Raw genomic sequence first — 255,164 nt, 5'->3', positions numbered from 1 at the left:
CAGTATATAAATAAGGATAAATACATTAATAATATATCCATGAAGATGATATATACAGAACAGATTCGTTAAAGGACTGGAATTTTCTTGAAGACATGATCTTAGAATGAACGGAGATTTGATGAATATTTATGATTAAAATACTTGTAAGCTCGACGCGTTTCGTGGCTCTACGTCCACTCATCAGGAGCATAAGGAAAATAGTGTGTATTGATTGTGTATCTGAAAAAGTGAATATATATTATACCAAAGTATTAATATTACAAACAGGGGAAGAGAAAGAGGGGAAGAAAAATAAATAAAAATAGTTATATATAGGAAAGTATGGAGTAAACACTTACTGAAGTGATGTAATACCTCCAAACAATCCACTTTTAGAGAGGAGGTTTTAGGAAACGAGCCGGGAGAAGCCTGACCCGGGGCTGAGGCATGGACCACATCCACTATAATGGGAGCGAGCAGCAGGGAGGTATGAGCCAAAGTTGAAGATAAAGGGACATAGAGTTGAGCTGTAGTTTTTCTCATCAAAGATTGACATAGTGGAAACTCCAAAGTCAATGAGATCTGAAATCATATATACTAAATTACACTGCATTCAGTTAAAATCTTTCTTGTCAGAGAAGAAACTGATGTTCATAAAGAGACTAATATTTGCCAGATACAGAGAAAACTCTGTTCAAAAATAAGAGCAGAGGAGCAAAACCAAAAGGAGAAATCTCTGTTTAAAGATGAGAGGACCAGGGTGAGACATCAAAATAGATCCCAGAGATATACGTGTATCAGAAAGTATTAGTCAATAAGAGAGGGTACCAGGAAGAGTGGAAAAACTGGATAGATATCTTCACCAAAGGAAAAGTAAGAAACAGGAATAAACGGCAAGGAAAAATGATGAGAAATAAATATTAAGTGAAGAAATGTGATATACAACCAGTATAGGGGATGTGAAAAATATGAGTGCAAACAGGGGTTGATTAGAAAGCCATAATAAGGCATATGTCATAGACTGATTTATGCCGTGAATCTACTAGTTATGTATGCAATTGGTGAACAGGGTAGACCCACATGTGATATAAAAATAAAGAAGAATCACCAGAGTGCAGTGGTAAAAAGGAAAGGATGAATGAGGTGAAGCCCGAAGTGAATGAGACAACACAGATTATTATAGTTGTGTGTACAAATAGTAAACCCAAATATGTTATAAAATAACAATCACCTGAATAGTATATCCAGAGAAAGTGGAGTGAAGCCCAAAGTGAGTGAGGAAGCGCAGTTATAAACGTGGGTGTATGAAAGTAATAGTGAGGCGTCCCAAAAACACGGGGGGAAAAAAAAAAAAAAAAAAAAAAAGAAGATTTATTAATAAATGAACCAGAAAGTGATGGGTAACATATACAGAGAGTCACCGAACTCCAGTGTGAAAAAGAATAAAGACTAGATACCATAGTAAGTATGGAGGCTCTAGTAAAGTCCAAGGGTGTCCTAAAGATGTGATAAATCATATACAGACAGCAAAGAAAATTCCATGCAATAGGGATGACGGTTGTATTAGCAGATCGTAGGCTTAATTACCGCAGATAGGATATATAAATACATAACCGAGGTCCAGTGTAACGATAGAAGATAAGTTCATGACCAGCCTGCAAGTCCCAGAGTATGGATGTGAACCACGCCAACGCTATGTTGGCGTCGGATATATGAGGGCGGAGAACAGGACCTCCCATATCCGGTCAGAGGACCGGATGTTGGTCGGATAGATCCGCCTCCGATCGCAGATGGATATCGGCAGCCATAGCAACGCGGCGTCAAATAGACGCCGCCTAGCTCGCCCGCTATGCATAGCGCCGATGGTAGGAGCATAGCCCCGCCCCCAGCCTGGGTGTAAAAACAGAGGCAGACTCGGGGAAGGGGCGGCTAAAAGTACCATCGCAGCCCCGGGAAAAGGAAAACCGGGCTGCAACCATGACCTCCAAATTAGAGTGGGGATGAATATCTAGTCAGAAATTATAAAGATATATAGTAGCTGAAAATAAAGGGCAATATTATGTATGTGATAGAAGAAAATACTATAAGAAGTAGAAATAAAAGAAATAAATATATAAGGTAGAATATATATTGATAAGCAGAAAAATTAATGATTGATGAATGTAGGGAACATAGGTGGCAGACCTATATAACGGGTGTCTTCCACCCAGAAAATCTAATAGGGCAAACATTGGGGAATAGATCTGCCACAAATAAATCATTAAAGACATGTCCAGCTGTCTCCATCCCTAATAACATAGAGCAAAAAAGGAGAGAAAAAAGTGGGACTTTAAATGAGTTCAGCTGAACATATATAATTTTTATTTGATGTATAATATGTATAGCCTGAAAGATCTCAGAAATCGAGAATCAATCGGTAATTAGATGTTAAGTAAATAATTAATTATATGGGACATGACAGATATGGCTCTCAATAAGACTAGCCAAAACATTATTAATTGAGCGAATACATGTAGAAATGACATATCTAAAACTAAAATTCATAAATACACGATTTATTGTGACAACAGATATTCCATGGGTGCTCAGTCTACCAACATATAAAGTTGATATACAAACTTTAATGTGACCCAGAAAATGGGGACCACTAGGACGTTGACACAAGTAACAATCCAATATTACATTCACAATCTAGAATATGACATATACAAATCCTCATCTCAAATAATGTACACAGAATATAAGCAGTATATAAATAAGGATAAATACATTAATAATATATCCATGAAGATGATATATACAGAACAGATTCGTTAAAGGACTGGAATTTTCTTGAAGACATGATCTTAGAATGAACGGAGATTTGATGAATATTTATGATTAAAATACTTGTAAGCTCGACGCGTTTCGTGGCTCTACGTCCACTCATCAGGAGCATAAGGAAAATAGTGTGTATTGATTGTGTATCTGAAAAAGTGAATATATATTATACCAAAGTATTAATATTACAAACAGGGGAAGAGAAAGAGGGGAAGAAAAATAAATAAAAATAGTTATATATAGGAAAGTATGGAGTAAACACTTACTGAAGTGATGTAATACCTCCAAACAATCCACTTTTAGAGAGGAGGTTTTAGGAAACGAGCCGGGAGAAGCCTGACCCGGGGCTGAGGCATGGACCACATCCACTATAATGGGAGCGAGCAGCAGGGAGGTATGAGCCAAAGTTGAAGATAAAGGGACATAGAGTTGAGCTGTAGTTTTTCTCATCAAAGATTGACATAGTGGAAACTCCAAAGTCAATGAGATCTGAAATCATATATACTAAATTACACTGCATTCAGTTAAAATCTTTCTTGTCAGAGAAGAAACTGATGTTCATAAAGAGACTAATATTTGCCAGATACAGAGAAAACTCTGTTCAAAAATAAGAGCAGAGGAGCAAAACCAAAAGGAGAAATCTCTGTTTAAAGATGAGAGGACCAGGGTGAGACATCAAAATAGATCCCAGAGATATACGTGTATCAGAAAGTATTAGTCAATCAGAGAGGGTACCAGGAAGAGTGGAAAAACTGGATAGATATCTTCACCAAAGGAAAAGTAAGAAACAGGAATAAACGGCAAGGAAAAATGATGAGAAATAAATATTAAGTGAAGAAATGTGATATACAACCAGTATAGGGGATGTGAAAAATATGAGTGCAAACAGGGGTTGATTAGAAAGCCATAATAAGGCATATGTCATAGACTGATTTATGCCGTGAATCTACTAGTTATGTATGCAATTGGTGAACAGGGTAGACCCACATGTGATATAAAAATAAAGAAGAATCACCAGAGTGCAGTGGTAAAAAGGAAAGGATGAATGAGGTGAAGCCCGAAGTGAATGAGACAACACAGATTATTATAGTTGTGTGTACAAATAGTAAACCCAAATATGTTATAAAATAACAATCACCTGAATAGTATATCCAGAGAAAGTGGAGTGAAGCCCAAAGTGAGTGAGGAAGCGCAGTTATAAACGTGGGTGTATGAAAGTAATAGTGAGGCGTCCCAAAAACACGGGGGGAAAAAAAAAAAAAAAAAAAAAAAAGAAGATTTATTAATAAATGAACCAGAAAGTGATGGGTAACATATACAGAGAGTCACCGAACTCCAGTGTGAAAAAGAATAAAGACTAGATACCATAGTAAGTATGGAGGCTCTAGTAAAGTCCAAGGGTGTCCTAAAGATGTGATAAATCATATACAGACAGCAAAGAAAATTCCATGCAATAGGGATGACGGTTGTATTAGCAGATCGTAGGCTTAATTACCGCAGATAGGATATATAAATACATAACCGAGGTCCAGTGTAACGATAGAAGATAAGTTCATGACCAGCCTGCAAGTCCCAGAGTATGGATGTGAACCACGCCAACGCTATGTTGGCGTCGGATATATGAGGGCGGAGAACAGGACCTCCCATATCCGGTCAGAGGACCGGATGTTGGTCGGATAGATCCGCCTCCGATCGCAGATGGATATCGGCAGCCATAGCAACGCGGCGTCAAATAGACGCCGCCTAGCTCGCCCGCTATGCATAGCGCCGATGGTAGGAGCATAGCCCCGCCCCCAGCCTGGGTGTAAAAACAGAGGCAGACTCGGGGAAGGGGCGGCTAAAAGTACCATCGCAGCCCCGGGAAAAGGAAAACCGGGCTGCAACCATGACCTCCAAATTAGAGTGGGGATGAATATCTAGTCAGAAATTATAAAGATATATAGTAGCTGAAAATAAAGGGCAATATTATGTATGTGATAGAAGAAAATACTATAAGAAGTAGAAATAAAAGAAATAAATATATAAGGTAGAATATATATTGATAAGCAGAAAAATTAATGATTGATGAATGTAGGGAACATAGGTGGCAGACCTATATAACGGGTGTCTTCCACCCAGAAAATCTAATAGGGCAAACATTGGGGAATAGATCTGCCACAAATAAATCATTAAAGACATGTCCAGCTGTCTCCATCCCTAATAACATAGAGCAAAAAAGGAGAGAAAAAAGTGGGACTTTAAATGAGTTCAGCTGAACATATATAATTTTTATTTGATGTATAATATGTATAGCCTGAAAGATCTCAGAAATCGAGAATCAATCGGTAATTAGATGTTAAGTAAATAATTAATTATATGGGACATGACAGATATGGCTCTCAATAAGACTAGCCAAAACATTATTAATTGAGCGAATACATGTAGAAATGACATATCTAAAACTAAAATTCATAAATACACGATTTATTGTGACAACAGATATTCCATGGGTGCTCAGTCTACCAACATATAAAGTTGATATACAAACTTTAATGTGACCCAGAAAATGGGGACCACTAGGACGTTGACACAAGTAACAATCCAATATTACATTCACAATCTAGAATATGACATATACAAATCCTCATCTCAAATAATGTACACAGAATATAAGCAGTATATAAATAAGGATAAATACATTAATAATATATCCATGAAGATGATATATACAGAACAGATTCGTTAAAGGACTGGAATTTTCTTGAAGACATGATCTTAGAATGAACGGAGATTTGATGAATATTTATGATTAAAATACTTGTAAGCTCGACGCGTTTCGTGGCTCTACGTCCACTCATCAGGAGCATAAGGAAAATAGTGTGTATTGATTGTGTATCTGAAAAAGTGAATATATATTATACCAAAGTATTAATATTACAAACAGGGGAAGAGAAAGAGGGGAAGAAAAATAAATAAAAATAGTTATATATAGGAAAGTATGGAGTAAACACTTACTGATGTAATGATGATAGTGGATGTGGTCCATGCCTCAGCCCCGGGTCAGGCTTCTCCCGGCTCGTTTCCTAAAACCTCCTCTCTAAAAGTGGATTGTTTGGAGGTATTACATCACTTCAGCAAGTGTTTACTCCATACTTTCCTATATATAACTATTTTTATTTATTTTTCTTCCCCTCTTTCTCTTCCCCTGTTTGTAATATTAATACTTTGGTATAATATATATTCACTTTTTCAGATACACAATCAATACACACTATTTTCCTTATGCTCCTGATGAGTGGACGTAGAGCCACGAAACGCGTCGAGCTTACAAGTATTTTAATCATAAATATTCATCATATCTCCGTTCATTCTAAGATCATGTCTTCAAGAAAATTCCAGTCCTTTAACGAATCTGTTCTGTATATATCATCTTCATGGATATATTATTAATGTATTTATCCTTATTTATATACTGCTTATATTCTGTGTACATTATTTGAGATGAGGATTTGTATATGTCATATTCTAGATTGTGAATGTAATATTGGATTGTTACTTGTGTCAACGTCCTAGTGGTCCCCATTTTCTGGGTCACATTAAAGTTTGTATATCAACTTTATATGTTGGTAGACTGAGCACCCATGGAATATCTGTTGTCACAATAAATCGTGTATTTATGAATTTTAGTTTTAGATATGTCATTTCTACATGTATTCGCTCAATTAATAATGTTTTGGCTAGTCTTATTGAGAGCCATATCTGTCATGTCCCATATAATTAATTATTTACTTAACATCTAATTACCAATTGATTCTCGATTTCTGAGATCTTTCAGGCTATACATATTATACATCAAATAAAAATTATATATGTTCAGCTGAACTCATTTAAAGTCCCACTTTTTTCTCTCCTTTTTTGCTCTATGTTATTAGGGATGGAGACAGCTGGACATGTCTTTAATGATTTATTTGTGGCAGATCTATTCCCCAATGTTTGCCCTATTAGATTTTCTGGGTGGAAGACACCCGTTATATAGGTCTGCCACCTATGTTCCCTACATTCATCAATCATTAATTTTTCTGCTTATCAATATATATTCTACCTTATATATTTATTTCTTTTATTTCTACTTCTTATAGTATTTTCTTCTATCACATACATAATATTGCCCTTTATTTTCAGCTACTATATATCTTTATAATTTCTGACTAGATATTCATCCCCACTCTAATTTGGAGGTCATGGTTGCAGCCCGGTTTTCCTTTTCCCGGGGCTGCGATGGTACTTTTAGCCGCCCCTTCCCCGAGTCTGCCTCTGTTTTTACACCCAGGCTGGGGGCGGGGCTATGCTCCTACCATCGGCGCTATGCATAGCGGGCGAGCTAGGCGGCGTCTATTTGACGCCGCGTTGCTATGGCTGCCGATATCCATCTGCGATCGGAGGCGGATCTATCCGACCAACATCCGGTCCTCTGACCGGATATGGGAGGTCCTGTTCTCCGCCCTCATATATCCGACGCCAACATAGCGTTGGCGTGGTTCACATCCATACTCTGGGACTTGCAGGCTGGTCATGAACTTATCTTCTATCGTTACACTGGACCTCGGTTATGTATTTATATATCCTATCTGCGGTAATTAAGCCTACGATCTGCTAATACAACCGTCATCCCTATTGCATGGAATTTTCTTTGCTGTCTGTATATGATTTATCACATCTTTAGGACACCCTTGGACTTTACTAGAGCCTCCATACTTACTATGGTATCTAGTCTTTATTCTTTTTCACACTGGAGTTCGGTGACTCTCTGTATATGTTACCCATCACTTTCTGGTTCATTTATTAATAAATCTTCTTTTTTTTTTTTTTTTTTTTTTTTCCCCCCGTGTTTTTGGGACGCCTCACTATTACTTTCATACACCCACGTTTATAACTGCGCTTCCTCACTCACTTTGGGCTTCACTCCACTTTCTCTGGATATACTATTCAGGTGATTGTTATTTTATAACATATTTGGGTTTACTATTTGTACACACAACTATAATAATCTGTGTTGTCTCATTCACTTCGGGCTTCACCTCATTCATCCTTTCCTTTTTACCACTGCACTCTGGTGATTCTTCTTTATTTTTATATCACATGTGGGTCTACCCTGTTCACCAATTGCATACATAACTAGTAGATTCACGGCATAAATCAGTCTATGACATATGCCTTATTATGGCTTTCTAATCAACCCCTGTTTGCACTCATATTTTTCACATCCCCTATACTGGTTGTATATCACATTTCTTCACTTAATATTTATTTCTCATCATTTTTCCTTGCCGTTTATTCCTGTTTCTTACTTTTCCTTTGGTGAAGATATCTATCCAGTTTTTCCACTCTTCCTGGTACCCTCTCTGATTGACTAATACTTTCTGATACACGTATATCTCTGGGATCTATTTTGATGTCTCACCCTGGTCCTCTCATCTTTAAACAGAGATTTCTCCTTTTGGTTTTGCTCCTCTGCTCTTATTTTTGAACAGAGTTTTCTCTGTATCTGGCAAATATTAGTCTCTTTATGAACATCAGTTTCTTCTCTGACAAGAAAGATTTTAACTGAATGCAGTGTAATTTAGTATATATGATTTCAGATCTCATTGACTTTGGAGTTTCCACTATGTCAATCTTTGATGAGAAAAACTACAGCTCAACTCTATGTCCCTTTATCTTCAACTTTGGCTCATACCTCCCTGCTGCTCGCTCCCATTATAGTGGATGTGGTCCATGCCTCAGCCCCGGGTCAGGCTTCTCCCGGCTCGTTTCCTAAAACCTCCTCTCTAAAAGTGGATTGTTTGGAGGTATTACATCACTTCAGTAAGTGTTTACTCCATACTTTCCTATATATAACTATTTTTATTTATTTTTCTTCCCCTCTTTCTCTTCCCCTGTTTGTAATATTAATACTTTGGTATAATATATATTCACTTTTTCAGATACACAATCAATACACACTATTTTCCTTATGCTCCTGATGAGTGGACGTAGAGCCACGAAACGCGTCGAGCTTACAAGTATTTTAATCATAAATATTCATCAAATCTCCGTTCATTCTAAGATCATGTCTTCAAGAAAATTCCAGTCCTTTAACGAATCTGTTCTGTATATATCATCTTCATGGATATATTATTAATGTATTTATCCTTATTTATATACTGCTTATATTCTGTGTACATTATTTGAGATGAGGATTTGTATATGTCATATTCTAGATTGTGAATGTAATATTGGATTGTTACTTGTGTCAACGTCCTAGTGGTCCCCATTTTCTGGGTCACATTAAAGTTTGTATATCAACTTTATATGTTGGTAGACTGAGCACCCATGGAATATCTGTTGTCACAATAAATCGTGTATTTATGAATTTTAGTTTTAGATATGTCATTTCTACATGTATTCGCTCAATTAATAATGTTTTGGCTAGTCTTATTGAGAGCCATATCTGTCATGTCCCATATAATTAATTATTTACTTAACATCTAATTACCGATTGATTCTCGATTTCTGAGATCTTTCAGGCTATACATATTATACATCAAATAAAAATTATATATGTTCAGCTGAACTCATTTAAAGTCCCACTTTTTTCTCTCCTTTTTTGCTCTATGTTATTAGGGATGGAGACAGCTGGACATGTCTTTAATGATTTATTTGTGGCAGATCTATTCCCCAATGTTTGCCCTATGAACATACACAACCATTAAGCAGATTTAACTTAGAAAAAGAAATACAAATACATACATTTGTGGACACCAGAAAACTTTATTTAGACACATGAAGACATTTTAAAAAAAAATTGGAAACATGCTGTTTATTACATTTGTATTTTTCAAACCAAAACAACCTTTGTACAACATTTAGACCATATACATCGACAAAGAGCCCATAATCAACAGATGCATGTGCAGATTGACAGAATTATGTTAACAGCAATAAATACTTACAGAGAGTCAACACACAACACAGCCAAATCTCACCTCCATAAATAACAAAGGGCCAAAAATGTTACCCATAAAACATGTGACACACAAATATATTGGACCTCTTCGTAGGTCAAATCTTTCCTGATGTCTGAGTGAGCTATATATAATCCAAGCAAACACACCCAGAATGGTAACGCCCAGTCCAAAAATTAACTGTGTGTGTCCTGTGTGTTTTGGAGCATGCTCAGTTGCCAAAACAAGGGAAATAGAAATGAGGAATAGAAATGTATGTAGGTGTGTATAGTATATGTGAATTGAAAAAATTCTCTCTTGAAGTTTGCTAGTCATTATTTAGAATGTTTAGATACAGGAATACATACATATATATACAATTACGTGAGAGAGAAATATATATTTAGGTAAACAATTGAAACACACCTTTTGGGATTTGGGAAGTGAGATTGTGACAATTGACCAGATATGTAAGCCAACAATCTGACTCATCACTCATGAACATCCCTAAATTTGGCGTGGCAATTATATCAGGCGTTCTTATGTGCATTTTGGCTGGCGTTTTCACAGGCGTTTTGACATGCATTTTTTGGGCAGGCATTGTTATATGAAATCACCTACAAAAGCCCCAAAAACAGACCACAAACACGTACATGTGAACGTAGCCCGTTTGGGGGCGTTTGAGGGGGATTTGTCCAGCTCAAGGATCAGCTCCCAAAACAGGCAAAAAATCCAATCCTATTCAGTTCAATGGCCCCTGTTCCCATGTGAGCATTTTGACAGCATGAGGAAAACACCCAACGCTCACTGAGAAATAGCACAATGATTAGGGAGTCTGCCTTCCTGCTGTAGGTTTGTAAGTTCGAATCCGGAAGGTGCCCTCTGTATGGGCAACACTTGGATATCTCCAATCCTCCAAATGTTGACATCATTAATTTTGTTCATGTTTGAAAAAGGCATGTGTATCAGCAAACTTTTAATCTAAAGACATGAACAAAATACAAAAGATGCCACATAAAGTCAATATGTAGCAATATTGTGAGCTAAAGCTCTATTTGTTTGTTGGGCATACTTTGCTAATTAGCCAAGTATAAGGGATATATATATACCTTCAGTTAAATGTGTAGTAAAATGGTAACACTTGGCCATACCCATATGGAAGAAAAGGTAGTATTTGCAATATATTTCTAAAAACATTCTTTGGAAACACATAAAATATTGTCAAAATTGTGACATTTCCTTGATATGTGTGAAATGCTAATAATCTTTCTTTGAAATATGTTTTACATCTATTTTTTTTCTATCTGACGACCAATTCCCCAATGTAATATTTTGTGGGTTTTTTCAGAGAATGTGGAGGTTCTATATAAACACTGTAGATTTGACTGCTATGATTTCGGAGTTAGCAGGAAAGGTGTATGGAATGTGATGGTGTTTACTAAAGGATCCCTTGTTGGAAGTGTGCATGTTTTTCCAATTCCGCCGGTTTTTGCCATTTTCTATGGGCGAGACAGCGGATTTGCAAGCGGTATTCAAAAAAAAATTGACCCAAAATCGCGCTGGCGAAATTTTTTGAGCCAATTTGGCGTTGCGCATGCGCACATTCGCGAGTTCGCAGCTCGCGGCTGGAGGAGCTGTTTAACCTTTCCACACTTTCGCAGATATCTCTCTTTCTAAGTCAGTTTTTGAGATTTTTTAAACGCAAGTCATCTCCAAATTGACTTCCACACCTTCCACAGTGATTTGGGATTTTTGGGGGTACAGGGGAAAATTTGGCTAAACTTTAGTCGAGCTTTTAGCTGGCGTGGTTTTAAGTCGCGCTCTGACCATATTGCATCTTAATGAATCTCACACTAGGCGCTATTTTCCGCCCGCCGTTCTTTGAATGCCAATTTCAGACTTAAATAATCGCCGCTTCGCAAAATCACGCCGAAACGCCAATTCGCCGTACTATGAATCAGGCCCTAAGCGACACTCTGTAACACCAGCTGCAGTAAGTTTCCCTGTAGTGCTCAGTCTAGACACTGTGTCATCATCTCCTGAATGCAGACCACACAGAGAACACAGGTGAGAGCAAGGGATCATTTGATATGTGGTCCAAGGAGCCAGGATTTGCATTGGAGTCAGACTGCTGCAGACTACAAGTTCCAGCCGGCTGGGAGAGAGAGAAAAATGCTGGGTGAGGACATAAATAGCCTGGTCCAGGAAGGAGTCTTTCTCTTGGGACCAAGGCCTTCAGCTTAGAGCAGGGACCTGGCTGATCCGGGGGATGCAGTAAGGCGCCGTGGCCGAGACGATGTGGAGAGTCTCCAGAGATTAATCAAGCAGATCCACCATTGCCAGCTCCCAGTCTGACATAAAAGGTCGTTCTTGTTTCTTTTATACCTGGGTCCATAGGTTCTTCCAGGACCTACTGGTTACTATTGTTTGACTATTGTGATTTTTTTTTACATTGCATACCCTTTGCATATTTACCAAGATAAAGAGTTTAACACTGAAAGATATCTGCCTAAATCATTCTTGTTCTTATCTGCTTCAAGAATCTTAAGTAAAATATTTGTTTACTTTGCTACAGTGTGTTGTCTGTGTAATTGCATTATCACTTTGAAATATGTCATACCCAGGGTGTCAGAGGTGTCCGGCGGCTTGCAAGGCTTTTGGGTCAGTCATCTTCCATCGGCCCTCATTGGTGTGGTGCTTCATAGGCTCTTTTTTTTCTGGCTGTAAATCAAGCTCTAGGTTAGCCTATGTGTCCATGCACACACAGGCATTTACAGGTATACTAGAAGAGGAGTGTATACAAGCAGAAATAAAACTCATCACCAGTGAGTTCAGGAGAGGAGCTTTTGGCCAGAAATAAACATGGAACACGCATATACATGCTAGGCACATTTAGGCACAATTGTGTGTTTGCATGGTAATGCTATCTAATTGCCAGAATAAATTAATATTCTGGGCAATAAAATGCATGAACGTGCACAAGCGTGAACTTGCATAAACGCATGTGCAATACACAGCCTTTACCTCATTTTTTAAGCAGCTTTTCTCCTGCCAAGAGAAAAGGCATTCAGAGGAGCTATGCAAGTGCTCAGTGTGCATGAGGCCTTATATAGAACAACCTTCTCAAGCCACAGCTGCATTAACTGTGACCCATAAACCTAACTGCCTGTCAGCTTGTTGCTGGATTTCTTTATGATAAGTGTAAAAAAATTTAAAGAATTTGAAGAAAAACTACAATATTCTTAGGCAATACATGTAACACACCCAGTACCTGTCAGTAGTAGTAACTGGCTATTCTTGTGATTTATTAAAAACAGTACAAATAAACAGGGGTGTATCTGTACAGCATAACAACCATTTTTACGTCATTTATTATTCTCTGTGAAAATACACTAAGTGCCAGATAGGTTGCTGTGACAACAGCACCACTTTGTGTCACGTTTCTGCTTCATTTTTTATATTCCCACCCCTGTGTGTATGTATATATATATATATATATATATATATATACACACACATTTGTAGATGTATTTATGGAATCATGCATCTCTCAGATTCTCCTTGTCTCCTTTCTGGTGCCATTAAAATCATGCTTCTTAGATTAATTCTTAGTTAATCTAATCAATCTTTCATTTTTATTGCATTTTGTTGGGGTTTTTTTTTCCTATTAGCAACCATTTCGAAACAGTTGCTTAACATACTTATTATGAAGAACCTATTGAAATTCATGTCTAACAGGACCATGTTAAACTGACATGTGGAGGGTATTGTATCCAATTCCGTCTTTGTTTCCTTCCCCCACTAGCAATGAATGGCTGGATCACTCCCCTCCTCTCCTCTTCTTGTCATTTACACTGCTAAAGAATAGCTACTCCAGGAGCGAGAAGCACAATTTCTGTTTGAGAAGACCAGTAACGGATTCGGTCAGCTATCCACGCTATCACAGGATTTTAACTCCTCAACCTGCATGTGTTTGTTGCTTGCATTCTCTGGATTATTTGTGGACTATATTATAAAGGATATGAACTAAAATGGCAAGTATGGTTGTTTTCTTAGGTACTAAGTAAATGACTGAAGCCTAGGAATTATTCTTCAAATTTCCTGAGCTAACTAATAAGTGTTTTTTGTTGCTGTTTTGGAGAAACTTTAATCACTGCAAGCAACAAACACATTCAAAAGATTGTTACTGAATCCTAAATAGAATTTTAAGGTTCAACAACCATAACACATTTTTAAAGAAGAAGCATGCATTAAACAGCTGCAAATAGTGCTTAAATTATTCCAAATGAACAATACACTGTGCTATTATTAGTAATGCATTGTTTATGTCTTGTATAGTCCTGGTGTCACAGTCGTGTAAGCGAATGAGGAACTGATGTTTCAGGATTTAAAATAAAATCTGTTAGGCTGACACTTGATAATTTATTACAATGGTATATTAATTAGCTCTCTATGTGAGAACGGCAGATTGTGTTGTGGGAGTAATGTTTTCTTCTGTTTCCAAAACACATTGTAAATGATGAAAACCCACATTCCATTTCAGATTCTCGTCATTTGTCACTGTTTGGCTGTAGCTGCTGTTCCTTTTGTCCATAGAATATAGTTATAGACTGTTTTATTGGAGCTGATATATTTGATATGGATCACAGTTTGGCTTAGATCAATACTAGCTGTTCAATAAACTCCTAGGAATTCAGAGAAGTGTTGCATGCGTTGGCAAGTAAAGAGTTACAGTATGGAATATTCCAACTTGAATGTTACATTTTTTAATCCTGTTTTTTCAGCGACACATTGAGAACAGGTAGCGTTAAATTTGAATTTGCTTCTCTTAAATGTTGGTAACTGATTTTAATACAGGGAACATATTTTTCTGGCTGATGATTGGATACACTAAAACATAACGTGAGCCAATGCAGTGCTGCATACAATTCAATGGCTGCTATGTACTCGCTCCTCCTTCGTTTCCTTTCTGTTGCCAGCTAGATTTTACCGTAGTCTCTCTGCCTGATGGAAAAAGAAATGACAAAACAACGTCGATTGCATCCTTCTTTTTTTCCTTAAGGATTAACCGCTCGGTGATCAAGATGTGCTGAAGGGGAAAAGGGGACATACCAGGCATTATTTGCAATGATTCATCCAGCAGGTTACCGTGTTTTGCAAGTAGGAATACTGCATCTCTTTCCTTTGTGGCTGCTTGTAAACCTTACATATGCACAGTTCCGGTACTCTATCCCTGAGGAGCTGAACAGGGGAGAAATTGTTGGGAATATCGCTAAGGATCTTGGAACAGATGTGGCCAAACTAGTAGCTGCTAATCTCCAGGTACTTTCCGATTCTGATTCCCAATATTTCTCTGTAAATGTAAACAATGGAGCCATATTGGTGAATGACAGAATAGATAGAGAGCTGCTTTGTGGACAGAGTGTTTCATGTATATTAAATCTGAAATTTGCTATAGAGAATCCAGTAGAAGTATACAGGATTGAGGTGGAAATATTAGACATTAATGATAATTCCCCTCGATTCCAGAGTGAAGAGCTGACTTTAAAAATAAATGAGTTGGCATCCCCTGGTGCTAGGTTTCTTATTCCAAATGCACAAGACCCAGATATAGGCTCTAATGCTTTGCAGGAATACCATCTCAGCCCCAGTGAAAATTTTGCTCTGATTGTGAAAAAGCGTGCTGATGGTAGTAAATTCCCAGAGTTAGTTCTAGAAAAGGCTCTTGATAGAGAACAGACAGCTGTCCACCACCTAGTACTGAAAGCAGAAGATGGTGGTGTTCCATGTAGGTCAAGCACCATGCAGATCACAATCATAGTCCTGGATGCTAATGATAATCACCCAGCATTTGATCAGCCTTCTTATAATGTCCAGTTGAAAGAAAACGCCCCCAAAAACTCTTTAGTCATTAAACTTAATGCAACAGACCTAGATGAAGGGCCTAATGGAGAGATTGAGTACTTTTTTAGCAGTCACAATTCTGATGCCTTAAGCAATATATTTCAGCTGAATTCAGAAATAGGTGAAATTCGGGTACTTGGAAATTTGGATTTTGAAGAGATTTCAGTTTATGAGATTGACATTGAAGCTAGAGATAAGGGAAGTCCTATCATGGAAGAACATTGCAGTGTAATTGTCCATATTATTGATGTAAATGATAATACTCCTGAGATGACTATAAGTGCATTTTCTAGCTCAGTGCCAGAAGACTCACCACCTGGGACAGTAGTTGCTGTTATAACTATAAAAGACAAAGATCATGGTGATAATGGAAGGGTGCAATGCCAAGTAGACAAAAACCTTCCATTCACTGTAAGGGAAGATTTTGAGCACCAGTTTTCCTTAATAACAAGTGATCATTTGGACCGTGAAAGCGTTTCTGAATACCATATAACAATAACTGCAAAAGATATGGGTAATCCCCCTCTTTCCACAGTGAAAGTCATATCAGTTGTAGTATCTGATGTGAATGACAACACTCCCCGGTTTGTTGAACCAGTTTATGAGGTCTTCGTGGAGGAGAATAATAAAGCTGGTGAGTTACTTTGTACTGTTTCAGCTACGGACCCAGATTTGGATCAAAATTCACGGCTTTCTTATTCCATCTTACAAAATCCTAAAGATGACTATGGTAGCACATCTCACATATACATAAACTCTGAAAATGGACAGGTCTACCTAAAATTTCCCCTGGATTATGAAAGGATTAACTACTTCCAGTTTCAAATTGAAGTTTCTGATGCTGGCTCTCCACCTCTTAAAAATAAGACTGTAGTGCATGTTTTTGTTCTTGATCAAAATGATAATTCTCCAGTGGTTGTCTTTCCTGTAGTTGGAGCTAATTCAGTTGCCCAATGTAAGATTCCACGTTCCACTGGACCAAATGTTATGGTAAGCAAAATATCTGCTGTAGACCATGACTCAGGTCGAAATGCTTGGCTTTCCTACAACTTACTTGAAGCAACGGATCCCACTCTCTTCAGTATTGTAATGAGAACTGGTGAAATAAAGACTAAACGTGCTATTCAAGATGTTGATCCAACTCTACATGAGCTGCTTTTGTTGGTAAAAGATTCTGGAGAACCCTGTTTATCCACTTCAGTTACAGTAATGATGACCCTAGAAGACAAAGACCTAGAGGTGTCACAGGGTGTAAAGGACCACTCTAAAAAAAGGAATATCTCTAGCCTTACTTTGTACTTGATTGTATGTTTAATTGTCATTTCTGTCATCTCATTAATTGGTTTGGCAGCCCTTGGAATTAAAATTCACAAATGCGAAAACAAGAATTTCCCTCTTTGTTGCCGACAAAGTCAAAAGAAAGCAGTGGTGGCAGGATCTAAGCTACATGGAACGTTTCAGCTTCACCCAAGCCTTTGTAACACTATAATAGGTGTCCGAGTGGATTGTGCTGGAAATATCCCATCTAACAGAAGGGTCAGAACATGTTTCTCCCCAGTCTCAGATATTAGTGAGTTTATGTTTATGAGGCCACCTCATGTCACAGCTAGCTCCTCTTCCCCGGGGATACTGGTTCCAGATCCTAACTTCTCCATTGCTTCCAATGAGGTGAGCTCCCAGAATTTGCCATTGCTTGAAACCAAAGTCAAACAAGATGAATGTCATTAAATTTTCAATTTCATCTTTCATGGCATCTGTGAGCAGTGTGGTGAGCATATTTACAGCACATTTCTTTCATCATTACGCCATACTGTCCACTTTATTTAAAAAAAAACATTTTTACATTTACTTTCGTAGGGGAGGTAAATCCTTTAGAGTAGAAGAAGGTGGTCTTGACAGCAATACACTACAAAAATACATCTAAAGCTAATATGCTTAACTATGTACTAAAGGACAGGATAAGTAGAATATGTCCAACCTAAGTAGCAACAAGGCCTAAAAATGTCATAATTGAACTATTTCTTTCTGCAGCTAGGACCGCTCCTTATAACAATTTTGGTTAGAGGTCAAGGAAATCAAAAATTGTCTGTATTTACTCCTCAGACTTTATCAAGTTCAGGTTGTCATGGCCAGGATACTAGTACCGCTGCTACTGACGTACATATCATTTTTAGCATTTTTCCTTACTTTCCAACCAATTGTTTGATGGAGATTATCTTTAGTTATACTACCATAACAGAATGTTTGAGTATTTCATAGTAGATGAGAACTATTATAATAAAGCTGCAGACATCCCATTAATAATAAAGTAGTTATGGATATCAGAAAGGATATTCAACAGTTTACATAACTTTGTGGTTATACATCAGATAATATTCCAACCATGTTTAAGCCAAAATTTTTCGAATAATCACTTAAGTGTAAAAGTGCCTCGATCAGTGCTGATATATACTCTAATAGGTCTAAAGATTTAAAACATACATAACATTTTTTCCTTTTACATTATATTCCTAAATAAAGTAATTGTTTTACTTTTTAATCCTGCACACCATGCTCCCAGATATTTAGTACTAGGCAAGTAAATAATAAACAATATAGATGCCTATGGTAGATATCCCTACTATAGGTTTATGATTATTTAGCCCAAGGAAGTCCTTATGTGGTAAATTTCAGCTGCCCTTAGGGATATATTTATATGAGTCCAACTGCAAAAAATGATTCTTATGGACAATAATACTTGCCAAGATGTGATCTAGACCTAGCCTTTTCACATTGGAATATCTGGAATATATTACTTGAGAAATCCTTTGCTTCTAAGACGGATGAAGGTCCATCAAACATTGTCAGGTTTTTGGATCCTGACTAATCAACTGACTGATGTATCATCTTTTAATAAACTTGCCGCACTTTCATATATTGCCTTAAAGTTGGTACTGTATTGGACAAAACAGAGACTTTTGGGGAGTACACACCAGCAAAAAAACAAAAACATCATAATTACAGTGTAATCAAGGAGACGCTCTGAAATACACTGACATAAGATTTAGTCTGCTTTTGCAGACACGTTTATATCCATTTATACCGATGGAGACTTGTTTGTAAAGTTTTTAGTGAGTCCTGATTAACATGCAAGCATCTTTTGAAGACCATACGATGGGGTAAGAACTGTCATGACTCATGAAATTCTTATTTTAACATTTTTGGTCATGCAAAAATACATTTCATTTCTTGAAAACATATTACATTCATAATAAAGCATTTTTCATATTTTATTTGTGTCAATGAGTGTGTGAAACATTCTTTTTCTCATCTTGTTTTACGCCTTTCAAAAAACATACTTTATAATTCATATTGATGGTTTAAACAGGTCATTAAAAAATAAAAGCAGTGTACCATTTTGCTCAGGGCAGCCACTTTGTGGTTTGTTGTTAACCGAGATTTTGTTAACATCATCTCACTAGAAACCAGTCTTTAAGTAAAGATGATCCTAGAAGATGAAAGTTTAATGTTTCAGTGAGATGACAAGTTGCTCCCAGTAAATTGTTAAGCTACATTCTTACTAATATGTTGCTCACAAAATGGCTGCCCTACTCTATATTTATCACAAATGTGTTGTATAATTTAAGTGTGTGTTTACATTTGAAAGCAGTTATGGGCCCTGGGAGAAATAATTGAAAAATGATTATCTACCTAAAGACATTTTATACACAGTGGCATGGAGAAAATGGGAAATGATTTTAAAAACTGTCAATTGCTTTATTGTACACATACACACAATATTTTAGGAATGAGTAGTGGTCAGAGCCTTTTCTACAGGTAACTGAAAACTCTCTATTTTTAATAGTACTGCAACAAGTGCAGTAGCAACAAGATGCAACATTTTGAAATAAGGTTCTTTATATTAAAATAGCTGGTTGCAAGATGAAGTTAACCTTGCTTTGCTCCTGTGGTATTTGTAGAAAAACAAAAAAATTCCCAGCGTGATAGACAATGACTGAGTGTGCAAAGAGAGTTGACTATGCAAGTTCTAATTCAAGTCTCAGTTGGAGAAATAATGCCTTTTTCCAAGTTATTTCTCATTTTATTTTTTTATATGATCACCTTTAAATCGAACTTGCCAGTTTTTTTTAAAACACCCTGCAATTTGCCTGTGCCTGTGATCAGGCTATGCACAATTACAGTAAGTATTTTCATATTGTTAACAACCAGTAAATAATCTTTTAAATGTTCCCTCCCTAACCACTCTAGCTGTAGGAACTGTAGAGCAATTCAGCCTTAAAATTCACAGTGTAAGTACTTCTCTCAGCAGCTCTGCTCCCACTTCCAGCAGTGAATTGGCAGCTTTCCAGCCTTATAATATCTAATGTAAACACAGAGCAAGTGCTCTAATAGGGGCAGGGGGCCCTGAGTTGCTGAGACAATGACTTGTTTGAATTCAGAGCTTCTGCTATAAATTCTGAAGAAGAATTGCACCACGGAGCCTGCAGCTATAATGGTCAATGAGGATTTGTTGTTACGACAGTGTAAACACTTTAACTTGCAGTGTCCAGCTACAGGTTCACTGTTAGCAGGAAATAACATTGGTGCCTATTTCTGGGGAGAGAAGAGAATTTGTAAGTATTTTAGATGGGAGTAAGTGGTTGGCTATGGCCTTTCAAATGTATATGAAATGGCAGTAGTGGTAGGGTGGCCAAGAAAAGGATCTACTGTAGCTAATGGAATGCAGCACCCCCCCCCCCCCCCGGGATTAAACCATTCTGTAATCCTATTATAACTTGAATTCTCATTGTAGATTGTAAGGCTCCATGTACACGGGACGCTGGAAATGGCCGTTTAGGAGCAGTTGGGCGTTTTTTTCAGAAGCCCCTGAACCCATCTACATTTTATCTTATCTGTCCATGTACACCAGGTCGTTTACAGTCATTTGCAGGCAGTTGCGTTCAGGGACTGTTTTCAGAACGCAATTATTTGCGTTCGAACGTGTGTTTCCCGGCGTTTCAAACGCACAAACGCATCCGAAACGCATCTGAACGCGTCCGAACACGTCCAAACGCGATGACCCGCGTTTAGCGTTCGCGTTTTTCCATTTTAAAGGGGAATAATTTTTTTGACCTCTAGGAACGGTTCTAAACGTAAACGCCCCTAAACGCCCCTAAACGCAGGTATAAACGCGACTGAACGGACGTTTCAAACGTCCTAAAAATTCCAGCATTCAAAGGGACTTTTAACAACGTCCCATGTACATGGAGCCTAAGCAAGACAGTTTCAGGGTGTTGGCTGCATAAAATGATTTAAAAAAAAATCAGTAATTTACAAATTACTGCTTATTTGTTAAATTCCAGATTCAATTAGGCCTGTGTGCTTAGTGTAATTACACCTGAAAACCAAAAATTCTTTTAGAGCTGCTCTCATACCTAAACCTCCAAAACATATACTGTAATTTTCCAAATTTTTACAGCAATTAAGGAATTTTACCTTTAACCTTTGTTCTTCTATTGAGCCAGATGCACATCCTTTAGGATGATGAAAATAATCACTGCTCTGTCTGCAATGCAGAGGTGGCATTGTCAATCATACCTTTGCACGCCTGTAGCTGTATTACAGGCGGTTGTGGCAACACACAGCCTTTCCATTTCCTGTAATCCTGCCCACCGCAGCATGCTCTCTGTTTGACTGACAGCAGCGCTGCGAAGGAGCAGAGCTTCCAGTCTCTGCTCCTAGTGACAATAAAGTGCAACCATACTCCACCCCAGCCCTTGGCAGCATTAATTAAGAAATGACAATAGTGGTCACATGACTGCTTTAAGGACTTTAATAAAAGTATTCAATTTTTTTTTTTTTTGTCCTTTACTTGCTGCACACCGTATATAGTTACCCAACTAGTACAGGGAAAAAAAAAAAAAGACCCTTCCGGTTGAACACTTTGCTACAAATTCCATATTCTTGTATAATGTGTTCAAAAAGAAAGACATCAAGAGAAGTTTTTTATATTCTATTCTATTTATATTCTATTTATTATCTATATTCTTCTTTAATACCACTAACTGTGGAAGGGAGTTACACATCTTTACCACACTAACAGCAAAGAGCTCCTTACTCAGTTTAACCACTTGCCAACTGCGCACAGTATATTTACTGCGGCAGTCAGCCCCGGCCAGGCAGAGTGACGTAGATCAACGTCGCTAGCCTGTCACCGGGTTTTGAGCCAATAGCGGGCGAGCGCGCGCCCGCTGAGGCGCGCGCCCGCCCTGGCTCGTTCACAGAGGAGTCTGCGCATGTGACCGGCGGACCCGATGTCCGCCGGTCACACTACGATCGTCGGTAGAGCGGGAGAAAGGCGCCTGTCATTCTCCCCTGTGTAAAAATGGAGATCAGACGGTTCTACTATGTAGAACCATTGATCTCTGTTTTTACAATAGGAGACATGTCCCATCACAGTTAGAAACACGCCCCTAGGACACACTTAACCCCTCCCTCTCCAATACAGTTAACCCCTTCCCTGCCAGTGTCATTTTTACAGTAACAGTGCATATGTATAGCACTGATTACTGCAGTAATGTCACTGGTACCCCCAAAAGTGTAAAAAATGTCAGTCAAGGGTCTGATCTGTCCGCCGCAATGTCGCAGTACCGCAAAAAAAATCGCAGATCGCCGCCATTACTCGATAAAAAAAAAACACCAAAAATGACAAAAATCTTTCCCTTTGTTAGTAAACGCGATAACTTTTGCGCAAACCAATCAAAATACACTTTTTGCGTTTTTTTTTTTTACCAAACATATGTAGCATAAAACAAATTGGCCGAAAATGTTAAGAAATTTTGATTTTTACATTTTTTTTGGGGGGGGAATTTCATATAAAAAAAGTAAAAAATATTGTTATTTTTGCAAAATTTACGCTCTTTTTTGTTTATAGCGCATGATCAAAAAATCGCACAGGTGATCAAATACCACCAAAAGAAAGCTCTGTTTGTGGGGAAAAAAGGACGTTTAGGTACAGCATCGCACAACCGCGCAATTGTCAGTTAAAGTCACGCAGTAAAAAATCGCAAAAAACCCCCTGGTCAGGAAGGGGGTAAAATCTTCCGGGGCTTAAGTGGTTAAGATAAATCCAACTTAGTCTAGTTTCATTGTGTGGCCTCCACTCCCTAGATTGAATAGTTTCTTCCCAATACTTCAATTTTGTGATTATATCATCTCTTATGCACTTCTACTCCAGAGAGAAGTTTAATTTTCAAAGTTCCCTCATAGCTGAGATCCTCAAGTTCCCTTGTTAATTCCCTTCTCTGCTCTTTGAACTCTCCATTTCAACATCTGCAATTCTAATTTCCACATCCGCAATCAGATCAGTTTGAAATTAACAAATCCAACAGAGCATGTTGAAGACATGCCAAGCCCTAGTTGAGTATGCAGTTTCATATGCCCAATCAATATCAGGATAGATGAAGTCCCCCATAATACCATTGCCCTGCTTCCCTGCATCAACCATAAAGACTACACACCACCACAAGTCTTGTTGGTGATGTTGTCCCTCAGATTCACCTTAGATCATTCTGAAAACACAGGCATACCTCGTTTTTCTCTTCTACCCACCCTGCCTCTCCAAAACTAAGTGTACCCTTGGATATTTACAATCCAGTCATGTAAGCATTCTTTCCAGGTTTCCAATACTCCCACAAAGTCAGACTCTCCCTCAAGTAAAAGAGATTCTAGCTCTTCCATTTTGTTAGCCAGACTTCTATCATTTGTGTACCTACCTTTTTATTTTGTGTTACCATTTAGTATTTTATCCTTTCTTGCTTTTGAATTACAGTTAAAAATAGTCAGTCTACCAGCATTGGACTTGGAAACTATAGTTTTCATGCTATCTGATTTCTGGCTATCTGGTCCCAATCAGCACCTGATGGGTAAGGTTCAGATGTAAAAGCCTCAGACCCTAGACCAGTCTTCTCACTGCACTCGCACATAGTGAGTAAAGACATAGTTCTTACAGCACCCAACATTGCTCACAGATCCCCTCAGTGCTTGCAGTATCCCTCAGTACTCACAGTGCCCCAAGGTTCTCGCAATGCACTTCAGTTTTCACAGTGGCTCTTACTCCTCACAGGTAGAAAAGACAAAAAAAAGAAAAAAGAGGGGCGCACCGACCTAGTGCTTTACCATAAAAACTTATTAAAATATTAAAAGGTGTACAATATACTCACAAGACTGGTGTGGTACAACACACATCAAGAATAGCATATACAGTCTCCAAGGTAGCCAGGTCCCAATAGTGACAAATGGGCATACAGATAGTCGCATGGGGCTGCTGTGGCTAGGCTGACGCGTTTCAGGGGCGAGCCCCCTTCCTCAGAGCCAGAAAAGATGCTGCTAGATTACAAGCCGAACGGTCAAAGACTAAATGGAAGTAGGCCCCACCTCTTCCTGCTCCACCCCAACCCTAAGGGCGGGACAGAGGGGAGGGGGGAGGTGAGAAAAGGGAAGAAGAGGGGAGAAGAGAAAGGAGAAGAATAAAACGGACACAACAGCAAGAAGGAGAAGGGGGGGAAAGAAAAATGGGGATGCTGGGACAGGGAAAGAACATGGAAGGGGGGAGGGGGAGGGGAAGAGGGGAGGACAGAGAGGACACTTGTCCAGTCCGAGCCAAAACACACCCACCTTCCAAGGCCAGCTCGGACTATGTGATCAGCGGCAAAAGAAATATAATAGATAAAATAAATATACAGCAAATGAAACACTTGTTCGAACAAAAAAGGAGATAACAAACCAAATGTGACGGGTAATGCATTATGGTCAGAAGTAGTATACATATATACGTATATACATATACACATATAATAACTACACACGTATATATATACATGCACACATACATACATATACATGCACATATACACTCACATCAACAGTCAGTACTTTAGGTCTCTATTGGATCAGATGAGAACTCCACTGCTTATCCTGTGCATATCCACTAGCAAGCAGAGCAGTGTCAGCCACCCCTGGCCTACAGCCATGCAGGGGGGACACTACCCGTGGGAGCAGAGCATATACAGCTAGCCTGGCATGGTGCAAGAGGATCTCGCTGGCCTCCACACACAAATAATACCTGTGATCATGATGTGAGGAGGGCGCCGCTGGCCGGGACTAAAAGGGGTCTGCTGTATGTTGAAACATCCCTATTTGGATGGCTGCGTCCCTTCTCTGGGACGCACGCCAACCCGTACCCGGAAGTGAGAAACCGGAAGTGCGGGTGGATGCGTTCCACCCGCATCACTTCCGCCATCACTACGGGGCGCCGCTCGGACCATTTCTCTGCAAGTCATTAGCTGTGCTAGCCAGCAGTGGACATGGACAGAGCGGCGATTACCCGACTCCGCCCTCCTCCTTGCGTCTCTAAGCAAGTGGCTACAAGTGCATATGTATATATATAAAATGTCCGTGGTGAACAGGCAGGCTGTTCAAAAATAAGGGCAATGATGGCACCATTTGCATAAGCTTGCAAGGTACATATAGCATGATCAGGACATATTGACAAAAGAATATATATAATAATAGTAGTGATAATAATAAATAGAGGTAAATGATTGATTGATTGATAACATGATGCAATAATACAACAATACCACTGAAAGATAATACTACATAAAGGAGATTTTTTGGGGGGGGGGTGAGAGTGAACCACATCTGAAAAATATATATAGTATAATACATTATAATATAATATAACATAATAATGGTGCCAACAAGCACAAACGCATATAGATTTATGCATACGTTTATGTTTAGGCATATACCTTCTATCTATATCTCTATCTATATTTGTTTTTTGTTTTTTGTGTGTGTCCCGCTCAAAATACATATACGGTGCAAGAAAAAAGTGCCAATGTGCCATCACTGTCTATAAGCAGGCCGCAGAAGGAAAACAGTTCCCCATGCGGACATGCATAATGTGGGAAGCATGCACTCAAACCAATACCAGCTGGTCTTTGTGTACATATGTCAATGCTAATACTAATGGCCAAAAATGGGCTGTTACAGCCATCCAACCCAAGAGGCTGTACCACAGAGGAACAAGGGAGCAAAGGAGGGGGGGGGGGGGTTTAGGGGGGTAGATAAAAGGAGGGAAGAGATTTTATCACACCACTGTGTGCAGCTCAATCTCCTCATTTAACCCTTTCGGGGCTAGAGACCCCAGGGTGAATATCCAATAGGCCTCTCTGGTGCAGAGCCTTTGGTACTTGAGGCCACCATCCAAATCTTTGTTGATGGCCTCTATCCCAAAAACCCTCAAGCCCTCAACGCTACTATTGTGTGCATCCAGAAAGTGCCGAGGAACAGAATATTTGTCTTTCTGCAGAGTAATGCCACTTTTATGCTCACTAATTCTTACTCTCAAAGGTCTAGTGGTGCGGCCGACATAGAGGAGGCCACAGGGACAGAGCATCCCATAGACCACATGGGTGGTGCTGCAATTGATGAACTGATTGATTTTGTAGGTCTTTCCATCAATAGCTGCAATATCTTTTTTCCTGTGGCACATGTGTACGCACGTGCCACAGTTGTTGACACCACATCTGTAGCACCCCTTTTGGTCAAAAATTCTGCCCCAGGCCCCATTTAGCCCATTGGTCTTCCTATCTCTTCTAACCCTACTAGGGGCCACCATGCTTCTAAGGTCCCTGGGTTTCCTAAATATAAGGTTTGGGTGTGGGGGTAAATGGTCTTTTAGCACAGGGTCCTGTTGGAGGTGCTAAAAGACCATTTATCCCCACACCCAAACCTTATATTTAGGAAACCCAGGGACCTTAGAAGCATGGTGGCCCCTAGTAGGGTTAGAAGAGATAGGAAGACCAATGGGCTAAATGGGGCCTGGGGCAGAATTTTTGACCAAAAGGGGTGCTACAGATGTGGTGTCAACAACTGTGGCACGTGCGTACACATGTGCCACAGGAAAAAAGATATTGCAGCTATTGATGGAAAGACCTACAAAATCAATCAGTTCATCAATTGCAGCACCACCCATGTGGTCTATGGGATGCTCTGTCCCTGTGGCCTCCTCTATGTCGGCCGCACCACTAGACCTTTGAGAGTAAGAATTAGTGAGCATAAAAGTGGCATTACTCTGCAGAAAGACAAATATTCTGTTCCTCGGCACTTTCTGGATGCACACAATAGTAGCGTTGAGGGCTTGAGGGTTTTTGGGATAGAGGCCATCAACAAAGATTTGGATGGTGGCCTCAAGTACCAAAGGCTCTGCACCAGAGAGGCCTATTGGATATTCACCCTGGGGTCTCTAGCCCCGAAAGGGTTAAATGAGGAGATTGAGCTGCACACAGTGGTGTGATAAAATCTCTTCCCTCCTTTTATCTACCCCCCTAAACCCCCCCCCCCTCCTTTGCTCCCTTGTTCCTCTGTGGTACAGCCTCTTGGGTTGGATGGCTGTAACAGCCCATTTTTGGCCATTAGTATTAGCATTGACATATGTACACAAAGACCAGCTGGTATTGGTTTGAGTGCATGCTTCCCACATTATGCATGTCCGCATGGGGAACTGTTTTCCTTCTGCGGCCTGCTTATAGACAGTGATGGCACATTGGCACTTTTTTCTTGCACCGTATATGTATTTTGAGCGGGACACACACAAAAAACAAAAAACAAATATAGATAGAGATATAGATAGAAGGTATATGCCTAAACATAAACGTATGCATAAATCTATATGCGTTTGTGCTTGTTGGCACCATTATTATGTTATATTATATTATAATGTATTATACTATATATATTTTTCAGATGTGGTTCACTCTCACCCCCCCCCCAAAAAATCTCCTTTATGTAGTATTATCTTTCAGTGGTATTGTTGTATTATTGCATCATGTTATCAATCAATCAATCATTTACCTCTATTTATTATTATCACTACTATTATTATATATATTCTTTTGTCAATATGTCCTGATCATGCTATATGTACCTTGCAAGCTTATGCAAATGGTGCCATCATTGCCCTTATTTTTGAACAGCCTGCCTGTTCACCACGGACATTTTATATATATATACATATGCACTTGTAGCCACTTGCTTAGAGACGCAAGGAGGAGGGCGGAGTCGGGTAATCGCCGCTCTGTCCATGTCCACTGCTGGCTAGCACAGCTAATGACTTGCAGAGAAATGGTCCGAGCGGCGCCCCGTAGTGATGGCGGAAGTGATGCGGGTGGAACGCATCCACCCGCACTTCCGGTTTCTCACTTCCGGGTACGGGTTGGCGTGCGTCCCAGAGAAGGGACGCAGCCATCCAAATAGGGATGTTTCAACATACAGCAGACCCCTTTTAGTCCCGGCCAGCGGCGCCCTCCTCACATCATGATCACAGGTATTATTTGTGTGTGGAGGCCAGCGAGATCCTCTTGCACCATGCCAGGCTAGCTGTATATGCTCTGCTCCCACGGGTAGTGTCCCCCCTGCATGGCTGTAGGCCAGGGGTGGCTGACACTGCTCTGCTTGCTAGTGGATATGCACAGGATAAGCAGTGGAGTTCTCATCTGATCCAATAGAGACCTAAAGTACTGACTGTTGATGTGAGTGTATATGTGCATGTATATGTATGTATGTGTGCATGTATATATATACGTGTGTAGTTATTATATGTGTATATGTATATACGTATATATGTATACTACTTCTGACCATAATGCATTACCCGTCACATTTGGTTTGTTATCTCCTTTTTTGTTCGAACAAGTGTTTCATTTGCTGTATATTTATTTTATCTATTATATTTCTTTTGCCGCTGATCACATAGTCCGAGCTGGCCTTGGAAGGTGGGTGTGTTTTGGCTCGGACTGGACAAGTGTCCTCTCTGTCCTCCCCTCTTCCCCTCCCCCTCCCCCCTTCCATGTTCTTTCCCTGTCCCAGCATCCCCATTTTTCTTTCCCCCCCCTTCTCCTTCTTGCTGTTGTGTCCGTTTTATTCTTCTCCTTTCTCTTCTCCCCTCTTCTTCCCTTTTCTCACCTCCCCCCTCCCCTCTGTCCCGCCCTTAGGGTTGGGGTGGAGCAGGAAGAGGTGGGGCCTACTTCCATTTAGTCTTTGACCGTTCGGCTTGTGATCTAGCAGCATCTTTTCTGGCTCTGAGGAAGGGGGCTCGCCCCTGAAACGCGTCAGCCTAGCCACAGCAGCCCCATGCGACTATCTGTATGCCCATTTGTCACTATTGGGACCTGGCTACCTTGGAGACTGTATATGCTATTCTTGATGTGTGTTGTACCACACCAGTCTTGTGAGTATATTGTACACCTTTTAATATTTTAATAAAAGTTTTTATGGTAAAGCACTAGGTCGGTGCGCCCCTCTTTTTTCTTTTTTTTGTCTTTTCTACCAGTGGTTCTGGATACCCTTGATCCTGAAGGGGGCAGCAAGACCAAACAGCTCTCTTTACATCTGAGTTTGTAGTGCACCTCTTTCTACTCCATCAGACAGCACTTAAGCGCAGGAGGTTTTGTTTTTACTTGAATTCTTACTCCTCACAGCCACCCCCCAGATCTCACAGTGCCCCTCAGTTTTTAAAGTACATCTTGGCTTTCTCAGTACCCCTCAGATCCCACAATACTTCAGTCCTCACAGCGCTCCTCAGATCTCAAAGTGCCCCTTGGTTCTTACAGATGCCCCTCAGTTTTTACAGATGCCCTTCTGTCCTCACTATAACCCTCTGATCCCCCAGTGTCCCTCAAATCACAGACCGCACACAAATAGCTCTTACCTCACACACAGCATACAGCAGTCCACCACATAACTGCTCTACACTTCATCACCTTCTCCTATTTGATGTCCTGAACCACAGGCTTAGTCTCACAATCTACCTTTTTGCAGTCACCTGTAGTCACCAATGGCAATCTCACACCACTCCAACAATCCCACCTGTCCTATCCTTTGCCAAGTTGCCAAAAGTGTTAGGAAGGCAAGGGGGTAAGTGATTAAAGTGTACTAATTTAAAAATTCAGATCCATTTTAAACATGTTTACTGTGGCCTTTGAATAAACTGAAGATTGCATGGATATATATATTTTTTTATGTATGTCCTTATAAAGAAGTGCTGTTACTATCCCCATTAAAGGCAAAGTGATGCTGTCTTTGCATTTGTCAACATTTGTGACAATGCTGAGGCCTAAAAATTGGCTGCTAGCCCTGAGAACTGGTCACCCCTCAGGGGAGAAACAGAGGTAGCTGGGCTGCTTGGTATTATCACCAGATGCAATGGAGTTAGAAGTGGCAGGGGAATCGGTTGGTCTAGAATTCCCCCAGAATAGGCAAAGTGATACACACAAAAAGACCTCCACATTTAAGCCTTGCAGGTGGGTTAAATGTGTCAAGACAGGAGCAGAGTCTGGCTTTAGTTATGAGTTCTATGCAGTGTATGTAGGCAGGATATGTAGACAGGAAATGGATGCAAAAACGCCCAAAGGGGATCAGCAGCACTAAGGTTTAAAAAATATAAAAAGAAAAAGCATGGTAATTGTTTATGAAACACTGGGGTTGATTTACTAAATTTGAAGAGTGTAAAATCTGGTGCTGTGCATGGTAGCCAATCAGCTTCTTCAGCTTGTTCAATTAAGCTTTGACAAAAAAAAAAAAAAGAACAACTGGAAGCTGATTGGTTTCTTTCGAGAGCTGCACCAGATTTTGCACTCTCCAGTTTTAGTATATCAACTCCACTGTCCTTTAAAAAACTAAATGCCATCCAATTCAGGTTTGGATGTACTTTAGCTGAACTTCAGATAGCAATAACATAATTAACCACTTCTGGACCGGAAGGTTTTGCTCCCTTAATGAACAGGCTATTTTTTGCGATACGGCACTGTGTTACTTTAACTGACTACTTTGCAGTCTTGGGACGCTGTACCCAAATAAAATGGATGTCCTTTTTTTTACCACAAATAGAGCTTTCTTTTGGAGGTATTTGATCACCTCTGCAGATTTTATTTTTTGTGCAGAAACAAAGAATACCACCAATTTTGAAAAACAAACAATATTTTTTTTACTTTCTGCTATGAAACATATCCAATAAAAAAAAATGTAAAAAAATCCAATTTCTTCATCAGTTTAGGCCAATATGTATTCTGCTACATTTTTTTGGTAACAAAATTCCCAATAAGCGTATATTGATTGGTTTGCACAAACGTTATCTTGTCTACAAACTAGGGGATAGATTTGTGGCGTTTTTATTATTTTTTTTTTTTTTTACTAGTAATGGCAGAGATCAGTGATTCTTAGCGTGTCTGAGACATTGCGGCGAACAGATCAGACACCTAACTGACACTTTGAGGGACACAGTGACATTACTTCAGTAATCATTGTTAAATATATGCACTGTTACTGTACTAATGACACTGGCAAGGAAGGGGTTAACACCAGGGGCGATCAAAGGGTTAAGTGTGTCCCTAGGGGATGGTTTCTACCTGTGTGAGGAATGGACTCACTAGAGGAACACAGAGATCCATGTTCCTAAATAGCAGGAACACAAAATCACTGTGTTCATCACTGACAGAACAGCAGTCTGCCTTTTTACATTGGCAGACCGCCGTTTTGTCTCTCTGGGGAGTGATCATGGGTGGCCGGCAGGCATCGTGTCCACCAGACCCACTGATTGGCTTCCCCTCTGGCCAACCTGCACGCTGACTATTGCACGAAACGACATACAGCAGTCGGCAAGTGGTTAAAGTTCAACTATGGAAAGACTAAAAGACCTGCATGGCAGTAAAGCTACGCCCACACTGCATTATTTAAATGCTTGTTTAGTCTAGGGAGCTCTCACTTACTTATCCAATTCTCTGCTCTCCCAGCAGACAATGCTTCTCCATGCTCTGGCAATGCACTGTTCATTGTAACCCTCACATCTGATACATGGCTAGGGTTGCTTTATTGGTGTTAGTGACATCAAGGGCATCTGTGTGCCAGAGTGGAGAGAAGAGGCTATGTGGGCCAGTCTACCAGTGTGGAAGAGCATGTGGGAGCAGAGAATCAAATAAGTAAAACTGCTTTGACATACAAGAACAGTTAACCCTTGAAGTGTGGACAAAGTCCCATTGCAACAGAAAACTGACTTTTTTCATAGTTCTGCTTTAAAATTGTAAATAAAGAATATATTTTTCCAGGGGATGAACTAACACTTTCTTACCTTACTCTGCAATTGGCCCATTGCTCTACCCCAGCACTGAAATATGGGTGGGCACATCTATGTCACTACATTCAATGCAGAACCAGCAGCCACATCATCACAATGGGATGTGGCTGCTGGTCCTGCATTGTACATGATGAGGTAGCAACAAGATTGGTCAGAGACTGGCAAAAAAAGTGGCTTTAGGGGACCAGGCTTCACAAGCAGAACTGATGGGGAGGAAGACCCACAGATTAATGTTAGATTCTCCCCTAGAAAACAAGCAATATATTCTTTATGCTGTCTTTCATAGGTCTATGCTGGCTGTGGGCTGATCCATGAAAAATGTAAGATCTCATTTACAGAGAACATGGTTCAGTCGTTTTTTACTCAATTTTTTATAGTTTATGTGCAGCTTCTGCCCAGAATATTTGAGCTGTGATGTATGGTATTTCAGCCAATATTATAATGTGTTAAACCCTCATCACTAAAACACGAATGTTTTCCTCCATTCTGGATTTTCTGCCACTCTCTAAATATCATGTGCAGCTTGGCTGTACATAGTCTACATCCTGAAGAGCACATGTTAATGTGCTGCAACATTTTTTCTTAAAGCAGAGCATAAGTGGGAAAGAAAGTAGGGGGCAAAGTAGGTATTTTTTATTTTTTTTGGTAGAAGAGCCTTTTGTTTCCACTTGTGGGTATAATGCACATGCACAGGAGAACATGGCAGATGGGGAGAACAGGGAGCTGTCAGTGCTGGAGAAGGCAAAACAAGTATTCTATGCATACTATACTATGCATAGCCCCTTCCCATTGCAACAGTTTGGTTCTACTTTAAACTTGCTAGTGTATTAATTTACTATTACACACACAGTTTTCACAACATTTCGCGAAAAAAGAACTTAGAAAAAACAAATTTGCATCTTTGCTCACTTTCTGAGTGTTGATAGGAAGGTGGGAGGTATTTAGTTAGACCTGAAGTCAGCTGTAACTGACTGTGATTTTGCCTTCTTTGTCAGGGCAATAAACTTTTTAGATCATAATGAGCCATGTCCAAAATGGCGAAATTGTGCTTCTATTGCAGAGCTTACCCCTTAAGGAACTACTGGTGATGATGAGACCTCTGTTCTGCCATGGCTCTTTAACCTGCTCAGTCCCCACCTAACACCTTTGTATCTTAAGCGTTAATAGTCTACCGCTCTAAGATAGTAAACAGAAAATGGACCATGAGCAACTTGAAAATTAAAAAGATGGATGTATTATTGAAGGGTAAGCAAATGCAATGCATCAAAAAAAAAAAAAAAACAGAACAATAGAATATATTAGATTAACTGGTGGGCAGGTTAGCCTCACCTACGGCCATTACCTTACAAAGCAATGAGGTTAAGGCTCATTACACTAGTCCGCACAGTATCAGTAAGAATGGCAACAACAATGAAGGCATGAATGGGATAAAGATACCTCACTGTAACTCTCAGCTATAGCTACCTAAAAAGTGTCCCAGAGTGCACTCTGCATATGGCCCTTTAGTGTGTAGGTGTATGAGTTCCAAAAAAGGGGTACCCCTGGAGGTGACTGCAAAGTACCTGGTGCCTAATTGTCAGTGTTGGCTGGCTTTCAATTGGGCTATTCTGTAAGTGGGGCACATATAGCTATCTCTTAAGGACTGTACACAAGGGATGGTTGATAGGCTGCTAAGTAAGGGGCAGTCTCAGTTGGCATTAACTGTGGGCAGCACAGGGTAAACTCAGTAGTTCTGCTCACCACTCTAGGTATGCAATGGATCAGGTCCAGTACACTTGGCAATCAGAGGCCCCAGAAGTCACAGTTCTCACTGGCTGTAGACACACACGGTAAAATGTCTCCCAGCTCTGGTCTCTGGTCTCTGGACACAGTGACTCCGCTCAGTCTTTCAACCCTAATGTAGACACACACAGCTCCAAAATCTGCATGATCCAGCCCAGCATTCCGGAACTTGGTCCTCATACAGTCCTCCATGTCTCTGGCTCAGCTCTCATCAGTTCTCTCACTGTCTCTTTAGACCCAGAAAGATCAGCTTATTTGCTCAGGAAAATGCTGTCCCTCTCCTCCTCCTATTGCAGGGAATCTGAGGAATTAAAATCCACAACCCATAGTTTCCATAGTGCTTCTTTGTTCCTTTTTGGACCACATTTCCCACTGTCCTCAGCTTTACAGTATCATCTTCCCCTGATTGGATGCAATCTGCTGCTGCCAGGAGGGAGGGGGGGGGGAAAGACTGAGGGGGACAGAGTCGGCAGACACATACAGCCCACAGCTGCTGCTCCCAAGTTTGCTCTGTTTACATAGAGCCACTCCAACACAGTGTACCAACAGGGGATCAAGCACACACAGAGCCGCTCCACAAACCACAAAAACCAAGGAGGATGGGGGTGGGAAAGTGTGTGTGCTCCTCAGTCCATTGTCACCCAGCTACACTATAAAAGTTGGTAAAATTACAGAGGAGAAAGTACTGTTGCTCTCCCATACCTGAAAGTACCAGGGATTGACACAGCAAAGGAAGAGGCAGAAATGGCAAAGGAATGCTGGAAAGGTGAGTATAATTTGGTCAGAGGGGCCCTTTACAAAGATGCTGTTACTTTGGCCTCAAAGCAGTATTAAATCCAAAACCAAAAATATAATATATTGCAGCTTACTCAGCATTAGAATTAGTAGCTGCATTCGTTTTCGTTTTTAAGCTTTTTTCCATCTGTTTTCTCCCTGTGATCTGGCCAGTAATATACCACCTGTATTAAAGTGCCTCCACTCTGGACGAATGAGCATAGGGGGCACATTTGGACAGCAGCATTGTCAGTTTGGGGGGGAAGGTAGTGTTAGATGTACTATCAGATTTAGATACACTAACAGATTGAAACCAAACTCCAGCTAACACTTTACAGTATATGCAGTTATTGCAAGCAGTTTTTTCCTTTGGGATAAAGGTTTTACATAATAAAATAAAAACTGATCATTGAGCACCCCCGTGAGTGATACATGGTTTTCATAATCTCTGTAACTACAAGAGAGCTTGTTCTAAAAAAAAAAAAAAAAAAAAAAAAAGACTTACTGCTTAGATCCCCAGATAAAAATTAAAGAAAGAAAGCCTAAACAAAACAAAATAATGCAGCAATCACATCAAAGAGGTGGTAAGCTGCAATATAATAAATGCTTGCTTTTGGATTTAATACTGCTTCAATGCAAGGTGATAGTGTCTTATTAATGGCTTATTCACATAGGCCACAGAAGCCCATAGACTGATAAGAGCATGCAGGAGGACTGTGTTTATGAAGGTGGCACAGGTGCCCTACACAGCCGCAGTCAGCAGCCTGTTAAAATCAGTGACATGCTGACAGACATAGCAGCTGTATGGATCTTCACACACATCCAAGAGGATTATAGATGTATAATATAGAGATCCAGGTCCTTATGTGATTTGGGTGTAAAAATAAATGCAATTATATTTTATCATATACATAAATGGACTACAGCACAGTTCATAGATCTGCTTTTAGTTTAGCTTTAAGTGTATGTATAGTCATTTTTTTTCAGTTTTTGGATACAGTAAAGGAGGAGGGTTAAACACGCTGCCATTTTGTTTTTGTTTGTGTCCCACTGGGGAGGTTTTCACTTTACACTATCCTGTCTGGTCTATTTAATAATTCTGTGTTGCCCTGTGTCCATATTTTAAAAAATAAGCCATTCTTTACCAGTTTTTATAGCGCCGAGCACCGCTTATGTGACCCGTCAGCTCTCTCCTTTCCCCATCTGACAGCTACCTGCCACGGGCGGGGCCGAAGATTCCTTGCTGATGTCAGTCTGGAGGCGAGGAGGAGGGGAGGGGGAGAGGAGGAGAGAGAGGAGGAGAGAGGGGGTGGGTCACGTGAGCGGCGATTGGTGATTTGAAAACTTTTTATAAAAACACAGACACAGGGGCACACAGGATTATTAAACAGACTGTAAACAGGATATGAAACTTTAAATGAAATTACAGCAGCAGAAGGAGAGGGGGGAGGGGGCAGACACTGACACAGGAGCAGACAGGCAGGGAGAGAGGGGGGGGGAGAGGACAGAGGAGGACAGGAGAGCTGCGGATGATGGAGACACGTAAACTGACTACGGTGTCAGGGCTCAGCTGCTATGATATACTGTGGTCAGTTTACAGAGCAGAGGACATAGCCAGGCAGGATCAGTCATGTATTTTAGGTGATAGAAGGGGCCAAATTACACAGCACAAGCACTGTGTTGTATAACATGCTTTAAGGGAAAATGGACATTTTTTTTTAAGTTAACAAATGCTTTAAAAATAAATGCTGCCATTTGCCCTTTAAAAATAAATACTCAAAATAAGTATAATAACTAAGCCACTCCCCTTCATGACATTGTTGAAAAGAGGTGGAGCATGGGTGTCCTTAAAATTATGCCCCCTCCTTAAAAAGGTTCTGCAGATGCCCATGCATCAGTGCCCTTCAGTGCCGCCTATCAGTGCCACCTATTAGTGCCAATTAGGGCCGCCTATCAGTGCTTATCAGTTCCGCCTCATCAGTGCAGCCTCACAATGCCCATCAGTGCAGCTTATCAGTGCCCATCAGTGCAGCCTCATCAGCGCACATCAGCAAAGGAGAAAAATTACTTACATTTTATACCAGAGACTAAAAACAGTTTGGTTTGTTTGTTTTTTTCAAAATGTTCTGTATTTTTTGTTTGTTTAGCAAAAAAAAAAAAGACAGTGGTGATTAAATACCACCAAAAGAAAGCTCTATCTCTATCTATATATGCAATTGTGTTTCATAGTACTAAATTAACTAAGTTTTTAGTGCAAATATCAGTATTTAGGCTACAAACATGAAAAATATACAATTAGCAATGTGATTTAAGGTAGATATAAAGGTAAAAAACATATTTCTTATGTTATTTTCGATATAGTAAGGGCGGTTTAGTATAACCCATCAGTTCATGTCTAAACTGAAGAGATCTCCCCTTAATATCTGTTCTGTTTCTGTTCTGCCCCCACAGAAAGTGAGGGGAAATCCCTGTTAGCCACCAGGATCACCAGAATTTATGTCCCCAAATCTAAAGAATGTGTGTGGTGTGTTAGCATAATAAAAAAAAAAAACACTTACAGTTTAGTAGATCATGTTGTCTAATCTGGTTGTGGTGGTGGTGTCGATTGTAGAGCCGTAGGGCTGGCTGTCTTCTCAATGCGTTGACTGATTTCTTGGGCAAAAAAAAAGAAAATGGTCAAACTGATCTGAGTTTACACACACACACAAAAAAAAAGAGGCTTTCCAATTTGACATGCACACAGCTACAGTGGTGGAGGAGATTCCAGGAAAATCTACCTATACAAAACAGAGAGAAGAAGAAAAACCCAAAATGAAAGTATAGCAGCTAAATAATTAAAAAATATTTGTGTGCTTACCATAAGATGTAGCTGTATGCTCATGAGAGTTTGTAGCAGTGGTATTTGTAGGCAGTTAGTTGACTCTTTGCCCAGGGCAGTGACTTGATCCAAGAATGAGCAGGCTGGCCACAGTGGTGGACGAGAGTCCAGGGAAATCTACCTATACAAAAGAGGGAGAAGGAGAAAGAGACTATAGCAGCTAAATGCTGAAAAAAAGACCCCTTTGAAACCATTTTACCCCCACAGAGAGAGAGAGAAACTGCTTTGCCGCCACAGAGAGAGAGTAAAAGACCGCTTTGTGTTTGCCTCCACAGAGAGAGATAACGCTTTGACATCTCAGAGAGAGAGACTGCTTTGCGTTAGCCCCCAGAGGGAGAGAGAGACCGGCTGAATGTAAAAATTCGGGCGGTTGGCAACACTGATAAGTGCCCAGTAAGCAAGTGGTTAGTCACATGGTCTCCGATACTTGCTGGTGGTGTCAGTCCTCATAAGGCACCATGCCCCATATCTGGTGGAACTGCCCCCTCAAACGAGCATTCTGGAAATTATTCTTTGACCTATATTATAAGCTCACAGCAACTTATGTCCAAGTCTCCCCCACGATAGCCCTCCTATCGATGATCCCTGGACCCTTTTATTCTGGGGAAAACTACGTTCTTAGACACTTCCTTGTAGCAGCCAGAACGGGAAACTACCTCAATACCCTCACTTGGGGAATGGGTGACTAAATTAGACTACATTAGGGACCTGGAACATCTGTTGGCGCAGGAACCCGGACAAGAAGAACAGTTTTCAGGCAGCTGGACTGCTTGGACCATATTCCATTACTTATCCAAAGATTTGATCTGGGCCAATGAGGCTTCTATTTATATCCCTCCTCTGCCATGATAGAGTGCCCCCATCCTTAATCCCCCCCCTTTTCTAACATTTAGCCTCTCTACCTCCCCCCCCGCCTCTCTCTCTCTCCACTAGTTACCAGTTAATGGCTTACCCTTTTACTTTCTGTTATTGCTCTTTTGCATTATAAAACATTTAATAAACTAAGCCCAAAAAAAATAATAATACTACTTTAGACACCACTTCCAATGACTTTCAGGTGTCTACAAAGTGAGAGGGACCTCCTGCCAGAACAGGTGTACCATTCAAAAGATTTACCCTCATATCATGTTCTGTTGATAGCTCCAAAATTGTGTAATTTCCTTCATTTTCTGCCTTGTAACAATGGTCACCAGGATATACTGTATAGTGAGGATGGGGGACAAATGGTGGACACAATTAAAGTGGGGTATACACTATAAGAAAAACGGGCAAGCGATTGTCCGATTTTCCTTGTTGTTTTACAGAAAATCAGAACCAAGGAAAGAAAATTTGGACGAAAATTCCCATACGACAAAGGCTTTGTTTTTTGTTGATTATTGTTTCTGATCATGCGCACTCTTTCGTTTCTGATTTTACTTGTATGAAAATCGTACGAAAACGGTACACATTGAATGAAAATTGTTCGTTCTGTTCTTATGAGAAATATTTTGGAGCTCGTTCCATTGGAAATTTTCTTTCAATAGGTCGGAATCGGCTGAAGAAAGTTGTGTACACACTATACGAAAATGTACTGTCAGCTCCGGTCGAAGCCGCTGTACGAACGAATTGATGTTAGTACAGCGATCTCCCCCACTGAGCTGTTGCGTTCTGACAGGGGGGAAGACCCCCCGCCAAAACACTCTGATCAGTGTTCTCAGCCATTGGTTTTCCAGCATGCTTGTCCAACAGAAGCCAGCCAACTGTCTGACCGAGTGCCTTACACATGGGCCAAATGTTGGCCAGTTTTTATTGAACCTGCCAATGTCAGCCTGAATTCGGCTGTATGTATGGGGCTAAAGGACTACCCCATCCAGGTAGAAAACACAGTGAGATTCAACAAAGAAAAGATGCATATTGTATATCAGACTCCCTCCTGACAGAAGCAACACCTGTGAGGAAAACCATTTGCCTGATAGAGTAGGTTTCAGTTTGGTTTATAGGTCTAGAAAGACGCACATGATGAACCAAGGTCAAATCTCACTTCTGAAACTAGGCCGTTAAATGGAGCTTAATTTTCACAACAGAGATCATAAACTGAGACACCAGCACTTGCAACAACACTTTCTGTTTGTTAAGGCAGATAAGACTAATATTTGCACCCATAGTGAACTGTAGCTCAAACCCTAGCACACTGGTTCACACTGACATCTGGGAACCAGTTGGAGTGTTAATGTAAAGGTAATTACACCTCCAGATCAGTTCGCAGATCGCAATGCGAACTGTCAAATGGTACAGGAATCAGATTGCATAGGTGTGAACACCCATGCAATCTGATTCCAGTGCAAACCAAAAAAAAGGATCCTGCACCATTTTGGTTCGAATGTGATTTCAGCCATACAGTTTGTATGGCTGAATCTGCATTGCACAGACATTGCATGTTATCTGCACACCAATGCTGTGCGAATCACATGCGATGTCTGTGATTGCACAAGTGTGAATGTAGCCTGACTCCAAACCTGATTAAGGAAAATCCCAAAACTGAGATGGAATTAAATGCTCAAATTAGAACAAAACACAGAGATTATGGGCTCAACAGACCACCTTAGCACTGAAAATCATAAATGCTGCAAAAAAGATGGAAAGTGAGGCTGCTTCCCCCTAAAACATACACAATTTTATTTTTGCACGTATAGCATCTGAAACACCACGGTACACACTCTCTCATACACTGTCATGTTAGGATTCAGCATATTAAAGTAGAGCAAATAGCATGGCAGTTGTAAGGGATTAGCTCGGTGGCGGGTGTGGATGACCCCTTGGGGGGTGCGTTTTCCCAGAGAGGTAGCCGACAAGTGCTTGCAAACAAACAGTGTGGTTTATTAAATGGTGTTTTCTTCACCAGGCTGTATGCAGCAAAACATCCAAAATAAAATAAAACAGAAAATAAATCCTTGCCTCTGTGGGCGGCTACCTTCTCACAACTGGAACCTGCCTAAGTGTCTGTCTCCAACCTACCGTCGGGCAGACTTCCTTGTCCTACAGCGGACACTCAATAGTCCTTTTATAATAGCTTCACAGGGCAACACAGTCCTTTTGTTTCTTTCACATCAACAGTTCGTCTTCTCACCTTTGAGACGTATTCACCCTTGGTTACCGTCCCGGGCACACACATCACTCCGGGGGGTCTTCTCCCAGGCCCACACATCCTGTCGGGAGGCACACGCTGACTGTCCTCCTGCTCCCAGCCCACATGGCTTCAGGATGCAGCTTCTGGAGGCAGCAAACAATAGGACTTTCTCTGAACAAATTATAGAGCCTTAACTCCCTCATTCTGAACAGGTGAAGGCCTTTCAACTTCCTGCTGGCTAGCTCTGTAGCCAACACCCTAAATTAATTAATGGACTTCTCAATCAGGTGGAAATGTATCTCCTTCCTGTGACTACATTCCCAGATTTAGCTGACTTCCTGTCACACAGTATAAAAGTTCTAAATACACCAGCACCCAGAATCACCTGAAGCATGTCAGACTCACTCTGAACCATACAATCTATGTGGATATGGTGGCGAGAAGTACTCTCCTCAATGTGCGTAATTAGGGCAGCCTGAGAACCACATAGCGTTCCAGAATTATATATATGTATACAATAGATTTAATAGTAATATTCAATATCTAAGTACAAATTCTTGCATTCTCAAGATAGGATGTATGCATATAAAGACATCAGCTTGAGACAGCCAATAAAGGCTACTGGAAAGCAAATCCACTTGATTTTTAGGACACCATGCAATGAGTGATAAATGAAAAGTATTTTCGGCATGCCAAACTAATCATTTAGGGATCATTCTCATAGCGGATATGTCTTAAAAAAGCTGTTGTTCACCAACAATTGTCCAAGCAAAGGTCTTGGCTGCAATCTGTAACAATAGCAGACACCTGTTTCCTCCTTGTCTGTTCACATAAGCCACTGACTGTTCTACTGTTCAACTGAATCGTCACGGTAGTGAGCCAGTATGAGAATCTCAAAGGACCTTAGTGCCTGGAAGATAGCCAACAGGAGATTTGATGACAAGGTGCACCTCTGAATCTGGTAGCCCAAGCAACATGCTCCCAAACCCTCCTCACTGGCATCCATTATCAACACAATCTGTGGCCTCAGACCCAATGGTCTTCCTTGAAATAGATTGACAGGTACCGACCACCAAACTAATGATCCTCTTACAATAAGCAGGATGATCATTTGGAATAAGGAGACACTCTTTCACAGTATTTTACACTGGCAGGTCAGAAAAGGTTGAGGAGGATGAGCGAGCACCCCCCCTTCTGAACAATACCAGGCAACATGCCCTTAACTTGTGGGGGTGGGTGCTTTGGGGCAGGGAGGGCTCTGCCCCCCCCCCCCTTACCCCAAAGCACCTTGTCTCCATGTTGATGGTTACAAGGACCTCATCCCCACAACCCTGGCTGGTGGTTGTGGTGGTCTGCGGGCAGGGGGCTTATCGGAATCTGGAAGCCACCTTTAACAAGGGGGCCCCCAAATCCCAGCCCCCTTCCTTTGTGAATACGTATGGGGTACGTAGTACCCCTACCCAATCACCAAAATAGTGTCAAAACGTAATAAAAACACAGGGACCGTTTTTGACAATTCCTTTATTAAAAAATAAAAACAGTGTCCCCAATGTAAATCCATCATCAATCACGCCGCCTGCTGCACCACTGACCCGAAAAAGAAAAAAGCTCTGCCTGCGAGGACGAATGCCTCCTCCGCTGTTTGACAGTGATTATAAAGGTAAGGGCGAAGCTACCTGGTGATGTCACCTTGTGGCACTACCCCCCTTGTGATGTCAGGGACTAGTGCATGCTGGATCGGTGATATCACAAGGGGGCAGTGTCACCAGGTTACGTCGCCAGGTGGCCCCACTCTTACCTATATAGGAAATGTCAAACAGCGGGGGAGGCATTTGTTGGTCAGTCGTCCTCGCGAGCAGACCTTTTTTTTTTTTCTCTGATTGATGATGGATTTACATCAGGGGACACTGCTGTTTTTTTTTATTTTTTAACAAAGGAATTGTCAAAAACTGTCTCTGTGTTTTTATTACTTTTTGACACTTTTTTGGTGAATGGGTAGGGGTACTATGTACCTCATATGCATTCACATAGGGGGAGAGGGGCTAGGATCTGGGGACCCCCTTGTTAAAGATCCTAGATCCTGATAAGCCCCCTGCCCGCAGACCCCCACAACTGTTGGCGAGGGCTGTGGGGATGAGACCCTTGTCCCAATCAACATGGAGACAAGGTGCTTTGGGGTGGGGGGGCAGAGCCCTCCCTGCTCCAAATCACCCATCCTCCCATATCCTGATCTGCTAGGCTGCATGCTCAGATAAGGGTCCGGTATGGATTTTAGGGGGAACCCACACTGTTTTGTTTTTTTTTTAATGTTGGCCTGGGATACATATCAGACCCGAAGGGCTTGGTATGGCTGTTTTTTTAAACATTTTTCTGTTGCCCCAATGGTATTGTTTTGCCAGCAATTTAAATGTAATTTCGTATATTTTTTTTCCTTAGAAATGTCGTTTTTGCTTCAGCATGTTCTATACATGCTACAGATAGTATGCATTGTCGGCATGTTTTTTTAGAATTAGCGGTGATTACTGCACAATCGAAAAAACACTGCAATTATTATTTAACGCAAAATTCTTAATGAATTAAACACTTGCACAATTGTTTTTGCATGGGTTATTTTACCGCATTTTAATTAGCCAATGTATACACAAGGTGTTGCAAACTTGAGCTAACAGTGGGAGGGGTTTAAAACTTTAGTCTACTTACTGTGTACATGGCAATAGATGCCACATCCCTTGTTTCAACAAAATATTCTTTAACAACTGTGCTACAAAGCGGAGTCTTAGGCTGGCCATACACAGTTTGAATCATCAATGGGCAGGCTGAATGTACCAAGTTGATTGATCGATCAACTTGGGTACAACCAGCCTGCCGAACTCGCTTCTGACTATCGCAAGCGACTGCTATAGCCCCTAGCCATAATCACTGTCTTCTCCTGCCCCCACCCCTGTGGCAGGAGAAGATAATTGCTCGCCAGGTGGGATTCCCCTGTCAGCTCTCTCTGTGTTTATGGGGGGAATCATGCAAATGTCTTTGCTTCCTTCTATCTTTTGAATTTGCACCGTTTATGGGCTGCTTAACAGATACATACAAATCTCAGTACAGGAATTTGAAAAAAAATGAAACATTTTTATAACCCCATATGCTTTTCTGCACATACTCAACCTTTAGGAGGAACATCATTAACCACTTGACCCCCAGAATGTTTTACCCCCTTCATGACCAGGGCATTTTTTGCTATTCAGCACTGGGCTACTGTCATGCAACACTGTACGCAAATTACATTTATTTAATTTTTTTTTCACAAAAATATAGCTCTCTTTGGGTGGTATTTGATCACCACTGGGTTTTTTATTTTTTATTATATAAACAAAAAAAGACTGGGAATTTTGAAAAAAAACAATATTTTCTACTTTCTGTTATTAAACATATCCAATAAAAAAAAATCATTTTTTTTTTCTAATTTAGGCCAAAATGTATTCTGCTACCTGTCTTTGGTTAAAAAAAAAATACCAATATTATTTTGTTTGTGTAAAAGTTATAGCATCTACAAACTGTGGTATATATATATATATATACTACAATTTATGCAACTATGACGCTATACTGGCAATGGCGGTGATCAGGGACTTATAGTGGGACTGTGATAGGGTTAGCGGGCAAACTGGCACTAACAAACACTATCTGGGACGGTCACTAACTGACACTGACGTCGCAAGTGACACTGATACAGGGATCAATGATAATACTGTACACCAAAACTGTACTAATGACACTGGCTGGGAAGAAGTTAACATCTAGGGGCAATCAAGGGGTTAACTGTGTGCCTAACAATGTGTAATAAGTCTAATGTGCGCTGCTTTTACTTTACTATCTGGCTGTCTTATATTTTTGTGTTTTTGTAAGCACAAAACTCTGTGTGTGATTGGACACAGCCCATCAGCTGATTTCAGCCAAAATCACTGGCTGAAATCAGCTGCCAAACTCATGCTGTATCCAATCACAGCACAGGTCTGCAGGGGGCGCGCACAAGCATGCCCCAACCCGGGAGAAGACCGATCATATACACGTACGTGACCATGCCTTTACCTGCAGCCCGCTTGCAGTATACTTACTGGTTAACATAGTCAATGAATAGTGAGCAAACCAGCAACTATTAAACAATGTAGCGTAAAGGGTGCAATGGTCAGGAGTATATCATATACAGCCCAGCAAAGAGAGTACAGTGGTTAAGAACATGTCATTTACAGCCTGGTGTACAGTGTGCAGTGGTCAGGAATATACCTTTTACAGCACAGCACAGAGAGTGGGGAATATGTCATATACAGTCCTGAATGCAGTGGTCAAGAACATGTCATATACAACCCAGTGTACAGAGTGTAATGGTTAGTTAAAGCGGTAGTAAACCACTATGCTTTATTTATTTTTTTATAAACATGCAGGATAAAGTTATAATGTGCTAGTATGCATTGCATGCTAGCACGTTATGTGAAACTTAACTTAAAACAAAGCCCTCCAGCGATGCACTGTCACCACTGACAGGGCTTCCATCTTCACCCATCTTCCTTCTGGGTTCATGTCCTCCTGCCCTCTGATTGGACGCACCGCGATTACCTCACTCCAGCGCATGCGCCGGTATTTTCAGAACAGGACTCTGAAGGAAAGGCCCGTGTGACCGTTCCTACAGAGGGTGTGCTTGGGTAACGTCACTGGCCCACTGCCAGGAAAATATCTCAACGGTGTAGGAGATATTTACTGTACCTTTAGGTAAGCCTTATTTTAGAGTGCACAAATGTGATATAACATAAGACACAATCAATTAAGTGCTCAGGTGTTCCTGAATAAGGAAAAAATAACGTGAAAATATGTGACTAGATAAAAATCAATAATTGTAAATGGTGGGTACAATGCAGTGATTCCAAGTGTTAATAAAAAGTCAGTGTGGTATTTCCAAACCAAAATGTGCCATCGGAGCAAAAATCTACCTCGTGAGCAGTGATCTAAATATGCGCTCACCAGAAATGAGCAGGTCATACAGACCTATACCGCTCTGTCAGCCTCCAAATCAGTAGGGAGGACACTTTACTCCTCCTCTCTCCTCCTGAGATGGTCCACTGGATCACTCATTCACATATGGTATATATGGGAAACACAAGAAGCCACCAATAGTGTAACCAATAAGGTAATAGTGATACTACTGCGGCAGGTCCAGTGACATAGACCTACGTCGCTGGACTCCTAGTGATCACAGCAGCGTGCGCGCGCCACCGGAGGCTCGCTCCCGCTGTGTTTAGACACAGCGGGAGTCGGGGGGAGGAGGAGAGGCGCCGAATCGTCTGGGAAAGTGTGAGAAGATCCGCCTGCTTTGTTTACAGACAGGAACCTGCGATCTCTGTGTGTGTCACAGAACCCCCCCTCCCCCCACACGTCAGTAAGCATGAGGCATACATTTAGCCCCTTGATCACCAACAGTGTTAACCCCTTCCCTGCCAATGTCATTATTACAGTAACAGTGCATATTTTTAGCACTGATTACTGTAGTAATGTCACTGGTCCCCCCAAAAGTGTCAAAAATGTCAGTTAGGGGTCCAATCTGTCCACTGCAATGTCGCAGTCCCGCAAAAAATCGCAGATCGCCGCCATTACTAGTAAAAAAAAAAAAACAATAAAAATGACATAAATCTTTCCCGTAGTTAGTAAACATGATAACTTTTGCGCAAACCAATCAAAATACGCTTATTGAGATTTTTTTTTTACCAAAAAATGTAGCAGAAAACAAATTGGCCTAAAATGTTAAAAAATTTTGATTTTTACATTTTTTTTGGGGAATGTTATATATCAGAATGTGAAAAATATTTATTTTTTTCAAAATTGTCGCTCTTTTTTTGTTTGTAGCGCAAAAATCGCACAGGTGATCAAATACCACCAAAAGAAAGCTCTATTTGTGTGAAAAAAAGGATGTAAATTTTGTTTGCGTACAGCGTTGCACGACTGCACAATTGTCCGTTAAAAAAATATGGCCTGGACAGGAAGGGGGTAAAATCTTCCGGTCTTAAAGTGGATAAAAATACGTTCATTGAGAATTTTTTTGTCAAAGACATGTAGCTAAATACATTTTGGCCTAAATATACAACAAAAATTGAATATATTGGATATTTTTTAACAGTCAAAGCAGAAAATGTAAATTTTTCGCAAAATTTTCGCTCTTTTTTGTATTAATATTGCAAAAAATAAAAAGCGCAGAGGTAATCAAATACCACCAAAAGAAAGCTCTGTTTGTGGGAAAAAAGGACGTAAATTTAGTTTGGGTCACGCAGTGCCAAATTGAAAAAAGTGGCCTGGTCATTGAACAGCAAAATCTTCTGGTCTTAAAGTGGTTAAAGTGTTACTAAACCCAGGAACCTGCATTCACTATATCTGGTATCCCACAGTACACAGAACATGGAAATGTAATTATTTTAGTAAATATTAACTACTAAATACCTTTTCTCATCGGCAGTATATACAGTAGCAGTCTTGTGACTTCTATGATTTTGTGGTTAAACTTTGTAGGAGGAGTTTTTATTCTGGGCTGACTGTCCTATCAGGATGCAGGGCCCCTGACCCTCTGTCTTGACAGTGCTGATTGGCCATGTGCTGGTCATATGTACCCTCCCAAGAAAAAAAAACTCTCTAACAATACACACGAAACTGAGCATGTGCAGCCTGTCCCCTGGCTCTGTATTATCAGTAAATATACTGGGGACAGTGGAAAGAGGAGAGGTTTAGAGGAGACAGGATCAAACAGTCTTTTTGCACATTGCAGAGGAATAACTTAGGTTCCACAGCGAGTATAACAAGCATGCTTTCCTGCATTTACAGACTCATTTTACTTTTGTGGGTTTAGTAACACTTTAAGGATGCTTGGTGAAGACGGATGGAAGCTGCTCTCATATATCTCACTAGGAAGGGATTTTCTGCTGTATTGGAATAGAAGACAGCAAAGAACTGCTGTGTTTTGAAGTGTCCATATGTTCACCTTCAAACATGACAAAATAAAAGTATTCAAATGAAATATAGTTGCCAATAAATAATTACTGTGAGAAACATGGATGTTTACATTGCTGACCTTGTTACCGGGGCCTACTTACCCTGCATGTGGGGCTTCCTTTCGCCATGTACGCATTCATCAAAGCCCTGGACCAGGAGGGGCTTGTTTATGTGAAAGTCAAACATTATGATGGTACCCCATCTTAGGGATAGGGTGTACATAGGGCGTACACTGTGTGCATTAGTAAAATATGCAGAGTTCCTTTGTGAAAAGTATTGGCCCATGTTACTACACACTTTCCCAATGTACTGTATGTTGCATTTAGGAGGGACAACACTGAGCCTATGCCCTCTCCACCAGTCCTGCCACCTCACTCTCAGTGACAGAATGAGGTGCCCCTGTGCACCTACCACGGACCTCATGCCTGCACTTAAGTATCTCTTTCCATTCTCCCATACCATGCGGCCAAGCTGGGGGTCTCCATAACGCGGGTTCAGTCCCAAATACTTTCAGGTCTCCATAACACGGGTTGGGTCCCAAATACCTTCAGGGTGGGAGCAAGATCACTGACCCCCTCACTACCGGAGGACCCTTCGCCATGTCAGGTACCACACTTTATGACCATCTGCAGTGTACCTTGCACTAGTTCTTGGTTATCCATAGAAATTTCATTCTTCCTCTTTGTTTTGCCGAGTAGGCCTTTTGTAGTGGCTTTGCGTCATACTCCACATGTGCTTTATGGACCCCGATTTCATGTGCTTTCATACACCAGAAACCATCATGTACCCCTTGAAAAGGCTTAAAATGGTTAATGCATTTTTACTAAGTATTTACAGCATAGTCCAACAAGTACATTCCAGTGCAATATACTCTGTCTAACTCAACTAAGCTGCCAAAGCGTACCTCAGGTAATAGTGCATTTCTGGCATTCCCCAAGGCTTGGCAGTTTTCTGGACTCTCAATGTCTTTCAACAGACTGCTAGGCGCAGCAGTCCCCCTTTGTGTTCCATAGTTGTCACGGTATCTCAGAGAGCAGGCTGGCCCCAGAACCTGGCCTTTCCCCTCCAAGCCCCCAAGCTCTCAGTCTAGTAAATGGAGATTACATCTTTAGGCTTGGCTCTGCATTCTTCCCATGCAGACAGCTCTCTGTGAGCAGAGCCCTCCCCCTTTTTATTACAGCACAGGGAAGAGCCCAGAAAAGATCGGGAAACAGCAGACGCAGAGACAGGTTAAAACCCTTCCCAGCCTGAGCAGCTTGTCACGCTTGCTAAAGAAAGTAGTCCCCTTGTAGGCAATCTGTCTACAACCTCCTTTTAAAATATGCAAATATCCTGACTGTTATGCTGGCCTAATAGCCTCAGACAATACTGTAGGCTACCCACTGACTCGGAAAATGTATTCAGAAGGAGAAAGTACAAAAAAGATACAGGTCTTTATCTGCATACCTAAAGTGACACTAGATTATATATACCCTTATTCTCCAAAAACAATCCATTCACATCTACTACTGAAAGTGATATTAAAGATTCAGCTTAAAAAAATAAATACATAAATAAATAAAAAACATGTTATACTCACCTGCTCTGTGCAATGGTTTTTCACAGAGCAGATCTTGTACTTCTCAGGTCCCAAGCGGGCACTCCTGGCTCCTCCCCCATGACCAGTGCCCCCAATAGCAATGGGGCACTGGTGTGTGCTTGCTCCCAAGCCCCACTCTATACGTCCATAAGACACATAGAGTTGCAGCTTGCCCCTGCCCCAGCTCTCTCCTCATTGGCTCAGTGGCTGTGATTGACAGCAGTGGGAGCCAATGAGGAGAGGGAGTCTTGGGACAACCAAGGCTCTTGTTCTCATCGCTGGATCAAAAGGGGACTCAGGTGATTTTTAAGGGGGTCTGTGGGGGGAGCAGCATACAGAAGGTCTTCAGCCTGCATAACCACTTTAATGGCCTTGTAATGTATTATTACTTAAAGTAGAAGTACAACCAAAGCTATTCGAGCTGTACTTCTCCTGTGGCTCACAAGAGTGCAGTTCATTCTGCACTCCTGTGACCCGTTTTCAGCAGACAGCGGGCTAAATCCAGAGGACACTGAAGTGTTAGAGGGGGTGCATAGTCAGAGGACCCTGAAGTGTTAGAGGGGGTGCCAGCAGTTGGGCCCTAAAGAGTTAAGTGTACAGTGTGCAGTGTACAGTGTTAAGAGTTGCAGCAGCACAAGAAGTTACAATGAGCTACCTCAGTCAGTGAAGGGCTGAATGGAGATATTCGCAGGACTTTTGAGCTAGACAGAGTGCCAAGAGTCAAGTGTTACTACAGTCCTGGATCTTCTTAGTTAACCAAGGAGTTAAAGTCGAAGTTTCAGAACAGTTCAGCAAAACAGTATTTTCAAGCGCCAGGAAGCATTGGTCGACATTAAGCTGGCGTCAGGACAGCGCTAACAGGCATTTTTCTACACAGTATCCCAGTGAAACCTAGTTGAGTCAGAGGAGTATCCCACTCATGGGCATCCACAGGTAGGGGCAAGGGGGGGGATGCCCCCCCCCCCCCTGGAATCTAGACTTCCCCCTTTCAAGTGATTGTAAAGCCACTTTATACCATCCTGTCTGGTCTGTTTAATAATCCTGTGTCTGTGTTTTAAAAAAATAAGCCGTTCTTTACCAGTTTTCAGAGGGCTGAGCGCCGCTCACGTGGCCCGTCGGCTCTCTCCTCTCCCTGTCTGACAGCTGCCTGCAGCTGGTGGGGCCGAGGATTCCTCATTGATGTCAGTTGGGAGGGGAGGTGGAGAGGCTCAGAGGAGGAGAGACGGCGGGTCACGTGAGTGGCGAGTGGCGCTCTGAAAACTTGTAAAGAATGGCTTATTTTTATAAAACACAGACACAGGGGCACACAGGATTATTAAACAGACTGTAGACAGGATATGAAACTTTAAATAAAACTACAGGAGCAGACAGGCAGGGAGAGAGGGGGAGGGAGGACAGAGGAGGACAGGAGGGCTGCGGATGACGGAGGCACGTAAACTGACCACAGTGTCAGGGTTCAGCCACCATTGTATACCGTGGTCAGTTTACAGAGGGGAGGACATAGCCAGGCAGGATCAGCCAGGTATTTTAGGTGATAGAAGGGGCCAAATTAAATAGCAATAACATGTATAACATGCTTTAAGGGAACAGGATCAATTTTTTTTCTTAGGTTAACAAATGCTTTAAAAATAAATGCTGCTGTTTGCTCTTTACAAATAAATATTCAAAATAAGTATAATGACTAAGCCCCTCCCCTTCAAGACATTGCTGGAAAGGGGCAGAGCATGGGTGACCTTAAAATTGCTCCCCCCTGATCCCACTCATTCCCTTCTCCCATCCCCATTACAAAATATACAAAACAAACCAAAGATGCCGGAATGGTCATTGTCTCAGCTCTCACACTTTTTCAACTTAAATGTGTGGGAAGTGTTACCGGTAACAATGGCAGACCCATATCAGGCCCATTGGCTGGAAATCCTGCTACAAAAGTTTAAATATAAATGTGTCCATATTTCTTATTAAAGTCTTATTCATTGAGTCTTTTTCAGATATTGGTGTTGTATGTGATAAAAACAGGTGGGAAGATATTAGTAGAAAATACTTGTGTACCAAGTGCAGCCCAAAAAAAAAAAAAACATAGTGCAGAGCATGGAAAAAGTGAAAGTGCAAAAATGACAGGATGGTAATCTTACTAATAGCAAAGTGATGCAGGAGTCTTAAGCCCCGTACACACGTACCGATCGTCGGTCGAACGATTGGCCGTCTTTTGTCCCCGGGCTGTCGTGTCTGTTGAAAAGTGCAAAAGACTGCACAAGAATTTTGTCCGCCGACTACAGCCGACTGCAGAAGTGATGTCATGTGATGGTTCACTTTCCCTGTGTTTTTTCTTTTCTGAGCATGCCCAGTCTTGCAAATCTGCTGTCTGTCGGCCGAAATCTGTATTGACTGGCGAACAATCGGCCGTTCTGGTGTCGGCATACAAAAATTTTAATGCTTGCACAACAGATTCTTTTCGGCCGAAAGTGCGCTGTCGGCTGTCGGAAGCATCATACTAACAAGCCGAAAATCGGCCGATCGTTCGGCGGCCGAACATTTTCGGCCGACGATCGGTACGTGTGTACGGGCCTTTAGAGCCAGTGGGGACAGATGCAGCATCGGACCTATGCTGCATCTACCTACTGTAGGTAAGAATAATCCTTAAAAAAAACAATTCCAATAATTCTCTTTTAACATTGTTTCTTAGTTTGTTTTTGGCCTCCTTGTAATATCCTCTCCTTTTCCCCCCTCACTTCAGTTTGAAATAAGCAGTGTACATTAGCTGCATTTATGTGCACTGCTCCGTCTATGCACACTGCAATTCCCATAGTCCATAGTACCTAGTCAATCTTGGTAGTGAGCAAGAGAGGGTGGCCTAATAGACACACATTCCTATATACAGTGGGACCATGGAGAATGAATGTAGCCATCCTCTAAGAAAAAGGAAATTTAGGAAACCAGAGTTTAGTGTAATTTAACCACTTCAGCCCCGGAAGGTTTTACCCCCTTAATGGCTAGGCCATTTTTTGGGATTCGGCACTGCGTTATTTTAACGGAAAATTGCAAGGTCGTGCGACGCTGTACCCAAATACAATTGATGTCCTTTTTTTCCCACAAATAGAGCTTTCTTTTGGTGGTATTTGATCACCTCTACGGTTTTTAGATTTTGAGAAATAAACAAAAAAAGAGCGACAATTTTGAAAAAAAAACCATATTTTTTACTTTCTGCTATAAAACATTGTGCCCCCCCCCCCCCCCCGTTTTCTCCTCATTGGCTGACTGGCTGTGTTTGACAAATTCAAATTTCTTGATAAATTTAGGCCAATATGTATTTTGCTACATGTTTTTGGTTAAAAAAATCCCATTAAGCGTGTATTGATTAGTTTGTGCAAGAGTTATATTTATTTTTGTTTTTGTTTTATTTATATATTTACTAGTAATGGCAGCGATCAGCGTATGCGATTTTGCTGACATTCAGACACGCAACTGACACTTATGACGCTTTTTGGGAACCAGTGACATTAATACAGTGCTAAAACTATGCACTGGGTTAAATGTGTGCCTAGCCAGTGTTTTGGTATACTGTGTTAGGTGCTTTTACTAAGGCAAGTAATAGATTTTATTCCCTGTCTTGCGGGGGAAAGAAAATCTATTACTTCCCCACTGACAGGACAGGGCTCTGCCTTGTTTACATAGGCAGGGTTCTGTCCTGTGTAAATTCATGACAATCAGTGGGTGCCAGAGGTAATCTACTGTATTGGCAGGCATTCGCTGATCGTGTTTAATCACAGCACAGCAGGGCCGTTGGCAGTGCGCGCACGCTGTCCCTACCTGGAAGTGTCAGATCACGTACCCAGTATGTGATCTGATACAGCCTTGCCACCTCGCTGCACGATTATATCTGTGTCAGCAAGCGGTTAAATACCGAAGTTTGGCTCCATTTCACATATACGCGTGCAATTTTAAAGTGTTACTAAACCCACAACAGTAAAATCAGACTGTATATTCAGTAAAGCATGCTTGTTATATTCACTGTGGAACCAAAGGAGTTAATCCTCTGCAATGTGTAAAAAGGCTGTTTGATCCTGTCTTCTCTGATCCTCCACTTCTTCCACAGTCCCCACTTTTTTTTTTTTTTGGAAGGGTGCATGTGATCAGCACAGGGTCAATCAGTGCTGTCTAGACAGACAGTTAGGGGTCTTGCAGCCTCATATGACAGTCAGAGTAGAACAAAAACTCCTGCTACAATCTTTAATCAGACACTAATAGAAGTCACAAGACTGCTATATACTGCTGATGAGAAAAGGTATTTAGAAGTTTATATTTACTAAAATAATTTTCTTGTTGTGTGTACTGTAGGAGACCAAATATAGTGAATACAGGGTCCTGAGTTTAGTAACAATTTAAAGCTTGACAAGTTTGGTATCTATATACCCGGTGCAACACCATATTTTATATTTTACAAAAAATATGGGTATAATATTGATCACTGAATACGTCAGTGGATGTGACGAAACGCGTAAGTTTGGAACCCACAGCGTGAGGTATGATGGCAGGTGGAACACAAGCCGGGAACTCTCCCGCTTGCCACTCTGCAGCTAGCTGGTACTAGCATGCACACAAGTGACACACGGCCCATTTTTTTTTTTTTTTCATTTATTATTTGCTATTGTTTGTACCTATTTTCAAATATTTACCCATGGATTGGGAATAAAATTATTTTAACTACTACACTATCCAGAGCACCTTTTCCTTTTTTTGTCTACATCCTGGCCCCACATCTGATGAGGTGAGAGGAGAGGAGGAATCATACCATCCCATCCATCCCACTACTGGAGAACCATGAGAGGATCCACATTAGCCTGGGGGCTATTTAAGCATTATTGGTCTTGGTGCTATAAGGCACACAAGACCCACTCTATCTGGTAAGTGACCCACCCTTACCTTACCACGGTGGAAAGGAAACAGAGTCACATTATTATCACAGAGTGGACCGGAAAATATCCACATTGAGCACTTGCACTTATATGCGTTGGATGAGCATATTTTGCACAAGAAATCTACTATTTTGAACTTTGTCACTACAGTCACAATATATGGACTTGATCTAGCAATTTTGAGCCACATTCACTTTAAATACCACTATTTTATTTATCAATTCACTATTTGCACTATTGTATGGAGTTTATACAGATTTTATATTTATTATATTATTTACTCTTCCGTTAATAAATTAGATGCATTTTATGGTGTAAAACAGTCATTATATTGTTTAAAATGCACAAGCCTTAAAGGTTGCACTCACGGCTTTCATTGGTCACAAAGTTTGCCATACATATACCATATATATTTTATTTGCACAAGATCTCTGCTAAGGTTGTGTACTTACTAGCAAGCGCTATAGGTAGCCTCACCACAAGGCTACTACTGCTAAACAATTTACCTACCATTCTATAGCTGCTGCTTCTCATTATATATTATTTTTAATATAATATACCATTAGGTGCGGGGAATATACCTTTGGTATATTTTTTATTATAATATTGTCTTTGTGTGCATTGAAATTTATTAGTGTATTTATGCGTTAGTGTGTAAAATTGCGTTCGAAAAACCACTCCGCAAATACTGTGTGATAAAAATTTGCCAAATTCAACATTTTATTCTCTAGGCCTCTGCTAAATGTATAATGTTTGGATTTAGATCAGAATTAGAAAATACAGATTTTTACTTGTAAACAAAAAGTATCAAAAGAAGGCCTGGTCCTAAAGTGGATAATGCCTGAAGGTACTCTTTGGATGTTGCGCCTCTTTATGTGGCCAGGCTGTTAAAAAATCTCGCACATGTGGTATCGCCATACTCAAGAGGAGTAGTAGAATGTGTTTTGGGGAGTAGTTGCAAGTATGCCTATGCTGTGTGTGAGAAATAACTTGTTAATATGAAATTTCATTTATGTGGAAAAAAAAACACATTTTATTTAATTTCTTTATTTTCCAAAGAATTGTGGGATAAAAATCAAAACTTTAAAAACTCGCTATGCCTCTTACTAAATACCTTGGATGGTCTACTTTCTACAAAGGGGTCATTTGTTAGGGCCTCAATAAATTAGATAGACCATCAGTATATCAGGTGTGATAAATTTTCAGTGATTAGCACCATAGCATGTAGACTCTATAACTTTCACACAGAGTTGCTGGCCCTACATTATACAATTTTCATATTCAATTTCCTTTGGATGTACCTTCAACTATGTAGTGCAAGGACCTGTCTGATTGTAGTGATGTCGCGAACCTAAAATTCGCCGTTCGCGAACGGCGAACGCGAACATCGGCAAATGTTCGCGAACCGGCGAACCGGGCGAACCGCCATAGACTTCAATAGGCAGGCGAATTTTAAAACACACAGGGACTCTTTCTGGCCACAATAGTGATGGAAAAGTTGTTTCAAGGGGACTAACACCTGGACTGTGGCATGCCGGAGGGGGATCCATGGCAAAACTCCCATGGAAAATTACGTAGTTGACGCAGAGTCGGGTTTTGATCCATAAAGGGCATAAATCACCTAACATTCCTAAATTGTTTGGAATAACGTGCTTTAAAACATCCAGTGTGTGAATACGATCAGGTATGATGTTGTATCGGTCAAGTAGTGTAAGGGTTACGCCCGCTTCACAGTGACAGACCAAACTCTGACAGACCAAACTCCCCGTTTAACAGTCAGTCAGTCAGTCAGTCCATTTGCACAACCGCAAACTCCCCATTTGCACAAGGTTGGATACCAAGCTAGCCATGTCCCGTTCCTTGTCCTCACTGACATCATTGAAGGTCTCTTCCTCCACCCAGCCACGTACAACACCAAGGGTCCCCGAAAGGTGACAACAAGCCCCCTGGGACGCCTGCTGTGGCTGGTATTCCACCTCCTCAAAGCCACCTTCCTCCTCTGACTTCTCTTCTTCAGACTCCTCTCTCTGCGTTGCCACAGGTCCAGCAATTGACAACGACAAGGCTGCTTCTGGTGGTGATGGGGAGTGGACCACAACTCTTCCTCTTCATGCTCATCTACAGCCTGATCCAGTACTCTTCGCAGGGCACGCTCCAGAAAAAACGCATATGGGATGAGGTCGATGATGTTGCCTTGGGTTCGACTGACCACCAGGGTTGTCACCTCCGCAAAAGGAAAGGACGCATGAGCCTACAGCCATTGTTCATGAGCATTCAGTAACGCGGCCAAAAAATACCCAGCTCTGCAGAAAGAATGAAAGAAAATGAATGTTTTTTCTATGAAAAATTATCCTGCGGATCGCTTTTGGTCTGTACACAATGAAGCAACGACCTTATCATCTGGGGTGTGCCAACACAATCCTAGAGGTGATCGGTTCATTGTGATACGCAAGCCCCTTCACCACGACAAGGTAACGATAACGAAGGGGAATTGACACATGTATGTGCCTTTTTTTTTGTTTTTTGTTTTTTTGCAGCCACAGTGTAGCACCAGAGGCCAGAAAAATTAGGCATGTACACATGCATGAAAAAGTAGGTATTGTTGCAGCCGCTGCTGTAGCAGCGGCCTGAAAAATTGAGGTTTTCAAGGCAGAAAGTGCACTAAAACATTGCGGCTTGAACCGTAGTTGGTGGCGGAGACATCACGTAAGTCATCCGGCATGCAGAGAATGATTATATACAGCAGCGTGTGGACCATTTTTAGGCCAAGGCATCTCAGTCATCACCAGGCCTTTTTTAGCCAAATGCATCCCCCACTGTCAGTCACTTCGGGATCCATGCCTCATTCATCTTAATAAACGTGAGGTAATCAAGACTTTTTTGACCTAGGCGACTTCTCTTCTCAGTGACAATACCTCCTGCTGCGCTGAAGGTCCTTTCTGACAGCACACTTGAAGCGGGGCAGGCCAGAAGTTCAATGGCAAATTGGGATAGCTCAGGCCACAGGTCAAGCCTGCACACCCAGTAGTCAAGGGGTTCATCGCTCCTCAGAGTGTCGATATCTGCAGTTAAGGCAAGGTAGTCTGCTACCTGTCGGTCGAGTCGTTCTCTGAGGGTGGACCCCGAAGGGCTGTGGCGATGCATAGGACTAAAAAAGCTCCGCATGTCCTCCATCAACAAGACGTCTGTAAAGCGTCCTGTCCTTGCCGGCGTGGTTGTGGTGGTAGGAGGAGGATTACTTTCACCTCTTCCCCTGTTGGATTCCCGTTGTGCTGTGACATCACCCTTATATGCTGTGTAAAGCATACTTTTCAACTTATTTTGTAGCTGCTGCATCCTTTGCGACTGCCGGTAATTGGGTAACATATCAGAGACTTTCTGCTTATACCGGGGGTCTAGTAGCGTGGCTACCCAGTACAGGTCGTTCTCCTTCAGACTTTTTATACGAGGGTCCCTCAACAGGCATGACAGCATGAAAGACCCCATTTGCACAAGGTTGGATGCCGAGCTACTCATGTCCAATTCCTCGTCCTCACTGATGTCATTGAAGGTGTGTTCTTCCCCCCAGCCACGTACAACACCACGGGTACCAGATAGGTGACAACGAGCACCCTGGGATGCCTGCTGTGGTTGGTGTTTCTCCTCCTCAAAGCCACATTCCTCCTCTGACTCCTCTTCCTCACACTCCTCTTCCAGTGTTGCCGCAGGTCCAGCAAGCGATGGTAAGGCTGTTTCTGGTGGTGGTGATGGTGACCACAACTCTTCCTCTTCCTCTTCACGCTCATCTACGGCCTGATCCAGCACTCTTCGCAGGGCACGCTCCAGGAAAAAAACATATGGGATGATGTCGCTGATGGTGCCTTCGGTGCGACTCACTAGGTTTGTCACCTCCTCAAAAGGACGCATGAGCCTACAGGCATTGCGAATGAGCGTCCAGTAACGTGGCAAAAAAATACCCAGCTCCGCAGAGGCTGTCCTAGCACCCCGGTCATACAAATACTAGTTGACCGCTTTTTCTTGTTGGAGCAGGCGGTCGAACATTAGCAGTGTTGAATTCCAACGTGTCGGGCTGTCGCAAATCAAGCGCCTCACTGGCATGTTGTTTCGCCGCTGAATATCTGCAAAGTGCGCCATGGCCGTGTAGGAACGCCTGAAATGGCCACACACCTTCCTGGCCTGCTTGAGGACGTCCTGTAAGCCTGGGTACTTCTGCACAAAACGTTGCACAATCAGATTCAACACATGTGCCATGCACGGCATATGTGTCAACTTGCCCAAATTCAATGCCGCCAACAAATTGCTGCCGTTGTCACACACCATTTTGCCGATCTCCAGTTGGTGCGGGGTGAGCCACTGATCCACCTGTGCGTTCAGGGCGGACAGTAGTGCTGGTCCGGTGTGACTCTCTGCTTTCAGGCAAGTCAACCCCAAGACAGCGTGACACTGTCGTATCCGGCATGTGGAATAGCCCCTGGGGAGCTGGGGGGGGTGCAGTTGGTGTGGAGCAAGACGCAACAGCAGAAGAGGACTCAGCCGAGGAGGTTAGCAAAGAGGATGGAGTAGGAGGAGTAGAGGAGGTGGCAGCAGGCCTGCCTGCAAGTCGTGGCGGTGTCACCAACTCCTCTGCAGCAGAGCCACGCATTCCATGCTTGGCAGCCGCCAGCAGGTTTACCCAATGCGCAGTGTAAGTTATATACCTGCCCTGACCGTGCTTTGCAGACCAGCTATCAGTGGTCAGATGGACCCTTGCCCCAACACTGTGTGCCAGACGTGACATGATTTCCTTTTCCACAATAGAGTACAGGTTGGGGATTGCCTTTTGTGAAAAATAATTTCGGCCGGGTACCTTCCACTGCGGTGTCCCAATAGCGACAAATTTTTTGAAGGCCTCAGACTCCACCAGCTTGTATGGTAAAAGCTGGCGGGCTAAGAGTTCCGACAAGCCAGCTGTCAGACGCCGGGCAAGGGGGTGACTCTGTGAGATTGGCTTCTTACGCTCAAACATTTCCTTGACAGACACCTGACTGTGGGCAGGTGAGCAGGAACTGCTGAAGGTGAGAGGCGGAGGGGCAGGTTGTTGATAGGGGGCATGGAGGACAGCAGTGGTTGACGTGACTGAAGATGCTGGACCAGGAGGAGGATGGTGGCTTTCAGTTTGTGTGCTGCTTTTACTCATGTGTTGATCCCATAGGCGTTTGTGATGTGAGATCATGTGTCTTCGCAAAGCAGTTGTACCTAGGTGGGTGTTGGACTTCCCACGACTCAGTTTCTTTTGGCACAGGTTACAAATGGCATCGCTGATATCAGAGGCAGACACACAAAAAAAATGCCACACTGCTGAGCTTTGCAAGGACGGCATTCTGGTGGTGGCAACAGCTTGCGTTGATTGGCGTGCTGTCTGGCTGACCCCGGGTGCCGAATCTACATGCTGTCTGACTGTGCCACTAGCTCCTTGCGATGACCTCCTCCCCCTGCTTCCAACTCGTCTCCTCCTCCTCTCTGTCTCCCCATCTGAACTTTCCCCCTCTTCTTCTGCTCTTCGAGCAGGCACCCAGGTGACATCCACAGACACATCGTCATCATCAGGCGCTTCACTTGACAACTCAGCAAAGGCAGCAGCAGCCGGTACAACATCATCATCATCATCATCACAATGTACGCAGACTTGTATAAAGTACTCAAAATTTCTACTTGAGTAAAAGTACAAGTGCTCAATCAAAAAGTGACTTGAGTAGAAGTGGAAGTGCTCGCAGAAAAAGTTACTTAAGTAGAAGTACTAAAGTATTCAACATTTTTTTTACTTAAGTATTGCAAGTAGTTTTTTCAAAAAATTTGCTACTTAAGTACTAAAAGTAAAAAGTACCAGTAGTTTTGAAAAAAAATTTCTACTCAAGTACTGAAAGTAGAAGTACAAGTACTGTGTTATGTAGTTATTAAAGAAAGAAGTTAAAAGTTTGAACATCATATTGTTTTTTTATTATTTCAAATGATTTATTCAAATGATTAACCTAAAGGACAATCACAATTCCTTAGGCTGTAACTTTTTGTAAACAAAAAACAGATAAAGTATGTCCCTCCCTTCCCCTTTTAAAGCCAAGGATGGTCTCCTTCCTGAGCTTCCTCACTCTCACAGCCAGGCAGATCACTTGAAGTTGAAGGGCCAGGGGTGGAAGGTGGTGTTTTTGGTTCGTCCATCTTTTCAGCTGATCAAAAGGCAGAACAGGAGCATGCGCAGTCTTCTTAATCACGGTTTGATTTGATTTGCTCAATTGATGATGATGTGCCAGGCCAGCTTCATCAAACCTACAACGTTTAAAGTGAAAAATGCATCAAAAACTACTAACAAAGTGGCTGTGCTAAAAATGCTAATAAAGTGCCTGCAATTATATATATTCTTCTTGTATTCAAAATTATCGCCCACAGTATGAAAAATAAAGTGACATGTCTGTGCTAAATGCAGTGCAAATTATTCCCACAATGTAAATGTAATTCATATAAAATATATATGACAATACCACAATAAAATAAGTTGTGATTGTGAATAAGTTAGGTGCAAGTTTAAGTGTGTAAACTAAACTTTATAACGAAAAGTCCATATCTGAATTCCAGTGTGCAATCTAAGAAGTGCTTATCACTTGCTGTCAGATGCTTCCACCTTTCTTCTGTGATCTGCTCATTAAAGTGGTGGACTGGATAGCCTCTCTCTCTGCCTCTCACCCAGTGCTGTATCTTGGCCTAGGCCAACAAGGCCCAGGCCTAGGGTGGCACTTTGCAGGGGGGCAGCAAAAAGCTGCACCCTGCACGAAAAAAAAAAAACAGACTTCTCCCAGCACGAAAAAGATCCCCGCCGGCTTGCGCTACACTTTTTGTATAGTGCCAGTCTTACGCAGTGAATTGGGCCGGAGGGCAGGGTTCAGGAGGCAAATAGGTCTGGTACCCCCATAAAGCGGTCACACTGCTACCTACCAGTATGATAACACCGGCCGGTCAGGACATTCGGACAGACTGCAGGCTGCCGACCACACTTAATACAACTGGCCCGATGGCCGCCAATGCTAATAAGTGTGACACTGCATCCAAATGCTCCGCCTACTCTCCTCTGCCCCAGGCACTGATGGGCATTCATATGCTGCACCAATGGGTGCTAATAGGCTGTACTGCTGGGCACTAATATGCTGCTCTAATGGCCACTGATGAGGCGGCAATGGTGGGTACTGATAAATTGCACTGATGGGCACTAATGAGGCTGCACTGATAAAGCAGCACTGATATGCTGCACTGATGGGCACTGATGAGGCTGCACTGATGGGCACTGATGAGGCTGAACTTATGGGAACTGATGAGGCTACACTGATAGACTGTGGTTGTGGTTTACAGATGACAGGGAAGGTCATAAACAGGAAGGGGTGTGGCCTTTACAGAAAGGGGGGTCATATTTAAGATAGGGGGTGCAAAAGTTTAGTCAGGCCTAGGGCAGTACAAAACCTAAATACACCACTGCTCTCACCTTAGTAGCACTGGCACTGCACTGGTTCAAAAAGCTGTCTATATTATTTTCATTATAAGAACTTGTCAGAACATGCTTCCACCACCTGTCCTTCACACTAGTAGTGCTCATTTGCTTTGCTCAAGTCAAGTGCCACTGCCAGTGGCCACTGCAGTGCAGGCACAGCCGCACAGGCAGAGGCAGGCCGCAGGAAGCACAGGCACCACCACAACACAACACTTATGGTCCATGGACCATGGATGGTCGGATAATCATCATAGCCGTCAGTCTCACTCTTCTTGGTTCAAAAAAGCCACTCATGACCCGTGTGTATATAATATATTAATATTTTATATTGATTATTTGATTCTCAAATGGCACATTTGCCATGGCAAGGATTAGGCCCTCTCCACGGTCCACCTCACTCACCTCATAGAGAAGAAGATGAGATGACGAAGAAAATGCTCCGAGTCCTGCTTCCGCGTCCCGCCGCCCGTGTCACAACTCCTCTCAGTAAGGGCCCTAAGGGGTGGAGTCTGAGTGACACACAACACGTCTAGAGGCAGAGACCTCGAGCGGGAAGACGGCAGCATGGCTCCTCCTGTGCGGTCTTAACTTGATGATCATTACAGTGATTCCGCGGGCCGCGGCGCGAGCGAGGCTGTGGGATTGATTGAATTGAGTTGTACTGCCTACTGCTACACGCTACCTACTACTAAATTGTGAGTCAGTATATTTTATTTAATTTTTATATATAAAAGCGGTATTGTTGAGCACTACTAGCCACTAGATCTCCTGGCTGTCACTTTGTCACATGTTGGGGAATCACAGCGGCTCGGCTCCAGAAGTGGCGGGTGTCCCCGTCATCCTGCCAGGGCCGCCAAGAAGTTCATCAACTAATCTTAAGTTATTAATATCTTATGAGGAGAGGACCTATGAGATTGAGAATTGAAATAATTAAATATATATGGCTTTTTGAACCAGTGCAGTCAGTGCCAGTGCCACAGTGCCACCCAGACGCTATCCACCATTGCCACCACCATTAAGTGTGTTGGTCGGTCACTCGAGCACTGAAGGAGGTGGAAGCATCTGACAAGTGAAGTGACACTTTAGATTTGCACACTGGAATTCATTTATGGACTTTTCGTTATAGATAGGTTTACACACTTCAACTTGTTGCACACACCTGACCTAACTTATTTCATAACTTATTTTATTGTGATTTATTGTCATATTTTATATGAATTTAATTTACTGTTACATTGTGGGAATAATTATTTTCACTGCATTTAGGCTTTAGCACATTCATGTCATTTTATTTTTGATACTGTGTGGAGTGTGGGCAGGGCACTGGGGGCAACGATGATATTATATCGATTGCACAGGCACTTTATTCGCACAGCCAAGTTGTGTTTGTTAGTAGTTTCTTGATGCACTTTAAGCGTTGTAGCACAATTTATTTGTTTGTTTCATCTTTTCTTTTTATTGGAAAGATTTGGTATAGCAGCTTTTATTATACACAGCCTTTATTTTCGTATGCGCTGATTTACAAATGACATTATACACATTTTTTTGAGCTTTATGCAACCTGCCATCTACTGTTCTGGCAGTGGTAATTTTTTTTAAAAGTAACGAGTAACTATGCAGCACAAAAAAAAAATACTTGAGTAGAAGTATCGAAATTATCAAAAAAATGTAGTGAAGTAAAAGTAGAAGTAGGAGAAAAAAATTCTACTCTAGGAAAGTACAGATACCGCATTTCGGTACTTAAGTACAGTACTTAAGTAGTTCTACTTCGTTACTATACATCTCTGAATGTACGTCCATGTGTATAATGCTGCCTGACTGAGACATATCCCCGTTATCCACATCCTCTGGCACTAATAGTTGCGCATCACTTATTTCTTCCAACTGATGTGAAAATAACTCCTCTGACGGATCAAGTGAAGCGGCTGTGGTGCTAGTGTTGGTGGTGGTGCCGGCGGGCTGGCGAGTGGTAAATTGAGAGGTGCCCGAAGCTGAGCTGGAGGAGGATGATGCATTAGGGTTCCGAGCGGAAGCTGTAGACAATTGGGTGTCCTGTGTAAGCCAGTCAACTATGGCCTCAGAATTTTTTGAGTTCAGGGTCTGTGGTGGCCTCTGAACACTGGGCATTATTCTAGGGCCTAAGGAAATCACAGCACCACGACCACGACGGCCCTTGCGGGGTGGTCTGCCTCTGCCTGTCATTTTTTTTTAATGTGTTGTTACTGTTGTACTATGAGTGCAAGGTGCTGTGCCACCCCTATAGGAGTGTTGGGCAGTGGGTACAGTACACTCTGTGGACCTGACAGTCACTGGCACCCAGGCAACTGCAATTAAAAAATATATATATATATTTTTACTTTGCAAGCTGCTGTGCCACCTTATATATCAGTGGTGGGTGGGCAGTGGCACAGTACACTCTCTGTGGACCTGACAGCAGTCACTGGCACCCAGGCAACTGCAATTAAAAAATATATATATATTTTTTTACTTTGCAAGCTGCTGTGCCACCTTATATATCAGTGGTGGGTGGGCAGTGGCACAGTACACTCTCTGTGGACCTGACAGCAGTCACTGGCACCCAGGCAACTGCAATTAAAAAATATATATATTTTTTTTTACTTTGCAAGCTGCTGTGCCACCTTATATATCAGTGGTGGGTGGGCAGTGGCACAGTACACTCTCTGTGGACCTGACAGCAGTCACTGGTACCCAGGCAACTGCAATTAAAAAAAATATATATGTTTTTACTTTGCAAGCTGCTGTGCCACCTTATATATCAGTGGTGGGTGGGCAGTGGCACAGTACACTCTCTGTGGACCTGACAGCAGTCACTGGCACCCAGGCAACTGCAATTAAAAAATATATATATATATTTCTTTACTTTGCAAGCTGCTGTGCCACCTTATATATCAGTGGTGGGTGGGCAGTGGCACAGTACACTCTCTATGGACCTGACAGCAGTCACTGGCACCCAGGCAACTGCAATTAAAAAATATATATATATATATATTTTTACTTTGCAAGCTGCTGTGCCACCTTATATATCAGTGGTGGGTGGGCACACAGTGGCACTGCAGTGGGCACAGTACACTCTGTGGACCTGACAGTCACTGGCAGCCCAGGCAACTGCAATAATAAAAAATATTTTTTTTTTTCAATTTATTGCAACAAGATGCTGTGCAACCGTATATATATCAGTGGTGGGCAGTGCACTGCAGTGGGTACAGTGCACTCTGTGGACCTGACACAGCACTCACTGCAATTATGACAGAGGAAAAAATAAATATTTTTTAAAATGCAAGGTACTGTGCCTGTGCCACCCGAAATGAGTGTGGTGTGCACACAGTACAGTCTGTGGTAGGTCTGTGGCCTCTCACACACAGCGGGCAGGCAACTGCAGTGTACAATAGATATATATATATATATATATATAAAGAAAAAACTCTATTACCTTACCAGCCCTTAAAAGGGCTTTTGGGGACGCTAGATATATATATATGTATATATATAAATAAAAAAAATCCTCAATTACCTTAAAAGGGCTTTTGGGGACACTAGATAGATATATATATATATATATATATATATAAAAGAAGAAACAACTCAATTACCAGCCCTTAAAAGGGCTTTTGGGGACGCTAGGTATATATATATATATATATATATAAAATTACACAAATACCAGCCCTTAGAAGGGCTTTTTGGGGTGCTGATATTACAGCAGTAGTGGACCAAGAACACTGCAAGACCAGGAACACTGACTAACTGTCCCTAGCCTAACAGCAGCAGCAGCAGCAGCAGCAGCAGCAGCAGCAGCTCTCCCTACTCTCACTACACACACAGCTTCAGAATGATCTAAGATGGATGCTGCCCTTGCTTATTTATAGGAGGTGGGAGGGTGTGGGAGGGAGGTATGCTGATTGGCTGGAAATGTGCCTGCTGACTGTAAAGTTCAGGGTCAAAGTTTGCCTCAATGATGTATTATGGGGGGCGGACCGAACATCGCATATGTTCGCCCGCAGCGGCGAACGCGAACATGCTAAGTTCGCCGGGAACTGTCCGCCGGCGAACAGTTCTGTACATCTCTATCTGATTGCATACAAATTGCAAGTATTTAGGTTTAAATAAAAATTGTACAAGAAAAGTGCGTAATGTATGGCCAGACCAGTGGCGGAACTACCAGGGTCGCAGCAGTCGCACTTGCGACTGGGCCCTGGTGTTCCACCACTGTAAGGGGGCCCGGAGACAGCAGGAAAGACTTTCTGTCCAGCGTCTGATGTAGCGGCTACAAGGAGGGTGAGCTCCAACACTGCTGGTACTCACTTGGCTACAGTGACTTGCTCAAAGCTTGTGAGGGGTGTTTCAGGTCCCAAACGCTGCGATCACTTTGTAAGGCAGCTGCACCTCTCCCTCTCTCCCCCTCTTGCCTCACACTGCACACACAAACTTAAACTCCTCCCCCTCCTCTGCTCGGATGTCTTCCTATACACAGACAGGAGGGGGAAGAGAATGGACACAGCATCAACAGGACTTGCTGATCTGAGGTTTGTTTTGAATCTGAAATGTACAACATGACACTTGCAGGGGAAGGGGGACAAGTTGTCAATGAAGAATGCTCTCAGTGATTTGGGGGGATAAGAGGATGATGTATGTGCTAGGGGGCACTTTGGGTGGGGAGATAATTTGTGCAAGAAGGGGGGTTAAATATAAAATTCGACCCCCCCCCCTCCCCTTCAGCACCAGTTCTCTCCCCTTCAAAGTGCCCCCTAGCACATACAGCACCCCCCCCCCCCCAAATCACTGTGAGCATTCATTTTTTGACAACTTGTCCCTCTTCTTCAAAGAGATGCTGGCTGCTATTGAGGAAACAATCGTGGTTGTCTGGGATCCAAGGCACCTCGCTAGAGATTCAGGGCAATCGCCCCAGGTGCCCACACTAGTACCCCCCTGTCAGGCAAGTTAGTGGAGCCAATAGCTGGAACTTTTTTCAGCACTGGGCTCCAGGACTCAGGGCCGGCTCACACCATGAATCACAAAGGAACGCACTGTGTTGCTGTGTGATTCACATGCCTTCCCGGTGTTGTGCGATTTCAGCCCTTGCATTTGAATGGGCTGATATTGTGCCCATCTTCATTAAGAGCCGTGCATGCTCTACTTTACAAAATGCACTGCAACTGGATCGCATGATACTTCTGATCATACAATCTGGACTGGTGCAGGCAAACACTGCATTTGCGACCTGCATTTGGGGAGTCATTAAGTTGACACACCCCCCCGGCGGATTATTACAGCACTGCATTCTGAATACAGTGTGGGAAACACACATAAGATGTGGGTTTCCCTCACAGCATTCTGGTATGAACAGACCCTTAGTCTGGATACACAGTATTTCATTTGTATCTCAGGAGGGTCCCACCAAACTAGGACAGTTGGGAAGTATGGATCTGTATTAGAAGGAGAAAGGATTTGTTTGTTTTTTTTTGGGGGGGGATGTTTGTACTAGGAGAGGAGATTAGGATAGTGAGTGTTAAAAAAAAAAAAAGGACAGTGGGGTTTGTGACAGAACTGGAGAAAGTACTTATGGGGGAGGGTTTTTTTGCTGGAAGGGAGGACCTGGGGGAGAAGATCTGTGCCAGAAATGGGGAGAGGATTTTTGCTGAGGTCCCAGTGGGACTGTAGAAAGTGGGGGGGGGTGCATTGTGGAGAGGAGAAGGGTGGTGGGGGGGTTGCATTGTGGAGAGGAGAGGGGGGTGGTGGGGGGGCACCAAAATGCACCTTTACCTGTGTAGACAAAAATCCCTGCGCCAGCCCTGCTGGTACAGATATCCACCGCCTGGCTTGGTTCCCCCCGCCGCTCCCAACTGCTGCTAGCCCAGTGCTGTCAGTCTGTTCATCCATCAGTGTCCCCAGCATGAGCAACTTGCTGTCAGAGCTCTCCTCCTGCAACACTGCAGCTCATATTCCTGAGGTTGGCAATGGGTATGCTGGTTCTCCTGTCATTGGTGATCAGCTCAGGGTCCGCGCACTGAGCCAATCAGTACCATCATGTTTAAAAGCCTTTTGGAAGCTGGGAGTGCAGATTTTATGTCAGTAAAATCTATAACATTTATAGCAATAACTAAATACAGGTGATACACAGTAGGGGGGCGAAACTACCAGGGCCACAAAGGTTGCTTTTGCGACTGGACCCTGGCATTCTACCAACGTGAGGGAGGGAGCAAGATGGCAGGAAGGGGGTCATTGTAGTGCTGTAATAAAGTGCCCCACGACGGGAGTAAAGGGCCCCTGGCCCGTAGGTAGAGGCCTGGGACCAGAGGTCGGGGGGGGTATGGCGGGGGGGCCCTTCATGGTTTCTTGCACCAGGGACCTGAAGGTTGTAGTTACGCCTCTGGGCCAGCCTAAATAATATACACTGATTTGGGTTATTTTTTACCAAAGCAGTTTTTTTCATTTAGAGTGAAAAAAAAAAAAAAAACCTAAATACCACCAAAACAAAGCTCTATTTGTGTGAAAAAAATGATAAAAACTTCATATGGGTACAGTGTTGTATGACTGAGTAATTATCATTCAAAGTGCAACAGCAATGAAAGTTGAAAATTAGCTCAAGCAGAAAGGGGGTAAGAGTAACCAGTATTGAGGTGGTTAATGAAAGCTGCAAATTTTAAAATAAGTACAATTTTCAACACAAATCTGTTACTGAACATGTTAATGCTTGTTTATTAACATTTTTAACACTGCAGTCATTGCAAATTAAACTGCTAGAAAAAAAGCTAGACAACAACAAACAAATAGACTGTGGATTGGAGGAGTCGGTGGACTATGGCTGCAGTAATGCACTCACTGCAATGATTTTAAATCACTAACTGCAAAACTGCTAGAAAAAAAACTAGACAGTGGGGAGTCAGTGGACTACTGCTGCAGTAGTACACTCACTCACTGCAATAATTTGAAATCACTAGTGCACTACTACAGTGACTGCACTGCAGTAGTGATTTAAAATGATTGCAGCAGTGAGTGGTAGCAGTTTTGCACTGACTGCAGTAGGACAAGAATATCCTCCATATTCACCTGAATATATGGTAAGAGCTCACTTCTGCTGTCATGTTGGAACAGCGTTAATCAAGTTGTTTTTGGGTAGGCCAAGGTCTTCCTGAATGCACCTCAGTCGCTGCTTGGCAAGGATTGAATGGTGGAAATGACCTGCGCACCTCTTCAGCATACTAATTATGTCAAGCAAAGCTCTCTGGTTTGACAGACCATCATTTACCATTAGTTGGAGGGTGTGTGTCATGCAACTGAGGTCTGACACTTCAGCAAGTCTCATTCCTTTCACCATGTTAGCTCTGCTGTCTCGAAGCACAAGCATCACTCGGTCTTTGGTGATTCCCCATTCTTCTAGCATGCCTAGAAACATTTCTCTAATGTACTCCCCAGTGTGGGATCCTTGCATCACTTTTGTATTCAACTCCAAATGCCTTCTTGTCCATCCGCTGTCAATTAAGTTGCAGGTTAGACTCATTAGTGATTCTGTTTGTCCTGACCAGCAGTCAGTCATGAATGAGAGTGAGTTGCCAGCATTCTCTGGTTTCAGCATAGCATTTACTTTCTCATTGACCTTTTGGTGAACCTTTCCCAGCATTTCGGTTCGATAATACGTGTCACTCTTTAGTGTGTACCTTGGCTGAAGTATGGACATCAACCACATAAATCCAGAGTCAGACACCATTGTAAAGGGCTGGTTATCAGTGACCATCATCTCTGTGATTACTCTGTTCAGCAGTTGGGATCTTCCATCTGATTTTAGCCACCTGTTTTTTTTTCTGAAACATATCTGTTATTGTTGCCTGGGATAGTGATGTTTCACCTTGTGTTTCATTTTGTTTTTTCTGTGCTCCATGAGACGTATTTTTGTTTTTTGCAGTTATTGATCCCATGCTTACATTGTTTGTGCATGTGATGCACAGTGCTGCTGCTTTTCCTGGAGATGGAGATTGAGATGAGAAATAGTCCCAGACCACATTATTAATTTTTCTATCTGCATCCATCTCCATTGAAATTTGAAAGACACTACTGAAATTGAATATATGCTTAACAAAAACTGGCTGGCTGGCACCCTGTGGTGATGAGTGGTTGGCACCCTTTGGTGGGGGGCTGGCTGGCTGTCTGTGGCTGGCACCCTGTGGTGGGTGGCTGGCTGGCACCCTTTGGTGGTTGACTGGCTGGCTGGCACCCTTCTGTGGGTGGCTGGCTGGCTGTGGCTGGCACCCTGTGGTGGGTGGGTGGCTGGCTGGCACCCTTTGGTGGGTAGGTGGCTGGCTGGCACCCTTTGGTGGGTGGGTGGGTGGCTGGCTGGCACCTTGTGGTGGGTGGCTGGCTTGCTGGCTGGCACCCTGTGTTGGGTGGCTGGCTGGCACCCTGTGGTGTGGTGGGTGGCTGGCTGGCACCCTTTGGTGGCTGTCTGGCACCCTTTGGTGGGTGGGTGGCTGGCTGGCACCCTGTGGTGGGTGACTGGCTGGCACTCTTTGGTGGGTGGCTGTCTGCCTGGCACCCTGTGGTGGGGGACTGGATGGCTGGCAGGCACCCTTTGGTGGGTGGGTGGCTAGCTGGCACCCTGTGGTGGGTGGCTGGCTGGCACCCTTTGGTGGCTGGCTGGCTGGCAGCCTTTGGAGGGTGGTTGAATGGCACCCTGTGGTAGGTGGCTGGCTGGCTGGCACCCTTTTGTAGGTGGCTGGCTGGCACCCTGTGGTGGGTGGCTGGATGGCTGGCAACCTTTGGAGGTTGGCTGGCTGGCACCCTGTGTGGTGGGTGGCTGGCTGGCACAGGCCCAGGGCCTGTGGCTGGCTAGCTGGAACAGGCAGGGCCTGTGGCTGGCTGGCTGGTACAGGCCTGTGGGTGTGTGGGTGGCTGGCTGGCACCGGGCAGCTGTGGGTGGGTGTTGTGGCCGCGGTGGGTGTGTTAAACACACTGCGCACTGTGACTGTACTGTATGAGAATCACTCACTGTCCCGACTCCAGACTCCAGTATGTGGCCGCGGCGGCTGTGTTAAACACACTGTGCACTGTGACTGTAGTGTACGTACACATACTGTCCCGACTCCAGATGAGGCTGAGGGAGGCAGCCTAAGAAGGCAGAAGCTGTCCCAGTGCGCGGAGGCGCATGGCGCAACATACGCGATGATGTCACGACAATATCGGTAACTGCCAGGGCAGTTCCGTTAAATCGGGGAAAGAGCATATCGGCCCTTGATATATTGGCTTTGCCGATAATCGGTCGATCCCTAGCGTACATCAATCATATGACTATTGTGCTATGTTTTTATATGTTAAAAAAAAACAGTTTTTAAATCAATTGTTTCAATAAAATGTTGTTACTTTTTTAAACAAACTGTTTTTTCTTGGCACTGAAATAATCCCATTTTCAAATATTTTGACTATGAGAGCCGGTTCACATAGGAGCGACCCGACTTGCCGGGGCGACCTGTGAAGTCGCGGTGCACAGCACGCACCGCGACCTCGGAGCGGCATGCACAGACTTCATATCATTGAAGTCAATGCAGGTCGCTCCAGGTCGCCCCAAAGTAGTACAGGACCCTTTTTCTAAGTCGGAGCGACTTGTGTCGCTCCTATTAGAACGGGTCCTGTGCTAATCTATGGCAGGCGACCCACGGCGACTTGTCAGGCGACCAGGTCGCCTGACAAGTCGCCCCAGTGTGAACTGGCTCTAAAGGAATGTGGTGCATTTGATTCATTGACACCCAGCAACATATCTATTGTATGTTTAAAAGAAACTACATTAACATGTTAAAGCTTATAGGAGGTGTTAGTTGTTTGGTGTACACATGCTGTACATTAGTTCTCAGCAATCTACGGAGAGCATTTTCTACTTAGCCTAATCCAACCATTTAACATTTTTGAACAAGTTCAACTATGAGGAAACAAGTAACACATTGAAATGCTTAATTCAATGTTTTAAGACCTCTTTTCTAGGACATGTGCAGGAAGGTCTGCTATGAATTACAGAAACAAGAAACATATTCTTTCAATGTCTTGCTTCAGTAGGCCTTTGTCACCAGAAATATAAATTGATTTTCTTAACAGTGGCAGACCTATATTACATGTACTGCTGAATACCTGTAAAATGTGCTAACTTTTCTTCATATGCTTGCCAAGAATTCAGCATTATGAGCAGTATCTCTTGAGTACTATTAAGGTATTAGAAGATTATTTCAGAATGTGGGTTAAATCAGTTTTTTAAACTGTTTATTGGGAATTTGCAAATAAATATACAGACACATAGCTTCGAGGTGAGGGTAACAATTGACTTACAGAGAAAGCAGATATACAGTGCCTTGCGAAAGTATTTGCCCCCCTTGAACTTTGCGACCTTTTGCCACATTTCAGGCTTCAAACATAAAGATATAAAACTGTAATTTTTTGTGAAGAATCAACAAGTGGAACACAATCATGAAGTTGAACGAAATTTATTGGATATTTCAAAATTTGTTAACAAATAAAAAACTGAAAAATTGGGCGTGCAAAATTATTCCGCCCATTTAAGTTAATACATTGTAGCGCCACCTTTTACAGCTGTAAGTCGCTTGGGGTATGTCTCTATCAGTTTTGCACATCGAGAGACTGACATTTTTGCCCATTCCTCCTTGCAAAACAGCTCAAACTCAGTGAGGTTGGATGGAGAGCGTTTGTGAACAGCAGTTTTCAGTTCTTTCCACAGATTCTTGATTGGATTCAGGTCTGGACTTTGACTTGGCCATTCTAACACCTGGATATGTTTATTTGTGAACCATTCAATTGTAGATTTTGCTTTATGTTTTGGATCATTGTCTTGTTGGAAGACAAATCTCCGTCCCAGTCTCAGGTCTTTTGCAGACTCCATCAGATTTTCTTCCAGAATGGTCCTGTATTTGGCTCCATCCATCTTCCCATCAATTTTAACCATCTTCCCTGTCCCTGCTGAAGAAAAGCAGGCCCAAAAGATGATGCTGCCACCACCATGTTTGACAGTGGGGATGATGTGTTCAGGGTGATGAGCTGAACGTAACGTTTTGCATTGTTGCCAAAAAGTTTGATTTTGGTTTCATCTGACCAGAGCACCTTCTTCCACATGTTTGGTGTGTCTCCCAGGTGGCTTGTGGCAAACTTTAAATGACACTTTTTATGGATATCTTTAAGAAATGGCTTTCTTCTTGCCACTCTTCCATAAAGGCCAGATTTGTGCAGTATACGACTGATTGTTGTCCTATGGACAGAGTCTCCCACCTCAGCTGTAGATCTCTGCAGTTCATCCAGAGTGATCATGGGCCTCTTGGCTGCATCTCTGATCAGTCTTCTCCTTGTATGAGCTGAAAGTTTAGAGGGGCGGCCAGGTCTTCGTAGATTTGCAGTGGTCTGATGCTCCTTCCATTTCAATATTATTGCTTGCACAGTGCTCCTTGGGATGTTTAAAGCTTGGAAAATCTTTTTGTATCCAAATCCATCTTTAAACTTCTCCACAACAGTATCTCAGACCTGCCTGGTGTGTTCCTTGTTCTTCATGACGCTCTCTGCGCTTTAAACAGACCTCTGAGACTATCACAGTGCAGGTGCATTTATACGGAGACTTGATTACACACAGGTGGATTCTATTTATCATCATTAGTCAATTAGGTCAACATTGGATCATTCAGAGATCCTCACTGAACTTCTGGAGAGAGTTTGCTGCACAGAAAGTAAAGGGGCTGAATAATTTTGCACGCCCAATTTTTCAGTTTTTTATTTGTTAGCAAAGTTTGAAATATCCAATAAATTTTGTTCCACTTCATGATTGTGTCCCACTTGTTGTTGATTCTTTACAAAAAAATTACAGTTTTATATCTTTATGTTTGAAGCCTGAAATGTGGCAAAAGGTCGCAAAGTTCAAGGGGGCTGAATACTTTCGCAAGCCACTGTAGATATGATACATCAGGTGGGTACAATGGTCTCCTTTGTGAAGGGACATGAGAAGGAAGATAAAACCTCTTATTATTAGGAATTGAGGAGCAATAGGTCAGCACAGCATGTACATCAAATACAACTGCAAAAACCCTCTCTAAAATTAGGAAAGATGCTTGCTTGCCAAGGCGAAGGGGTGGGTGGACTTTTTCTAGGAATTTTTAGACACCCAGTGTTCCTTTCATTTTTTTAGTGTTGTACCAAGAAGAGTATATAAATAAGATTACAAGTCTTTGAGTTGTGCTTGTGTTAAAGTATGAATCAAATATTGGGCCCATGTGTTGAAGACTTTTTTTGTGGGAGCCTTCTTTTTTTACCAAAAAAAAAAATCAGCTTATATAGCTTTCAAGAAAGGTCTGGAATGGAAGGGGTCTATGATCTGATCCAGTTTCTTAACATGTATTTGTTTGTAGCTAGGATGCATAGATGTTCAATGGTTAGAAAGGGGTCTGCTCTGCTTTTTGACTGGATAGCTTGCAATATTATTAGTGTGAAGAGAGGGTGTAGTCACCCTGTAAATTAAGCCATGTAGATAAGAATTTGAGACCATAGTGATTGGATCTGTGGTCATAGCCATAATAGTTTGTGTAAATTTGGTCTGGCTATGCGACATTTAGGGCAACTATTAGGATAGTTGATATGTTTTGATTGTTTGATTGAAAGCTTTGTAGGCTTTGTGAAGGATCTTTAGCTGCATTTCTCTCCAGTTTTCACTGGGCCATTTTCAATAATCAGTCTGTTTTCTCCTCTGTATGGTTTAGGATACGAGTCCATTTGAAAATTAATTTAGAGTGAAGATTTTAGTTATAAAGTTCAGAGATCGCTTTTTAAGGTTTTAAAGGGGTCAGAAGTGTCCTCACCATTGGGGGGAAAGATATTGGGTCTCGGGTATTGATTTGGCAGTGAAGAAATGGATGGATGGAAGGGCGCATTTGGCCTGTATAATGGAAAAAGGGGGTTACTTTATTGTCTGGTTCAAGTAGGTCTTTCACTGAATTTATACCTGTCTGTCCAAAGGGTATATAGTTTGTCCATTGTTCTAGGCTCTGCCACTGTGTGAGTATAAAATAAAGTGACAAAGGGTTTGCACCAGTTACATAGTTAGTCTGGTTGAAAAAAGACACAAGTCCATCCATTCAGAGTGGAGAAGACTGGGGTTTCAGTTTTCTTTGGGTTTTGTAATTCCGGATCAGGGTCTGGAGCCTGGAGACTTCAAAGAGCTTTGCGTGGGAAGAAGTCTTCAATCCTGTGTCTAGGTCTTACGGGAGACCTGCAGGTTGTGTGGGTGTGCAGGTGTGCACACTCTTTAAAGGCAAGGCATGGCCGTAGCTCAGGGCTCCTGTCAGGAGACAATTGGGTGCTCCTTCCAGGAGACAGGTGTACAGTACTCCCATTAGGAGAGGTGATCCACTCAAGAAACTGCAATTCATATTGGAGATATTACCTACCTACATGACTGGGCAAGTTGGGACAGCTAAGCATGTCTGGAGGACTGCATACCTCCCAACTTTTTGAGATGGGAACAAGGGACGCTTAATAGTAAAAGTATGTAGGAATAGGACACACACCCTGCCACGACCCTTTAAAGGAGACCCACAATTGCTTTTTTTTTTTACTAATACTTTTCCTTTATACTGGCTTTTAAAATTTACAAATACAGGAATTTAGAATTTGGATGAAAGGTTCAGCATTGCAAAACATTTTTAATGACAAATAGTGCATTTTATATACAACCATATAGATCAGACCAAAATGAGGGACAAGTAAGGAGGAAAAAGGACAGAGGGACTTTGTTCCAAATTAGGGACAGTCCCTAAAAATCAGGGACAGTTGGGAGCTATGGGACTGGGAGAGTTGAAGTGACTAAGCAAGTCTAAAGGACTGAGGATGTCTGTGAGTCTTGGAGGAGTGAGAAAGACCAGGATATAAGGAAAACCCCTATTGAGAGGCCAGGGCATGAGCTCATGCTGCAGGGAGCAGCAGTAGGACATTTGCACCGGCCAGGCTGACACCTGGAGTAAAGAGGCTGCAGGGAGCAGAAAGTGAACCCTACTGTGTCATGGACTGACCATCTGCAACTAAAGGCTAAAAGCCATTAGAACCCTAGGGGCCAAGAGAGCTGGATGAGGCAGTCAGAGACCAATCCAAAGCCAAAAGCATAGGTTTTATGCCTAAGCAGTGGCGCTGCTGACTAGAGAGAAGCTGACACCTCTGTGTTGCCAACCTGATGTAAGGACTATACTATTCCTTTTTCAATAAAGGAGGGCCGACAAGCCCTTAACTACAGTGTGTACTGGCCTGGACTCTCTGGAATGCATCTACCACTGGGCTAAACAACCCCCATATCACACCATATCACCAAGAAGAAAACTGGGGTTGAGCGTATTCAAAGGAAGAGATTATTTGGATTGAAGTTAGAAAAGATTATTCAAGCTTAATTCAATAAGGAGGGTGTCTTTACAGAGAATATTCGATTTGAGTTGGATGGGTGGATGAAGGACTGAAAAGTGTACAGGTCCAAATAACTACAAGGGTGAATCAACTTCTTTTGTAAATGCAGATTGGCCCCATTCACATGGGGAGATCGCTTGCGTATCCTGTGCATGGCCATGTTTTGCCGCCCCAAGGTTGCACAGGTGTTGCGTGCATCCCTGTGTTGGGAGCCCAATAGATGTCTATTGGGACGTGTGGCTGCACGGACACAACTGCTGTGTCCCAACATAACATCCATGCTGGTGCAAGTGCAGGGCCCCGAACGCACCCAGGGTGAGTGTCTCAACAGACATCTATAGGACTCCTGGCGCGGGGATGCATGCAACACCCTGCATGAGGCAGGCACATAATCGCCCCGTGTGAAAGAGACCTTTTACAGATTGGTACGTACTGCCGATCCAATCCCTGATATAACATAGAATATAGTTTCAGTCATTTTCATCAGCAATACTTGGGTAAACATTCTGATGCCAACTTGATCTGTTTGAGTTGTTAGTATCTGTATTCATTGCAAGAATGAGCAGTTTTCAGATCCTTGATTATAACTCACCAAACATCTGCAGTTTATTTACATCTTTTAACCGCTTTCCACCCAGGCTATAGCTGAAAGATGGCTACAGTGTGGGCTTACAATGCCAGGAGGGCATACATTGATGTTCTCCCGTGATTGTGCTGGCCGCGCGCCTCCTGCGGCATGCAGGCGGCGCAATCTTAGATCGGCAAGTCAGTTGGACTTGGCTGATCATAGATCGGGGTAAAGGGCCAATCACAGCAGCCCTTTCCCATGTGATCAGCTGTCAGCTAATGACAACTGATCACAGGATGTAAATGCAAGCCAGTTATCGGCTTTTCTCTGCTCATGTTGACAGTGTGAGGAGAGAAGAAGAAAGCCTATAAATGGCTCTGTTCCAGGGACATTGGTCCCAACAGTGCCCACTAGTGCTGGTAATCAGTGCCCACCAGTACTGCCTATCAGTGCCCATCAGTGCCACCTATGAGTGCCGCCTATCGGAGCCCATCAGTGCCACCTATTTGTGCCCATCAGTGCCACCTATCAGTGCAGCCTTATCAGTGCCTCCTTATCAGTGCCACCTATCCATGCCCATCAGTGCAACCTATCATTGAAGCCTTATTAGTGCACATCAGTGAAGGAAAAAAATTACCTGTTTGCAAAATTTTATGACACACTATGAAAAATGTATTTGGTTTTTCTTTTTTTCACAATTTGTCGGTCTTTTTTTGTTGGTTGTTTAGCAAAAAATAAAAAACCCAATGGGGATGAAATACCACTAAAATAAAGCTCTATTTGTGTGAAAAAAATTACAACTATATTGTTTGGCTACAGTGTTGCATGACCACGCAATTGTCATTGAAAGTGTGACAGTGCTGACAGCTGAAAATTGGCCTGGGCAGGAAGGGGGTAAAAGTGCCTAGTAGGCAAGTGGTTAAATTAACTTAAGCTGACCATAGTTGTTTTTTTGTTTTTTCAGTTTCCTCCAATCACACAAATTAGGTAAATAAATTAATCTTCCCCTCGGGCATTGTATTCTGATCAATGCTTTCAGCAGATTGGCAGCAGCTGCTGATCAAGAACTTTTTTTCAGTATGTCCCTTCTGAACCAGCTGAATTGCTTTAAAAGCTTTAAAGCAATGCTATTAGGTAAACCAAATTTTCAGAAAGATTTCCCTGTAAAAGAAGTAAATGCCCATCTTTCCTGCCTGTGTTGCTAAACACCACTTGGTTAAAGAGAAATCTTCCTCTGAAGTTTGATGAGAAACCAGCATTTCAAGCAGTGTGGATCTCCTGGGTTTCCCGCTGTGCTCAGAGGATCCTCCCGCCAATCCCCACATCCCTATAGTCCCTATAGTCAGGGGCATTGCTATGTGGCAAAAAGACAGGGGCTTCAGCCCGAAGGTAAATTTGAAAACCCCTCCCACATTTTAAAGTAAGTCCCACCCAAGCTCCACCCAATGCCCCCAATAATCCATAGAAACACCTATACTCTGGCTATAAAGATAGCCTTTTTTGTAAGGTCATCCATTCATTTAGCAAACAGGAAAACAATTGGCTTATTGATAAAAGTCAGCTAATTCTTTAATTTACTTTTCATACCTTTAACCACTCTACAACCGCTCACAGTAATACTACTGCGGCAGAGTGGTTCGTTATCGTCCAGCCACGTAGTATTAACGTGACTGGACACTCCCCCTTCTGGGCGGCGCTTGCGCGCCGCCGGAGGCTCGCTCCCGCTGTTTTCATTCACAGCGGGAGTCGGGCCAGGGGAGGAGCAGCGGCGATCGCCGCTGCTCTTACCCGATCGTCGGGGATCGAGTCTGGAGATCCGCCCGCTGTGTGTAAACACAGCGGGCGGATCTCCATAGTGACAGGGAGTGACAGATCGGACTGTTCAGCATAGCTGGACATCCGATCTGTCCATGACTCACACAGTCACCTCCCCCCCTACACGTCAGTAAGCACCAGGCATACATTAACCCCTCCCTCTCCAATAAAATTAACCCCTTCCCTGCCAGTGTCATTTTTACAGTAACAGTGCATATTTATAGCACTGATTACTGCAGTAATGTCACTGGTACCCCCAAAAGTGTCAAAAATGTCAGTCAGGGGTCCGGTCTGTCCGCCGCAATGTCGCAGTCCCGCAAAAAAAATCGCAGATCGCCGCCATTACGCGTTAAAAAAAAAACACCAAAAATGACAGAAATCTTTCCCTTTGTTAGTAAACGCAATAACTTTTGCGCAAACCAATCAAAATACGCTTATTGCGATTTTTTTTACCAAACATATGTAGCATAAAACAAATTGGCCAAAAATTTTTTAAAAAATTGTTTTTTACATCTTTTTGGGGGGGAATTTCATATAAAAAAATGTTAAAAATATTGTTATTTTTTCAAAATAAACGCTCTTTTTTTGTTTATAGCGCAAAAAGTAAAAATCGCACAGGTGATCAAATACCACCAAAAGAAAGCTCTGTTTGTGGGAAAAAAAGGACGTAAATTTCGTTTGGGTACGGCGTCGCACGACCGCGCAATTGTCAGTTGAAGTCGCACAGCGCCGAATCGCAAAAAGTGGCCTGGACGGAAGACAGCAAAATCCTCCGGTGGTAAAGTGGTTAATAGAAAAACGACATATGGAATCTGGCTAACCAATACAATAATCACTTTACATAAAAATAAAATATATGACCCTGTTGGTTGTCTACCACTGCTATAAAATTCTGAAAAAATGCTATTTCACGTGTTTATGTTTAATATTTTTCAATGCAGACTCAAATTGACGTGAACAGACTTGTAGCTTATTACACACCCTTAATGACAGGAACTATAGCAGGATATGACTTATTATTATTACAAGTGTGTGTGGCTGTGTTTTCCATATCAATGCAATCCGACCACAATACTGATGTAGTGACACCATTTTGAAAATGTACTGTTCCCCATTTCCATACACTGAGCAAAGTGACGTTAACAGTGACAGGCCGTCTGAGTGGACTAACCTCTAAGGCTCAGGCAGGAGCAGGTGTGTGCAGCAGGTTAGGTGGAAAGCTCCTCAGACTTGCGGTAGGCGTTCGACTCTCCCTGTATGCTCCCTTCCCTTGGCTCTGAGCCACGCTGCCGGAGAAGATGGAGGCAATGGAGGATTCCCCCTCCGCTCTGAATGCTGGGGTCTCGCTCTCTCCTGGCTGCCATGTGACGATGGTGACATCACTGGTTGCTAGACGCCAGGTAATACTAGCAACCAGTGCGGTGGGCCAGGCAGGAGAGTCCCAGCAAAGCGGAGGTTTAGATTAGCCCTGGCCTGGACTCACTCGGGGGTATTAATTATGAACCAGCACCATGAGACCTGGGGCTTTTTGGGGGTCCACTCGGGGTTATAGCCCAGGTCAACCCCCCCCAATGCCGATGCGGATGTCTACAGTACACAAGGATAAGAATCTTTAATATAGACATGTGGATTATCCAACAAGTTGAAAATAACAGCTCTTTTATGAAAATGGGTATCCTATCCTTGTGTTGTATTTGTGAATTGAGCCTCTTTGAACATGAATTGCACTTTCCTTTTTCATTCATATATGAAGTTAAAAACGAATTAACTGAATGAATACAAAATGTGCTTAAAGACACATAATTATATGCAGATATCTAAAAATTTAATTAGTGAGTATAAAGAGATGCTGGTTAGACACAGAGATTATGAGACAAAAAAAACTATTAAAGAGGGCAGCTAAGTGTGGAAAAAAGTGCTGGAGTATTTATGTTGCAGTAGGACTCTGGGATGGTTGATCCTTAGATTTACAAAAGTCATATGTAAGCTGCCAGATAATGGTAAAGGGGTTTCTTAAGCATAGAAGTGCTGCAATCCCACTAGACAATGCTGAATATTGGCCATGGTGTACTGATCCTATTTTTTAGGCTAGCTGCATAGAGTAGTGGGCCAGACCAACACAAAGCATGCTCTGTGTGTGCAAAACACGATGTGATGCCACATATGGAAGAAACAAGATGCACCCATTCAAGTTTAATTAACAATCCTAGGTCAAGGCATATTGTGTTTTCACCTTAGTGTTTGGAGCGTGAGTCTCAATTGTTCCAGTGATGTTAAACCAACAGAGCAGTCAAGATTCATCGAAAGAGACCAACTGATCCAAAAAGTTTTTTGGACTGTTATTCCCTAGTTTAGCATGTAAAGCAGTTCATAAGACTGTATGTTGCCTGATAAGCATGTCCCAGAGTATACTGTCCGTCATAGCAGAAATAAGGGATATGTAAACCCCAATGCTAAAATCTCATATAAACTTTAACATGTCAATGTAATTTCGGAAGTAATTTTCAATATTTTTAAATCTGTAGCTTTACTTAACCACATCAATACGGTGCACTCTTACCCCCTTCCTACCCAGGCCAATTCTCAGCTTTCAGTGCTATCGCACTTTAAATGACAATTGCACGGTCATGCAACACTGTATCCATATGTCATTTTTATCATTTTTTTTTTTAAACAGATAGAGCTTTCTTTTGGTGGTATTTATTCACCACAGGATTTTTATATTTTTTGTTACACAAACAAAAAAAAGACCGAAAATTTTGTAAAAAAAAAACAACCTTTCCTTTGTTTCTGTTATACAATTTTGTAAATAAGTAATTTTTCTTCTTCACTGATGTGCACTGGTGAGGCTGCACTAATGGGCACTGATAGGCTGTATTGATGGGTACTGATGAGGCTGCATTGATGGGCATTGATGAGGCTGTACTGAAGGGCACTGATGAGGCAGCTCTAATAGGCAATGATTGGCACTGATGAGGTTGCACTGATAGGAACTGATGAGGCTGCACTGATGGGCTCTGATAAGGCAACACTGATGGGCACTGATGAGGCTACATTGATGGGCACTGATGAGGCAGCACTGATGGGAACTGATGAGGCAGCACTGGTGGGCACTGATGAGGCTGCACTGATGGGCAGTGATGAGGCTGCACTGTTGATGCCTGCACTGATGGGCAGTGATGAGGCTGCACTGATAAGACGGCACTGATGAGCACTGATATGCTGCACTGATGGACACTGATATGCTTAACTAATTGACACTGATATGCTGCACTGATGGACACTGATATGCTGCACTGATGGGCACTGATGGGGTTGCATTGATAATCAGGGCACTGATGATCAGTTCCCTGATTATCAGCGTAAATGATAGCGTAGATGCTAAGTTATTTTGCTATACACAACATATGCTACGCAATGGAGGTTTATTCTTTGTTCTAGTGACCAAGAAGTGTCGAGTCAAAGGCTTAAGAGTGCGGTAAGCAGCGGTGCTTTTTGGTGGACCATCCGCCGGCGCCATATATTGTTTTTAGCACGGATCACAACACGTGGCACTTGGTATTATTAGCACTTGGCACTTTATGCAGATGTATGATATATGACACTTTTAATGTGGTACACTGAGCACAGCCCAGGTTAAACCTATTGATGTTTTTAACGGCACGTAGCACTTTCTATGTATTGATTGCACTACATGCACTTTTATAGCACATAAAGTACATATTTGCACAATACTATTTTAAAAGTGGTAGCGCCGGGTCCAACATTTCTTGCATTTTCCCTAATCTACTACCTCAGAGGTAGGTTGGAGGCAGCTTACACCACTAATTGATTTTGTACTGAAAACTCCATAGCGCTGGTACATAACCCCCTTTTATCAGCGTAAATGTCCCCTGTAACTAGAAAGCCGGTTATCGTCTTTCTTTTCCTCGGCTTTCCTTTCACACTAGGGAAGCAAACCTATCATCTTGTAAGAAAATTGTACTGTCAGAGGTTCATATCCATGCTTTTTTTAGGGCATTTCTGGAAGAACAGAAATGTACCACAATCTATTTAACACTATTTCCTATAGATCCAATTTATATCTATGCAGTTTTCTGCAGTGGTTTTTGGAAAGGCACAGATACTTTTTTAGAAGCAAGGTGGTGCATTTTTGGCTCCAAGGACTTCAGTGGAAGCACATCAAAAATGCAAGAAAAAGCATGTACATTATTTTTTATGCATTTTTGGTAGGGTTCTGTGTTTAACAACCACTCTCCTCCTCCTGCAAAAAGAAATGCATCAAAAAAATGCTGCAAAAACAAATAAAAATGCATCAACTATACATGCACAGATGTGAACCCAGCCGAAAGCCATGTTTGTGCCCTTTACTTACATCCTCTCCCAGAATCCTAAGTATACATAATTTGGAGACCTAGTTGTCCCCTTTAGATTTTCTCTTTGATTAGTGTTTCTGTTTGGCACTTTGCTGGGTTTCTTGGCCTTCATTTTGTGTTGTAGTTCTGCTTTTTTGTGCTGCACTTTATCATTGGAAGCATGGATAGTTCATTCTTAATATACTTGAAATTAGGGCTAAAACTGCCTTTCCGGAGTTCACATTCAGTTTAGATATTTAGTGGTTGCTGTCACATATATTTCCACACATCATATACTGTATTTTTATGCTAATGGTGGTATGAATAATCCTATCTAGGCTTCTTTCACATGGCCGTTTACATGCAGCCACCAAATTCCAACAGCAAGTGTCAGCAGATTCTTGCGCTGGAATGAACAAGGCATGAGAATAGCAGTAGCCCTTCAGCCTATTTAAAGGGTGTGTAAAGGTTAAGCTTTTTCTATTTTTTTTTTTTCAAATAACAATACTTTATACTGTTATACTACCTGCTCTGTGTAATGGTTTTGCACAGAGAAGCCCAAATCCTCCTCTTCTCAGGGCCCCCGCCGTCGCTCTGGGCCTCTCCTCCTTGCCAAGTGCCCTTATAGCAATACGCCAGCTCACTCCCAAGCCAGCTCTCTGTGTCCATAAGACACACAGAGCACGGCTCAGCCCCGCCCCCCTCTCCCTCCTTGCTGGCTGTGATTGGCAGCAGTGGGAGCCAGGTCATACTAGTGAATCTAGAGCCAGCAGCAACTCGCAGGCAAAAAGCCTGTAACTACAGGCATCTTTTAACAGTGTGTCTTTATGATGTGATAATACTGGCAGGTAGGTCAAGACTCTTTTTCTGCATGTAAATGAGACTCTATGTGCTCCCTAGTTATACTGCCACTGAATAGGATGTTTCTCCACCAAGGGAATGAATCAAAGATGGTGGCTGGTCTCCTTAAGATGCATGTGCACAACATACAGTCCTAAAATGGAGTCTGAAGAGATACTAAAGGCTCCCTTTTATCTTTCGATGAACTTCAGTCTGTGTACCATCTCCCACCCTCAATGCAGTTCTATTACTTTCAACTCCAACATGCTGTTCACTCCCAGGGCACCATGGCTGATTGGAGTCTCTCCCAAACACCCATTTTCAACTATGTCTAGTCGGCCATACACGGTTAGAATCTCAGCCCGTTCAGCAGGGACCGGCCAAAATTCAAACAGTTAATGGGCAGGCTGAATGTACCAAGTTGATTGGTACAGCCAGCCTTCCGGATTATCTAAGCCGCTAGCGATAATCACTGTCTTCTCCCAAAGAGGACTGAATCGCCCGCCTAGCCCCACCCCCCTCACCAGGAGAAGACAATTGCTGATTCCCCTGTCACAACTGTCTGTGCTGATGGGGAAAACATGTAAATGTCTTTCTTGCAAACCGAGGTTGCAGCAAAGATATTTGCACCGTGTATGGCTGGCCCAAAGGGTTTATCTCCCGCTGCTATGAAATGTTGCTTCTATCTTATCTAGAGGAATATCCATGTAAAGCTAAAGAGAAAAGGGAACAAGATGTAGGTAATTTGGAGGGTGATCAATGGGATAGTGTTTTAGAATCAGTATTGTCCTGCTCTCTTAATACCACTCAGAGGCTCTCACAGCTTTACATAGTTTTCGTTCCCATTTCATGCTCCTGAAACTATTTAAAATAAGAACTTTGCAGTCCCCACTATGTGTTATATGCACTACAGCACAAGTTGGTCACATTTACTATGACATTGCCCTATGCTTCATTGGTGCTGGGTGGAGATAACAGATACTCTTAATAAGGTTTTTCGCACTATAAACCCTGCTGAGCCCAACTACTGTATTTTGGGTATACTAGACGACCTTGAATTAACTGAACTTCAAAAAGTCGCTGTCAATAGAGCCTTGTTTTAGGCCCAGAATCTTATTTTACAGTACTGAAAGTTGCGATCAACCTCCAACATATAGGGAATGGGTTTACCACATGGGAGACCCTCAGACTACAAAAAATTATTTTCAACATAGAGGCTGCCGGGGAAGATTGAAAAGCTGTGGGTGGACTGACTAGCAGTCCCTGGCTTATCACCTATTGACTTGGTCATAGATAGAATTTTGGGTTATTATTAATACCCTTTTCATGATGTCTCAGGTCTCTCTACCTGTTGTAAGATGCTACTGCAATTATTTCAATCTCCTCTGCCTTGCTCTGCTATTTTTATTTGTAGTATTGTGTATGTACTATGCTGGAATGTTTTTGCACCTCGTGTGCTGGAATACTCTTGGTGTTATGCATATTGTTTGTAACTGCCTAATCTTGATTTAAAAAAAAAGTGATACCAAAGCTAAAAAGGTTTTTAACCTTAATGCATACCTTGCGTTAAGGTAAAAAACGTTCTATATTTCCCTGTCCTCCCCCTTCCCTGTGTGAAGGGGGAGTGAGGGGAGTAGAGATCCAGCACTGTGCATGGCTGCATCTTTTTTCCCCTCTCTTTCTCCTCACATAGGGTCTCGAACAGCAGCAGGAGCCATTGGCTTTTGCTGCTTTCAATGAGATGCAGCGAGGAGGAAGTGGGGGGAGGGGCTAAGCACAGCTCCATAGACACACAGCTCGAGAGCGAGCAGACCCCATGTGCCTCCATAGTAAATGGCTTGCTATAGTGTCACATAAAAGAAATAGAGGAGTTAAGATCATCAATGGGGACCCGAGAAAAGGTGGACGGGGCCACTCTGTGCAATGCCTGACTTAGGGGCAGATGGATTCCAGGACATGAATGCTACATGAATTATCTTTCCTTACTCAAGAGGACCATGGTCAGAAATTCAATTTGAACTAAATAGAGTTTTTGGTTTGTGGTGCTCAGATGTAGTGTAGTTCTGCTTTAAATCTAACTTGTTTTGTTGCTGATTTGCACATTTTGGAGATTTCATACCTCATTATGATCACATTCTTTCACTTTCTGCATTTCTGTGGAGCCTACTGAGTGTCTTCTCAGCTAGCAAGTGTAATTTTTGCATTTGTGTTTCTAATGATGTCTCTCGCTGTACCTGTTTAGCCTTGCATTATGCCCCCTCACCTCTTACTGTGCTGTTCTTTTTCTTCATCTGCATTTCTTGCTCAGCAAAGGCTGCTCAAGCTTTTACGGTTTCAGCTTTTGCGTGGGCAATAGCAAGTGTGTTACTTGCCAATGAGGATGTAGGGGAAGTGGAGACTTAGGACCTTGTCTTGTATAAAGATGCCTTAATCTTGAACATGTTGTTTTTGTGGAGGTGCTTGACTGTGTAGAGACCGCTGTATGAGAGTTATTGCACTGACAGGACAGCAGGCCTCTGTTTGGTTAGTATTCTACATTCCTTGGTTGCAGCTGTTTCACTGTCCTGTCCTCACTACACATTACCCTTTGTCCTAAAGTTTGTGTAGCTTGACATGCGGCTAAACCCTCCTGTCCTTCAATACAAAGGCGTGTGCAGGGGGTGTGCCAGGTGTGCCACCCTTATCAATCTATGCAGTGCCAATTTCCCCTACTACCCAGCTTCCCCCTGTGTTTTCCCCCTGGCAGTGCTGCTGTTTTCCCTCCTCTTCTCTCCCCCCGGATGCTGTGAGGTTGTCTCAGGATGGAAAGCAGGGCTAGTCAATATGTAATTTACTGGCCCTTTTCTTTTCTAAATGAACATAGTGAACACACTTACTCACTATTTTGCATTCATAGTTGAAGCATAGTAAAGTATAAGTCTGAGGGGGACACATGACAGAGCGTCTTTGGCGGGAAGCAGAGTCCCAGGAGAAGGATGACGGCTGTCTCTTCTCCTGTCAGCGTGAGAAAAGTATCCTGGGCAGTCGGTCTAGAGGACGGAAGGTTGAGCTGAGCTGCAGAGAAGGATCCGGTGTGCTGTGGACTGAGTGGAGCTGCTGGGCAGAGGTTTCCAGGAAAGCAGTGTTGTGAGTACTGTAAACTGTCCAGGGGTCTGCCTGGGATAAGGGACCACTCCAGAAGGTCAGAGGGATCCGGGAGCCAGCTAACCAGTAGAAAGGGCTTAGAAAAGGGGGTACCAGTGACTAAGCCCTGAAGATAAGTGTGTGTGAAAGAGGGTGCTGGTGCGGGCCCTGAAGCGTACAAGTGTTCAGCAGTGTAGCAGTGATAAAGTAGCTACCTCAGCAAGGAGTGCCAAAGGGAGCTTCGATGGGATTTTGAGTCACAAGGAGGTGATCAGAAGTCAGTTCAGTGTTAACAGGCAGCAGGTCAGTATTAACCAGCGCTAACCAGCACAAACCGACGTTGACCGGCAACAAGCTAGCGTCAAGTCAGCGCCAACAGGCATTTTTTCAGTTGTCCTCAGCAAATTGTGCATGGTTGAGCCAGAGTATCCCACTCATCCAGTGATGTATTTAGGTTTTGTGCTGCCCTAGGCCTGACTAAACTTGTGCACCCCCTAATTTACATATGACCCATCCCTACCTGTAAAGGCCACACCCCTTACTGTTTATGACCCACCCTGTCATCTGTGAACCACAGACTACAAGTATTTCAGTGCCCATCAGCGTAGCCTTATCGGTGCAGCCTCATCACTGACCTCTTTATGGGGGTGCCAGACTGATTTGCCTCCTGGACTCTGCCCTCTGGCCCAATTCACTCCAAAAGATTCGCACTATACTAAAAGTGTTGCCCAAGCCGGCGTGGAACCCTTTTCGAGCGGGACTCGGGAGGAGGCTGTTTTTTTTTTTTTTTTCGTGCAGGGTGCAGCTTTTTTGCTGCCCCCTGCAAAGTGCCGCCCTAGGCCTGGGCCTTGTTGGCCTAGGCCAAGATAAAGAACTGCACTCATCCCTTCTCCCATCCAAGTTCTCAATAAATATAAAAACCCAAAGATACTGGACTGGTCATTGTCTCAGTGCTCACACTTGGAGAAACATGCTTAAATGTGCTGTTGTTGTTAGCGTTAACCCAGGCGGACCCACATCCAGCACAATGGCTGGGAATTCTGCTACATAGCATTGGCATGTAAATGCATACCTAGGTCCCACACACATATGTATGTAAATGGTGGTTATAACACACATGGTATCTTGAGAAAGACGGACTGAGCTGTATTGAAACATTGATAATAAAATGCTGTTGCTTTAGTTTATCTCCGCTGCAAGACCCTTGAATGCCTTTATGCCTGTTTTTCAATTTGTACCAGTTTCCACTATGCATGTTTCTCCTCCACAATGTTAAAATAAGAAAGCTTCACAAGATGAGATAGTGTTCAGAAATTCAGTCACATTTTACTGCTTATAAATCCAGATCTATGTATTGTACACCGATATATGACAAATAGCTGGGTGTAATATAACAGCCCATTATCTCATCTCATGCTGCACTGTATACATTGGGATAATTATACAGCTGATATTACACATAGTGATGCATAAGAATAGTAACAACCAATTGTTTTTATATATCTCATATAATACAACACTGACTATGTTATTTGCTGAGGCATCTTATGTGTTACATTTTCCTCTGACTTTGATCTTTGTCCAAAGGAGGCCCTTTGTCTAGTACAGCCAGGCAAATTGTAGATTTCTAAGTCATGAGCTCCTCAACTGCCCAGGCCTCTTAATCCCTTGTACCCCTTCAACTTCCAACCATGTCAGTGAGATATATTTAAATGGAGCACTATGACTATGCAGGAGACATGTGGAAGGTATGTTCCATTAGATGCGCTGATGCCGACTTTTAGGAAGCATGGTGGTTATTTAGACAGGTAACGTGGAGTAAGATCAGTTCGTTGCTTCTAAGGTGGCTGCTTGGAAGTAGAGCAAGGAGATGGTGGTCCAGTAAGGAATACTGAGCCCCTTATGTGAATGCATGTGCAATTCCATCCATTTATTCTCCATTTTTCCTAGTAAAGTATGCACTTCCCATGGAAATAAGTGACGAGTGTAGTGCATAGCTAGCAAAGATTTACAAGAGCGAGGATGGATAAATGTCACTTGTCAGGAGTAAACCAAGGCACTGAGAGTGAGGTTACACTCTAAGGGCTCATTTACACTTGCAGTTAGGGTGCAGTTGTGCCACATTTTACCCCCCCCCCCCCAACCGCTTCCCCTTAAGGTAAACCTCAGACATAAAATATTAACAAAGCAAATTCCTCTATAGTGTGTACTTGCAGTGCCGGTGCAAGGATTTTTGCCTACACAGACAAAGATGCATTATGCCTCCACCCTGACTTCCTCCTCCTCTTCCATGGTGTCCTCCACCGGCCCTCCACCAGCACTCCCTGGCCTGACCCACCCTTCAGAGGTGGACACATTCCACTGTTCCTGACAAGAGCCTGCCTGACAGCGGGCCCCAACCCCTCCCTGCACACACCTGGGATCCACCCTCTACTTCACCTCTCTATGCATACTTGTAGGTCTGATCAGACAGCAAATCATACACACCGCCCCGCCTCTCTACTTCACTCTCTGTGCTCTCTGACAGCAGTCTAGTAAACAGCAAGCACACTAAAACTTCTATGCTGCGCCCTCTCTGCTGCTGGGCACAGCATAGATGTTTTAGTTTGCCTGCTGGGGGAACGGAAGACAGGTATTAATTTAAATCCAGTGGCTGCCTAACCTACCTTATGCTTGCGTTCAACGCTGTATCTTGGCCTAGGTCAATAAGGCCCAGGCCTAGGGCGGCATTTTGCACTTTGCAGGGGGGTGACAAAACAGCCGCCCCCACATGAAAAAAACAGCCTCCCCCGGCTCCTGCATAAAAAGAGTCCCCACCGCTTGCGCTACACTTTTAGTCAAGCACCAGTCTTATGGATCCGACTGGGCTGGGTGGCAGGGTCTAGGAGGCAAATTGGTCTGGTGCCCCCATAAAGCGGCCGCACTGCTGCCAGTATGATAGTACTGACTGGCGGCTGATTACTGGCCTGATGTTTGAACAGACCGGCAGCCACACTTAATGCAACTGGCGGCCGCCAATACTAGTAAGTGTAGCACTGGCAGCAGGTCTTAATGCTACCCTCCTCTATACCGGGCTTTTGTAGTCTTCTGGATGAGAAGTAAAGCTGGAACTGGAACTTTTTTTGCTCATGGTTTTTGCAACCTGCTGATTTGTCTTAGTTTTTTCTCTATAGGAACATCTTAATGCCAGTTAATCCTGTTTTTATTTAGGAAAATGTATTGTAATTAAACATTCACAGGTAAAAGATCTTTCAGTCTGTGTGTTGACATATTCTGGGGTCATTTTTGGCCTGACTGAGTCCTAATGCTTTTACTAATAAACGGGTTTGTGAATGTCACATGACCACCTTCAAATGGAACTGTAGTTGGGCAGGTCCCCCATCCCCAGTGTTCCTCCTGGGCTAAGTGGCACTGACAGCCAAGAGTGGTACCTGTGTTGTCAGATCAGCCTTGTATGTCCTATAATCCACAAATATGGATATATCCCAACCGTATCTGCTGGCCCAATGTGATGCCATTTAGGGGTATTTTAGCAGGAGAATATGAGCACTTCCACGACTGGAAGTGCTTTTGTTATCACATAGCACTGGCATTTGTTCTGACATCAGTTTGAAATGATCATTCAGATTTGGAGAAGCCTAAAGAGGAAGGGGTGTGGTTTGCAGATGACAGTGGGGGGGGGGGGCCTTAAACAGGAAGGGGGCATGGCCTTGGAAGGAAGAGATGGGTCATATTTAAATTAGGGGGTGCACGAGTTTAGTCAGGCCTAGGGCAGCACAAAACCCAAATACACCACTTGCTTGTGCTGGCCCTGTGTACTTGTCTCAATTGAGAGCAGTAAGTGCCATTTCTGTCTGCTGCTTGATTCTGCTGCTGTCAGCATGAGTCACTTCTGACAAATTTTCCTGACACCAAGATAAAAAAAGTGATAGGGAAGGGAACTCCAGCCTCAGCTCTCTTACCATGTGCTGAGTAAAGGGGGGTGTGTCCCTTCCCTCCAATTAGCAGTCGGAGCTCTCCTCACTGAGCTCTGTAGTGTGTATTTCAGCTCTGAAATCCCTTTTTCTAACAGCTCAGACAAGCTTTGTAAATTCTGCACTTTGAACTAATATAGAGAGAAGACTGCAGATAAACAGGCACAACTTATGTTGGGGGGTCTGTCACTTCACAGAGTATATATTAGGCTTCATGTACACTTGGCCATAATTTACCCTGGCCATGGGAAAACACAAAATGCAGCAAAACCCATGTTTGACCAGTCAAAACGCACCTACCTGGAGCGCGATTTTTCTGCGTTCAGGAGAGGAAGGTTGAACCTCACCTAACCGTTGCAGTTCCTAAACTCTGTTAAAACACTATGTGTACATTGACACATAGGCTTTTATGGAGTTGTGTTAAGGAGCTTCGGCAAAAAAAATGCCAAAAGCTCCTGAACTCAAGTTTAGGAGCTGCTAGTGTACATTAAGCCTAAGAGTTTACAACCACTTTAGGCTGCAAAGGGGGTTAAAACAGGTAGTTATGAGGCAACATAATGCTTCCTTGCTGCCTATTAACCACTTTAAGACCCTTAATGACCAGGCCCTATTTTGCGATTCAGCACTGCATTACTTTAATGGACAATTGCGCGGTCGTGCAACGCATACCCAAATAAAATTTATGTACTTTTTTTCCTACAAATAGAGCTTTCTTTTGGTGGTATTTGATCACCTCTGCGATTTTTTTGCGGGACTGCGACATTGCGGCGGACAGATCGGATCCCTAACTGACATTTTTGACAATATTGGGGTATCAGTGACATTACTACAGTAATCAGTGCTAAAAATATGCACTGTTACTGTAATAATGACACTGGCAGGGGGGTTAACAGTATAGGTGATCATGGGGTTAAATGTGACCCTAGGGGGGTGATTCTAACTGTGGGGGGGCATGGCTTCTGAGATGACCATAGAGACATGTGATCCTATATAGAAGGATCACATGGGCTGTATGATCATTTCAGGGAGAAGAATGGTCAGCTGTGTTTACAATAGCTGCCCGTCCTTCTCTCTCTCTGTGGGGAGCGATTGCGGGTGTCAGGCGGCAATCGGAGCCGCCTGACACACGCATCGGCTTCCCCGCTGACGATCGGGGGCGGGAGCGTGCCACCGGCGGCGCGCGCTCGCCCCCTAGCTGCCACCAGGTGAGCAACGTATCCATACGTGCTTTTGCCGGTAGGAGCCACTTTGCCGCCGTATATATATAGTATGCGGTCGGCAAGTGGTTAACCCTCCTCTGAAAAGCAATTTACTGTGGATCACCCTTCAGAGGGCTACTGCACGAGTAAACAAGCCTTTAGTGATTTTTTTTTCTTTGCAGTATCCTTTCATGGATAGTGTTGACTTTGCATGTGTCTTTAAAAGCAGAAAATGACTCTAATAGCAGAATTGACGTCTATTTTTTTTCATTTAGCAATGATGTTTGGGGTATGGTAAAGTGTGACTAAACACCAAAATGGTAGGGCAGTAAAAAGTGCCCCTCTTTTTGTTCTTAGAAAATTAGAAGACATGCTATTGTCAAAAGAAAAATTGATCTGTCGGGAAAGACACTGCTTGAACAGCAGAACATGCAGAGCCATGTAAACAAACGGGCAATAGGTTACCATGGCAACTGGAAGGGGACTGCAGACAGAAGCATTGATATTCCGCTTTAAACTAGGCCATTCAGAGGCCTGAATGAAACCTACATCATATATAAAGCAAATTAACCAATTCAGTCCTGCCAAATACGCTGCAAGACAAATCAAAGCATACAGCATAAATATGTTCTATAAAAATAAGGTCATGCACCCAAGCGCCATTGTTTCATTACAATATAGCAGCAAAGATGATTTAAACAAATGTTGCTTCATGGCTTTTTTTTTTTTTTTTTTTTTATCCAGTTGTGATTATGTTTAAACAATGCTAGTACGTGTATTTCTCTCATCTCTCATTATATTTTCACTCTGCTTCCTGGATGGGTTTCTCTTTTACTTCTAACAAAAATCTAAGAAATAAATTGATTAACAGTAATGTAAAATGCATATGGTATTTCTGCTATTGAAGTAAAGGCTACATATATAAATATGCTTAAAACCACTGCCTCCTACTCCTCCTACGTATGTTGTATACAGCTAGTAAAAAAAAAACAGTGTGTACCATTCTGATTTGCACTGGCTCCCCAGTGTCATGGGCGACAACAGATAAGCAATAAAAGCCAGCGGGTGACATCATGGCTCTCAGAATTCAGCTACGTTGTCAAACACTCCATGATACGGGGAGCAGTGGTTTCTACATCACGGTTCGGACTGAAGTAAAGTATTTACACAGATCTTTTTCACTTGCACTATACAGCATTGGTAGAAGGAGGGGGGCAAGCAGTGATTTTAAGCATATTAATATGTGCCCTTTACTTTAAATTGGGAAAAAATCTCAGGCTAGTAAGGCCCCTTTAAGCAGTGAGAGCCACACAGCCTGGGCATGATAATAAAGCTGCAGGTTAATCTCCCCTTTTTGCCTGCTGATGATGGACAGGCCTACTGAAAGAGGCAGAGAGGTTGGAAGACCATAAGTGGTCGCATTGGCGGCTTGAATTGGTCCTGCAGAGGGAACAAAATAAGGGGAAGCAGATGTCCGTAAGGGTGGGTCACCACTGGAAATGGAAGGAGAAGAAAAAAGCAGCTTCATAGGGAGTGAAAACTATATGTAGGGGCTCCCCCAGATTCTTCAGGCCATTTTTGCAGAGTGATGAATGGGTCTGAAGATGCCAGCCAAACAGTCTGCTCCTTGAGAATGCCACAATGGTGATTGGTGAGTGAATATGGTGAATGAAATATCTCCAGCCAAGAAGGTGGCCTTTGAAGTATGGAAGAACTCCTACTAGAGGTGAATGGCATAGCTGTGGGGAGCTGCCTGATAAGCTGTTTTTAAACTCCAATGAGCCAATCTCCCAAAACGCACACCAGTCAGTTTAAACCTTATATGAAGTAGCACCAAAAGAAAGAGAGGTACAAGCTCAGACAAACAATCCTCCAACCACAGCTGCCTGCTCAAGTAGAGAACATTTACACAAGGGCTCTTGTTAACTTTGGTTTCTATCACAAGCACCCGAGTTACCTGCCCCTAAGGAATTATAAGATTTAGAGATCTGGGGCATTGTGGTGGAGAAAAGTCCTTACAACGAGTACTTAAAGGTCAGACTGTCATTCGACCTCTTAGCCATCAGAATGACTAGGATCGCATGTTACCAGCCACAAAGCTCTTTAGTCAGTGGGACGAACATGGATCTGGTTGGACAACTCTTGGCTCCCATAGTCCTTAATCATGACTCTTCATCATAGGGTGTACACCCATGCTGCCAAACTGTATTTGATTCAAGAGCAGAAGACCCCAGCAAAAGGAGTGGGAATATAATGGTGGCTGAAGAAAACAGAGAAAGTGTTATAATGTGGCTTGTTTTTGAGCCTCTGTGAAGTTAGGTTGAAACCAGCTAAGGCTTTATATTGTGCAGGAAACTCACCTGGACAGAAAGAGAGACTCCAGGATATTATCTCCAAAATAATTTCAACAAAGGCGCTGCAGAGAGCCGGAGGAAAAGTCCCAGTCTATTTTTATACCACCACTGACACCCCAATGAAACTGTGGGCTCAAATGTTGCTTGGGCATGTGAACTCAGCTACCCCCATTTTCCTTACTTTTTCAGTATAAACCTTGAAACCATCAGACTGGAAGAACAGACTCCAGGCCCAGCTCCTGAGATGGCAAGAGCTTTGATAAAAAGGGTATATCCCTTGAAACATGTCAGCATACTGCTGCATACATATACAGTATGTAGGTCTTCTACATTGGTTATCCAGACCCTGGAGGTGCCAAGTGATCCAGTCCTATAATTCATTTATGCTTGTGAATAAACAGTTTTCTCAGTAAATAGATTTTTCTTTTTTTATTAATAAATGGTGTTTGTGGTAATGCACTTAGGCTGGTGCACTGTTCTTTTTGCTGTTTAGAATCAATTTGGGGTGTGCAAGGAGCACTCAGCATCGCATACACTTGCAGTAAATTAAGGCCCTCAGAAAGAGATCTTAGCAAATTTCTTTAGGAGATCTGGAAGATTTTAGAAGACATGCAGAACTAAGGAGAACTAAGATCATCAGACAATCTAGGAGCTCATATTCCTTTTCCATAGTGGTGATCCGGGAGTAAAATGGCTCCATCAGAATGTGTAGTTATTACCGTACACTAAATTGAACAACCATTCCAGATTAGAACACCACTCCAAAAATGAAATGGTTCAGCGTGCTGGAATTAGGGAGAGGATACCATCAAAATCTAATGCACCCAATAGACAGGAAGATGATCACCTTCACATGCCCAGTGGGTTTCTATAAATTCAATATTCAATATAATTCCTCAAGGGCTTACTGTGGCTTTTTTGATCTTTCAGAAGTTGATGGAGCAAACTGTTGGAGATGAACTTGATAAAAGTGCTGGTGTATCTGGATGATCTGGTTTTCTTTGAAAAGACATTAGAGGGGCATGGACAGTAATTGCTAAAGCAAGTGGTAAAGTGACTTCATAAATATGATTTGAAACTTTCTTTGGAAAATTGGGACCCACAACTTATTCAGGACAAATACTGAAGACCACATGGAAAAAAGGAGAATATATTTTTAAACCAAGTGCAGGTGTTTCAATGAATGGGGCTGAATAGGGGCCAGATGCTGGAGTTGGGCTTAAAGGATGGCTAAAAATGCCCCATTAAACCCAAAGATGCTCCTAATTTAATGTAACTGTCACAGTAAGAAAAAAAAATGTTCTTAATCTCCATACTCCATTCTGACAGGGCAACGCTCTGATGCTTACTAATAATTTCAAATTTTTCCGGCTACCCCCTGATCACCCCACATTCCTCTTTACCTCTATAAAGGGCTGCCTCACTGGCCAATAGTAATCTGTGTGGGTGGTCAAAAGCTTTGTGCTATCATAACAGTCCAGCATCTGAGCACTACTCAAAATTTGCTCATTATTGCACAAAAAGATTTGATTGGTTTTGACCTTCCTCTTATAAAAAGAAGTGGACATTATGAAAACTACCTAAAGGGACCACTAGGTTTGTCACAAGTCCAAAGATTTAACTTGTAGTCAGTGTTACTATTAGGAAAGATAGTAACTTTAGAGAACACAATTGTGAGCAGAAAACATGGCATCCATTTAGAAAGAAAATACATATAAAAAATATGAACTAGTACCCATTAAATACTAGAGCGATATGGAAGTTGTGCGGCCACCTATAATAGTCAGCAGCTGGCCACCATACAATATGTATAAACACCTAACATGTTTCAGACTATTACTGCGGAATCCTTCTAAAAAAAACACATATATGCTGTTAAAGTAATGATAACTCCATTCTGTTATACAGTAGATATGTCATAGAGATGTAATAATATCACATTAGTACAAATCATTACACAGGCTGTATTGTACCTACAAAATTCAACAACTACATTGTACATCAGAGCTGGATACAAGATAGATACTGCCGAATGGATATGCATTGTCGGGGACCCAATGTAGGTGTGAGACGGCAAGTCCCAGGGAGGGCAGGGCTACAGACACAAGGGCAAAAAGTAAGGCCTTTGGCTGATACTTGTCTTTCATCTTGAGTAAGGTCACAAGAAGATAAATTAATGACATCATTAAGTGCGGTTTGGGTGGGTGAGATTTGTGAGTTTTCTGTGTAAATGTTTTGATACTTCCTTGGTGCATTTGTGATTTGATGAAAGGCCTTTCTTTTTGCCCTGTTTCACAAATTAATAAGTTTGAGGTGATCAAAGACACACATTTGTGTATACACAATCTGTTATTAAAAGAAACTTTTCAATAAAAAACAAGATGTTACAGAATCTACATATACTCAGAAGGACCTAGAACCATAGATAATCAGACAGCATTGCTTGAAGAAAATGAACCAGGGAGTCTTATTGACTCCATTGATTTGGACACAATGTTAAAGTTGATGGAGTTATCTTCTCCTCTGCTTTACCCTCTCCAAATACTAACTGCCCTAAAAAGAAATCCACCTTATACACCTCACCGAGTTCTAACTGCAATGCGGTGGCTTTTCTCAAATTAGTTACTAAAGATATTCAAAATCTTAAAGTGCCCCATAAAGCTCGTGGCAATCTAACCTACAAGGAAGCAAAAGCATTGCACTCCCTAATGAATAACCAATTGTTCACAATAATTGATCTGACAAAGGGGGAATATTTTGATACAAGACAATTCTTAGTATATTCAAATGTGCAACAAAAATCTTACAGAATGAAGAATGGTACCATCCAAATCTTTGATAGAGAAATTCACTAAAGAATGTTTATTGATCAGGCCTATTCTCGTAATATCATTTAAAAAAACACATGGGATTGTGTAAGAATCCCCTACCCAAGGGAGGCAACGTTTTTGCCCTCCTCAAGATGCATAAAAAACCCAATGACCCTCCTGGTAGGCCGATAGTATCAGGAAGAGGCAGTTTAACAGAAAATCTAAGTCGTTTTGTTAACAACCAGCTCAGACTATTTGTTGAGGGCTTGCCATTAAACATCCGTGACACAATTCACCTTCTTAGGGTTTTGGAGGGCCTCCACGTCACTGGCTAGACCATCTAGGTGGCCATTGACGTAGAGGTTCTATATGGTTGTAAACCTCATGATAGCGGCCGGTCCGCCATTCAACACATTCTTTCACAGAAAAGCCGATATGAATGATCATTTAATTAATTTGTTGTGTTATCATTGAAATTCATTCTTAAACATAATTTTTTTACATTCCTCAATTCCCACCACCTCCAGGTACAGGGGGTAGCCATTGGCATCTGCCCCCTCCTATGCTAACTTAGGATATATCAGAGCAAGACATACAGCAATTTCTCAAACGATATCCTCTTTGAACAGGAAGCAGAAAGATTAAGATTCAGGTTACTCGAACAAGGCTATTCAAAAAACCTTTTGAAAAAGGCTTACAAAAAAGCCAAGGGTAGATCTCGTAATGATTTATTATTTAAAAAAAAAAAATGAAAAGACAGCAAGAATCATTACTCAATACTCTATACAGCATGAACAAATCAAGCATATTTTTGGAAAGTACTGGCATCTACTCAGTATGGATCCATCCATGGCCCCATTTGTGCCCAAACAACCTATGATTATATATAGAAGAGCTTCCTCTTTGAGAGATAAACTGGTCCACGGTGAGTTTAAAATAGAAAGAAGGAAAAGATGTAGAACTATACCTTTATATGCGGCAGTTGTAGTTATTGTAAACATGGACACAAGGGCCTGCATTACCTTGCCCAATGGCAATAGGTTTAGGCTTAAACATTATGTGAATTGCAAAACCCCCAGCGTGGTGTACCTGCTCATTGTGCTACTACATTGGGAAAACTAAACTCGAATTCTGGAGAAGAATCTATTGACATTTGATAACCATCAACCAAAAGGACCCTGAGCTTCCTCTTGGTAGACACAGTGCTCTAGTCCATTGGGACTCTATAACAAGGGTGATATTTTTGGCTCTGGATCACATTTGTTCAAACCTGAGAGGTGATGATCTAAATAAAATCCTACTACAGAGTGAACTCAGATGGATATTTCATCTTAATGCTACCTTACCCCCCCCCCCCCCCCAGTTTGAATGAAGCTTTCAACTTCAAAACATATCTACCTGGTTTTCAATCAGATTCCTGTGAACTGGACCTCTAAAAATATGATTAGACATATTTTTCCATTCTTTATTCTTTTTGATTGTCTATACTTATGATGCAATTGAACATTATAGATAAAGTGAATAACCATTCTATTGTAATGCTGCTTGCTCAATGTGGTTCATCTATTATGTATCCAAGCAAATGGATCACTCTGTCAGTATGGTCTTCATATTGTCTATAACAACTAGTATAAAACTATCTTTGACTATTTTTTGCTGTGTTTATATGTATTGTATTTTCTTTTTTGCCAGTAATGGTGAAACATGGGAGCAACCCATGGACGGATCTGGTGGCCTATAGGGGTGCATGATAAAGCACCCGACGCACAAAGGCCCCTTTCACTCCCACGTGGAGAGTTGGTGGGCCTTTTGTAGCAGGCCGTTATGGACTGTATATTTTATCTCCTATGTTCGGTCCTTTTCCTGTTTGCGTTCCGGCTTGGAGCGCGGACCCTCGGCTTATGACGTGGCGGTGGCGTGATGACGTAGGCCGGCGCCACACACCACCTCGCCGAGGGACCCTTGGTGGATGCGGCTTGTTGCCAGGATGACAGGCACCTCCACCACATCATTAATGCAGCACAGCTGGCTGCTCAGGTAACGCCTACCTCCTGTAGGTAAGGTATATAATCCTGTGAAAGAGTCCTATTAGCTTCCTAAGGCAGTCCTTTCCTGAGGTAGCTGACTTTAAAAGCAGACTGCACTGCTGAACAACTTCAGGGCCCTTCTAAGTAATTTTCTAGCAAAAATTACTAATTTAAACTTGTAAACAAAAAGGGATTTTGCTTGTTGGGCATTTTAAGACTACAGAGATGAGCGTTTTATGAGCTGAAAAATGCTCAGGTGTGAACAGGGCCTAACAAATCTCTGTTAGGTTTGGGGGAAGGGCGATATTATGATGTATTTTATGACTAACATAAATACATAAATAATAAAGATGTTCATTCCTCACTTATCGTGGAGACTGCCTTTCTAAGCGTAATAGAGAAGTTGGGCCAAAGCTCTTTTGGCCCTACTTCTCCTGTGGATCATAGGAGTGCAGTTTTATGACCCAAATTCAGCCAACAGCTGGCTAAAGTCTGCTGTCGGCTGACGTAAAACTCTGATGAGATCCCAACTTTAATGTCGAGATCCACCCAGATGACTGAGCAGCAGCTGGCTTACCCTCTCAGTGCACTGAGCCAGCCACTCTCACCCTCTCCACAGCCAAGTGTTCCAGTGAATACTAAAGGGGCAGAGCAGAGAGAACCAGTGAATGACAGTCACCAGCTTTCTGCTCACTGAAGACCAAGAACTGAGCAATTCAGTTGAATTGTGGTAGTTTTTCTGTTTTTCCATTTTTCTTTTAGGGTTAACCTAAAAATTACACCAATTTTATCTCAATAAAGTATATTTAAAACAACCCATAATTCTTTCATGACCAACAATCATTGATGTCTAGATACCCTGGTCAAATTTGGTAGTGTCAGCATAAAGCTGGGATTTTTATTTTTGTTTTGGATAGAGTAGGTCATGGTTAAAACCCACCGAAATTTTCTCGATTTCTCTTTATTTCCTGTTCTTGAGATCCATCAGAAAAAAAAAGAAAATCTCCCTAAAGTGAAAGGAACACAGTTGTCACTGGAACAAATGTTCTCCTTTGAACCCCAACCTCTCGTTCTGGTGACAGGTCTCACTTTCTGTCTTAATGACTATAGTCACAAGGACAAATAGGTAAGCGCAATGCCACAAAAGGAATGCAGACAGCAACAAATAAAAAAAACTGGACAGGAAGCCTAACTGTTCCCTTCTCTGTCCAAAGCTGAAAAAGGTTTGTCTTTAGATGCACATTAGGACCTCTAAGGCTTTTATTTCATGTAATAAAACCCTGCTTTGCTTTTTTATTACAGGCTGACAATAGCATGAGTATGTAAAATAAAAATATATATCTGCGACGCTTTTTTGTGAACAAAAACTTCAATCTGCATGTGATCTCTATGGGGTCAATTCACTAAGAGTTAAATAATAGCAAATAAAATGCGGTAAAATAATGCATGCAGTAAATCAGTTGTGAAAGTTCAATTCACTAAGAATTTAGCGTTAAACAACGAATGCGGTATTTTTTTCAATTGTTTGGTAACTACTGCATTTTTTCATGCGTTAATTTATAGCACGTGTCGGTGGTTAAGGTTTGTTTAAGGTCATTTCTTTATAATATTTTTTTTGTTTACAAACTTTTTATTTGGGATAAAATGGTGGTACAAAAGATCATTGTATATCAGCAAGCATGGTATTAAAAATATATTATTATCAGGGTACAAAAGATAGGATATATAGTCTAATAACACAATCATTGTAGTTGTCAGTCAGATAAAAATAGAATAAATATTTCGTGATTATTGTCACAGTATGTTGTATATTGCTAACGGTGTCTTTACTCAGCAAAGAAAAAGTGTGAAAGATTTTTTCCATGAGACTGATTGCATTAATTCTTGTTTTGAGTTGAGAATAGCAACACTTATTGTATGCAAGCAAAAAATTGGGGGAGCAAACCCTGAACATGTATATCTAAAGCCGGTGCAGCTATGGACCAAGCAACATGTATATTAAAAAAGAATAGTGCACACATACAAAAGAAATGACTATCAAATATGGAGACAATCCATAAATAAAAATGGGGATTTAGTCCCACCATATGGCCATATCGTGCTCAAGCCCACCACTGCGTCAAAGTACCCCATTATCAGTGGGTCCTACACTATCCATAAAAAAGGGGTGAATCCAGCCTCTCTAACCCTTGGAGACAACACTCCTTGCTGGGAAAGATGTGCTAATGCACTACCAGGGACTCCTCCTATATCTACTTGATAGTGGACACTAATAGAGTACAGGTGTGTGTGGGGGATGGGGTGCTCAACCTCAGAAGTCTGGTCAGACCGAATACATAATAAACAAGCAAAAAATTGGGGGAGCAAACCCTGAACATGTATATCTAAAGCCGGTGCAGCTATGGACCAAGCAACATGTATATTAAAAAAGAATAGCACACACATGCAAAAGAAATGACTATCAAATATGGAGACAATCCATAAATAAAAATGGGGATTTAGTCCCACCATATGCAGCGACTACCCATCAGGGATTGATCCACTACTACATCTTGCTAAGGAGAGAAGTGTCCGTTTGTTTATAGCCCTCAAAATATATTCATCTGGTAAGAGGCTTATCTCCTTCCACCCCTCCTGGGAGGCAGGAGTGGTCTAACTCCTTTTTCTTTCTCTCGGTGTATCTCTGGAGTGGATCTTTACATTTATACGCCCTTATAATTCATCTTTCTGGTAAGAAGCTATGCTGGTGGTGGGATACTGAACTCAATTCACTTGGCTTCTACATTTTAGCCCAGCGGCTTTTATCACGGACACTTTCAATTGGATTTCATTTTGTGTGTCATTTGGGACTGTTCCTGCCACGATTTTGACTCGTGTTGTCACAATTATTTTTGTTACACATTGGTGGCTGTACCTTATTATTATTTGTGTATTTATACTATTAGTTGTTCAGTTTGGCAAAGCACCAGGCTGTTTATTCATTTATTCACTGTAATGAACACCACATAGGGTGATTTAGTTGGTTTTATTCCAGACCCCTTCTTAAATGTTGTAAGTTTTACATTCTTCACACATTTTGGTTGAACTATTCACACATTTGATTGGTTAGCGCACCTGATATACACATTCCCCAATCTGTCACAAAGACCGTGAGCGCCGAACAGTTTGTTGTTTACCGGGTGCTCGGGTTCGGCACATCACGGATCGGGTGGACAGATTACTGGGTGGGGCTGGGGATGACCCAGCTGTCATGGTACACGTGGGTACCAATGACATAGGCAGAGGAAGATGGAGAGTCCTAAATGATTTCAGGGACTTATGCGCTAAGTTGAGGAGTAGGGCCTCCAAGGTAGTATTTTCAGAAATACAATACTACCTGTACTTCGAGCCACACCAGAGAGGCAGCAGGAGATAAGGGAAGTTAACAAGTGGCTGAGGAGCTGGTGTAGTAAGTAGGGATGATCAAACTTTTCAAAAGTTCGGTTCGACCAGAACACCAGAACTTCCAAAAAGTTCAGCCCTGATTTCAGAACCCCATTGAAATCAATGGGACCCGAATTTCGGTAATCAAAAAAAACCATTTTGAAGCCCTAAAACCCAATAAAGGCCCCTAAAAAGTGCCTAGGGTTCTGGGTCATGCCCCAGAGACTATTAATCACACAAGAAAAAGTTCTTAAAAATTGTCATTTTTGATAGAGAGCCAATTATTGAAAAAATGATTGAAAAAAAACATGATTTTTTGATTTTGACTTTGGATTTAGTGTCCGGGGGTCTAAAAAGTGTACCTGTGAAGCTTCAGCTCTGTAGCATGTCCAGAACCAGAAAAAAAAGATTGTTTCTATTAGGTCACTAATAGAACAGGGATATGGCTCCGCTATTTTCACACCTTGCCGGTTTTGTAGCAAGCATTATTTTGGGCATTTTTTGGGGGACTTTGGAGGCAAGCATAACATCAGAACTTCTGTGTAGGGGTATATATACATACACCCATGTATGTATATATACACATACACATATATAGGTGTGAAAGTAGCAGAACACTATGCTTGCGCTAATGAAATAATTAACAGGCATATGGCTCCGCTCCTATCACACCTATATATGTGTATGTGTATAATACATATAAGTGTGTGTATATATATATGTATATATATATATATATATACCCCTATACACAAGTTCAGATGTCATGCCTGACTCCAAAGACCCCAAAAAAATGCCCAAAAAAATGAGTGCACCAAAAAAAAACCGCCCAGGTGTGTTATTGCAGGCGTTTTTTTTGGGCATTTTTTTGGGGTCTTTGGAGTCAGGCATGACATCTTAACTTGTGTATAGGGGTATATATACACACACACTTATATGTACTATACACATACACACATATAGGTGTTATAGGAGAGGAGCCATATGCCTGTTAAAAAAAACGCCTGCAATAACACACCTGGGCGTTTTTTTTGTTTTTTTTTGGCGCAGGCGTTTTTTTGGGCATTTTTTGGGGGTCTTTGGAGTCAGGCCTGACATCTGAACTTGTGTATAGGGGTATATATACACACACATGTATGTATATATACACCTACACATATATAGGTGTGAAAAGAGCAGAACACTATGCTTGCGCTAATGAAATAATTAACAGGCATATGGCTCCGCTCCTATAACACCTATATGTGTGTATGTGTATAAAACATATAAGTGTGTGTGTATATATACCCCTATACACAAGTTCAGATGTCATGCCTGACTCCAAAGACCCAAAAAAATGCCCAAAAAAACGCCTGCAATAACACACCTGGGCATTTTTTTTTTTTTTTTGGCGCAGGCGTTTTTTTGGGCATTTTTTTGGGGTCTTTAGAGGCAGGCAAAGCATCTGAACTTGTGTATAGGGGTATATATACATACACACTTATATGTATTATACACATACACACATATAGGTGTGATAGGAGCGGAGCCATATGCCTGTTAATTATTTAATTAGCGCAAGCATAGTGTTCTGCTCTTTTCACACCTATATATGTGTAGGTGTATATATACATACATGTGTGTGTATATATATCCCTATACACAAGTTCAGATATCATGCCTGACTCCAAACATGTCCTCAAAAAAGCCCTATAAACGCCTGCAGCAAAAAGCAGGCTGACCGGAGAGAAGCCATATCGCTGCTCTGTAAGTCACATAAGAGAAACAATCTTTTCTCTATAGCGGTCACCCTGAAATGGAAGGGTTTGGTCACCCTGCCATAGCAGTCAGTGTCAGTTCACCCTACACTACACTACGGTCACCCTGGCACTTAACACTTTCCCTACAGAAACTAGATTTTTGAAGCTAACCATAGTGGAAAATAGCACCCTAACTACACTAGATATCCCTTTCTTCACACTAATAATTGCTAAATGACACTTTTGAAGCAGAAGTAACAGAACTGCTTCCACTCTCTTCCATGTCCCTGTATTAAAATGCTAGGAATTTGGCGGGGCTATCTTATATACTGGGGGGCGTATTCACTAATGATTGGCCTCTGGACCCCCTAGTCACTCCAATCACATTCCTAGCATTCTCCTGCCCCCTCAATTGGCTTTTACTAATGGTTCTGGTCCAATCGTGGGCTTTTAAAGCCCATTTCCTGTCCCATTGCATTTTGGTCGGTTCTGGTTGCCGAATTCCGAACTTTTTCAGCAAAAAGTTCTAAATTCGGCCCAAACCGTTCGATCATCCCTAGTAGTAAGGAGGGTTTCGGGTTCCTGGAGAACTGGGCCAACTTCTCAGTCGGCCACCGGCTCTTTGGTAGGGACAGATTGCACCTAAATGGGGAGGATGCAACCGTACTGGGTGAGAGGATGGCCAAAAAGTTAGAGGGGCTTTTCAACTAGGGGATGGGGGGGAGGGTACAGATGTAGAATTAGCCAGCGGGGAGCAAGATTCAGAGGGCACAAATGGGGACACATTAGTGGTAGGGTGTTTAGAGTACCAAATCCAAGGTGGGTATGGGGAAAAATCAAAACAGCAGCCTAAGAACAACATCAAACGAGGATATAGTATGCAACCGGTCAAAATTACGAGGTTTGTATACCAATGCCAGAAGCCTGGCAAACAAGATTGGAGAGCTGGAGCTGCTGATGTATGAGGAGGACTTAGATTTTGTGGGGATAACAGAGACTTGGTTCGACAGCTTGGATGGCGACCATTCAGGAGTATTCCCTTTATCACAGGGATAGAGAAGGTAAAAAAGGGGGAGGGGTATGTCTGTATATTAAGAACAGTGTACAGGTAAATATGAGGGATGATATTAATAATGGAGCTATAGACAAGGCAGAATCCCTATGGGTAGAACTTAAAAGGGAAAGCACTATAGGGATGGTAATATTGGGCGTATGCTATAGGCCCCCCAACCAGAGGGAGGAGGGGGAGGCGGACCTCCTTTTACAGATAGGATTGGCAGCAAGGATGGGAAATGTCATCATATTGGGGGACTTTAATTATTCAGATATAGACTGGGCAGAAGGAACCGCGCATTCAACCAAGGCTCGGCAGTTCCTAAATGTTTTGCAGGACAATTTCATGGGTCAGATGGTGAACGCACCGACAAGAAACAATGCGGTACTTGACCTACTGATTACCAACAATACACACCTGCTCACGGATATAGAAATACAGTGGAACTTAGGAAACAGTGACCATAGGTCAATAAGTTTCAGTATTATTTACAGTAATAGGAAACACAAGGGTAATATAAGGACACTGAATTTCAAAAGAGCCAATTTCCCAAAACTGCGCTCTCTGCTAGAAAATATCAAATGGGATAGAACCCTGGGAACAAAGAACACAGAGCAAAAATGGAGGGCTTCAAGAGCATACTAGGATTGGCCAGTGCATTCCAAAGGGAAATTAATTTAAAAGAGCAAAACTAAACCCTGGGTGGCTAAACTCCAACATAGAAATGCATATTAATACTAAAGAAAAGGCCTTCAAAAAATACAAGGCTGAGGGGTCAGTGGTAGCATTCAAGCATTACAAAGAGTGCAATAAGAAATGTAAAGGCAAAATCAAGGCGGCTAAAATAGAACACGAGAGACATATAGTAGAAGAGAGTAAAAATAACCCCAAGAAATTCTTTAATTATATAAACAAGAAAGCGAGGCCAGAACACATTGGCCCCATAAAAGACGCCAAAGGAAATTTGGCCACAGAGGACAGAGAAAAGGCGCAAGTGTTAAATAATTTCTTCTCTTCAGTCTTCACTAAAGAATCGAAGGGGGCTACACTAACCCAGCTTGTAATGCTAAACTAAATAATACACCTCAGGAAGTACCCCCATGGCTAACAGAGGATAGACTTAGAACTAAACTTGAGAAACTTAACATAAATAAATCACCGGGACCGGATGACTTGCACCCAAGGGTTCTTAAAGAGCTCAGCGAGGTGATTGCCAGACCATTATTCTTGATCTTTAAGGATAGTCTACAGATGGGTATGGTGCCAGCTGATTGGAAAAAAGCCAACGTGGTACCAGTATTTAAAAAAGGGCCGAGATATATCCCGGGTAACTATAGGCCGGTCAGCCTAACATCAGTAGTCTGCAAGATTTTGGAGGGGATGTTAAGGGACCACATACAAGACTTTAGTAATGAAAACGGCATTATTAGTAGTAATCAGCATGGATTCATGAAAAATCGTTCTTGCCAAACCAATCTATCTATTAACCTTCTACGATGAAGTGAGCTGCCACCTAGATAAAGGTAAGCCTGTAGATGTGGTGTATCTGGACTTTGCAAAGGCATTTGACACCGTTCCCCACAAACGCTTACTGTACAAACTAAGGAATGTAGGTATAGACCATAGGGTGAGTACCTGGATAGAGAACTGGCTCCAGGGGAGAGTCCAGAGGGTGGTGATAAATGGGGAGTACCCGGATTGGGCGGGTGTGGAAAGCGGGGTCCCCCAAGGTTCTGTCCTGGGACCAATCCTGTTTAATTTATTCATAAATTATCTAGAGGAGGGGATATCTAGTACAATCTCAGTATTTGCAGATGATACTAAACTAAGCATGCCAATATCTTCTATGCAGGATGTGGAAACCTTACAAGCGGACCTGAACAAAATAATGGGGTGGGCAACTACATGGCAGATGAGGTTTAATGTTGAAAAATGTAAAGTAATGCACTTGGGCATCAGAAACATGAAAGCCAACTACTCACGGGGGGGGGGGGGGAAACCTCTGGGTGATTCTAGGATGGAAAAGGACCTGGGGTACTGGTGAACAATAGGCTTGGCAGTGGCATGCAATGCCAAGCCTCTGCAAGCAAAGCCAACAGAATACTGGCATGTATAAAAAAGGGGATTCACTCCAGAAATAAAGAGATTATTCTCCCACTCTACAAGACTCTGGTCCAGCCACATCTGGAGTATGCTGTCCAGTTCTGGGCACCGGTCCTCAGGAAGGATGTGCTGGAACTGGAGAGAGTCCAGAGAAGGGCAACGAAAATAATTAGGGGAATGGAGGGATCAGCTATGAGGAAAGACTACAAGCACTGAACTTATTCTCTCTGGAGAAGAGACGATTGAGGGGGGATATGATATCAATGTACAAATACTGTACTGGTGATGACCCTAGCATAAGGAACAAACTTTTTAGAGAAAGGGAATATAATAAGACACGTGGCCACTCACTAAAACTAGAGGAGAAACGGTTTAACCTTAAAATACATAAGGGGTTCTTCACTGTCAGAGCAGTAAGGATGTGGAATTCTCTTCCACAAGCAGTCATATCAGCAGGGAGCATCGATAGTTTCAAAAAACTATTATATGGGCACCTTGAAGACCACAACATACAGGAGTATTTAATGTACGGTTAACAGCAAACACACAAACACATCATAGGTTGAACTGGATGGACTGATGTCTTTTTTCAACCTCACAAACTATGTAACTATGCAACCTGGAGAATCGCATCCTCTAAAGCAATGCGAAGGAATAGAGGGAAAAATGGTATGTAACTTGATTGGAGTTAGGTACCAACTTGTAATGAGTTTTGTAACGGTTTTGCGTATTGTAAGAGATCTGGTGCATTTTCTAAGGTTAATGATATTATCATCCCAGTCTTCTGGTGAGAGGGAGATATTGCATTTAGATTCCCATTTGAGCATGTGTGGCAGTTTTTCTAATGAGTCAGTATTTGCTAGGTTATTATATATCTCTGAGATCAAACCTTTCCCTCTTGGGTTTTGTGAACATATTTTTTTCAAAAAGGTGGGGGGGTTTATGTTTGAGGTTTGGTAGTGAGTGGTGTAAAAGAGTCTGATTTAAATGAATCTACAGAATTCATTGCGAGGGATATCATATCTTTTTTGTAGGTATGAAAATGAGGTAAATGTTGAGTTTTCTATAAAGTTATAAAGGGAAGTTAGATTCCTGGAAATCCAAAGGGTAAAGATATATTTTATATCTAAGCCTGGAAGAAATTTCAGGTCCCCCAAGTACATACAGTATGTGGCATTCGGTGGTGTTTCCGAAATTAATTTATATTTATTTTTATATTGTCTACATAAAGATAGGGATTGAAAAACAAATTGATTAAGAGAAGATATAATATTTATTGGAATGTTTTAGACCATAAGATACCTGAGAGGGAATATGGGGAAATGGAATTGCTTTCAAATTGGACCCGTGGGATTTTGGAATTTGCTATATGCCATTGAGCTATTTGTGACAGGCGTGATGCTAGGTAATACAGCCAAAAATCTGGAAGGCCCAGGCATCCATTGTGTTGTGAAGTATATGACACCATTGTTGAGAAACGTGGATGAGCACCAGCCCAGATGAACTTATTAATTTCCTTTTGAAAATTTGTTATGAAGATTTTATTAATTCTAATGGGGGATAGCTCTGAATAAGTATAATCATTTTGGGAAAATTGTCATTTTAATTGCGGTTATCCTGCCCTAAAAATAAATATGATAAGATTTCCATAACTTAAGGGTTCTTCCTAACTTTAAAAGTAAAGGGGTATAGTTTTTGGAAAATAGGAGTTTAATGTCTGGTGTAAGATAGATCCCCAAGTATGAGATGGAGTTCATGGACCAAGTGAAGGTGAAGGACTCTTTCAAAGTGTTGAAATGCGAGGAGGATATATTTATTGGCATTCCAATAGATTTTGAAATATTAACCGATAGACTGGATATGCATGAGAATTCTTGTAGTGTTTTTAATAAATTTGGAAGGGAGGCGATGGGGTAAGTGATAAAAACAAGCATATCATCGGCGTGCATACTTAGTTTGTATGTGTGGTTGGAAGAGAGGTATCCTTTAATATCTGGATAAGTTAGAATGGCAATAGCTAGGGGTACTATAGCTAGTGCGAAGAGGAGGGGGGAAAGAGGACAGCCTTGCTTAGTACTTCTGCTTACTTGGAAGAAGTCTGAATTGCAACCTGGTAGTCGTATTCTCGTTTGAGAAATATTGTATAGTGCTTGGAATGCATGAAGAAAATTGCCTTGTAATCCATATTTTGGTAAAATAATATTTAAATAATCCCAGGATACACTGTCAAATGCCTTATTTATGTCTAAACCTAAAAGAAAAAGAGATTGAGAGTTAGTATTGGCGTCTTGAATTACATTAGTCGCCAGAAGGATGTTATCTTTGATTTGTTGACCTGGAATAAAATCAGATTGGAAAGGAGAAATTAGTGAGAAAATTACCATGGATAATCTATTGGCAAGTAGTCTACTGAAAATTTTTAGATTGTTGTTTATTATTGAAATCGGCCTATAATTTTGGGGTGAGGAATGATCTTTCTTTACCTGGTTTTGAAATTAAGGTCATATTAGCTAGAAGCATTTCTTCTGGGAAAGTTCCACCTTTTAGAATGTAATTGAATAGAGATCCTAATTTAGGGGTCAATAAGGGGGCAAATTGTTTATAATAAAAGGAGGTGAATCCGTCAGGACCTGGTGCAGAGCCTTTTTTTGAGAGATTTGATTCTTTATAACATTTTACTTTTTAACAAGTTTGGTATTTTTCTTTTACAAAAATAAAAAAATGTTATCTAACATTTTTTACAGTAATCTGTATTCGGGGGCATTAAAATTTGAACTACCTTCTCAAATTTATGTCTCCTGATGCTTGGCAATCCATGTGGAACTCTTCCGCATGAAAATAGCTGTTAAGCTGTGTTGCGCTCCTTAACTGAATCCATCATACCATACATTTATAAAAATGTGTTTTTTGTAATTGTATGGCCTACTAGGCTATTAAAAGTGCTCTTTACTAGATTGTTCTACGTGTTTGGCCCATTTCTGTGCTGCTGCCTATGTTTATATTGTGAAAACTACTATATTTTTTTAAATACTTTTTTTTAAATTTTTATTTATTTTGGATGTTTCTGTCCAAGTTGAACTTGTTGTAATGGTGTATATAACCAAAAGTTTTAAAGTTGCCACTTCAAAAGGTCACTTCTAGCTGGAGTAATTGTCATGGTTGACATACTCAATTGTTGCACTTTTGTAAACAACATTTAATTTAAAGAAAAAAACAATGTATTATTTTTTTTTATTTTTTTTAAAAGATCTTGATGTTAACTTTTTGATTTGTGATGTATAATGCCACATTTTTGTGTGTCCACTTTATGTGAGTCCTCTGTGGGGGGAAATTAGACCCCTCTCTGAGGGTAGTATTGCATCCCTTTCTGTGGGTGGAATAGTACCCCTTCCTGTGGGTGTTCTGTGGGTGGAATAAGGCCCAATTCTGTAAGTCTTCTGTGGGTTGAATTAGGCTCTCAGTGGATGAAATGCCCATTTCTGAGGGTTTGAATAGGCCCCTATATTTGGTACCACACTGGCTACTGCCACCAAAAGGGGGGGGGGGTAAATATTGCACCTTTTCTTAGTTCCTGTTTGGTTCGTGAATTGGACATAACAGATCATCGCACTATTTCTTGCAAAATTTACCGACAAATAGTTTTTACGTTGTTTACCGCAAAACTTTTTTTTTTAACCGCATGCAATAATTTATGCAAATGAGTAATATGATACCAAACCGCATGCGGTTGCTGATTGTTAATGCTCATTCAGATGGACGCTGAGACCCATCCTCTGTACAGAGCCACTTTTTGCTTCATGTGCATGCATCTCCAAGTGAACACTTGCGCCCGCATGTCAAATTTTTACATGCGACTGTTAGTGATGTACCGAACTGTTCGCCGGCGGACAGTTCCCGGCCAACTTAGCATGTTCGCGTTCGCCGCTGCGGGCGAACATATGCGATGTTCGGTCCGCCTCCTATACATCATCATTGAGGCAAACTTTGACCCTGAACCTCACAGTCAGCAGACACATTCCAGGCCAATCAGCATACCTCCCTCCCACCTCCTATAAATAAGCAAGGGCAGCATCCATCTTAGATCATTTCTGAAGCAGTGTGTTACTGAGAGCAGGGAAAGTGCTGCTGCTGTTATAGCTAGGGACAGTTAGTCAGTGTTCCCGGTCTTGTTGTTAGCCAGTGTTCTTGGTACACTCCTGCTGTAAGGACAGCACCCCAAAAAGCCCTTCCTAGGGCTGGTATTTGAGGGTTTTTTTGGATATATATATATATATATATATATCTATTGTCCCCAAAAAGCCCTGTTTAGGGCTGGTATTTGTGTATTTTTTTTGTTCTGTGATATATATATATATATATATATATATATATATATATATATATATATTGTCCCCAAAAGCCCTTTTGAGGGCTGGTATTTGAGTTTTTTTTATATATATATATATATATATATATATATATATATATATATATATATATATATATATATATCTATTGTGCACTGCAGTTACCTGCCCGCTGTGTGTGAAAGGCCAAAGACCCACCACAGACTGTACTGTGTGCACACCACACTCATTTCGGGTGGCACAGTACCTTGCATTTTAAAAAATATATATTTTTTTCCTCTGTCATAATTGCAGTGAGTGCTGTGTCAGGTCCACAGAGTGTACTGTACCCACTGCAGTGCACTGCCCACCACTGATATATATACGGTGGCACAGCATCTTGTTGCAAATTGAAAAAAAAAATATTTTTTATTATTGCAGTTGCCTGGGCTGCCAGTGACTGTCAGGTCCACAGAGTGTACTGTGCCCACTGCAGTGCCACTGCGTGCCCACCCACCACTGATATATATACAGCAGCTTGCAAATTAAAAATATATATATATATTTTTTTATAATTGCAGTTGCCTGGGTGCCAGTGACTGTCAGGTCCACAGAGTGTACTGTGCCCACTGCAGTGCCACTGCCCACCCACCACTGATATATACGGTGGCAGGCATGACTTTTTTGGATTAGTGTCTGGGGGGGGTCTAAAAAGCGTACCTGTGAAGTTTCAGCTCTGTAGCATGTCCAGAACCAGAAAAAAAAGATCATATAGGTGTAAAAGGGGTTCCCACCATCCCTGCTCTACTGAAAAATTATCTTTTTTTTCTGGTTCTGGACATGCTACAGAGCTGAAAATTCACTGGTACACTTTTTAGACCCCCAGACACTAAATCACACACACAAAAAAAAAGTTCTTAAAAATTGTCATTTTTGATAGAGAGCCAATTATTGAAAAAAAAAAAATTAAAAATTAAAAAAAAAAAATGTCTTTGGATTTAGTGTCTGGGGGGGGGGGGGGGTCTAAAAGGTGTACCTGTGAAGTTTCAGCTCTGTAGCATGCCCAGAACCAGAAAAAAAAGATCATATAGTTATAAAAAGGAGGGTTCCCACCATCCCTGCTCTAATGAAAAATTATCTTTTTTTCTGGTTCTGGACATGCTACAGAGCTGAAACTTCACAGGTACACTTTTTAGACCCCCCCCCCCCCCCAGACACTAAATCACACACAAAAAAAAAGTTCTTAAAATTTGTCATTTTTGATAGAGAGCCAATTATTGAAAAAATAAAAAAATAAAAAAAACTTAAAAAAAAAAACTTAAAAAAAAAAAAATGTCTTTGGATTTATTGTCTGGGGGGTCTAAAAAGTGTACCTGTGAAGTTTCAGCTCTGTAGCATGTCCAGAGTTAGGGTTAGGGCTAGGGTTAGGGTCAGGGCTAAGGTTAGGGTTATTTTTAGTGCTTAGGGTTAGAGGGTTAGGGTTAGAGGGGTAGGGGTAGGGCTACTAACTCTAACCCTAAGTATCTCACCGTAACCCTAACCCTATCCCCTAACACTAAACCTAACCCTAACCCTCTAACCATAACCCTAACCCTCTAACCTTAACCCTAACCCTCTAAGCCTTGCCATAAAAATAACCCTAACCCTAGCCCTAGCCCTAACCCTAATTGGTAATTTTTTTCTGGTTCCGGACATGCTACAGAGCTGAAACTTCACAGGTTATTTTTTTTTTAATTTTTCCAATAATTGGCTCTCTATCAAAAAATGACAATTTTTAAAAACTTTTTTTGTGTGATTCAGTGTCTGGGGGTCTAAAAAGTGTACCTGTGAAGTTTCAGCTCTGTAGCATGTCCAGAACCAGAAAAAAATTTAGAATTAGCGTTAGGGCTAGGGTTAGGGTTAGGGCTAGGGTTAGGGTTATTTTTAGTGCTTAGGGTTAGACGGTTAGGGTTAGAGGCGTAGGGGTAGGGTTACTAACTCTAACCCTAAGTATCTCACCGTAACCCTAACCCTAGCCCCTAACACTAAACCTAACCCTAACCCTTAAAGCCCAGTTCCTGTCCCATTTTGGTTGGTTCTGGTCTGTTTGCGGTTGTTTGCGGTGCGTTAAACGGGGAGTTTGGTCTGTCTCTGTGAAGCGGGCGTAACCCTTACACTACCTGATCGATACAACATCATACCTGATCGAATAAACACACTGGATGTTTTAAAGCACGTTATTCCAAACAATTTAGGAATGTTAGGTGATTTATGCCCTTTATGGAATAAAACCCGACTCTGCGTCAACTACATAATTTTCCATGGGAGTTTTGCCATGGATCCCCCTCCGGCATGCCACAGTCCAGGTGTTAGTCCCCTTGAAACAACTTTTCCATCATTATTGTGGCCAGAAAGAGTCCCTGTGGGTTTTAAAATTCGCCTGCCTATTGAAGTCTATGGTGGTTCGCCCGGTTCGCGAACATTCGCCGATGTTCGCGTTCGCCGTTCGTGAACGGCAAATTTTAGGTTCGTGACATCACTAGCGACTGTGTCTATTTAGCCTCTGTTACTGCATCCACTTCTAAGGGTTGACTGCATCTCATTTCCGAGTTCGATGCACATGCAGCAAAAAAGCAGCTCAGCACAGAGGACTGATTTCAGCTCCCATCTGAATGAGCCCTTGGTGGGCACTGGAGGTGTCAGTGACTGCTTTGTCTGATTGCTAGTATTTTTACAGTGTTGGCTGCTAGTTGTCAAAGGGAGAAAGTAGATTATTGTACCCTCAACACAAAGCATCATTTTATTTTTCTGTTTCATTGTTTTTTTTTTTTTACAATAACAAAGGGAATGTAAAGATATAACAAGGAATACGTATCTTCAACAAATGCCCAATACATATTAATGGGCTAAAGACCCACAAACATACGAAAAAGGAGTTTTCTTCTTTTTTTTTTTTTTTTTTTTAAAGAAAATAAAAGTCTTCTCAATCTGTATTAATCATACTAGTTTTCTGGGCTATCTCCAAAAATTGTGTAAACTCTTGATGTCACATGAATAGGGCACATCACAAGCTCATTATACAATAAAAAAACTAAACAACTGTGTGTTGTGTTTCCGACCTCATGGACGACCCACAACCATCTACAGGCTGGGGGTGCACCCGACCATAATCTCTTACATTCGCTGGAGGGGGCCCACCCCTCAAGGAGGAGAGAGACACCCCCACGTCCCTTGATAAACAGTGTTCAGTTTTTAAGGGGGTATTTCCTTATCTAGGTTTAAACAGGACAGTCGGGAAGATCCAAAAAAGGGGATATCAAAGATTAAGAAAAGAAAAGGAGGAGAGGGTAAAGATTAAGGGGGGGGGGGGAGTAGGATAAGACCTCGCTCTCCGAATCTCATCATCCTGGAACTGTTTTAGTTAGTTATGGATCGAGGATCTCCAGTTAGGTATCTGACCCATGGTTCCCACACTTTCTCGAATATCTTCATTTTATCATTTAAGTTCGCTGACATGCGTTCATTGATCATAATCCAGTAGAGCTTATGCTTAAGCTGTTCAAATGGCAAGAATAGGGATTTCCAAGATTTTGCTATTATAATTTTGCTGAGGGAAATATAAAGTTTATGAGTTGTCTCTGTCCTCTCGAGGCTGTCTCCACCTTGCACCCCAGCAGATACTGTTTTGAGGATTTGGCCAGATTTACTCGGGTGAGAGTGTAGATTAAATGATACACTCTAATCCCATAACGCCTCACTTTAATGCATTGCCACCATATATGGTACATCGTCCCATCTTGTCCACAGCCAGGGAAACATCATCCCTCTACCAAACCACGATGGAGGGTGGACAACCATCTGTCCATGTCAGCTGTTAGGAGTTTGAAAAGTGCAGGATAAATCTTGGAGTATAATGTGCGCAAGGATGGTGTCAGACTAATGCCTAGATATGGAAGTGCCTCAGAGTGGCAAATAAAATTGTATGATTGTTTGAGGGCAGAACGCGTGCTTTCCTCTAGAGAGATATTCATGGCCTGTGATTTGTCTTGGTTAGTTTTAAGACCAGAAATCATTGTAAATAATTTGAGTAATAAGTACAGGTTGGGAAGGGGCGTGATAGGTGACGAGATCTTCATCAGCATGTTGTCTGCATAGAGGACACATTTATGTTCTCTATTGCCTCATTCTATACCTCTAATTTCAATGGAAGTGCATATTTTCATTGCAAGTGGCTCTAAAGCTAGATCGAAAAGTAGCAGTGATAAAGAGCAGCCCTGACGAGAACCCCTTTGGAGAGATGAGATTCAAGGAGTAACCCTTTATCATTAAGGAAGCCGTAGGGGAAATATATATAGGATCCGGAGAACTGAGAGAAATCGCAATCCAAGCCCAAATCGTATTAGAACATAAAAAAGTTAGTCCCACGATAAGGAATCAAAAGCCTTATGTATATCTAAGGACAATAACATTCCCCTTCTAGGTCCCCTCTTTTCCCAGTTAGATTGCATTGCTGAGATGATGTCTATGACTCTTCTGGTTTGGTCTGACATTTGACAGCCTGGGACAAACCCTGCCTGGTCTGGGTGGATATATTGCACAAGAAAAGAACACAATCTAGCTGCCATCATTTTGGACAGGAATTTTAGGTCAGTATTTATCAAGGAGATTGGGCAGTAGTTCTCGTAAGTCCCATTATCCTTCTCAGATTTTAGAATCACATGTATGTACGCCGCATTCTCCTGAACTGGAAGGTTTTTACTCTGTCGGATTGTGTTAAAAAAAGCACACAGATGTGGGGTCAAAATCTCTTAGAATTTTTGGTAATATTGGCCTGTAAACCTGTCTGGACCAGAAGCTTTGGAGAGATTTAAACTTTTAATAGCCTGACTGATTTCCAACTTCGAGAATTCCTCATCCATGAGATCCATATTAGCTTGTGTCAATTTAGGTATGGAGATATTGCTGAAAAAATTGGCAGCTACGTCCTGACGGAACTGTGGTGTTTTATTATACAATGTAGAATAGAAATCTGTAAATTCTTTTAAAATCAAGTTAGGGTTTTGGGTCTTATTTCCGTTATCCAACGTATGCGCTTCTCCGCCTGAGGGGTAAGACAAATTTAATGTTAGTCTTGCCATATCTTTTTTATGTCTGATATGTATGTGAGGAGAAGCCCGTTGTTCAGACAATAGATCATTCAAATCCAACTCCTGTGCAATCATACTCTCATGATCTTGCTTGATCCTGGCTGCTATCTGTATAAACTTACCACGGAGGGTACCCTATTGGACCACCCAATTGATAATAGGGGACGTAGCCAATAATGGATTCTCGCGGAAGAACTTTGTCTTTCCGTTTCTATTTCTTTAACGACTAGTAGGTAATTTAAGAGAGTTGCATTAGGGCGCTACAGGGAGGGACGCGGTTTCTTCCACAGGTCTGATAGGGATATCTGGACCGGTGAGTGGTCTGACCATGGAGTTACTAGGATTTTGGCTAATTTCATGTATGATGCCAATGTGGAACTTATAAAAATAGGATCTATCCATGAATAAGTACTATGTACATATGAATAGTAGGTGTAATGTTTGTTAGAACGATTAAGTTCCCTCCAAGCATCAATTAGGTCACAGTTATGTAGTAACCGTGCAAGTTTACTGCCTTTTTTAGGTAAGTGCCAAGTCTAGATTTATTAGGGATTGATTTGTCTATATCTGCTCCAAAGGTAAGTTACTATCTCCCCCCAGTATCACCTGACCTTGCACCTTTGGGAGTAGTACTGCTAGCATATTATGAAAAATTCTAGCTGGCCTGAGTTAGGAGTATAATAAGAGATAAAGACCACCCAATGCAATTATATATCTACCCTCCTTATCCTTGACTATAGTGACAGGCGTAAAAGGCACTTTGCGGGAAAAACAGATGGCTACTCCCCATTTTTTCTCAGTACCAGAGGATAGATAGAACTGTGGATACTGCGCAGTGAGCTATCTTGGGGATGAGATCTTAGAGAAGTGAGTCTCCTGTAACATTAAGGTATCTGCTCTCTGTTTGAAATGGTAGAGTTAAGCCTTGACTCTCTTAGAAGGAGAATTAAATCCTTGCCATTGCATGTGACGTTAGAGTACCTAGTTGAATATACCGCTGACATTGGGATTTGTCAGAGCACGCTCACCTGATAATGGATGTAGTAGCTCCAAATTCCAATGAAATCAGAACCAGGCCGATCCAAGATCCAGGAATGATGTGGTGAGATCAGAGCACAAGGTCAAAATCTGAGAAAAAGAGAAAAATAAAGAGGGATTAGTAAGAAGTCGTAGGAAAGTGCCAGGTTGGAAGCCCGACACTATAAACAAATTACAAATCATTAAATTATAATCAGTAGTGAGACAAAGCTCTTCCCAGGTCCCATTCCTGGGGAATCCATCGTGAGGATGTCCCCATCGAAAGATAGGAGCAAGGTCACTAGAGTGGCTTGCGGTTTCACCCTAGCTGCAAATTGGCATTGCCGTAAATGGACAGGTGGTTGTAAAAAACAAACATGAACTAGAAATGTGTGAAATTCCACAACCTAGTTTCTCAGGCCACTACCACAACCATTAAATTCCAGGTTGTAGGCAGCGGACCAAGCCCCCCGGCTGCTAGGTTAATAAATAATAATAAAGTACTGCTATAATATAGTAGTTTGCTGTTTCACTCAAACTAAATAACAGAATTTCAGTATATTGATCAGGCACTATAAGAAACAATTAGCAATCCTTGATGTAGTATATGTAGCCGTAAAGCTTCCTTGGCCACCGTTGCATCCCAGAAACCTCTTGACACCGAGGGTGAGCCAAGCTGCTCAACTACTGGGCAAAAAAAAATACCCCTATAGACCTGGAAAAATTAGAGTACCCTCTAAGAATTGATAGATCAGTCAGTAGTTGTGGAACAAGACCAAAACATTGAAACGTCCGTCAAACTAATGAAACATGTCACTGCAACTTTGGGTCAGAACATGCTCTCCACAGGAGCAGTTTTGTCCAGGGCAAAAAGATGATCAATGTTCCCATCTTCCTTTCACCCTTTTCCTTCTGTCCAATAAAAGACAGCAAAAAAAGTAGAACAAAAGATGAGGAAAGTTAGCTACAAATCAGGTATTCGGTGGATTCTTCCTGGTTGACAGAGAGCGCTGTGAGGACCAAATCGGAGACAAGGGACGATTTGCTTGACGCGGAGAAGATGTCTGCGAATCTCTTAATATAATACCCAATTCCAGTAGCAAATCTTTGCCATCATGGTAGGTAGAAAAGGAATGGGTTTTACCTCGGTATGTAAATGAGAGCCAAAATGGTAAAGACCATCTATATTTTGTTTGACGATTCACAAACTGTTGTAAAAGGGGCTTCAGATTTCGGCGCTTCTACACTGTGGAAGAGGCCAGATCTGCAAATAACTGGATTTGTGATCCAAATGTTGTGAGATCCTGGCGATTCCTGGCTGCAAGCATCAACTTTTCTTTGATCTTATAGTAATGTGGCTTTACTATTATATCTCGTGGTACTCCATCCGGTCTGGGAGCCATCAAGGCCCTATGGACCCTAAGCACTTCCAACTGATGAGGGGAAATGTACGGAATTAGCGCTTTCATAAGAACATGTTCTTCCAGATCTGTGTGCTTTTCTGGTAGGCCTCGGACACACACATTATAGCAGCGTGACCTGTTTTCTAGGTCTAATATTTTAGCGTATGCCTCCTCCAACCGCTCGTGTAACTCAGTGATGCTTCTAGTGTTCTGGTTAACTCTTGCTAGTGACCCATCTACCTTGGTTTCAATTGTGTCTAGCCTGCTCCCAAAACTTTATATATCTTGCTTGATGTCATTAGTAATAATAGAGCAAGCTTTAGAAAGTTCCTGTTGAAGCATAGTGGAAAAGCGTGCCAGCAGCACTGCATCCCCTGCATATAGAACTGGATTAGGTGAGGATCCTTCATGAGCAGGGCTAGGCTTACTAAATAGCGAATCTGCCAGATCAGCCATGTTTCTGTCCATTGAGAACCCCAGGGAGCCTGCAGACTCTGATCATTCCAGGGGAGTTGTGAGAGATGGAGGCTGGGAGAGAGATTCACCCTGAGGGTCCCTATCATGCTCCTCTGATGACTGTGAGGAGAAGGGATTGTAAAGGCAGAAGGTTATTTTTAATCTTATTGCATTCTATGCATTAGGATAAAAAAACCTTCTGTGCGCAACAGGCCCCCTCAGCCCCCCTAATACTTACCTGAGTGCATCTCTATCCAGGATTGTTGCAGGACTGTCTCAGCTGCCCTGGACTCCCCTCCTCATTGGCTAAGACACAATTGACTCCAACTTCTGTCAAAGTCAGTCAGCCAATCAGGAGAGAGAGGGGGCGGAGGTGGGTCGTTGCTCCCAGTCTGAATGGACACACGGAGTTGTGACTCGGCTCAGGTGCCCCCATAGCCAGCTGCCTGCTGTGGGGGCAGTCAACAGGAGGGAGGGGCCAGGGGCACAGAAGAGGGGCCCGAGAAGAAGGGAATCCGGGCCACTTGCGACTTTACAAAAGGAGACTTTACAATCACTTTAAACTTTTTTTTTCATCAGTGAATGTATAGCTTTTTATACAATTTATATATGATAATTTATTCTCAAATACACATTTTTTTGCACAGTGTACCTGTGGCATTGATGTAACAGAGTATTGTTTTGGTTTTTGTTTGCACTGGTCCAAATCTTTTGGTGGAGGTGGAATTATGGTGTGGGGTTGATTTTCAGGGGTTGGGCTTGGCCCCTTAGTTCCAGTGAAGGGAACTCTTAAGACGTCAGCATACCAAGACATTTTGGACAATTTCAAGCTTCCAACTTTGTAGGAACAGTTTAGGGATGGCCCCTTCCTAATCTAACATGACTGCATACCAGTGCTTAAAGCAAGGTCCATAAAGACATGGATGAGTGAGTTTGGGGTGGAAGAACTTTGCTGGTCCTGACCTCAACCCGATAGAACACCTTTGGGATGAATTAGAGTGGAGACTGCGAGCCAGGCCTTCTCGTCCAACATCATTTCCTTAACCTTAAAAATGTGCTTCTGGAAGAATGGTCAAACATTTCCATAGACACACCCATAAACCTTGTGGACAGCCTTCCCAGAAGAGTTGAAGTTGTTATAGCAGCAAAGGGTGGGCCAACTCAATATTGAACCCTACAGACTAAGACTGGGATACCATTAAAGTTCATGTGTGTGTAAAGGCAGACGCCCCAATACTTCTGACAATATAGTGTATTACCAGTGTCTTCTTCTCTTGAATACTGTGTTGGTAGAAGCGGAAGTATTATTTTTTTTTTTTCGCCCCTGCTATCAATACCATATTTACACTCATATTCACCTTTTGCTGCTGGTTTTATTGAATAAATGATATTTCTCTTTTGACATACACATCTATGTGCTTGCTAGCAATTCTCTTATGATTGCATACTGAGCTGTGGATGTGCAACTCAGTGTACAATCTCAGCATGCCGTGGGTACCATAAATATTGAACTCCTGTGCACATGCATGGGAGTTATGTCATCCCAGGCCAACTAATCACTATGGCTGAATGCAGTAAATATTAAAAATAAAAGGGAGAAAATATTAGCAGCAGTGAAGGAGCAACAAGGAAAATTGCTGACATAGCAATCCTGGTGGGGGGTACTTTAGGAGATAAGTGTGCCATACTTGCAAATTTTGGCAAGGCCACCCAACATAATATGAATTTTAATTAAGCTTAAAATCAGACTTCAATAAATTAGTTATGAAAGCAAAGCTTTATTTTTTGAGGGCAACTAACTAAAATCTAGTACCAGTCTTACCTCTACTTAAAGCAGAACTCCAGGAATATATATATATATATATATATATATATATATATATATATATTTTTTTTTTTTTTTTTGCAAATATTTTTATTTATTGATTTATGCAAAGAAAGTACAGAAGGATAAATAATACAAACAACAAACAGTAAGGAAAAACCAGAAACAACACCAGAAATACAAAAATAAGAGAATGTCAGCAGTATGGGCATAGCACCAAAACAACAACACTGAGTGATAGCAAAACACCCTCGTAAGTAAGCGAAGGCCGTCACTGCTGCACTTATAGATGTGTAGTAACATCTAGGTACTAGGCAGCTGCGACATAGTAGTAACAGTCAAGTAAACAACCGGAGTTGAACATCTCCTTCCCTGTACACCTATTAAAGTGCAATGTCAGAAGTCGGAATCCATAGAAGGTGAACACAAGAGTGAGATACATCAGCGAGGAGAAGAAAGAAAGAGAGACATAAAGAGAAAAGAGGGAAAGAGAAGAGGACAAAAAAAAAAAGAAAAAAAAAGGGGGAGTGCATAGGATAATAAGGGGAGGGAGTCATACCGATCACCGGATCACAGAACTCAGTAGTTTCTGCCCCCTATCAGAAAGAATAAACATGTTCCATATCAGCCAGGTTTTATCGTATTTTTCCCTATCGTGCTGAGTTGTTAGAATGAGATCTTCCGTTTTATTGATCTCTTCAACCTTACGTACGCAGTGACTGAGAGTCGGGGGAAGTTGTTTTTTCCAGAACAAACTAATGCAGGATTTGGCGGCATTCAAGATATGGCGTAACAAAAATTTCTTGTATTTCTGTACCGGGATGTTAGATAAATGGAGTAGAAAGAAAGCAGGATCATCAGGGATCTTGTAGTCAGTAAAGTCTTTAGCAAGGGTCCAGATAGCCTTCCAGTTGTGAGTGAGTTTCGGGCAAGCCCAAAAAATGTGCAGCAATGTTCCTTGGTCCCTCTGGCATCTCCAACAGAGATCTGTAGTTTGCGGATAGAATTTATGAAGTTGAGTGGGTACATGATACCACCTCATCAGAATCTTATAGTTGGTTTCTTGTATTTTGGTACAGACTGACAACTTCAATGAAAGCAGGGAAATGTTTTGTTTCTGTTGTGTTGTAAAGGTGTGGCCTAGATCCACCCCCCACTTCTGCAGGGCTGGTGGAAAGCACTGCTCCTGCGGGGTAACCAAAAGATTATATGTTTTAGAAAGGGGACGCGGTAGTGAACCCTCACCAGTACAGTACACCTCAAACACCGTGGGAGTACAGAGGTATGCCACCGGATTCGACAGTGTATGTAGATAATGGTGGACCTGTATTGCCTTCCAGAATAGAAGTCGAAAATTACCCTGGTCATCCGTCAACTAGGAGAGTGTTGGCCACTTATTCCCCACTAGGAAATGGGAGGCCTGATGAAGACCTCTTTCCCGCAGGTCTAGAAATGATTGGTGACGTAGGCCAGGAGAGAAAGCTGGATTGCCCAGGATGGGGAACAGGGGCAAGACAGCCGAGGCTATAGATGTATGTGTACATAGAAAGGAAACTATCCTGATAGTTGTACCCACCGTGGGGTGCGTCAGGAGGATGCGTGGCAGAGATAACCTACACCAAGGAGCTCCAGGTAGGAAGACATTTGATAGGGAGTGTTCCAATTGTACCCACAGTTTACAGTATGTTGGCAGTGCCGCCTCCAATCTATCAGCCTGCTCAGGTGAGCTGCCTGATAGTATTTTAACGCATCCGGTAAAGCCAGACCTCCACATAGCTTAGGCCTCATGAGAAGGCTTCGAGGGATACGTGGTTTGCGATGCGCCCATAGAAATTTTGTAAACATAGTGTGAGTCCGTTTGAAAAACTGACAGGGATAGCAATTGGCAAAGCCTGAAATAGATAAAGGAGCTTGGGGAGTATGCACATCTTCAGGAGATTACATCTCTCAAACCAGGTGTGAAGGCCATTATGCCAGGACCCCAGTATGTTAAGAATCTGAAGCAGGAGGGGAGGGAAATTAAGTTTGTAAAGATTGGATAAGTCTGGGGGTATAAGGGTACCTAAATATTTAAGGGCCTTATTAGTTCATTTGAGCCCAAGGCTGGCCTGCAATTGTTGTAGGAGTGCAGAGGAAACCTCAACTCCCATGGCTTCCGATTTACTGAAGTTAATTTTTAGGTTGGAGCAGCGGCCATACAGTTCAAATTAACGGAAAATATTAGGTAGGGAGACAATAAGATTAGTAAGGGGAAAAAGAAGGTCATCTGCGTAGGCCGAGACTTTGCATTGAGTATCACCAATGAGCAAGCAAGTGATGTTAGGGTTAGCACAAATTTTGCAAAGGAAAGGCTCAAGGGTGAGCGTGAAGTGCAGGAGGGATTAAGGGCAGCCCTGTCTTGTCCCATTAGAAATCGTGAAAGGGTCTGACAGAATCCCATTACTTTTCATCTGAGCTGTGGGCTTGGAATAAATTTGCGAAATCCAATTTATCATATCCTCCCCGAGGCCTATATGCCACAATACCGAAAATATAAATCGCCAATTAACACGGTCGAAAGCCTTTTCCGTGTCAGTGTTCAAAAAAATGGAGGGCGTATGGGTCGCACTCACCGCATGTATTAAGTTCAGCACTTTAGTTGTATTATCGCGCATTTCCTGTGAAGGCATAAACCCCACCTGGTCCAAATGGATAAATTGTGGAAGGTGACCCCCGCAATCGTGTCGCTGAGATTTTGGTAAATAGCTTCAGATCCGTGTTCAGGAGAGAAATTGACATGTAACTACTGCAAGCCACAGGGGCCTTGCCCTCTTTGTGGATGAGGGAGATATGCGCTCTCAAAGAGTCTCATGGGAAGGAAGATGATGACCCAAGAGTATTAAATAGGTTCAACATATAGGGGGCCTAGGATGGGTAAAAAAGATTTGGAATACTGTAAAGTAAAGCCGCCAGGACCCGGCTCCTTTCCCAGCTTGAAGGATCCCATTGCTGCCTGTAATTCCTCCATCGTTATTGGGGCCTCCAGGGTCTCGCAGACCTCCGCAGGAAGCCGGGAGAGGTCAGAAGAAGCAATATAATCATCAATCTGGGATTGGGGCAAATTGTGTTCAGGAAGGTTGTACAAGGTAGTGTAGTAACTCCCAAATTTCCTAGCTACATGTTTAGGGAGAGAGATTTTCTGACCAGACTGGGACATCAAATGGGGAATATAGCTGGCTGAGCGCATTTCCCGCACCGAAAGTGCAAGGAGTTTCCCGCATTTGTTTCCCGAGATATAGTGAAGCTTGAGGCACCTCTGAAGATCAGCTTTAGCTTTGTAAAACTGGAAGTCCGTGACAAGCCTGCGGAGCACTAGCAGTTCTCTCTCAACTGTAATATCCTGAGATTGCTTGGGTTTGGACTCCAACCGATGAATTTCTCGAAGTAGGGAGGAAACTTTCTCTGTCCTGACCCTCTTGAGGTGCGCGCTATATTTAATGAGTACTCCGCGAATCACCGCCTTTTGGACCTCCCACAAGATACCCGGTCACTGTCACATGTCTCATTTATTTAAAAATATGATGTCAGTTCCTTAGAGACATCCACCAGAACCTCTGGGGTCTGAAGAAGACTCTCATTAAGTCTCCAGAATCGAGTTGCATGGGCAGGGACCTCTGAGAGAACATAAGTTAATATGATCGGGGCATAAGGAATATATTTTGCATACCTACATTGGACCAGCTTGATTTGAGGTAGGTATCCATAGTTGATATCCAGAGGGTCACTGAGGATGCTAAAAATCACTGAAGTAGTCTACACTACATGTGTGCTTGCTCAGTACCTCTGCCATTCAAAGAATGCCCTTTATTTTTTTTAACAAATATAAGGCATTCTCTGATTAGACATGGAGAGGTCATAGCCATTGCTCTCCACTTTAGACAATCAGAGAATGCCTTGTACTCATTAAAAAAACAAGGTGTTCTGTAAATGGCAGAGGTGCCAAGTGAGCACCAGGAAAGCAAGCAAACCTGTCTGTTACTACGCTTCCTCCTATGATAAATCAGTGCCAGTGTTCTGCCACCATTTCTCTCCATTAATGGAACTTGTAAGCTTAGCCATACCAACCTATGAGTCTATAGAAAATGCTGCAGAGTTCTATATAGAGCTTGTCTTAAAAGCAGTCAGAATGTACCTGGATGATTTTGTAGCTGATGAGTAGCCCAGGTTTTTAATATCCTATGTTATCACTATGAAAGGAAAGCAGTATAGTTGGCAGTAACTTAGCAAGTTCTGACTCCAATTGTTGTAATAGTGACTTATCCCTTGCTGAGACCTATTCCTGGCCTGTATAAGCAGATACAATCACTGCGGACAATCGTTATCAGATAGTTGAACTCACCAGACACCGTTTCTTTCCATCCACGTAAGTTTTATTGCAAGCAGTAGGTATAGCAGACAACAAAATGTAGCATATCATTGAAGATGGTATCTGCAGGTCAAAACATGGTAATGTGTTCCCAGACCCGAGCAGATTGTATTTTTAATGACTGCATGTTTACACGTGGTTTTAGGAGTATTTAAGCAATTGCAAACCCCTGGCAGATGTCAGATGCTCACAGAAGATTGTAGGATAAACAAAGCAAGGTGAAGGGCAGACACCCAGGATTTTCACATCCCAGAAGAAGATACGCTTGTATTAACCACTTCAATGTCAGGCACTTTTACCCCCTTCTGGCCCAATTTTTAGCTTTCGGCGCTGTCGCACTTTGAATGACAATTGCGAGGTAATGCAACACTGTACTCAAACAAAATTTTTATAATTTTGTTTGCACAACTAGAGTTTTCTTCTGTTGGTATTTTATTACCACTTGGTTTTTAATTTTTTGCTAAATTAACAAACAAAGGCTGTACATTTTGAAAAAAAAAAAAGTTTTCTTTGTTTCTCTTATAAAATTTTGCAAATAAGTAATCGTTCTTCATAAATTTAGGCCAAAATGTATTCTGCTACATTTATTTGGTGAAAATAACCCAAATCAGTGTAAATTACTTAATCTGTAAGAAAGTTATAGAGTCCACAAACTATGGTATATATCTGAAAATCGATCATTCCTGATGTACTGACGGCCTATTTCATTTCTTGTGGCCCGAAAATGCCAGGACAGTACAAATACCCCCCAAATTACCTGTTTTTCGAAAGGTACTTAGTAAGAGGCATTGTAAGTTTTTTGAAGTTGTAATTTTTTGTCACAACTTTTTGGAATATGAATTAAAAAAAATGTCCACTTTTTTTTTTTTATACATACTGCCATCAAAGTAGTACAGCATCATCATACAACAGGTGTGATATTGATCAGGGACACTGACTGCTGACAGTACGAAAAAAAAAATGAATTTTTTTTATCACACTGTGCCTAGATCAATATGTTACACTAGGTACATTGTACTACTATAGGGAAGTGATCAGTATTTTTTTTTAATTGCTATAAGCAAGCATTTTATTGCATGTCATTTATTTATTCAGTTTTTGTTGTGATTAGCTGTGATTTACCACAGGTAATCAAATGGGCTGTGATTGTCCTTGTCTGTACTATGTGATCACTGTGACCAATCACAGCTAGCAACACAATTGTACACACTGGATGGCATGAAAGAAAGCCATGTATTGTTTACAATTGAAATGTGATCTGCTATGGATGGTCACAGCAGTCAAATGGTACTGGCAGAGGGCTGGTACACTGACCAGTCATCGGCTGTGTCATCATATAAAGTTCATCCGGATCAACGAAAGTCCCGCCCAGAATGGTATAGCATTACTTGTGGCTCTATTATGTTGTCTGTACTGACTTTTGCACTATTTAACAATGTTGGTGCCTCCTGGAAGTCAAGGGTTAACTCTACTAGACAGGTTTTCTTGGGTTTTTTGTTGGTACGGCCCTCTGCTGGGGGCAACTAAATAAAAGGAGGGAGCCAACTTGAGAATGTGTGGAAAGAAGAGAACAGGAGTTTTTTTTTTTTTGTACTCACCTTCCTGGTGGGAACATGGTTCCAGGACATGGACTAATGGAGGTGCATGCAAGGCGTATCACACTTATGGTTGAAACCAGTGGACAAGAAAGTAGAAGAAGAGAGGCAGTACCAGTGTCTGATTAATGGTCAAGCTAACCAGAAAAGGCTATATTGCCAATGCTGAAGACTACAGCACAAGTGCCTATGTGCATATAGCAGCCAGCTGGTTGGGCTGTTGAGGTGACTTGTCATAGGTAACAGACGGCCCTGGTAGTGAAGAAGCCTGTGTGCTTAGGCTTCTTCTTTAATGATCAGCAACCCAGTTTTGGGTTAGACTTGCGTTATGGGCCATCCTGGCGACCCAGCCTGTGTGTCATGGAGGATAGAATGAGGCCTCATGGGAAGTAAGCATTGGTTCTGAGTCGAGGTTCCTGGAGCTTAAAATTTGTGAAGTCTGGTGCTTGTCACCAACAGCATCAGTTCAGAAATGCTGCATGGAAGGGAGAGAAGTGTAAAGAAGAATATTATTCATAGTATACTATGCATAAAGCTAAAGAGCTGTGCAATGAAATCTAAATAGTTAAACTACTGTCTATGTGGAGAATTTCCGCTCACAGAGAGCGCCGCCTTAATGCTATGTCCGTGCTTCAGCATGTGCCTCTGGCAGCCTCTAGAGGAATAAACATGCACTATTTCTGCCTCCACCTGGGCACCATACACAAACACACACAAACTACAAATTTTTAAATACTTTCATGACACATTAAGAAATTATGCTTCCATAGCATACCAACAAAAATATATGCTCTTTTATTTTGTACTTGCAGCATGCAAACTTTGACATCTTTGTGTAGTTTGTCAATTACATTTGGGTTGATAATATTGTTTGTTTTTTTTTCACTTTTAGCAGGCACAAGCCAACATGGACTGGCACTTTTCACAGGCCCAAAGACCAGGAACCAGTGGGTTAGTAAATATTTTTTATCTGCTCTGTAACTGTGTTTGCATGATAATGTTGTTTTTATATATATACTCTGCCTGGCCAAAAAAAAAAGTCGCCACCGAAAAAAAAGGTCACGCAATCTAATATTTTGTTGGCTTTGATTACGGCACGGATTCGCTGTAGCATTGTTTTGATAAGCTTCTGCAATGTCACAAGATTTATTTACGTCCATTGTTGCATTAATTTTTCACCAAGATCTTGTATTGATGATGGGAGAGTCGAACCACTGTGCAAAGTCTTCTCCAGCACATCCCAAAGATTCTCAATGAGGTTACGTTCTGGACTCTGTGGTGGCCAATCCATGTGTGAAAATTATTTCTCATGCTCCCTGAACCACCCTTTTGAGTCGGATGAATCCTGGCATTGTCATCTGGAATATGCCCATGCCATCAGGGAAGAAAAAAATCCATTGATAGAATAACCTGGTCATTCAGTATATTCAGGTAGTCAGCTGACCTAATTCTTTGGGCACATGCAGTAACTATCCAGTAGGATAGTTACTGCATGCTTCATTTAGATAGTTGCTTAGTTAATTCCAGATGGCGACTTTTCTTTTAATGTGACAACACTGAAGAAATGACACTTTGCTACAATGTAAAGTAGTGAGTGTACAGCTTGTAGAACAGTGTAAATTTGTTGTCCCCTCAAAATAACTCAACACACAGCCAATAATGTCTAAACCGCTTTGAACAAAAGTGAGTACGCCCCAAATTGGGCCCAATTAGCCATTTTCCCTCCCCGGTGTCATGTGACTAGTTACCAATTCAACCTCGGAAGGTTTTACCCCCTTAATAACCAGGCCATTTTTTGCGATTCGGCACTGCGTTACTTTAACGGAAAATTGCGTGGCCGTGCGTCGCTGGACCCAAATACAATTGATGTCCTTTTTTCCCACAAATAGAGCTTTCTTTTGCTGGTATTTGATCACCTCCGCGGTTTTTCAATTTTGCGCTATAAAAAAGAGCGACAATTTTGAAAAAAACGCCATATTTTTTACTTTCTGCTATAAAACATTCCCAATAAATAATTTTAAAAATGTAATTTTTTATCAGTTTAGCCAATCTGCTACATATGTTTGGTAAAAAAAATCCCAAAAAGGGTATTTTAATTGGTTTGCGCAAAAGTTATAGCGTTTAAAAACTACAGGATAGATTTTTGGATTTTTAATTCATGTATTTATTTATTTATTTATTTTATTTGTAAAGGCAGCAATCTGCGATTTTTAGCGGGATTGCGACATTGCAGCAGACAGATCGGACTCCTAACTGACATTTTTTACACTTTTTGGGGACCCTAATACAGAAATCAGTGCTAAATATAGTATGCACTGTTACTGTATAAATTACACTGGCAGAGAAGGGGTTAATACTGGGGGTGATCAAAGGGGTTAAATGTATGCCTAATATGCTTACTGACTGTGTGGGGGGGGGGTGGTTCTGTGACAGGCACAGAGAGATCGCAGTTTCAGCTTAGCTTGTCTGCCTGTCTGACAGAAGATCCGCCTGCTTTGTTTACATAAGCAGGCGGGTCTTCTCTCAGTTTCTTGGATGATCGCGGGAGGGCAGTGGCAATCGCCGCCGCTCCTCCCGCGGTCTGCCTCCCGCTGTGTCTAAACACAGCGGGAGTGCAGCTCTGGTGGCGCGCAAGCGCCACCAAAACCACATGCACTCCAGTCACGTAGTACTATGTAAATGGACACAGCCGAGGCGCCCTGCCACAGTAAAAAGGCGGTGGGCGGGCGGCAAGTGGTTAATGTTACAAGGTCTTAGGTGTGAATGAGGACCAGGTGTGTTAAATGTGGTGTTATCGCTCTCACTCTCTCATACTGGTCACTGGAAGTTCAACATGGCACCTCATGCCAAAGAACCCTACGAGGATCTGAAAAAACAATTGCTGCTCTACATAAAGATGACCTAAGCTATAAGAAGATTGACAAGACCCTGAAACTGAGCTTCAGCACGGTGGCCAAGACCATTCAGGGGTTTAACAGGACAGGTTCCGCTCAGTTGTCCCCCATGGGGGGAATCCGTGCAAGAGAGCAGGGGATAACAAAACCAACCGAAAAACTAGATTCCAATAACAGGGCAGCTGTCCGATCCATATATCTATTTAAGAAAGGACACATACTTTCCACCTTCACTGGCATCCTCCCTTTTACTTGAAGTATGTCCAGAACGACCCTTGCCCTGTATAAAGCGCCGAGAGAGAAATCCTGGGTACTCCCACAGCTGGAGCACTCGTGCTTGAAGTGACACACAGAGCCGAATCAACACATTCCCTCATTAAATTGCCAGCAATACCCCCGACGCTTTGCAGCCGACTGCCCCGAGGTGTTCAGACTGCTGTCTCTGCTTGGAAAAAAGGACGAAGAACGTCATAAGTCGCATCCATAAGCTGATGTTCTTATGATCCCATCGCAAAGACGGTCAGATGGCTTTGCATTGACGAAATTGCTCTGCATGACAAAGCCATACAACACCGCTGTACATCTATGGTCCTTGCTGATGGCATCTAAATAACAAAAGAGAGCTGAACAGTTCTCCGGATGCTTCTTCCCTATCACACTGGCAAAGATGGCAAAGTCCTGCAACCAATTGCTAAAAGTGCACAGGATCAACTGGAACCAAAGCTTCTCCTCATCATTCTTGGATTCCTCAGGCTTCAGCCTGTCAAAGTTTAATTTTTCAAGGGGAGTAACGTAAATATCTCTACATACTCTTATTTCCAATTTTTTTCCCACACCTCCAGCTTGAGATGCGCCCCCAAAGCACACATGCACATTGCATTTCGCTGAATTTGCCAAGCCGATTGCGTCTACTTACCTATCTCTCCCTTTGGGGTCCTCCACCCTATCCCCCTTTGTCAGCACAGTCAACGGAGCCCCCCGACAACAACAACTGGCCCAAAACTGCCCACAACTGCCCACAACTGAAGATGGAGCATCACGGGGCCCCAACACCACAGTTTCTCCTGTAGACGAGCTCACAGCTTCTCCTGACACCCAGGCAGCCACGGGGGTTGCTACCAAAAGGGAGCCTGAGCCAAACCGCTACACTAAAGACCACAACAATTCCTGCATGCCCTAAGCCGCTCTGGATGCAGCAGACCCAGATTCTGCTATGTGAGGAGCGGGCGGTACAGGGGGTGCTAAAGGAAAACTCCCTATATGCACCTCCTCACTCCGACCCAATCCCACACCTAAGACAGCATTTAGGGCAGCCTGTAAAAAAATCCAATTAGATGACAAGGACACACCAAGCTTACCAGGGCGAAGACCCTCAGCTGCAGATCCAGAATCCACCGCCAGTGAGAGTTCAGGGATGTCCCCATCTGGCCTGGCCGCTGCTTCCTCAATTCAGTCATCCTGGAGAACGCTGGGTGGCACCGAGTGTCCAGGCCGTCTGCCTACCACACTATGCCTCAATCTGCCACCAGAGCTCCTGGGCCTCTTCCTGAAAGCATTCCTGTTCAGGAATTGTGAAGCACTGGTGGGGACACTGCCCTCTGGGGACACCATTCATTTGGGTTTGCCCGTCCGACTGGCCAGTGCCAGCAAATTAAACTCTTCCACGCTGGGTTGCCCTGCCAGTCGGAAAATCACCGGCAGGGGCAGCCACAGGATCCGGACTCCCACACTGTACAGGAGGGACCAGGGACTCGACAGGGGAGTGGCCGCATCTGGAAGAGCTGCGCCAGCAATGGGCATTTCTTCCAGGGCAAGCGCTGACAGCAGCAGGGAGATTGCTGTGTTGGCAGGCCTGGAGGGTCCCCAAAGGGGCTCCCGTTGTGGCACATAGCTCTGGGGGTCACTGAAGGAGTAAACCGATCCAGAGGCTGAGACCCCCGAGCCTGCTACAGAGATTGAAAAGGAGACCTGCTGATGCAGCCACGCCATGCCACGGAAGGCGGTGGCTGATTACAGCTGCCCCAGGATAAGGTCCAAATCTCCCATGATGAGGAACAGACCAGTCGATTCCTTCTCGTCCGTTGTTCCAAGGGTGTTTTGATTCCTTCTTGTCCGTTGCTCCAAGGAGGTTTGCTGTGCTGAGGCATCACCTTGCTGCATCCCCTCCAGCAGCCCCACCTACCATTGAAAGCCAGCCAATGCCTGTAAGTGACCTCCCATGCAACTATCCTGCCATTTTAACCCTATCCTGCCCTAATTCCCCTGTCAAACCCACTCAGCTTTGATAAGAAGGCGTAACACAGGAACAACAATTCAGCATGTGTCCAGTGCCACTCTGGTCTGCACATGTTCTGTGGCTCTCTATTTTTGTGCCTAAAATCAAAGCCACTAGAGGCCAAACTGCTGACAGCTTTAGGATCTACTGTTGCTGAAGAGGGAAGAAAGCAACAGGAATGACACAAACTGTGCTGAGGGCAGCCCTGAACTTCAGCACTGTAAGCCCCAGGTCACAGTATAACTCGTATGTGAATCGCACTGCATTCCTGTGCAATTCACATGTGATTCAGTGAAGAGGGATTTGAGCCCATTTATTTTGAATGGGTTAAAATCGTCATTTTGGACCATGGGATCTGGTACGGGCAAACCGTACTGCGTTTGGGATCCTAATGGGGTGTCATTAACTTTATATTGGCAAGCACAGTGTGATTGCAATGCGGTGCGGGAAATGCACAGGGATTTCTGCGTTTCCCACACTGCATATGTGTGAACCTAGGCTAAAGCTTCTGTCAGTCTTTCTCTCTATCAAAGGCAGGCCATTCATTAACCAAGTTTAACCACTTCCGGACCGCCCGCTGAAGTGTTACATCGCTACATTGACATTAAATACCGGAGTTATGGCAGCAGATAGCTGCCATAACCCCGGTATTTTTTTACTGGGCAGTTGGTCCACTTTCACATAAAAGTAGTCCCAGTGGCGGATTCGCAGTGGGACTACTTTTATGGGCGTCAGGAAAGGTACCCCCCGCCGCTTCCCGGACGTTTTCCCCGCTTACCGGAGCCATCGGTAGCTGGGAAAACTACCCTGTCCTTTCCCCTCCTAGGCAGGAAGTCGAGTGGGGGCAAGCTGGCCCCCACTCGACTCTATGGCCTTGGAGGACCGGAGCGACGTCATACGGCCTTAAAGGGCCCATTTTTTTTCATGATGAAAAAAAAATTACATATTTTTTTTGCTTTTTAGAGTAGATGTAAGATCTGAGGTCTTTTTGACCCCAGATCTCACATTAAAGAGGACCTGTCCTGCCTATTTCTATTAGAAGGGATGTTTACATTCCTTGTAATAGGAAGAAAAGTGAGTATTTTTTTTTTTTTTTAAAGGGACAGTGTAGAAATAAAAGGTAAAATAAATAAGAAAAAATAGTTTAAAGCGCCCTGTCCCTCCGAGCTAGCGTGCAGAATCAAACGCATATGCAAGTCACGCCCACATATTTAAACGGTGTTCAAACCACACATGTGAGGTATTACTGTGATCGTTAGAGCTAGAGAAATAATTCTAGCCTTAGAACCCCACCAAAACTCTAAACTGGTAACCTGTAAAAATGTTTAAAGCGTCGCCTATGGAGATTATTAAGTACCAATGTTTGTCGCCATTCCACGAGTGTGCACAATTTTGAAGCATGACGTGTTAGGTATCAATTTACTCAGGGTAACATTATCTTTTACATTATAGAAAAAAAAATTGGGCAAACTTTATTGTTTTTTTTTTTTTTAGATGCAGTGAAATTTCCAAAAGAAATTGCGTTTGAAAGAACGCGGCGCAAATATTGTGTGACAAAAAATATTGAAACCATCACCTGATGATAAGTCTTTCCTACATTTATATCTCTTACAAACCCATATAATAGAATTATTACTGTATTACTTGCTATTTTCTGATAATTTAGCCCTAATATCAGAGAAACCTCATTCTTCTCTAGTGCCTATTGTGGTAAGATCATTTGTCTCTCCTGTTTTACACGTTTTACCGATCTGGCTAATGTAATACCTACATTTGTTGTTAACTTCTATTTGCTTCAATAAAATCTGTTTGGAAAAATAAAATATTGCAACAACCGCCATTTTATTCTCCAGAGTCTTTACTAGAAAATATATATAATGTTTGGGGTTCTAAGTAATTTTCTAGCAAAAGATACAGATTTTAACTTGTAAACAACATGTGTCAGAAAAAGGCCTGGTCCTTAAGTGGTAATTCACCAATCTGTGATTGAAGGAATGAAAATTGCTTGATTCCGGGCGCATGCGCGGGACTCGGCGAGACGGACATGTCAGCCTGAGCTCCGCTCCGCAGTGAGACATCCCGCCACCTATCGCTGTGACCAGCCGAACGATCCTCAGCCCGTGAGTCACCCTCGGCCAGCCGGCATCCCTCCACACCCCATCATGGTGTCTGGCGGCGTGAAATCCAAGATAAAGAGCCGTACTATCCGCGATGCCCTTGTGAGGGCTTCTTCCAAGATGGCGCCGCCTCTCTCCTCACGCTCCAGCCCCAGCTTCTCCAAGGCCCCCAGAAGCAACTTGCCTCACCCAGATGAAGGTGAGTCGGACACCGATGCCCCTCTCTCCCGGGGAGCCACAGCCTTTGACCCCTCACAAGCTGCACTAATCCAGCATTTTGAGCGTATCCTAAACAAAGCCCTCCAGCACACCTCAGAGCAGATTACAGACAGGCTCACTAGGGAGATCAGGGAACTAGGCCAGCGCACCTCAGACCTGGAATACAAAACAGAGGATCTTGAAGTGAGCATTCACAATCACTCCGAGGAACTTGAGACCCTCAGAGAGGAAAATCTAGCCCTACAAGCTCAACTTGAGGACCAGGAGAATAGAGCTAGACGATCTAACATTAGAATTAGGGGGATCCCTGAGACTGTTGTGGATCTGCAGTCCACCATTACTGCTCTCTTTCAGGAACTCTCCCCTTCCATCCCTATTGAACGTCTGGAAATGGACCGGGTCCACAGGGCCTTGGCCCCCCGTAAGCCTGAGGGACCCCCCAGAGATGTCATAGCCAAACTGCACTACTATAAAACAAAGGAACAACTCCTACAAGCTGCCAGGCAAAAGGACACCCTCTTGTTCCAAGGCTATTCCTATCAGCTGTTCACTGATCTCTGTAAAGCCACGATCACGAGACGCAGGGCATTCAAGCCCCTTCTCCAGATCCTGCAGCAACACCAGATCATTTACTCCTGGGGTTTCCCATTTTCTGTGCGATTTACCTACCAGGGGCGCAAGCACACCTGCAAAACCACTGAGGACCTCCAACATCTTCTCCATGAGCTGCATCTGTCTTCCTCCCTTGAGTTCTCTACGTCACAACAGCACCGCAGACGCTCTGCATCCCGCTCCCCGCAGACAGCCACTGCCTCCACATCAGCCACTCCTAAACGGAGTCGTCTCATCTCCCCTCTGCCAACGCCCTTAGACTCCATGGACTGATAACCGCGAGCGGCCCCAGGCCCTGGATTCATCCTTTTATGTATTTGAATTTTTACACTTCATTATCTTGATTGTATTGACGAGTTATCTCTCTCCTGTTTTGCTTCCTGCTTCTGCACAGCGGACCTCCCATACTGCACTGTTGCAGTTGCTCCTGGACCATCCATCCATTCGTCTGACCTGCACTGGCGCGCTCGCCTCCACTGATCTCACACGCTTCTCCCGGGACGGTAACTATGGCGTGTTATTTTTATTTTTATTTTTATTTTTTCCTCTGACATATTTTTGAATTTTTCACAACAAATACTCTCTTTCTCTTGTTAGTTGCACTGACCTCTAGCGGGTCCCCATACTTTTGTATGACTTTTTTATTCCCCCCCCCCCTTTTTTTTTTTTTTTTTTTTTTTTTTTTTTTTTTTTTTTTGCCCTGTTTTTTGGGGCACGGCTACCACTGGCCCTTCCCTTGGGTCCCTCACGGGCCGTAACACACTGTTCCTCATGCTAATTTAGTCACTTTACAAATGTACGATATTGTTGTTACCATTGCTTACCACTTCTGGTCACCAAATGTTCTCTATCAGTTTTATGCTTCTACAGGCGGTTTGTCTCCTGTCGGCAGTCACTGCTGCCTCCTTCTTGCCTCTGGAACCCTCCTTTTGGAGATTTCCCGAGGTGACCCTACTCCCTCTGAGTGGATGGACTCCCTCTCCTCAGACGGACTACTATTTGCTCACATGATTCTATTGCTATCTCAACATATCTCAATGTCTCCTGTACCCCCCTCCTTTCTCCCCCCACTGTCGTCCTCCCCCCTGCCCCCCCTCCTTTCCTTCCCCCTCCCCCCTACTCGCCGGGGGGGCACAGTTGGCGAACGCAAGATCGCCATTTTTAGCTCTTCTCCCCTTGACACACGATGGCCTCCTTAAATGTCTTGTCCCTTAATGTTCAGGGCCTCAACTCCCCACAAAAACGTCGCAAAGCCTTTCGTTCCCTAGCTTCACTTGACGTACATGTTGCGTGCCTCCAGGAGACCCATTTTTCCACCTTGCATGCACCTAAATACCTGACGGCCTCTTATCCCCAGTTTTTCGTGGCCTCGGCTACGGTAAAGAAAAGAGGGGTTCTTATAGCGTTCCACCGTAAGACTCCATTCATACTTCACTCCACTGTAGCTGACCCTGAAGGCAGGTACTTGATACTCACCGGCTCATTGTTGGACACAGAAGTCACTTTAGCGTCCTACTACGCACCAAATTCGAAACCCCTCTCCTTCCTCTCACACTTTCTACAGATAGTTGAACAACATAAAAAAGGTACAGTCATTCTTTGTGGTGACTCCAACCAGGTCTTATATCCGTTTCTAGACAAGTCCCCTGTCTCTCTTTCTCAGCCTGCGCAGCGGCTTTCATTCCAACTCCTCCTCCAGACTCATTCACTGGTGGACACCTGGCGGGAACTTAACCCGAATAAGCGTCAATACACCTTTTACTCTCATCCACATAAAGTGTCTTCACGCATAGACCATATATTCACCCCCGTGGCCTCCTCCCCTGCTCTCCTATCCTCTTCTATTCTACCGATTCCATGGACCGATCATAACGCGGTGGTCTCCACCTTTGACTCCCTAGTCCCCAAGCAACACAACTTCTCTTGGTGCTTGAACAACTCCCTCCTGGCCCACCCCTCTCACAGAGCCGAAGTGGCTGTGGCTATTAAGGAATATATTTCTCACAATGACACTGCTGACGTCACTCCACTCACACTATGGGAAGCCCATAAACCGGTGCTTCGGGGCACCCTCATTAGCCTGGCCTCCCGTCGCAAGAAAGAGCGACAGCTTCTCTACCGTACCCTTAATTCCACCTTCGCTTTAGCTCACGAACGCTTCCAAGCGGACCCAACCCCAGCACATAAGATCGCCCTTGACAAAGCAACACTGGAACTGGACCTTTTTCTCACAGAATCCGCTGAAAAGCAGCTCAGGCGTTCCCAACACCAGTTCTACACTAAAGCTAACAAACCCGACACCTTCTTAGCACTCTCGCTCCGCAACGCCAACATTGTTCGGAAACCGATCCGACTAAAAACATCCACCACGACTTACACTAGTAACCCACTTAAGATTCTGGAGACCTTCCGTTTACACCTCTCAAAACTTTATTCCCCTCCACCACCTCCGCCTGACTCCCAGATCACCGACTTCTTTTCTGACCTCACCTTGCCTTCACTGTCTGCCCCTCAACGAGAAGATTTGGATAGACCCATATCTGACCTCGAAATCCGCATGGCCATCAAGTCTCTCAAACTCAACAAGAGGCCTGGACCCGACGGCTTCACGGCCTCTTACTACAAGCACTTTTCTGACCTCCTGACCCCCATGCTTTCTAAAGCCTATAACTCCTTGCTTACAGGCCACTCTCTCAGTCCCGACTCATTGAAAGCAGCTATCTCCATGATACCCAAACCACAAACTGACGACTCCTCTTGGACTAACTACCGTCCGATCTCCCTCCTTAACATAGACATAAAGATTATGGCTAAAATACTGTCAGCCCGTCTTAATCTCGTCATAGGCTCCTTGATCCATAGAGACCAGACTGGTTTCATCCCTTGTCGTCAAACGGGAGACAACGTACGCAGGGCTGTTCATCTTGCCTACCAAGCCCGCCGTCGCCACATCCCTGCGTGCTTTGTCTCCCTTGATATTCGGAAAGCCTTTGACACTTTATCATGGAACTACCTGCAATCGGTACTACGCATCTGGGGTTTCGGCCCCCATTTCCTATCCTGGATCTCATCATTATATTCTACCCCCTCTGCCTTTATTCGCTATGCAGGCTTCCAGTCCTCTACCTTCACCATAGGCTGTGGCACTAGACAGGGCTGCCCCCTATCCCCTCTCCTTTTTGCACTTGCAATCGAGCCCCTTGCCCATAAGATCCGTTCCAACCAGAATATAAAAGGAATTGAACTAGGTGGTCACCATCATAAATTATGCTTATTCGCAGACGACATCCTTCTATTCCTCACCTCCCCACTCACCTCTGCTCCCAATCTCCTAGCCATTTTGCAACAATTTGCCCATATCTCTGGCCTGGTGGTCAACACCCACAAATCCAAAGCACTCAATATTTCCCTGCCTGCGCCCCTCCTCACACAACTACAATCGGTGCTCCCCTTCTCCTGGGCCACTCACCACATTCCCTATCTAGGAGTAAAGCTCACGGCTGACCCTCTTGACCTCTATGCAGCTAACTATCCTCCTATGCTACAACACCTAACTAGGCTTATGCAAACTTGGTCCTCACTTCCCTTAGCTTGGATGGGTCGCATCACAGTTGTTAAAATGGCCTTGCTGCCCAAAATATTGTACCTGTTTCGGGTTCTGCCCTTACATGTCCCCTCCTACTACCTGTGTCAGCTCCAAAGCCGGACCTTCTCCTACGTTTGGGGTAAAATTAGACCCAGGGTATCCAGACAGATTCTTCACCTCCACAAACTGCAGGGCGGGCTGGGCCTCCCCCAGTTCGCCAAATATTACCAGGCAGCCCAACTAGCCCAGCTGACCAATTGGCACGCTACTCGGGAAATTCCCCTATGGGTGGCCCTCGAAGCGGTCGAATGTGATCCTTTATCGGTGGCCAACCTACTGTGGTTAAAATCCTCTGATCGCAGATCGATTACCAACCCCATTCTACGCCATTCCCTGCACCTTTGGGACACCCTAAAGTTCAAGTATAAGCTTCAGTCGCCCCATAACCCGCTTCTCTCCTACCTCCACAACCCGTCCTTCCCCCCAGCTTGGGAATCCCCATCCTCTTTTCATCGTTGGTCGGCAGCTGGCCTCCTCCGGGCCCACTCCTTGATCGTTTTCGATACATTTAAATCCTTTCCGACTCTCCAAGACTCACACCAACTCCCCAATTCTGAGATCTTCCGCTACCTACAAATTAAACACTTCTTATCCCGCTGCATACGTACAGACACATCTTTACCCACCTTGACCTCATTTGAACACGTCTGTCTCCATGACCCACACACCCGAGGTCTAATATCCCTCCTTTACTCTAAACTTTCTGAACCCCTAACCCGAGCTCTCCCAGCATATACGTCCAAATGGGAACGGGACTTGGGCATTACACTTGAGCCTGCAGACTGGTCCAAGATCTGGCAGACGACAAAGACAGCCTCCCAAAATATAGTGGCTTCCGAAACCAACTATAAGGTGCTTATGCGCTGGTACCTTGTGCCAGCTCGTATTGCTAAATTCCATCCCTCATACTCTCAGGACTGTTTCCGAGGCTGTCAGGATGAGGGCACTCATATGCATATCTGGTGGTCCTGCCCCGTGGTCCAACGATTTTGGAAGGCTGTCTTTCGCATTCTCTCCACCCTCATGGACACGCACATCGACCCTGACCCCTGTCTCGCCCTCTTGAACGTGAAATCAGATGACATTTCCACACGGCAGCACAAATTGTTCCTACAAGTCACGACAGCGGCTAAACAAACGATAGCTAAAGCTTGGAAAACCCCCCATCTACCTATTCCCGAAGTGAAACACAGAATCACTAATGCCATGATTCATGCGAAAATTGAGGCGGTCCTGCTGGACAGGGTCGAAAAGTTTGACAAATTATGGCAACCATGGGTAGACCACTTTCTCCCTCCGAACTTTGATAGCACTCTCTTATTGCCCTAAACGGCATATTTGCAATGCTTGTATCCACCAGTAGTTACCCTGCTCCCCCCCGGCGACCCCCCTCCTCCCCCCCCACTTTCTCCCCTTCCACCCCTCTCCTTTCCCCCCATTCCTTTCTTCCCCCCCCCCTGTTTTGTCCCCCCGTCTCCCCCCTTCCCCCCTATTCTCACCTCTCTTATGACCATATCCCGCTATATGTACAATACTCTGTCCCATACTCTTCCCCACTGTGGTTACTTCTCTCCACATTCCCTACACAAGTCATTTCGCCATTCTACTACAGTCTGCATCTTGTTTGACCTAATGCCAAGGACTCCTGACCTAACCAGGCTTCCTTTCTCCCTCTGAGCCATGTATTGCGACCCCCGAAAACGATACTTTCATGCATGCTATATGACCCACTGAAGGCGCAGTCGCGCGCGGGCACAGCAAGTTCCCTTTTAGGGGTGCCCGGGTGTTGGCTGTGCTGGAAGGATCTCCCTTCTGGGGTTGTCGCCCACTTGGCTCCGGAATATGTCTGTTACCCTGGTTTGCTTTGTTACTATCTCCGGTTTACTGTTGCGACCTGTTGTGCAAATGTAACCTCTCTTACTCTGATTGTACATGTTGCGTTGTATTTACTTCTGTTTTTTCAATAAACTATTTGAACAAGAAAATTGCTTGATTCCCCCATTAACACAGTGTTGATGAGGATATCACTTGCGTAGAGCTATTGTGTTCTAAAAACGGGAGGTTTCCCAGCCAAATTAATACAATGATCCTTGCTTGTGGCTGTTGCAGCAGTGATGACATGAAAAAAATTCCAACAGGCTGGTTGAATTGAAGTCAATCAATGGATCAACTTCAGTACAGCCAGCCTGCCCATACATGGATCGAAGTTCACCCGGTTCCTGCTGAACCAGTCACATTTTGATCAGTCTATGGCCGACTTAAGTCTAGACATACAATCAAGGCTGGAAATGTACATATTTGAATGACAGAAAGTAATATATATAATTTTTGTGATTAAGGAGAAGGGGAGAGTTTCTAATAAGGAAGTGACTACGGTACTTTGGGATTCAACAAAAAGCGGCTCAAGCAAGAGAAACAGGAATGATGCTGGAAGTAGGCACGCACTAATGATGGTAGCATTAATATTCATGTAGAATGTATGTTCTTTTGTTAAATAAAACATTTTTTTGGCAAACTTTTATGGGTAAAGTTCTGCTTTAAAGTAAATGAAAAATTTGAAATTAATACTGATGCTAAAGTGAATACACCTCCTGAAGCCTGGAATCTTAATTTATTAACAAGAAAGTGCTCACTTTGCTACTGAGACCTAAATTAGGGCCTGGGTCTTTTGGGTTTTGGATTTACACACCCAAGTTATGGAAATGCAAAACCTGCTTGAAACAAGTCAAATGTATCAAATGCAAGACAGAGGTCAAATTTACCTGTCAGACAATTTTGAATGATCTCAGAAGCATCTCATACTGATGATGTCAGACTGATGTCATCAACAAGAGCCTAAAGCTTGTCAACCCTGGTTATTATCTAACTTTGTGACTAAGCTCTACCAACCTTCCATTTCAATTGTCAATCTGAGCACCCCTAATGGCCACTGCGGCTATCTCACTGGGAAAATGTTATGACTGTTGCAAATATATAATAATTCATTTTTACATTTTTTTATTAAAAGCAGAACAGTATTAAAAGTACATCTTACCTCCTTCTTAAAATGATAATTGCCTGGCTGTTTTTGTCATCAACACTTCTGAGACAAATGCCTGAAACTAGCAGGAAACAAGTTAAAGTCTAGAAAAAGTCAGAATTTATTATCACTTTACTTGTTCAAGCTGGAGATATTTAAAAAGCACTAAAGCCAAAGCATCAAGATGTCATCTTACAGTCGATTCACACTAGCGCGACTTGTCAGGCGACTTGTCAGCACTGTGATGGACAGAATTCAGTGTCACTGTGATGGGCAGAATTCAGGGTCACATTGATGGGCAGACTTCAGGGCCACAGTGATGGGCAGATTGCAGGGGCACAGTGATGGGCAGACTTCAAGGGCACTGTGCTGGACAGACTGCAGGGGCACTGTGATGGGCAGACTGATGAGGCACTGTGATGGGCAGACTTCAGGGACACTGTGATGGGCAGATTGCAGGGGCACTGGGATTGGCAGACTGCAGAAGCACTGTGATGGGCAGACTTCAGGGGCACTGTGATGGGCAGACTCCAGGGGCACTGTGATGGGAAGAATTCAGGGTCACTGTGAAGGGCAGACTCCAGGGTCACAATGATGGCCACTGTGATGGGCAAGACTGCAGGGGCACTGTGATGGGCAGCCTGCAGGGGCACTGTAATAGGTACACTTTAGGGGCACTGTGATCAGCAAACTTTAGGGGCACTGTGATGAGCAGACTGCAGGGGCAGTGTGATGAGCAGACTGCAGGGGCAGTGTGATGGGCAGACTTCAGGGGCACTGTGGTGGGCAGACTGCATTACAGTGCCCCTTTACATCACAGTCCCCTTTATATCACAGTGCTCCCTTTACAGTGCAGTCCACTTTACATTACACTGCTCCCCTTTACAGAGCAGTCCCTGTTACATTAATGTAAAGTGGACTGTACTGTAAAGGGGAACTGTAATGTAAAGGGGGGCTGTAATGTGAAGGGGAACTGAGGACACCGATACAAAAGGGGGGACTGTGCTGAGTACAGGCTCTGTGAATATCCACTTCCCCATAGTCCCTGGGAAAATTGGTTGCCGTGAAACTGGTACTTGGTGCCAAAAAGTTTGGGGACTGCTGTGTATTACATAAGTTTCACACCTGCATATGGTTTGTGTCTGCTAGGGGGAAAGCAAGTTTTTTTAGTTTCTTGTAGCATATTAAGTTCTGGTCTGGGTCCTGTCATCCAGAGAAGTTGTAGAGCTTTGGCAGCCAGACCTCATTATTAGTCAGCTGCGCACAGGGAGTTTTTTCTGGGGAGCCGATTGAAGCCAGACAGCCAGAAACATCATAGTCTGTGCAGAAACAGACAGAGGGTCTAAATTTATCAGAAATAGCCAGACAGCTGAATTGTTGTGTGGTTCAGTGTAATGCTAAAAACTCCTGCATGGCAAATCCTTGTAAATTACCTTTTGATTATGAAAAAGTGGGGAGAAAACCCTTAAACCAAAAGTTGGTGAGTGGAATGCGTCCTTGTAGCTCTACATTTGAGTTTAAACTAATGAGGCTAAATGCTGTACTATTTTTGTTTTTATAAATAGCACTCAAAATAACGAGGAAGGTGGAGTGTGGCCGAATAATCCAGTGGAAACAGAAAGACTTCAGGCAATGATCCTGGCATCAGCAACTGGTTAGTCTCAAAAACTATGTTGCATGTCTAACTAGTACATTTCCTTGTATTTTTAATAGACAAAAAGTGCTGCAGGCAATCCAAAGGTGCCCATCCAAATGCCAATTTTTGGCATAGTAGAATTTTTTATTTCTGATTTTCTATTGCTCAACATGTGTTCAGGTTGTTCCAGATTTTGCTGCAAGATAATAGATTAAGCAATCCCCACCTACGAATTTGCTCAAAAGCAGAATATATCATGGCAATGTGCTGCTTTTTCTGGCAGGTTTGACCAAGGCAACTTTGATTTCATTTTCTTGTGTTCAATCAAAATCACCATTTTATTTCTGTAGTTACTTTTCATCTTTAACAAAAAAATGAAACTGAAAGTTTACTTGCTCTATCAAATTTCCATGTGTATGGCTAGCTCAAGGCCATCTGAACTAGCAGTAGAATAGTTCATGGAATTAATGGAAATGGAAATACTGTATGGAATGGTTGGAAATAAAGAAAACAGAAGACATATTAGTGAGTAGCCAGGATTGTCAAAGCCATTGCCAATGCTGCGTACAATACATGATGATTTCTCAGCTCTATGGTAGCTTTTTCTCCACACCATTTCCACCACACCTCATCACTATTTAGTCCACGACCAGGTCATTCTATGCATCCTGTCCTAGTGGAACCATATCAACTGCCAGTCCTCTTATCTTCCAGCATTCAGCAGCAATGAGTTTTTGCTCTACCTCCTACCAGACAGACACCATCTTTCTGTCAGCCACCTATGCTCAGTTCCTCTTTACCTATTTTTCCACTGCCATTTTTCAGCTTACTCTATTCCCTGCCTGTGATCAGATCCAACTTTGTCTCCACCTTGTCCTTTATCATCCCTCAGTCCACAATTATCTCCTCTCTACCATTTCACTCACTACTAATCAGCTCATGCTTTGCCTCCTCTCCATTTCATCCATGGCCAGCTCCTTCTCTGCCTTCACTTCCCCTCCTAATATTTCATGATCAGTTGCTGTTTCTCTGCCCACTGCCTTCTCTCTCTTCAACTGTCCAATTACAATCTCTTATGTGCCTCCATTCTTTCTCTTACCCTTGTATTTGAGTAGCTTATAATAAGCCTCATCTCTCTTTCCCCTGTCTATGGCCATCTACTTTCTGTATGCTCTTACTGTCTTTGGTACAGTAATCTGCTCACCCTATACCTTCATTTTTTCTTCCCAGTCAGCTATTGCTCTGCCCTCAATCTCTCCTAATGTTCCATGGTCAGCTGCTGCTTCTCTCCCCCCCATCCACTCATTCTTCTTTCTTCTCTCATAATCCATGATCAGTTCCATTCTTCCAGTGATCTATAATCTTTGCATCCTATCCTTCTCAGCATCACAGTCAATTTACAGTACACTCCCCTATGATCAGTTCTAATGGGATGCCTCCCTTAACCAAATTATAAATCTGTCTAAATATTATCTAATACACTAGTAATGCATGCCAGTTTGTTATGATATACTCAGAGGCCAGAAACCATTAGGTTTAAATGAACCTCTTTCAGGAGCACATTTGCTAATGAGAAATAGGATTAAATATCTTCTCGGCCTTTTTTGTACTTAATTTAACCTTTACTAAAGACATGCAACCATATCAGAAAACTAAGCTAGATCATTAGCATAATTAAAATTGTGAAATTGTGATCCATGTTAGATCATTGTTTTTCCTGGGATAAGCAGCCACTGGGTCTGTCTGTAAAAGTGCAAACTGCACCTCCCGCTACAAAGCATGATCATTTCTGCATCTTATGCCTACCTGTTATGGTAAAAGCTGGGCCAAAAAAAAAAATTCTGCAGATGGTTAGAGCATTCGTACCAAGATACTGGAGTTGTAAAAGACCTGGGACAACCTTGGAACCCCAAGGAGAGCAGTAATGTGGCAAAGATTGGGTGTAGCTAAATTGTGTCAACATAAAACCTGAACATCCTTGTGCCTATAAAATATGCTTCATTTTCTGTGACAAAGCAAATTTCTTACAGACATGTATAAACCTCAACATAATATATTTTGAACACTTTGAATACTTTGGACAAAATCATGTAATCTACCATAGTGTATACTGTAGTGCATGAGACTGAAAGGCACAGAGTGCAGGGGTGTGTATTGCATAGAGTGCAAGGGCAGGGAGTATGTAATGCAGAAGTCAGCACTACAGGGGTCAGGACCCCAGAAGGTGAAAGAAATCAGGGGAAATTGGACTTTTCGATAACCAGAAGTATTAAATGGTACGTAACAACATGCAATATATATCTATATAAAAAATACAATGTTTTATCGAAACAGCATTAAAAATGACCCCTATGACCAAGAGGACAACATATGACATAAACCAATTGAATACAAAATATAAAAAGCTGAAATTGTATACACTACAAAATTGTAACTGGGACAAAGATGTGAGAGATGCATCATAGGCATGGCCCCGACGCGTTTAGACTATTCAAGTCTTCCTCATGGAGGACAGCATCTGCTAATAGTTTTATAGGATCTTTTAAAAATGTAGTAAACAACAAGCCACAGATTAAAAATATGTTGGTTGTCTACAGGAGGGGGGTGGCAAGGCCACAGATTCTTCTATATGTCCAAAAAACACAAGGGATAACTAGATCTCCAGGGTCCTTGGGTACATACGGTATTTTGTTGCCTATTTTCAGAGGGGGACCCAGGACAAAAAAGCTAATGGCGACTGGTCAGGATACAGCCTTCCTGTTTTTCCTTGTCACAGGTGGGGGAAGCTCACCAGTCGCCATTAGCTTTTTCATGACCTTCAGTTAAACTCATAGACTTTTGGGCCATTAAAACTCTGTCTTACAAGAGAGAGAGACAGCTACCCTGGGTCTCCCTCTAAAATCAGGTCAGGCCAACAAAATATTTACCCAAGGTCCCTGGAGATTTACCTACTTATTCCTTGAGTTTTCTAATGCTGTTTCAATAAAACATTGTCTTTTTTAGACATATATTGTATGTTGTTATGTACCATATAATATTTTTGGTTATCGAAAAATCACATTTCCCCTGATTACTTTCCCCTTCTGGGGTTTCCATTTAGTATTGGAAGGATTGATGCTGCTCTACATTGGGGCATAGGAACATGTTCTCTATATAGCCATATCTCCTCCATCTGCTGAAATCCCCCTTCCCAGCATAAGTCCATGCAAATCTTTGTCCCCCCCCCCCAAATCCATCTCCCAACTGAAATCCCCCTCTAAGCCCAAGTCCTCAAAAACCTTTGTCACTCCTCCCCAAATCCATCTCCCCACTGAAATCTCTATCCAAACCCAAACCCCTTACAAACCTTTGTCACCCCTCCCCAAACCCATCTCCCAGCACAACCCCCCCAATATCCCCCACCTTTTCCCCCTGCCAAAAGCCCTTCCCTGTGCAAATCAATGTTATTGCCCATTTAGGGCATTGTGTCCCCAAGTGCATTTCCTGTGATAGGTAGCTGACAAGAATAAATACAGTAATACCTTGGTTAGTGAGTAACCTGGTTTACGAGCGTTTTGAAAGACGGGAATCATTTTTTTTTTTAATTTTGCCTTGATATGCGAGCACTGTCTTCATATACGAGCAGTATTACACTCAGAATGTTAAAGTGGTTTATTAACCACTTTACCACCGGAGGATTTTGCTGTCTTCCGTCCAGGCCACTTTTTGCGATTCAGCGCTGTGCGACTTTAACTGACAATTGCGCGGTCGCGCGACGCCGTACCCAAACGAAATTTACGTCCTTTTTTTCCCACAAACAGAGATTTCTTTTGGTGGTATTTGATCACCTGTGCGATTTTTACTTTTTGCGCTATAAACAAAAAAAGAGCGTTTATTTTGAAAAAATAACAATATTTTTAACATTTTTTTATATGAAATTCCCCCCAAAAAATATGTAAAAATCAATTTTTTTTTAAATTTTTGGCCAATTTGTTTTCTGCTACCTATGTTTGGTAAAAAAAATCGCAATAAGCGTATTTTGATTGGTTTGCGCAAAAGTTATTGCGTTTACAAACTAAGGGAAAGATTTCTGTCATTTTTGGTGTTTTTTTTTTAACGCGTAATGGCGGTGATCTGCGATTTTTTTTGCGGGACTGCGACATTGCGGTGGACAGATCGGACCCTTGACTGACATTTTTAAAACTTTTGGGGGTACCAGTGACATTACTGCAGTAATCAGTGCTATATATATGCACTGTTACTGTAAAAATGACACTGGCAGTGAAGGGGTTAATTTTATTGGAGAGGGAGGGGTTAATGTATGCCTAATGCTTACTGACGTGTTGGGGGGGAGGTGACTGTGTGACAGAAGGACAGATCGGATGTCCAGCTATGCTGAACAGTCCGATCTGTCACTCCCTGTCCCTATGGAGATCCGCCCGCTGTGTTTACACACAGCGGGCGGATCTCCAGACTCGATCCCCGACGATCGGGTAAGAGCAGCGGCAATCGCCGCTGCTCCTCCCCTGGCCCGACTCCCGCTGTGAATGAAAACAGCGGGAGCGCGCCTCCGGCGGCGCGCGAGCGCCGCCTACAGGGGGAGGAGTCCAGCGACGTAGGTCTACGTCGCTGGACGGGAACGAGCCACTGTGCCGCAGTAGCAGCACAGTGGCCGGTGGTCAAGTGGTTAATGTTAAAGTGGTTTATTACAGTATAAGCATGCCATCCCCTCTGTTAAATAACAATATGTTATCAACATCCCTGTGCCTGTGCTGTGTATAAAAATGCCAATTATACCTTATATCAGAGTGTCTCCTGGAGATTATGTGACGCCTCGTCTCTCTGCTCTCCCCAGTGGGAGGAGCCATGCACTCCCGCTGACGGAAAGGAGCAGAGAGCTGAAGAGTCACATGCACACCGGGAGACGCTCTGATACAGTACTGTACAATATAGGTAGAAATTGGCATCTTTTATATACAGCACAGGGACACATACTGTTATTTAACAGAGGGGGTGGCATGCTTATACAGTACTGTGCCATAGAAATGATAGCAGCATATCTTTATTTATACCAATAAATGGTTGTGGAATGAATCCTTTGCTTTGATATACAAGTGCTTTGGATTACAAGCATGTTTCCGGAACAAATTCTTGCTCTCAAACCAAGGTATTACTGTACTGGCTGCTATAATGGTGGACTGTCACAATTTCGGGGACCCAGGGGACCCTGCAGGAGATACGGGGCATGTGCATTAGGTTCCCACAGCTAGCACCGCCACTGATTCATACTCTTCCCACCTTGCAAGATGCCTATGGCCCATCTAAAGATGACAATTGTGATTAAAGTGTATCATTAAATTTATTTTCACATTGTATTTTAATTATTTCTATCCTACTCTTCCTAAGCTGAAAAAAAAATGAAGCTTGTAAATGTATTTTGTGAAGATCCCCACACATTTACTTCCTTGAATTCTGTGACATGTGTTCACTATGCGCTATAGCTATGCAATGCTGTGCTTCTGAGATCACAGAGCCTGGCTTCCAAACTACATAGGTGTTGAGTGGAGGAGTTTCAGGAGACACAATCAGTTCAGAAATCACAGCTTGCAAGGAGCAAGGGACCATGGGATATGTAGTCCTTAGATATTGAAAGTAAACAGCAGAAGAGAAGCTGCAAAACATGCAGGGAATCCAGAAAGTTGTGATAAGATATGACCAGCAGACAGGCAGAATTCACAACATGAAAGCAGATTTTTCAAGCAAGCTTATATTGGATTGCCAAAAATAACTACTGTTTGTCTTGAAATTACAATGCCGATTTTTTAAAATGAAAATGAATGCTGTGACAAGAGAACTTAGAGCTTATTCTATGGAAAAAAAGACTATTACATTCAGGCATCAAGTAGCAACTACCAAAAAGACAACATCCTGAAAGCTCATAAACTGCTCCTTTAATCCTTTTTACAAACATTTGAAATGTGCTGAGTAGTGTAAATCACTGTTGCCACAGGATAGCTCAAATATGCACGAAATTCTTTTTTTTTTTTTATTGAATGTGTACTTTTTATACATATCTAATTTTCCCTCTGATCTTACAGAAGCTGCTGAAAGCTCCAACATTGGAGGAGGAACAGGGACTATGGGTCTTGGTGCCTGCTATGGGCCCCAATTCACTCTGCAGCATGTACCTGACTATAGACAGAACATATATATTCCAGGGACTGCCACGCTTAATGCTGCTGTGAAACAAGAAACAAAAACTCCTGCACCCTCAGGCGGGAACAAGAAGAAAGCAGCCAAAAAGGAAAAAAAATAACATTTCCATAGACGTGTGCAACTTACACCAAGCGAACGTATTACTCTAAGCACTTAACCCCAACCAAATCATATTGAATGTTACAAAGAACGGCAAAAAAATTGAAAGTGATTGTTCATGGTTTATGATGAAAAATTGGTTTTGATAGTAGAACTTTTCATGAACCATAAAGGATTTTTTCATAAGTGCTATCATAATTTATATTAGCCAGTGATTTGTTATACTATTTTTATTTTCCCCACCTGTAACAAAATGACCTCCCCCTCAAAAAAAAAAAAAAAAAAAATATATATAATTTTATACAAAATTACCCAGGTCAGCCAACGACAAAAACAGAAATCGACTGACTCTAAAACCTTTGCACTGTAATTTTAAACTCTGTATTTGATTTGTAAATGTTTTAACATGTGGGAATGTTGATTACCTTAGTGTAAGGTTCTTAATAGATTGTAGCATACATAGTTTCTGAAAAATTGCTCTTTTGTGTTAGATTTTAAGGAAGCTACATACAAGGATCAGTATCGAAGAGCACATTCTATTTGCCAAGTAAATTTCACCTTTGGAATTTTCTCAGCCCTTACTGTTCAGTAGAACATAACCACTTGATGTAGAAGCTTTAGCAAATTTATACACTGTGGTATTATTTTACTTACATCTCAAGACAATGGCTATCACTGTTAATGCTGAGATGAAATATGAAGACTTTTTCAAAAATTGGAAGATTCAGGTAGGCTTTTGCCTAAAGCGTATCTAAGAGCTGGTCACCCACAAAGTTTGATATGCTTGATCCATTAAATTTACCAGCAACTACAGTGTCTGAGGACCTACCTAAACAGTTCAAATTCAGTGGACATAAACACAGAGGTTTGTGAATTTTGCTGATCTGGCACATTAAATTTTGACCTGCTTTAGGGTTCTTGTACACGGTTGTGATATACAGGCATGCATGCAATACTGAACATATTTTTATTTCTTACTGATCTACACACAGCACAAGTTTATATGCCCATTGAAAACAACGAGCTGCATTCAGATCAGTAAAAATAAAACAAAAAAAAATAAAAAAGCATGAATGCCTAAAAATATGGCTTTTGGCATCCCTGTGCAAGAGCCCTTACAGTTTACACAATTAAACAAGTGTTTCATATCTACCTATAAAGTGTAACAATTTTCCAGACTGTAACAGAAACAAGCTAACAGAGACGTTTTAATAGATGGGGTGGGGTAAGGGAAATCAACTGTTGTGTGCCTGTACTCCAGTTTTGTACATTTGAATGTGTAATAAATAGTACATGAATGTCAAGAAACAACTAATATAGACTTGGGGCCTTTTGGCAAGCTGCTTTTAGGATCAACTGTATTACGCAAAATGTAGCTGAAGCTAGAAGTTGGAAACTGAAAGAGTTACTGCCATGTAACATCATTAGTTATCAATATAAAATAGGATGTAATTATCATTATATAACAAGATATGGTGAAACTTTAAGATGTGTATGAGCTAAGCGCTACAAAATTTCTATGGCTTGATAATGAAAGATGTTGATTGACATCTGTACCTAATACCAAGCCTAGTTTGTTCTAGAATTCACAAAATTCACATCAAAACTTACTTATAACAGGAGGGCTGCAAAATTATAAAAAAAAAAAATATATATCATTTGTTTAATCAAATGTAAAGAATGTATGTTGTGATTGTAATCATGTATAAGCGACTGTGTAGCAAATAATATAGTATTACTTAATGTGATCTTAATTTTTATTCTGATAGTAAATAAAACACATAAAGGTAAAAACCTCACTTTAAGTGCTCCTGGTATCTGCTGAGTAGTAGCAGACATTTTGTAGGCTGCTGTAAATCAAAATTCATGAAGAACCAGTTAAATCACTGGTCCTCAACCCTGGTCCTCAGGGCCCACTAACAGGCCAGGTTTGCAAGATAACTGAAATACATCCCAGGTGATATAATTTGCTGTTTAGTGATTGCACTACTCTCCTCAAGGTAATACTTAAAATCTGGCCTGATAGTGGGCCCTGAGGACCGGAGTTGAGGAACACTGAGTTAAATGACTGATATCAGGGAGGAAGGAGATATAGCACACTGGTCACTAGACAAAAGATAAACTCATTGTGTTCAGGTGAGAAAACGATCATCCTATTCAGTCTTACCGTAAACTGATATTTTAGCTCTGTGGTTGGCTAATCTAACTCTGGCTCCTTATTTCTCTCAATAATTTAAGTGCAGACACATAAGTTTTCAGCATGTGGCTTTCCTTCTATAACTCCATTGTAAGACCAATATTAGAAATGAGCAGCCTTGTTTCCAGAACACCGACTGTCTCACCACTAGAGTCTTCTTCTTCCTATTTGATTCTACCTAAGAAAAAATAATATATATATATATATATATATATATATATATATACACAGGAAGACTGAGTCTCTCCTATATTGATTTCAATAGGTAGATGGACCCAGGAAAACATATACAGTAAACCCCCCTCCATTGCGGGGGTTACGTTCCGGACCCAGCCGCGAAAAGTGAAAATCCGCGAAATAGAAAAACCCTATTAAAATGCATTGTCGGCATGTTTTTTTTACTGTCACTGTACGTGTAAAAGCATTTTAAGGTCTTTAAACACACTTTTAAAACAATAGAAACTCATTTAAACACATAAAAGATACTGGGAGACACAGCAAGAGCTATGGAAAACACAAAAATATTTCATTTTTAATGATTTATATAGTAAAATAACATTACAAAAAAAACGCAATATACCTGGGACCGCAAAAACTGAACCGCGATGGAGCGGGGGTTTACTGTACTGTATATGTTATATTGCTGAATGCCTACGGTGATTCAATCAGCTAGCACTTATTCCACAGCTAAAATAGCACTTTTGGGTTCAAAGCTTTAGTAACACAGAGAGGAAAGTATCAACCCAAAAAAAAAAAAAAAAATTTTAATATAATAACATGCAACACACGTTAAAATAGAATTTGGCAATATTTTCCTTTAAACATTTGTAGGCAAATTGAATGGCTGTTGATGCCTCTTTCTACCTGCAGTGACTGGTTGAGGTTCATGGTAGTTTGACACAGGTGTATAGAAAACTGCATGCATACAAACCATTCAGTATTCACAGGTGCATTGGGATAAGGTCAATATTTGCATGTCTTAACCAAGCATGGGATCAATTTAACTTTTAGCACAAACCTACAGAAACAAGAACAGCTACTACAATAATTAGAATTAGTAATTATTGCCTATACAATCATAGTAGCTTCTTTACAAACATTACCGACTGTATGTTGTTGGCAGTATAAATTATACTTTATCTTCAATAATTTATCTTAATGGCAGTATAATGTAAGTAGTATAAAGTAAGAGCTCTTTCACACGGTCTCACACGGTCTGCCTCTGTAGGTGGATCCGTGCTGCTCAGCAGGGGATCGTAAACAAAGATCCCCGCTGAGCAGGAAGGTGACATCTCCCTCTCCACTCTGTGTGCTGAGAGGGAGATGTCAGAGCCCCATGCATCTCTATGGGGGAATCGGATGAGAGCGGACCGCCTTCCCGCTCTCATCCGATCCCATCCGATTCCCTGGACGGATGGAAAATAGGGTTTCCATCCGTCCGGATTTCATGGACAGGATCGGATGCGGATGGCAGCGGACATGTTACCGCTGACATCCACTGCCCCATAGGGATGCATGGGGGATCCGATCAGGTCCGCCTAAAAAACTGACAGGCTGATCTGATCGGATCGCTCATGTGAAAGGGGCCTTATACTTCAAAAATTTCCAGCAGCCCCTATGGCAGGAGGATGCTTAAGTGACCTTTTCACCATGGATTTTGTAATAGAGAAGATGTGAATGAAGGCATTACTATGAATGGCCTACAGCAGTGATGACGAACCTTGACAAATGTATTTTTCGTTATGCTATAGGCCAGTGAACCTTGGCACCTCAGATATTTTGGAACTACATTTCCCATGAAGCTCAACTGCACTGCAGAGTGCATGAGCATCATGGGAAACTTAGCTTCAAAACATCTGAGGTGCCAAGGTTCACTGGCTATAGCATAACAAAAAATAAATTTGCTTGTTAACCAGTTCAGGCAGGACTGGAGACTGATGGTTGGTCAAGACTTCACCCAGTTTCATGGTTCTACAAAGAAGTCATTAAGCAGTGGTGGGTATTACCTAATGCATCCAAATTTGAAGGCACCTTGCATATGGTAAAGCATGCTTCAAAGAATGTTTATGACACATGAGAATGTTGTTTTTAATTCATTAGGAACCAAGGACATCACTGAGCAATAAGACAAAATAAAGGGCGTTTAAGGCTTGTATAAATTGGTGACTATGTTTACAGTACACTTAACTTACACTTTTTTTTACTGTAAGCTTAAAACATAAACATAAATTGTGGCAAAAACAAAAAAAAGCAGTAAGCACCAAAAGATAATATCATCCTTATGTTTCAGACTCCTTGGAGTGATCTTATAATCCTTTTCAACTTCAGCACAAAGCCTGAGATGGATCATGCAATCATATTTGTATTAGTATGAAAAACAGTTTTGAATAGAGCTTAGTCTTCTAAATAGTGATCTCTGATAACAATTGCTAAACTCTTTGAGACAACACAGCATTAAAGTCCCTATTTTTTTTTCCTTGCATCTGACAGAACCATGTATAAAATTTCCGCCCTTAGCTGTTGCAGGTCTAGAGAACTTCAAGTTCAAAAGTAAATGCCCTGTCACGGTCAGGGGTGGCCCTCGAAGACCAGTAGCTATAGCAGTATAGAGGCCAGCCAACCAGCTGGATAAATGAACAAGCAGGTCACCATGACGGATGAAAAAGGCTCACCCGAGGTGTGGGGTCTAAGTATTAACGGGTGTTCACCAGAATTTTGATGATGGAATTGGGTTTTGCTGCCTGTTAGGAACAGGTCGCAGTCCTTAGGATCACCCCACCAGGAGGTGAGCAAGCGGGAGTCCAGTAGTAGATATAGCAGGTAGGGATAAAGCAGAAGCGTAGTTAGTAAATAATCCAAAGATAGGTAACAAGTGGTTGCAGGTTAGGATCAAGCAGAAGCGTAGTCAAGGAAGAAGCCAAAGGTCGATAACGAGTGATAGAATAAATTCGGAAGGCAGCAGGAGTGACAAGAGGGAGGTATTGGCTGGAGAAAGCACAATAATCTAGCAAACAGAAAGACCGGAGACATAGCTTAAATCAGGAAGTTCATGAAAGAAGCAAAGAGTTCAAGGTTCATGAGAAACAAGAAATAAGGTAAGGTTGTCTATGCAATCATGGAGGGAGCTGTCCAGCATCTCAGGTGCCCCAGTTAAAAGAGTTACTGCCAGACACAGCAGTGTTAGTCCTGGTTCTCCAAAATGAGAGGGGGGGGGGGGGGCACTGTTTATAGGAAGGCTTTAGTTTAACAATGAATGCTACACTGTTAACTAAGGCAAGTGGATAATCAGCTGATCACTTGATCTCTAGGTACCCTTAGGCTGGCCATACATTATACAATTTTCTTACAATTTTCTGTACAATTTTCTTGAGATTTACCTTCAACTATGTAGTACAATGGCCTGCCTTATGGGAAAAAAATTATAGTGTTGTTTTGTTTTGACCTCATACTATATGGATTTTGGTAAATCTAAGAGAAAATTGTACAAGAAAATTGAACATATATGGCCAGCCTTAGACACCTGTGAATGTGCTCTGCCAGTGATTACATGTGAGTGATAAGCCCTGCCTGCATCCAGGGACATCACCCACATGTGATCACAGCATTAGAGCTTACAAATGAGTAGCTGCGAGAGTTGGTAGCCTCCCATTGCCTAGCAGGAATCCCCGCTGGCGTTTTTGCATGGTATCGCTGCCAGGCTGCATTTGCAAGTGTTAATGCACCCTTAGACTTTAGCAGACACCTATCTATTGCTCTGCTTTGCTTATTTTGGCCAGATGAATACTGTTTCATAATAAGACTAGCAAATGTACATGTGCTGACAAGGGCTACTTGTAATCTCAACAGAAATTTATCAGAAGCAACAGAAAAAAGACATCAAGACCAGTAAGATGTTTTCCATTTTTCTGCCATGTTTATTTATTACAGGTACCGTATTTTCCAGCGTATAAGACGACTGGGCGTATAAGACGACCGCCCTAATTTTCAAGTTAAAACATAGGTTTTGGGCTATACTCGCCGTATAAGACTACCCCCCTTCCGAAGCAAGGCAACACCATTGAAAAACATCAGATTTCTCATAGATCTCCAAGGTACCCTAGTACTGTAATACATGTAATCTCTCATAATATCTCCAAGGTACCCTAAGTATTACCAGTAGAGATGTCGCGAACATAAAATTTTATGTTCTCGAACAGCGAACTTCCGCAAATGTTCGCGAACCGCCATAGACTTCAATAGGCAGGCGAATTTTAATAACCCACAGGGACTCTTTCTGGCCACAATAGTGATGGAAAAGTTGTTTCAAGGGGACTAACACCTGGACTGTGGCATGCCGGAGGGGGATCCATGGCAACACTCCCATGGAAAATTACGTAGTTGACGCAGAGTTGGGGTTTAATCCATAAAGGGCATAAATCACCTAACATTCCTAAATTGTTTGGAATAACGTGCTTTAAAACATCCAGTGTGTGAATACGATCAGGTATGATGTTGTATTGATCAGGTAGTGTAAGGGTTACTCCCGCTTCACAGTGACAGACCAAACTCCCCATTTAACGCACCGCAAACAACCGCAAACAGTCCATTTGCAGTGGGCACAGTACAGTCTGTGGGCCTGACACTCACTGGCAGGCAACTGCAATTATATTACAGAGAAAAAATTAAATGACTTTTTTATCTGCAAGGTGCTGTGCCACCCTATATGAGTGGTGGGCAGTGGGCACAGTACAGTCTGTGGACCTGACACTCATTGGCAGGCAACTGCAATTATATTACAGAGGAGAAATTAAATGAATTTTTTATCTGCAAGGTGGTGTGCCGCCCTATATGAGTGGTGGGCAGTGGCAGTGGGCACATTTCAGTCAGTGGGCCTGACACACACTGGCAGGCAACTGAAATTATGTTAAAGGGTAAAAATTTAATTACTTTTTTACATGCAAAGTACTGTGCCACCCGATATGAGTTGTTTGCACACAGTACAGTCTGTATATATATAGAAAAAAATAAATAAAAGCAGACTGATATACCAGCCCTAAAAATGGCTTTTTGGGGTGCTGTCAGGATGTTGTCCTTACAGCAGGAGTGGACACAGAACACTGGCCTAGCTAATGATTTCCCTATTAATTCAGCAGCAGCAGCAGCAGCACTCTCCCTGCTCTAACTAACTCTGCAGCTTCAGAATGAATCTTAACCCCTGTACACACGTACCGATGGTCGGCATACAAATGTTCGTCTTTTCTCCCCGGGATGTCGGTGTCTGTTGAAAAGTGCAAAGACAGCACAAGGACAGCACAAGAATTTTGTCTGCAGACTTCAGCTGACTGCAGAAGTGATGTCATGTAATGGTTAACTTTCCCTGTGTTTTTAATTTTCTGAGCATGCCCAGTCTTGCAAATCTGCGGTCTGTTGGCCGAATTCTGTACTGACAGGCGAACAATCGTCCGTTCTGGTGTCCGCAGACAAAAATTTTCATGTTTGCAAGAAAGACTTTTGTCCGCGGATTGTGCGCAGACATCTGTCGGAGGCACCATACTAACACGCGTACAATCGGCAGATCTTTCGTCCGCCGACGTTTGTATGCCGACGATCGGTACGTGTGTACGGGCCTTAAGATGGATGATGTCCTTGCTTTTTTATAGGATGTGGGAGGGTCTGGGAGGAAGGGTATGCTGATTGGCTGGAATGTGCCTGCTGACTGTGAGGTACAGGGTCAAAGTTTGCTCAATGATGATGTATAGGGGGCGGACCGAACATCGCATATGTTCGCCCGCCGAGGCGAACGTGAACAAGCGATGTTCGACGGGAACTGTTCGCCGGCGAATAGTTCTGGACATCTCTAATTACCAGTAGATGTAATCTCAAGACGCTGGCTGTGTGGGAATCCTGTACCGGTATACCGTATGTACCGTAGCTTCGGCTACATACAGTATACCGCGCTGAGCCAATCAGGGAGAGCAATGTATTCTATTATTGAATGCAAAGCCTGCTCGGATTGGCAGATTCAGAGAGGCGGGCTGATGTTACTCCGCAAATCCGAGCAGGCTTTGCATTCGATAATAGAATACATCGCTCTCCCTGATTGGCTGAGCGCGGTATACTGTATGTAGCCGAAGCTACAGTACATAGGGTATACCGGTACAGGATTCCTACACAGCCAGCGTCTTGAGAGATTACATCTACCGGTAATACTTATACTTAGGTTACCTTGGGGATATTATACTCGGCGTAGAAGATGGCCCCCCATTTTTGGGGGATTTTTTTAAGGTTCAAAGTAGTCTTATACGCCAGAAAATACAGTATTTATTTGAATAAAAAAAAATTTAAATAATTTTACCATGCTAGTGAAAAAATACAAAATGAAAAATCAAAGCTGCTAGCACCACAATCGACCAAACATTGTGTAAACAGATTATAGCACTTTTATTTATAAGGTGTTTATATAGTGCCAACACTTTATGCAGTGCTTTATATAATGTACATTCACATCAGTCGAGGAGATTACAATGTAAGGTTTCTTTTTTACATGCATACATATACTAGAGACAATTTAGACAGGAGCCAGTTAATCTACGAGTACGTCTTTAGAGTGTGAAAGGAAACCAGAGTACCCAAAGAAAACCCACACAAGCACAGGGGGAACATGCAAACTCCATGCAGATAGTGTTCTGAGTAGGATTCAAACTGTGGACCCTAGGGCTGGGCAGAAGTGCAAACTACTAGACATGTGCAGTTTGTTTTGTTCCGAATAAATATTCAGACAAATTGTTCGTTATTTGGATTTATCCGAATACCTGAATTGCAGTATTAATGAAGTTTACTGAATGCTACGAATAACAAAACTAAATTTGCCTAAATTTCAGAAATTTTAATTAAAATTCCAAACAAATTTTACACTGAATTCCAGTCAAATCTGAACTGTAAACATATTTCTGAAATCAAAGACTGTCTGTGGTATTAGAGTACCATTTCAAAATAATGCTGTTTTTGTTAAGCCAAAGATGATTTAAAATCTGGTGCAGCTCTCCATAGAAACCAATCAGCTTCCAGGTTTTATTGAACAAGCTGAAATTAGAAGCTGATTGGCTTCCCTGCACAGCTGCACAAGATTCTGAGTGCACCAGTTTTAGTAAATTTTCCCCAAAGAGTCAGTGTAATCATTTGCTAAAGATTTTTTCTTTTGTTTGTTCACTTTGCCACATTCAAATCAAAAGATAAAAAAATCTCAAGTTGTCAATTCGACCGATTTAAAAATTTCGAACAGAAAAAAACTGGTAAAGTTGAAGACCATTCGAAAAAGACATAAAACCAATTCCGAATACGAATCCCGAATACAAATTTAACAAATCAACTGAATTTAATGAAACAAAATAACTAGATTAACGATTCTAAACGAAACAAAACAAATTTTTTCGTCATGCACGTCTACGAACCACTACACTACTGTGCTGGCCATATATATATGCATTTATATCGCACAATAATTCCCATAAATGTGTCACAGTAAAAGTCAGTCTCAGTGATGTCCCTGGTATCCAGCTATTTTGCTGCATTCTGATAAACGGCTGCAGTTTGGAGGAGTTTAAAAAGCATCACAGTGCTTTTACATGCTATTCCATTATTTAGCAAATGTTGTAATCACAATTTATCATATTTCTCCAATATGCATATAATTTTCAATAGCGGCTCTGTATAATAAGGCTAATGCCAATATTTTGCGTGGGCAGTCCCATGACAACTTTTTGTAAATCTCCTTCGGTGTGCAGGACAATGAGTATACTCTCATATTGAATACTGCTTCACTTATCACTGATACTTGATAATCTGGTGCCTATCAAGGTTCATGTTGATAAATACAACAGAATTTTCTGTTGAGTTTAGGTCTGTTTTTATCTGTTCACAGATTATTTGCATAATAATGTTTTGTAAACCATTATGCTTGGCTATAATCTCTTTATTTTACAGCTATAAAATAAAAATGATCAAACTCTTAAGCAATGCCAAAGTTTTCTGAAACACTAGAATGTAAGAAATACATAGGCGTGCGCAGGGGGTGTGCCTGATGTGCCTGGGCACACCCTAATCACTTTGTGTGGTGACGATTCCCCCAACTACCAGGGCTCTTCCCACTTCGCCCCGTGTTGTGCCCCAACCCACAGTGCTGCTGGCTTCTCTTCTCCCCTGGCCGCTGCGTGGGGTGTTTCAGGATGGAGAGTGGGAAAGGGGGCTAATCAATATGTAATTTACCAACCCCTTCTTTTTTTAAACTAACGCAGAGGAACACACTTACTCACTGTGTTCAGTCATACCTGAAGCATAGTAAACTGTATTTATTATGCTTCAGTTTTTAAATGAACAGGAAGCCACTCAGCACAGGGCACTTCCCATTCATTCACTGTCCAGTGCAGCCGAGGCTGCAGAGACAAGCATGTGTGTTTGAGCTTTGGGGTTCACACCCTAATGCAATAGACTGCGCACACCTATGAAGAAAGACTTTAGTGAGCTTCTTTATGAAAGTTGGAAGAAAAGAAAAGTTTTGACCATGGGAAATGGAGATTTACTGAATTCTGCATTTATATATCTGAAAAATTTTGGCTCATGGTTAAACCCTTAAAGGTCCTTCTTCCGTTGTCCAATACTGCAACAGGGTACATACCAGGGGAATTTAAATAAAGGACTTATTAGTAGATTAAAACTTGGAATTTTGTCTTCACCAGTTGTATAATATGGAATCTAAATTAAACAGTGAGGATTTCTAGAATCATTGAGGAGTTTCGTGACCACTGAAATATGAAACTCTTAAGTGATGACTATAAGACCTGCTATGCACATTGGAGGGTACATTATTCCCTAGATTTTGCTTGTATCTTATCTCCAGCTGAGTACTACAGTGATTACATTGTTACTCAACACATACCAGAATCTTTACCTATTATCATCACTAGTGCATTATGAAACTGACACTCAACTAGTTTAAAGTGCCTATCTTCATTGTGCCAGCATACATAAAGGAATTAGAAAAAAGATAATGAATGCAGATAATCATTTGTTGTATTTTTAAGGCATTTTTATCTTGGAGAACTTGGTATTGTTAAAGGTATCAGTGAAGTTCACAAACAATCCTACAGCAACTACAGGTACCTATTGACATTAGCTGTCCCGTACCCACTGGGACCTGATGTGAGCTACGTTGTGACTCGGCCACTAGGTAGATGCAGTGACTGAGCAGTTTATATTTTCTTCCGTCACTCCAATGAAATGGGAAAAATCAGTTGCCACTTTTACAGAGATTTTCAATCAGTGTGTGTTAAGATTGAGTCTTGTAACTAAAAGTACTTGTTATCAGCATCTAGAAGCTACCAGATCATCACCAGCTCATCTGAACTAAACCCATTGATTTACCTGTTTCTCATAAAAGTTAAGCTGGCCATAGTTGTTTTTTATTTTTTCATCCAGCCAGTGAACTTAAAAAAAAATAAAAAAAAGTATAAATTCCTATATCTACACAAACGAGGTGGAGGGAGGAATCCCACTCACCGGAACATTGTATTCTGACAGTGGGAGTCTCCGCTGTCAGACTACATGGACCAGCTGCTGCAGCCACTGATCAACAAATACAGTATTTTCCAGCTTGTCTAATAAATGACTTCTTTAGAATGGGGACGGCCACACATGGATTGAAATTCATATTCAATTAATCTATGGCCTGCTTTTCAAGGTTAAGCTTATTCAAGGTAAATTTAAGGCTTATTCCAGGTATGACATGAATGCTAATAGTCACAGTTGCTTGTGCTTTTAGCTGAGCTGCCAAGCCATCAAACCGCCAGTGTCATAACTGATCTCATGTGCAGCACCATGGTAACTGCAGATCAAACAGAGGCTAAGATGGCAGCTTCATTGGTTGTAAAGGATAGGAGGGTTTAGTTCAGCTTCAACAGGTGATTCCTGAATTCATACCATGATAGTTTGTAGTTCTTTTGGTGCTGAAAACTTTAAAAAAAAAAACTTTATCCCAAAATATCCCTGACTTCTACACTAACATTTGACCCAACCTGAAATTGAACCCCTACACTAACTGATAGTATTCTTAACCCTGAAGGCCCGTACACACGATAAGAAAATCTGTAGGGAAAATTCATCCGATGACCGATCTGTCGATTTTCGGATTGTTAGTATGGTGCTTTCGACAGCCGACTCTGACTTTTCGGCTGACAAAATCCTGATGTGCAGTCTATATAATTTTTGTCGTCCGTCAAAACAACGTCCGATTTTTGTCTCATTAGTACAGATTTCGACAGAAAAAAATCTTAAGAGCAAGACTAGGCATGCTCAAAGACGAAAGAACACATACAACAAACAAAAAACACAAAAAGGGCGCACCGACCTAGTGCATTGTCCTCAATAATGGTTTTATTGTTGTAACATAAAAAATGGCAACTCACAAATGCAGATGAAATCAATCATATCGGGCTCAGAAACTTGAGTGTCAAAAGTAGTCCATACGAAAGTCCATTGTCCTATTGGGATGACGGCTGACGCGTTTTGAGGCCTACGCCTCTTCCTCAGAGCCCTAAAGAACACATACAAAACAGTCTAACACATGACATCACTTCTGAAGTAGAATTCTTTTGTACGGGAAAATTCGTATGAAAATAACCTCTTCACTTTCCACATCAGACTAGCATGCCACAAAAAAACGGACGACAGATCGTTCGATAATCTGATCGTGTGTACAGGGCTTAACAACAATCCCTAAAGCCAGCCATAGACAGATGGAAATTTGGCCGGTTCAGCAGGAACCAGACAAATTTTCGATCTGTGTATGGGCAGGCTGGTTGTACTGAAGCCAAATCACTGTAGTTATAGCTGCCAGCAGTTATTATTGTATTCTGTCAGTGAAGAAGGCTCCCCACACTCCCCACCAGCAAAACACAATAGTGCTGCAGGAGGGATTCCTCCATCTGACTGTGTTGATGGGGGAATCAAGCAATTTTCTTTACTTCAACCTGTGGTTGAAGGTTGAATTAAAGATTGCAAATTGCTTAATGTATGGTCTGCCTAACCCTTAAGCTAATCCTTAAAATTAACCTTCAATACTAAACCTAATCCTGACATTTAACCTAATATAACACGTGAACCCTAAAACCTAACCTATCACCTAATATGACATACTCATTAACTCTTTCTTAACCTTAATCCACTTACTCTTACTGAACCCCTGCCTAATACTTATAAACTCCTGGAAAGCCATACGTACTTTATTAGGCACTGAAGCTATAAGTACTGAAAGTTACCCATCCTGCACTGTGATCTCAGTGCCGGTTTATTGAATTGAACCTATACCTTTCAAAGACATCCTAACTGCTTCCCTGTCCTGGTAATCATCCAATATCTATGGGTACCATATAAGTATGCATGGCTTAGAGAGTGTTGGGTTGAGAGAAAAAAAAAAAATCTTTCACTGAATGGATAGTTTTTTTAATTGTTCTAATGTCTATTGGTACCTTAAGATGTTGATTTTTCAGATAGCTCTGCTCAGGACTGCAAGTATCCCAGCCTTTAATAGATTGGTATCAATGTAAGCATAGTGCATTTCTGTATGTTTCAATGTAAAACAAAAGTAGACAACCTTGTACTTAGTTATCCATAAGATAGTTTAAATTTACTGAAGGTAAATGAGCTTTCCATTTTTTTAAGCAATGCTTGTCTTGTGAAGCCTAGACCATCCTGTACTGGTGACGTGGTCCTTTATGCTAATAACCTGTATATATCAGTAAACTGACCTTTCTTTTAAATCCTCCTGTGTGGCTTGTGATGTGATGTCCATTATACCAATGCACCAGTATGTCCAGTGTATCGCATAGTCCATTCTACATCATATTATATATACTCTGATCCATGTATACCATTGTCGTTGACTACATGCAAGTTTTATACTCTAAAATTTATATTGCTTTTTTTTCTCTCTGGGAAAAATAAAACGTTTTCTTCAAAAGAAAGGTGTTTTTTTATTTATTTTGTTGGTAAAACTATGTGATAGCGCTGCTAAATTATACCAATAATTAATTAAATTTTGATTAACAGTGCTTGAACAAATAATAACATGACATATACTATAATAAGAAAAAGTAAAATGAGTTGTGCAATCCAAAATGAGCACCTCCTAAAGTGCAACAATAGTGCAGGAACACCGTCTCTGGTTATATAAAGTGCAAGTGAAACAATAAGTCCTGAATTGCTAAAAAAAAAAAAATGGGAAGGCACTCCTACAGTGGGTACGGAAAGTATTCAGACCCCCTTAAATTTTTCACTCTTTGTTATATTGCAGCCATTTGCTAAAATCATTTAGGTTCATTCTTCTTCCTCATGAATGTACGCATAGCACCCCATACTGACAGAAAAACACAGAATTGTTGACATTGTTGCAGATTTATTAAAAAAGAAAAACTGAAATATCACATGGTCCTAAGTATTCAGACCCTTTGCTCAGTATTTAGTAGAAGCCCCCTTTTGATCTAATACAGCCAGGAGTCTTTTTGGGAAAGATGCAACAAGTCTTTCACACCTGGATTTGGGGATCCTCTGCCATTCCTCCTTGCAGATCCTCTCCAGTTCTGTCAGGTTGGATGGTAAATGTTGGTGGACAGCCATTTTTAGGTCTCTCCAGAGATGCTCAATTGGGTTTAAGTCAGGGCTCTGGCTGGGCCATTCAAGAACAGTCAGGAAGTTGTTGTGAAGCCACTCCTTCGTTATTTTAGCTGTGTGCTTAGGGTCATTGTCTTGTTGGAAGGTAAACCTTCGGCCCAGTCTGAGGTCCAGAGCACTCTGGAGAAGGTTTTTGTTCAGGATATCCCTGTACTTGGCCGCATTCATCTTTCCCTCGATTGCAACCAGTCGTCCTGTCCCTGCAGCTGAAAAACACCCCCACACCATGATGCTGCCACCACCATGCTTCACTGTTGGGACTGTATTGGACAGGTGATGAGCAGTGCCTGGTTTTCTGGTTTTCTCCACACATACCGCTTAGAATTAAGGCCAAAAAGTTCTATTTTGGTCTCATCAGACCAGAGAATCTTATTTCTCACCATCTTGGAGTCCTTCAGGTGTTTTTTAGCAAACTCCATGCGGGCTTTCATGTGTCTTACACTGAGGAGAGGCTTCCGTCGGGCCACTCTGCCATAAAGCCCCGACTGGTGGAGGGCTGCAGTGATGGTTGACTTTCTACAACTTTCTCCCATCTCCTGACTGCATCTCTGGAGCTCAGCCACAGTGATCATTGGGTTCTTCTTTACCTCTCTCACCAAGGCTCTTCTCCCCCGATAGCTCAGTTTGGCCGGACGGCCAGCTCAAGGAAGGGTTCTGGTCGTCCCAAACGTCTTCCATTTGAGGATTATGGAGGCCACTGTGCTCTTAGGAACCTTAAGTGCAGCAGAAATATTTTTGTAACCTTGACCAGATCTGTGCCTTGCCACAATTCTGTCTCTGAGCTCTTCAGGCAGTTCCTTTGACCTCATGATTCTCATTTGCTCTGACATGCATTGTGATCTGGAAGGTCTTATATAGACAGGTGTGTGGCTTTCCTAATCAAGTCCAATCAGTATAATCAAACACAGCTGGACTCAAATGAAGGTGTAGAACCATCTCAAGGATGATCAGAAGAAATGGAAAGCACCTGAGTTAAATATATGAGTGTCACAGCAAAGGGTCTGAATACTTAGGACCATGTGATATTTCAGTTTTTCTTTTTTAATAAATCGGCAACAATGTCAACAATTCTGTGTTTTTCCGTCAATATGGGGAGCTGTGTGTACATTCATGAGGAAGAAGAATGAACTTAAATGATTTTAGCAAATGGCTGCAATATAACAAAGAGTGAAAAATGTAAGGGGGTCTGAATACTTTCCGTACCCACTGTATGTGCAAATGTGCAAATAATAGTCCAAAACAATCTAAAAAAAAGATATGCAATATGTGAATCATTCCATGTGTGTCCACTCCTAAATCTTGTGCTGCAATTCCCAGGTGAAGTGTCTGCTCACCTCCATAATTAACCCACTAGGGGGTCTATGGCAATATTTAGACAGATAATCACTGTCGTCCGCTCACTAGGCAACTCCACAGTCCCTGGCAATACTCCAAATTAGCACATGTAAAAAGAAAAAAAGACAATCTCCAATGGTGCAGTACCAAAACGTTTAGGAAGCAATAAGACAGATCCCAGCTTCAAGTATTAAACCCACATTTATTAAAATAAAATACAGCTTAAAAATCACAATTCCGACAGTGATCACATGTATAGCTTCAAACCTGCCCGCCGCTTGGTACCTCTACGCGTTACAACACATCCATCATGGCTTCAACTGGAGGAGACTTTTTAGTTAATCAATGTGTTGTTTTTTTTTAAAAGAACCCAAAAACCCTGAAGACTGAGTATCCGAGCAATTTCAGAGTTTTGAACAGGAATGGCTAGCAGTATGACCTATTGATTACTATCACATGATTGCACAATGCTTTAATCACATACTGTACATTGCAACAAGATGCTGCTGCATGCTAAGGCCATGTTTGCCCGGACCGGATGCACAGATGTTCTGTGTATCCACGCGCATGCAGTTCCATTTATGTCAACTGGGCTACAGCAGCTGCTTCCAACTTGACATCCGCATACTGTAGGTGGGGGTGTGAGTTTCTAAATGTAGAAAGTGTTAATATGGGTATATGCACAGATGTCAAATTAAGAGCATTGGCTGTGTCTGTACAGCCATTGTGTCTTAATAGACATGAATGGCACAGAACATTTGTGCATCCTGTGCAGGCAAACATGGCCCTTCTATGGGTGTATGCTTAAAGCTTAACTCCACTTTTGTTGAGAAAAAAACGTTCCCCTCTGGGTGATCTCTGTACATTGCAAGATTATAACATCCTTTGTTGCAGATTCCTACCTTTTGGTTTTCTGACAAAATCACTGTTTGTTCCTCTGTGTCTAATGGGAGTTGTTTCATAATAATCAATCAGCTGTGCAGATGTAGAGCACTAATGAGGAAATCTGCTGGGCCTGCGTCCATTTAGATTTGTTCCTCTTGGGAGCATCTCACCAAAAGTGACATTTTTGTTGCAGGGGATGCCAGAAATCTGACTTGTATCTTAGGCAGACTTCTGGGAAAATTGGTGAGCCAATCACACAAGCAGGAAATGATGTTTCTGGTGGGTGGTCAGTACACATTCTGTGTACAGAACCACTTTGGGTAGCCATATTGCATTGCATTTTTCAGAAATATACAGTGGCTGCAGATTGAAAAGGAAAGGTAGTTTTTAATAACATTCAATTACAATATGACTTGTGTCACATTTGTATACGCTTTATTATTTTTTATTTATTTGCTCTTTTTTTTCCCCATTAAAGTGGAGTTACTGTTTAAGTATGTCCTTCCTGTGCTAACTAGCATGATAGCTTACTCCATAGGAAGCAATTTGTTTTATCTGTTTATAGTTAAATTACTACTCCTAGCAAATTATTACCACTAGATTTAGCAGCATGGCGAAGCTACTAAAAATATTTCTTTAGTGTGATGAGATTACTGCCAGCAAACTGGTAAATCTTCAATGGAGCATGTCAGACAGGCAATTCTGATGGTGACACATGCCAGTGGCTACCAAACTACCAAAGTTGGGACACTATTTACCATTTGGAGTGGCCAGCAAGTAAGTGACTGCATGGGTAAAGATAAGTTGTTTCTTAGCGATCCTGTTACTGGCAAGTTGTCACTAGCAAAAGGCATACTTTCCTGACATGCCCAACACTGTGTAAGATCTTGTTAAAATGTGAGAAAACATTGATGCATTGTAGTTAGCTGCAGTTTCAGGAGTAGCTACTTACAATGTATCTGTGTTATCTGTTTTTTTTTTTTTCCACAGAGGAGTATACTTACAAATTTAATTCATTAGGTAGAATAAAAGACAACGTTTTTTTTTTTCTTTTTTTGGATATAGAAAGGTTATTTTTCCCTATCTGTGTCACATTGGGGATATTTCCATTCACTTCCTGTCCCACAGCCAAAACAGGAAGTGAGAGGAAAACCTTCCAACAAAAATGAATGGGATGCCGGCATGGGGATACACGCACTGCACGCAAAACATATGTATCCCCCTGCTGGGAAAACATGGACCTGCACAGAGCCCACAGTAAAGTGCCCCATGTGAATGGACCCTTAAGGTGGAAGGAAAAGCTTGCTTTCAATTAACTCCATGCAATCAATTACTTGTTGCTCCTGCAAGCCAAAGTGAGGCTTGGAAAATAGGAGGAGCTGAAGCACATTCCTGTTGGAGTGCTCATGGATGTCGATAAAGCTGGTTGTCTAGATTCGACTAATGGAAATAAAAAAAAGCATATCTCTGCGCTGTGGTGGGGACATAGATAAGTATTATACCAAACTTTTAAATAATCTTAAGAAAAAGTGTGTAGGGCCAAAAACAAATGAACAATAAAATGTGAATACTGTGTTATAAAATGGACAATGCATTAAAATAAAGTCCTAAAAGTGCTAAAGTGAAAAAAATTTATATAAATAAGTCCAATCTTGAATGAAAATCAACAATAAAAAAACAATATAGTTTCAAAATTTAGATTTAAATGCATAGTCCCATGATAGGATCAGCAATATAAACTTATTGATGAAAGCACAAAGTTCAGTGAACAGATGTGCACAAAAAATTGGTGGTGATTTGAAAAGTGAAGAAGTGATCCAGTACAGGCCTCCAGAATCATCCACCACACCCCTGTGAAATGGACACTCAACAGAAAAGCTGGTTGCCATTACAGCAGCAAACACGCACTCAGTGTAGATCCGCCATCTGTTGTGAGGAAGACTGTTTAGAAACTCGCACCATCCAGATGTAGTTGTGGTAAATAAAGCTCACCGGGAGCCAGGTGAAGTCTCCATAGTGTGGTATTTATTGGATGTGTATGTTAAAAGCCAAAACAAAATGAATCATAAAATCATAGGACAATGGGTACCACTACCGACCTGTATCGGACAGTGGCCTAACGTCAGCACTAGTTTCTCCTCCCCGACACCTTTTGTCCAATACGACGTTCCTATTGGACGAAATGCGTCGGACAGGAACCACTAGTGCTGACGTCAGGCCACTGTCCGATACACTGTCTGGTTAGTATGGTTTTATGGCTTTTAATTTGGCTTTTAACATACACATCCAATAAATACTACACTATGGAGACTTCATCTGGCTCCCGGTGAGCCTTATTTACCACAGCTACATCTGGATGGTGCGAGTTGCGTTTGTTGCTGTAACGGGAGACAGCTTTTTTGGTGAGTGTCCATTTAACAGGAGTATGGTGGATGATTCTGGAGCCCTGTACTGGATCACTTCTTCACTTTTCCAATAGCACTATTGAACACAGATACAAAACTATATGTGAAAATTTTAGCGACAAGACTGAAGGAACTGATGCCTGAATGGATCCATGCAGATCAGACGGGGTTTATACCTGGGAGGGAAGGTAAAGGCAATGGGACAAGAACAAGATTGTTGTCAGGGTTACCTGATCCGAGGCCGAGGTGCTGAGAGGGCTCCCCTTGCGGCTCAGTGCGGCACACCCCTGGAGATGGTACAAAGGGTGTGGCGCCCCAAGTGGCACGGGTTACCAGCTGCAGGCAGGTAGGTAGAACCAGAGCAATCCGAGAGCGAACTGGAACAGGCTGGAATCGCAGCAGGGTATGAGTCTTCAAGGCTCTGAAGCAGCCGGGCTACCTTGTGCCAAGGAATAGTCTCTAGTAGCGGAAACCGTGGTACAAGCTGAGGTCATGCACAGGAGACAACCAGAATAGCGGAGGTCTTGAAGCAAGCCGGGGTCATACACAGTAGGTAACGGAAGCAAGGTCAGTGGGAGAAGCCAAGGGTCAAACCAGGAGCAGGAGATCAAACGGAATCAGGAACAAGCCAAGTCACAACAGGAAATCCAAACAGGAAACAGGAAGCACAGGAAACACAGGAAGCTGAGAGATAATCCAGCAATGAGTCTGATCCTATGGCCACCTTTTATAGGCCATTTCCCTGACAGGCCAGCAGAGGGCTGTGTCAGTTGAGTCAGGAGCATCCATTTCTATTACTGGCAATGTTGCCAGTTCTCCTATGGCCATTTCCCTGACAGGCCAGCAGAGGGCTGTGTCAGTTGAGTCAGGAGCGTCCATTTCTATTACTGGCAATGTTGCCAGTTCTCCTATGGCCATTTCCCTGACAGTGCCCCCCCCCCCCCGAGGGGCAGCCTCCGGATGCCCAGACGGGCCAGTCTCTCTGAGTGTCTGTTGTGGAACTCCCGGATCAGTCTAGGAGCGTGTACATTATTTGCAGGCTCCCAGGAATTTTCCTCTGCAGAATACCCCTTCCACTTGATGAGGTACTGGGTTTGTCTACCCCTCTTTCTGCAGTCCATTATGGCCTCCACTTCATACTCCGCTTCACCCTCCACCAGGACTGGAGGAGGGGGTAATTCATGCCTACCAGAAAAAGGGCTGGGTACAACTGGTTTTAGCAGAGATACATGAAATACTGGGTGAATTTTGTAGGAGTTGGGTAAAACCAGTTCGAAAGCCACAGGGTTGACCTCCCTTTTGATCTCAAATGGTCCAACGAATCTTGGACCCAGTTTTCGGGATGGGCAGGAAAGTTTCAGATTAGCTGAGGAAAGCCACACTTTGTCCCCTCTTTTAAAGGTAGGTTCATTTCTTTCTTTTTATCATATAACCTCTTGTAATCCGTTTGTGCTTTCTGGACGGCCTCCTGAAGGAATAAGTAGTTCGTCTGAATAGAATTAATCCGGTCTTGGACTGCAGGGACAGATGCTTCCGGAAGGGTATTGGGCAAAAAGGAGGGATGGAACCCATAATTCGCCCAAAATGGGGACTGGTTAGTGGAGGCATGTACCGAATTATTGTATGCAAACTCCGCACATGGGAGAAGGGATATCCAGTCATTTTGGGCAAAAGTACAGAAACAACGAAGATACTGTTCTAGCGTCTGGTTTGTTCTTTCTGTCTGGCCATTGCTTTGGGGATGGTAAGCGGAAGAAAGACATATTTTAATGGACAAGGTCTTACAAAGATCCTTCCAGAATCTGGAGGTGAACTGTACTCCTCTATCGGAAACAATATTATCCGGAAGCCCATGTAGTCTGATTACTTCCTTGATGAATATTTTTGCTGTTTCTGGGGCTGATGGAGTGCCGGTCATGGGCAGGAAGTGGGCCATTTTGGTCAGACGATCCACTACCACCAAGATGGTAGTAAAACCCCCAGATGAAGGTAAGTCAACAATAAAGTCCAATGAGATCATCTTCCAGGGTTGCTCAGGGATGGGTAGAGGCCTTAACAGACCCCAGGACTTGGTGTTGGACCCCTTGTTGCGCTGACAGACAACGCAGGAGCTAACATAAGACTGGCAATCCTTCCTTAAACTGGGCCACCAGAAGGAGCGTTGGATAAGCTCAAGGGTCTTTCGTACACCAAAATGTCCGGCCAGCTGATGGTCATGGAAAGTCTTTAGAACTTGGAGCCTGACTGGTTGGGGAATGAAAACTTTGTCCTGGTGCCAAAGGAACCCGTCTCGACTCTCCAAGGGGGGTATTTCTGTGTCCGCGTACTGGGTGGATGCCTGTTTAATTGAGGATTTTAGTTCTGGCTGGATCAGGAAAAAATGTTGTGCTGACAGAATGGTACTTGGTTCCACAGACTCGGGGGCATCAGGGAACATTCGGGAGAGGGCGTCTGCTTTCCCGTTCTTGGAGCCTGGTCGGTAAGTTATGTGGAAATTAAATCTTGAGAAAAATAAAGCCCACCGGGCCTGTCGTGGTCTCAGACGTTTAGCGGCCCTCAGGTATTCTAAATTTTTATGATCAGTGAAGATCAAAATTGGGTGGGCGGCACCTTCCAATAAATATCTCCACTCCTCCAAGGCGGTTTTAATGGCCAACAGTTCTCGGTCACCCACATCGTAATTTCTCTCTGAGGGGCTCATCTTTTGAGAGAAAAAGGCAATAGGGTGAAGTAGGGCCTTAGGTCCTTGGCGCTGAGACAAGATGGCTCCTGTGGCTATTTCTGAGGCGTCTACCTCTAACACAAAGGGTAAAGCCGGATCTGGGTGCTGTAAGACTGGTGCAGAGGTGAACAGTCCTTTGAGTTTGTCAAATGCTGCCTGAGCTTCTGGGGACCATTTGAATCTGGTCTGCTGGCGAGTCAACTGCGTAATCGGTGAAATGATAGCTGAAAAGTCTTTTACAAATCTTCTGTAAAAATTAGCAAATCCTATGAATCGTTGAACACCCTTCTTGTCTGAAGGGGCTGGCCATTCAAGGATAGCTTTCACCTTTTGTGGGTCCATTGCGATTCCCTTGGTAGATATGATAAGACCCAGGAATTGGATGGAAGTCTTTTCAAATTCGCACTTTTCTGCTTTAATGTATAAACCGTGCTTCCTCAGAGTCGCAAGGACTTTTTTCACGTGAGCTCTGTGGAGATCCAGGGTAGCAGAGAAGATGAGGATGTCATCTAGGTAAACGATTACGAAATAGTCCAAAAATTCCCGGAAAATATCGTTTACGAAGTGCTGGAACGTGGCTGGGGGCGTTACATAATCCGAATGGCATAACTAAATATTCAAAATGTCCGAACCGGGTCCTGAAAGCCGTTTTCTATTCGTCCCCCTCCCGGATACGAACAAGATTGTAAGCTCCCCGTAGATCAAGTTTAGTAAAGAGCTGGGCAGTTCGGAACCTTTGGAAAAGTTCAGGGATGAGGGGAAGTGGGTATCGGTTTTTAATCGTAATTTTGTTAAGTTCCCTGTAATCCACACATGGCCTTAGTGAACCATCTTTCTTCCCGACAAAAAAAATTCCAGCTCCAGCGGGGGAGGAAGAAGGGCGGATGAATCCCTTTTCAAGGTTCTCATTAATATACAGTCGTAAAGTTTCTAGCTCAACCTCAGATAACGGAAATATACGTCCGAAAGGAATCTCGGCACCAGGAAGCAGTTCAATGGGGCAGTCGTAAGGCCGATGAGGTGGGAGAACATTGGCCGCCTTCTCATCAAAAACATCCAAAAACTCGTGATAGACTGTAGGTATAGCCTGACCGACATCTGGAATTGATTGGATGGTTGAACAACTGGCGGGACTGCTAACCCCAGGAACGAAGCAGTGTTGCAGGCAGTAGGAAGAGGTAAAGGAAATCTCCTTCTTGGCCCAGTTAATCTGTGGATTATGGGCTTGCAACCAGGGAATTCCCAGGATGATGGGGAACATGGGAGAGCAAAGGATGTCAAAACAAATGAATTCCTGGTGGCCAGAGTTTGTTATTGTGAGGATGGGCTTGGTTTCCTGGGTGACAAGTCCAGAACTGGGCAAGGAACCATCGGCCAGATGTACCTCAAGTCGCTGACGTTTATTGCAGAGGGGTACACGGAGTCTTCTTGCCAAAGTCAAGTCCATAAAACAGCTGCAAGCCCCCGAATCAACTATGGCTAGGAGCCGGACCTCCTCTTCCGCCACCTGTAGTGAGACAGGAAGAACGAGATGAGATGGAAAAGATCCGGAAACTTGGAAGTAAGGGCTTTGTGGGAGGAACTTACGGGGTCTCACGGGGCAGTTTCGTAGGAAGTGTCCAGACCCTCCGCAGTAGAGACAAAGATTGGCGTGTTGGCGGCGTTGTCTTTCATCTGCACTTAGCGAAGAACGCACTTGGCCGATCTGCATTGGTTCATCCTCTGCATGGGTAGCGGGGAAAGGTGCTGGTGTTGGAGTGAAGTGGTAAGGGGCCCTAGGCAACATCCAGGTTGGGCGAGAAGTCTGTGAGCGCTCAAACCGACGCTCCCGGAGGCGCCTATCGAGCTGAATAGTAAGTTGAATCAGTTCCTCTAGAGTAGTGGGAGTCTCTACCCTGGCCAACTCATCCTTAAGAGATTCGGATAATCCCAGACGGTATTGGTACCTGAGGGCCGCCTCATTCCAGCACGTATCAGTGGACCACTTGCGGAACTCTACTGTGTAATCTTCGGCGGGGCGTTTTCCCTGCTGGAGGGAATGCAAGGTAGCCTCAGCCGTAGCCACACGCTGAGGATCATCATAAAGTTGGGCCATTAGATCAAAGAAGGTGTCAATAGAATTGAGAGCAGGGTCCTTTTGCTCCAGCAGGCCATGGGCCCAGGCCTGTGGCTCCTCCAACAGTAATGAAATCACAAACCCAACCTTTACAGTCTCTGAAGTGAAAGTCCTAGGCTGGAGGGCCAGGTATAGTTGGCATGCGTTTCTGAAGGCCCTGAATTTCTTCCGTTCACCAGAGAAGCGTTCAGGTATTGGCACCCGTGGCTCAGGGGGAGGAACCATCATAGTGTGGGAGGAAACTGGCTGTCCCGGGAGGGATGGAGCAGAAACTGTGCTGGTGGATGAAGGACTGGGATCCGCAGGAGCAGGAGAAGTTGTCAGATGTTGCAGTCGACCTTCCAGTTGGAAGTATCCCTCCTGCAGACGCTGTACTGCCTGGGTAAGGGCAGTGACCTGCTGGCATAGAGCCACGAGTGGGGAAGCACCTCTGTCGGCCTCTGACATGGCTGGATTATACTGTCAGGGTTACCTGATCCGAGGCCGAGGTGCTGAGAGGGCTCCCCTTGCGGCTCAGTGCGGCACACCCCTTAAGATGGTACAAAGGGTGTGGCGCCCCAAGTGGCACGGGTTACCAGCTGCAGGCAGGTAGGTAGAACCAGAGCAATCCGAGAGCGAACTGGAACAGGCTGGAATCGCAGCAGGGTATGAGTCTTCAAGGCTCTGAAGCAGCCGGGCTACCTTGTGCCAAGGAATAGTCTCTAGTAGCGGAAACCGTGGTACAAGCCGAGGTCATGCACAGGAGACAACCAGAATAGCGGAGGTCTTGAAGCAAGCCGGGGTCATACACAGTAGGTAACGGAAGCAAGGTCAGTGGGAGAAGCCAAGGGTCAAACCAGGAGCAGGAGATCAAACGGAATCAGGAACAAGCCAAGTCACAACAGGAAATCCAAACAGGAAACAGGAAGCACAGGAAACACAGGAAGCTGAGAGATAATCCAGCAATGAGTCTGATCCTATGGCCACCTTTTATAGGCCATTTCCCTGACAGGCCAGCAGAGGGCTGTGTCAGTTGAGTCAGGAGCATCCATTTCTATTACTGGCAATGTTGCCAGTTCTCCTATGGCCATTTCCCTGACAGGCCAGCAGAGGGCTGTGTCAGTTGAGTCAGGAGCGTCCATTTCTATTACTGGCAATGTTGCCAGTTCTCCTATGGCCATTTCCCTGACAATTGTTGCTGAACAAATCAAGAGATATTGGGTCCCCAGTGCTACTTCTATCAATAGATGCCGAAAAAGCATTTGATAGAGTAGACTGGGGCTTTATAATGAGTACAAAAGAGAATATGGGAATTGAAACCAAGATGATGAGATGGATTAACACACTTTACAATCATCCCACTGCGGCAGTGAAAGTTAATGTGATTCTATCGCCATCATTTGAATGTTTAATGGGACAAGACAAGGATGTCCGCTCTCTCCCCTCTTGTTTGTACTATCATTGGAACCATTATTGGTAAAGGTGCGAAGCAATGCTGATATATGAGGGGTGAAGATCGGAGAGGACGAGCATAAAATAGCAGCATATGCCGATGATGTCTTGTTCTATATAACAAACCCCAGAATATCTTTACCTAACTTACTAAGAGAGCTAAAAAGATATGGAAAGTTATCTAACCTGAAGATTAACCTGTAAAGTCCGTAATTTTGAATATTAGTTTTAGTATAAAAGAACAAGCTTTTCAGAGAGAGTTTCCTTTCTCATGGGCGAAACCAGAGTTAAAATACTTGGGGATTAAACTAACATCTACGGTAGGGTGGCTGTACCAAGTAAATGTAGCACTGTCCCCTTGGGAGCTGCGGAGTATAGATTCCCCTAGGTTACCAATTGCAACAGTCTGTTAAACTTATCACTTTAAGTCCTTGGCTCAGTCAATGAACAGTCCAGGGGATTTGTTTTTTTTGTATTTTATTTGGAAGTGGGATGGGAGAAGGGATGAGTGGGATACTCCAACTTAAGAACTATGCACAAATCCTGAGGACATCTAGCTGTAGCATGTGCGGCAAGGCTGCTGCTTCACCTTGCCACTGAAGTGAAGATATAAAAAGTGAACTATAAAATGAATTAATATCTATGCGCTACCAAAAGAGAAATAGGAAACGGAGAAAGGAAATGAGGATATGTGGATGGAGCACCAAAGGTCCGCAGCCAGTTCTGTAGTGTCACCACATACGATAAAATGCAAATATAGGAATGAAACCAGCGCAAAAAACCCTTTAGAACAGGTGAACCATCAATCAAATAATAAATATAGGATTTCACAGAAGTGCTAGTATTGCATAAAATATGTAAAGAGATAATTTCAAGGATTAAGTAAAACAATAAATAACAAATATATTGCTGGAATATTCAAAATCTTCAAATAACAATAAAAGAGGTAAAGTGACAAGTGCGAAACGTGATGTGGAGTTCAAGTGATCAATAGGTTGGGTATGTGTATAAAGTGACCCGTGCTAAAGGAAATATTTAGGAAAAGAATATATTTGTGCAGGGAAGAGCAATTGCACAAGTTCTACTGATGAAGAACTGATCAACGGCTCCAACTGAAGCAATTAATGTAGAATGGAACAAAAAATAAATAAAATGTGCCCTATGAAAAGTGAACCACTATCAGCTTTTCAAAGTGTAGTGAATCGCAAAAAACGTGCAGAGTTCTATGAATGGAGAACTGATCAAAGGCTCCAAACTAATAAAGAAAGGCAAATAAATGAAATGAGCCCTATGAAGGGTGAACCACTAACAGCTCTTCAATGTGTAGGTGAATCAAAATAATATTCAATGAAAATCAAAGTGATATCCATAAAAGTGAATGTGAAATAAAAAAAGAAAGAAAAAAAGAAGTGAAAACGAGAATCTGTAATGAAGATGGACAGACAATGCCCTATAAAGGGCGAACCACTGTCAGTTCTTCCAAAAATGTGGGGAAAAGATGAAGTATTAGTGTCCCAATAGTGATCAATATCACAAAATAAAATAAGAGCAATCAAGTCCAATTAATAAACTATCTGTAGACTGTAGATGAAGTTCATAACAAGTGAAAGTAGAGGACAATATCTGGTGATCCCAGTGCGAGTGTTAGTGAGCTAAGATTCTTCAAAATAGGTGTAATGGCCGCTCACCTCCATTAACACTCATAAGAGCGTTTCAGGTGTCTCATGTCAACCTGCGGACCTTTAAGAGGATGTTTTCCAGGCAAAAGAAAGGGTCTTCAAGGTGTGGATCTAATAAATGGATCAGAGTCCAGGTGTCCTAGGCTGGTCTCAGGTATGGAAGATAGCTCAAAAGCTATTTGATGGACACTCGTTTACCAGGGAAGAAGATGGAGAAAGGGTCTCATGGTGTAGTATGTTCAAATAAAGTGTTTATTTAGGCAAGTGAACGGTTTAAACTCACATTTAAGCAGAAAATCTCAGGCACAGTAAGTTATTGCAGCCGCCGATGCGGTTCCAGCGCTATTCCAGCTACTTCCGGTCTCAGCCGTAGACCCGGAAGTGACATCACCACGGCGTCCCGACGCGTTGCGTAACAAATCACGTTACTTTCTCAAGGGTGATTCACTTTTCATAGGGCACATTTTATTTATTTTTTGTTCCATTCTACATTAATTGCTTCAGTTGGAGCCGTTGATCAGTTCTTCATCAGTAGAACTTGTGCAATTGCTCTTCCCTGCACAAATATATTCTTTTCCTAAATATTTCCTCTAGCACGGGTCACTTTATACACATACCCAACCTATTGATCACTTGAACTCCACATCACGTTTTGCACTTGTCACTTTACCTCTTTTAGGCTGCATTCACACTTGAGCGTAGCGTTTTTTACCGCGATTTTACCACGATTTTTACCGCGATTTTTACCGCGATTTTACCGCGATTTTTTCAGGCGTTTTTCATTGACATCTATCAAAAACGCTGGTAATCAGCCCAAAAAGAAGCTCATGTACTTTTTTTAGCTACAGGCATTTTGCAAAACGCTCAGATGTGAACAGGGGCCATTTAAATGAATGGGGTTTTATTTGTTGGGCGTTTTGGAAGCGTTTCTTTTGAGCGTTTTTGGAGCTGAAAACGCCCAGGTGTGAATGGAGCCTTATTGTTATTTGAAGATTTTGAATATTCCAGCAATATATTTGTTATTCATTGTTTTACTTAATCCTTGAGATTATCTCTTTACATATTTTATGCAATACTAGCACTTCTGTGAAATCCTATATTTATTATTTGATTGATGGTTCACCTGTTCTAAAGGGTTTTTTGCGCTGGTTTCATTCCTATATTTGCAAAAAGTGAACTATGCTTTAGGTTACTCTTCAGGGTCTAACTTGGCACCTCCATTATTACTTGCTGTGTGTGCTACCTTCTGTCTACTGACTCTCACTGGAGTGGTCCCCTTCCTGGGCAGACTCCTGGCAAGCTCCCTGGTACTCACGGACACTGTTTTTCCTCAGGTTGCTCTGCCATTTGCTTCACCGTCAGTGTCCTCTGGACCTCTTAGCTCAGCACCACGCTTCTGGTCCAGTAGGCTGACTGCCTGTGACCGCTTTCCACACTGACCGGAGGAGAGACAGCCGTCTCCCTCCTCCTGGGACCTGTCAAAAGACACCCTGTCACATGTGCCCTTGGCTTTTATGACCAATCCCAGAATGCACCACTGTTGTTGTGCCCTCCCACTGGGACAGCCACAAAAGCCTGTGTGTCACTGGCTGGGTTTCCTCCACTGTCCAACAGTCTCCCCTATTGGATACAGTGGGGACACTCCCTCAGATCAGGTGAATCACACATCGACACATGCAACAACACATGCAACAGGCCTATCTATTGATCAGGCTCTCCTGATAAGCAGGCAAAGCAAAAACAATTATTTTCCTAGCACCTACCTAGGAGGATTCTACATAAACTATAAACGAGATCAAGTCAAAACCTAAAAAAATATCAATAAGGCCACTCTCTTGGCTAGGATGTATAAATATAGTAAAGATGGCAATTTTACTGAAAATTCTATATACCTTTCAAATGTCGCCAAAAGAATTACCTCAATCATACCATAACACATTAAAAGCAATGATTTCCCCACGATTTCTCAGTGCCAAATACACGCAATGCTACTTGTCTGGGGGTCCCGGGAAGAAGTGTGGAATGGCGCTCTGTTTTTCGAAAAAAGTCCCGTTTGTCCCTGACACTATAGTTCGAGATAAGGAGGGTAGATTAGTTATGGTGGCGGAGGGTAGATTAGTTATGGTGGCGGGGAAAATAAATGATCAAGCAATCTCATTTATCTTCTATTATGCTCCTAATGTGGGCAAGGTGGCCTTCTTTCGAGATATGTTTGCAATTTTGCTTCCCAAGATTAGTGGGGGGGATAGTAATCTTCCTCTGGACCACACCTTAGATAAATCTCACCCGCACAAAGCGGTTATCCGGCGGCTCCCAAAACAAAACAATACCTTGGCGCACATCCTAAATCAGCATGATCTGGTTGACGCCTGGAGGGAATGTAATCCCTCTACCATGGACTATACTTTTTTCTCCCATGTACACAACACGTATTCCCGCATCGATCATATTCTAGTACAAATGCCCATGTTGCCTATATCACATCAGTGAAAATAATGGACACTCCTTGGTCAGATCATGCTCCGCTACGCATGACCCTATCTGACCTCTGGTCCAGACCGTCCCCTTCTCCTTGAAGATTAAATGCCTCCTTGTTGAGTGACCCGACCATTTGTTTGGAAGTGGAGACGGAGATACGCTCTTTTTTCGCTACTAATCAGCCCTCTGCAACGTCTCCCTCCAACAATTGGGAGGCGCATAAGGCAACCATTAGAGGCAAACTGCTTCAGATCGCTGCTAGGTCGAAGAGGAATCGTGATGGCACTATTAAACAGCAGGAGGAGCAATTGGCTTCTCTACGGGAAGAACAACGTAAATTCCCCCATGTCGATATTAGACATAAATTTGACATGGCAAGGGTGGCTCTTAACCTTAGCCTCACCACAAGGGCAGAAAAATTGGTTTGGTGGTCTAAACATAAATTTTATGTGCTAGGCGATAAGCCAAATACCATGCTAGCTAGAAATTTGAACCCTAGGAATTTTACTGCGGCTCTCCCCAAATTGCGTCTTAAAAACGGCCAAATTTCTCAAAACCCTCAATCGGTGGTTGCTGAATTCTTTGATTTTTACTCTACGCTGTACGCTGCACCGGAGGTGTTGAGGACGGCTCAGGCTGATACATTTTTTGAAGACATCCCCCTGCCCAAACTCAGTGCTGCTCATATGGAGCTCACGGACAAAGATATAGATGAGTCTGAGGTCAGAGCGGCTATCAAGAGTTTAAATCCAGGCCGGGTTTCTTCCTGTGATCAAACCAGGAGGGTGATCGATGTGATCTCGGCGCTCAATTCCGACTGGGATGCTTGTGGGTCTAGGAAGGGGATGTTACTCTCCCTGAATGTCCATAAAGCATTATCATGGGACTACCTTCTATATGTGATGGAAAGGTACGGTTTTGGCCCTCGCTTCATGTCCACTCTTAAGGTGCTTTATGATAGCCCAACGGCTTAAGTTATGGTCAGGGGTCACCAGTCAGCACCTCTGCAAATTCACTATCGCCGCTACTCTTTGTCTTGGCGCTAGAACCCTTAGCGATGAGAATCCGACGTCATCAGGATATTCAGGGTCTTCTTTGTGGGGGAGTAGAGAATAAGTGTTTGCTTTTTGCAGATGACATTCTGCTGTTGTTGTCCTCTCCGATAGTCTCAATACCTAATTTATACAAAATGCTTGGCCACTTTTCTCGGATTTCGGGACTCACAGTCAATCATGCAAAATCTCAGGCACTGAATATATCGCTGGACCATAGCACAGTGGAAACATTACGACAAAACTTTTCTTTTCAATGGCAAACTCAGGCCCTCCCTACTTGGGAATCCACCTTACCCCCTCTTTGCGTACTTTATATTCCTTGAACTACCCGCCATTGCTTCGAAAACTTTCGGAGGACCTGATTAAATGGCAGTTTAGACCCCCGTCCTGGTTTGGCAGAATTCACTCCCTAAAGATGATGGTACTTCCAAAACTTCTATATCTGTTCCACGCTCTTCCTATACAGCTTCATAGACCTGATTTTATTTCCTTTCATAAGAAAATGCTTTCATTTATTTGGGGAACTAAGAAACCGAGGGGGAGAGGTGGCCTGGGGGTCCCGGAACTCTTTAAATATTATTATGCAGCCCAGCTTGCTCAACTCATTAGATCCCATTCGCGGGCTGCGCTGCCTTTGTGGCTGCGAATGGAATCTGCCTCAGGTGGGGGTTGGCCGATCTCACACCTATTATGGCTGTCACCGAAATCCCGCCCGGCTATTATGTGCCCCTCGTTTTCTCTCTCCCTGGGTCTGTGGGATAGGCTTTCTAGGACATTTCGATCTGGGTCCCTGCATAAACCGTTGGCCCCTCTGTTCCGAAACCCTGACTTCCCCCCGGGCCTTGAGCCCCGGGCATTCTAATGGTGGACAAATAAGGGTTTGTTACGCATTGCTGATATCTGTGATCATAAGGGTCTATATACCAAACGGACTTTAATGGAAAAACTCCATATGCCTGAATCTGAATGCGATACTCTCGAATTACACACTATGCCAATACCTTGAAATGCGAATCTGACCTCGCTTGTAGAACCCGCATGGAATTTCTGTGTGAAAAATTTGATAAACTACGGGGACATATTTCCCAAATATACGCTATTCTGGCATCTTCTGATTCTCACAAATATAGTTATATGGAGGCTTGGGAAGGGGGCCTACAGGATTCATTTGACTTGGAGGATTGGCATAAATTAGCTAGCACTGCCTCCAGGTCTTTAATAAATACCTCTGTTACTGAGGCAAATTATAAGGTTCTCCTGAGGTGGTATATGGTCCCCACTAGGTTGGCGACGTATGTCCCGGGGGCTTCTCCGCTATATTTCAGGGGCTGTGTTCAGCAGGTGGACGTGCCCCAAGGTGAGGCGATACTGGATATGTGTATACAATTTTAATTATTCTTTGACCCAGGTGAACCAGCAGAAGTCCCCGAGACATGCATTGCTCGGGGAATTAGTGACTGATGCCCCCAAGGGAGCTAAACTGCTTGTTAGATTTGTCTTTGTGGCAGCCAGAATCGTGATTGCACGATCTTGGCGGTCGGCCACCATACCTTTTGAATTGCTCAGAGCAAAGTTGACCTGGTTGATGATTAACCACTTGCCGACCACCCGTCGCAGTTGTACGGCGGCAGTTTGGCGCTCCCAGGCAAAGTGCCGTACATGTATGGCGCTAGCCTGGAAGGAGCTAGGGGGCGATCGCGCGCCGCTGGAGGCGTGCTCCCGCCCCTGCTCGTCAGCTGGGGAGTCAGTGCGTGTGCCACTCGCGATCTCCCTATGCAGTGAGAGAAGGACAGACGGCTGATGTAAACACAGCTGTCTGTCATTCTCACTAAAGTAATCACAGAGGCTATGCGATCCTGCTATGTAGAATCGTACGTCTCTGTGATTACATCACAAGCCACGCCCCTCTACAGTTATAATCACACCCCTAGGGACAAATTTAACCCCTTGATCACCAGTAAAGGTAACCCTTTCCCTGCCAGTGTCATTTTTACAGTAACAGTGCATTTTTATAGCATTGATTACTGTAGTAATGTCACTGGTACTCCCAAAAGTGTCAAAAATGTCAGTCAGGGGTCCGATCTGTCCGCCGCAATGTCACAGTCCCACAAAACAAAAAAAAAATCATAGATCGCCGCCATTACTAGTTAAAAAAAAAAACAATAAAAATGACATAAATCTTTCCCGTAGTTAGTAAACGCAATAACTTTTGCGCAAACCAATCAAAATACGCTTATTGCGATTTTTTTTACCAAAAATATGTAGCAGAAAACAAATTGGCCTAAAATGTTAAAAAATTTTGATTTTTACATTTTTTTTTTGAGAATTTCATATAAAAAATTGTGAAAAGTTTTATTATGTGAAACACACAATCTCTCTCTGCCTCTGTGACAGAAGAGCCGTCTGCCTTTTTACAGAGGCTGTTCTGTTAGTCTTCCTGACGATTGCGGGAGGCCGGCGGTGATCGTGGCCGCCGGACCCGCAGACTGGCTCCCGCTGTGTCTAATCACAGCAGGTGGAACCAAGATTTTGAATGAATGGAGATATCTGAAGCTAAAGCATTTTGTGTCATCATTGCCCCAGTCCATTAGATCAGGAAAAAAGTTAAATCAAATGGAACAGCTATGTGACTCAGAACGGTTTGTGAAACACTGTATAGCATGTATAAACAAGATACTTACAGGGCTCTGGGAGCCAAAAATACCTCCATACATTGGAAAATGGGAAAGGGAATTGGGAACACATTTAACAGAAGTAGGTAAAATACTGAGAGCTGTATATAGTTTCTCGGCCGATATAAATACTATAGAAATGAACTATAAGTGCTTTGCAAGATGGTATATGACAACGGTTAGGGCACAAAAATACCAACCAGAGAAATCCCCATTGTGTTGGACAGGCTGTAAGATGAAGGCCATTATGACCGACCTATGGTGGGACTGCCCAAAAATACGACATTACTGGCAGGAGTTAAGGGAATTTATAGAATTGATCACGGGCATAAAAACCCCTGATGACCCGTGGTGCTGTCTATTTCATAACACAAACAAAACTAAAAAGAAAAAGTGCACATTAATGCCATACCTCCCAAAAGGGAATGGTTAAAGAGAGTGAACTATATATACAACATGGAGTTTCTGAGTAGTAGAGAGGAAGAAATGTCAGAAAAATTATTCGAAACCTGGGAAAGTTGGATGACTTTTACAAATCTAGTAAGTATGCAGAAATCTGTAAGGTATAGGCAGTTAGGGGGGTATGTGGAATCGAGAGAGGGGAGTTCCAGGCATAGGAGTGGGAGGTTGGGGAGGAGAGAAATGGAAATATATGAATTTGGAGAGGCGGGAAATGTTTGTGTGTTATTGTTTCCTATAGTATGACTTTACAAATTTGTATATGGAAACCAAATAAAATATAAATAAAATAAAAAAAAAAAGATTAGACTAATATTTCTAATCAGACAATCAGCAATTACAAAAAACCATAATATAAAAGTTTTAGTTATTTTACTGTGCATACTAACCAAGGTCAGATTTTTATTTTTAACTGGAATTCCACTTTAAATCTGTGAGCATATATAAAAAAAGAATCCAATCTGGATTTCCTGCTCTTACTAAAAAGCATGATAAGGTGTGAGGATAATCTGAGCTTTAATTAGACTGAAAGGCTTTGTGTTTCATAGATGTGTGAGTACAAATAGCAGATTACATCAGTAGTAGGCCTAATGGTCTGTTGCCATGGAAACACCACTACTCATCCAATCCAGTAATCAATTAAATTAAAGTGTACCTATTTCCACATATTCTGTAAGTCAGAATACTGCCTATTGCTACCCTAGTATAGTGAGTAATTTAGGGTAAGGCACAACATACTTCACTTAAGCCTAGTAGAAACTGCTAGATATTTTTTCGTTCAACCCAGCGGGCTGAACGAAAAAAAAACTGTCAGCTCAGGTCGGAGCCGCTGTACTTACAATCCAATGTTAGTACAGCAATCTCCCCTGCTGTTCTATTGTGTTCTGACAGGGGGACGCCTTTTTTCGGTCATGCCCCCTCAGATCGGCTGCAGTACACATGGGTAGGATGTCGGCCAGTTTCTATTGAACCCGCCGATGCCAACCGACATTCAGCCTGGGTGTACGGGGCTTAAGGTGTAAAACTTTAAGGGCCAGTTTACTCCATATGCAGTCTAGTGTGTTTTTTTCTGCATCAAAAACACCTAGAAAGTAGGTTATATGGTTTCCAAAGGCATAGTTCACACCAGTGCTTGCACTTCCAGTGCATTCCAGTTCCAGAATAAAAAGTAGAACATGCTGCATTTTTCCTGCACTGGACTGTACTCTAACACTGTAGAACACATAAAAAATGCTATGGAACACACCGGAACGCACCTAAAAGCACCAAAAACGCGCTGGAACGCACGTGTCCTTATTTAAGGTAAGGAATAAGAGGGGGGGGGGGAATGCACTGGACTGCATCAAAAATGCACCAAAAACACACTGGAACGCATCAAAAACACATCAAAAACGCACATGCAAAAAAGCATCTGGAACGAATCCGGATTGCGTTTCCATGGTGTGAACTAGCTCTAAGGCCAGTGCTGTTAATTGCAGTGCCATAGCTTTGTATGAATAGGTCAGTAGCTAAAATCAATGAAAGAACAGAAATTATCTAATAATAGGAAAACAAGAAAACTAGTCCTAAAAGAACACAAGTGTTGCTTTTTATTTGATAAAAGTGTAAAAACAGAAACTTAGATTGATTGTTACTACACAAGGCTACATTCCTAAACATGGCAAAACTCTTAACTGTGACATTCATTTATATATTGTCCTGCCACTCATCTGACTACCCCATCACCATACAGGCTACAGTCACAAGTGATTTGGTAACCAATTGCGGGCCACAATCAAATGAAATGGTTCCGAATTTTTATTTTAAATAGCTTAAAGAGGAGCTCCAGGCTCCGCCCAAAAAATTAAAAGTCAGCAGCTACAAATACTATAGCTGCTGACTTTTAATGTAAAGCCCCGTACACACGCACAGATTGCCAACGTCCGATCTGCCGATTGTAGGCTTGTTAGTATGATGCTTCCAACAACCAACTGCGAATTTTCGGCCGAAACAAATCTGCTGTGCATGCTATAATATTTTTGTTGACCAACAAAGAACGGCCGATTGTTCCTCAGTCAGTACAGATTTCGGCAGACAAAAATCAGATGAGCAAGACTGGGCATGCTCAGAGAAGAAAAAACACAGGGAAAGTCAACCATCACATAACATCACTTCTGAAGTCGGTTTTTGTTGGCCAACAAAAGTCCAGTGCAAGTCTAGAGCACATTTCAACCAACAAACAACACTGGACAAAAGACGGCCGATCGGTTGGCCAACAATCTGTGCATGTGTACGGGGCTTAAGACACTTACCTGTCCAGGGATCCAGCGATGTCCTCACCTGAGCCAATTCTTCAAGGCTTCAAACAAAGCTTTGTGGCTTTACAGGCAGTTTCCTACTGTGCATGAGCAAGCTGTGCTACACCTTGTGAATGGTCTCATAGTCTTTTGGGACCTGTGATGTGTCCCAGAAAACTGTGGGGGAAGGTGTCATCTTCCTGCGAAGATTGCCGCAGCGATTTGAGCCTGAATTGGGAGCGGGTACCTTCAAAACCAGGTACCTGCTCCCCCCAAAAAGTGCCAATGTGGAAGTGGAGGGGGAGTAGGATGCAAACAAGCAGAATTTCCCAGCTGCCATACAAAATAGGCCGAATGTCAGCTGGTTTTTATTGAATCATTCAATGTCGCCCAGCAATAGGCCCGTGTGTACTTGGCTTTAGCCAAGCCTATGGGGGACATGGCACAAATAATTTGAAGCAAGACTGGCTGAACAGATTTGTCTACATGTTGTAAAATGTATTGTAACCATTCCTTAGCTTCCCTTCATGCTTAGGTGTAGGGGTGATATAAGGAAAAAACATGCTATGCACTCCATAATACTGGAATGTGCGGCACTCTATGTGGTGCCATACACTTAGAATGACACTACAATGTACAGTAGGTGCTAAATAACCTTTTCCACATCACATCACAATCCAAATACTGGAGTGTTACATTATTTAAAAATGCTCCAGACCCGTTTTTTTTTTTTTTGTCTTTTTCTGTGCACTGACAGATACACATTACACACAAAATATCACATGTGGTAATAGACTGTAATGAAAACAACAGTGTAAAGAGGGACTGAGGCTCTGTTCGCACCGGGGTGACTTGTCAGGTGACTTAGTCGCCTGACAAGTTGCACTCCATTCAGTGCAATGGAACTGATATAATCAGAGCGACTCAAGGCGCTCCAACTTAGAGAAAGATTCCTGAACTTCTTGGGGGCGACTTCAGAGCAGCTTGCATTGATTGCTATTAGGTCGTTTGCAAGCTGCGTTGAAGTCACGCTCTTCAGGGCGGCTTCAAAGTCGGGATGACTTTTTCACACCAGCAGGCATGCATTAAGGTGTGCAGGGTTAATCACATCACAGCGCTTGCTGTTTTTTTAAAACTTTATTTAACTTTACACTTTATTTAACTGGGTGGCAGGGAGTCGTGATGCCTTATAGCGCATAGGAATGCTCTGTGCGAAAATGCAACATGTGATTTTGTTTTTAGCGCACACCAAAACTGTGAATTGGGGAGATCTGAAGAAATAGGAGATAAAGAAGATTGCTTTGTCTATTTGGGGCTACATTGAAAAATTCTGCTCAACAGGTCTGGTTTGAGCGAGCCCAACAATATACAATACTTTTATATTGTAATTATTTGGGACTGACCATAGCGGTGGGTGGTGGGAAATGTTCAGCAGGCATAATATCAATTCATAAGTAGATAAAATATGAACCCGTTTAACATACTCTAAATAACCATCCAAAGCTCCAATTGGACTCCATCAAATGCTGGTTTATTGTTCATCTTCATAACAAATTAACAAAATATTTGGCAAGGTTCCTTTTGCTTCTAAGGGATCAGTAATCTTGCATATGAAGCCTCCGGTATTCTGCAGAACTGGCTCTATTCATGTAGATGTTTAGTACTGATGAGATCACCACCACAGTGGCCATTAATGATGTGCAATCATCAGAATGGTCCCATGTACCCCTGACGTCTTCTCCATACCTGCTGAAAGACAAAAAAAAGATACTGAGTATATCATATTTAGACATGAAATAAGCAAATTGTAGTATTTCACAGTAGGCAGTTAAAGATCACCCTTCATTGTTTAACCACTTCAATACCGGCCACTTTCACCCCCTTCCTGCCTAGGCCAATTTTCAGCTTTTAGCGCTGTTGCATTTTGAATGACAATTGTGCAGTCATGCAACACTGTACCTAAACCAAATTTATGTAATTTTTCCCCACAAACAGAGCATTCTTTTGGTGGTATTTGATGACAAATTTAGCTGTTTGATATGTATCCCTAAACCAGCCGGCATATGATGGGTGGATCAACATGTCCTCCGTCTGCCTCGCTGGAGCATTAACATGGAGGCGGGCACGCTCTTGGTCGATAGGATACAGCCAGCTTTAAAGTGACTGGGAGGTTGATTGATGGACACCACTCCAGTAGACGTCCAATGATGAAATGCGTAGGGCAGTACTTTGCATCAACGTCACTTCCGGTTTGGAACGCGGAAGCATCCTGGCGCTGCGCTTTACATTCTGAATCGATCAGCCTGAATTTGAACCGTGAGTTACTACGATTCGCTATATAATGTTTACAGTATATGCTACACCATGGGGATGTCTTTGTGTTTGAGCACATAGATGGGACCCGCTTATCCGTGAGGATTTTCAGGAACCGTGCTCAGGAGTCACAGACCGGACCCAATCACCCCTTTTGGAAGTCTATCTATCCATTTTGGTTACATTACTTGTGTGTTCTAAGGGTGAGTGTGACATCTAGTGGACACTTCAGGTACAGGCACCTGTGTTCCACCATACTCACCTCTATTTTATTTCACCCATCACGGACATTTATTTAAGCACATTTGTTTGTATAGGGGTTTTCTCCCCTTGTTCTTACTCCACCATATATTTCTTTGTCACTGTTTTATATTCTTTTACCACTCAGGTCATTGAGACCTTGGTGCACCATTTATAGAGTATCATAATCTTGCACCTCACAATAAACTATTTATCTGCACTTTGTGGTATCCTTTACAGCACCTTTAGCACTTTATAAGGTATATATATCTAACCCAGATATCATTTCTGCCATTTTGCAAATTTGCACTTGCACTTTATTCCGCACATTTTCTACAAATTGACTTTTGATTTGCGGTCTGGGTAAACCATTTTTTATAAGATCTTGGAACACTATATACATCAGGTAGCGCAGATTCCAACCGTCTATCTTTTTTCCTATACTGATGGGTAGTACTGATATGCAGCATTGGTGGGCACTTATAGGCGGCACTGATGGGCGGCACTGATGGGCACTGATAGGTGGCATTGGTGGGCAATAATGGGCACTGGTGGGTGGCACTGAGATTGCAATGATGGGCACTGGTGGACGGCACTGATAGATGACAATCATGGGCAGCTCTGATGGGGAGGGCACTGAAAGGGTCTCTGAGCCCTGATTGCCAACCCTGGTGACCATGGGTTGGCATCCCTGGTGGCCATGGGTGGGCAATCCCTGGTGGCCATGGGTGGGCAATCCCTGGTGGCCATGGGTGGGTAATCCCTGGTGGCCATGGGTGGGCAATCCCTGGTGGCTCTAGTGGTCCCCACCCCCCAAGGGTCTGCATTGGTAATCAATGCTCTGATTACCAGCGCAGACCCCCCCCTGTCAGGAGAGCTACCGATTGGCTCTCCTCTACTCGTGCCTGTCAGGCACGAACTGAGGAAAGCCGATCAACGGCTCTTCCTATTTACTATGTGACCAGCTGTGATTGGACACAGCTGGTCACATGGTAAAGAGGCTACGTTAGAAGGCTCTTTACCGAGACCAGAGATGCGGTGTGTCAGAGTGACACACTGCAGCACCGATCGCCGCTCTGCGCGCCCCCCCCCCCCCCCCCGGGTGCACCCAGAGTGCTCTATCCTGCTGGACGTCATATGACAGACAGTCAGGATAATACAACCACTTTGCCGCCGTCAATTCGCTATAGGGCGGGCGGCAAGTGGTTAATTGTAAAGGTAAATCTCATGGGTTACTACAGTCTATTGCATTTTGCACACTGTTATCTCAAATGCTTTAAACACCCCTGGTAACAGCGTCCACGCCCACGTATTCCAGGCTCCTCTTGCCCATCTACGGCGCCGGGACCAGCATACCGGGTGCCACCAAGCAGAGTGGAGGGAGAAGAGCAGTCGCACATCCGCTCTCCTCCCCTCCTTGTTGCTGACCCGGAAAGAAATGTGATTGATGTCACTTCTGAGTCCACCTCTCAGTTACCCAGCCAGCATGGCCTGGAAAGAATGTACTGCAATGTAATCTGCATTGCATCACATTCAGTGGAGCACAGGGGAGACATCCCTATACCCATACCCTATAAAGGAACATTTCCCCAGAACATTTAGAGAAGGTGAATGAACAGAGCAGGAGCACAGACAGCAATAAAAATGTGACAGAGGTTTAACCCTTCTCTACTTTTTCCAAAACTACAAAAAAAAGTGTTTGGCTATACATAAACTTTAACCCAACAATGCAGTAAGCTGTTACGTCTTAATTTAAATTGTATTAAAAGAGACCCTGTCACCAGACCATCCCTTTAAAGAACAGCCTTCCCATGGGATTATATGTTCTTTTAACATATTTTAGGCATATTATGCAAGACCCAAAATCACGCAGACTGCTTTTGGCAGCCGCCATCTCGGATATGATGCGCTGAAAGTAAGCATTGAAAACTGAATGTGCTCGAACCACCTGAGGGTGGTAGGTGTTCCCCAAGGGAGTGAGTGACCAGAGTGTCACAGAACATATAACAACTGTGCACCCCCTTGTGAGTGGGTGCTCACCTTGTATACAATTATAACAGGCACATATGCAGGGGCTCCTTCTTAGGGGTAACCCATCCAGATCCTATTACTCCAGCAGTCCGTAGCTCAGATACGGTTTAAACTGGCACATATGCAGGGAATCAAAGAAAATGTTTTGATCATTATTGTTCAATCCGTTCAGCAAATTTTCCATCTCTTCCGGGCTTCCTTTTGCTATCACTATAAGGTCGTCAATAAACCTATTATACATTAATAACTGTGGTACTTGTATGGAGCTACGCCAACCTTCCTCCCATTTAGCCATATAGAGGTTTGCCACACTAGGGGCAAACTTGGCCCCCATAGCTACGCCCCTTATTTGTAAGTAATACTCATTACCGTTCCAAAAGTAATTATGCTTTAAACTAAATTTAATACATTTCAACTTTTTCAGTTTTACGTTAATACTTGATGATTTCTCCAGTGCCCATTCAACTTCTTCTAATGCTCCTTTGTGGCTAATATTGGTGTAAAGAGATTGAAGGAGCATACAATATTTTTATAAGTCTAATTTCATCACATATACATTTTTATCTAAGAGGATTTTTATTCTGCGCAACACTATTTTATATTTTAGTTTGATCACACCTTTTATGAGAAGTGAAGTGTTTGCGGCATTTTAAAAATCTGGTATTGAAAGGTAGCTCGCAGGAACTTTTTATCTTTTTAGAATACTATCTCATATACCTGCTAGTAGCAACCATGGAGGTCTTCTCATATTTGGAGAACAGAGAAATAAATATGGAGGATTTATTTGCAGGAGATGTCCAAAAAGAGGATGAGCTGTCCCAAACATTTAGGAAAATTAGCCATTTAATGGATAAAAAGATCAATCTATGGTGGGATTTATCAACAATGGATAAGTATGTAAAAGAGGGTATAGTCCCGAGAAAGTTGAGATGGGACATACCCATTAGTGATGGCTTATTGGAGGAAGCAGATAACTTAGAGTGGTTCACCTTTTTTAATGAGAAAGGCAAGCAGCTGCTTGACTTCCTAATTAAGAGGAAACAGAAGAAACTCAGGAAGGTGAAAGCACAATTAAAGGAGATACAGGTTAAATTAGAACCCCTTCAAGAAACTACTGAATTCAAAAAACGTACAGCAGATCTAAACAAAAGTATGCAAAGAAAGGACCAAGATAGCAAAAACAATAAAAAGAAAAAATTCCAAGGAGATTTGGGGGATTATCAGAAAAATCAGGTATTCAAATGGCAGATGCAACCTCATCCGGAAGGAACAAATTCCGGGAATCCTACACCTGTGAGAGAGGAAAAGGATAAAGTGGTCAAACACCTGGAATGCAAAACACCGAACAATAAGGATGAGCGGAAGAATGTGCAAGCAAATGGCCCCCGGCAGCAACATTAGAGGAATGGGCACCAGGATGCCCGACCATATGGCCAAGAAAGGAATCCAACAAATTATTATCAGCCAAATAATCTGGGATACCAGCAACAGAATTATCGACCATATTATCAAGGGCAACAACAATATAGAGGCAACTATGCGCGAGGTCCACCACCATACCAGAATCAATACTGGGATAATCGTGGCCCACCCCATCACTATAGGGGACCACCACCCCATTACCGCAATCAATATTGGGAATCTCACGCTCCTCAATACCATAATAAGGGGTATTATTATGGAGGCCAACTGCAGTATGGGAACCAATACCCAGATGGACAACAAAATAGGGCCCCACAATACAATAGAGATCAGGGACTATACCAACACGAAACCCATCGCCAAGAGGATACCCCAATAGAGGCCCCATAGAACATGATAGGTCACCAAGATACAGAAACCCAAATGGAAGAGCACATGAGATGAATTTTAGGCCTCAGGAACCAAGGAGGGAGGACGTCAATGAGAATTTTTATACCCCAAAATCCCAAAGGGCCAACACACGGGGAAGACCCAAGACCCAACCAAGGGGAATACTCTATCCCCACAAATAACAGATTTTCCCCCCTGACAAATGAGGAAAGTAATGAAATTGAAGATAGCACACCTTTTTCAGGAATGTGGAGGGGCGCACCCACCCGAGAAGGAAGAAAGGGCGAAAAAGAGGATGTAGATCAGGGAGGAAATTACAGCATAAAAAGAAAAAGGTATCAATAGGAGAAGGGATATACAACCTAAGTGGGGTCACCCTAACCCGGGAGGAGTTGACCACATTGGATAAAGGTTTGAAATTTGCTCCTAAGAAAGGGCTGAACAAGTTTGAAACTTATGTAAGCATCCAAAAATTCATCAGGCAAATCAATATCAAAAAATATTATGCGTCAAACCCCCATCAATCTTCAACCGTTACAAACTCCTATTCCTTATTAAAAAACAAATCGGTTTTTAATCCAAAGATTGTAGATAACAGATGTGTCGATATGTTCAAAAAGTTAGTGTCTACGGAATTGGAACATTTACCTGTCAAAAAGATGTATGGACAGGATGATATTACAAAAGGAATTAAAACATTAGAAAAGAGAAAGGATATAGTAATCCGCCCAGCGGATAAGGGCGGGGGATTGGTAGTGCTATGAAAAGAGCAATATAAAGGGGAAATGGAGAGATTACTAGATGACAGAGATACTTATGAGAAATTATTGACCAATCCCACAAAAACGTATAAGAAGGAACTTGAAGCTCTGATTCAGTATGGCACCAATAAAAGACTATTGAATAAGGAGGAGTCCAGATATTTACTACCATCAGCATGCCGTCTACCGGTAATATATTATATTCCAAAAATACATAAGGACAGTGAAAACCCACCGGGTAGACCAATAGTTAGTGGGATAGACTCCCTAACCTCGAGGTTGGGGGAGTACATAGATGTATTCTTACAACCATTGGTAAAGGAGAACGACTCTAACCTAAAAGATACCAAACATACTTTACAATTGTTGGACAATATTACAGTTGATCAGGATACAGTGATGGCCACAGCAGACGTGGCATCTCTTTACACCAATATTGGCCACAAAGGAGCATTAGAAGCAGTTGAATGGGCACTGGAGAAATCATCAAGTTTTAACGTAAAACTGAAAAAGTTCATTTTGAAATGTCTTAAATTTAGTTTAAAGCATAATTACTTTTGGTACGGTAATGAGTATTACTTACAAATAAGGGGCGTAGCTATGGGGGCCAAGTTTGCCCCTAGTGTGGCAAACCTCTATGTGGCTAAATGGGAGGAAGGTTGGCGTAGTTCCATACAAGTACCACAGTTATTAATGTATAATAGGTTTATTGACGACCTTATAGTGATAGCAAAAGGAAGCCATTTAATGGATAAAAAGATCAATCTATGGTGGGATTTATCAACAATGGATAAGTATGTAAAAGAGGGTATAGTCCCACGAAATAATAAAACGTATAAAATCAGGGATTTTATTACATGTGATACAGTGGGGTAGTATATGCCATAAAATGCCCCTGTAGTAAGATCTATGTGGGACGCACCAAAAGACCCCTAAGGGAAAGGATGAAGGAACACGTCTATAACATAAACCGGGGATTTGACAAACATCATTTGTCTCTGCACTTTAAAGAACAACACCAAAAAAGCTGTAAGGGGGATGTCATTCTGGGGATTGAAGCCCCCAAAAAACATTGGCGTGGATGCAATTTTGTCAGGGAACTTAGTAAGAGAGAGTCATGGTGGATACACCAGCTCGGTTCCCTTTACCCTGGGGGGATAAACAAAGAATTTGATTTGAAATGTTTCTTAAGTAATTACTAGTAATTTTACATTTCTTTTGCATTTTAACACTAAGTGTGTGGTTTTAATTTATATACATGTAAGTTTTAATTGATAGGATGTAGGACCAATAGGTTCACCCAGAGGTTGAGTAAGTAGTAGGATCAATGATTAATATTTTTAAAACAATTTGTGAATATACAGTATATAATGTGGATTTTAATATATTTATATAACAAGCTTTTAATATATATATATACTGTATCATCGCAAATATTTAACAGAATGTTTCCACTTGAGAATATCAGGGCGGATGGTAATATAACATGTTTTGCTTTTAATATGGCTACAGTGGTAAAGAGGGAGACATCATCACGACAGTCAGCTCCTGTTCGTCCTTTTCTATGTGTGTTACGTTATAGGTACACATGTCTGCAGCAGTTAGAACATATCTCCATTGCACTCCGATAAAATGGCGCCGTCCAGTATATAAACAACAGTAAGCGTCCTGCCGTCCAATCATATCCCCCTGAGGAAGACACGAGGTCCCTGGTGTCGTCACGCATAGGGGAGGGGCAAGGACGGACGGAGCGCTTCACTGTTCGTGAGACTGTCAGGCTGTACCAGCATAGGAGAAGGTATTTGGCCACCGCGTCTCCTGCTTTACCACCACGGCTTGGTTGGATGTACTGATATAGTACTGTATATGCCGTTTGAAAAAGGTGCATGGATGCACTGAAAAATGTGAGTTCAATTGATCTTTCTTTTATTGAATAAATATTTAAAGAGGTATAAGCACTATTTGAGGCTTCTTTTTTTCCATATGCTACGCTGATACTTGTTGCTGGAGTGTCACGCTTTGGATGGATCATTTTCTTTGATTCCCTGCATATGTGCCAGTTTAAACCGCATCTGAGTTACGGACTGCTGGAGTAATAGGATCTGGATGGGTTACCCCTAAGAAGGAGCCCCTGCATATGTGCCTGTTATAATCGTATACAAGGTGAGCACCCACTCACAAGGGGGTGCACAGTTGTTATATGTTCTGTGACACTCTGGTCACTCACTCCCTTGGGGAACACCTACCACCCTCAGGTGGTTCGAGCACTTTATAGAAGACTGTTATTTGCACTGATTCACAAAGACTTGGATTTATATATCTATTTTTGACACTACTTAAATTTATTTTTGAATTGATATACGTTGGACTATATTTTGATTCCTTACCACTGTGATTTGCACATTGAAGTTTTTATTGGATATTTTTCTTGCACTACGCACTTTTATGAGGATTTATGCAGTTTTATTGAGAAAATATTGTGTTTTATCATACTAAATTATTCACTAGTCACATATTATTTTTCCAACACTGATTGTTATTTATATGTAATATGATTTAACACTGGCGAGGATATTTAGGGATTTATTTTATCACTTGAACACATATATATGTCTGCTTAATTATTAATTGAAGGAGCATACAATATTTTTATAAGTCTAATTACATCACATATACATTCTTATCTAAGATGATTTTTATTCTGTGCAACACTATTTTATATTTTAGTTTGATCACACTTTTTATGAGAAGTGAAGTGTTTGCGGCATTTTAAAAATCTGGTATTGAAAGGTAGCTCGCAGGAACTTTTTATCTTTTTATGATTTTTCAGTGCTGTTACCTATCATTTTTTTTTAAAGGCCAAGTACACCTTTCCTAAAAAAAAAAAAGAAGAAAGGTACATATTTTTGCAGAAAAAAGGTGCATTTATTTATAGTCTGTAGAGCATTACAACCGCCATCAGTGGGTCACAAGCGCAATGTCAGGCTCCTGCACACAGCCTAGAGCTCTCTGCCCAGACCTCCATATGGGGAGACAGTTTCTGAGCTGTAGGCAGTGTGAATGGTGTGCGAGTGTGCTGATCAGCGTACTCATAGTTCACTGATACAAGTCCATCTGCTACGGTGGCAGACGAGACTTTTAATTTCTTCACTCAGATTCTTGTGAATAAATGACCTGGTTGTGTGGGCGGAGTCCTGCAGAGCTGTGCACATTTCAAAATGTAACAGCGGGTGTGGGGTGAAGAACCCCTGCTCATTGTTACAGGGGAGGGCGATGCTGCATAGTAAGATGTTACACTCTAAATATGGGGGTAACATGTAACATGCTACTAAAGGTAAAACGATCCTTAAAGCGGAGTTCCACCCTAAACATTTTTTTTTTTACAAAAAATACCCCCGGGACAGTCAGGGCTAGTGCATTTAAGCAACAATAGCCTCTGAACTGTCTCTTGTAGAAGAAAAACTTACCTTGAAAATGTCTTGTTGAGCGCTGCCATCTCAGGTGTGGGCAGCTGAAGACGGAGCATCCCTCATCGTGTCCTCTTCCATGATGTCGGAGTCCAAGAATGCCCTGCTCGTGAGTCGTCACTTCTGGGGCAGGCGCGTCTTCCCACAGCTGGTTCTGTGCATGCCCAGAAGCTGTTCCGCAGGGAATGACGCACCTGCACCGGAAGTGACGAGTGACACCGCTGCAGGCACATTGACTTCTGGGATTGATGACGCTCATCTCCCAGGAGTCAATGCAAAGGAGGAAGTGACGTCGGAGGCCGCGGCCGCAGAGGGAGGAAGTGGAAGGAAGGCAAGTTAATCTTCATAAAAATAAGGAAAGTGAAACAAGAAAAAAAATATAATTATCCAATTCTTTTTTAGGTTATTCTAATGTAACTAACGGTGTAAAGTTGAAAAATAGGCCAGAACTCTGCTTTAAGTTAATGGAAGGGTCTCTTTAAATAAAAGCTGTCTGTGGTACCAAAATTTACTAGTCAGAATAACTTTGGTCTAGTACAGTGGTCTTCAAACTGCGGCCCGTGGGTTGGATGTGGCCCTTTGCTTGCCTTTATCCGGCCCTTGGAACACTATTCCTCCCTCTGACATCAACAAAGGGGTATTATTCTTCCCACTGACACCAATGAGAGCATGAATTCCTCCTCTGACACCAAATACACTATGCCTCTCACTGACCCCAACAATGGGGCACTATCCCTTGCACTGACACCAACGATGGGGGAACTATCCCTCCCACTGACACCAACGATGGGGGAACTATCCCTCCCACTGACACCAACGATGGGGGAACTATCCCTTCCACTGACACCGACGATGGGACATTATCCCTCCCAGTGACAACTAAATATGGGGGTAACATGTAACATGCTACTAAAGGTGAACCTATCCTTAAAGTTGATGGAAGGGTCTCTTTAACTAAAAGCTATCTGTAGTACCAAAATTTACTAGTCAGAATAACTTTGGTCTAGTACAGTGGTCTCCAAACTGCGGCCTGTGGGCCGATGTGGCCCTTTGTTTGCCTTTATCCGGCCCTTGGAACGCTATTCCTCCCTCTGATATCAACAAAGGGGTATTATTCTTCCCACTGACACCAATAAGAGCATTAATTCCTGTTCTGACACAAAATACACTATCCCTCACACTGACCCCAACAATGGGGCACTATCCCTCCCACTGACACCGACGATGAGGGCACTATCCCTCCCACTGACACCAACGATGAGGGCACTATCCCTCCCACTGACACCAACGATGGGGGCACTATCCCTCCCACTGACACCAACGATGGGGGCACTATCCTTCCCACTAACACCAATGATGGGGGCACTATCCTTCCCACTGACACCAACGATGGGGGCACTATCCCTCCTACTGACACCAACGATGGGGCACTATCCCTTCCACTGACACCGTCGATGGGACACTATCCTTCCCACTGACACCAACGATGGGGCACTATTCCACCCACTGACGCCAACAATGGGAGCACTATTCCTCCCACTGGGACCAATGATGGAGGCGGGATTCCTCCTACTGACACCAATGATGAGGGCACTATTCCTCCCGCTGACACCAATGATGAGAGCACTATTCCTCCCACTGACACCAATGATGAGGGCACTATTCTTACCACTTATACCAATGATTGGGAACTATTCCTTTTCCATCTAACCACAGGGTTACGTAATTTGTCAATCCCACTGACCACCAAGCCTGAGGCATTATCTACTCCCACTGTCCACACTTCGGCACCCCTAAAGTCTGAAGAACAGTAAACTCGTCCTTTGTGTAGAAAGTGTGGAGACCCCTGGTCTAGTAGAAACAGAGGACATCATTTTAACTTTAAGGGCTTTTAAAAGTATAACTGAAAGCAAAATGTATTTTTAGTTTTTATAGTGGTGAGGGCTTAGAGCACCTGTCAGACTTTTATTATCTGTGACACCGTTAGGGAGGTTGCCCCTTTCTTTTTGTCTTAGTGGCCGTTATTACTGAAAGGGAAAGAAAATGCGACCTGGCGAGACGTGTAACTTGCAGGGCCAGTCCCTGTCCGGTGGGACTATTCCTTGGCCAACCTAGCATGGAGCTGGGGTCTGCGTGTGCTCGCTGGCTGTCTGGGGTGACAACTGGACCTATATATCCAGCCCGTTGCTTGTAGATCTCACAGGAAAAAAATCCGGAGAAAAACTAACTAGAAAAAAAACTTTTGCCAGGACCAGAAATCCCAGCAAAGAAACTAAGTCCTTACTCCTGACTAGGCAGATTAACACTGACATCCTATAGCAGAGAGAGGGGCACTGACCTCCTATAGCAGAGAGTATACCTCCTGGGGCTGCCCATAGGCGTAGTCAGAACTTTTTTTCTGCCTAGTGTCCTACTCCTGTAGGGGGCAGTATAACCCTACTGTTAAGAAGAACAGAGACTGTGTCTGTCAATGAACAATAGAGAAGGAAGGAAAGTTATCCAATGGGGACATCAGTTCTGGTGACCCTGCACCACTTGCGTACCGGGCCAATTTTAAACTTTCAACGTTGTTGAACTTTGAATGACAATGGCGCGGTCATGCAACACTGTACCCAAATTAAATTTCTATTATTTTTTTTCACACAAATAGAGCTTTCTTTTGGTGGTATTTAATCACTACTGTTTTTGTTTTTTTGCTGAACATGCAAAAAAAAGACCGAAAATTTTAAAGAAAAACCCCCAAAAAAACAAACAGTTTTTATATTTATAAAATTTTGCAAACAGGTAATTTTTCTCCTTCATTGATGTACGCTGATGAGGCTGCACTGATAGGCACTAATAGGCTGCACTGATAAGGCAGCACTGGTGGGCATTTATGAGGCAGCACTAGTGGGCACTAATAAGGCAGCACTGGTGAGCACTGATGAGGTGGCAGTGGCTCTCCCTGTTTGGGACCGATGTCCCTCTGAAAGAAACCGGTGATCGTTTCTTTTTTTTTTTTTCACCTCACGCTAAAAAAGCCGATCACCGGCTCTGTTTACATCATGGGATCAACTGTCATTGGCTGACAGCTGATCACATGGTAAAGGGGTCAGGAGTCTCATTGACTCGTTTATCACGAAGCGAGTGGGGGCACCCTGAAAGGGGCACAAATGCAGCTCATGCATGGGAGGACGTACATTTGATGCCCTCCTGGAAAATTAAGGCCCGTGCTGTACCGGTTTTCGGCTATAGTGCGGGTGTGAAGAGTTTCAAATCCCCTCCTATGAAAATAATTGTGCAAACCTCCCCCCTCCCCACAACATATGGATGTAAACACACTAGTGGGCCATTTTGTACCTTAACACAGAGAAAGTATAAAGGTAATAATGATTGGCATTTACACCTACTTTAAAGGATTGCAGTGAAGCCAGTTTTTGGGACATATTTGTGTTGGGATCAGACTGCATAGTAACAATTTGGTCTTGTCACTTACTGAGAGTCACTGAATGCCTTGAGGATTTCTCTGTCCAGATAGTAGGGGGTGATGAGAGTCCAGAATTGGGGGGTCACTAGCTGAAGTAGTCTGCAAATCGTTTGTTCCTGCCAAACTTCACTGAGAAATAAAAAAAATCTATAAAATTAATAAAAGTAAATGCATGTTCCCTACAGAGCTTTGCTTGTCTGTCCCCCCCTCCGCTGCCACATTTGGCACCTTTTGGGGGGGGGGGGACAGGTACCTGGTTTTGACAGGTTCCCACTTCCAGCTTAGTTCACAGTGGCGAGCTGGGCTATTAGTTCAGCCCCCCTCCTTCCCCCACAGCCTTCTGGGACACTTCATAGGTCACAGAAGACTGTGGCCCATTCACAAAGCGCAGCATGCTTTGCGCAGTAGGTACCCGGCTATGTAGGTGCAAGGCTTCACTGCTGGTTTCCCTTAGCCCAGATGGCTGCACCAGCTCCTGATAGCCGACTGAAGTGAGGACACCGCTGGATGCCTGAACAGGTAAGTGCCCTAATATTAAAAGTCAGCAGCTGCAGTATTTGTAGCTGCTGACTTTTACTTTTTTGGGAGTAAGCCTGGAGCTCCTCCAAGTTTTTTGGGATATGCTTCAAGGTGCCAAATCCCCACACATAGAAATTGTGTATATGAGCCTGTAGAAAATATTGCCATTTAAAGCGGTATTAAACCAAAATTGCATTATATTACAGATTACCAATCATTGGATGTGGTGGCTGCATTAGTCTTCTTTTCTTTGGCTTCTTCTCTCCGTTTTCACCCGATGATCTAGCCAGGAACACACCTCTTGTATAGAATGCCTCCACTCTGGATGAAGGAGACAGCAGACAGCAGCATTGTCAGTCGGGGGGTTAGGGTGTCAGTCGGAGGGTTAGGGTGGGAGTGTTAACTGTACTAGCAGATTTATTTGAATACATTACCAAACGGAAGCCAAACTCCAGCTAACATTTTAAAATCAGTTACAGAAAACAGTTTAACTTTTGGGATAAAGGTTTTACATGAATAAAAGCTGATCATTTTAAAGGATAAGTTCAGCTTTAAAAAAAAAAAAAAATGATTTATTTTTTATTAGGAGAATGTAAGGGCTCTTTGACACACTCCGCTCTGTCGGCCGGACTCCGTTAATCTCAGCGTGGGATCGATTCGCCGATCCCCCGCTGAGCAGCAGAATGACAGCTGTTCTCCGCGTGTGCGGAGACACAGCTCTCAGAGCCCCATACATCTCTATGGGTGAATCGGATGGGAATGGACCGTCGGTTCGTTCTCATCCGATCCCACCCGATCCGATCCGCTGGACAGATGGAAAATAGGGTTTCCATCCGTCCAGATTTGACGGATCGGATGTCAGCGGACATGTCTCCGCTGACATCCGATGCCCCATAGGGATGCATGGGGGACCGTTCAGATCCGCCAAAAAAACTGACAGGCGAATCTGAACGGTCCGCCTGTGTGAAAGGGGCCTAAAGCATTGCACCCATGATCAGAATATTATGGGTGCAGTGCAGGGCTCCTGCAGACTGTCAGTGTAATGTGTCTGCTTGTACCTCGTATGGGGAGGCAGTTACACAAAGACAAGAACCATCAATGAACTAGAGCATTCTTCAGCACTTTAGTAGTTCATTAAAAACTACAAGGCATCTGCTGCAAAGACTGGCAGTAGTTGTAGTTTTCCCATTCACAGAACTCTATGAATGAATGACGCTGTCAGGCGGGCGGAGCCCAACATGGCTGCCTTTTTTCTTTTTTAAATAGTGACACTGATTTCAGGGGGAAGAACCCTGGCTCAATGTCACTAGAGGCGGTGTTCTATCAGAATGTCACTTCCCATCAGATTGTGCAACGGAAGTGACGGTCGGACCAAAAAACACTTACTGCGCATGCGCGATGACGGATAGCGTAATCTGATAGAACACCCATGCGGACATCTTTCTTACTACACCCAGCTATGTCTTTCATTTTAGAGTGATTTTAGCAATAAAGTGAATGTATATAAATAAATATAGTATACTGACATCTGTGATGCAGTTTCAATGTTTCATTTAGAAAGCATAAAGTGTTAGCGCTGAGCAGTGCGGGGTGTACCAACATGGCCTCCGCCACCTTCCTACTGCTGGTGTCCAGCTTCTTTAACCACTTCCCGCCCATCATATAGCAAGATGACGTCCGCAAAGTGGTTGCTCTATGCTGACTGGGCGTCATATGACGTCCAGCAGGATAGGCCGCTCTGCGCGAATCAGGTCCCAATTTTGGAATGAATTTGAACCTGAACCGGACCCAAAAACGCACAGGACCCTTTTGGAAACCGCAGCCGCCCCAGACATGTGTGAACCGGCTCCATTGAGAGCCAGTCACATTCACGTCATGCAAATTGGATGCGGTTAAAACAGCATCCAATTTGCACATATGTGAACCCAGCCTTATACCCACCTAGGTGGATGCAGCATGGATCCGATGATGCATCTTTACCCCGCTGGGTGTGCAGTGAGAACGGAGCAATCAAACACCGCTGATTGATTAGTTCTCCCTCTCCGCTCTGAGCAACATAGGTACTCACTCTCACAAGCATTCCTATGTTTACTTCCTTGAAACACCACGTGACAATCAACGTCACAGGGGTTTGTGAAATCACTTAACTGCTTCCCGAAAGATGGCTACAGCATGGTCTTCCTTTGCCAGGAGGGCGTACATGGACGTCCTCCCGTGATGCCGCGACATGCTCTGTGATCTTGGAGTCCTTCAGACTTAGCGGACTACAGATCGGGGTAAAGGGCCAATCACAGCAGCCCTTTACCACGTGATCAGCTGTCAGCCGATGACAGCTGATCATGGAAGTAAACACAAGGTGGTTATCTGCTTTATTTTCTCCTTAAACTGTCAGAAGACAAAGAGGAAAGCCGATAACCAAGAGTGCCCACCGGTGCTGCCAATCAGTGCCCACCAGTGCTGCCAATCAGTGCCTCATCATCAGTGTCACTTACCGGTACTGCCTATCAATACTGCCTACCAGTGCCTATCAGTGCTGCCTATCAGTGCCACCTATCAGTGCAGCCCATCGGTGCAGCTTTATCAGTGCACATCAGTGAAGGAGAAAAATTACCTGTTTGCAAAATTGTATAACAAACTATAAAATTGTTTGTTTTTCATAATTTTTATATATATATATATATATATATATATATTTTTTTTTTTTAGCAAACAATAAAAAACCCAATAGTGAATAAATACCACAAAAAAAAGCTCTATTTGTGTGAAAAAAATGATAAAAATGTTGTTTGGGTACAGTGTTGCACGACTGTGCAATTGGCATTCAAAGTGTGACAACGCTGAAAGTTGAAAATTAGCCTGGGCAGGGAGGGGGAAAAAAGTGCCCAGTAGACATGTGGTTAAAGCGGTAATAAACTGTTTAGAAAAATATCTAAGCAGCCCCCTGCAGGTTTATACCATAATGTACTAGTATGCATTGCACATGCATACAGGGGTTCTTTATGACAGAAGAGACAGATAACATCTCTTCAGTCACTAAAAACCTGACTGTCAGTTTTTTTTTTTCTAAATAAATATGAGTTAAATAGCACTTTAACCACTTTAAGACTGGAAGATTTTGCTGCTTAATCACCAGGCCCTGTTTTGTGATTCGGCAGTATGTTACTTTAATGGACAATTGCTTGGTCGTGCGATGCTATACCCACACTAAATTGATGTCCTTTTTTTCCCACACATAGAGCTTTCTTTTGGTGGTATTTGATCACCTGTGCGATTTTTATTTTTTACGCTATAAATAAAAAAGAGCGACAATTTTGAAAAAAAAAAACAATATTTTTCCCTTTCTGCTATATAACATTCCCAAAACAAATTTTTTTAAATCAAAATTTTTTAACATTTTAGGCCAATTTGTTTTCTGCTACATATTTTTGGTAAAAACAATCGCAATAAGCGTATTTTGATTGGTTTGTGCAAAAGTGATTGCGTTTACTAACTACGGGAAAGATTTATGTCATTTGTATTGTTTATTTCTTTTTTACTAGTAATGGCGGCGATGTGCGATTTTTTGCGGGACTGCGACATTTCGGCATACAGATCGGACCCCTAACTGACATTTTTGACACTTTTTCGACTCGTGTGTACGGGCCTTTACTGTTATAATGACACTGGCAGGGAAGGGGTTAACAGTATTGGTGATCAAGGGGTTAAATGTGACCCTAGGGGCGTGATTCTAACTGCATGGGGGTTGGACTTGTGAAGTCATCACAGAGACCTGTGATCCTATATAGCAGGATCACATGACATCTGTGATCACTTCAGGGAGAATGACGGACGGCTGTGTTTACATCAGCCGTCCGTCCTTCTCTGTCAGCGGGGAGAGATCGCCGGTGTCAAGCGGCAATCGAAACCGTTTGACACCCGCATTGGCTTCCCCGCTGACGATCGGGGATGGCAGCTCGCCTCCTAGTGGCCTTTCAGGCAGATGACGCCTATTAACGTGATTTTGGCTGGGAGAGCCACACTGCCGAATTAAATAGGCAGTGCAGCGACGGGAAGTGGTTAAATAGCGCCTCCTTTCTGTATATGCAGTGTTGGATAAAAAGTGTGTTGCTGGTGGGATCAGCAGGTGAAAAGAAGAAAAAAGCAAGCACTTCCACCTAGCAGCACGAGGGTTGTCGGTTCAAATCCCAACCACTGCGCTACCTATCTGGAGTTTGCATGTTCTCCCTGTGCCTGCGTGTGTTTCCTCCGGGTACTCCGGTTTCCTCCCAGTCTCCAAAGACATGCTGATAGGTTGATTGGTTCATGTCTTAATTGGCTCTAATATGTGTTTGTATGAATGTGAATTAGGGACCCTCAGATTGTAGGCTCTTTGAGGGCAGGGACTAATGTGAATGGATAATATGTAAAGCGCTGTGTAAAGTGATGGCGATATAGAAGCACCTGCAGTAAATAAATAAAAAAGTCCAACCAGAAATCTAATGCAGCCACCAGATCTGAGGATTGGCGACACTCTAAAGGTTGGCATTGCCATTCACTATTAGGGCCAGATCATGACACTTCCAGCCACCTCTTATCCAGCAAGTCCCACATGACAGTCAGGAAAGGAGAGCAATGCATAAAATCATTACCCCAGCAGAGCATTCCTCCACTCTTCATAAAGTTATCTGTGTAATACATTCATTGAAATTTAAAAAAATAAATCAACAATAATGACCAAATAGTTTCAAAGTGCTGCAGAATAATCCAATATGCGTCAAAGTGCTCCAACTTTTATCAGCCCCGGTTCACACTGATGAGGTGCAATTTCAATGCGTCTTCATCAGCGATTTCAGGAGCACTTGCCGTGCGATTCTGTAGCAATTCTGACGTGAATTTAAAACAGCTTCAATTTCTGTTCTAGCCAATTATGTGACATTACAAATCAGTGCATTTTGACCGTATTGCAACTGAATACCTAAGGATTTTCATTGCTGTTTCCATTAATGTCTATGGGGCTCAAAAACGCACCGCACAGCACCCATTTGGAAATCGCATTGCGTTTGGAGTGCATAGCTGTCAACGACCTCCATAGAAAGCCATGTTATCTCCCTTGACAGGTAAATATGTGCGTTCTGGAACGCATCAGAACCGCATCAGTGTGAAAAAGGGGTTAACGTGCTCCAATATTCAGACTTGTTCCAGAAGAGCTTCAATCCATAAACAAAGTGCTCCACAACACTCATCCCTTGTCCTGTACCTCCCCTGTGCTCACCAGCCTGGAGCCGGCGTCTGTACAGGATGAGACGTGTGTACACTGAGTGCCGCTTCTCACCACCCCTGGAGCTCTGCATTCCTGTGCGGCTCTGTGCCAACCATTTGAAGCACGTTCACTTTGATTGGGCTACAACTGCACATGGTGCATTCCTGTGCGATTCAGAAGCGGGCATGGGGTGAACGGGCCCTAAAGGCACCGACTGGTCTGATGAGGCTAAAATTGAATTTTTCGACCATCAAAGAAAACGCTATGTCTGGCGCAAACCCAACACATCACCCAAAGAACACCATCCCCGCAGTGAAACATGGTGATGGCAGCATAATGCTGTGGGGATGTTTTTCAGCAGCTGGGACTGGGAAACTGGTCAGAGTTGAGGGAAAGTTGGATGGTGCTAAATACAGGGATATTCTTGAGCAAAGCTGTAACACTCTGTGTGTGATTTGAGGCTAGGACAGAGGTTCACCTTCCAGCAGGACAATGACCCCAAACACACTGCTAAAGCAACACTTGAGTGATTTAAGGGGAAACATGTAAATGTGTTGGAATGGCCTAGTCAAAGCCCAGACCTCAATCCAATAGAAAATCTGTGGTCAGACTTAAAGATTGCTGTTCACAAGCACAACCCATCCAACTTCAAGGAGCTGGAGCAGTTTTGCAAGGAGGAATGGGCAAAAATCCCAGTGGTAAGATGTGGCAAACTCATAGAGACTTATCCAAAGCGATTTGGAGCTGTGATTGCCGCAAAAGGTGGCCCTACAAAGTATTGACTTTAGGAGGGTAAATAGTTATCCACATTGACTTTTTGAGTTATTTTGTCCTATTATAAATTAAATGATGCAAATCCTCAAACAATCCATGTTAACTCCAGGTTGTGAGGCAACAAAACAAAAAAAAAATGCCAAGGGGGGTGAATACTTTTGCAAGACACTATTTTTTATACTTTTTATTTTTTTGGATTAACTTTATTGCTATCACAAGGGATAAACAACAAGCATGCGCTATGACAGATCCACTTTATGGAGAGATCTGGGGTCTATTAGACCCTTAAATCTCTCCTCTAGCCTCACATTTGCATGTTGTATTTACACATAAGCACGATGAGATGGGGGCACTTTACTTTTTTTATTTTTTATATTTTGTACTTCCCAAATTTTCTTTTGGATTAACTTTATTGCTATCACAAGGGATGAACAACATCCCTTCTGACAGGTCCTCTTTATGGAGAGATCTAGGGTCCATTAGACCCCAAATCTCTCCTCTAGCCTCCCATGCAGCTGATCAGACACAGATCAGTCTGATTGGCTGCTTTCCAGGCCGCTGGCGGAATCGGAAGTGATGAACTACTCGCTGCTCCGGTCTCCAGGGTTACAGAGAGAGAGGAATGACCCCCCCCCCTTCCGCCACCTGCAGAAATGATCGAGTGGCTAATAACCCCGGTCAGATTATTGTCTGCTATCTATGTCCCAGAATTCCCTTCACTTCCTGTCCCCATAGCCAAAACAGGAAGAGGAAATCCCTGCAAATAAGGGGATTCCTTAGGGACCCCCAAGTCACCAGAACTAGTGTCCCCATTGAAAGATTTTTCTCCTCTATGACGTTTCTGGGTACACTTTCGATGATAATGGTAAACAGGATAAATAGAGAGGATGAATCTTCCTAACGGGGACACAGACAGTGATAAAAACCTGACAGGGGCTCCAATCCCTCTCTACTCATGCCAAAGCTAAAAAAGAAGGTTTGCCTTTAGTTATACTATTTTAGAATTCATTTATCATTTTTTTCTAGGCCCCGGCTGGCTGTTTGCGATTCTGGGCAGAATTGACGCAATTCTGTATGCGATTCTAAAAACGCTTTGCAAAGCTGACAAATCTTTTTTTTTTTTTTTTTTACAAATTAATTTTCAATGGCACATAAATGTGGGTGCGGTTCTGCCGCAATTTATAAAAAATCATGCAAAGCTTGTCACTGAGAAAGGAGCGGGGGCTTCTTTTGGGTGCCAAACTTGTGAGCTGAGGTCTACCACGACTATCGCAGCAGACATGCACCCGCAAAAAGTTGCCATTGAAAATAAAAGTGTGGGGCGATTTGTCAGTTTTTCAGAATGTTTTGGGATGGCGGGAAGAACTGCGGCGATTCTGCCTGCGATTGAAAACACCCAGATCTGACCCCACTGATTGTATGACATGGATCACAATCTGAGCAGTGGGGGAATGGGGGGGGTCATTATTGTATATATGTAGGAGGGGGGATTATTGGATATATAGGAGGGGGATCGGGGGGGGGGGGTGTCAGCCACAGTCTAATAAGGAAGGGGGGTAATGGCTGGCAGCCATGATCAGTGTGTGTGTGGGGGGGGGGGGCAGATGAGAGAACACTGGGGGGAGGGGAAGGTAATAGGGGAGGTCCAGCTATGTCTGTAGCCCCCCACTTTTTCAGCCGACCTCCCATAGGCTAGCATAATACATCTACATGGCTGATAGAGTTGTCTGTGATTTCTATTCAGTTAATGGGGAAGGGTGACCTCTATGGCAAAGATCGGTATTACATGTTCGAATATTGAATGACATCGCCATCTTCTGGCCGATTTGAAAAATAACCATTCAAATGACCCAGTACTGTTTAATTCTATGTAAAATCTATAAAATGATATGAAATTGATATGAGTACTGTGTTGTATGACCGACATATTGCCAATCAAAATATAGGCCTGAAATGTAGGCCTGAAAAGTAGCGGTTGGTGTGAGGCCCTGTGCTTTAACTGCAGCCTGAGGTGGCTCAGGTCACTTCTCCACTGTGAGTTGCCGGGGTGACATCGTCAGAACCTTGCTCCAGCGATTCACTGCTATTGACTGTGATTCACTGCTATTGACTGCAAATCTTATAACTTTTATTTATATTTACAGCTATTACATCATACTATTATAGTTTATACTGTATATTATTGTTAAGATTACATTTTTTTTAGCCGTTTTTAGGGACACAGGCATCCAATATTATCAGGATGCCACGTCCTTCACGTCCCAGATTCCGGCAAAGACGCTCACGTCAGGAAGGTGATGAGTCACCAATCGTCCACCGGACAAGGTCCAGAGCGCAATGTCGGCGGAGACAGGAGGATGAGCATCAAGAGACTGCAACAGGGCTGCTGAACACCACCCAGCACCGCCACCGGCCATGGAGCCGCGCGGCGAGGAGCAGTTGATCTGTACTATTTGTCTTTCAGGATTTGAAGATGGCAAAGAAACTAGGATTCTGACCTGCGCTCACCAATTCCACAGCGGCTGCATCCAACCATGGCTTCAGCAAAGCTCAACGTGTCTACTATGTCGGGCTGCTGTTCCTAACCCGCAACCGTACCGCCAGAGACTAGTCGAGGTGGAGGAAATCAGCATTCAACACCTGCTCAACCACTTCTTTGACATTGTGGTTGATGAAAATGATATTCCGCATCTGCTATTACCCCCATAGTATAACAAATGTTTTCTTTTTATACAGGATGTGTGTAGTAGTTGTAGTTGATGTTTCCCAAAAATTTATAATATAAAAAATTTTTATTTTTATACAGGATGTGTGTAGTAGTTGTAGTTGATGTTTCCCAAAAATGTATAATATAACAATTTTTTTCTTTTCATACATGATGTGTGTAGTAGTTGTAGTTCATGTTCCCCCCCCCCACCCCAAAAAAGTATAGATATTTAACCACTTTACCACCGGAGGATTTTGCTGTCTTCCGTCCAGGCCACTTTTTGCGATTCGGCGCTGTGCGACTTCAACTGACAATTGCGCGGTCGTGGGACGCCGTACCCAAACGAAATTTACGTCCTTTTTTTCCCACAAACAGAGCTTTCTTTTGGTGGTATTTGATCACCTGTGCGATTTTTACTTTTTGCGCTATAAACAAAAAAAGAGCGTTTATTTTGAAAAAATAACAATATTTTTAACATTTTTTTATATGAAATTCCCCCCAAAAAAGATGTAAAAACCAATTTTTTAAAAAATTTTTGGCCAATTTGTTTTCTGCTACCTATGTTTGGTAAAAAAAATCGCAATAAGCGTATTTTGATTGGTTTGCGCAAAAGTTATTGCGTTTACTAACAAAGGGAAAGATTTCTGTCATTTTTGGTGTTTTTTTTTTAACGCGTAATGGCGGCGATCTGCGATTTTTTTTGCGGGACTGCGACATTGCGGCGGACAGATCGTACCCTTGACTGACATTTTTTTACACTTTTGGGGTTACCAGTGACATTACTGCAGTAATCAGTGCTATATATATGCACTGTTACTGTAAAAATGACACTGGCAGGGAAGGGGTTAATTTTATTGGAGAGGGAGGGGTTAATGTATGCCTGTTGCTTACTGACGTGTAGGGGGGGAGGTGACTGAGTGAGTCATGGACAGATCTGATGTCCAGCTATGCTGAACAGTCCGATCTGTCACTCCCTGTCACTAAGGAGATCCGTCTCCAGACTCGATCCCCGACGGTCGGGTAAGAGCAGCGGCGATCGCCGCTGCTCCTCCCCTGGCCCGACTCCCGCTGTGAATGAAAACAGCGGGAGCGAGCCTCCGGCGGCGCGCAAGCGCCGCCCAGAAGGGGGAGTGTCTGACGACGTAGTACTACGTCGTCAGACGATAACGAGCCACTTTGCCGCAGTAATATTACTGTGAGCGGTCTTAAAGTGGTTAAAATGGAAATGTTTAGCTTAATTGGTCTTTTCTTTGTATACAGGATGTGTGTAGTAGTTGTCTCCCAAACACCCCCCAAGAAAAAAAAAAATGTATAAATATGTAAATGTATAGTATAATAGATCTTTTCTTTTTCACAGGATGTGTGTGGTACTTGTAGTTGATGTTTCTGAAAATTACCCCCCCCCCCCCCCCAACAAAAAGAAATATATATAAATATATAAATGTAAATATCAGATTTCACTCCATTAGTTTCTTCTCACTAGACCCTAGAAGTGACATTTTACATGTCAAGGAGACAATAACATTGAACAGAGAAGGTAATGCCCTGTACACACGTTCCGATAATCGTACGACAAAACTCGCTTCCGACCTGATCGCACGATAATCTGATCGTTAGTACACAGCTTTCGACTGCCGATCACGACAGTTCATCCAACAAAATCCGAAGGGACAAACAGGAAAACTTCTGTCGTACGACAGCCTCGCGAACGACAATCGTATCATCAGTACCCTATGTGTCCGCTAAAAATCGATCAACAAAGACCGCGCATGCTCAGAAACACTAAAATAGCACGGAAAAAGCCTGGCTGCCTTTGTGTTTGTTTTGCACCATCTGATATGTAGCTAAGCAACCAGGAAGCTTTTCCCGAATCGTACGACAAAAATCATACCGTTTGTACGCATTGTTGAATTCGATGTTAGTATCATGCAACAAAATGTGAACAATACGTTGTCCGATTATCTGAACGTGTTGTACGGGGCATTAGTATAACATGTTTGTTATTTTAATTAAAAAAAAAAAACTTTGCGGCCGTTTAACCACTTACCGACCGACCGACCGACGTCGATTTACGACTGTACTTTGACACTAAATACCAGGGTTAAGGTAGCAGATAGCTGTCATAACTTTGGTATTTTTTTTTTAACGCCGGGCTTTCAGATAAGGGTGGTCCCAGTGGCGGAATCGCCGCGGGATCACCCTTACGGGGCGGTGGAAGGGGTGCCCCCCCTCCCACCGCATCTCGGCCGTTTTCCCCGCTTACCGGACCCGCCGGCAGCGGGGAAAACGAACAGTGTTCAAATCACACATGTGAGGTATCGCCGCGATCGGTAGAGCGAGAGCAATAATTTGAGCCCCAGACCTCCTCTGTAACTTTAAGCTGGTAACCTGTAGAAATGTTTAAAGTGTCGCCTATGGGGATTTTTAAATACCAATGTTTGTCACAATTCCGCGAGCGTGCACAATTTTGAAGCATGACATGTTTGGTATCTATTTACTCGGCGTAACATTATCTTTCACATTATTTCACAAAATTGAGCTAACTTTACTCTTTTCTTATTTTTTAATTAAACAAAGTGAATTTTTTCCCAAAAAATTACATTTGGAAGACCGCTGCCCAAATACGGTGTGATAAAAAATTTATTCTCCAGACTCCACGGGCAAAAAGAATTACTCCAACTCAGAAATTGCACAAGCATTCACTCAATACTACACCTCTCTCTATAACCTACCACCTGAACACAAACCTCAAGCGACTGATAGTTCTAGAGCTGAGATTATCAGGGATTACCTCCTTCAAAACGGCTTCAAACCACTCACCAATCAACAATCTTCCAATATTGACGGACCACTTACGAGTGAAGAATTTAATCTGGTTCTGAAGCAAATGAAACCAGAGAAAAGCCCTGGCCCTGACGGTTTCTCTCTAGCCTATTATAGATCCTTTGCAGATATCTTGGCCGTACCATTTCTGAAAACATTCAACAGTCTTTCCAATTCGAATCCCAGCCACTCCAGACTCCTGGAAGCACATATTTCTGTTATACCAAAAGCAGGGAAGGATCCCACACGAGTTCAAAACTACCGTCCAATATCACTGCTCAACGTAGATCTGAAAATATTTGCCAAAATACTAGCTAACCGCCTCCTTTCTTTCATTCCATCCCTGATTGACTCTGACCAAGTTGGCTTTGTGCCTGGCAGGGAAGCTAGGGATAACACACTTAAAGCCCTCTTCTTCCTCACAGACTGGCTTCCTGCTATCTCTTGATGCGGAGAAGGCATTCGATAGGCTTGCCTGGGACTACTTGGAAGCGATCCTTCAGTCAATCGGTCTGGGACCCAGGTTGATGTCCCTCATACTTGCACTTTACCACAGCCCATCAGCAAGGGTACGTGTGAACGGCTCGCTATCGAATGCCTTCTCCATCAGCAACGGAACCCGTCAGGGCTGCCCCCTGTCTCCTCTTCTATTCATACTCACACTTGAGCCCCTTCTCAATAGTATTAGAACAAATCCTGACATTTCAGGCTTACACTCCATCTCTAACCAATATAAGATTGCTGCATATGCAGACGATGTTCTGCTGTTCCTCTCCAACCCCCTTATCTCAATCCCCAATTTACAAAAAGAGTTGAAATTATTTCAATACATTTCTAACTTCAAAATAAATAGATCCAAATCGGAAGCACTTAACATATCCCTCCCTGACCCAATAGTTGAGCAGTGTAAACAATCCTTCCCCTACGAATGGAAAACGGATACCATCACATACTTGGGTATTGAAATCCCCACGGATCTAAATAACCTATTCAAAAAAAACTATCTTCCTATTTCACAGGATATTCTCCAAGACCTTAAGAAGTGGAATAAAGTACACTTTTCATGGTTCGGTCGTGCTGCAATTGTCAAAATGAATGTGCTTCCGCGTATCCTCTACCTACTACAAACGGTCCCCATTCAACTGCCCTTACACTTCTTCTCCACTTTAAAAAAGGCCATCAGATCCTTTATCTGGCACCACAAAGCCCCTCGCATTAAATTTGAGACACTCTCAAGACCCAAATCCAAAGGTGGAATGGGAATCCCAGACATCTACCTGTACTACCAGGCATCACACCTCTTACGCATAGCAGACTGGCACGCACAGAAACACAAAAAGGATTGGGTTGAATTGGAAGACTCTATCTCTCAGATTCCCATTCAAAGTACCCCTTGGCTAATTTATTCCTCCTTACAGGACTCCCTAAAAAAACACCCGTTTATAGGTCCCACCATTCGTTGTTTTCATACAGCAAAAGCCAAACACCAACTAATCCGGAAACATAGCCTCCTTACTCCTTTACTAGATAACTCGCAATTCCCTCCGGGCCAATCCTCACACACCCTGCGCTCCGTTACCAATGATATAGGAATTCGCATTCTTCACCTCTTACAAAATGGGAAATTTCCCAACTTTCAAGATCTCAAAAATGCTATACTTAGTCCCGCATTGACCTGGTGGGAATACACACAACTCCATTACTTTGTCTCTGCACGCCTGAAAAAAAATACTAAAGAAGCACCTCTTTCCAAATTTGAACAAATTTGTGCACTTCAACAACCCCAGCGACACCTGCTATCAGCTATACACTCTCTTCTTTGGGATTCCTGCCCTATACAACTTGGCAAACTGTGTGATGACTGGAGCATTGATTTGGACTTATCTCTGACAGACCCCCAATGGGAAAAAATATATCGTAACATCTTAAAAGGATCAATAAATGTATCCATTCAAGAAAATAATTATAAGATACTTACCAAATGGTACCGCACCCCATTCCTGCTCAACAAATATAACAAAGATATCCCAAATGAATGTTGGAGGTGCAAACAATCTCATGCAGATTTACTCCATATCTGGTGGTCCTGTCACCTGATACAGCCATTTTGGAATACGGTCAAATCCTACATACTCAAAATCACCACCCAAGACTTACAACTACATCCAGCTCAGTTTCTACTGCAATAAAAAGAAAAGAGAAGGCGCCTGGCCCTTTAAATAAAAGATTGTTGAACCTGCTGCCCTTTTAATTGTAATAAAACAATAAAAAGGTATATATCATAGGTAAAAAGGCGCTGGTAATCTTAATATATCACGTGTTATAAAAATTAATAAGTGATTTAAAGTGTAATATATGTGATTAAAAATTGCTACAAATATATATATGATCTACTATTGGTGCAATTAGCAAAGAAAAGTGCATACCAGTGCAATTTCAATTCAGAAGTGTTTGTGCTTCTCAAAGTAAATTAATCCACAAAGGTGTGGATCAGTGAACCAATAAATAGATATATAAAGAATTCCATACAAAAATCACATAAGAATATATAAAAATATAAATATATAAATGTGCTCCAAGTAGTGTTTAAAAGTCCAGGCAATAGCATGCAATCAAAATTGTGCTTGGTGGATTCTTATTAGTCCCTTCACAGTGCTCCAGGTGCTGGGATGTGACAACCGTCAATTAAAAAGTGCTTGTGCTTCTCAAAGTAAATTAATCCACAAAGATGTGGATCAGTGAACCAATAAATAAATATATAAAGAATTCCATACAAAAATCAGATAAGGATATATAAAAAAATCACATAAGAATATATAAAAAAGTATAAATATATAAATGTGCTCCAAGTAGTGTTTAAAAGTCCAAGCAATAGCATGCAATCAAAATTGTGCTTGGTGAATTCTTATTAATCCATTCACAGTGCTCCAGGTGCTGGGATGTGACAACCGTGGCCTCTTACCAGCTAGCAGCAGGTCACAAGGACCCCCAACGCCTGTGATCCCTTTATTGGGTGGATCAAACCTCTCCTCGATTGCTTGGATCTCTGGCTCCTATATTACTCGAGTTGGACCATGTTGCAGTTGCAGACTGCCTGAGGACGCTCGTTAAGCGAAATGCATTGTGGTCAATGCTAACCCGGAAGTAACACACAGAGGCATTCGGAACAGAGGCTGGGATACACATCCACCGCCGCAATACAAAGAAGGGGGAAAGGAGATACAGGGTGCTGCAGATCCCCGGAGAATATCTTCCTAAGACCCAAAAAAACGATTTTGCACTGCCGAATTGCCCAGTGCCAGGAGGGCACAACAAATAGTAAGAGGCTAATTGTCACCTTATAGTGTATGTTTTTTGGAGAATAAAACAGTATTTCACTATTGGAGGCTATTTGTTCTTCTATATCTTTATGTGTATGGGGGGACTACATGGTCCAACTCGAGTAATATAGGAGCCAGAGATCCAAGCAATCGAGGAGAGGTTTGATCCACCCAATAAAGGGATCACAGGCGTTGGGGGTCCTTGTGACCTGCTGCTAGCTGGTAAGAGGCCACGGTTGTCACATCCCAGCACCTGGAGCACTGTGAATGGATTAATAAGAATTCACCAAGCACAATTTTGATTGCATGCTGTTGCTTGGACTTTTAAACACTACTTGGAGCACATTTATATATTTATACTTTTTTATATATTCTTATGTGATTTTTTTATATATCCTTATGTGACTTTTGTATGGAATTCTTTATATATTTATTTATTGGTTCACTGATCCACATCTTTGTGGATTAATTTACTTTGAGAAGCACAAGCACTTCTTAATTGACGGTTGTCACATCCCAGCACCTGGAGCACTGTGAAGGGATTAATAAGAATCCACCAAGCACAATTTTGATTGCATGCAATTGCCTGGACTTTTAAACACTACTTGGAGCACATTTATATATTTATATTTTTATATATTCTTATGTGATTTTTGTATGGAATTCTTTATATATCTATTTATTGGTTCACTGATCCACACCTTTGTGGATTAATTTACTTTGAGAAGCACAAACACTTCTGAATTGAAATTGCACTGGTATGCACTTTTCTTTGCTAATTGCACCAATAGTAGATCATATATATATTTGTAGCAATTTTTAATCACATATATTACACTTTAAATCACTTATTAATTTTTATAACACGTGATATATTAAGATTACCAGCGCCTTTTTACCTATGATATATATCAGTTTCTACTGCACTTTCACCCCAACTCTCCACCTAAGTACTTCAAATCCCTTCCTATGATTATGATAAATGCTGCTAAGCTTTGCATCCCCAGACTTTGGGGTACCACAAAAGTCCCATCCCTACATACTTGGCTTACCTAGATCAACAAAATCTCCGAAATGGAGGAGCTCATATCTACAGTTCATGACTCTCCAAACAAATATCTTAAAATCTGGAAAGATTGGATCATTTTCCGATACTCTGCCGAATATGAACAGCTTACTAACTCTTCTACTAATTAGTTTATCCACCTCCTCTGTATTATTATTTATTATCTCCATGATCCCTAAAGTGGCTTAGACACATAAGTAGATTTGGTCCCTACCCGCCTCCCCTCTGCCCACTCTCCTTGCCTTCCCTCTCACTCTTCCCCATCTTACTTCTCTAGCTTACTCCTTCCCCATCCCAGCGGACCCAATGCTGGTCAGAGGGTCCGCTTCTCCTATTTCCTCTGATATTCTACCTCTTACTCTGTTATTTTAGCCTTATTAAGCGGAAAAAGATGTTAGTCCTTAACAGCCATATTTCATGGGTTATGTTGTTTCAACATAAAACTTCTCACTCTAAAGGGCGAATCACCTAAGTTTTATCATTCCTGTATTAACACGTGTTTCAACATACGTTTTCCTTGACATCTGATTACTGCTTTTGCCTAATGTAAACTGATACTTACTCGTTTATAATGTTATTGGATCAGATATGATTGTTATTTCTTTATACAATGTGAAAAGTATAATTACATGTTGTTAACCTCATTACTCTTCAATAAACTTGTTGGAAAAAAAAAAATAGTTACCCGGCAGCACCCACAATGCTGTTCCAGGTTTCCCAATATGTGCAGGTCTTGGAAATCAGGTGGAAGATGACACAAGCTTACCAGCGGGGGATACAAGATAAGGAGGTTCAGGGGCACTCTGTACAATGCCATTGCGGAGACAAGGTAAGTATAACATGTTTGTTATTTTCATTTGATAAAACAAAATTACAACTTAGACAAATAGACATTTGCTGATCCTCTTCCCCTTTACCTAGTGGAAACCTTCATGCAGGATCTAGGTTCGCCGATGAGAACACGAAGCCCAGAAACAAATTGCAACAGAGCATTTGGAAGGGGGACTGGCATTTTCCAGGGTATGTTGTAGCAATACAGAGGAAGAGCTAGGGTGTATGCATAGACAAAAAAGGCACTATGACAGACAAATGAGCAGCGAATCACTAACTTGCACCTAAAGAAACTGTAGCACAGTTAACGTGAAACTTAACAGGGTTACTAGAGTCTCTAAACAATATCAGAAAGTTCAAAACATACTACCCCAGCAATGGGCAGGCATACTGTATGCGATCCTAGAGTGGGGGAACTCCTGGAGGTGGTCAAAGAACCTGGCGCCTAGTAATTAACTTAGGCCAACTTTTGGTGAGCCTTCCTTAGGTGGTGCACTGTCCCTTTAGGAGTGTTAATCAATCAACAAAAGCTAAGCCACTTGGTGGCAGCAGTCTCTGTTTTGGCTAACCGTGTGTGGAGTGTGGTTTGGGCATGTAGTTCAGCTCACCATTAACAGATTTATTTAACCAATCATTAGTAACAGGAGTCGTCCCGGAAGATTGGAAATTGGCAAATGTCGTGCCCATTCACAAGAAAGGTAGTAGGGAGGAATCGAGCAACTATAGACCAGTGAGTCTGACATCAATAGTAGGCAAATTAATGGAAACCCTATTAAAGGATAGGATTGTGGAACATCTTAAATCCCATGGATTGCAAGATGAAAAACAACATGGGTTTACTTCAGGGAGATCATGTCAAACAAATCTTATAGATTTTTTTGACTGGGTGACTAAAATAATAGACGGTGGAGGTGCAGTAGACATTGCATATCTAGATTTTAGTAAGGCTTTTGACACTGTCCCACATAGAAGACTTATCAATAAACTGCAGTCATTGAGCATGGACTCCCATATTGTTGAGTGGATTAGGCAGTGGCTGAGTGACAGACAACAGAGGGTTGTAGTCAATGGAGAACATTCAGAACAAGGTCATGTTACCAGTGGGGTACCTCAGGGATCTGTACTGGGACCAATTTTGTTTAATATCTTCATAAGTGATATTGCAAAAGGCCTCGATGGTAAGGTTTGTCTTTTTGCTGATGACACAAAGATATGTAACAGGGTTGATGTTCCTGGAGGGAAACGCCAAATGGAAAAGGATTTAGGAAAACTAGAAGAATGGTCAGAACTCTGGCAACTGAAATTTAATGTGGATAAGTGCAAGATAATGCACCTGGGGCGTAAAAACCCAAGGGCAGAATATAGAATATTTGACACAGTCCTGACCTCAGTATCTGAGGAAAGGGATTTAGGAGTAATTATTTCAGAAGACTTAAAGGTGGGAAGACAATGTAATAGAGCAGCACGAAATGCCAGCAGAATGCTTGGATGTATAGGGAGAGGTATAAGCAGTAGAAAGAGAGAAGTGCTTATGCCGCTGTACAGAACACTGGTGAGACCTCACTTGGAGTATTGTGCGCAGTACTGGAGGCCATATCTCCAGAAGGATATAGATACTCTGGAGAGAGTTCAGAGAAGAGCTACTAAACTAGTACATGGATTGCAGGAAAAAACTTACCAGGAAAGGTTAAAGAACCTTAACATGTATAGCTTGGAAGAAAGAAGAGACAGAGGGGATATGATAGAAACTTTTAAATACATAAAGGGAATCAACTTGGTAAAGGAGGAGAGCATATTTAAAAGAAGAAAAACTACCACAAGAGGACACAGTTTTAAATTAGAGGGGCAAAGGTTTAAAAGTAATATGAGGAAGTATTACTTTACTGAGAGAGTAGTGGATGCATGGAATAACCTTCCTGCAGAAGTGGTAGCTGCAAATACAGTGAAGGAGTTTAAGCATGCATGGGATAGGCATAAGGCCATCCTTCATATAAGATAGGGCCAGGGACTATGCATAGGATTCAGATATATTGGGCAGACTAGATGGGCCAAATGGTTCTTATCTGCCGACACATTCTATGTTTCTATGTTTCTCACCACTTCCTAGCAGGGGGCTACACTGGTTTAACAACTTGGCAACTTGCAATTCCCATTAAGCCACAAATCCTCACACAGGCTGCAGACTCTCAGCTCTAACTCTGAAGACACAGCAATTCTCTCTGTCAATTCAGCCTCTGAAGGCAGATCCAACAAGCTTGGGCGTAGGTCTTTCTCCTCTCCGACAAGGGGAACAGTCACAGCAACAGGTCCCCTTTGCTCCTCTTTAATGGCTTTGGGCCCTTTACTGTGAGCACAGTCTCTGACTGCAGGTCTGTCCCTGACTCTCTGTTTCCAAGAAGGACTCACTCTGGGCAGATTTGCCCAGGAAAACAGTATAACTCTCCTCCTACAGAAGCAGTTATTTATGGGAACTGAAGTCCAGCAGCCATAGTCTCCATTCACTTATATTGAGCAAAACGCAAAACAGGATAAGACAGTGCTCAGATTAGTGATAAAAATTACAAAAATTGCCTAAAAATAGTGTATACACAAATAATCTTTGACCTAAATATAAAGTGACAGTGCACAGTGCAAAATATCACAAAAACGTGACAGTGAAAAAAGACTCTATAAAAGTCTCTAAATTATATGCCAGTAACAGTCTTTATATGCAAATGCAAATGTAATGTCACCAACAAAAAACAAAACAAAAATAATCCAGTGACTTGAGTGCTCTGCAATCAAAAAGGGTGACTTCCTTTTATTCACAACTTATGCATATGATGAAAGCATTCCTTGTGTGCAAAAATGCAAATGCAGTGCAAACAAACAAATAGTAGTCCAGTGACTTTTAAAGTGCTCTGTGCTGTGAAAAAAGTGCTTCTTAGGCGAGGTAAGGAGAGGGAAAGAAAATCCACCACCAGATGTTCTACACACTTACCAGATGACCCCTTGGGGGTCTAGCTTTGGTAAGTGGTATACTGTATACAGGGTTCCAATAGGATGGAATGCTGCCCCAGCTCTGTCCACCTAGAGGGACTGGTAGATTCTTCCTTCAATGCCTTTCGCTCAAACACCACACAGACCGATCATAAAAAAGAGAAGGTACTTCATGGTATAGTACGTATGTTCAGTTTTAATAAAGAAGAAAGGAGCCACTTACATCAGGTTTTCAAAGGAACAGCTAAACAGCATCGCCCGCCGGTTTGAGTTCCGGCTGCGTTCCAAGGAACCGGAAGTGACGTTAGCGTAATGCACGGACCCGGAAGGATGTGCTGGAACTTTTGTTATTGTGAAGAAATAATTGCTTGTTTGTCTGTGCCGCTGTGTCACAAATCCTATTGGAACCCTGTATACAGTATACCACTTACCAAAGCTAGACCCCCAAGGGGTCATCTGGTAAGTGTGTAGAACATCTAGTGGTGGATTTTCTTTCCCTCTCCTTACCTCGCCTAAGAAGCACTTTTTTCACAGCACTGAGCACTTTAAAAGTCACTGGACTACTATTTGTTTGTTTGCACTGCATTTGCATTTTTGCACACAAGGATTGCTTTCATCATATGCATAAATTGTGAATAAAAGGAAGTCACCCTTTTTGAATGCAGAGCACTCAAGTCACCGGATTATTTTTGTTTTGTTTTTTGTTGGTGACATTACATTTTCATTTGCATATAAAGACTGTTACTGGCATATAATTTAGAGACTTTTATAGAGTCTTTTTTCACTGTCACGTTTTTTGCGATATTTTGCACTGTCACTTTATATTTATGTCAAAGACTATTTGTGTATACACTATTTTTAGGCAATTTTTGTAATTTTTATCACTAATCTGAGCGCTGTCTTATCCTGTTTTGCATTTTACACCAACAAATGTTGTTTTTAGACTAGCAGCTCAGAAACACATTTATTAAGTATATTTAATTCACCTGGGCGCGGTCACGTGACCTTCCTCTTTGAGTCACTTGGTTTAACTTATATTGAGCCAATGTCCTTTTAAGGACTACATATCCAGTGATACTTAGCGTCTGTTCATTGAGTCCATACTGATGTTCACATTGGCTCCTTCTCTTCCCCCCTGTATTTGAATCCGATCCTTCTGCCAGTGAGAGGGGGAAGCAGGAGTAAAGGGGGATCCTAGAACTGTTCTCTCCCATCCGACGCTGGATAGATTGGGTGCCGTGCTCCAGCCGCAGGCCCCGGTGGGTGGCACTAGATTTGCTAGGATGATGGATAGTTTTGGTCTCCAGGACACGTGGCGTGCACTGACTGTACCCTTCCCAGCGGTCGTTCTCCTGCTTCTCGGCCTCCCATCACACCATGTCCAGAATTGACCTGATATTGGTGTCCCGGCCCTTGCTCCCTAGATTACTCAAGGCGGGGTTCGCCCCTAGATCTCTGTCGGATCACTGTCCTTATTGGGTGGTGTTGTCTATGCCCCACAGTCGGCCGCCGCTGACATGGAGGCTCAACCCGGCGTGGTTGACCCTGCTGGCTGAGGATGACGGGCTCACGGACTCCTGGCGCCAGTTTTTCGCTGACAATGACCACACTGCCTCCCCGGGGGCAGTGTGGGAAGCCTTCAAGTTGCACGCCAGAACCACCCTACAATCCCGAGTCAAGGCTATTAAAGCAGACTCAGCGGCGGCCTACTCCCGGGAAACTGCCAACCTTGCCTCGGCTGAGAGCACGTTCTTGGCGGACCCGTCTCAGGCCAATGAATCACAATACAAACTGACATCCAAGATAGTGGCCCAGTTAGAGTATGAACGAGCGAAGACGAAGTTATTCTTTCAGAAACAACGACTGTTCGCCCATGGCGAACGGGCGGGAAAGCTTCTTGCTTATTTAGTTCACTGTGAGGATCGCCCCCCGGTTGTAATCTCCCTGACGACGGATGGCGGCACCCCCCTGACTGACCCCCCGCAGGTTGCAGACAGGTTCCGCACTTTTTTCAGTGACCTCTATACCTCCCGTGCCCCTGCTGACCACTCGGACATGCACTCTTTTCTACGGACAGTCGATTTCCCGCAGTTGTCACCTGAACAGGTGGCATTGCTGGAGGCGCCGCTCACCGAGCATGAGATTGCGGAGGCTGTGTCCAGGTTCCCTAGATCGAAATCCCCGGGGCTTGATGGACTCCCAGTGGAATTCTATGCCCAATACTCTGAGCTCCTTTTACCCAGACTTCTAGCACTCTTTAACCAACTTTTTGAAGATCGAGAGCTTCCCCTGACAATGAGAGAGGCGCTGATAGTCCTAATCCCTAAGCCAGGTAAAGATCCCCACCTCCCAGAGTCATATCGCCCCATCTCCCTCCTCCAGGTGGATGTAAAAATTCTCGCTAAAATTCTAACTATCCGCCTCAATCAGGTTATACTGACCCTCATCCACCCCGATCAGGCAGGTTTCATGCCGGGTAGGAATACTTCTTTTAATTTGCGTCGCCTCTTCATGAACCTTCAAGCCGAACATGACAATTCAGGGAGGAGGGTTGTGGTGACACTGGACAAGGCCAAGGCTTTCGATTCAGTTGAGTGGCCCTTCTTGTGGGCATGTCTCGGGAGGTACGGCTTTGGACCTAAATTTACGAGATGGGTACAGCTACTCTACAGTGCGCCAGTCGCGAAGGTCCTGGCCAATGGCTGGACCTCGTCGGAGTTTTCCCTTTCCAGGGGCACCCGCCAGGGGTGTCCCTTGTCCCCCCTGCTCTATGCCCTGGCGGCGGAGCCTCTGGCGATAGCCATTAGGGACCACCCTGATATCCGTGGCTTCCGTAGAGGCTCCCTCACGGAAAAAATCAGTATGTATGCTGATGATACCCTGCTTTACCTGGAGGACCCGGAGAACTCCCTGCTGTCGGCTCTTTCCCTTATTGAACGCTTTGGGAGATTCTCCGGCCTCCAGATCAACTGGGATAAAACACAGGTACTCCCTATGGACGTTGCCCCTTCCGCGGTGACCCCTGCGAACCCGGTTCTTAAATGCGTCCCCTGTTTTAAATATCTTGGGGTACAGGTGACAAAGAACCCGCGGGACTATGTTGCGGACAACATCCAACCTCTGTTCCCTTTGATCAAATCTTGAATTCAGGTGTGGTCCAAGTTACCCCTGGGGGTGGTGGGTCGAGTAAATCTGGTTAAAATGGTTCTCCTCCCTAAAGTGTTATACGCTGTGTGGCACTCCCCAGTATATTTAGCCCTGAAACACTTTAAACAACTGGAGTCGCTCCTCAAGGCCTTTGTCTGGGGATCGAGTAGGCATAAGATTTCCTGGAGGAAGCTTAAAAATCCAACAGATCTGGGGGGCCTGGCGCTCCCGGATTTCAACCTGTACTATTTGGCATCGCAGCTATCCCAGATGTTCCATATTGACAAGACTGATAGAGAACGGTTTCTGATTTTGTTATGCCCGGCGTGGACTCATCACTCCCAGGACCCACTGACTGCCATACTGCGAGGTACACGGGGAGCGGTGGAGCGAATGGACCCTGCGTCCTTGCTCTTCCATTACAGCCGGGTTTGGGAGGTGGTGATGCACAGGCTCCAGGGCCCTTCCCTTCATGACTACACCCCACTGTGGCACAATAGGTCACTTCAGGAATTCTGCTCACTGCCTGACTCCTTTCTGTGGAGCGGACGGGGTGTGTTCCTGTTGAGACATATAATGACGGGGGGAGCCCTGAGATCTTTCACCGACCTGCGAGAACAGTTCTCCCTCCCTGCCCATATGTACTATAGGTATTTACAACTGTCCCATGCGTTCCGCGCCCAGTTCCCCGGGGCTTCGCCGAGCCTGGAGCCTGTGTTGCTACTAGAACTGATCAAATGCCGAGAACCTTCTCACTTAATTTCCCTTTTTTACACCGAGCTGCACAAACCCTCATCTACCGTGATAGCTTATGGTCTAAAGGACCGATGGACTAGGGAGGTAGGGCCTATAGAAGATGAGGAATGGGGAGAGGCGCTGGAGACCTGTCAGCAGGTGTCACCGAAATTGTCTGATAGACTTACCCAAACGTTTATTATCCATCAGGCCTACCTCACACCTATCAAATTGTCCAGGTTCCAATCTGCACCGAACCCAGACTGTCCTCTTTGCAGAGCGGATGCGGGTACATTTTTTCACTTACTCTGGAGCTGTCCTCGTCTTGGGGGGTACTGGCAACAAGTGGTAGCCTTTCTTCATGATAAGATGGGCTCCCCTGTACAATTGGACCCCAAGCAGTGTCTCCTTGGTATTTATCCGGATGGGGAAATGAATAAATTCATGAATATTTTCCTGCAGCAGACGCTGTTTGTGGCCAGGAAATTAATAGCCAGGACATGGATGCGTAGTGACCCACCAACCTTTAGTGCATGGCTACGTGAGGTTAACTCCATAGTCCCCTTCCACAAACTACTTTATAAGCATAGGGGGAACCCTGCCAAGTTCGATAAGATCTGGGACAGGTGGGTAAGTTGCCCGGACACGAATATATAGAGTTGTACTGGTTACGGCCCTCGCCACTCTGGGTTCTGATTTCACACGTTCTCCTGTCATTGTATTGGTATTTGCTGCTGGGCAAAAATGGACTGTACCTGACATACTAGATGTATATATCCCTCACATGTCACGACAATTGTTTAACGTGAAATGTCTGTATTGTTGTACCTGATTGATGCTGTTCGCTGTTCACCGTACTGTTTTTTTTTCTATATGCTATCCTATTTGTACTGCATTTGTTTTTTCAATAAACTCTCTGTTGGAAAAAAAGAACTGCTCTCTCCCAATGCAGGCTCAGATGAAAGAGAAAGGGAGAGATCGTAGCCTTCAGCCATGCTTCTGCTCTACACTGTAAACTAGCAAGAGCAGAGAGCAGGGTTACCAACAAATATTGAAGCATGTATGTAGTGTAGGATCATCACCGCAGCGTGCGTTCCAGCTTCTGTAGACACACAGTGGGAGGCGCGAAACACATCAAACACATCTGATTGCTGGAACACAGGCCGTGGTGGTGATTCCAGACTTCATACAGTACATGGTTGAATTTTTTCTACTTTTGTAAGGGCTCTTTCACACGAGCGTTCCGATCAGATCCACCTGTCAGATTTTTAGGCGGATCTGATCGGATGCCCCATTCAGCCCTATGGAGCAGTGGATGTCAGCGGTGACATGTCCGCTGACACCAGCTGCCATCCGCATCCGATCCTGTCCGTGAAATCCGGACGGATGGAAACCCTATTTTCCATCTGTCCTGGGGATCAGATGGGATCGGATGAGAGCAGACAGGCGGTCCGCTCTCATCCGATTCCCCATAGAGAGCAGCGGGGCTCTGACACCTCCCTCTCTGCACACAGTGCGGAGACGGAGCTGTCATCCGCCGGCTCAGCGAGGATCGGCGGATCGATCCCTGCTGAGCAGAGCATGGTCCGCAACGGAATGCGGACCGTGTGAAAGGGGCCTAAGTGTATTTGCTTTTAAACTTTTAACCACTTAAAGCGCTTGTATACTGGCAAAAAACAAAAAACAAACCCTGCAAGACAAAGGCATAATGAGCTAGTATGCATTGCATAATGATGCATACTAGCTCATTATGAAATACTTACCTTAAAACGAAGCCCCGACACGGACGCCCGGACACTGCTATGGGAGCTATCATGCTCCCTCGGCGTCTCTTCTGGGTTCGGCGGCTCTGGCACTGTAAATGGCCGGAGCTGCAATGACCTCACTCCCACGCATGCGCGCGGGAGTCACTTTCTTGCAAGTAGCCGGCAAGGAACTCTGAAGGTCCGCCGGACCTTCAGAGCGCATGCGCCGCTAGTGTCAGCGGCTGCATGCAGGGCAAATACCGTGCAGGTTTAGGAGATATTAACCACTTAAGCCCCGGAAGATTTTACCCCCTTCCTGACCAGGGCCTATTTTGCGATTCGGCACTGCATGAATTTAACGGACAATTGCGCGGGCGTGCGACGCTGTAACCAAACTAAATTGACGTCCTTTTTTTCCCACAAACAGAGCTTTCTTTTGGTGGTATTTGATCACCTGTGCGATTTTTTGATCATGTGCTATAAACAAAAAAAGAGCGTCAATTTTGCAAAAATAACAATATTTTTCACATTTTTTTATATGAAATTCCCCACAAAAAAAATGTAAAAATCAAAATTTTTTAACATTTTCGGCCAATTTGTTTTATGCTACATATGTTTGGTCAAAAAAAATCGCAAAAAGCGTATTTTGATTGGTTTGCGCAAAAGTTATCGCGTTTACTAACAAAGGGAAAGATTTTTGTCATTTTTGTTGTTTTTTTTTTAACGCGTAATGGCGGCGATCTGCGATTTTTTTTTTGCGGTACTGCGACATTGCGGCGGACAGATCGGACCCTTGACTGACATTTTTGACACTTTTGGGGTTACCAGTGACATTTCTACAGTAATCAGTGCTATACATATGCACTGTTACTGTAAAATTACACTGGCAGTGAAGGGGTTAACTTTTTTTAGAGGGAGGGGTTATGTGTGTCCCTAGGGGCGTGATTCTAACTGTGATTGGCTGTGGCTTGAGGTGTAATAACAGTGATCAACGGTCCTACATAGTAGAACCGTATGATCACTGTTTCTACACAGGGGAGAATGACAGGCGGCTTGTTTACATCAGCCGCCTGCCTTTCTCCCTCTGCACCGACGATCGCCGAGTGACCGGCGGACATCGGGTCTGCCGGTCACACGTGCGGGGGGGTCCGTGACCGCGCGGGAGCGGGAGCGTGCCTCCGGGGGCGCGCGCTCGCTCCCTAGACCCTCACAGGCTAGCGACGTAGTACTACGTCGATTTGCCTGTGAGGGGCTGACTGCCGACGTAAATAGTCGTGCGGCAGTCGGCAAGTGGTTCATTGTACCTACAGGTAAGCCTTATTATAGGCTTACCTGTAGGTAAAAGTAAAAACATTGAGTATACTACCGCTTTAAGGACCAAGCCCATTTTTGACACATGTTGTTCACAAGATAAAATCAGTATGTTTTGCTCGAAAACTACTTAGAACCCCCAAACATTATATATATATATATTTTTTAGCAAAGACTAGCAGAGAATAAAATGGTGGTCATTGCAATATTTTTTGTCACGCGGTATTTGCGCAGCAGTCATTCAAACACCATTTTTTGGGAAAAAATTACATTTCCTGACAGACTCCATGGCAGCATACGTATCGGGTTTGGCCCCCAAACCTACCCATAGGACATCACTCCCATAAATCTTTGCTCCTGTTCAGCACACGTGTTCCTTTTTTGTCCTCCAATGGATTACCTGTATCCTACCTGAAGACGGATCCCAGGAGATGGATGTCTCTACCTGTCGGGTATTGAGTCTCCAATAAGCCCCAGCTGCTGTGGGGTATGGAGTAGGGGCGAGGATGTATGCAGCCTTTGGCCAAAAAGCCCAGCTGCTGCGGGTGGCCGGTACCCTAAAGTGACATAAAGTCCAGTGTGTGTGATCATCTATCCCTGGTGGTAGCGGTTCGTGAGTACCCCTTGTTTCAATATCTCCATGGCAGCTATGATTGTATATATTGATATATGTGTTGCCTTTATGTTTCTTACATGTTCCCTGGTGGCTAGCGGTCCGGGACCAATCGGTGTGCACTTCCTGTTCGGTCGCCGGTTAGATCCGTAGTGCGCATGCGCGGGCCCACGAGAATTCGGCTGGCTTCTGAACGAAGAAAAGAGCCATTTAATCCCAACACAGTCCCTCGTCTATCTGGGCGCTCTGTTCGATACGGCAAAGGCGACAATATCCTTGCCGGTAGAGAAGATAGATACAGTCTGGGACAGAGTTCGGTCTGCCCTCTCGTCTTCTCATCTTCCGGCACGCCAATGCCTGAAGGTAATCGGGACTATGGTCGCAGTAGTTCCCATGGTAAAATGGGCCCTGTGGAAGATGAGGCCTTTTCAGAAGGGATTTCTACAGCAGTGGGATGCATGGCACCTGGATCAACCGATCTTTCTGACTCCAGCTATGAGAGCGAGTCTTCCGTGGTGGTTGTGCAAAGATCATCTATTGAACTGCCACTCGCTGAGACCAGCCCAGTGGGTAGTGATCACTTCGGATGCCAGCAATCTAGGCTGGGGCGCCCACTGTCAGTCGGAAGTGGCTCAGGGCAGGTGGAGGTTTCCTACCCAAGGGATAGTGTCCAACGTCCTGGAACTCCGGGCGGCATATCAAGCCCTTCGGGCATTTTCGCATCTGATAAAAGGTCTACCTGTCATGCTACGACTGGACAATACCTCAGCAGTAGCGTATGTGAGAAGACAGGGTGGAACGCACAGCTGGTCCCTCTTAAGGGAAGTAGAGCCGATCATGTCATGGGCACAAAAGAACCTCTCAGATCTGTCAGCAGTCTATGTCCCAGGAATCCAGAATGCCCAAGCGGACTTTCTGTCCAGAGTAGACCTGGACAACAACGAGTGGTCCCTACACTGGGAAGTATTAAACTGGATCCTGTCACTGGGGTTCTCCCCAGAAGTCGATCTCTTTGCTTCCCCCTGAAACCACAATCTACGGAAGTATTACTTGAGGTTCAAGGATCCCCAGGCATTCGGGGTAGATGCCCTTTCGGACCAGTGGAGGTTTCACAGGGCGTACGCTTTCCCACCGGTTCCGATAATTTTGAAATTTCTCCGGAGACTCAGGTCGGAGCCTGTAGAAATACTGGCAGTAATTCCCTTCTGGCCCAACAGGCCATGGTTTCCCCTCCTGACACTTCTCAGTGTCCAAGACCCAATCCCTCTACCCATCAGACCGGATCTGCTGTCCCAGGGGTCGGTGCTACATCCATACCCGGCTCGTCTACATCTGAGGGTCTGGATGTTGAAAGGAGGAGATTACAGTCGCTAGGGTGTCCTGAAAATGCGATTTCTACGCTACTCAGTGCCAGGAGAGATTCAACAAATAGGGTATACCAGAGAATCTGGTCAAGGTTTTCCGCACAGTTGGCTGCAAGACCTGATCCTCTTTCTTCCATCAAAATTCAAGATGTGTTGTCCTTCTTGCAATCAGGTTTGGATCTCCCTCTTTCCGTGAGTTCCCTCAGGGTCCAAGTGTCAGCTATCTCGGCCTTCACGGGGGTCTCATGGGCTAGTCATGCTCTGATATGACAATTCTTTAAAGGAGCAGTGAGAATTAGGCCTCAAAGAAAGCCTAGATTTCCCAAGTGGGACCTTCCCTTCCCTGGATTTCCTGTCTGATCGGATTCAAGACACGTCGGAGCTCCTCACAGTCAAGGAGCTTACTCTGATTACAGTCTTCCTGGTAGCTGTAACTTCGGCTAAGAGGGTATCAGAAATTGGGTCCCTAGGGGCACAAGAGCCCTTCTTGACATTTTTTCCTGACAGAGTGGTTCTTATCCCTATGTTGGATGCAAGACCGAAAGTGACTTCTGTTTTCCATGAGAACGTTGAAATTGTGTTACCAACTTTCAGACAGGAGGAAGATTCTCCGGTTCACTCTTTGGATGTCGGCAATTGCATCAAAAAATATATGGAAGCAACATCTTCCTTCAGGAAATCAGAATATCTTTTTGTTGCCTTCTATGGGAAGAACAAAGGTTCCAGGGCTTCCACGAGATCTATCTCCTCATGGATTACTCAAACTATACAGTGGGCTTATAGGGCTAAGGGCTTGACCCCTCCAACAGCAGTTATAGCTCATTCAACGCGAGGCGTCGCAAGCTCCTGGGCAGTCTCCAGACACGTTGCTCCCGACGTAATTTGTAAAGCAGCGGCATGGTCCTCTATTAATACTTTTCTGTCACACTACTGTGTTGAGCCAGCGGCTCTCTCGTCTGTAAATTTTGGTTTGCAAATCTTGTCTGTTGACAAAGTGAATTAAACTTTTTTTCTTTTCAGCACCTGCCCACCCTGTGTGTACGGCGAGTTATTTCCCGAAGCGTATGCTGCCATGGAGTCTGTCAGGAAAACGGAAAATTTATATCAAATACTTACCGTAATTTTCCTTTCCTGATGGACTCCATGGCAGCAGGAGTTCCCTCCCGGATTTCTGTGGAGGATAGTTACAGAAAACGTGTGCTGAACAGGAGCAAAGATTTATGGGATTGATGTCCTATGGGTAGGTTTGGGGGCGGGGCCAAACCCGATACGTATGCTGCCATGGAGTCCATCAGGAAAGGAAAATTACGGTAAGTATTTTATATAAATTTTCCGTTTTCACTGCATTTAAAAAAAACTAAAAAGTAAAGTTAGCCCATTTTTTTTTTGTATATTGTGAAAGATGATGTCACGCCAGTAAATAGATACCCAAAATGTTACGGTTTAAAATTGCGCACATCCGCGGAATGGCGACAAACTACGGTCAATAAAAATCTCCATGCTTTAAAAAAAATTTAACAGTCACCAGTTTAGAGTTAGAGAGTAGCTCTTTTTTTAATTATTACTCTCACTTTTTTTTTTTTTTCCTATTTTATTTATTTTTTTAATTTTAGCACAGGTTTTTAAAAAAAAGAAAAAATCTGATCACTTTTATTGCTTTCACAAGCAATGTAAACATCCCTTGTAACAGCAATAGGCAGTGACAGGTACTCCTTATGGAGGGATCAGGGGTCTGAAAGACCCTAGACCCCTCCACTACACTTCCATGTATTCAAATTGCTGAAAACGGCATTTTTGAATACTGTCACTTTTTAAAATTGGCGCTTTTAGCAGCCGAGTAACTCAGACGTGACATCATGGACGCCGCCTCCGGGTTATGTCAGCGGAGACCCGATCGAAGCTGCATCCGGCTTTGATCGGGATTCCAACGAGTCAGGCGGACGCTGGTGGGATGGGAGACCAGGGCAGAGCTGCGGAAGGCGGCTGGGGGAGGGCGTACCCTCCCGCTCGCCGGGGTAACAATCGAGTGGCTCCCGAGCCGCATTGGTAATTACCACCTGAAAGCCGACAGCCGGCTCTAAAAAATGGTACCAGGATGATGCTTCTAGCTGCAGGCATCACCCCGGTGCAGCCACTTATTGCAGCCGACGTAGGTCTACGTCGATTTGCAGTAAGTGGTTAATAAAATAAACAGTATTATGCTATGGATATCTTTCTCTTCATTGGATTGCATATTACAGCTATGCTGAGAGCCTTGTAATCGAGAAGGAAGGAGCTACATTCATCCACTGGTTAAGGATTTATACCATGCTGTTTTGAATGATACTGGTGGTGAGTGGGGAATTCCAGAGTGAACGCACTGGCACTTTATAAATATATATAGTTGTATATAATTTAGCATCTGTGATTAAGTATGTGTAAGCAGCGCTAAGTTTAATTTTATTGTTGATACCGCTGGCTAAGTAGCTATTGCTGATTTCCTTCAAAAACTGTGTGCAAGTGTACCTAAAAGAATTGGTGCTGTTTTGACGCCAAAGGGTATTCAACTATTGATTTATTTTGATTTTTCTTCCATTCCCTCACTCTGCATTCTAAATCATTAAACATAAAATGTATATTTTTTAAAGCATTCTTACATTACATTATTTCTTCACACCTGCCTAAAACTTTTTCACAGTACTGTACATAGAGATAGCAAAATGTTGTAGTCAAACTTTTATTTTATAACTTAGAACAGGAGGGGAGATCGCTGTACTAACACTGGATTGTTAGTACAGCGGCTCCAACCAGAGCTGTCAGTTTTTTTTCCATTCAGCTCACTGGGTTGAACGAAAAAAAAAAAAAAAAAATAGCAGTGTGTACAAGGCTTAAAAGTCCGTAGAGCTGGAGGAAAGGTCTGCAGGAGCCTGGTGATGCTCCCACTACCCAGTGATTATGGCTGCAATGCGTTACAGTAGGGGTCTCCAAACTTTCTAAACAAAGGGCCAGTTTACTGTCCTTCGTGCTCAGTGATGGGAATAACAGCGTTAAAAGGAAACGGCGTTACTAACGCCATTACTTTTGTGGGTAACTACTAATCGAATTGATTACTTTTCCCTCCGCGGTAACGCTGTTCCCGTTACTTAAGCGGCGTTACCTCAATTACACCACTAGAGGGTAGTAACTCCTCTACTCTATGATCCTGCCGCTGTCCGCTCCTCGCGGTACTGACTCCTGTCTGAGGCCTGTGGAGAGAGACTGCCTGGAGACTGGAGTTAAGTTAACAGCGCGCCAGCCAGCAGGTACTCCGGCGGTCCGATATACCACCACCACCACCGTCAGGAGGACAGTCACAGGAGGGACAGGTCACAGCAGCTCAGGAGTCAGTCCAGAGAGTACAGTCACAGACAGGAGGACGGAGTCAGACCCCACCACTGTGCCACACCACCACCAGCCAGCAGGTACCAAAAAAATAAAAATAAAATACCACAGTCAGGAGTGGACTCGGGAGTCAGACTCCGGTCAGGTACCACGTACCACTGCCAGTACCCTCACCAGTGCCACACCACCACCAGCCACCAGCCCACCACCACCAGTGCACCAGCACCTCCAGTCCACCAGCAGCAGCAGGTACCACTGAAGTAAAAAAAAAAAAAATACCACTCAGTCAGGAGTCACTCAGGAGGACTCAGGTCAGGTACCACTGCCAGTACCAGTGTACTCAGGAGTGGACTCAAGAGTCAGACTCAGGTCAGGTACCACCATAACACTGCCAGTACCCCCACCAGTGCCACAACACCAGCTACCAGCCCACCACCACCAGTGCACCAGCACCACCAGTCCAACACCATCACCACCAGCAGCAGGTACCACTTGAGTAAAAAAAATAAGATAAAATACCACTCAGTCAGGTCAGGAGGACTCAGGTCAGGTACCACTGCCAGTACCAGTGTACCACCACCACGCAGCCAGCCGGTACCACTCAGCAAATACCCACTAAGGTACCACTCAGGTACCCACTGCCAGTGTACCACGCAGCCAGAAACACTCAGCAAATACCACTCAGGTACCAGTGCCACTCAGCAAGTACCACTCAGGTACCAGTGTACCACGCAGGTACCACAGTGCCACTCAGCAAATACCACTCAGGTACCACTCAGCAAAGTTCCACCAGTGTACCACACAGCCAGCCAGTACCACTCAGCAAATACCACTCAGGTGCCACCAGTGCCACTCGGCAAATACCACTCAGGTACCGTACCAGTGTACCACACAACTGGTACCACTCAGCAAATACCACGCAGGTACCACTCAGGAATCAGGATTCACCACATAGGTGTCTCATTGTCCCACAGCAACATTAAAATAGTGTCGATTACTGTACAATGTTTTATAATAATAATTGCTTCTATTTAGTGTTCATTTCACATATATAATATTGGGGGCATCCAAGTTATTTGACATATTTGATTATTTTTTTAAAGTAACGTAATCGGTACTTTCCCTGGTAATTAGTTACTTTTTTACTGATATAACTCGGTTACTAAAGGCCCGTACACACGTACCGATCGTCGGCATACAAACGTCGGTGGACGAAGGATCTACCGATTGTACGCGTGTTAGTATGGTGCCTCCGACAGATGTCTGCGCACAATCCGCGGACAAAAGTCTTTCGTGCAAACATGAAAATATTTGTATGCCGACACCAGAACGGACGATTGTTCGCCTGTCAGTACACAATTCGGCCGACAGACCGCAGATTTGCAAGACTGGGCATGCTCAGAAAATAGAAAACACAGGGAAAGTTAACCATTACATGACATCACTTCTGCAGTCGGCGGACAAAATTCTTGTGCTGTCCTTGTGCTGTCTTTGCACTTTTCAGCAGACACCGACATCCCGGGGAGAAAAGAGGAACATTTGTAAGCCGACCATCGGTACGTGTGTACGGGGCTTAACTGTTACTTTTTGTGAGAAGTAACTAGTAACTATAACTAATTACTTTTTTTGTTACATGCCCAACACTGTTCGTGCTTTAGGTAGGCCGTCCCATCATTGTGGACAGTGAGAGTAAACAATGCCCCATCATTGGTATTAAGGATTAGGAATAGTGCCCTATTGTTTGTGTCAGTGGGAGGAATAGTGCCCCATAATTAATATCAGTGGGAGGAATAGTGCCCCATCATTGATATCAGTGGGAGGAGAAGTGCCCCATCATTAATATCAGTGGGAGCAGAAGTACCCCCTCAGTGATGTCAGTAGGAGGAATAGTGCCCCATCATTAGTGTCAGTGAGAGGAATAGTGCCCCATTCATTGGTGTCAATGGGAGGAATAGTGCCCCATCATTGCTATCAGTGGGAGGAATAGTGCCCCATCATTGGTGTCAGTGGGAGGAATAGTGCCCCATCATTGGTGTCAGTGGGAGGAATAGTGCCCCATCATTGGTGTCAGTGGGAGGAATAGTGCCCCATCATTGGTGTCAGTGGGAGGAATAGTGCCCCATCATTGGTGTCAATGGGAGGAATAGTGCCCCATTTATTGGTGTCAATGGGAGGAATAGTGCCCCATCATTGCTATCAGTGGTAGGAATAGTGCCCCATCATTGGTGTCAGTGAGAGAGGTGCCCCATCAGTGGTGTCAGTGGGAGGAATAGTGCCCCATCATTGGTGTCAGTGGGAGGAATAGTGCCCCATTTATTGGTGTCAGTGGGAGGAATAGTGCTCCATCATTGGTATCAATGGGAGGAATAGTTCCCCATCATAGGTGTCAGTGGGAAGGATAGTGCCCCATCAGTGGTGTCAATGGGAGGAATTGTGCCCCATTCATTGGTGTCAGTGGGAGGAATAGTGCCCCATTGTTGGTATCAATGGGAGGAATAGTTCCCCATCATGGCTGTCAGTGAGAGAAATAGTGCCCCATTGTCGGTATCAGTGGGAGGAATAGTGCCCCATCCATTGTTGCCAACCGCCCGGTAATTTACGGGCAGCCCGTAAATTTTAGCCCATTTTTTGGGCTGCCCGTAAATGCCTGTTATGGGCAGTGGCTCCCGTAAAAAAGATGGCTGCTGGCTGACATGCACTCGGACTCTGTGGCGCCGCGTCTACAAAGGAGAGGAGGACTCATGTAAGAAGGGGGCAGAGGAGGACGACAGTGCTTTGGGAGCTGAAGGCAGTGGGAAGAGAAGGAAAGTTCTGTGAGTGCTGAAGGGGGCAGAGAAGGACAGTGCTGTGGAGGGTATATGAAGGTGTGCAGAGAAAGAATCTGCTGTGGAGGGTGAAGTGGGGCAGATTAGGACATTACTGTTGGGGAGGGCGGGGGTGTCCGCTGCCTCTGACCACCACCTGTACCATGTCCGTGCAGCCTCCGACCACCTCCTTTACCATGTCTGCAGCCTCTGACCACCTCCTTTACCATGTCTGCAGCTTCTGACCACCTCCTTTACCATGTCTGCAGCTTCTGACCACCTCCTTTACCATGTTTGCACCCTCTGACCACCTCCTTTACCATATGTGCAGCTTCTGACCACCTCCTGTACCATGTCTGCATCTTCTGACCATCTCCTGTATCATATCCCCAGCCTCTGACCACCTCCTGTACCATGTCCTTGCAGCCTCTGACTACCTCCTTTACCATAGCTGCAGTGTCTGACCGCCTCCTTTACCATATCTGCAGCCTCTGACCCCCTCCTGTACCATGTCCGCATCCCCTGACCACCTTCTGTATGATGTCTGCAGCCTCTAACCACCTCCCATATCATATCCATGGCCTCTAACCATTTCTTGTGTCATGTCCGCAGCCTCTGACTATCTCTTGTCTTTTATCAAGAGAGGAGACTATGGGATAAAACCAGAGCCGCCAAGCTGGAGCTGTCTGACTAAGCCTGCATGGTTCACCTGAGAGGAGGTCAGATGTGTTTTTATCACTTCCTTCATTGACCTGGCACCCTTTGTTTTCTATTGCATACCTGTTCTGGAGGGATCCCACACCTCTCATAGGAGCTGCCAATCGCCCACATTCCACTCCTCTTTTGGATACAGCCTCTTGACCATTTCATCAATAGACATTTATTCATATCCCCTTGATTTGCCCTGGACATTCACCAGTTTTGTTATTTACATTCATGCTTAGGTTTTAATGGTTCCTACATATGTATTTACCTATTTTTTTTTTTTTTAGTCTATCTGCCCCAATTCATTGACCATCATTTGTATGTAACAGTGAGCGCTGACCCACCGACTTCGGCCGGTGTAGCTGTGTTTGTGAGAGGTCAATGACAGTGCCGCCAGGTCAGTCTGAGGGGGGGTCACTGATGTAAGGGCGGAGTGAATACAATAATGTAAGGGAGTACTGATATAAAGGTTTATATCCCCTTATAGCAGGGAACCCCCCCCCCCCTTACCTTAGAGTAATTACTCTGCGGAAGGTAGTCTCTGGTCACCAGAGTCCTCCCTCCCTCCCACATCAGAGTTCCTGACATTCCCCTCTACATCATAGTCTGCAGGATTCCCCTTTACAGTGCAACTCTGGGTACTCTGATGTAAAAGGGAACTCTGACGTAAAAGGCAATGCTGCAGACCCTGATGTAAGTGGGAACTCTGATGTAAAGGGAAACGCGGTGATATAAGGTGGTTTCTGGTCACCAGAGCCCCCGCTTACATCAGAGTGCCACCTTAAATTATGATCTGCAGCATTCCGCTTTATGTCAGAGTTCCCTTGCACTGTAAGGGGGAATCCTGCAGACTCGGATATATGGGGGAACTCTGTGCTGGCTGGGTTATATAAATCTGACCTTCATGTAAATAAAGAAATATTGTTTTTGTGGCTCTGTCAGTAAATTTCATTATTTTTGCCAGTAAAAAATTGGTGCCGTTTGTAAACTATGGCGTCCTGTCAGTAAATTTTACTTCTGGGGTTTGCAACACTGGCCCCATCATTTGCGTCAATGGGAAGAATAGTGCCCCATCATTGGTGTCAATGGGAGTAATAGTGGCCCATTGTCGGTGTCAGTGGCAGGAACTATGTCCCACTGTTGCAGGGCCAGGACAAGGGGTGGGCAGGAGGGTGACTGTCCTGGGCACTGTGGTCTCATGTGAGGTGGGGGGGGCCCACAAGGAAATCAGGGGAGGGAATTTGTGTTGGGAGGGGGAATTTACGGGGCAGCAGGGGATAGGAATTGTTCTAGGAGGGGAAATATAGGGAGGTGTGCTAGGAGTGGTGAATTGAGGGCATTTATGTTGGGGGGTGGGGGAAAAAGATTTGAGCTAGGAGGGGATTTTTTTTTGGGGGGGGGGGATTTGTGCTAGCAGGGATGATTGCGGGTATTTCTGCTAGGCGGGGGAATTTGTGGGGGGATTTGAGCTGGGACTGGGAATTTGGAGTGGGAGGGAGAAGTCTTGTGCTCAGAGGGGACATTTGAGGGGTAGAGGATTTGTACTAGGAGGGGGAAATTTTACGAGGGCTTGGATTTATGCTGGGAGCATATGGTGAAGGAGAGGATTTGAGGGATGCGAGGGGGGGGCAATGATTCGTGCTGAGAGGGGGTTTCAGCAAGGGGTGGATTTTTCTTGGGAGGAGGGGAAATTATGCTTAGGGGGTAAGCATACAAATTAGTGCTTTTTTAATGCTCAAACAGCTTGGAGGGGGGGGGGGGGGCATTTTGGTATATTCGCCCTGAGCTCTAGATGACCTTATCCTGACACTGCACCATTGCAGACAGTGGGGGAATAATACCCCAAGTGCCAGATAGATGCAGGAAAGCAAAGGACCACATCTGGCCCCCAGGCTGCAGTTTGGAGGCCACTGCTTTACAGGCTCATTTGTAAAGAAATATTATATGCACATTCTTATTTCTGCAAAAATTTGTGCATTTATAATTATTTTTGCAAATGGTGGAATTCGCCTTATAAGATGACTGACTGCCAGCATGTTACATGGCATTCACATACACTTATTAACCAGGGAAAGGCCCCCAGCCATCATACAACGATGTTGTATGATGTAATCAATGATTATTGCTATTCTGCTTTCACAGTATATCGTAGCTCAGCCTTGTGAGCAGCGCACATACTAAACGCTTACAGATCCTCCCTGAACTCCCCTATTTCCTCTACGACAGCTCTGCACCATCCTCACACCCACTCCCTGGCCCCGCCTTTCTGGGCTGTGAGCGAGTTCTGCCTGGTAACTAGTGACGCGAATGGTGATGGGGGGGGTCGGCTGCGCTTTCTGAGTGACGTAATTCCTGTGCGCTAGCGGAAGTGGCGGCATTCAGTGCCTGCATTAGTTGTTGGGAGGTATTGAGGTCTTATTTCAGCAATATGTCCAAAACAGTCGCCTATTTTTACGATCCGGACGTCGGAAACTTTCACTATGGTGAGAGAAAGGGTGCGTGGAGATGTACCGGCACGCTGGAGTGTGTGTTGGCTATTGGTGTGTGAGAATACAATATGATGTGTGTTTACTGGGAAGCTGGCCGACTGGGTGTGCTAGTCCTAGGACTGAGTGTCTGCTGCCTGTACTAATCCTGGGGCTGAGTGTCTGCTGCCTGTGTCAGTGCATGGCAATTGTGGCTTATCCTAGGCTAGGGGCACTAGGCAGAGTGTCTATTGTGCTGTGTGAGTGCTGGGTGTACAGATGTATCCATCACTTCAGGGATCTTCTATGCATGTTTACCTTTAAAATAACCCATGCCATATTTATCTTAAAGTAGTCAGTTCTAGGGGTGCACCGATCCGACTTTTCTTGTACCGATATCTGGCTTTGTGTATCTGCCGAAACCGATCCGGGAACTACACACATACACAATATGCATGCAGCTGCAATACAGAGCAAAGCCGCTGCTTCATGTGTATGGCTCCTCTATTCACAGGCGGAGTGCATCTGATATCAGTCCGCCTGTGAGCCGGACTTTCCAAGGAAGTAGCGGCTCTCATCCCATACTACTACTACTACACCAAGTAAGGGACAGCTGAGCCGGGACTCAGCAAAACCAGGTCGGCCCGTGAATCGGTTAATTTTACCGATTTCCCGACCCCAAAATCCAGCCATTGTGTTAGTATCAGCGCCGATGTCCAATCCTAATATCGGATCGGTGCATCCCTAGTCAGTTCAATTAAAAACCTTGCCCTAACCACTTCAATACTGGGCATTTTCACCCCCTTACTGTCCAGGCCAAGTTTCAGCTTTTAGCGCTGTTGCACTTTGAAGGACAATTGCACAATCGTGCACACTGTACTCATATGACATTTTTTTACCTTTTTGTTTTTTTTTACACAAATCAAGCTTTCTTTTGGTGGTATCCCCACTGGGTTTTTTGTTTTTGCTGAACAAACAAAAAAAGACCAACATTTTTGAAAATAACAAATGTTTTTCCTATTTGCAATATTTTATTTCAGTCCTTTTTTTTTTCTTCTTCCTTGATTGGAGCTGATAGGCTGCACTGGTGAGGAGGCGCTGATAGGCTGCACTGGTGAGGAGGCGCTGATAGGCTGCACTGGTGAGGAGGCGCTGATAGGCTGCACTGGTGAGGAGGCGCTGATAGGCTGCACTGGTGAGGAGGCGCTGATAGGCTGCACTGGTGAGGAGGCGCTGATAGGCTGCACTGGTGAGGAGGCGCTGATAGGCTGCACTGGTGAGGAGGCGCTGATAGGCTGCACTGGTGAGGAGGCGCCGATAGGCTGCACTGGTGAGGAGGAGCCGATAGGCTGCACTGGTGAGGAGGAGCCGATAGGCTGCACTGGTGAGGAGGCGCCGATAGGCTGCACTGGTGAGGAGGCGCCGATAGGCTGCACTGGTGAGGAGGCGCCGATAGGCTGCACTGGTGAGGAGGCGCCGATAGGCTGCACTGGTGAGGAGGCGCCGATAGGCTGCACTGGTGAGGAGGCGCCGATAGGCTGCACTGGTGAGGAGGCGCCGATAGGCTGCACTGGTGAGGAGGCGCCGATAGGCTGCACTGGTGAGGAGGCGCCGATAGGCTGCACTGGTGAGGAGGCGCCGATAGGCTGCACTGGTGAGGAGGCGCCGATAGGCTGCACTGGTGAGGAGGCGCCGATAGGCTGCACTGGTGAGGAGGAGCCGATAGGCTGCACTGGTGAGGAGGAGCCGATAGGCTGCACTGGTGAGGAGGAGCCGATAGGCTGCACTGGTGAGGAGGAGCCGATAGGCTGCACTGGTGAGGAGGAGCCGATAGGCTGCACTGGTGAGGAGGAGCCGATAGGCTGCACTGGTGAGGAGGAGCCGATAGGCTGCACTGGTGAGGAGGCGCCGATAGGCTGCACTGGTGAGGAGGCGCTGATAGGCTGCACTGGTGAGGAGGCGCTGATAGGCTGCACTGGTGAGGAGGCGCTGATAGGCTGCACTGGTGAGGAGGCGCAGATAGGCTGCACTGGTGAGGAGGCGCAGATAGTCAGGACACTAATGATCAATGTAAACAATTTACTCACTGTGCCCTGTCAGACATGTCGGTTATCGGCTCTCTTTTCCTCACACAGAGACAGTGTGCATGCAAAGGACATTTCTCAAGCTTCCAAACATTTCTAGGAGATCCACATGGGGAATATGAAGTCCTTCATTTTTTTGTGGTATTGAACAAGTAGCGCCAGAACCCAGAGAAGGCAATAGACATAGGAGACTCCTTGAGCGGGAGTTTTTTTTGGATCTTTGAGTTTGCATCCTGGGTGGTTTGAACCATAGGTGGGATGTGGATCTGTATCTCAAAAGATCCTACCTGGGGTCCATTGTTCTATTTGTTTGTTTTCTTCATTTTCCCCTCTTTTTTTAATTACCTCATTTTTTTCTTATCTTTCTTCAATTTTTCCTCCTCCATTTTCTAATTTTTTTTGTCATGCAGGTCTTTTTTGTGGGAATGGCACCAACCAGAGTGAGTATAAAACTTTTTTTTCTGGCGGAGGGTGCACTTCTCTTATACTAAACCTGCACCACATATATTAATAATAATTTTGTTATTTAAGGTTAGCAATATTTTATGTAGCTATAGACATGACAATACAGTGCAGAATTTTTTTGTACCTTGTCGGTTATTTATAACTGTGTTTTAATGTATTTTGATTACGTTGATTGTTGTGAATGATCACAACATATCTAATAAATGTACTAGTGTGGCTGAATAATGTTACATAGTTACATAGTAGGCGAGGTTGAATAAAGACAATAGTCCATCCAGTTCAACCTGTGTAGGTGTGTGTGACTGTAATCATCTAACATAGCCCTCAATCTCCTGATCCTTGAGATGTAAGTCTAAGAGTCTTTTGAAAGTCACCATACTACCCGCAGAAACCACCTCTTGTGGTAGACAATTCCACAATCTTGTAGCCCTAACAGTAAAGAACCCCCCACGTTGCCTGAGGTTAAAACGCTTCTCCTCTAATCGCATTGTATGTCCTCGAGTCCTCATGCAATTCCTTCGAATGAACAGCTTTTCTTCTAAGCTGAGATCCCCATTAAGATATTTATAAATTGCTATCACGTCCCCTCTCAGACGTCTTTTCTCCAGGGAAAATAAATCGAGCGATTGCAGCCGCTCTTCATAGGTAAGGTCCTCCAACCCCCTAATCAGTTTAGTTGCCCTTCTCTGGACTTTCTCCAGCTCCAACACATCCCTCCTGAGGACTGGCGACCAGAACTGGACAGAATACTCCAGATGCGGTCGGACCAGAGTTTTATAAAGTGGAAGGATTATAGTCTTATCTCTGGAATACATCCCTTTCTTTATGCATGCTAATATTCTGTTGGCTTTGGAAGCTGCCGCTTGGCATTGCATGCTGTTGCCTAATCTATCATCAACTAAGACTCCCAAATCTTTCTCCATTTTTGATTCCCCCAAGGGTTCCCCTCCTAACGTGTATTGTGTTTTTATGTTTTTGGTCCCCAAGTGCAAAACCTTACACTTCTCCACATTAAACCTCATTTGCCATGTCGTTGCCCACTCCGTAATTTTGTCCAGGTCATTCTGTAGGATATCTGCTTCATGCTGTGCAGTTATTGCCCTGGCCAATTTTGTGTCATCTGCAAAAACTGATAACGAACTACTGATCCCTTCCTCAATGCTGTTTATGAATAAATTGAACAAGGTGGCTTATCAAAGCGGAGAAAAGGCGTTGCTCCCCAACCCAGTGCATTAGTATGTAGATGAATGTGGCCTCAGCCAGCGCTGCTCCAGCCATGCCCGGCTCACCCGGGCTTGCTCAGAGAGGTGGCTGCTGCTTGTGTGTGGACTTCACTTTAGTTTAAAAAAAAAAAAACGCAAAAAAAATAATCCTTTGGGGTCATATGCACACGTGTGCGTGTGTTTTAACTCCCATTGCATTGTGAGGCCAATTTATTCCCTTTTAAACTCCTTGACAGGGTTCAACACACTAAAAAAAACGACCTTGGACTTTTTGGATTACGCAGCATATTACAGCTCATGTGTATTCATATTTCTGTATGGTGGTGTTTTAAAAGGTTGGGTGCATTGATGTGTTGATGGCTCATAGGAAATGATTTGGGTGCCCATCTAAATGCAAGTACAACACTTATTACTACTTCAAACGCATAGACGTGAACTCAGTCTAAGTGATATGAAAACGTATGCTGTGCACTGCTCATTGTACTATATTAGGGCTCATTCAGGCTCGTTTATGAAAGTTACCCTTGCAGCAAGATTCTGCGTGAAAGTTGTACATATGCTGTACACCGGTAATTCTTGTGGAGCATTTACATATGTACAGTGTAATTGAATTGTATTTGCTGCCACTGCTACTCGGAGCCGACACGTTAACAATGACCCTGCAAGTAATTTATGAATGACAGAAGGATGGTCATTCTGCGCCAATGCACCGACTGCATGAATGACCCATTCAGGGCAAGCCGTTAAATATCGCGGGTGCATATTCAGTGGCAAAAGTGCTGCTGATTACACATTGTAAATGTCAGACCTGTGCAGCGGTGGCGGCCAATAAGTTTCATGTGCTGTGGATGTAAATGTTTCCAAAAATCATTACATGCATACAGCGTTAAATACAGTCCCAGACATAGCTCTGAGCTCTGGTTTATTCCATTTTTTTTTGTTTTTTACCCTGCTGACTAGAGCACTACAATATGCTGCCAAGCGCTGCTGACTAAATGGGCCCAAAGATTTGTATACCTGTGTACAGATGCGTACAAATCTACACACTGTTAACATCTGTATGTGGCATTTTAACATCTGTGTGAATGAGCCCTTATAGATACAATTTATTATGTGATGTTAATAGAGAAACCTTATACAAAAATAACATTTGTCAACTTTTTCAGGGACAGGTCATCCCATGAAACCACACCGTCTGGCTCTAACACACAGTCTGGTTCTTCACTATGGGCTGTATAAAAAGATGATTGTAAGTATCACATTTCATAGCTGTACCACCCCTGTGTTTTTTTTTTTTTTTTTTATTATACATCATTGAGAGCATTGCATTTCATCAGGTTCTGTTAAACGCAAAGTGAGGTGGTCAATTGCTGAAAAAGGTTGTGCATGCTGACCTTTATTTGCAGCATGGTGTTGTGAACTGAGCAGGTAGGAAACAAGGCATTTTGCTTTGTCTTGTGGTGAAACTGAGCTGGAATAGCCACCCAACGCAGTCCAACCACACCTGGAGTGAATGGGTCCTTGCAGTACCTGTAGTAGAATCTAAAAGCTTTCTTTTACAACACACGACATAATGGGAGCTATAGGTGATGTAGCCATTGCCTTCGAGGCAGTTCTTGCATCTTGGGAGAGCTAAAAAGACCTCTTTCCTGAGGTCTCAGGGAAAAATGCCTTTAACTTTGACAAGCGTCAGCTCTCACATCACGCACATGGGTGAGATCTGGCACAGATTTCATCAGTGGGACAGCACAAAGAACTAGGAAAAAGATGACGCTTTGTTTTTAAATGGAAAGGCAGGTTGGGGCCAAGGGTAGCTGGGTGTAGGGCTGCGCATCTTCACCTACCTCACGATTCAATTTGATTACGATTATTAGGGTCACGATTCGATACGATTCGATTCCGCGATGCATCACGATTACTGCCCAATGCCCATGCCCAGCCCATGGGTATATATCACATCCCTGAGGAGACCCCCATACACCACCATGTATATATATCACATCCCTGAGGAGACCCCCATACATATATCACATCCTGGATATCCCTAAAGGAGACCTCCATACACCACTGGTGTATGGAGGTCTCCTCAGGGATATCAGGGATGTGATATATATTATATACATGGCATTGGATGGGGGTCTCCTCAGGGATAGACTGATGAGGCTCCTTCAAATAGGGATTATGGATCCATAAAACTCTGAAAACTGTCATACCTGGCACTTTTATGTGTTCTAACTCTAGACTCAGTGACACAATATTTTCTTGATAAATTCTCCCTGTACACAATGTGCTGGGAAGCAGGAAGATTATTCCTAGAAATCATCTTTATTGGTTACATTTGGTCTAGTACTGATTACTGTTTATCCGTTTGCAAGGAAAGCACAAGAAATGAAAAATAATGAAATAATAATTTTTTTGTAAGAAGTATTGTGTGCTTTTAAAGGGAATCCAGCGTACTTTCATTGAGTCTTTGTGCTGTCCCTGTACAGTACACAACAGTGATGAGAAAGGATATGGAAGGGGTACAGTAAATACTAGGGATGGAGTATAGACAGGGAGGTAGAGTATACAGGGATGGGGACAGGTATGGTGGTGAATACAGGAGGTGGGGGTATATGGGAGTATATGTATACAGATTAGTATATAGAGGATATGTTTATAGATCAGTGTATATGGAGAAAATGTATACAGAGGAGTAATAAGAAGGTATGTATACAGTGAAGGGTAAATACAGAGGAATATATTGTGCCTGTTCCCTACTTTTCAATTGTACATGTACAAAAAGGGGAAATGTTTCAGAAAGGTGGTTTCAGATTTACTGTCTTGAAGGAAGGACTTCTGACTACTTTTAATATCACCTTACAACCCTGCCCTCTTACAGCTCTCTTTCTGAATTTATTCACATTTGTCCAAAGGTGCGCAGAAGTGGGAAGCAAAGTTTAAAAAAAATTGAATTTGGGGGCTTGGTGCTGCCCCATTTAACTTTTCTGCCCTAGGCACTGCCCATTGAGTACAATGGAAGAAGAAATATTGGAGCTGCCATTGCTGACTTCCTCCTGATTCTGCTAATTACTTGGCTGTTTATGGATTTAATTATACTTCCTTATCTACTCTGTTTTGAGTCAGTGACATAGAAACCATAGAAGCTAAAGGATCAGCATGACAATGAGGGAACTAACATTTCCAGAAGAAAACAGACATGGCAGCCTCCATAATTCTCTCATGTAAGATTTCCTTGAATATAATATTTGTCTCAAAAAACTAACAAATTAAATGGTTTCACTGAAAAAATCAGTCTTTTTTTTTTGCTGGTCTTGCTTTCCAAAGCATTTTCAATGCCAGGATGAACTTTTCATTAACCCAACAAGAAAAATGTGTAACCTGGGTTTATGTGTCACAGTATATTGAGGATATTGTATACTAAACACAGTGACATTGTGTGCTGTGCTGTGCTCTGTGCTGTGCTCTGTGCTGTGCTCTGTGCTGTGCTCTGTGCTGTGCTCTGTGCTGTGCTCTGTGCTGTGCTCTGTGCTGTGCTCTGTGCTGTGACCATGCCAGATAGTCCGGCTCCCCCTGTCCGCCCCCTCACCTGGCTCTGCCGCTTCTCCTCCGGCTCGGACGAGGCCTCCTCTTCCTCCACTGTCCCATCTCTGGCTGGGAAGGCCGCGGCCGCCCCGAACCCTCCCGGGGCCAGAGCACTGATAGCTCTGCTCTCCTCCTCCTCTTCCGCGAGGAGCTCCGTATTCCACAAGCCAGGCCGCCGCCACTCTCACGCCGCCGCCACTCTCATCCAGCCCCACCCCCGGAAATGACGTCACTAGCAATCGATTTTGCAGTCACCCCGAATTGATGCAGAATCGCGAAGGGTCTCATCGCGATGCATCGATTTGGCGATTATATTCCGCAGCCCTAGCTGGGTGTGTTGGATCCGGGGAAAGACTCGAGGCATGTAATGCCTCGTACACACGCAACGATTATCGGCCGACCGATCGACTTTTGTCCAGAGTTGTATTTTGTTGGTTGGAATGTGCCTAGACTGCACACGAATTTTCTCGGCCAACAAATGTCATGTGCTGGTTTACTTTCCGTGTGTTTTTTCTTCTCTGAGCATGCCCAGTCTTGCTCATCAGATTTTTGTCTGCCGAAATTTGTACTGACTGACGGAAAATCGGCCGTTGTGTTGACGGCCAACAAAAATTTTTTTTCTGCCGAAAAGTCGGAGTCGGTTGTCGAGAGCATCATACTAACAAGCCGAAAAACGGCCGATCGGACGTTGGCCGAATATTCCCAGCCAATAATCGATGCGTGTGTACGAGGCATTAGTTTACATTGTTTTCACATACAGATTTATTTGGTTCTGATAGTTTGAGTTGTGGGTCCACTTGCAAAGTGCACAGTCTATTTGCCTTTAGTAAATCAACCCCACTGTCTCCTTGCTGTGCACATGGAAAATGACTGCTGCTGTCTGTGCACATATTGGTTTAAATCATTTTTAATATCTTTATTCTGTTATGGCCTGTTCACTCTGCCCTGCAACCCAAACCGCTGCTGCCCTTACAATGTTTTGAGCTGCGGTGCTGTGTGGCAGGGGTTTTGTGATGCACGTTTAATTGCATAACCGTTTCCTTTTTTTTATCTGAAGTGTACAAAGTAACACTTCATGTAACTGCACAGCAGCACATTACATGCAGGACCATGCAGAGCGGTGTGGTATTATGCAAACATGTTGCACAATATTGCACTGCTCTGGAATGCAGTTTAACACTGCATTATGGTCTTAATATGACACACAGAAAACTGTTTTTTTGTGTGTGTGTGTGTGTGTATATTATATAATACACACACACACACACACACAATATCTCACAAAAGTGAGTACACCCCTCACATTTTTGTAAATATTTTATTATATCTTTTCATGTGACAACACTGAAGAAATTATACTTTGCTACAATGTAAAGTAGTGAGTGTACAGCTTGTATAACAGTGTAAATTTGCTGTCTCCTCAAAATAACTCAACACACAGCCATTAATGTCCAAACCTCTGGCAACAAAAGTGAGTAAGGCCCAATTAGATATTTTCCCTCCCCCGGTACTCAGTAGTTTGAATGCCCCCCCCCCCCCCCCCCATGTGCTTGTATGCCTGCCTGACATTGTCAGGGCACGCTCCTAATGAGGTGCAACCTGGCGGCATTGGATGGACCGAAACATAATGTCCTAGAGGTGTTCTATTAAATTTAGGTGAATGGTATCAATTCCTTCATCCTCCAGGAACTGGCTGCATACTCTCTCCACATGAGGCTGGGCATTGTCGTGCACCAGCGTAGGGTCTGACAATGGGTCTAAGGATTTCATCGTGATAGTTAATGGTAGTCAGGGTGCCATTGTCTAGCCTGGTGAGGTCTGTACGTCCCTCCATGGATATGCCTCCCCAGACCATCACTGACCCACCACCAAACCAGTCATGCTGAACAACGTTGCATGCAGCATAATGTTCTCCACAGCTTCTCCAGACCCTTTCACGTCTGTCACATGCTCAGGGTGAACCTGCTCTCCTCTGTGAAATGCACAGTGCGCCAGTGGCACACCCGTTAATTTTGGTGTTCAATGGCAAATGCCAGTTGAGCTCCACGGTGCTGGCCAGTGAGCACATTGCCCACCAGAGGACATCGGGCCCTCATGACACCCTCATGAAGTCTGTTTTTTGATTTTTTTTTTTTTTTTTTTTTTTTGGACCCGCTCACACCAGTGGCCTGCTAAATGTAATTTTGTAGGGCTCTGGCAGTGCTCATCCTGTTCCTCTTTGCACAAAGGAGCAGATACCGGCCCTGCTGATGGGTTAGGGCCTTCTACAGCCCTGTCCAGCTCTCCTAGAGTAACTGCCTGTCTCCTGGAATCTGCTCCATGCTCTTGAGACTGTGTTGGGAGACACAGCAAACCTTCTGGCAATGGCACGTATTGATGTGCCATCTTGGAGGAGTTGGACTGCCTGTGCAACCTTTATAGGGTCCAGTTATCGACTCATGCTACCATAAGTGACACTGACCCTAGCCAAATTCAAAACTAGTGAAAAACTAGAAAAAATAGTAAGAAAAGATAAGTAGGGAAAAAAAATTACAGTGGCTTCCACCTGTAAAACCATTGCTGTTTTGGAGGCTGTCTTATTGTTACCCATCTATTGCAGCTATTGTTGATTTCGTTAACACTAAAGCAGCTGAAACTGATGAACAACCCCTTCTTCTACTTAACTGACCAGATCAATATTCCAGGAGTTTAACTTGTTTCAACTTAGACTTGATGCTTTACTCTGATTAAAAAGTGTCTCTTTAATTTCTTTTGAGGTGTGTGTGTATATATATATATATGTGTGTATGTATGTGTGTGTGTGTGTATATGTATATGTGTGTATGTATATATATATATATATATATATAATATATGGGATCGACCGATATGCACTTTCCCCCATATATCGGAATCGGCCCCTGAGGTTACCGATATTGCTGATATTTTGGGAAAGTGCTTGTACCGGAGTGATGCCTGCAGCTAGAGTGTGTCCATAGCCGACGGTCGGCTGTCTGACCCGGGCATCCTACCGGCACGGCCGCCAAAGAAGACCCGATCAAAGCTGCATTCGGCTCTGATCAGGTCTCTGTGTAAAAAAAACCCGGAAGTGATGTCATGACTGCTGATCCAGGCATGTAGGTGGATCCCAACCATATGGTTGGGATCTTTTCAGAGGCTGGTCTAGCCCTGTGACATCAGCTGACCGCTGGTTTTAGCCTGATTTTAGCTGAAAATGGGTCACAGGAGTGCAGAACGAACTGCACTCCTGTGGTCCCAAGGGAAAGTACAGCCAAAAAAGCTTTGGCTATACTCCTGTAAATACAAGACTAGATAAGGGCAACCACTTTTCCTTTCTGCAGTTTTCAGGTCTGGAGAATGTAGTTATTGTAATTGCTTTGTATACATTGTCTTGCAGGTCTTTAAACCCTATCAAGCTTCACAGCATGACATGTGCCGCTTTCACTCTGAAGACTACATTGATTTCCTGCAAAGAGTGAGCCCCAACAATATGCAAGGCTTCACTAAAAGTCTTAACGCATTCAATGTTGGTGATGACTGGTAAGTAAATACAGATTTTGAAGGGATTAATTAGCATATCTTATAGTAGAAGTCAGAAGTCCCCTCGGCTTACCTCAAATCTGAGGTGTACACATTTTACTATAACCAGATGCTGTATTGGGGTGTAGCGGCTATTGTTTCCTGTCATGTGATTATGTGCTTTGCAAAATCCCCCTCTGAGAATAAGTAAAGTTGTCTGAACTATGGGACAATGGAGGTTCAGGACCTGAACCTGTATACATTTATAAACTTTTTAGAAAATAAGACCATTTACATATATTTTTACTTTTTTTAGCTGCTTTCCTTAGGTCCAAATGTAATCACTTCTGTTTCTGTTATGCATTGAATACACCTACTGTTCCCTGCTACAATGCCCCCTATATGGGATAAGTTGGTATATGTTCTCTCCTTTGAGATCCAGCAGCCAACACTTTTTACGGCTACTGGTTCTCAATACTGACTGTCAGTGACATTCTGGGTCTGCACTGACAATCGGAAACTAATCCGACTAGTTTCTGGATTGCAGCTAAGCATTATTTACCTCTGGTCATGAAAGGTTTAGGGCATTTCACACCATTTGTGCTGAGTACCTTTGTCCGGTGTGGTCCCAACGCAAAGACAAGGCGATGCGGTAGTGTACACTGCAAAAAAGAAGTGCATGTGTTTTTTTGTTTTTTCAGTGCGGGTTATTGATGCAAACTACTGCATTGAGACACCTGTGACATTTCAATAAACGTTGTACCAAAAAGAAAAGAAAAACTATACTGTCACATCAGCTGTGTTTCTCCTAGTGCTTACCAACGGATGTGCATTTAGTCTGTTCAATTTACATTGTCCCTTCTATTTCGGTATGTGGATGATTATAATAAAAAAACATGTAAGTACCATTTTCCTAATTGATATACAGCTCTCACATGACCCAGGAGCTTCTAGTCCTCTACTGCTGGACACATGTTCAGAATAAAAAAAAAACAGTCTTTGGAATACAGATCGAAAATAATCGATATCAGTAAACTGTTTTAAATTGTCATACAAATATATATATCTGGTAAATCAAATCATTATTATTTTTTGGCAGTCACATGGTTTGGGCGTATATTTCTGCCAGTCACAGGCTTTGCCATGCCCCCCCCATTGTGTTTAGCTGGTTAGTGGGCATAGAAGAGGAGGGAGGGAGTGGGTTGTCATTTACCACTGTGTATATGCCCACATGTGACTCTATAGTCACATGGGCTGCTCAGATGCGATAGTGAAGAAATATTCAGCATAGAAGGTCACTGAAAGGTGAGCATGTGCAGAGCTGCCAACACTGCTCTGCAAAATCCCTAGCTGAATTGGGGATAGAGAACAGAAGGAGCAACCAGTTTTTTGTGACATGTCAGGATTTTTTTCATGGAGTCTATGCAAGGTCCACTTTAAGCACAGCTGCATTGTTTCAATTTCACTATTGTTTAAAAAAGTTAAGGAAAGATAGTCATATACAACATTTAAGAAAAATAAGTCATCAATTCGCACTGTGTAATGAGTGAACATTCATTAAGCATTATTCAAAAGAATCACAGGGAAAGTCTGCTTCATATGCCCAACCCAGAATTGTATGATGGCTATATCCATATTGTTTCCTTTGCAAACATAAAGTAAAAAAAAAAAGTTAAAATGGATGTACATAGTAGCTATAAAGAAACAGAGTAACAATTGTAGGCTATGTTAACTATTGAAGAAAGTCCTCTCTAGTGTTCTGTTGAAAAACAAGAGAGAGGAAGGAACAAGAGAGAGTGTGTAAAATAGAAGATGAAAAGACAAAAGGAATTTGACTGGCCCAAATGGTTTCCCCACTGTTTGGAACAAAATTTTGCCTTTTTTTTTACATTTAGCCCAGCAGGGTTTACTTTATGCAGTGCGATTTTCATGTTGGTTTTCAGGGTGATTGTCGAAGATAGTTGTTTAGCAGTTCAGGTGCGATTGTTAAAACCCTTTGGTCATTGCGAATTTAGTAATGCTGCGATTTTCAATCTGCCTTCATATGCTAGCTATGCATCCATCCTCTTCTTTACAATAGTGTCTTCCATCCACTTCTAACAGGGTTTGTACGGTCATGAAAAACCTGGAAAAGTCATGGAATTTTAAAATGGTAATTTCCAGGCCTGGAAAAGTTTTGGAAAATAATTTAACCCACACAGTTTTGGAAAAGTCATGGAAATTTGTTTCACAATCACTGTATATTCGAATATGCAGAAAAGAGAGAAAGGCGTCACTCAGTGTAGCAGATGTAAATAATTTTATTGACCCATATTAAAAAATTTACATGGAGGTAAGCGTCTATCTTCATAGCTCGGCGTCCTTCCGGGTCCGCAGTGTTTCCGTCCCTGAGGCTGGCCAGCAGTCGGGAGAGGACACTAGGGGAGAACCAATCAGGGGACTCAGTCAGATCGAGGCAGCGGTGAGGTGAGGCCCGCGCGAACGCGATGGCGCGCGCGGGGGGTGGGGCGCCGCCACCAACCGGTTTCGGAGCATGCATGAACCGCTCCCATGCTCCGAAACCGCTTCCCGCATCATCACGTTCGTGCGGCCCTCCAGTGAGGTATGCACTTTACCACCGCCTCAATCTGACTGAGTTCCCTGATTGGTTCTCCCCTAGTGTTATCTCCCAGCTGCTGGCCAGCCTCAGGGATGGAAACACAGCAGACCCGGAAGGATGCCGAGCTATGAAGATAGACGCTTGCCTCCATGTAAGTTTTTAATGTGTCCATAAAATTATTTACATCTGCTACACTGAGTGGCGCCTTTCTCTCTTTTCTGCCTGTTCGTGGGACTGTTGCTTTGGCCTAACAAAGAGCTGCCCTCGATCTAAGCGCCGCATTTGTGCATCTGTGCCATCCATTCCAGTCCAGTTGCACCGTATCCATCATGACTGTACACTACAAAGCTTGTAATTTATTTTAGTAAAATATGCTGGGTGTAACATGGATTTTCTTCTTATTTAACATGTATACATAGACATTTCATGAAACATTAGATCATTAATATTTAAGTCATAGAAAAGTCATGGAATTTTATTGGTAAAAATGTGTACGAACCCTGTTCTATGCAAATCTGTCTTCAAGCGACTTCTATGAAAAACCAGCTATGAGTCGCATCCTAAATAGTTCTCAGAATGCCACTTTATGCTGTGTGTGTTTAGAGTGCATTGCTCCAAACTCGCACAGGACCTTTTTTTTGTTAACCGGACAACCTCCTCCTCCCGATGGCTACTATGGGGACCCTCTGCCTGGTTCCCCCCTGTCCTTTGTTACAGCCTTCCTGGGAGCTACGTGCAGTGGCCTTTTTGCTGTGGGCTATGTGATTCAATGGGTGGCCTCCATATTTGTGTAGTCCGGCGGGCCATTTCTCGTTGGTCCGGCGTGCGAAGAGTTTTTTTTCATCCCTCAGGGTCCAATGGCAAGGGCTCAAAACCTTTCAAGTCCTCCACGGGAGGTTCCAAGTGGTCCTGGTCTGGCAAGCCAGGATCGCGATTCTCTAGACCCACGGACAAGGCTCTTTCAGCATGAAGGTGCTCCCTCACCCATGCCTGGGGTGAGGGGATGTCTTTGCTGCTTTCCGGGCCCGTTTTCCTCAGTAAACGACAAGTGAACATCCATGAAGTGATACTGTCCAGTTACAAGATAGTTTCATTCTTGACCTCTGGAAAGGTTCTTCCCTTCAAATGTGCCTCTGTCCCTGGACCGATTGCAAGCTCTCTTTGGGGCGGTACAAGACCTGCTGCTTCAGGGTGCGATTGTCCCAGTTCCGGTATTGGAACGGTTTCAGGGTTTTTATTCAATCCTGTTTACGTTTCCAAAGAAGGAGGGCAAGGTAAGTCCAGTTCTGGATCTCTGAGGCTCTGAACTACTTTGTGTGGATACAGAAGTTCAGAATGGAATCCATTCGCATGGTGGTGGCATCCCTACATCAGGGGGATTTTCTTGCCTCTATCGACATCAAGGATGCACAAAAGTGTTGGCCCCGGTTCTGACGCTGCTACATTGGTGGGGAATTGCGGTACTGGGCTATCTGGGCGACCACCTCCTGCGAGCGGAGTGCTCTGCTGCCTTGATGGACGATGTGGAGATCACTATACAGACCCTAAAAGAGTTCGGCTGGCTGCTATATTACCAGAAGTCTGCTCTGATTCTGTCCAGAAAACCCCCGTTAGACTTACCGGTAATGGTATTTCCATTAATCTTCCAGAACAAATACTTGAGAGATGATTGGCTCCACCCTCTACAGGAAACACAAATCGGACATAATTTAAAAGGCCCTCCCCTTTCCTCTGACCCTCAGTTGTTATGAAGATCAGGTAAACCTCCACCAATGTGTACCAGGCAGAAGAAAAAGAGAACCGCTCTCAAATCGTCACCGAAAGGACCAACAGCTCGCTTGCCTGGATCCTTGAGTCCAGTGCAACTAAAGCTCTTCCTACCACAAGAAGTTCCCTGAAATTGGAAGAGTGGGCTACCTCTTCCGGAAGCCAAGCCCCTTGAGCCTGCCAGCCCTCTTGAGTGAGCACCCTAACCCCACCTGCTGACGTCGGTGGTAACTTTTATTGGGAAACCCTGTGCCCACGGTTTCCCTCTCTGCAGATGTTCCCGCTGCTCCCACCAGGACAGACCGAGAGAATCCCCGCCTGGAAGATGGAGTTGATCTAAAAAAACTCTTCCTGCAGTCCCAATGAGAGAGAAGAAAAAACAGAAGGGCTCTGGAATGTAACTGGGCCCATGGCACTCCCGGAATTTCTGCGGTCATTAAGCCTAATAACTGCATTTTTTGGCGGAAGGAGGTCTGTAGGAGCAACCTGAAATTCTGCACAGAGAGAATAAGCTTTGAGACCTTCTCTAATGGAAGAAAGATCTTTTGGTCTACTGTATCTCAGGTAACCCAAAAAGGGAAGAGACTGGGAAGGAACTAGACAAGATTTTTCTTGATTTTTACCTTCCAGCCCAATGTTCGGAAGGTCTGCAAAACCAACTCTAGATTTATTTTAGGAGGTCCTCCTGCTGAGCAAAGATCAAGAAAACGTCCAGATAGGGGACGATTAAGATCCTTTGCATTCGAAAATTGGCCATGACCTCGGCTATTATTTTTGATAAAATTCTCAGGGCAGCTGAGAGGCCAAAAGGAAGAGCTT

The 255,164-nt window shown here is 43.1% G+C and overlaps 2 protein-coding genes across 6 annotated transcripts in view; both read left to right on the top strand.

Annotated features, from left to right (window-relative positions):
- The first annotated feature begins 14,636 nt into the window (after nt 1-14,636).
- Nucleotides 14,637-151,081, top strand: LOC309552111 (protocadherin gamma-C5-like). Its single transcript, XM_082252910.1, has 4 exons — nt 14,637-17,333; nt 128,275-128,333; nt 143,730-143,818; nt 149,878-151,081. Exons 1-4 carry the CDS (start codon nt 14,889-14,891, stop codon nt 150,093-150,095), a joined length of 2,811 nt encoding a protein of 936 aa, XP_082109036.1. The 5' UTR covers nt 14,637-14,888; the 3' UTR covers nt 150,096-151,081.
- An 87,910-nt stretch (nt 151,082-238,991) lies between these two features.
- The window catches only part of HDAC3 (histone deacetylase 3), a gene marked incomplete at its 3' end in the record, with an annotated part of 65,283 nt that continues 49,110 nt past the window's right edge, over nt 238,992-255,164 (top strand). For 2 of the 5 annotated variants that reach the window (XM_082255570.1, XM_082255571.1), the window contains exons 1-3: nt 238,992-239,121; nt 244,042-244,124; nt 249,858-250,000. In XM_082255570.1, the coding sequence (XP_082111696.1) occupies nt 239,067-239,121; nt 244,042-244,124; nt 249,858-250,000 (281 nt within the window). In that variant the 5' untranslated portion in view covers nt 238,992-239,066. Of the gene's footprint in view, nt 239,134-241,597; nt 241,628-244,041; nt 244,125-249,857; nt 250,001-255,164 lie in introns of all 5 variants that reach the window. The other 3 variants (XM_082255568.1, XM_082255567.1, XM_082255569.1) reach the window with 3 other exon arrangements.

Source organism: Pelophylax lessonae, assembly GCF_965119305.1.
Source record: "Pelophylax lessonae genome assembly, chromosome: 4".
Taxonomy (NCBI): domain Eukaryota; kingdom Metazoa; phylum Chordata; class Amphibia; order Anura; family Ranidae; genus Pelophylax; species Pelophylax lessonae.
Note: the sequence above shows the minus strand (reverse complement) of the source record. Positions and strands in the feature narration are given on the sequence as shown.

Excerpts from the sequence above, each read along its gene's own strand:
- LOC309552111 (XM_082252910.1), top strand. The coding sequence starts at position 14,889 with ATGATTCATCCAGCAGGTTACCGTGTTTTGCAAGTAGGAATACTGCAT. Across the intron at positions 17,334-128,274 it reads TCTCCATTGCTTCCAATGAG|CAGGCACAAGCCAACATGGA; the intron begins GTGAGCTCCCAG and ends TTTCACTTTTAG. Across the intron at positions 128,334-143,729 it reads CAAAGACCAGGAACCAGTGG|CACTCAAAATAACGAGGAAG; the intron begins GTTAGTAAATAT and ends TTTTATAAATAG.